Source organism: Aythya marila, assembly GCF_965140915.1.
Source record: "Aythya marila genome assembly, chromosome: 1".
In the NCBI taxonomy this organism is placed as follows: Eukaryota; Metazoa; Chordata; class Aves; order Anseriformes; family Anatidae; genus Aythya; species Aythya marila.
The window spans coordinates 117,365,685-117,609,477 of record NC_139042.1 but is presented as its reverse complement, the minus strand read 5'-3'; the positions used below and the strand labels follow the sequence as shown (position 1 = coordinate 117,609,477).

Below are 243,793 nucleotides of genomic sequence, written 5' to 3'. Positions count from 1 at the left end.
AATGCAAATTGCAGTTGTCCTCGCAGGCACGCAGAATCAGGGTTTCCTGAAAATGCAGGGTTTCCAGTATACTAATTGGAGATTTTGACATTGGAGACACTAATCATTACTTAGAATCACTTTTATGTCATTTTAAGTACAGATAGAAGTGAGGAATCCCAGGAAGTGATTTTTGCTCCACTGCCAAGGCAAACACATCAAACCACTGATAAAGAGATTAAGTAATTACAATTCTTCATTTCATTCGCTGATTTAGCTTAGTCTAACTGAAAACTCTTTTGTAACAGAAGGATATCCATTAGATAGAAATTAATGCCATTATCTGAGATGCATTCTGGTGTCTAAAAAAAATTAAGTTGTTCAGACCAAGAAAGTGGAGCAGCTGCCACAGAAGCCAGATTTTGGAGCACTGTTTGGGTAGAGAGGTGGTCCTTCTGGAAAATATTATTTTTTTTTCCCTATACCCATGACATCACCCAACCTGCAAAGGCATCTGCTTGCCAGATGCTGAAGGGTATTTGGTGTAGTACTATTTATCTGAGAGTAAAAGTGCAAATTAATTCTAAAGAGATGGACATAGGCAGAGTTGGTTGAGAATATAGCCCAAGATGAAAAGCATCAAACAGGAATGCACTTTTAATCTAAGTTTTAATCTTTACACAGAGTTAATTTCATCCACTAATTTCTTCAAGCAAAATGCATGCAGGTCCTGCAAGGCAGAGATCTTAGGGGACTTGGGGGTTTGTCGGGATTTATTCCCAGCGGTGGCTAGCTGGTGGGGATAGGGGCACCTCGGCTTGGCTCTTCCAGGTGCTGCAACCTGAGAGCTCCGTGCCAGCATGGGTGGAAAGAGTCAGGGAAGCTGGCAGTGTAGTTTAAACAGAGCCACAAGACCTGCTCATTACAACTTGTAGGCAAACACCTTGAAGGAGGGTTTGTAAGATTTGAGGAGTGAGTTTGTGTGCTCTGCTGGGTAATGCAACAGAGGCGGTGCAGTGTAAGATGCTTTTCATCGTGCTGCGACTCAGCCAGCAATGTTAATGACACCGTTTATTCCGGCAAGACGTTTGCACATAAAATCCTGGCTTTACCCTTTCCATCTTATTTTTGGACCTTCTTCTTTTGGATTTCGGGCTCTGCCATGCATTCCTGGGTAATTACAGGAACTGCAGCGCCGGGTGCTTATTTTCCTGGAGAAAAACCGTGATCTTCGGGGAATATATATATATTTTTTTTTATATAAAAAAAAAAAAATTAAAGGCAGGGGGTAGCCTCTCTTGCACGCAGCGGTGAGAGGAGGGCCCCGGCCCGGCCCGGCCCTACCGGGAGGAGCTCGCCCGGCCCCCGCGGGGCCACCGGGGGTCTCTCGGCGAGGGTCCCGGGGCCTCGGGGCCGGCCCGGGCCGGGGGCTGCAGCGGGGCAGCGCAGGTAAGGGGCGGTGGGGCTCCGGGCAGGGGGCTGGGGCTTGGAGGGAGGGGGCTTCTGGGGCCCGGGGAGGATTTGGGAACGGAGCCAGGACTCTCCGGGTCGCCCTGCAGCCCCAGCACGGGGAGGGGGCAGCAGTGGTCGCGGATCGCTGGGCAATGTGGGGTTATGTGCTAGGGGTGCGAGGCATGCGCTGGAGTGTCTCGCACGGCTCTTTTCCCTTCTCCTCTTCGGATGTTTCAGACAGAGGTAGGTGTGCATCCAAACTTGCATTTCCAGGGAAAATCAACAGAAGTTAAATGCGGTCGTGCCTACCTGGGGAATGAGAGAAGCTCTAAAATCAGGCTATCACCGTCTCTCTATTCTGTTTCAAACCAGAGTAATGCTTGGAAAAACTTTTACAGCCTCTGCATATGTTCCGTTTTGCTTCGGTTTTCCAGCTATAAATCATCTTCTGCTCTCCTAATAGCACTTAATGCTTGACATGGTATCAAGCATTTCATTGTCTTTCAGAGACTTTAGCTTTCTGAACTTTGAGAGCTTAGGAACTAAAACGTAGAGGTACTTAAAAACAAAGTATTTATGCTTTTTTCCTTTTTAAAATGAATGATTTGAGGATTACCGTGCACTTACATGCTTAGGATTTGTGATTTCTCCTGTGTGTATGACTTTGTTTGCTTTACCTTATAGCACTTTTTGTAGACCTCTGTAAATTATGGCATGCGATGTTCCATGAGTCACTGTAAATACTTTGTCATTTGCAGAAGGAATGTACTCGGTATCTACTTGACATGAAAATGCATCATTAGCTCTGCTGTTACCTTTCCAAAGTTCACTCAGATGCTTTTTTACCACTTACTTAGACTTTCCTTGTGTTTTTCTCTTTGCAAATGGAGCTGGGTAACACAAACAGATTTCTCTCAGTTGTGGAGAGTGTGGGTAGAAATAACTGCTCGGGCAGAAAAGTCAAATGAATCTTGAGGAGTGGCTTGAATAATTATGCCTGTGTTTAGGCAAACTGCTCTCTGTTTACTCTTGCACACTGAATCTCCCTGTAAATATCAACTAACCCAGTGCTGCAAATGGCCAGACCGGCAGCACAAAAACGGGTCTTTTGTTTTTCAGTCTTAAGACAGAAATGAATCAAGTCTTCTCAGTGTCACAGCTCCTGTCAGTTGTCTCATGCTCTGCTTCTTGGATGTGATCAAACACACTCATGCTCGCTTGGGGTGGGCAGCAGTGGTCATTTTGATTTCTCTTCCTCGGTGTGAGACGGACAAGTTCCTAAAACCAGGGATTATATGTAATTAAGCCTGTTTGAAAAATTTGGGTTTTTAAAGTGAGTGCCATGATATAGTGGCGCTCCTGTGTCATTTACTCTGTGGTGTTAGCCAGACCTTGAGTGCTGGCACCACCTTTTGCTCCAGATGCTAAAAGGGAGCCCCAAGTCCCTTCTCATCAAATTACGCCTAGGCCAGTGTCTGCTGTAACATTTTAATACTATCTGAGTGAATTCCTAAAACCCTTTCTCCGCATGACCTTGCACTGGAGCCATTTCTAAGATACAGAGCGTAGCATCTGTAATGCCAGTGGTTTTAGAAGAGCTGCTGGTCTAATTGAATCACAAAGCTCCTGCTCCACAACACTGTCCCCACTGGTGCCATTACTGCTGTCGGATGAGAGGCAGCAAGGGCTGCAGCTGCTGCACCCCTACATTATGGAGGACACTCCGTTTTCTGCTGCTGTTGCGTTGGCCCTGACGGATTCCCATCCAGCGAGTGCAAGGTGATCCCATAACGAGGAACTGTACCTGTTTCTCTGAGACATTTTGATTTTTCTAGCTGGGCTAACTTGGACAGCCATTTCTCACAGCTATTATCAATGTTACTGACTGCCTCACCAACACTCGTTTATTCATTAGTGTTTCTCTTTCCCTCACATCTTCGTGCTGTTGAAAGCCTATTTCAACTAGTAGAGGCAGTGCATTTAGTTGCCGTTGTGATGAGCAGTACATCGAGCACCCTGGTCTTGACAGACATGGCTTGCAGAGAAAATTTCCAGGTGCAAAGGCAAGTCTGTCAAGGCAGAGCTCTAGGTCCAAATCCCACCTTCAGCTCTGGTGTATGGCTTTATGGAAATTACCTACGAGAAAGCCTTTTATCTTCTTTTTTCCCCTTTCTTATCAGAACACAACACTGCAAGCCCCAGCACTCAAATATCACTGGTTACAGCACCCGAATCCATGAGATTTAAACATGTATTTGGATTCACTTTATTTGTCTTTTCCATCTAAAACCTTGGGGGCTCACGCTCACTGACTGTACTCCACAGACAGGCAGGATGGCAGAAGGTTAGGATTCCCTTAATCAAATACCTTCAGAAACACGAATTCAAGAAAAAAAGAGGCTGGATCTCACAGGAGGAAGCAAAAGGCAGCAGTTTCCATGAACAGCCAACATGCTGGGCACACTCATTGCTGGTCTCTGGCATCCTCCCTCGCAGAGGACAGGAGAAGCTCAGCTCTTACAGGTGTCACCTGCTTGTTGCCTTGTTCAGAGCTGTGCTGAGCTGGGCTATAATTTTTTGATATGAAAACTGAGTCCTTCCTATGAATGCTGTCATGGACTTAGCAACGCTCTTGAGTGTGTTGACATCAGTCCTTCCCATGTTTGCCAGCTTGATACTAACCTTAAGATGAAAGCTTATGGGCATTTAAAGCACAGCATGATACTTTTGCTTATCATATTTCATTAGTATTAGGTGATTCTTTAAAATGGGGTCTTCTGTGTAATATTCTGTTTTCTCATTCAGAGGTCTCTGTCACCCCAACACCTAGTGCTACAGAATGAACTGTTACCTTAATGCCTTGTCTGTACGGTAACCGGTTGTTACCATAAGGCAACAACCCTTACAACCAAAGAATTACAAATCATATTGAGGTCAGCAAGTCCTGTCTTTCATACCTGAAGATCTGTCCTTCTCCAAAGAATTCCTCACTTTCTTTCTTTCACACCTAGCTTCCTTGCAGGTAGAACATACCATTTTGGACCACTCAAACACTGTTTTCCCAATATCCTCCCCTCCCCCCCCCCCTTTTTCTTTTTGTTATCTTCTTATCTTCAAGAAGTATTTGGGAACATAAATAATTGCAGCAACTTCTAGCAATCTGCAAACTGCGATGTAAGTCTCAAAAGTAGGATTTTTCACAGGCCAGGTGATCACTAGTATATATTACAAATATTTATCTGGTGGTCTCGCCAGCTTCTCGTTCTTCTTAGACCGTTCCACTGAAGCCCCAACTGTATTGTTAAGATGCTGTAAGAGCAATTCCATCAAAGGGATGCTAACTAAAACCAAATCATGTTTTATTTAATTTCTTCTACAGGACTGGGCTTTGAGCTCTAGATCATCAGCTGATCCAATAGACTTTTTGTCTCCTGATATTTTTCTAGCATGTCAAGCAGGAAGCAGAGATCATGTAGATAAACACAACTGGAACTGCAAGGAGAAACCGTACCCTACAAAACTGTTTTATGCAGGGTACCCAGGGAGTAATTCTCCTTGTGGTGGCTTGAGTCTGCTGTGCCGGGAGGAACCGTGCATTGACAGCATCCCCTCTGAGGACAGCAGTCTGCCTGACCCTCTGTGGGATGGAGGCTGCAGCTCTGCCCATGGGGCAGCTAGAAGGTCACCCCAAAGGAAGCAGGACCCATGCTGGGCTCCTGCAGGTGGGGAAGTGGCTGCAGCCAAGCATACAACGCAGGGGCTAGCAGCTCATACCCTCAAGAGATGAGCGATGCACCCATGCTCCTCTACCCTTTGTTGCAAGTAGTGCTAGGAAATGGCAGGTTATACGGCCAGTACAGGAACAGACCCTCTTTCATTAGAAAATATATATATATTATCGTGTCCCTTGCAATTTAAAAAAAAAAATAATTTTGTCTGTGTGTGACTTGAACTTGTGGTGATCTGAATAAAAGGCCTCAAATGGGCAGTCCTGGATTCTGAAAATTTCATATTCACATAGTAGCAGCTGCTCTGATATCAAGAGCCAATGGTGAGATTGTTACGGAGTGTTTATTGTCCCTGGATAACCCCTGGAGACAGCCTGCTTGAATATGGGAGTAGAAACAGAGTCAGCAGACGTGCAAAGGAAGGGAAAATCAAGCCAAAAAATGGAGGGTCATGAGAGGTGAAAAAACACTGTGAGGAGCTCTCAAGAGGCTGAGAAGGACAAGTGTTTTGGAAGGAAGAGCTGTTGACAGCTGACGAAAGAAATGGAGTAGTTCAGGTTGTGGGCCCAAACCCAGCACTCTGAGGGTTTGTCTTGGAGCTCCTCCCTTCTAAGATCAGTATATAGACTTCTGGTCATTGAAGCTTTGGGATTTGTATTTTTCATCTCTGTCTTCTTTAGGCTTGGAGATTTGATCAAGGTGTGAATTATTCTCTTGCGGGCTTCAGAGATGTCTGTTCATGACATATTTTGACCTAAAATTCTTTATCTTCCACACCCTTAAGCCAAAAATATTAGGGGTGTAATATTTTTTAGCATTTCAAGAAGTCCTGAGTCCTGCTTTCATTAGTGTACTCAATACTTAGTATAAGTTTAATTCTGAAGTAGCTATACGTGCCATGTAAGTGCTTCCTGATGCCAACGCAGTGACCTCATTTGGGAACATGGGGCTGTAGCTGCTGAAACGCTTTTAGTCTTGACATGAAACCAGTATTGCATTCAGCAAACGAAGCAATTACAGATGACATTGTGTTTCAGATCAGTGTGGCTCTCTGTGATGTTTGCAATTTAATGGCTGCAGGGTAAAAGGCACTTGGATTGTGAATACATCTTTATGTGCAAATAGGAAACTTTGGTATTTAAGTAAACTTGTCTGAGATTTTCTTCACCTCAGATGCATTGGACTGTTCTGCATTTCAGTTTTCAGTAGAAACTGTGTGATTGGGATTTGTATACTGAACAGAAATCATCTAGAAAGTGTTATTTCTTCTTCTTATCAGTGTGCATTATTTTTACTGACATAAAGATTGATTACTCCGGGCATTATGGATAAAAAATAATTTTGTTTCAAATATTATTCTCAAACATTATAAATGCCGCGTTGTTGTTTCCTAATCTAAGTATATGGGAGAAAAATAACACTTTGCTTTACCATTGGAGTAACTTTGCAAATGTTTAATCTTTGGTTTTAACTTCTGTTACCACACAGTTCTACAGCAGAAACTAATGCACTGCAGAAGAGCGAGTTTGTGGCCTCATAACTTGTGTCGTTTGGGGGGAAAAAATGTTTCTGGTTGACTGTCCTCTTCAACATCCTTCAGGGCTTGATAAACACAGGAAATTACAGGGCATGCTGATGTGACAGAAGAATGTGCAGAGAGAAGCGCCGTGCTGCGTTGCTGGTTCTGACTGACCGGGTGTTCGCATCCTGGTCCAGTATGGGCTATCCTGCCTCAGGCCCTGGTTGTTTTAAAGGGAGAAGGGGATAAAAGAACACCAGTCTAGTTCTCCATAAAGTGATTGAACAGCTGCCTCGATAGCCAGCTTCTCCAAACAACCTGCAAGCCATGCCTCAATCCCCACATCAGCAGCCTCAAGAGGTCGTGAATGAAAACAGTGAACGTTATAAAAGTTCCCTCTCCAAAAAGTCAGAGGATGCTTGAATCAATTTCTTAAGTCTGTTTCTCACCTTCCTTTCATTTTTCTGTCAGTGTTAGGTGAGGTAATTTACAGGCTAAAAAGGCAGCTTTTAATACCCAGGAAAATACATACCTTTTCTTGACAGCTCAGCTGGAGACTACATTTGCTCATCCCCTCCTTTCCCTCCTGATCCCACATTCCCTTCTGACCCCAAGGAGTAAGGTGCAGCCTGAGCCAGGGGATGGACATCCAGGGCACACAAAGCGTTACTGTTACATACGGAATTTGTGGACTACCATCAACAACCTATATTTGGTTGGCAAAGCCTGTGTGTAAAAATACTTTTGCAATACCACCCAGCTTGTAATTTCTGGAAAAGCTTAAGCCATGCAAAGCTTTCTGTGATTACTGCAAGAAAAATGATACTTTGAGCTCACGTATGGAAGAAAAAAAGCATCTCATGGTCACAAGTAGCTGTAAATTGTTCTCATTCCTTACTCCAGTCAGCTGCAGAAGCGTTGCCTAGTACTTAATATTTGTAAACTATCTGGACAGCTGATTTTATGGCCATCGTTATGCCTCGTTATCTTTTCCTCCTCTTTCCCCAAGACCATGGGGCCCCTGAGTCCTGGGTGAGGACAGGGACAGCCTCAGGATCTTCTTTTCTACCTGCATCCCTGGCAGATGCTGCGCTCTAGGGAAGCTGGTGGGTAGCGAGGAAGGTTTGCTGCTGAGAATGTGGCTGTGGCTCTTAGAAAGAAGTGGCTCTGCTGGCACCCCTGGCCCTGAAACCACTGAGGGTGGAAGAGGGTGTGGGACCTGCATGCCTTCCAACATCAGTCCTCCAGTGATTTATTTCTTCACTTATGGGATAAGGCTGTGTAAAAACAAAACCTCAGACTGATTAATGAGCTGGGCTGCACAGGGGGTTACCAAATTCCCTCCAGTCCCGCCAGGAGCAGCCATCTTGCCCCGGTCTCCCTGCACCTCCCCTTGCTTCTCCCGGCCCTGCCGTCTGGCCCCAAGGCAGTCTTTGCTGGTCCTTGCAGTGTCCTCTGTGTCACACGAAGCCCCATGAGGTGAAGCTGGCAGAACTGACGGGTGTCTTTCTAGAGAAACTGTATAAATAAACCCCAGCATTTTCAGACGCTCTCAAACTGAAGGATATGCTCCCCCAAACTAATAATACTCAATTGTAATGCTTACAGCAAAAATTGATTTCTGGTTCTCTCTTGTTTGTATTGGATATGCAGCAGTAGCTTGTTCCTTCCTTCCTTTTTTCTTGTTCCTTTCTTCCTTTGCCTTATTTTTAATAGTTTTGAACAGAATGTCTTGATGGGTAATCCAGATTTAGGGCAAAAAATCTTCCAGTATCAGAGCTGTAAATAACCCAGGGGTGAGTCTACAGATTGGGATTTACTTTTGAAGTTTCATACACTGTGCAGTACAAATTACATTAACAGATGGTTATTTGAATCTTACTGCAGCTGTAGTGTCCTAGAGGTAGGCTTTCCATAGATTTAATTTACCTTTGTAAACCAGTATCTCCCTTTGATGTGTGGTACAGGGTAAATTTTTCCATTTGGAGTGCTATGCACCTGTTGTGAATAACAAAATACCAAATGAATAAACTCTTTTTAATGAACTATGTTCAGTGAGATCAGACACAGAGGGGAGAAAGGTCACTTCACCCCCCACTCCTCTTCCTTTAATTCAAAGAAGGAAAGGAATAACGTGTCTGAAACGACAGCAGTGTCACTCAGGCCAGCAGGCTTTTGGAGAACCAGAAATTAAGGCTTTCAAAACAAATGAAACATTTCAAAGTTTAATGCCAAGTTGAGGCAACTGTCTAACACTTCAGCTCCTGCTAGTATCACCAATCTTTAGGGGAAACAGTGGTGTGGTGAGCATTGGCAGCAATAGACCAGTTGACCACAGCCTTTGAAATGTCCCAAGGTAAGGTTACTCCTCTGGGACACATCAGGGCCAGCTCCAGTGTGTGGGGCTGAGACCCCAACCCTGCTGCCGGGGAGCAGGCAGGGCTGTCCCCACTTGCAGGCACCCCAATAAGACACACAGGTATAAACCCAGCAGGCTGACTTGCCATCGCTAGTGTGCTCAGCACCGGGAAGCTTAGACCTCAATTTGGCATTCTATGAGTGAGAACAGAGATGGCCATCGCCTTTACTTTTCTTCTTGATGAGAGAGAAGTGGCTTGCAGGAGCCTTTCCCCACAGGGGAGTCCAGATCCCAAGTGGAGTCCTTTCCCTTTCGTAAAATTAGCAGACACGTCCCTCATCAGCCCTTCGGCACAGTGATTATTTTGGGACCTGATGCTTGGCCACGATGAGGTACTGATGCTGGTTCAGCAGTTTTGGACAAGGCATCCCAAAGCATGTCTGCAGATAAATCTTATCCCTCCTCATACTATGCAGGAACATCCATGGATTTTTTCCCTTCTCCTTTGTGTCTATATAGGTCACCTCTCTCTCTCATGCAATTGGGTAATAGTCTTATGGCAACTGTAAGACCTGTGTATGTGGAAAAGTTTCCCTTCCTAAAAATAATAAATAGAAAAATAATGCCTTAAGCGGAGTTTAGCCTCCAGAAATAAGAGAGGCCTCACATTACGTGACTAGACAGTGTTACATGAACCATCTGCAAGTACTCCATGGCCCACAAGCCACAGTTTAAAACTTCTTATGCAGAGCTGACTGTAGGAAATACTTACTGAGAAGAAAAATATACCAGAGCCTCCATCTCCATGTTCTGCTAATAACTAGATGGCTGTGGTGTAGTGTGGTGATGAGATTTGTTAGTTAGTGACAATAATAATAGGAAATGAAGTTTGCTAATGCTCATTACGTGGTTATTCTTGGTTACACATTGCCTATGCAAAGATTTTGTGTGCTTTTGTGTCGTGATGCCTGACAACTCAGTTTATACAAGCATAAAGAAAAATTGCAATCTAATCTTAGAGATGGAATTTTAATGAAGAAGCTGATGGAGCTAAGTTACTTCTCCTAGAAGTTGGGATGAGGACATGAGTTACTAGGACCTGTTAACAGCACTGCTGTTAAACATGTATGCACCACTGATCAAGTGATAGCCTTATCACTCGGTGTGCTTGATGGGGATAATATGTAGCTAGTTGTAGGTACATAATTCACCTATCATATACTGAGAATCACTTCTTGTTTGCAAACCATCATGAGACATCCATGCTGAAATGCAAAATAGTTTTTTTATTAGTTACCCGTCAGATCTGTACACAATCCATTTTTCCCTTAATCAGATATTATATTGATTTCTGTTTGTGGAGCAGAGAAACATGTAATGCTCTTCTGTGTGAAGTGACCAAAGGGGAAGGAACCAAAGTTTGAATATTCATGTTCTCTGCTTTGCTAGTGAAAGCTCAACGGCATGTCATTGTTCACTATAACATCTTTTTCTCTTTGCTTGTCAGATGCCAGCTTTGCATTTCAGGTCAGCAGCTTTGCAGCTGGGTCACTTTTGTTCTGCAAAATTGTGAAACTTGGGAGATAGTCTGGGTGTCTTGAACAGACATGGGCAGATAGTGGTAGGACAAAGGGGAACCATTTAAAACTAAAAGGGGGGAGATTTACGTTAGAAGTTAGGAGGAAATTCTTTCCTATGAGTGTGTCAAGGCATTGGAACAACTGTGGATGCCCCATCCCTGGAAGTGTTCGAGGCCAGGCTGGATGGAGCTTTGGGCAACCTGGTCTGGTGGGAGGTGTCCCTGCCCATGGTAGGAGGGTTGGAACTGGATGGACCTTGAGGTCCCTTCCAACCCAAACTATTCTGTGATTCTATGAATCTGTGAACAGCCAGGGACACTTTTTCAATCTAAGCAGGAAGATAATTTAAAATGATAACCCATAGATTTCTCCTACCACTCCAATAATCAGTCTCTCTCTCTCTCGTTTTTTTTTTTTTTTTTTTTTTTCTTACCTTCAGTTATTGCACAATAGAAAATCATGGGAAATTTTAAAGGCCATGCCCTCCCTGGAAGCTTTTTCCTTCTTTTTGGCTTGTGGTGGTCAGTGAAGTACCCTCTAAAGTATGTCTGCCGAAAGAACAAGAGTGCTTGCTACCTGGGTTCCAGGGCAGGATTTCAGCGCCTGGAATTTGTTGAGGGAATCATCAAAGCTGTCTTTGCCCTGATTGGTAAGTTAGATGGACTCAAGGAAGAAAAGAAAAATGCAAAGAGCTGTGCCTTTTAACATTTTTTTTTCCAAAGCTTGCTTTCTGATAAAACAAATCTTGTTCTGCCTTTTTGTTTGTTTGTTTGTTTGTTTGTTTCGTTTTTAGGTAGTGGTGCAAGAAGGATAGCATCACGAACCAGTGCAACAAGCTACTAAGTTTCGTGATTTATTTTTTTTTTGTTGTTTTCAGTTCAAGAGAGGATGCCATTCTGAAACAGGTCTTTAGGTCGATTCACATAGTTCTGCTCAACAAAACAAGCAAACAAAAAGAAAACAACTGTGAGGGGCTATTTGGTATCTTTAAGTAGACATTTAGGTCAGGCTAGGTGCTTTACTTAACTCCTCCTGGCCTTTAAACACTATGAATCTAAGAAGTAGCGCAGCATTTGCTATTAATTACATCCTTATGTAACTTGGTTTCCATCCATAGCACTCTTCCGGAGCTTCTGTAAATCTCCTGGCTCCTTCACAGGTGGTCCATTTGAATGTTCATGTGCTGCTCACTCCTTCAGGGAGGGAGAAAAGTTATTTGGGCAAGAGGCCCTCATGTGCAGGCTGTTAGCACCAGACTGTGGGGGCATTGCTCGTCTATTTTTGAATCCAGCCATCCCAACCCACTGCTGTGAATGGTTTCAGGTGGCCTGCCAGCTCTCAGATGTTGGTAGGCTCCACCAAGCTATGGATAAAATATGTTTTTCATTAGCACCGTTCAAAAGGACAAATATTCACAGAAAAGACAAAACTCCAGGTCTTACTGTTGCAGAATTGGTGCAAGGGGGGTCCTGTTTCTCATGCAGTGGTGAACCCACCTGCATACTAAGAGGACTGTTTAGAGATCTGTGCAGCTGGATGGAAATGCCTACTCATTATCTGAATCCCAGCATGCTGCATGACATCCATCTTTACTTTTTTGAGTAAGCAAACTAAATAACAGGAGGTAGGGGAGCTCAACACATGTGGGCCTCAAGATTCAAAAGAAAATAATTTTCAGTATTAAGATCCTTTTTTATCTATCTACTCTTTAAATGCTCACAATTCCCTGGTGTATAATCCAGGGGTAGGCTTTACCCCCATACATTGTTCCAAAGCCACCTACCTGGTTTTCCTTCCCCTCTGGGAGTTGTGTCACTTAGGATACATAAACACCAACATGATGCTGTGGGTGCAATATAACATGCCTCAAAAATTATCAAAACCAGAATAATAATGAGTGTTTTGAGGTGTGGGTAAGAACATCTTTCCTACAAATCAGTGTATAGAGAGAGACAGACAACTAAAACATGAATCCAGTATTTTTATTTTCACCCTGGAAAGAAAAGCTATTAGTTTGATGTAAAGCAATTTAAATTCCAGTCAAAAATGTGGACAAGAAAGCTTGGCAAGGACAAACACTACAAGCAGCAGAAGGAATAAAAACTGCTGTTTCTGTATTAGGAAAAAAAAAAAAAAAAAAAAGGAAAAACGCTGCATTTGTTCTGCAGTATATCTACTTATACAGAGGGATGCTGGCACACACTATACTAAACAACATAAACAACTCCAATGTCTTAAAAGCATAATGTGTATTAAGCCCTTCACAAACTTAATTGATCCTATAAAGTATCTAAAAGTAACTTTCCCTGTTCTGGAGTACTGCAGTTAGTTAGCAAGACAACAAGGGGCCAAGGTAAGGGAGGCAGTGGAGCAGCAATGCAAATACTAACTCTGTATACATCCTCGTGGGACCTTTAACAGCTCTGCACGGCAGAGAGATTTCCTTTTACGGTTTTATAGGAAAGATCTCCTTTGAATTAAGAGTTTGAACTCTGCCATCCTTCATACTGCAAAGAACTGAAATGGGAAATCTTTCTTTTGGGGACTTCAGCATGTGCTGAATGCATGTTTGAACAACTGGGAGAGAGAGCTGAAAAATGTAGTCAGTGGACTACCACAATGGCAATTGTTTAAAAGAAAAAAAGGAAGAAAAAAAAGCACAAAATAGCCATCTCTGTTTTCATTTCTGGAAACTGCAAGATGCAAATAGTCCCACCAGGAGCTGAAGCCTGGTTTCCTATGGTTTTCTCCTTTCTGGCTTATGTGATTCTTAATACATGCTTGAGCTTACTCTGTGGTCTTTCCCTTGGCAAAGAAACTTTATTTCTCCTCTCCTCTCCTCTACCCACTGCCTTATTTTCTTAGAAATGTATAGAATATAAATATCTTTGAGGCCTCTGTGCTTTTTCATTTGCATTTGGACAACATGTTAAAAACTTTATTGGCTGAATTGGGAAGTCTTTATCTTAAGCACCAGGACAAATAATAATATTTCTCATTTCATGTGCAGGAATGGTGGCTGAGCAATTTGTTCCCGATGGACCTCACCTGAAATTGTATAATTATGAGGAAAAGCACTGGGATCACTTGATGAACTGGCAGCATGCCACTATGTATCTCTTCTATGGCATTTCAGGCTTGGTCGACATTGTAGCTCACGGTACTAATGCGTTGCCAGTGGCCATGGACAGGATGATGCTTTCATTAGCAGTTTTTATTGAAGGTGAGTTCACCTCTCCCTGTAGAAATGCCTATGAAACTGGCACACATGTATTGGTCCTTTGGCTGGGATTCTCAAATTAACTTTAGAGAATGAGCTCTATGGGAAATGAGCATTTAACATTCTGAAACCTTCAAAAAATAATAAAAAAATACAACACATTCTTGGCCCTCCTTGAATTGCTAAGGATTTTTCTGCTCTGTAGCTGAGGAGCATGGTAACACGTTGCACAGGTGCATCTGTGCTTTCCTGAATCGCTAGATAGTAACAGGAGTGTTATGAGAATATTTTGGGTAAGCACTCAGTAGCTCAGGCATGTGCTTCAATATATGTACTGAGATGATATGCTACTGTTAGCTGAAAGCCAGCATGCGTGCATCTACCCTCACAGATGTCACATGTTGGAATTGCACTGTGGACACACTCCCTTTGCGTTTTCTGTAGGCACAGTATATCTCATGGCAACCCTCTTGTTATACTGCAGAGACAGATGAATACGACTTCATTTAAGTGTGTTTTAAAAGGTGGTAGAACTGTAGCTTCCCATATTGCTTCCTGTCCTGAGCTCACAAGTGAAAGCATACAGTACATAGGCATAAGTCTTAAAAAATGACTCTCAGCTTACCTGAGAAGGTAATAGTGACATAAAGGGAAAGGTTTGATATTTTCTAAAAGCGTATGAAGGGAGATTTCAAGGAAAGAAAAAATCTTAAACTGTTCACTTAATTTATTCCAGGTTTTCTCTTTTGCTACCACCTTCATGGGAGAGCTATGCTGGATATTCATGTTCATCAGTTACTGCTGTTTGCTATATTTGGAGCTGCTATTTGCATATTTCTGGAAGTTTTCTTCCGTGGCAGTATTGTACTCGAGATGCTCCGAACAAGCCTCTGCATATTACAGGGCAGCTGGTTCTGGCAGGTGGGTCACTGTTCTACCTTAGGAATGTCTTCCTTCACCAGTATTAGTTGCCTATTCCTTTGCAGATGTTTCACAGTTGATATAATAGGCCTTTTAAATACAGATCTCAAAGGACCAAAGAAAGCAACACACTCTCAATGTCCCCTTAAAAAGATAAAAGTACATATTATTTCCATTTTACAGATGGTAGGCAATTTTACTTTTCCTGTATTTCATTTAAATCGTAGAATCACAGAATGGCTTGGATTGGAAATTTTACTTTAAGGCCATCTATTTCCAACGTCCCTGCCATCGGCAGGGACACCACCCCCTAGAAATCAATACAGAAACTAAGGTGGTTTTGTTGAGCTCTCCCTTGCTATAATCATTAAATGTTCCCTCTGATCTCTGTAACATCCTGTTCAAAATTTGCAAGCCAAACAGCAGTGATTTTACAACCCCACAATGTTTGCTGCTGTGGGAGCAGGGAGTCAATGTCCTGGGGAATACAGGAAAGGAGAGACAAGCAACTCGTGACATTGCCATGAAGAGGAATGACAGTGCAAATTATTTTTCATGTGCTGAGCAGGTTGCCTCTTTTTAGTTTCTAAAAACATTTCAACAGTAGCAGCCTAGATTCAAAAGGCTCCCAGTTCTCATTAGGGCACTGGGTAACATCCAGTTTATTATTTTAACAATGTTCTGGCATGTGAGCAGGAGAAGTAACAGTCTAAAGTTGTACATTTTGGACATGTAGCTCCAGGAAGGTAGCTGCCAGGCCTTGGTTTCTGTGTGATTCTGCTGGATTAATAGATATTTGCATCCCTTTGCTGTTAGAGAGAATCTCATTAATTGCTGCAACCTTGCAACAGAGCAATAGGAGTGCTGGTGACTCTGTGTTTGATCTTATAGTAGAGAACTGAGGTCACTCCAGTGATTTTTCTTTCCGGCAAGTCTAGACTGCCTTCCCTTTTTTATATGCTGGCCAGACATGATGAATAAAAACGTTTGCTGTTCCTTAGGAGAACTGGACACTCCGCACCAAATCAAACATTTAAATACTTGCTCTGGCAGGAAGACAGACCTCCTAAACTGTAGTATTTTTCTATAAGTGAACTCAAGAGCCTGGTGCTGCAACACTCAGTGTTTTATTTTCTTGTTTGTAAGCTTTTTTGTTGTTGTTGTTGTTGATTTAAGAAGCCTTACAAAAGAGGAATTAGATGCAATCACTTATTCTTTGTTGTCTGTCTAGTCTAATTTTAAAACAAGTTATTTCTTTAGCTCCAGAGACAATGTGCTTTTTGTTTCAAAGTAAAAACTGAAGAGCTAAAAATACAGGAGATTTAAGTGTGGCTTTTTTAACACCCACATTAGACTTCAACCATATGTGTGACTGAAAACCACATACTGGCTGCAGCATGACAAATTTGTAAAAGGTAAAGGAGCTTTCTTTCTGCATCATCAACACCTTCATTCAATGAATTCTCTGCATGTAAATGCAAAATGCTCTCCTCCCCTCCTTCTTCCTCTCCCCCTCTTTGCAGCTTTAAAATCCTCAGCTAAATCACTGAGCAGTGACTTTGAAGAGTATCAGACAGTACAGAGGAGTGGTGCTTGTCAGGTCAGATGCTTGACCAGCCATGGGATTACTAGTTCTCTAGTTTATGCAGCAATATGAATTAGGTCTCCCCAGCTCTGGATAAGCGAATCAGCTACGTACTTAACGTGAGTTTATAGTCCTACGTGAGAAAGTTACATTTTTACCTAATTTCAAAACCTGATGTTTTTCCTGGACAGAAACAGACCTAGGGCTTGCCTTTATTTATTGATTTATTATTCATCTTCTGAACTGTTTAGCACATTCCCAGATGCTTTTGGGAAGAAGCGAGTCAGTGTGAGTGGTTGGGCAGGTTTTCTATGTGGTGATGAGTTTGCAGTTGGGATCACACGTAGCTGAGGATCAGCCCCTTTCCTTATTGCATGTAGTTCAGGTTGCTGTAGGGCTTGTTGGGCCAATCGATCACTCTCTGATCAAGAGCAGAGGGGCTCTGGAACTGGCTCTGCGTCTTCAAAGGCATTTCTGCACAAAGCTGTGTAAAATGATCCATCCCATCTGAGTGTGACTGTAAAACTGCTAATAATCAGTCAGCACTGTAAGTAAATAAATGTCTGCCTTGTGATGGGTAGCATAATACATGATACAGCACAGGATACACGTCAAATGACATTTGCTAAACATCTCTTATTTGGTTGCAGATTGGCTTTGTTCTTTATCCTCCAAATGGGAGCCCAGAGTGGAATCAAACGGATCATACCAATATGATGTTCCTGACCATGTGCTATTGTTGGCATTATGCTTTTGCTTTTCTTATACTTGCAGTAAATTACACAATTGTCAGCTGGTAAGTTACTTGAAACGCTAAAACTGTGGAGACCTGTCTGTTTGCTCTAGCAGGAACTTTTATTTTTTGAAGGCTTCACTGACAAATCAAAAGGTTCACACAAAGTAATTCATTGTCTTGCAAGGTAAAATGAAAATAGCCATATCTAATCAATGAAGACAACATGGCCCATTGCTTCAGTAGAGAAGGGAAAACATTCATCAAGTACACTTCTAACAGCATAATGCTTCTTATGTAAAATGAGCTCTTTTTGATAGTCCTCCACATTTGTAACTGCTTAATGAGATAGAAGTTGGGAAGCCCTTTTTCTCAATTCTCTCCCAGTGCTTAACTGTCTTAATTCCAAGTGGATTCATCAGCAGGCTTCATGACTTAATTATTGGATAGATTTCATTGTTAGTACTTTCCTTTGATCAGACCTGTTTTGTTTTGTTTTGTTTTGTTTTGTTTTTCACTAGCCAGTTTCATCCCCTAATTTCTAGGTAGAGCCCTTTTCCTTGCCACACAGTGGTAATTCTGACAAAATTCCAACTGCAGTGTGAACTTTGTTTGAAAAATGAGCCTGATGCTACCGTGCGTGATCACTTTCTGCCTGCAGGATCTTACCATGCCTTTGCTGGTATTGTCCTAAATATGATTCTCACACCTTATTTTACCACTACCATTTTAACAGCCCTGTTTAATCATGCTCTGGCCACATGTAGTTCTTGCAATCTTGTCATGCACCAAGAAGGTGCTGGTTCTTTGGGGATCTTAGTAAGAAAGGCACTGATAACCCAGAGTTGTTAACTGGTTTGTTGTGTAAAGGGTGGAAACTACAGAAAAGATGACAGCAATCTTACGCCCCTTCTGATGTTGGGAACTGTGGCTGCTGCAGCATTGGTTGACCCCCTCCAAGTTGACCATGGGGTTCTGAGCAGAGTTCCCATCCATGGGGAAATTGGACAGCCTCTCACTGCTTCACATCTGTATGGTGCTCTTCCAAGTGAACAAACCCATCAGTCTTGTACCTGTACGACATTAAACTTTCTATACGTTAAAACGATGTTAGCTGAAAGTATGTGATCTCACGCAATTCTACAGCAAGAAGCTCTTACCAAAGGTACATAGAGGTGGAATTATTAAAGGCAGCACATACTAATGCCGCAGTATGTGCTTGGGCTGTATAGTGGTCAGTCATGCTAACATGCAGATCTCTACAGTCAAGGCCTGTGGCTGAACTCTGCTCAGATTCTGTTTGAAATCACTTGTCTCTTCTTCACAACATCTTCAGCAGTGGCCCACTACAGGCTTTCATAAGTCAATCATCCAAACTCCCTGATGAGATGCAAGAGTTAAACACTTTTTAACCCTTAAATGATAGCCAGATTAGCCTTTGACTCATGGTTTGATTTGTAATATGCATGACAACTCTTTCTTTTTTCTCTCCAGGGCAGTTCGGTCAAAGATTAAGCAGTCCCAGTCCATGGAAATGGGATTACTGAAAACATCTGAAAGAGATCAGGAGTCAGAAGATGAAATCTAGTATGAATATGGCTTGATTAGTTTACCCACCCTACCATTAGGCTAACTGATACCTCATTTTTCAATTTGTTTACCATCTTATTCACTCTTTACTGCTACTTGCTATGCAAATATCATCCCCTGAGTAGAGTATACATCTACAGAATTAGATCTTTATTTGCAGAAGGTAAACTCGGTATTGATTTGTGTTGGTTCCTCTAGTACCTTACTTATCACATGCTTCAATGAAAAATAGACATTCAACAAACTTGAACTGGGTGAGGTGGCATTACCAAGTCTGTGTTAGACTCATTAAAACCTTAGCAAAATAGTTTCCATCTGCTGCTGAACAAATGGTTGTTTCCATAATTAGGGTGTCCAAATAAGTGCGTTTGTTGAACTCCAAATAACACAGTGCATAAACAACTCTGCAGACCTGGAAAAGAGTAGAACAACACAGAAAATCATAGTCTTGCAGCTGTCTTGTAAAGCACATTTGTGTCTTTGCTTGTGGCTTTATGTTAAGTGGAAAGAACTACTCACAGCAAAGACCTTCAACATTTCCTTGAAGAGCGTGCTGTGTGTTCACTCCCAAGCTTCTGAAGGAGGATCAGAGGGGTGTACGGTAATTAAAAGCCACTGCAGTTATTCCCTCCCTTACCTAGATGGTCCTGTACACTGCTGCATGATGAGCACTGGGAGGGCAGAGGTTTCCCTCATAGTTGCTCCATGTCTGGCTGGCCACAGCACTCTCTCAATAATGACAAAAAAAAATAGTGTTTTTTTATTATTATTATTGTATTTATTTTTTTCCACTGAACAAGCTGAAGCCAGGCCCAGGATGTACTCCCCAGCACTCAGTCTCACTTAGGACATGCTCCAACCTCCACAAATGCAGAAGCGAAATAACTGATACGTGGCAGAAGACGGCAGAAAAATGATGCTGTGTGTAAGCACACTGCCCTCATGGGGCGGTCTCCTGCAGCCTGGCTCTTGCTCTCCTGAAGTCTTGCAAAGCCTGGCCTCAGCAGCTGGGCAGCATATGCTCCATTTTTTAGGGTCTGCTGATGGCCATGAGCCATGTTGCGTGGCCAGATGGGGTGAGATGGTTATTCTGGAAAATAGCTTCTTCCCTTTAGAATGCATCTACTAAAATACTATTTTCTTAGTTGATGGTGCAGGATGACTTCTGTTCAAATAACACTGGGCTTGGTGCTGCAGAAGTGTTCCTTCTATTATTCTGCCATTTTCATATTCTCTTAAGGGAATGCAGGACTGGGCTCTGGTAGATGAATCAGAATCATTGGGTCTAGCACCTCCAGTTTCCAGTTCACCTATGTTTTTTTCAGTGTGAACCAGAAGAATGAGTAGTATAAAACTACTAATTACAGTAAGCTGTTTGCTTGAAAAAATGAGAAAAAAAATAGTTTGTAGCTCAAAGGGATGTCAGGACTCAGAAAAAAAAAATGCTAAAGGCTTTTTCTAAAGCTATTTCACCTTCAAGGCAATGTACATTTTCACTTCATTTGTAGGATTCCCCCTTTTATCTTTTCTTTTCCAAAGACAGCTTTCCTTAGCTGTATGTGCTGTTAATGCTGAATTTTAGCCATACCAATGCCTCTTTAAAGTAAGTAGGGTCATTTATTCTGAAGGAGATCTTCAGAAAGTACTTTGCTTCTCATAGGCAGAAACAACACAATTTTTCTCAGCACTTTTCTTGACAAATCCATGTAATGCTGTACAAATATTAAGGTGCTGTATATCTAAACTAAAGGGAAAATCTAAACAGGAAGAAAGCATGATAAACTGGTAGAGCTTTAATGTGTCTTCTTAGAAGACTTCAGTTGGTCATTTTTTAAATTATTTTAGATCTTTGCCAAGTATCATGAAGTGACACTTGTAAGTAGGTGTCAGATTATCTTACTGATATAATTAGATTATATCTACTTTGGAAAGCAAGAATAGGTGGCTCTGTGTTTAAAAATGTAAACTGGAAAACTGTATATATATATAGCCAAATAGCACCATTTTGTCTTAATATTTGTTTGCTCTTCTTTAAAGCCTTTCTCTGAAGGGTCTTGAAGATTTTGGCAAACTTTAATGAAGTCTGTCTCAGGACATCCTTGTAAGCTAGGTATCAGTATGGCATTTTTGTGGGTCTGTGTCTCAGTTTTGCATTGGTCTTATGGCAAATGCTGAATTAATGGATATTTACTTCCCTCTGCAAATCTAAGTCTTGAGTTTCATTACTGCAGTTCCATTAAAATAAAATTTTCCATTGGCACAATATAGAAGGAAGATCCATCAGTTTGCTGAGGAGATTGCCTGGTAATAGCAGCATTGGCCAAATGCAGCATGTCATTACACCTGGCTGTAATCTGGTATTCATTGCACTACACCACTGTTGTCACTACGTTGTTAAGGTTTTTTTTTTGAGGGCAGATTTAGTTCCTGTTAGAATGGTAGGGGTGTAAATCTTGTTGAGAGTTATCCCCTGCATCTCCCTATGTCGCCCCATGGTGAATCTCCCATAAATGATCAGAGGACTGGACAAATAAGCCCACTAGACACAGCTGCTGATTGTGGTGCAACCATGCCTAGCAAAGACGCCCCTGAAGAAGCCCAGTCAGGAGGTGAATGCAGTCTGTGACCAAGAACTGTAGGACATGTTGTTTCCAAAACCTCATTGTGTAAGAGAAGGTGGCATTCTACTATTAGACTTGAAGAAATGCAAATAAAAGCAGGTCCTGAAGTCTTAAAGAAATAACAGTCTCTTAGATTTGATTTTTAATATGTAGAGGACATGCAGAGTGAGCGTTACACTGTTCTGTGCCTCATGTTTTCAGTACCACCAAGGACAGAAACAACCCCTTCCATGCTGGAGTTGAATGAGTGGAGGGAAGTCTGACAAGTTTACAAACGCCACTCAGATCAAGGTAGCTGCTCTCAAGAGAACTTAAATTATTGTTAAATGTTCGTGCCTTTAAAAACTAAATGGTAGTGTGTAATAGAAAATATATGCCTGTATTTTTATTTAAATAAAATCAATTTATTCATCTAAGATGTCTGTCATGTTTTTAAGGGAAAAACATAATCATTTATGGAGGAGGATGGGGCAGGTAGATATGTTACTTTTATAGCCCACCTAGACATTTGAACTAGCTGGACCAGACTTTGGGAAATGCCAGTTCTGTGTTCTGCACATCATAGCATTGGTTCTGGATAAAGCTCGGCTCAGAATGGGGAGGTGTTTCAACCTGGATGCTGGGTGGCTGGATGGCTGGGGACCTCGCAGTCCCTTCAGTGCTGAACTAAGAGTAAATTTGGCAGTGGAAGGGATTTCAATCCTACATATTCGTTCATCCTTTAAACTGAGGCACTAGAAAGCCTTGCTATGCCTGCTCCCTTAATGTGCTCCCCACATGGTTCAGCTCAGCTGAGCTATGCCAGCTGGGTTGGGAGTTACTAGTACAGAAGTCACTGGAAGAAAACAGAACTGTTTTTTATCCAGAAAGTCCTTTGGCATATGAAATAGTAGAAGAAAGCCTACTTTTCAAGGACTCCCAAGGACTGCACAATAACTGCACATCTGTTAAGAGGGAGAAAGTCAACTGGAAAACTGCTGGGCACTGGCCTTTAAAATCTGTTCTAGGTCAAATATGTGCTTGCCCAAAATATGTGGGAGGAAAAAGCCTAGTATTGTCAAAAAACTAGTCCTCAGATGACTTTTTCAGAATAGCAATTTCTATCATCTTGCTATTGAATTGTTGCAATTTAGGGATTTCTGTAAGATACTGGGTACACTTCTTAGAATGAAACTACATTTAAAAAAATAGCTGGAAAAAAATAATTATAAATACTACAGAATATTTAGGAATTTGATTGAGGTAAAAAAGCTCTTGTGTAAGGACTAATGCCATTTAATGACAAGATATTCTGCAGGGGATGGTGGCTGAGAGGTCAACATATGGGCAGGAAATTGGACCAGAAATGGTTATGTCTACACATTGTGGTTATCAGCCATTGCCTCTCTGAAAAGGAGAAAGAAGAAATGGAAAGCAGACTGCATTTATAAAGAAGATCCATGCAACTGCAGAGCAATTAAGCAATTAGAAATCACTCCTAGCATTCAAGGACTGAAGGGTGGGGGAGCTGCTCTCATGGCACACTGCTGCCATATCACAGGCAGCCTCCAGCACCCTTTAGGAGGAACAAAGTTCTCAGACACACTCTGGGGCTTTTATGGCTCCTGTGTGGCAGACTCAGAAACAACCATGCTGAGTTCCTGCTCCACAAATGAATGACAGCACGAGAGAAAGCTTGCACTGCTTTGCTGGAGTTTTACTTGTTTGTAACCGTGACTCAGCCAGATGCAGTTGACACATGAAAAAAATGTCAAAGATGGTGTTTACTGCTGGCACTGCACTTTATTTGGGCTTGAAAACAAAAAAAAAGAAGAAAGGAAATAAGAAACATCTGGCTCCAATTAAGGCTCACAAGAAATGGAGAAAAGCAGGAGAATCATATCTAGTCACTCAAGAACAGTTTTGTCTCTGTACAGCTGCATCACATACAGATTTGCAAGTAATAAGGTTTTCTTTCAGTTTGATTTATCATATAAAAATTGTTTATTATTTTCATAAATAAAAATGTACTATCCTTTAGGATGTATTTATTGATTTGCTTAGGTTTTGTCATCTGTTTCCTTATGCCATTATTATTATTTTTTGTTAAGGCTTATGTAAATTATTCTGGTAAAGTTAGAAGTTCACAGTCTTTTTGTTCACAGTCCTATTTCCCATTTTCCATTTCCCAGCTGAGAAACCATCTTCCATGTGCAAACCTGGGACTGCAGCTGAAGATTTCAGAATCAGAGTGTGTCATATACAGAGATACAACATCCCGCCCAGAGATGTACACAGTGATGTCAGCTCTGTAAAGGAATGAAGCAGGGAAGATATTTCCACAGGAAAGAAAGGGCAGTGTTAGTAAATATGGGATTTAATTTTTATTTCTTTCCTACTTTGTCTTTTAAAATCTCTGCAAGCATGCAAAGCCCCTGCTATCATCCAGCAGCACTTCTATGAGCAAAGGACACCAGATTCAGGAGCTGGGCATGCTTTTAATACATTGTCATCCCTCAGACTCAGTGCTATACTTGGATATGGCTTAACTTTGCATTGCTGGACTGTTCCATGACTCAGTTTCCCCCCAGAAGATGCTGCCTGTCTGGCTGTGCTTTGCTCTGCTCTGCACAAGTCCCTTTTTGAACCCTGTTTCTAAAGTTGAGATGAAGCAGCTAAAGAAGCCTAACAAAACTCCTTTCCTCACTGAGAGTCGCTGATGGAGAACACCATGTAAAAGCAGGGCTTTGTTCCTGCTCATGCACCAGAGACTCATCTGCTGATCACTGACAACACAAAAAGACAGTGTTTATTCCAATTTGGGTTTTTAATAGCTCTTGTTGCCTCTTTTGACTATGATATCAATCTCTTAGTTTTTAGTTTGTCAGAAAGAGACATGCTAGCATGCAGAAGATACTGTTTTTGGTGGTTCTGGTGTTATAATTTTTCCTTCTGCTTCACATTTTACCTCAGCCTTTTTCCCATTATCCCCCCCATCCCCCCATTCTGCCCCTGTTCCTCTCTGGACACATATGTCTAGCAAGTCCGAAGGCAGAGATTTTATTCCCTGCTGAGTGACCACATTTCACAGTGGAGATGCACAGAGGGGATTCAGCAAGGCTGTCCCATGGGGGACACTGGGATTTACATCCTCTGGGGTTACGCGAGGGTAGACAGCATCCCCGTGTCAGATGGGGAGGGGTTGGATGTTGCTGTCTGTATGAGTGACGACTGACAGGGCCTTGTACCCTGCAAGATGCAGACATGAGTCCTGTGTGGCAATGCAGCTCCTATGCCTGGGCTGCATGCAGGTCTGGTTCAGGGATCAGAGGCCTAGGGTGCCATGCTTGGAGGGAGGAATGGTCTGCTGGCATGGCTGCGAGTCCTGCCACACACACTGAATGGGCTCTGGCCCATGTGAGTATAAGCATAGCTGGGTGTCTGCTCTGGGACGTTCACCTGTGACAGGCAGAAGATGTGATATTTGATGTCTTGTTAAGTGAAATATTTTGTAGGGTAGAAAATGTTGGAAATAAATGCATGCTATTTATCTACTTTTTCTTTTTTTCTTTCCTAAATGGAACTGAAACGGTTAATTTTCTAGGAGTAGGCTAGTAGTTAATGGTTTATCCATCACAAGGTTATAGATGTATAATATCATTTTATAGCTGGGCAGACAGTCCACACCACAACATGCCTTCATGCCAGTGGGACAGAATATTGATTGCAGTTGCCTGCTGTGTGGTGACTCTGACACTCTGGTCCCTTTGTGCTTGGCAGCTTATCATCAAGTTTCACACAGGTAAGAAATACAATTCTGCACTATTTGAGCTCTGTCTGAACTTTTTGTGTTCTTCTGCCTTTCCTAAAGAGTTTAAACATGATTACTGATAGACTCATCTGTGCCCCAGACTTTTAGGTGGAAATGTCTTTGTTTGTTTGATGTTTAAACAAGTACTTACAACTTTGCCTTCTCTTGTAAACAGAATAACATGGCAAACAATCTTGAATATTTCCCTTGTAATGTACTTACACTGTGAATGAATTCGCTAGCATTGTTTTGAAGAAATGTCTTGAAAGCTTCTCACTCTTTGGGTAGAAATCTGATTTACTTTTTGAAAGTCAAAAATAAAACTCTAGCTAGGCTTGTAAATAATGTTTTAAAGAGTAACTACTTAGCTGTACAAGGAAAAGAACAACATATAATCACAAAGGTGCTGTATAGCACCTGTCCATGATTTTACTGCAATTTGCATTATAGAAAGCTTTGTGGAGGGAATGTAGGAAACACTGGTTTGCATATTCCGTATCTGAAAATCAGGTCAGTGCAACCTCTTAAGACACTTTCTTGTACAAACTTTGAGCAGAAATCTTGGTTCCTCTCAGCAGAATACTCAGTATATGGACATGATGCAAAATCATGCATGGGCCTATATGTATGTAAAGTTCATTGCAAGAATCAGCCATTCCTCACTGCTCACCCAGCAGGACAGATGTTATTGGAGACTAGGAGGCCCAGGGAAAAGTTTACGTTAGGACACACTGGGCTATATTTGCTTCAAGAAATCTATCAGATGTTTACAGGGAGGGAACATACCTGAACACACGAAATGGCACATAAGTAAATATTAATTGCTTAACTTAAATGAGTAATTATTTACCTTTGTGAATATAGGAATATGTTTAGGGCTTTGTTTGACTTGATGATCCTAAGCCCAGATGATTTGGAGTTAACTCTCAGCAGCTTGGGAATTCTTCTTGTGCCTCAAATTTACACAGCTACAGGGCAACTAGCTGCTAGGAATAGGACTGAAACTGCAGCAACTTCAAGGATGGGAAATACCTTAATGCCCATCTGATGCAGTGTTTTTTGTGCATAGCTGTAGTGTTTCTGTTTTTTCCAAACCTTAACTGCATTACCATTAGCAGTCCCCAGGATGTCTGGTTTAGAAAAGAAAAAAAGAGAAAAGAAACAAACAAAAAACCCACAGTTCTTGATGACATTATATTATGCAAGAATCTCAGTCTCAATTTAAGAATATATACAAAATCAATGTGATTCTTGAAATAATTAATTTCTGCAAAACTTAAAAGACAAGGACAAATAAAAAGAAGATGTTTTCCGAAACTTAAAAACAGAAGAGCCCTATGATGTTAAGCCAATGCCACAATTATTTGAGGCTGATGAGTTTTACTGTGCGTGGGGTAGGCATGACTGCATTATTAAGTCTGGGAATTCATATTTGTGAAAGACACAGATTCCTACTCACCCCACAAAACAAACAAACAAACAAACAAAAAATCTGCAATGAAAAAGCAGTAACTTTAGCAGATCTCAAGAGTGTCATGCTGTTGTTACAGAGGTGAGGTGGATGCTGCTTGCTGGCAACTGCTCAAGAAAGATGCACTTGTACCTCCAGGGGCCAATGCTGGACTTTTTGCCTCATATGTTTTTGTTTTTCTGTTTTACCACTTGCAAAAGCAATGATTCAGGAGTTAGATCCCAACAGATTCAGGGTTCCTGGTTGTAGAAGTGCCAGCATTGATGCTTCCAGTTCAAGGCTGCCCCGGTCACGCTTCCTCCTCTCCATGCTCCTCTGCAGGCATCCCAGGATCATGTGCAGCATTTGCAAGGCAGCACCGCTGCAACTTCTGTTTTGGGGATCCTGTGTGATACGACTGCTTTGGCCATGGAGGCCTGGAGCTGTGCTGCAGGTCCCTGAGTATTTTGTGGGCTCCCAGGTCCAAAGGGCTCCCAAGGCAAAGCAGGAAACTGATTCCTGATGTCATTCCTCTGCCACATTGCCCCATGTGCTACATGCATGTGCCTGCCACATGAGCCAGCACTGCTGGGCAACAGGGCAGCAACAGTTCAAGCACTCACCCAGCTTCCCCACATCAAGCCCTTGTCTGCAGCTGCCTAAGTCGTGTCCCCCACCCCACCTCACCCCACCCCCATCCCGTCCCACTCTCAATTGCTGCATGAGTTTTCCTTTCCTTGTCGTAAGAATTCCAGCGGAGAAACAATGTGATTTGAACAGCTGATGGATAGCAAAGACATTACCTAGCTGCACATAGATGTTATTCCACTAGCATCACAGACATTTGGCTGAAACGTAGCTGAGACAGACTGCTACATAGCAGCCACATGAGCAAGAGTCAAGCAACACTTGCCAAGAACAGAATTACCCCAGCCACGTGGCGCATCCCCTATAGTCTGCAATAACCTTTCAGTTACATGAATCCCATTAAAGAGCAAGAAGTTAAGCAATCTTTTTGCTTCAATGAGAACATTAGGAATATACAATAGCACATGTGCTCCTGACAGCACTGTTTACTTTTACATTTTCTGGCTTTACTTTATTTGCCAGCACCTCGAAACACAGACTCTAAAATGTCAGATCAAATAGCAGGCCTCAACCTCAGTTTTCTGTATAATTTCAAAGTATAAACTGCACCCAGCGCAGCTGAGTGGGGAAGGGATTCCAAATTCCACCCTCCATGTTGGGTTGGATGAGATAAACTGAGAGGAAGCCTTGGCCCAGGGGGGTCCCCCAGGTCTTGGAGCCATATCCCAAAGCTTGAAGTCCACCAGCACCTTCTGTACTTCAATTTCTGCTGCAGAATACCCCTGATCCAGCCTCTTTTTAAAGAAACCTTAAAATTTTCAGAGCTTGCCAAACACTTCCAATACCATGGTGTAGTCAGAAATTCCTAAGAAATGTAATTTCTCTGCTCTTGCTTATATCGTGCTTTTTTGTTTCCTGAAGCTGCAGCAGCCTGTGCAATGACTACTTCAGACAAAGCCTGCTATTCCTGCCAGGAGACAATAAAAATTGGCACCTGTCCTGGAATGTGAATACAGGCTATGGCTGAGACCAGGACATGGATTTTTATCTGTATTACCCCATAAATTCTGGCTTAAATCAGAATATTTCTGTGTGATTTTTTGAGGTCTGAATATCCACCTGCTCACTGCCAGTTTGGGTCTTGGAAATCTGTGGCCCTGTTTTGCCCTCTTGTTCCCTGTAAAACCCTGCAGGAGCCATTTGGGCTTTTCACAGGTTCAACAGCTTGAGTTTCTTGCATTCTGGAGGCCCATACCATCATTGCTCCTGACTTTCTGGCAGCTACACAGAGCAGTTTCTGCCTACTTTTCTGTGTAGATGCGGATTAATTTTTGAAAGCTTTGACCCACATTAACAGCATTGTTTTGGGGGGTTACGAGGAAACAGTGATTGAGTCCATGAGCAAGACTGTGGGGCACAGAATAAAATATATTTCAATTGAAGCTCCAAATAAATCAGCATCATATTTGTATATATCCTTCATCAAATTATTTATAAGTATATATATTTTGCATACATATTTATGAATATGTACATCTTGATTGTTTATTTACACAGAAATTACAGAAAACGTGGTACCTCCTTGCTTCTGCCACAATGGCGGAATCTGCCAGGATGGAGCCTGCGTGTGCCCTGACGAGTGGATAGGACTCCTTTGTGATATAGGTTAGTACAAGCAAGGCAGCACAAGCCGTTGGTGTTATTTCTGTGAACCCCTCTGTTCTGGGAGGCTCCTGACCCACCTGCTCAGCAGGGTCGTGTGTGCAAGAAGAGACGTGGCTCTTCTTCCTAGAAGAGGCCATAACTTTCACCCACTTCTGTCACTCTTTCAAATGAGTAACATATCTGGGGAAGACATTATGGTTTTCAACAGTCTGTTGTCTGTTTCTAGCCAATTTGGCCTTTGTTTGAATTCCTCTGTTTGAACATCACAATGACTCGAAAATCAGATTCAGACCTCAGTGGCCAGCATTGCTCTCTCTGGATTTTCCAGTGCCAAGGGGACTCAGTACCCAGCAGGATAATGCCTATCCTCATTTCCTGCTGCCAGTTGCAACATCACCACAAAAGTATTCACATGCATGGATCTAGACAGGATTCATGTAGGAGTGGCGAAAGAGCTGACTGATGTAAATGTGGGACTGCTCTCTGTCACCTATGTAAAAATATCATGATCAGGGGAGGACGCAGAGAACTAAAACACCAACATCATGCCCACCATTAAGAAAGGCAAGAAGGAGGAGTGGGGAAACCACAAGCCTGTCAGGTTTTCCTCAGATCCTACAAGTACTGTGGACCACATTCTCTTGGAGCCTATTTCCATGCCTGTGAAATACAAGAAAATAATCAGGAGCAGTCTGGATTTACAAATGGCAAATCAAGGTTGAGCAACCTGACTGCCTTCTGTATGAAGTAACTGGCCAACAGGAGTGAAAGATGTAATATACCCTGATTTTAGTCAGGCTTTTGACACTGTCTCCCTCAGCATTCTCATTTGATAGGTAAAGAGGTACAGGAAGGGTGTACAGCCATTACCTGGGCTGAAAATTAACTCAACTGCCAAACTCAAAGTGTGGTATCAATGGCTTGATTAGAGTACCGTAAAAGTAGGGCAACCCACGGGTTGATACTAGGGCCAGTATCGTTCAATGTCTTTGTTGACAATCTGAATGATAACAGAATGCACTCTCAGCAAATCTGAGGACAACACTAAACTCGTGGTGGAGTGGAGGTATTGTTGACACTTTAACAGTAGAGTGTCAACGCAGAAGAGCCTTGGAAACCTGAGAATCAGACCAGTGGAAACCCCACAGCGGCCTGCAAGGACAAATGCCAATCTCTGCACTGGGGACACTGGAACAGACTAGAAACTTGCTGTTTCAGAAGCAGCCCCGCTGAAAAGGATCTGGGAGTGACAGTGGCTGCCAAGTTCAATATGAGCCAACAGTCCGCCTTCATTGTAAGCAAAGCAGAGCAGCTGTGCTAGGCAGAGAGAAACAGATTGATGGACGGCATTACCCTCCCTATCTTGGGCACTGGTGAGGCTCCACTGGGAACTCCATGCTCAGTTTTGCCCCCTGCTTTAACAGATATTTATTTCCTTTAAGACAAAAGAGTCAATGAGTTTATATTTTCTTAATACTGTTTTATTTTCAAAAATTTCTCCATGTATTAAAAATTTTTGATCCTAATGTTTTTGTGTTTGTTTGTTGTTTTTTTTTTTCCCTTCTGTACAGTGAATTTCTGTGAGGCCAGTACTTACACATACAACAATTCTGAAGGTGATATAAAGAACCTTACTTTTGAAAGGATTATAGTGGGTAAATATGGCAGCTCCAACGAAAAATGTGAACCTCACACTGCGAATGGTATGTTTCTTTCCTTTTACTTACGCTTCACAAAGGCAAATATAAGGTTTGTGAAAGATGTTGGATCATTAGAGCAGAAGATGAGAGCTCTCTGTTTAAAGCCAGAACAGCAGTGTTCAAGCAGCAGGAGCACTAATCTCTCCACACAGCTTCCTACCTCAAGTGCATACGATTTAATGTATACATCCCAGATAGGGTACGTGTCTGTCTGGAACTCATCTGAGAGTTGGTTAAGATCACTAATGAACTGGTGTTTGACAGAAAAATTATCACTTTTTATCATGGACAATTATCACGGACACTTTCCATGAACTGTGGCTGACTGTTGACATCACTGAAATTAGAAAAACAAAACACAACGTTTGGGTTTCTCACAGAAGAGACCTGAAAAGCAAGGAGTACTCCAGCAGCATATACCAGCTCTCAGAGACCTTTTAGAGTAACTGTTGCATGGCAGTTCCACCTGCCCTTCTTAGTTCTTTCATGATAAATTAAGTACTTTTTACAAGACATGCTAAAAAGCCTTTCTGATGGTTTAGTGCTGATGTCTGCACCTCCAATTTGAGAGACATTTCTGCAGTTCTAGCATGTTTAAACTATCTAAATTTGGCATGCATAATCTCAGCCACTGAGACAAAATTGTGTCTATAAGTATAAAACACATGTTCAAAAATGACCAGTAATAAACCAGTTAAATAATTGATGGTCACTTCTAATCTTGAGAGACAATTATTCTTTGTATGCAAACAGAAAATAACACTGACTAGGGTGTCACACCCACTGAGCTGTTTTACTTCCTAATGAGGTCATGTGCATATGACTGAGGGCTTGTGTACTAAATGCATATCTTTCTGCTTTTACAATATTACCAGGTAACTCTTCAATTGCGATTCGGTTGTGCTCCAGAAACGGAATAATTCCTACTTTAGAGGAACCCAGTGTGCAGAATTGTAATGAAAATCTGGACTCCCTAGCATCACAGGTAATCTTGACATGCTGTTTACAGAATGGCTGGGATTCTGCAGCATCACAATAAAAAAAAATGCAATAGGTATTGGAGGCAGGAAATATGTATTTGTGTTTCCTTTCTTAAAATTTTGCAAAACGATAAATGAACCACCAAAGCCTTTTTTTCAGGGGAATTCTTGGCATGTGCCCGCTTTGCAAATGGATTTTTTATAATGCTGATTATTTTATTTTGCTTGATTTTGCCTGAACACTATATCCCACCTAATATTACCTAGCTGGCCTGGAAGTTCCTCACTCAGGTTCCCACTTCTCAGCAAACACCTGAGAGTGGAGGCAATGCTGACCCAGGATACTGAACTGCTGAGAAAATTGATGGGATTTCAAAGAGAGTGGCAAGAGTGGCACTCTTTTTGAGAGTAGCCACTTGTGGGTTATCAAACACACAGTTAGCACAGTGGTGATGACACTGAGATGTTAGAAAGGATTAAGAGCAAAGCTTAAACATTTTTGTCTCTCAATAATTCAAAGTCAAAATTTCTTGTATGAATGACAAACTCTTCCTGATTTAAAACAAAACCAAAACCAAACAAAAAACATATACCCTTGCCCCCTAGCCTCGCCTTAAGGCTTAGGTCTGTCATTCTCAAAAGCATGGAGCACTGAACATGATTACATACATTAAAGACAGCCACAACTGTTTTCTGCTTCTGATCTTCGATTCTTTATCACTAGTCTCGAAAAAAAAAAAAAAAAAAAAAAAAAAAAAAAAAAAGGAAAGAAACAGATACAGTCCCTCTAAGTGAGTCAATCTTTCATATTGTTGCTTGCATCCTTAATCCTTGAGATCAAGATTATATTTTCCCAGTATATAAATTTTATCAAATGGTTCAAATGTCAATTGTTCTCTGTAATAATATATAATACTACTAGCAGTTATTTATAATGCTAATAAGAGGCAGGTCTGCATTTGGTTGCAACATAAGGTTAGCCTGCTGCTAATAGTAATTTGGGGTTTTCTTACAATTTTTGGTGTTGTACTGCCACCTAGTGAACGTCAGGCAGCTCGGGGTCTGAAGGTGCATTCCAGGAGTCCAAAGACATGCTTAGTGATCTATAGACCAGGTTTAAAAGGATTTTCATTCCTATAAACACAAATATTTACTTTGAACACAAGATGATGCTACAAGTCAGAAGTAAGAATAGTGAAAATAAGCTTTCACCATGTGCATGATGCAGATGCTTTCAAATCAAATAATAAATCTCCAGTAATTAATTATAAATGTAAAATTCCTTCCTTCCTCCCTATGCAACACATTCCCTCTATTCCTACCACTCTGAGCTTTAAAAACACTTGAAAGATTCATGATTTAATTAAACTTGATTTGGATGCCTTAATGGATTAGAAGAAGGATGACTCAATACACTGTTTAGACAGTGTCCATAACATATGAAGCAAGTTCTTCTGATGATAAACAGGCTTTCCATGCCTCCTAGGCATATTTTCAGCGAGCTATACCTTCATATAACATACAGGTAACATTTGTGTGTGTGTGTAGTTTTATACCTAAGATATTATAGACATTTATGCCCTACACATTAAGTGCTAACTGATCAAACTGGGCCCATCCAGAGCTTGTAACAATTCTTGGTGCTTCCAGCACTGATTCTTTTATTTTTTTTTTTTGTTTATTCTGATTTGACACTACAATATACTGAAGTGAGGATAACGTTTTCAGTGCAGTTTTTGAATACTGTTCTGAGAAGCACTATTATTCTAGATGACATTTCTAAAGTTCCAGTGATGGTTTTCCAAAAAATCAGTTTCTGGTTATTTGAGGACTATTTAGAGGTTTACAGAATTTTGTAACATCAGAAGATCCAGGAGGGCTTACTGCTAGTGTCGACACCCACCTGCCATGAAGGAGTGGCAAAAGATGCCGTCAGGTTCTTCTTCGACTATCTGTATGATTTTCTGTAAGAACGTTATAAAAGTGGTGTCTTTTTTTCCTTTTCTTATTTCTGTTGAATGGCATTTTCCTACTAGGTGGAAACTGCGGAATCCAGCGCTGTTTTAGAAATTGCAAAGACCACTCAAATCCTTACTGCCATGCCTGACCAACTGACCACACAGAACATCTCTGCTGCCATGGATATCTCAGTGCAGATTCTGAAAAAGCCAAACATTTCAGATGACCCTCAAGTGAGTTTTAAGACTGTAATAAGATACTTATGGCTTAATATTTGGGATATGGATTCTGTCCCTTCTCCACTAGCAGATTTAGCAGTATGCTGAGTTATTTAAGTGGCCCTGAGTGAATACCTGTGGAATCACTGCTGAGTGAGAGTAAATTCCCAGAGTGTAAATTTGTTTCTTATCAGCTCTTTAAACTTGGCCTGATCTGGAATTCTAATACTAGTAGCATCATTTGACTTATTCTTTACTGTCTAAATTAATAGAAATGTAGTGTTTATAAACCCTTGTCTCAAGCTTATATTCTGTCAAATGACATCCGGTATTTTGTTTACTCCATTGTATGCACTTTCAAGTAATGCCTATTGTATTCATACTTTGTCAATGCACTGTAGAACAAAGGATGATTTATTTCATTTATCTTTGAACATTGCCTTTTTTCCTTTTTTTTTTTTTCTTTTATTTCTTTTTTTCTGATTGTCTCAGGCATCTAACACAGTAGTGGCTACAGTGAGTCAGCTCTTGGATGCCAAGGAAACAGAATTCAGAAGTGATCTTGTCAATGTTACATCAAGGTAACCTCAACTTTTGCCCTTCTTATTAAATCTAATCAACAGCATTTTCCTTTGTGTTTCAGAATGAAAGTTGTTTATGAACGCATCAAAATTTTAGTGTTCAACTCTAAAGTGCAATTTTATTCAGTAAATTTATACCTACATAAATAATTTTGGCTGACTTTTTATGCTTTGTATAAAGGATAAGGTCAGGGAATTATGCTTCTGGAGTTAAATTCTGATTTGATCAATTGGCTTAAACAGTATGGGTAAATTGTTTAAGTAGCACAGTACTGTTTGTAAACAGGGAGGGGTTTACAGGAGGAGGGACTTACCTGCAGGTTGGAATGCTGGCACTTTAAAAACACTTCCAGGTTTTTTATTGTATTTCACAGAAGTCTGAATTATTATTGCAATTCCCAGCATGTAGAAAGGGGAAGCTATCAGCATGAGGGAGCTGCACCCTGCATATGTTAGAAGAAATTTCTGACTTACCTAACGAGCTGTTGCAATTTGACAGCATGCTAGATTTCACATTGCCCCACTCCCAGCTGCATGTATGGCTAAATCCTGCTTCTCTTGATGTTAGAAAGTAAAATTTTCTTTTGACTTCAGAAGTAGCAGAATTTCCCCTGCTGCTAGAGATAACATGTAGCTTCTTCACTCATGTGCCAGAGAATCAAATCAGAGGGGAAGCTCAGAAACTGCACCTATAGCTGTGTGTAACAGCTAGTAGTAAGTTTTTTTTCCCCACTCATTATTTCAATGCAGACTCACAAAAACGATTGAAGAATTTTCTTTGATGAGCAACATCACTCAGACCAACATTGCAGTCCAGTCTGTCCCACTGATGTTGAACTCCTCTGCAATTCTGTTTTTGGCACAGAGAGGTAAGCCTGGGTGTGTTGTTGGATTTACCAGCAAAAGCAGGTGTGTGCCATAAATTCTAATGCAGCCACTGTTAATTTTTGCAGATGAAACACCGGGTAATTATCAGACAACAAAACTAGAAATACAGAAAGATGCCACTGGGCTTAATGATGAACTCAGTACTGAAGTTCAGATACTGCTCAATATTACAAGTAACAGTAAGTTCTTTCTCTTACTGAAAACTGTGGCAGGAGAAATTCTGAATGAATATTCCCTAAAAATCTGTTTTGGGAAAACAAACAAACAAAAACTGAATCAATATTAAAAAAATATGATTTTATAACTACTATAGCAACAAGTTTTTTGATATGCATGTTGGTACCATATTGTGGCACAAAAATGCACATGTCAAAGGAGCTGGATGATCTTATTTATAGATTAATACATGTGTACATGTGATGGTCAGAAAGCTTTGCATGTTTTGGTACTTTCCATTTTTTTTTTGCTTTTTAAAAATTCAGAATGTAATGAATCTTTGACCATACCTCTCTATATATCAAGATCAAAGGCTAGTACTTATGTATCCTGCCCCAAATCCAAAGACATCTGCCATTTCAACTAAAATTACTCCTACTGTCAAGTGTCAGCCAGGACAGATGTGTTCTTACATCTATGTGTTGCAATCATTTTTAATGGCACACGGGATTTTTTGAGCTGTCCCTTATCACAGAATCACAGAATCACAGAATTTTCTAGGTTGGAAGAGACCTCAAGATCATCGAGTCCAACCTCTGACCTAACGCTAACAGTCCCCACTAAACCATATCCCTAAGCTCTACATCTAAACGTCTTTTGAAGACTTCCAGGGATGGTGACTCCACCACTTCCCTGGGCAGCCTGTTCCAATGCCTCTTCAAAAGCATATAGTTCCTTTGCTTCTTTTGCTGCAGAAGCTGATGGCTGGGTAGTTTACCCTGAGTGGTGGTGAGGGTTAATGCCAATTTAACCTAGCAGCTGGAGTCCCAAGCAGGATATAATCCTGGCCTTCTAACCAGGCACACGATACCTGGCTGCTGATTATATGTCATTTGTCTTCTGCATGTCCAATTTTGTCCCTTGTGCATGATTTGCAGGAAGTTTGATTATTCACAGCTGCAAATACAGCCCCAGGGAGCTGAACTTTCATCATGTGCTTTTCTATGACATGCTAAAACTGCAGAAGTTTCAGTCTTGGTACCTGAAACCAGCAGACTCATCCTAAGTCTCTCTGTACAGTAACAGTAACACTAGACATCATAGCACAAGAGTATAATGAAGATTAAGTTTGCAAAGCATTTAAACTTATTATTGCTGAACATTGTTCATATACCAGTCCACAGGGAAATGAACAATCCTGTCCTCTCATAAGGGTTAGAAAAGCACTAAAACTGTTGCAGACAACAGGCCTGTGGAAAACCAGTGTGATCATGTAAAGTCTTTATCATAATGCCTGTGTATCGCAACACTTCCTTCAAGTGGGCTGGATTGAATGCACAGTTTATTAAAAAAAAAAAAAAAAGATTTATTCAGTATTAAATACACACATGACATTTTGTAGGTATAAAACTACATTAGTCTCTCATGAAGAAAACAAAATTATAAGATCAAAAATAAAATCAATTGCATAAACTAGGATTTTTTTCCCCTCGCTTTAGCAACAATTAAGACTAGTGATTTAAATCACTTAGAAGTCTCTCTAATTTGGTGTAAGAGTGTAACCAAAGAAATAGAGTCCAAAAGTTGGGTCTGAAGGGAGAAGTCCAGCCAATCTCTTTTGATCCCCCAACTTCTATTAACTGTAAATGTCTCTGTTGTTACTATTTCTTCTTTAGTGTTATTAAAAGCCTGGCCATTTGGCATATGTGTATGTATCTGGATTTAGAATATTATTTCCCTCATTGCTAACATTTTTCTTCAGAAAAGGCATTAGGAGAAGGGAAATAATTATTTTATTATTAAAATTTCACACTCCACCCCAGCAAAAATTGAAAAGATGAATCTTTTGAAATTCATGGGGAAAAAGAAATTCTTCTCTACATTTTAAAGGGATTCTAAATAAATATCTAAATAAAAATATGCTGTAAATACTGGATGTGTAAAGCAGCATAGGATAGGCTTCTTCCAAGGCACCAGTTTCTCTGATATCTGTACCTACTTTTCTGTTTGCCTAGCGAAGGTTCATCAATCAATAGAAGAGCTGGCTTTGTCCTTTATCAAAATGACAAACTCTTCCAGTCAAAGACTTATTTAAGTCACAGTAATTTTTCTAAACAAATTGTCTCTGGCAACATTGATGGTGGAACAGCCAGTGGTGTTGAAATAGCCTTCAATCCCAAGGTAAGTTTCTGTAAGAAATCATAGAATTATAGAATCATAGAAACACAAGTTTGGAAAGGACCTACAAGATCATCTAGTCCAACTGTCCTCCTATCGCCAATACTACCCACTAAGCTACTAAATCTTATCTCGTAGCACATTGTCCAGGCACTTCTTGAACGGGGGTGGTGACTCCCCCACCTCCCTGGGCAGGCTGTTCCAGCTCCTGACCACTCTTTGAGAGAAATAGTTTTTCCTGATATCTAATCTAAATTTCCCCAGGCACAACTTGTGGCCATTTTCTCGAGTCCTATCATTAGTTATCTGAGAGAAGAGGCCGACCCTCTCTTCATCACAACCTCCCTTCAGGAAGTTGCAGAGAGCAATGAGGTCTCCCCTGAGCCTCCTCTTCTCCAAACTAAACAACCCCAGTTCCCTCACCAGAGCAGAGTACAGGGGGACGATCACCTCCCTGCTCCTGCTGGCTGCACTGTTTCTAATACAGGCCAGGATGCCATTGGCCTGTTGGCCATGTGGGCACACTGCCAGCTCATGTTCAGCTGAGCATCCATCAACACTCCCAGGTCCATTTCTTCTTCACAGTCTTCTAGTCACTTGGCCCCAAGCCTATAGTGGAACATTAGGTTATTGTGGCCAAAGCACAGGACCCAGCACTTGGCCTTATTAAACCTCATCATATCAAACCTCATATTATTAAGCCTCGTTAAGCCTCAGACCAGCAGCCAAGCCTATCCAGATCCCTCTGAAGGGCCACTCCACCCTCAGGCAGATCGACACTACCTCCCAGCTTGGTGTCATCTGCAAATTTACTGAGGGTACACTCAATCTCTTCATCCAGGTCATCAGTAAAGATATTAAACAAGATAGGCCCCAGTACTGACCCCTGGGGGCCACCACTTGTAAAGGGACACCAGCTAGACTTAACTCCATTAACCACTACCCACTGGGCACAGTCCTCCTGCCAGTTCATTACCCAGAGAAGAAATGCCACGTTCAGTTTGACCAGAGGCTGTCCTTGTCCTACTACCTCTTAAATACTCAGGGAAAGACATATAAGTTGAGAGTGGTGTGTTTTTATTTTTATTTATTTTTATTTATTTTTATTTTTAGCACACCACTTTCATTTCTGGCAATAAGCAGTTGAGAGCGTTTGTGGGTTTTAGATTTCCAACCCCCCCCCCCCCCCCCCCGCCCCAGAAATGATTCCAGATATTACTGCATTTTTTGCAGGAAATGCCTTTTGTGAGAGCCAATTTGCTTAATTAGCAATGTTTACATAATATTTATTCATTTTTTAGCAGGCTTTCTCCAAAACAAAGACAAAAATACTTCAATTCTTCTTACAATATTTAACTCATGGCAAAGATTTTTAGGCTTGAGCACATGAGTATTTGAGTATGATAGATCAGTAATCACCACCATAGTGCTTTGGGAAACAAGCACTTAAAAATACAGTAATAATGGAAAACTGTTTTTTTCTTACTCCTACCCTTATTCCTCATCTGTAATGAACTACCAAGACTGTGAACAAGATTGCTTTTAATATTTATTTGCACTTCAAGGTTCTCATTTCATATTCTAACTGCAGTAACCTGCAGAAGTATATTGTCTGAGAAATACTGCATGCAGTTTGACATATTTCTGTGTGAGCAAAGCCATAGTGCAGGAGGGGAGGGGATGGTACACAGAATTTATCATTGTTTGCTTCCTTTTATTGTGTGGATTCATCATTAATCAGCTGGCAGCAATTTAATGTTACTAATATCTGAAATCTTTTGTTTGGCCTATGCAGAATTCCTTTGGTATTTATTTAATGTCTCGTGGATGTGTATTTGAACTGTAATTACCTGAATAATTCATAGAAATGGGTCATTTCTTTGTCACTCTTGACTGAGAAAGAACATACAAAATAAGTTCAAAAAGCTGAATAAAGCTGTTACTGATTGCTTTCATAAATTTACTGGAAATCCCTTAGTAGCTGTCGGCTCCCCTCTCAGAGGATACTTGTCAGTATGCTTTTTGCTGGTGCATATGTCTTTGTGTTTCTTTATCCCATTTTTCTCCTTGTAATCCCTATTTGTAGTACAACACATCCAAATTTCTGCTGCATGATTATGCATGTGTCTTTTGGGACTATGCTGTGAACGACTGGAACACTGCAGGCTGTACAAAAGAAAGAGGCCAATTCTTGAGATGCAAGTGCAACCACACTACTCATTTTGCTGTCCTCATGGTAGGTCTTTGTTCTTCCATGAATGGGAAGAATCTGGTGTGGTGCTTTTTGTTATGGGTGGTGGTTTTTAGTTTGTTTGTTTGTTTTCTTTTGTTTTCACTTGTTCTCTGGCTTACAAGACCAGAATGACAATAAAAGGGCTTGGGCGCAGTGCCCTGGCTAGAAGGGTACTGAGCTAGAAGGCACAGCAGTTAAAGATGCCCCCACTTATTTGTCTCTGATCCATGACAGAACTGGTTAATGGGGACATGTGATGCTCCCCAAAGCTGCTGGAAGGCCATAGGTATGGGCAAATCCTGGTTTCCACTGGCACAAAGCCTGAGGGCTAAGCCCATCTGACTTTGCTCTGGCGCTGGCGTTCTTCTTGCTGTGGCAGCTCTGCACCTGAATTGTTGCAGCTGTTTTAAATGAATGTATGGCTGAACCCTAAAGTGCCCTGACACAAAAAGCATCTTGGGATCTGTGTTAGCTGCAGCACCAACTTGTGTTGAGCAAGTAACTTAAAGCACTCAGCATTAGCTACTTCCTTTGCTTACATGCTTACAAAAAGCAATTTCTCTGTAAATATTAAGCCTACTGCCATTTAGTTTTATATATTGCTCTCTTATACTTACAAGACTATTTAGGAATGACTGTCTCTGCCATTCATTATTCTGCCAGATTTTCTAAATAAAACTCTCCATGGCTAACATCATGGTCATTGAGTGCTGGAGTGCTAAGATTTCAGAGTTCCTTTTTACTCCATTTTCACAGAATAGCATTTCTATATTTGTAGTACTTACTTGTTTCTGTATTTCCCTTTGTGTTATGCATGTCCTTATTGTATAAAATGACTGTATTCTAAGAGAAAATTCCCATCTATTTGTGCAAAGTTAATGGTATTTTCTGTTTCTCTGACTACATTTACATTTTGTGTGCTGCTTTATGGACACTGTTCAAACAAAGACTGGTTTTGATTTGGAATTCCTTACGTCTTACCTTAGACCTTATCACCAGAAGTCAAAATTCAGAAATGCACATCAGTATGAAAAGTTAAAGCTACTTTTTTCAGACTTTTCAGCCTTGTATTTCTCTAGGAATAATTTAATCTGCTACCTTGCTGAATATTTGATTGGCATTGTTAAGTCTCCTTTTGCAGTTCTGCACAAGCTTCTCTTGTTTTGTTGTCTGGAAAAATTGTGTGTGATCTGAAAATTTTGTCAGTAGCTAGCAACAGTCATAGCTTTACTAAAACATTTTCATTTTTATGTGCAAATAGAAATACAAATTTTAGGAAGGAAATCATCTCATCTTATAATCAATCTGATTTTTTCCTAGGCCTTTCGGATCAATTATAAATATGCAAAGCCTTTGGAGTGTATCTCATATGTTGGTGTTGGATTGTCCATTGCTGGCCTGGTCATTACCATTTTATTTCAGATATTCACGAGGTAAGAGAGAAGGTGTGAAACTGTGTTTTGTACTAAGTTCCAATATTTTGCTCTGTATATAGTTTGAGGGGAAACAGAGGCAGCAGCCAGTCTGGAGCATATTTCAATATAATTGATCAGCAGATAGTATTAAAAACAATCTAATTGTGTGTTGTGTAGCTTGGGAAACGTGTTTTACTGATTAGTGAAGTTATGCAATGTCTATGTGTATGAAGTTATGACGTCACCTTTTGCAAGTTGAATGTACCTATGGTGAATGCTTTGTTTTATGACTTTCCAACAAAAATGTTCAGTCTAGGTATCCTACGGGTGATAATACAGGCTATGACAATAAAGCAAGCATAGTGTGCTACTGAGGACCAAGTCAAGGATTGAACCTTTTACCATGGGCTCCCATGATTATGTCTAAAAATCTATCTCTGGTTTATGTCCCAGGAACACATTTGCCCAGTCTCCATGTGTTAATGGTGCTCTGCTGTTACTGTTTTGTTCTACGTCTGCCTGGCCTCACTGATGTCTGTGTGACCGCCTTGGTCAGGCATTTGACAATACAGGCCCTGAGCTGTATTGTTGCTACATTGACCCATGCTACACGTTGAGGTGTTTAGTTCACTGTGCTCACTTAATACTTACTAAATGTGTAATAGTCTTCCATCACCAGTTCGACCTACTTTATACTTTCTTGTGTGCCCTGTGCCCTGGTATTACAATGTCTAATGAACTGTCTTTCTTCTAGCCAGTTAGCAATATGCCTGTTACACTGCTGTCTTCATTCAAGGCTAATCATTTCAGTTCACTCTCTTTTCTCTCAGACTTTTAGTGTTCATGTAAAAGCATGTATATCACTCCTCAGGTTCTCTTTTTGCTATCCAATTTAAATATTTCTTTGATTTCTTTTGCCTATTTAAGAGTTTCTATATTACAGACTTCTGTTTATAAAACAGCTGTAGTAAACGGTTGATTTCAAAGCATCATGAATATATAGTAACAGAGGTTATGTACACTGTTTGTGTCACTGTTTTATTGTGAATGACTTCACTGAAATACAGTCACAGCACACTTCCTAGATGGACATGCTTGGGATTAATGGTGTCATGTGATTCTGCCTTGAACAAGGAGCAAAGTCATGCCAACAGAGCTGTGGCATTAAGAGCTGTAAATTAAGAACTATCTCATCTCTCTTGCACTAATGTAGATTTGGAGTAATTCCATCAAGGTCAATGTTTTTAGGATTTTTGAAGCTTTCAGACTTTACCTTTTAAGTGCATTTACAAGACAGCATTTGGAAGTGGAGTTATTATTATTTATTATATTGTAGTTATTATTATACTTATTATTATACTTATTATTATTCTTTAGTACCTTGAAGAGTGCTTAGAAATACTTGTCTTATGCTCTTAACACCGAAGAAAATGGCCCTAAAAGAGCAGAGTGACAAAAATTAAATGCATCCCAAATTCTTTTGGAAAGAGTCCAGTCCTAGAAGGTGCTGGGTCTTCTCTGTTCTAGTTGAAATCAGATGAAATTGAAGAATTTGGTAAGGTGTCTGAGAGTTACTACAGTGTAAAATTCTGCAAACAAGTTATTGCTTTTTCTATAAATATATATTAAAGACTGCACACTCTAGCTTGCTTTTGACGTCAACAGAAACGAAGAAATATTTTATATTTTTTCTTATTTTGCTTTACCTTCTTCTCCTAAATGTATTCCTACCAATAGGAAAACTCGGAAGTCATCTGTAACGTGGATGTTAGTGAGTCTCTGTTCCTCAATGCTAACTTTTAACATTATCTTCATCTCTGGAATTGAAAACCAAAATGCCAGGAATCACAGCAGCAATACCAGTGGATATGAACAACAGTACAGTACTTACTATACCACCAATAACACCTTGCTCAAATCTGACATGGTAGATCCTCCTGAAGACTCCTGGTGTATGGCTGTGGCTGTCCTGCTGCACTATTTTTTGTTGGCAACGTTTATGTGGACAGCACTCAATTGTGCACAACTGTATTTATTGCTGATTAGAGCCATGAAGCCCCTTCCTGGAAACTTCATTGTAACCATGTCAGCAATCGGATGGGGTAAGATTTAAAGTCCTATACGTGGCAACTCTTACCACACTACCAGTACATAGTGCATTCAAGGAGAAGTATGAAGATAGCAGATCAGTAGTGAGCAACTAAGAATCAATGTCTCTCTGGCTTAGGCAACATGGTTTAATGAATAATCTCCTGTTGCACCTTGCACTACTGGTATAAATTGAGCTTGTTTTCACTGTCCTGATATGGCACTGAAACAGAGCTTGTTCACCAGCACCACAGCATATATCTAGTGCATGCAGGAGAAATTTTCACAGTAATCAAGACACTCAACAGTCTTTTTCTGTCAACTACAGGATTATTTTTTTTTTTCAGATACAGTGGTTGTGTATATGGAGTCAGGTTCTTCATTTAGATATCTCTGAGATTCCTCGGGACCTCAACCAGAGCCTTGCATGCATCCAAAAGCAAGGATTGACTTATATAAATTGTTATAGATTATTTATTAATAAGCAGAGAGTGCATTCTTAAAATACTATTGCAATTAGCAACAACACTGCAGCTTGAAAGGAGACTTTTTTGGAGGACTGAAGAATACAGCCAGATGCCCACTAGGTATAGTAAAAATCTCAGCCTCCTGCCTTTTCCACATTGTGTATTCAGCTAGCATGATATGTGTTTTTGATGGCATCTACCAAGCAGCTTTAGATTCAGATTGTTTTATAGTTATGTTTTGCATATGGGTGGAGGCAGAGGCCATTCTTTTAAAACTTCTAGAATATGGACTGCACGTGCAGGCCAGAAAATGTTCAGTGAAAGCTGCCTGGCTATATGTCATTGCTCTCCACAGATATTAGCATGATAACACAGCATTAGATTCCTCACTGTCCTGTGACTGCATGTCTAAAAGAGCATGATTCTGACTCACTGCTTGTCAGATTTTGAGAGCACAGCAATCTGGAAGATTTATAGTAGAGCTGAAGGAGGGAGAGAGCAGCACGTTTATTTCCCAGACAAGAACCAGTGTGGGAGGCTTCTTCCCATGAAATGTGCTACTTAAACTCTTCTAACAGGTAGTTAGGACACAGGGAAAACAGGAAATGAAACAAAGGGGTCAAGGACGTAACTACACAAGAGCAAGAAGCTGTTTATGTGGAATGGAGTTAGGGTGCACCTATACAACTGAACAATAAATTGCTAATGTCTCTCCTATCAATTAGGAATCCCTGCTGTAGTAGTTGCAGTAACACTTGGAGCTACTTATAGAGAAGGAAAAGCTTTAAACTACCGACAGGAAGAATTGTAAGTTTGTGTATTATTACAATACTTGCTATTGCATGCCTTGTATGATGGCTTAATATTAATACTATTCTCAATTTATATGGTATATTATTTTGTAAATGTAATTACCTGTACTAAAAAGAAAACAAAACTCTTCACTCAAGGTCAACTTTCACTATAAGGAATTGCAGTTTTTCCTCACTAAGGACTTAGGGTACCGTACCCATATCTGCCCTGAATGCTACTGCAAGATCTCCTGTGGCTTTAAATGGGAACTGTAGACGCTCTTATACTGACTAAAATTCAGGACCTTCACTTAAGTTCATAACTGCATTTCAATATCTAAGCTTACTCCTCACAGTTATTTGAAATCTTTCTGGCCAACATAACTATATCCCTAATTACTCTATGTGTTTGGTACCTGTACTTAAATTTTTGTGCCAGCACACCAAAGCTGGATAGAGGCTTACAGTGGGTGATGCAGAATTTTTGGATGCAAACAAAAATGCTCTTCCACATGGCGGTGATCTTGTGATACTCATGTAGGGAGTGTTGACTTCTAGCTTGAGATTATTTGTCAGTGAAAAAAAAAAAAAAAGTTAAATATTTTACAGGGTAATCCCATCTTCCTGAAGTTGCCACTGTTTTTGTTTCAACTTTTGTCCATAATGTCTTCCTTTTAACTCTTTAGCTTTATTATAATATATACCCTAGAGATCAAATTGTATATGGTGGCCAGATACGTATTTGGTTAGCTATAGGATTAGCTATATTCCACCTTATAATATTTTCTGATGCAGTTTGTTTGGTAAACCACTTTGAACTCCTCAGAGAAAAGAAAAGCATGATTGAAAGTCCTCAGTTGTCCAGGACTGGTTGCCTTTCAGAGAGAGGTCTTTTGGGATTAAAAAGAGGTGTACTGTTTTGTTTTGTTTTGGTATTCTGAATAATTTGTCTAACATATCTTTTCAAATGGCCTCTCTTTTTATGAAAAGTTGCTGGCTTGCAGCCCTGGATCAAGATCAGAATTTCAGTATAGAAAAGCCCATGTTGTGGTCATTTCTTTTGCCGGTAGCACTGATACTCCTGTTTAACATTATCATCTTCATCAAGATCATTGTCTCTGTGATATGGAAGGAGAACAAGGATTTGACAAGGTGAGATGGCACAGAACTCCTCAGATCTTTCAGATGTATTCCTTGATCTCTTGTTAAGAGCTCGGGTTTTCTTGTCACAAATTTGGATTTCTGAGAAAATCTTTTGTTTTAAAGAAATGTGCATTTAAAGCTGTCAGAGAATTAATTCCATAATGGGTCACAATATGTTCTTTTGCATAGCAGTGAACACATTACAGGCTTTCCCCCAGCCACCACCACTTTTTTTCTTTTTTTTTTTTTCCAGTGTTACTTGAGTTCAATGAAGGTTATGTGTGATTTAATCAGCGTTGAAACAGATTTCCCTGCCCGGTTTTAACTCAACACTCTGTGTATTGTCACAGGCTAGGCATCACAGACTTTGCAGTGTTCATTGTATTACTTAAAATTACTTAAAAGAGAATTGCTTTAATTTTCATTATCCCAAAGGACTGACCTGTTCAACAAAACTTTGCACTTTATTCCCTTTATGTAAAATTTTCATGGTTGGAGCAAACCAAAATGCCTTCTCTCTGATTCCTCTATGGCTTGAGAGAAACTGGATATCCAAACTTCAATGGCAGCTTATTCTTATACTGAAAATTGAGACTATTTGGATCAAAACTGTAAACATCCTAAAAGGTTTATAGTAACTAGCATATTAATTTTTAATGTATCCTGTTGCTTTGGTAAATCTCATATTTTTGTTAAAGAAAGATATATCCATACAGAGATTATTCAGATAAGCCTTTCTTTCTTTCTTTCTTTCTTTCTTTCTTTCTTTCTTTCTTTCTTTCTTTCTTTCTTTCTTTCTTTCTTTCTTTCTTTCTTTCTTTCTTTTTCTTTCTTTCTTTCTTTCTTTCTTTCTTTCTTTCTTTCTTTCTTTCTTTTTCTTTCTTTCCTTCTTTCTCTCTCTCTCTCTCTCTCTCCCTCCCTCTTTTTTTTTTTTTTTTTTCATTTCTAGGAATAAGAAGGATTCATTCATGGGAAAGATCACCAGCACTATCTCTGTAGTTGTAGTGCTTGGAATCACCTGGACAACAGGCTACTTCATGCTAATAAATCAAGAGGAAACTAGTCTTGTTTTCAGCTATGTGTTTTGCATTTTGAATGCTACACAGGTGAAGTATCTGACAATTCTGAAATTCCGAGACTAATAACTGAGATAATGGAAAAAAGATGTCTGATTCATTTGTCAAATGAATGGTGGTATAGTGGCTAAGTTTTTGGAAAGCAGTTGTGTAGGTTCAGAATTTTTGCTCAGAAAAGGGTGTTACCCTTCTGGTCTGTCACTCATAAAACATTTCCCATCAATGTTTCCCATAAAATATTTCCCATACAAATCAGTGCAGGACTTTATTTCAAGGTCACTACTGAAAAGACCACCCTGACTGGCTTCTCTTGCACCGAACTGTATATGATATTAAGAGTGAACATCAGGAAAACTTTCTTTATCTCCTGGGAGAGAATCCCTGGGAAGTAAGTAGAGCTTTATGGCTTGAGAACTTTCACAGTGATTCTGGATGGAAGCCTACAGGAAAGGACCTGCTTTGCTTTCCCCCATAAGTAACGTGGCCCTGGTGGATTCTTGGCTTTATATTCATATAAGGCATAGGACCTATGAAGTACATGGAGTAGCGAATACTTCCTTGTCGCATCACTGAATATTTTCTGTGAAATGGCTGATTCGACATATGTGACAATTCCCTCTTCCCCAAATCCTAAACTGTTTACTGTCAGCTTGATGTAATGAAAACTGCGGCCCTGTACTCCAGTGGGGATTAGATCTGCAAACTCTCCCTGCAAAAAGTTCTGAAGTGATTATCACTCTACTAATGGATTTAGTGATTTAAAACTGAAATCACGAAAAGAGCTAGACCATGGTTCTCTCTGTTTAAAAGCATCATCCTGTTTTCCTTCTCCCTCAGCATTCTCCTGAAATGCTTTAAGTGAGAATTTAGAACTGATATAGAAATTCTCAAGTCTGGTTTTCCCTCCGTATGTGTCTGCTGAAAGTGCTGATAGGGCACACCAGCCACGTTCATTGCATAAGGCATACCCAGGCAGGTCCTAGTTCATTCTGTCCAGCAGAAGGCAATAACACATTTCTGAGATAACCCATTACAATGTGCAAATGAGGCAACTATTGCTGCAATTTCATAGTTATATAGAATAATTTTCTCCAAGAAAGTAGTTCTTGTATTCCAAGGCATTAATGTCATTGTTAGTGGTTACAGAAAACTATTGTATAGTTACTTTTTCAGGTCAAATAATATTGACTAATCTCTTCTGGTTTTATCAGTAAAACATTAACACCATGCTTTTGTTTACTCTACAGGGAATTCAGATTTGTATTCTGTACACTTTCAGATCACCAATCTTCAGGAAAAAGGTTTCTAAAATGATTTCTGCTTGGAAGGTGCCAGAGATATCAGTCTACCTGCATTCACAAATTTACCGTGTTTCAAAATTACGGCCTGTAAAACATTTCCAGGAAACTTTCAGATCATTTGAGACAGAAAATATTTCCTTTTCCACCTTCTCTGATAGCTATTAGAAACCTGTAAATACATGAAATATAAACCCATATTTTTTATAGTTTGCTTTATGTATGTCTCACATGTATGTATGTATGTATGCTGAATGACGGACAGACTATTCCAACTGCAGTTGGCTTGGTATAGATCTTCAGACCAGAACAGCAGGAGTCAAAAGCAGGACCACATGCGTGTGATTGTTACGAGTCAATGCAGCATTAGATCCTCTTGATGCCACTTACACAGTACAGAAGTTGCTCTGTTTCACAGAATCACAGAATTTCTAGGTTGGAAGAGACCTCAAGATCATCGAGTCCAACCTCTGACCTAACGCTAACAGTCCCCACTAAACCATATCCCTAAGCTCTACGTCTAAATGTCTTTTAAAGACTTCCAGGGATGGTGACTCCACCACTTCCCTGGGCAGCCTGTTCCAATGCCTAACAACCCTTTCAGTGAAGAAGTTCTTCCTAACATCTAACCTAAACCTCCCCTGGCGCAACTTTATGCCCTTCTCATTTCTTAGGCCTGTTGAACAAGATTTCTTAGCTTATGCTATGTAGCTCTCCTATCCCTTTTGTAAGAACAATTTTATTTCAATTGGAAACCAAAAGGTAAATCAGCTGCACAGTTCGTACCGGTTCTGGGCACAAACTGTATGTACTACCTCCATAAAATGTTGGCTTTATGACTGTCTTCACTGAAGATAATGTGTCTTAGAGTTTTTTTATTTTTTTTCCCAAATAAAACTTCTTCAGATGAAATGACAGACAAAATATTCGGTTTTCATATGACAACATGAAGAAAGAGAAGTTAGATACTTGAAGAGCCAGGCTGGGAAAGAAATCCTTTATGACTATATAACATAGGTCCTATTCACATCACCCCCGGCTTTAGCCTGTCAGGATGACTGTTCCCTTTGGGAGGCCAAAGTGCTTCAGTTACCATCCTGCTCTGTGCTGGCTTTTGGCTGTGCCTGTCTCTCTGGCTCTCTGTCACTTGGCTTTATGGAGAGTTTGGGAGAGGAGCAAGCTCTTCTCACTTTGGGACTCCAGCAAAGCTCTATGGGCTCTTCTCTAACAAATGGGAATAACGGTACTGATTCACCTCATTCTCTCCTGTCTGAGAAGAAAGACCAAGAAATTTAGACAGGCAACTTTAAAAAACATTATTTCTTTATTCCATTCTATGAATAAATACACTCACGTGCTTTTCCATCAATGGTTTTAACAAAATAAGAACACCATGTTGAATTTTACATAGCCCATTTTTAAGGAGCATGCTGAAACCAGCCAGACACGCACTTTTTTTTTTTTTTTTTTTTTTTTTTTTTTTTTTTAAATAAATAAATGTGTGGTGGTTTTGGAAACTTCCAAGCTGCTCTAAATAAGACCTGTGGGCATGATCAAATGCGATGACTGAATGTTTAGGGACTGTGTCCCTGAGTATGCTGGACATGGTAAATAAGATTTTGTGAATGTCTTGATAGAAGTGTTTCAGATGTCCTGAAAAAACTTCTCCATATCTTAGAAATGTGTGCTCTCTCTATGAGGAAGAAAAGAAATATTTTCTGGCACTAATAAGCCTCCAAAGAGAGTGGTCCTATCAGATAAAAAGCTGAAGTTCGCCACCACTGCTTCAGGAAGGCAAAGGAGGTCAGTAAAATTTATCTAACAAAGGTAATTCATAATTTTTTTTTGGATAGGTTGCATATGTTCCTAAGCAGTATCCATCATTTATTTGTAAATCAAATGTACAACACCTGCCTTTGTCAATCCCTTTAGTTTTGTTGAAGAAAGAGTATTTTAGAAATTACAGTGTGGTTTAGGAAGGATGATATTTGATCACGTTTTAAAAAGCAGCTATACACTGAGAGGGTGGCTCCCTAAAAGAGTGATAGGATTTTCTAGTTCACAGTGTTTTTCTTCCCACAAACAAAAACCAAATTTTTAACACTGAATTGGCAAAGTCTTGACTTTTAACTAATCAAATTAAAGTATCCTGGATTTAACTTCAGATGTTCAGTGTTATAGCCAGCACTACGCATGTCTGACCTAAAAGCAAACATTTTCATCATCAAAGAATATGGAAAATTATATATATATTATTATTATTATTTTTTAATCCAGGGTTATATGCTTAACCGTTACGGGACCAACAGTTCAACTGTTATCTATACACGTGGAATATATTGATATTAATAACACAGTGAACTTTGGCATTCGCTGTGATACATGTGTTTTACATTCATGAGGTTTCTTATAAGGCATTGTAAAGGTTAATTTGATAAAGAAATGACTTGGAGAAGGACTGAATCATCTGTGCAAAGATGTAAAAAAGAACAGGCAGAATTCGTGTCTGTAAGGGATGGAATAATGCTGTTTTCCAGGTCTTCCCTATGTTTTTAAAAGCAAAGATATGGTATGTTGTTTTGGCTTTATTTTGTAACAGTTATCAAAAAACCCTCCCTCCAAAAATCTAGAATTCGCAATTAAAACCACGATCACATTCCGCTTTTTTTTTCCACCTCCCTTTGGATTTCAGTGCGGGCACAGAAATCCAACCAGACTTGTCCTACACTCCCCTAAACACCCAGAAAGACCACACAACCAAACCCCACAACCCTTTTCATATCCCCGAGAAACCCGAGACTCGTAACCCTTGCTTTTATAACCCCAACCCCCAAACTGAGCCTATTTTTCCACCGGGACCCCCCACAGGGCCCAGCACCCGGCCCCCCTCAGCCCTTCCCCTCAGCGGCCCTGCCCGCAGCGCGCATGCGGGCGCCATGCGCAGGCCCGGCACCGCTTCCCCCCCCCCCCCGGTCCCTCCCTGCCGCCGGCCCCGCCGCTCCCTCTGCCACGTACGGCGGCGGCGTGGCCCCGGCCGGGCCCTGGCAGCCTCGGGGGGCTCCTGCGGAGGGGTGAGAGAGCGGGGGGCGGCCGAGGGGACGGGGAGGCGGCTGTGGGAGCCCTGTGAGAGGTGGGGAGCGGGGGTGAGGGCTGGGAGCTGCGGTAGCCGGGGAGGGCAGGGGGGTGGCTGCTGGGGAGAGCGGGTTTCCTGAGGCAGGGCAGCGCCGAAGGCGTGGTTTGGGCTCTAATTTTCCTTTTTCTCCGTCTCTGAGACAGCAAATGCCGCGGTGGGATCCGTTAAAAGCCAAATTAGCGTGGTCTCGGGGTGTCGGCTGTGGAAAATGGCCTCGCGTGGGGGATCCGCCTGGCCGCCTCAGCCCGCTGGGGAAGGGGCAGGGCGCTGCGCTCACGCGGCCTGGAGCAAAAAAAAAAAAAAAAAAAGGGGGCTTTAAATGCATTCCCGGTGCCTTTTCTCGGCCTTTATTAGGCGTACAGTGGGTTTCTGGGTGTGAGGTTGGTGATTAGGACGGTATAATTCTGTAAAACTGGTAGAGGAGCCAGCTTCCCTGCACAAAGGAACAGACGGTGCTCTCTAAGGCCGGGGCAGCTCAAGGGTGTCCGCCAAAATGGGTGTCTGAAGGAGCAGGGAGGTCCTGCTCTTACCGCCGTCAGTTTCCACGTAAATTACGCTGTAATGCTATAACCAGTGCCCGTATAACCTGTTCAAACAAGGCGGGAGGCAAGCTGAGTGAGCTCCAAGTTCAGCCCCTTTTAGCTGGGTTTTCTCTATGTCTGATGTGGCCATTGATTTGCCCCTCGTTTGTAAGCTGTACCTGGAGCTGCGGCATGATCAGGTGAAGAGCAGCACCCTCTCTGTGGGTTACTCAATTCCTGAAGTGTGAGTCAGGAGACAGAAAGGTAGTCTCGTTCTTCTCCGTGTGTCACAGCGCCGTACCCTCTCCTCTTGGGAGCAAGTGAGACCTGGAGAGGCTTTGTCCCTTCTCTGGGGCTTGCTTGCATGATGCTTGGGTCCTGTGTTCCTCATGCTTGTCCATTCTGTTTTTTCATGTTGAGTTGAAAGAGGAGAGCTGGGAAGCCCAGAATGGCGTGTGTGAGAGGAACTTCCTTTTCCCTCCTATTTAGCAGCAAATTGTCTAAAAGTCAAATCACAAACGTTTGAGATTAACCATGTGTGTATGAGAGAGAAGGAGAGTAGAGTGCACTCACTATCTGGGAGGGAGTTGTGTTGTACATCGGGTTGTTTTATGTGATAAATCAGGGTCTTGTAGCTCTGGACAACAAGCACCTGTGTGATAAACACATGGCCCGCATAAATTTCAGGCAGCTTGTTGCAGGCTTTCCAGCAGAAAAACACAGACTCTGAAGCTAAATTGAGGGCAGATCATATTTTTAAGTGCTGTATTTTTCTGACTGCATTTCCTTCTTGCCCAGTTCGGTGGTTCTCGCTGTGGCAAAGAAGCATTCCTACTCATTACTGCTGGCAGTCAGTCCTAATGCTCTCTGGAAGACACACTACTTAATGTCCCAGAGGCATCAGCCTTAAACTAGGAGATGGAGTTGTAGGTTTTTATAGTGCTAAATTGATCCAAGTCTAGTTTCTTTAACCTAACCTGGGGTTTCAAGATGGAGGCTGTATGAATGAGTACTTTCAGACAGCTGGGGAAGGTCGCTGTCCTGGGAAGGAGCATGTTACTGTTAGGAACTCCTACATGAAATTGGAATGTTTGTTTAGTTCTGTTTTTTTTTTTTTTGTTTTGTTTTGTTTTTATATATATATATATACTATGAAATTAAAGATTTTGTTCAAGATCTATTTTAGCTGAACCTCAAACTCCACAATACTCAGAAGTGTCTGATTGTTACATTAGGGATAACAGAGTAACTTTTTTTAATTGGGTTTGTTTGTTAAAGTGTTCTATGGTGTAAAAGATTCATTTGAAGTGGATAGCTGTAAGGAAGTCTGACAGTAAATAAATGTATTTCTTTTTCTTTCTGATGCAGCTTCCTGTTTTCTGGCACTGATAGTGCATGGCGGCTTATCCTAACACTGTCCTGAAGTGAGGTGGGAAGTTTAACCAATAATCCAGCATCAGTAAGACAGACAAGGTAATGATAAATTTATGGTTTTGGGAAAGAGGTGAAAGAAGATCTGTATATGGATGCTATTTTTTTAAGTACTTAACATTTTTAAAACCTTCTGCAAAAAAAATGTTTTTACAACCAACTTCTACTGAAACAAAATAGAACTGAAACGACTAGACTGAGTTGATGCACCTGCAGCCTGCAGTCAGGGGACATGATTAGCAAATGTTAACAATATTATGAACTTCACCATTTCATCAGAGAGTTTCATCTGCTGCCTTTCTGTGTGGATTGCAGGTCTCTTTTCTCTGCAGTTAGACTGAATTTCTCTGTATCCACCTACCTCCTGTTATGTCCCTTTAGGAGAATGAGTTTTGTTTGGTAGTTGCTTGTTCCTACTTTAGGATGTCAGCTGGGCTAAATGAAGGGATTTGAATGAAGTGTTTGCTTTACATGAACTTAATTACCAAGGACTAGAAACTGAGCTGCAATCCAGAGATAGCATCATACTACATCTTTTTTAAAGCAGACCGTTGTCCTTGAAATAGTAGGCCTACATACATATATAGATACATGAGGGTATGGCTTTAGCTGTGTATCTTATATCTGGTAGGAGAGAAGTAATTTTCAATGTAGTACTTGAAAAATTGACTGACCAAAGCTAAGGGAGAAATATTTGCATATCACTATTGATACTTCTTTTTGCAGGGCTTTGTGCTCCTAACCTCTCCCATATTTGTACCCTAGATATAAAGATAACTGCTGCTTTAATTTCTCCTAATTCTAGAGCTATTGTTTTGATTTTGACCAAAACAGTGAAGAGAGGTGGGGATATCTGGCTAGCAATCTAGTTTATATTTCACTCCTCTGCTTGGTAACTTCTCTAGTTTCTATTTTTTCTTTAAATGTAAGCCCTTTGTTTTTTAACAAGAGAGGTCTCATTCAAGTGGTAATTTTTACACTGTCATATATGAAGAACGGAAGATGGGACTTTTCAGTGTATGCTATGTGCCTCTAGGACACAAGATGGCTTTGTTGCACTTCCTTTTAAGTTGAAGTAGTTGTCCACTTCACTTAAAGCATCAAAAAGTAGTTAGCTGTTCTGGCAATATATGCTGTGTAACGAATTTGTGGCTGTGAGCCTAATGAGTAGCTAATGTGTGGTTTAATGATCAGTTTTTTTAAAAAGAGCAATTCTTCATTAAAATATCTTGGATAAAATTTTAAAAATGGATAGGTTTTCTGCCTTGTTTTCTAGAGAGGAAACCTCAACATGTTCTGATCATGTGTATAATAAAACTGATGTGCAGATCTTCATTTTTTTCATTTGTATATGGAATGATGTACAGTTCGTACAATCATTAAGGTTGGAAAAGACCTCTGAGATCACCTGGTCCAACCACCCCCCTACCACCAATATTACCTACTAAACCACATCCCTGAAGACAAGGGACAGCCTCTCCTTGAACACCCCCGGGGATGGTGATGCCACCACCTCCCTGGCAACCCATCCCAGTGCCTGGCTGCTCTTTCTGAGAATAAATGTCTCGTTTCCAACCTGAACCTCCCCTGGCACAACTTGAGGCCGTTCCCTCTAGTCCTATCACTAGTTACCTGTGAAAGAAGCCGACCCTCAGCTCCTCACACCTTCCTTTCGGTAGTTGCAGAGAGCAATGAGGTCTCCCCTGAGCCTCCTCTTCTCCAAACTAAACACCCGCAGTTCCCTCAGCCGTTCCTCACAGGACTTGTGCTCCAGGCCCCTCACCAGCTTTGTTGTCCTTCTCTGGACATGGTCCAGGGCCTCGATGTCCTTCTGGTAGTGAGGGGCCCAGAACTGAACACAGCACTTGAGGTGTGGCCTCACCAGATCAGAATACAAGGGGACGATCACCTCCCTGGTCCTGCTGGCTACACCATTCCTGACACAAGCCAGGATGCTGTTGGCCTTCTTGGCCACCTGGGCACACTGCTGGCCCACATTCAGGCAAGCGTCAACCAGCACCCCCAGATCCTTTTCCTCTGCATAGCTTTCCAGCCACTCTGCCCCAGGCCTGTAGCATTGCATGGAGTTGTGGGCGAAGTGCAGTGCTTGGCACTCAGCCATGCTGAACCTCATCCTATTGGCCTCTGCCCATCGACCCATCCTATCCAGGTCCCTCTGCAGGGCCTTCCTGCCCTCTGGCAGTCTGATACTTCTCCCTAGCTTGGTGTCGTGCAAATGTACAGAGGGTGCACTCAATCCCCTCGTCCAAATCCTTAGTAAAGATATTAAAGAGGATGGGCCCCAACACCGCCCCCCGGGGAACACCACAGGTGACCGGTGGCCAGCTGTACATCACTCCGTTCACCACTGCTCTCTGGGTCTGGTCGTCCAGCCAGTTTTTAACCCAGCAAAGCGTGTACCTGTCCAAGCCGTGGGCTGCCAGCTTCTCCAGGAGGATACGGTGGGAAACTGTGTCAAAGGCCTTGCTGATCTCTAGGCAGACTATGTCAATGGCCTTTCCCTCATCTGCCAGGCGGGTCACCCTGTCATAGAAGATGAGGTTGGTCAGGCAGGACTTGCCCTTCATGAAGTCATGCTGGCTGGGCCTGATCCCCCAGTGGCCCCACATATGCTGTGTGACCGTGTTCAAGATGACCTGTTCCATCACATTTCCTGGCACCGAGGTCAGGCTGATAGGCCTGTAGTTCCCCAGGTCCTCCTTACCGCCCTTCTTACAGATGGGCATCACAACCTGATTCTCTTAAACTCAACTTTATTCTCTTAATAAAACCACCCTACCACCTATAGTCTTTGAAATATGATATTTTGTTCTAGCAGTCCTTTCTTAAAAAGCCCTTTGTGGGCTTTTTTTTAATGATTTTTTTTAAAGATTCCATCATTATGGAATGCAAAAATGTAGTAAAGCTATAATGTAACCAATATGATATTGTAAGGCTGAGAACTTTGGCTACAGCTCCACTTTCCTTGAGAGCAATGTATGCACATATCCTGAGGATTTGCTTTTGGGACAGTGGTTCCTTTTCAGCTTTTTTCCATTACAGCTAACAACTGATTATCTTACCAAACAAAACAAAACAAAACAAAAAAAAAACGAGGTTGGAATTCCTCTTTGTCACGCTTACAAGCTATCTGATTTATAAAAAGTCTTTAAAGAACAAGTGCTGGGAACTGTGGTAACTGTTAATGTGGAATCTGATCTTCCAGAGTTCTGCTTTGTGCATGAGCTCAGTTAAAGTACAGTTTACTTTATTGTTTGTGAAACAAGCATATTGTAGAACGTGTCTGAGAGGTGCTCCAGAGAGCTTCCTAACAGTGTTACTTTCAAAAGATTGAAAGCTCCAGAACTTTCGTTAGACACACAAAATAATTAACAATTTAGTTTTCTAAAACATGTTTTTAATGTTTTGTTGCTAATAGGTCTGTAGGTGATAAGGGAGCCACCATGAATGGGCAGCTGGACTTAAGCGGGAAGCTGATCATCAAAGCTCAGCTGGGCGAAGACATTAGGAGAATTCCTATCCACAATGAGGATATCACGTATGATGAGTTAGTGCTAATGATGCAAAGAGTTTTTAGAGGAAAACTTCTCAGCAATGATGAAGTCACAATAAAGTATAAAGATGAAGGTAAGGTTTAATTACTACTGTTGAGGTTTAATTACTACTTTTGCTCTGATATGATTTATCTAAGGACAGAAATTGCGAAACCTACCTCTTCAGAATTGTCCAAAATGCTGTTGGCAAATGCAGATGATTTCTTTCGAAATGATTTGATTCAATCAGTACAAGCTCTATCTTCTGTGATTATGCGTGCTGTCTTAGCGTATTATTTCCTCCAGAGCTTCTGAAATAGCAGCTATCTGAAAGTTCACTTTTTCCTGTTCCAGGAAGCTGATGGCATTGCAGATTGTTCTGCTGTCTACTCATTCACTCAATTTTTTTGTGTGCTATCAGTGGTAGAGTGGGCTGGAAGGCAAGAAGTGAATTAATATGTATGATTTAACAGAAACTCTTTTAAGACTTAAAATTATTTTATATGGTAGTAATTCTTGATTGTTCTGCTCTGTCAGTAAAGATGGGGAAAAAAAAATTAACCTTATCTGAAATATTTATTAAAAGTAATTTTTCCTCATTTCCACGGTATGAAAAATGCATTGTTTGAGATATCTGGAATGATTGTTGTGGTTCTCAGGGGTTTTTCTCTTCAAATGTCAGTGTGTAAGTTAATCAGTTTGGGAGAGAGGGATGGTATTCATTATATAACCATCAAACTCTGGATAGAATAATAGAATCCAAAGCCTCTTAATCAGATCAAAGACTGCAATAATTATGCTGGTGTACAGTACAAATGCTACATTACTGAAGCATTCAGCTTCATTTTTCTCAGTGGCACTAGCAGCACTGTCTGTGGTACCTCAAATGTCAAGTAACCTTTGCTCATATGTCTAGGCAAGAAGATTTCACTTTGAATGACTCTGAGGTAGTTTTTTAGGTTTATAGAGATTTGAGAGAGACTGCTTCTCATCAAAATTGATATGCAATGAAGAGCTATTTTTTTGAGATCTTGACCTCCAGTAGGGGAGAGCTCAGTGGATTTGCAGTGGTTTTGTTTTTCCTCTTATCAGATGAAAGATTTATTTTCCTTTCTGGAAGAGGTGAAACCGATGAATACTTTTTCATTAGGTTAAAGCTTCCAGTCCCTTTTTTTTACATCCTTATCTGTTCTTTAAGTATAAGTTTCCGTTTTTGTGTTTGCTTGTTGTTTTTTTTTTTAAGATAAATGTGTATGATGAAGACTGTAATTGAAGTTTCATTCTTTGGTTGTCTTCCACAGCCTACAGGGTTCATGCTTTTAATTTTAGTTTTCTCTGTCTCAGAATGTACTAATTCTCTGCTGTGACGTGGAATTTATTATCCTAGATGATGATCACTATTAAGAACGTATAAACAATATTAATATCAGAGGAAGTTGCAATGATTAGGGAAAATGTTAACAGAACTGGGGATTGACTTTGATTGTCATATGAGGATCATGGTATTCTTGACTTGACTTTGTTTCACCTAGGTTAAGATTCTTCTTTAAATATGCTTCAGTCATTAGAAGGATTGGAATATAGACTGTATAGCTATTACAGTTTTATTTATTCCTCCAAAACTGGAGGAAGTCTTCATCTTTTTTGAGCAGATTTTTTAAAGTGGCTATAATGATTTCCTACTTTTATGTCCTTGATCTGAGTACTCTCAGAATACATGTGCACATTCTTTAAGTATTTGTAAGAATGCTTCATCTACCCCCTCCTGTCTTTGTTTCTTGTTTCTGTAACGTGAAGCTGGTGGCCTAACTCGGGCCTGGATATGGGATTTTCCACTTAACAACTCTGTAAAAATTGTGGCTTTGTCATATCTTCATCAAACTTCCATAATCCTTAAATCTAATAGGTTATGTTTTTTCAAACTTGCATACTTGATTGGAGAGGCCAGGAAACTTTAAATCCCACTCCTTCAGTCTCTGGCTTTTTTTAGGAAGCATATTCTTAAATTATCTTAGGCAATGTGATGCTTTTATTAATGACCAGGGCAAAGAACTGACAATGTGGTTACTGCCTTACAAAGCTGTGTTTTATTTTCAAATTGGGCATCTTTCAAGCTTCTGAACTAAGGGGATTGTTCTACTATGCGTTGTTTGTCCTGCTGAAGATTCTTGAATATGTAGTAAAACTCAGTGCCTGAGGAAAAAAACGAGTGCCAGAAGCAAATTCATATAAACCAGAGTAAACGCTCTTGTTATTTTTTAGGAACTGTTCATGAACTGTGGAGTTCTGGAGCCACTTGAAACAAGTGTGTAATTTTAACTGGCAGCATCATTCTTTCTCATGCTGGCCTTTGTGAATTCTTAGCTATCGTGTTTCATCCTGTATGCAGATACCAAAGAATGATGAGCTGTATGGAACTTCCCTTTCAGAGGGTTAATGTCAGAAGGCTATCTTTTGAAGCCAGTCATAATTCTGTCTTATCTTCTGTGCATAATTTCCCTGTGTGCTCATCCTTGCATTAAAATAATAAATATTTTTGTGTTGTGTTATGCACAAGTCTGATTTGTTGCAATAGTATTTTACAGAAATGTTTTTTGTGGTCTTCATTTTTCTCGAGAAGTGTTCTGTATTCTGTAAATAATTCTACCCAAGTTACTGCAGATGCTTTTTAATCAACAGTGACTGATTCTAATTGATTGTAGTACAGGGAAACAGAGAGCTAAGCCTCACTAATGAGAGAGCAAAACCTCCGTTTTCTACTGCTGTGCCTTCAGTTTTCTCCTCATACATATAATGAGTGCCATTTTGGTGCCATTTTTGTGATAGTGTTAATTGGTGACTTTTTTTTAGTAGCTTCAGATTCAAGTACAGAGTGTTATGCTTTAGTGATGAAATAACGCTTTCTGCCCTAGTGTGAAGACTGGTAGTTAATGGGTTTGCTTTAATGGAACTTTTTTGTGTTCTTTTCAGATGGAGATCTTATAACAATTTTTGATAGCTCAGACCTTTCCTTTGCAATTCAGTGCAGTAGGATACTTAAGCTGACCTTGTTTGGTAAGTATAGAAGATTTTTCATTTTATTTTATTTTTTAAATAACCTTACAATTCAGGTGGTGAGGTTGGCTGGAAGGTACTAATAACTGTCACCTTAGAAGAATGAAATCAGTAAGTTAAAAATCAATAAGTTAAAAATACTACATTAATATGAAGTCTGTTTTCTCTCCTGCTGTTTCATTTGGTATCTGAACTTAGAGGAAATGGAAACTGTCTTTCTTTTTATAAGATTGCTTACATTATTTGGCATACAAGAATATATGGTCAATTGCTCTTCTGTAGAGTTATCTTCCACTCTAGCATTTGTGGGGTTTTCTTCACAGGTGTGTGAGAAATTTTAAATGGTGATAAACTTGCAGTGTTGCTAGTACGCTATTAAGAAGTAATATTAATTGCTTCTAGCTTAATAGATTTTAACATTTATCCTTTTCCCTTTGAGTAAAATTGTTCTTCATTTTCAAGCTGTTATTGGCAATTTAGTACGTAGTTGCAAGGACCAGCAAGCAGCTTTTAACCCAGAGACTGAACCTATTGATGAATCGTGGGAGCGGTGTGTGTGCTGCCTTAGTTGTACAGGCACTGTCTAATGGAACAGATTTCCACAGCCAAATGTTCCACAATACAAATACAAATCTGTATTGTTCAGGGTATATTCATGGAAATTGAGCAAACAAAAATTGAGAAACTTTCTGCAAAAATTACTTTGCAGTTCTGGTACTCAGTAATGTTAGTTATGCTGAAATGAGATATTAAAGTAACAGTAAGCCCCAGAATGAATTTGGTCTCTCTTGACTCACTGTGTGTCACTCCAGACTTCACAAAGGACGGTGATATTACAAGCAAATAAAAGTTGGGAATAAAACTAAAAGCATTAAACTAGATAGCAAAATGTTACTACAGCCTTAAATGTATGTAATTGTTGTTTTGCAGTTAATGGACAACCAAGACCCCTAGAATCTAATCAGGTGAAATACCTGCGTCGAGAGCTGATAGAACTTCGCAATAAAGTCAATCGCTTGCTGGACTGTCTAGAACCACCAGCTGAACCTGGGGTTTCCACTAATCTGCCTGAAAGTGGTAGGCAGCCTGGCAAAGAACTGTCTGGCTTGATTTGCAAAGTCGTGTGCTGTCTAACCAAGTGAAAGATGGAGTCTTGAGTATTAGTTGTGCTTATTTCTTGATTGTTGCTCAGTTTTTAATGCTTCAGTTATTTCAGAGGCAGAACCCATGTTCAGATTATTTGGAGTAAAGCAGGAAGTTAAGTTAGAAATAACAGAAGTATGATTTTTGTCGCAATATATGAAAACCCTGTAACTAATGCTTGTGAGCCTGGACAATGTTTTGGTCAGGCTTTGAGCTGAATTAATAGTCTGTTGCTGGTGAGGGAAGATCTTGCTCCCAGCTGAGCGCTCCCACTGCTTACTTTGGGCTAGCTCTGGTGCTTATCTTGTCATGTTGCTAAGCAAGTTTGATTCACTAGAACAGTAAAAAGCTAATTCAGCGAAAATTATATTTACTTCTTTTGCCAGGTTAGGAAATTGAATCCACACATTTTGAGCTCAGACCAGCATCAGAGCTGTCTCAGGGTAAGCAGCACAAGGGTGCAGAATAGGGGTGGGAAAGGAGTATAGGGGAGGGCGAAATGGGGAAGGAACTCATTTTTTCCCAATTTTAAGACATTGGTCTCCTAACTTAGGGCCGTTGTACTGTAAAAAGTATAACTCTGTGCTTAACTACAGATTTTTGGGTAAGATTGGACACAGAAAATAATGACAGAAGGTCATGAAGTGCAGTGTTTTGAGTGAAGAGGAAAGAAAGCAGCTCCAGCCTTTTCCTTTTTTTTTTCTTTCTTTTTTTTTTTAACAAACAGTGCTTGCGTTATTATTACAACAAAACCAAAAAATCCAACCCCTGGTCCTACAATACAAGCAGTTACTAATTGCAGTGGAATACTGAGGATTTGGGCTATAAATCATTTGTAAGGCGGCTAGAGTGATGATCATAGAGTGCAACACAAGCATTTCAACAATTAAAACAGTTTTTTTTTTAAACTATGCATTTTCAAAGTTGATGTAGTACAATATGTATGTATGATTTTTTTTTTCTTTTTTGAATTCTCAAGAATTAATAACGGGGCATTTTGCTTTGTAGATGCTGTAGATGGGAGGGAAGAAAAACCTGCTGCTGCTGATGCTAATGTTAAGCCATCTACTCAAGTTATAGCAGCAAGCATGTCTGCGTTTGATCCGCTAAAAAACCAGGATGAAATCAGCAAGAATGTCATGTCAGCATTTGGCTTGACAGATGATCAGGTGTCAGGTAAGAACACATCTCACAAAAATGAAAGCAAAACCTGTTGACAAATCAAGATTTGAGTAATCAGTGGCAATAAATCACTTGTATTTTAGGAGTATTAAGCTGTGTTCTGTGTCGGCTATTTTCAGAACTCTAAAATGGGATATATTAAGGGGTTGTAACTGTGTTTGCTAAGTTTTGTATACAAAATCTTTAAATGTTGCTGTTGGTTGTAGCTTGGTGTTCTAGCTTGGAGTAGAAAATAGCTTAATATATTTTTTTTATTTGAACTACTTAGAGCTACTACTAAAATAACTCTTGTAGAGTAACTTAAATGGTATCTACCAGTGATGAAAAACAGGACCCATTCCTCTACCTTAAGGTTTGATCTTGCAGTTCAGCTTAGGTTCTTGGCTTGTGTTTCTGCTCTTTGGGTCAGTCATAATGTTTTTTGTAACCCTGCCTTTTCTCTTGTGCATTTCAAAAGTAAATAGTGTCAACTTTTTTTTTTTTTTTTTTACTCTTAATAGAAAGGAATAACCTACTTGTCAGAATTATGTTTATCCTGAAGGACTAACTGCATGACTGTTAGTACTAGTATGACTCGTAGCAGAATGCTAAGCATTTTAGTATGAACTGTGTTTAAATGAATACAGTCAATTTAGGATGACTGAAATTACAAAAGAAATATAGGATGTAATGGGGAGTGTGATGAAGAATATAGAGAATGTATTTTTTCACGAAATCTGCTTGATTCTGGCAAATTTTAATAGAGCCTTGTTACCTAAAACGAAACTGCTGTTAACAGGGTTTGCTGAGTACGCTTGATTGTAGATCAAGTTTTATGTGGTGTTTATATGATTTGATATGGTTTTCAGTCATCTTGTCCTGCATGGAATGTTTTGGGTATGTCACAGCATGGTTATTTCACAAGCTAGGTAAAGGTTTGATGGTATGTGGAAACTTAAAACGAACTGTTTATGAACAATTAAGTGTTAGAGTAGGCTGTGAAGTACAACTAGCTGGAAATTGGAGTTAATTTTTGAAGGAGCGTTTTTGTCTTTTACTACAAAGCTTCACTGTCAGTTACTGCTTTCATCATATTCATCATAGCATCAGTGATATTGTAAGGTCTCCATGTCTCTGTAATTCTTTTGATAGACTGAACTGACTTGCACATGCTTTGAATGCACAATGAACGTCACAAAAGACCATTTTAAGCAAGATAGAAGAAATCACATTTCTATGTGCATAACTGAAAGGTTGTAGCTTTAAAGCCAAAACCAGAAGTGGGCAGCTTTCATTCATTTTTCCCTAGTAAGGGTAACGTGAAAATGCAATTAAGTGTTTGGTGGATGCATGTTTATATTGCATAAATAATAATAATTAAAACAATCAATCAATCAAAAAAAAAAAAACAAAAAAAAAGCAAACAAACAACAAATGGAAAGTGAATTTGCAGAAATTCTAATACTTTTCCTTAACTTTGAAAGTAGTGTCTCATGCATTGTACTGATAAAGCTAAGAGCTGGAAAGATAGAGGTTTAAGCTCCTTGTTTCTAGAAAAATATTTTGTATTTAATTATAGTATACCTGTTCACGTGCCTATCTTAGAGCTACTCATTAACTTAAAATAAAAGCTGAAATCTCTGTCTCCATGCTTTCTTTGGGTGCTACTCAGTATCTGGAATAGTTACAGAATTATCAAGGGAAGGCTATTGCTATCAGGCTGAAAGCTGCCATACCCTGTCTGGGTGTGCAAATTTAAGCCATTCCTTAGAGGTTTTCTGTTCACATGCTGGGCGACTGTTGGTAAAGCCCTTCATTGCCCCGGCCCATATGAGCTATAGTAAAACACTGTTGCATTTGAATAATTTCCTGAATCTTTGCATCTTTGTTCCAGGTGAAGAATAGGTACATTAGGTGTGTATTTTATCCAAATGTAGCAAGTCTTCAGTGCATGTGTGCAAGGTTAGGCTTGCAGCTGCAGAAAAACATCGTTATGGAGGGCTTTATCCCCAAAATGGGTCACCTTCCTCTGAAGTGTGAAATTTGAGTGATTGACCTAGACAGGTGGGAACCCCCCCAAAAAAAAATATTTTAAAGGGAGATATGACATGTGCAAATATATTAGTTTTAGGCAAGGCCTGACACTCTCAGATGTAAATCTATGGAAAACTGGAAAAAATATTGAACACTTTGCAAGTGAAGGGACTTGTATAGACTTCTTATTTCAAACTCCCTGTTCATTTAATTTAATGTGTTTTGCCCTTGCTCCTCTAGGACCACCCAGTGCCCCTGCAGAAGAGCGATCGGGAACACCAGACAGCATCGCTTCCTCCTCTTCTGCTGCCCACCCCCCTGGTGTTCAGCCACAGCAGCCAGCGTACCCCGGAACACAGCCACAGACGGGTCAGGTGGAAGGTGAGCAGCAACTTTTTCTGCTATTTTAGACATGGATCATGATGTATGAATCTACATAGTTATTAGCTACCACTTCGAATTAGCAGACCCAAAATCGATACCAAAGTACGCGTTGATCTGTCCCACCAGGCAGAAATTCTTTTCTCCCAGATGCCATTCAATATATAAACAGCAGGTGGAGCAGTACCTTTATTTAAAAGGGTAGGTGATGTAAATGAATAGGAGTTTCATGGCGCTATTTTCTACTTGCATCCATGCTCATTTTCCTGGAAAGCAAACTTATAATATGCTGCACTATAAAGCTATCAGAAGATCTTAGATCATATTCCATGTGTTGTGTCAAGGAATGATTGTAGTTGCTTTCACTTAACCAACAGTTTTCTGGCTTGTTTTGTATGAGTTCAAGGTGTTGTTTACTGATCATTTCTATCTAACAAAACAGAGCCATTATGGTATTATTATTGTACGTATGGCTCTGTTAGCCAGGTGAAATCTTAAATACTCATGTATGCATTGCAGTTTTCCTGCAGAACTTCTGAGTGTGAATTGGCTCTCCTGTGAAGCTTAGGGGCTTGATTTACAGTCTTTGGACTATGCCCTCTTACATGTTGTTTGACTTCTAAAAATAAACCTAAGTTTTCTAAGAGCACAGACCTGCATAGATCAGGACAAAACTGTATGTAGTCTGACTTGCTTTGGTACCTGTACATCCGTACGAGGTACATTATACAGTTGTTCCCCTTTGCTACTTTCTTTACAAATATAACGCAAAGGCAAATATAAGAGACATTGGTGATGGTGATCAGAGTCACAGTCACTTGAAATACCTTGGCTGAATGTTATTGAGTAGAGGATTTGAGCAACGTGTAGTTAGGTCTGTTTTTAAGCAAACATGAAAGCTGTTGGTTGAAGTGGAGTGTATAAAAACACTTGGTTTGCTGCTTGCAGCTTTTAATGCTTAGTTCCCTTAGAATTTCAGAGTGATACAAATGAGACAAGGAGAGTCAACATCACAGCTTAAAGCTGCAATAACTGTTTGGTGTCTGATATGCCTAAAAGTTGTTTTGGAAAACGATTCTTCAGGTTCTTCTGTCAGCAGCCAGAAAACTTAATATTCAAAATATTTTTTTCTCAGTTACTGAACTTCTGTTTTTATGAGTTTCACCTTCTGATCTTTAATGAAATAAGTTAGGAGATTTTTTTAAGTGTTGATGTTAAACTAGAACTGAAACAATGAAGAGAAACTCGTAAAGGCACTAGCAGCAGTAGGTTGGAATCCTGAATCGCTGTTAACACAAAGGAAGGAAAAACTACTTCCTAGTGAAGAAAGAAGCAGTGAAACTGCGCCATAGTGGCTGAGTCACATTAAAAAAAAGTACTTATTTCAGCAAAATTCATCTTAGGAAATAAATTGTCAAAGTTCATGTATCGGAGTGGGTTTAATAATGTTTCTAATTTGTGTCAAAGTAAGTATAATAATTCTAAAAACAACAAAAATCACAAAACTGCGCTATACCTTTGCCCAAGGCCTTTTTTTCTGCATGTAAAAATATAACTGTGCAAATAATGAAGGTTTTTAGTCTGTAGTTTATGCAATTTTTTATTATTGTACTGTAATAAAGGGTAGTTAGGCATTGGAATGGGCTGCCCGGAGAAGTGGTTGAGTCACCATCCCTGGAGGTCTTTAAAAGACGTTTAGATGTTGAACTTCTTAGTGATGTGGTTTAGTGGAGGACTTGCTAGTGTTGGGTCAGAGGTTGGACTCGATGATCTTGGAGGTCTCTTCCAACCTAGGTGATTCTGTGAGAGAAAATTCTGTGAGAGAAATACTTTATTACTAAATTTGCTTTACTCTGGATAACATTAGGTTGGTTCAGTTCTCGGGAAGAGATTGGAGGTCAGTATTACACTTTGATCATAGAGATAGTACTGGGGAGCAGTTAACACCATCCATTGTATACATATGGCAAATAGCAGTCACGCACCAAAATTTGGTAATGTAGCAAATTATCAGCTTCCAAATTTTTTCATAAGCTATGTTGTATAAAGTGCTCAAGGACTTTCCTTTGAAACACAGTGTTACCTGGTGTCTCCACCAGGTGCCAGTGTGGTCTCTGTGTTAGCCTATAGGCAATTACCTGAGACAGGCAGCCTCCTGCTGGGCCTCCCAGAGCTTCTAACATCTGGCTTTAAAAATTGGAAGCTGTTTTTTTATTGTTATTGTTTTTGTGGATTTTTTTTTGTTTAGCTATCAAGGCAACAGGCTTAAATTCTCTCCAGCCCTTGTGCTCAGTACTCTTTTCATCTCATGATAATTGTGTACCAAATACAAATGTGAATGGTTAGTGGGAATATAAAATGTCATTGCTTCAGCTGCAAATAAGGCAGAATTAAAAGGAAATACGGAGTTCTGCTAAAGCAGCACTCCCAGGGATGTGGGAGGACTTGGAGCAGAGCTGTTGTTAAATGTGTTGGTGCAATTCAGAAGATACAGTTTACAGTTATACAGTCTGTTGGTCTTTACAGGATGAATAATGGTACAGTAACACATCATAGTAGTAAAGTTTCCAAGTTTGCTTCAGTTTAGCTAAGCTTTAGCTTGACAGATAATTAGTTTTGTTCTTTGACTGTGAATGTTATTAAAATGAAAAACAGCAGAAGCATAAAGCCTAACCAGGGCCCATAGGTTGTCTAAACAAATATTCTGCCTCTACTTGCCAAGAAAATGGAAAAAGTAAACTTAGGGAAAATTAGCATTGAATTGGAATATCCGATCTTAAGAATGTATGGTTTTATTTTTGTTTTAGGGAGTATACCCCCGGGTCTCTTAAGAAAATGTGGCTTGCAGCAAGTCAGATATTAAGAGATGGATGACCTGTCTAGAAAATGTGGTCAGAATAATGTATCGCTCTGCTTATACTACTTTGGTACAGAAATAGTCTTAATAACCTAATATAAACAGACGATCTGAGGACATGTTTAACTTTTGAAGTACTTTAGTTTACACAGTAAGTTCTGGAGCAGTTATCAAGCCATATAAAGATTCCTGCTCTGTTACACACCAGTGTAGTGCTAATGACGGTGTATGGCTGCTGATATCCCTTGAAGATGTGAAATAGTAAGCCTCACATCAAACTAGAAGTATTAATTTTGTCTTCAGAATGGTGTGAGACTAAAATCTGTAATTTAGTTTCAGTTGGTAATTAGGTGACACACATGCTCAAACTTCACTGCCTTCAGATTTTAAGAAAAATTTTCACATGCTGTGAGTTTATTTCTGCACTTCGAACCATTGGGATGTTTTCCATCTTGTGTTTGTAATACAGCTCGGGTGCTAGGCCTCAACTAAACAAGTTCTCACCCCACAGGCCAGATGTACCAACAGTACCAACAGCCCGGTTATCCTGCCCAGCAGCCGCAGGCTCAGCCTCAGCAGCAGTACGGTATGCAGTACCCAGGTAAGCAGCGCCCCCAAACAGTGCCATGGCTGTATGAGCTCTCCTTCGGCACCTGACCCTGTGAGCTTTGGTTCCTAAATACGTGGGGCAGCTCAGGGTGCCGAGTGGCTGTGGTTCTGGTAAGGACTGGCATGAATCAAAACTCACTAGTTAGAGAGCACTGTGGCTATGTGTATTTTTATTAGAGTAGGAGCTTGGGTGTCTCAATCCTACTTGACTGTGACCCAACAGACTTATTTATTTATTAGCAGAATGCATTGGTTGAAAAAAGTAGTGAAATAAATCACCTGAAGCGTAAGCAGTCTTCAGGATTAATTAATGGCTGCAATCCTGGGATTCTAGTAAATAACTAAAACAGTCCAATGTAGCTTACTTAAATATTGGAGGTATATGAAGATGGATCCTATTTCTTGCATTTAGGACAATCTTGATGTATACAATTTAATGGTGTGATCACTAATTATAGCTGTTGTTATGGTGTTTATAAGAGCTAAGGGTTTACTAAATTTTGGAGGAACTTCAAGTGATAGGCTTTTTTGGTTTTAAGTTGTAGATGTTACTGATACTTCAACTAGAAGTGCTGCTGCTTTTGACAGGAGACCATTTTATTGCATTAGCAGTTTAGCTGCAAATAAGAAAAGCTAGGTTTTGCATATATCCAAAATATACTCAACTGCAGCATTTCCAATTATTTACTTTAGCAGAAGGAGACATCTAATAATGGATAGTATATTCATGGAAACATAATCCAGCTAAAGTAGAGGGATGAATATATAATAGCAGGATTCCTTAACAAATCTCCAATTTAATACTTCTAGAAAATGGTAACAAGCACTTCTCATTCCTTATTTTAATGTAGATTGTTTAAAACAAACGAAAGACTCCCATACTGTTGAGTGACTCAGAACACAGCCTGTAAGGCTTTTTTTTGCACAATGTATACAGTGGAAGCGCATCAGTTTTGATGTAGATGAGAACATTTGCAGAGCTTATGAAAAAACTCCTATGTTTATCTTGGATGAGAACCCTAGAAAACTTGGAACTGAAGGTTTGTGCCTCATCCCTTGTTCCTGGGCTCTGTGCAAGAGCTGACTGATTTGAGTCTCTAAGTGGTACTTTGTTCCCTGCAGACACCTCACTTTTGTAATTAGAAGACCGTGACAGACTTCCAACAGTTTTGTTACTTATGCTGAAATTAGACTTGAGAAAGTGAAAGGGTCTATCTTTGTTTAGACTTAAAAACTTGAGTAGAGAAAAAAAAAATTACTTACCAGTAATATCTTACCGTGATCTAATCCCCAGTTGTACTGGAGAAGTTCCTGTGGAATTTGTAGTGTGATGTGAGTTCAGCATTCCTAGTTCTTCACAACATGCTCCAGTATGTTTCCCCTGACTTATTCCATGATTAGCCAAATCAGAAACAGGTTTTGTTTGTTGATGTTGTACCTGTGAGTATTATCTCCTTTCAAACCCATGTCCCCCAAGAGCAGGATCCATTCCCACTCTGTCCAGTAGATCCACTAGGCAACAATGTGCTTATTTACTCACAGTAGTGAAAACGGACCCTTCCAAGGTTCGTCTCATGAGTAAATTTTGACCCCAAGTTTCAAGGTGAGTTCAAAATTTACTCCAATGCATTCTTCAATCCTTGCTCTTTCTGTTTAGGGCTGTGCACTTTTAATAATTTGTGTATCTGGTGTTTAATGCTGACAGGATTCCAGTCAAAGGAGAGTTTTCATTGCAAGTAGCTGCAGGTGTGTTTCATGATGGATAAAAGTAGCTATTTCTTCCTTAAAGGACTTTTTGTTATTTTAAAGTCTTCAAAAAGAAAAAAAATCCTTTTGGAAGCTGGTTTTGTACAGAGAAATCAAGTTTGGTACATGTTTAAATGGAAGTTTTCTACTGAAGTGTTTTTTTCTGCACAACTACTTTCATATTTAACTCTACGTTTAAAGATCTGAGTACATCTATGATTTAACCAAAGATATGATTTAAGAGTACGAAGCCTTAACAATGTTTCCTTAAGAGTTTGGTTTTAGTTTTTTGGTTGGGAAAAAAGGGTAAATTTTGGCCTTACCTGCCAAGGAAGACTTTTTATTTTTAATGTGACGCGATGATACAATCCTGTTCGTCCTTTTGTTAAGTTCTTGTCAGCTGTGGGAGAACTACTTTATACTGCTCCTTCTGCTGTTGCTGTTCTGCTGTTTGTAGTGCACCCAACCCAGGCCGTGTGCTTTCATGCGAAAGGCAGGAACCCTCGGGGTTCATTATTGTTTGCCTTTTCTGTGCTTACTGCGTGATTTTGTGCCGTCACCGTGGTCATTTAAAGATGTACGTATGGCTATACGCGCCCGCGGTTCCTTGCTGTGCCTCACCACCGTGCTCCTTACCTTTCCAGCCGGCTACAGTCAGCAGCAAACCCCTTCGCAGCCAGCGCAGCAGTTCCCGGGGGCCTACAGCCAGCAGGCGACCCCGGCCCCAGCCGCCACCTTTGCCGGGCAGCCGCAGCAGCTGCCGGGGCAGCAGCCGCAGCAGTACCCGGGGGGCAGCTTCCCCCCGCAGCCCTACACCACGCAGGCCTCCCAGCCGGCCCCATACAGCGGCCCCCCGGGCTCCCAGGCGGCGCCCGGCACCTACCAGCGCCCCGGCTTCACCCCGCCGCCCGGCAGCACCATGACCCCGCCGCCCAGCGGGCCCACCAACCCCTACGCCCGCACCCGGCCCCCCTTCGGCCCCCAGGGCTATGCCCAGCCCGGGCCCGGCTACCGGTAAGGAGCTGCCGTGGGGCGCGGGCGACTCGCACCCACACCTGCCATCCCCACAGACTCCGGTGGTCTCAGCAGAGGTTCCCAAACTGTAACGGGGCGAAACGCTCTTCCTAAGTGTCGGTTATAGAGGCTGCTGGGGTGGGGGAATGACCACACGAATCGTTCCTGCTTTAAATTGTATCTGCTTCCTAGTTTAAGTTGGGGCCGGGTTGGTTTTGGGAAACAATGCCTAACTGTCTGTAAAGTGATTGACATCCTAGCTTGCCTTGTTTGAAGGATATTAAATTGCTAGTTGGAAGTTTAGCCCACTTATCAGGCTTGTTCTTACTAATGACATGATGTACTAAATTAGATTCATTCCAGAGGTAAAACTAGATATGATGTATTATAAATTGTAATGCTCACATGGAAAGCTAATAAAACCCCCCTGAATCTATTACTTGCCTGGTCTTGATTTAAAATTTAGATAATACGGAACAAGAAAACTACATTAAGACATCTGCACACCTAGCCTGCCCACTTACGTAGGAAAATATCAGTGGTGCTCAGGTCTGTAAGTCAAGAGACATTTTTAGGTGAGTAAATGGAGAAATGTTGTGACTAGATTGCTTTTGCAGAGGTTGTGTGCTACTATTATTAATTAATTGCCAAGTAACTCTTTTACTAAATGAGTAAGAACTAACATATAAAATCTTAGAACTAACCTCTTACCATTTTCACTTTAACAAGGGCAGGGAGAAGAACCGGTTTATTACTTGAAAAATTAAGCCAAATCCATATTTTAAATGAAGAACTCTCCAAAAGGAACAACTTAGCAGAAGTTCTTTGCCACCCAGAAAAACCTGGGAGCACAGTGCTAGTGACTCAATGTTATGCCAAGAAAAGGCAGATCAAGAGCTGTAAAAAATTCAACAAACAGCAATGGGCAAAACATTCTCTTAGAACTATTTTCCATCTTATGGATTCTAGGAATACATAAAACTAAAGAGTAGGGAACAAAAAAATGAACTGGAACACACTGCTTGAACTCCTATAAAGACAAGTTAGGAAATAAAGTGAGCAAAACACATTCCTACCTTCAGCATTCTTAAATACTGTTGCTTTCAGATCAGGCATGGATTTATCCAGTAAACTGCAACACGTAACTACTGCTGGTGCTTGTCAGACCTACCACTTCAGGTGCTCATCAAACTAACAAGGTCCTGTTCCAGAATGAACTGCTTCCTGTAATAATAACAATTGCCACAGAAACTAATACTTGTTTTCATGTAAAACAATGAGAAACACTTGATTAAAAAATATTTTATTCGGCGTACAGTGTACCTGCAATGTACTTTATAAGGCATTTTCTATAAATGACTATTTCTACTTTATATATATCTGGGTGTTCCTGTTCATATTTTTTTTTCAATACATTAATAATGTAATGAATAACACTTTTTAAAAAAAACTACATCTCTTTATTTAGTTCATAAATGTTCAAGCAGTACAATAGCTTTGGGAGAGGTTTTAACTGCTGTAAAGCACTTTTAACAGTTTAGTTAACACTATTTCCCATTTGTCCCCAACAAACAATGTTTTAAAGCTTTTTTTTTTTTTTTTAAATAAAACAAACCTGATTATGCTGTTATGACTAGCTTATTTTTTTTCCATTTCACTTATCTTTCCAAACCCTCCTTGCACTGTACATACACTTGGTTTTTGAACCATGAAGTTTCTCTGAAAACTTACATTTTCATGAAAAGCCACGGCAATGGAGCCCAGTTTAATTATTATTATTATTTTTATTATTATTCAGTGTATGTATGTACCTGTCTGCTTTAATTAGAGTAAAGCAAACCACTGCCAAGTTATTGGGTAACAGTTCTAACTCCTTAGTCATAGGCTGATCATACTGTTTTGCTGGAGGTGAAGCTTGCATATGAAAACAAATATGGAAAAAAAATACGGAAAAAAAATACTAACCTGACTGTTTAAAGCTGCACATACTATAAACCTGCTTCAGTGTCTAGGCACGAATATAAACTGTTTGTACATGTAAAGAGAAAGCGCTTCAAGTTTACTGGTTGCAGGATATTAAAAGTTGTAGGGTCTTTTCTATAATTTACGAAGGGGGAGACATTACAGATTTATCTGGACAGATAGCTTATGGCACTTACTTAATTATAATAAGACCAGTGAATATTTAAAAACTAACACACACTGCATTCCATGACCAACTTTACCGTTACTGTGCCTTAAACATTTATTACAACATTGTGATAAATAATATACACACTGTATCTTTTAAAATACCATATAAACCATACCTCAAGAATAGGGAGCCAGCTTCCCTACACATTATCCTACACCATGTCCCTAGCCTGTTTTGTTTTTGTTTTTTTTTAAATCTAAAATTTGTAAAACTGGATAACTACAGTAAGCAGCCTACACTATTACACAATTAATGCAGTATTGGCATTAGACTTGTATAAACCTTACATGTCAGCAAACTTGTTTAAGTGACAGGCATACCATACATTTCCATCTTTGAGCTGGGTTGGGCAGTTGGAGGGAGGGCTAGTGCTGGGTCTTTTCACCAGGTTCACATCACGTTTACCATTTCCCGGGTATTGATGTTCCGCACTCGTACCAGCGAACATAGTTAATGTGAGTCTCCCCACCTATTTTTCCAAATTTGACAGGTTCCTGACGAACTGCCCTGAAAAATCCTAAAACAGAGAACAGAGTTTTGTTTGCACGCAACCATAAAAGAGTACGTTCATATTGAAATAGTCAAGGCTACTTCACACGATCTCCCCTATACCCCAGGTGAAAGATCAAACCTCTGCTTTAAACCTATTTTGTATGACAACATACAGACTTCCCATTCTAACAATAAACGTGAAGTTAAAAAAAAAAAAAAAGCAAGCAATTAGCGCTGTATCCAGCCTGACCATCAGAAGAGTGTAAGTGGCTAACACATGCAAATGTGCACACAGATGGAGGCACATGCTAACATACACCCAAAATAATCGTTTCTGCAAAAAATACACCACAACAACCATGATTCCCCCCTGCTTTTCAGGTGGAGCATACAGGTAGTTAATCCTGGTTTGAATCAGCTTGCCACAACCAGGGAAGACGTGAGCAGCAACGGACAGTGTCTGTTCTTTCCTCTGTTTGGTTCATTTACTAGAAATACAAGCTACAGGTTTGTTTTGGGTGTGTGCTTTTTTTTTGTTTTTGTTTTTTTTTGTTTTGTTTGTTTTAGTTTTGCTTTTTAAATTAAAAATGAATGTATCTCATGCATCCAGTCAATTAAATCCAGTAGCTGAAAACAAATTGCCTTTATGTGTTTTGTAAACTTATGGCATAGAGAGCTTTCTTCTATTTATAAAATCATTTTTAAATTCATAAAAAAATACTTTTCAGATCATTTACCTGTTTTCTGAAAAACTTGTAAAAGATTTAGTTACTTCAGTTTACCACACCTAACACAAATCATTTATATACTTCTGTAAGGTGTTTCACAAATGAAGCACTACATCCATGAAGTTTGGGTCATCACACTGACACTGTATTGGAAACTATTCTGATGTTTTTCTCATCAAAATATCCCATTACACATTCAGCATGCACACCTCCACCAGTATGGCCCATGTTCTTGTAAGGGAGTGGTATAAACACACCAGGGATGCTGCAAACAAGCAAGGCGGAGGTTCAGCTGACAGAAGTACAAGTTGCTTACACTCGAGGAGCTTAAGCAACATGTGAAAAAAGAACCAGGCAGGTCACGGCTGCATTTAGGACATCCCCTCCCCTGTCCGCTTAGACCAGACTGGAACTCTGTGCACCCAGTCTGAGTTAGAGTATTCAGAATTGCTGCAGCATGAATTATATTTTCCAGTAATAACTTTTTTGTTTCTCATTAGCACTAAACAGAGCTGTTTAGTGCTCAGCTGATGATTTATGGCATTTTAAATCAACCTTGCTAGTATGAACATAACAGTTCATGCCTCTCTGCAAACTCGAATTTGTGCTTGGGTTTAAATATGTAATAGCAAATGTGAATATGAATAATCTGTTGGAATGTTTAAACAGGAGAGAGGCTGTTTACTACCAAACAGAACCTGAGCCACAACATTCTTTTAATAAGACATTTGCTCATCTTCAAAATCTTTTTGACTCCCTTCTGCCTGCAGAGCTGGTAGTCCCTTTCCATTGCCCACCCCAGCGGTGGGCCCTCAATTCACTGGCAGGAAAAAGAAACTGACAAACGAAGGAATTGCCAAGGTTTGCTGCAGAGACATTCGTAAGGAATTACCGTCTTTGACTGGTAGATCTTCTTGCTGTCCTGTCCTTCCATCTAAGAACGAGTCCACGAATTGGCAGTGATCTTCTCCATGGCCCCTCTGGTCTCCTATGTTATAAAATTTTCCTGAAAGAAAAGCAGCAGCAAAGTTAAAAATCCAAATCCAGTTTAGTGAGGGATAAAACCACCAGAGCACACTTAGCTCTGTGGGGAAGCCAAGGCAAACGCTACAATTCTTTACCTCTCAGGATCTGTAGCTGTAATTTGAGCACTAAGTGCAAGTACAGCACTCATGGCTGTTGACAAAAGCACCCCACTCTGCCAAAACCTATGCCTGGATGCATTTTTCCCCTCCTTAATTTTCATATGTAAGTCCTGTTATTACCCAGAACCTCACCCTGATTGTATCAAAAATGAGGTAAGTTTTGCTAGCAATTTTAATGGGAGGCAGGTTTGGTTCCCTGTCAGAAAGCCCCCAGTATTTTCAAAGATGTCTTTACAGACCACCTCGTAATACATACCAACATGTGCACGTGATATCTTTTAACTAACAAATGTATGACCGAAGTACAACAACTGCTTATCCAGAACACGAAGCGTGCCCGTATGTTTCCTTGCAGGATTGCTTAACAAGACCCTTGACTGCAACTGAGGAGAAAATGCAGTGTGTGCTGACACTATGGCTTGTCCTTTGCCTTTTGATAAGAGGACTCAACGTGGAGCAGTTTTGACAGAGAGTGATTTTTCCTGACTGATATGATTTGCAAAGAGTACATTAGCAAAATTCAGCTCAAAAGATGGAGAAAAGCATGCCATCTTCTCTTCCCAGGCTCTGGCAGGAAACGTTTTCAGATAAACTCCCTGTTTTTTTCTAGCCTCCTTTCACAACACTGCTTAGTACATCCAACCTTGGGTTGTGAGGTTCCAAGGAGAGGTGGGAATTATTTAGAAAATGGCTCAGTATTTAGGCATAAGCTAAGCAGAACGTCTAGTTACTCATTAGATGTTGGGTCTCCTGTAGCCCTGAATCTGTGCCAATCTGGCTGTGTGACAGATGGTGAGGTAGCTTATACTACTCCCTAAAGTTCAATTAATAGAACAGCAGCCTATCAATAAACACACTCTCTCATGTGTTTGTGGTCTGATCAATATTTTGCCAAAAATTCTCACCTCGCTGACGGTCTCTGTCCATGCAGCTCTGGTCTAGCTTTAGAAAATTATTTATTACTGTCTAGCTTTGGCTGCAGGCACATTTTTTTCCATACAAGAACTGGTCAGAGGGAGTTCCTCTTGGTAAATTTGTGAACTGAAATTAAGAACATCATTGAGACTGTCCAAAACTGCATGGTTGTTTTTCTTGTTTTCTTTTTTTTTTTTTTTTTTTCCATGGCTATTGAAGGTCACACATAGAATTTATTTTTTTCCTCTGCTCAATAAATGCCTTTTTTTTTTTTTTTTTTTTTTTTATTTAGGTGGGCTGATTTTCTGGCATGCTTACTGTGACTGCTCTGGAGGACTGTTAAATGAGGTCAGCAGTAGATGCTGGTTTATAGAACGATCCTGGCGTGTGTACTATACATCAGTTTTTCTTCACCAGAGACAGAAGAAAACAGATATTTTATGGCTAACACAGGAACAGTAACTTTCAGATATACACACAGCCTCCTGGCCCATAGCATAAGCTACATATAATTCAAACAATAGCTGTACAGAATTTAGCAGCAATCTCAGTGACTAGTAAATCCTTATTGTCCAATTCTTTCCACAATAAAGGAACACACTCAACATGTTAACTAGCAAATTACTAGATCAAACTTCTTCTGGGAATAGCAATTCTGGCAAAAAGTAAAATGTTTGTTTCCAGCGTTCCTTTATGGATGGTCTTAAGAAAATTAGATACCATTCTTATTTTATACATTGTGACTTCTGCAGCAATAGAAGTATAAACTCACGCTAAAAGCAAGGATGCAGAGACACCTTGTTGTTGGCTACCTTATACAACAGCACATCTACACTGCACCCAAATTTCAAGCTTAAATAGTAAAACCTTAGGAGCTATTTTCAGCGTAACGTAGAACTAAGACCTCAGCATAGCCCTTTGCTACTGGCACGTTGCCGAGCTGGCTAGCAGTAGCAGATAGGCTTCTGCAGGCCTGCACCAGACAAGGTATGACAGTGAAACACTTGAGAACAGGGTTTGGCTTCAGATTGGATTTTTTCCCACTCTAGTCTAGAGGCCTGTGCCATGACAACCTCACTTAGGAAGAAGGGGGGGAAAAACCACGCTCCTCCTACATAAACATTTCAATTCCTTCCAATGTTGCGACAACTGATCAGCGCTGGTTGTAAGAATTCAAGTGCAAGAACCAGGCTTAGCAAGCATAATGAATGCAATGTGGCTACCATGATCTTCCCCAGCCAAGTTAAATCACCACCCTTCCAGCAAGAACAAAAACAATCTAACAAAAACAGGAAAATGGGCTCCTGCTATATTAAGCTTTCACTCTAAGATTGAAGTAGCTTTCATTGTGGTGTTAATTCACTTGATTTAGAGCTGAAGTCTAGTCCTGCTAGATTAGCACTGCTATTTCCTCTACTGGCTAGTTTTGTGATATGCTATGCCTCATTGCCAGCTTTTGTCATTTGATCACAGCTGCTTAAGTACAGCACCAGCTGGATGAATGATACCTCTGTTCAAAACTGTCTTTCTTATTCACATAATTGCCAAGACGTTATTTATATATGAGGTACTGTACTTGCTATTAAGGATAGGGCTTTCCTGCCTTGCTCATGTGGGATTGGTGGTGGGTGCAAGGCCAAGCAGCTCACGGTTCTGTTGGCACGGGCTGTCCTGCAGTCCCCCTGTTCTCTTTTCACTCTGTGTTACCACACACAGAGACCACTGAACCCTGCTCCTGTGAGGTGCTGCGCTCCGAGCTGGGGCAGCTTTGGGTAATGGAAGCTGATTCTTTCAGTCACAGTCTCTCCTAGTTAATTCGATCCAATGGGATGAATGTACTACCTTACTTTCACTCAAAGACATGTCCCATACACAGCTGTATTACACCCTCTGTGCTCTGGATGCTGCACTAGCGCCATGGTAACGGAATTGTCAGTGCAGCTCTGATAAAGGAACTCATACTGAAGGAAGCCAGGAACTTTGGAGGGATTATAAGAAGTTAAAATATTTCTAAATATAGCAATTACAATCCATGTGAGATACAAAGTTCTGCTTAACTATCAATTAACTGAAAAACAATACTTTTACAGGCTTCTTCCCCAGCTTAGACACAGCGCATGTCACTTGATTCCAGACTTACATACATCATTCTCTAACAACCTTAAGACACAGAACAGTAATAAAACATATGAGGAGGGCAAAATGAGATCATGAACAGAAATGGGGAATGTGAAAAGGAAACAAGAATGTCAAAGCAGGTGAGTAAAACCTGTTCACTAGGGTTGTAGTTAGGTATCTATAAACCCCACAGTAATAAAGTAACCAGATATTTACCAAATGGGATGGGAATGACTGAGCATTAATCCTAGTCTAAATTTAGGTCCTAATCCTCTATTAAGAACTATCCCAGGCTGTGTTTTAAATACAGATTTGGCACCTTTACAATATAAGCTATTGACTGGCAGCCATCTGATCTTTATCAGTTTTTTGTATGATCCCCCAGGATACCAACAGATCAGATGATGACCACACAGAAGTAAGTCTTGAGTCTGAAAATTCAGTAGCAAACATGTCAATGACTACTGAGCACAAACAGACTAATATTTATGACTAATCTGTCTGGTGACTAGATTAAACATACTTGATCACACTTCAGCAGAGCCCATCTTGTTAATAAACAGTTCTTAGTTCTGGCAGCCATGGTATTTCTGAGGAGTATAAAATGTGGACAACACTGACATGAATCTCTCTTACCTGTAAGTGAATCGCTGAGGTATATCTTGTATCTCAAAGAATTACACAGCTGCACACCCACAAACTTCTTATACCAAGTCCTCTTTACATACTGTTTCCCTTTGCATTCTGAATAGGTGTCAGAATTGAATGGGATTTCAGTCCAGATAGCATCCTTTCCCACTGCAAGAAAGGAAGAGGCTGAAGTATGATGATGCATAGAAAATTATTTACAACAAATACATTCAAATAAATAGAATTAGAAAGCTCCATGGAGCGGAATGCACATTGAAGTATAGCAATACTTCAGAATCAGTCAGCTGCATTTTCAACATTAAAGGTATTTCAAGGAAGCACTGGAGTGTGCAGAGGTGATTGATGCAGCGAACTGCTTCTGCTCTGTGTGTCAGTGGAGCCAGTTTGAAATAAGCTCTCTAACTTTTTTAGGGGGACAATGTGCGTGGGCAAAATGTTCATTTACAAAGTTATGTGACACAGTCACTGTTTCTCAGTGGATTCAAGACAGGACAGTCAACTTGCAGCAAACCATATGTGATTAAAAACTTACATAAACATTAAGTGTTATGAATTATGTGGAAATAAATGCTGTCTCATTTTTTTTTTGTCAAGTGATGTCCACTACAAATGCGAAAAGCAGACTGCTTTGCTTGAATGGATCTCAGCTGTTCTTCAAAAGCTCAGTCTACCTCCTACCAAAGACAGCAAGAGCCTTATAAGTGGCCTAGAACAGAGCTGGATCAAGCCTTCCGAAGCAGTTTTTTGTTTGTTTGTTTGTTTGTTTGTTTTTTTGTTTTTTTCTAAAACACAATGGCAGATAAATAGTATCCTTTGAGTTGTGTTCTGTTAACTCACTTAAAACGTGTGAAATAGCTTATTCATTTTGCAGAGCTTTTTTTTTGACTTAACAACAAGACAGAAAATATGAGGCTGTCCTTGGCTCATTTGTATATGTTGGTTTGAAGCCATCCCAGCTGCCATGGGAGAACCACATCACATTGATTGCATTCTGCTCAGGTAAACAAGTAGCCTGGCATGAATTCCTTACAAGAAATATGGGTGGAAAGAACGGACTCATGTGTAAAGGCTGCTTGATTCCGCAGTTCATTTAACTGGTGCAGTAGAGAACCCCACCACTAAAATTATGCTACTTCATTTCTGAAAAAAATATCTGATCAGAGGACATTATAATATACATAATAGTCTTACTTGAAATCGGCTCACTCACTCTTGGGTCCGCTGTGGAAAGAAACAAACATTCAATCAGACACCAAAAAATTAACTTTCCCAAAACTCCAATGGAAAAGCATTGGTAAGTAATTTCCTATAGCTGACAAATTGGTGAAACACAGTGTTTTGGAAGCAAAGTTCACTTTTGTATCAAATTAACCAAAGTAATTTCTTATGTTATGGTGTGACATTACAGCATCAACAAGCTCTTAAAAATGTTACTTATGGGACCCTGGATTCAAACTGGGTTCTAGTAAGACAAGTGTAAACCAGTTGCCAGTAAAACCCAATTCTATTGCCTTTCCCCCCACCTTTTTTAATTACACTGTCAAAAACTTGGGGGAAAAAAAGGACACTTCTGTAATGCTTGCTACACAAAATTTGGTTATGAAAGCCCAGAAGTGAGAAATTGATGTGTGCAATTAAGAAAAAATAAAACTGACTGCTTAATTTGGCCAAGCTAAATAGGAGACAGAACGTAAGCCTTGTCATTAATGAAAATTGCACTTGGCATAAACATTGTTTCAGTTCTAACAATCCAGGTTACAAAGAGTGTATTCACAGTTTTTCAATATGTGTGGCTTCATCTGAACTCCTCCCTGTCTAATCCCTTGCTCAGCCAAAACTCTCATCCATCCATCAGTGACTGAGCAGTGATCAGGACTATTATATTATTACACCTGGCTCAAAATGCGGATCAACAAAGTCCTTTTAAACAGACTACACCCATTTGGAGTTGAATATGGTCCTGAAGTGCCATCAAACAATAAACACTTCTACACAAAAGAAGATACCTGGTTTGTACAGCGTCATTACGTTGAATGTAGTTAGCCAGTTAGCCTCACTATGAACTCAAACACAGAAAGCAAAGGCATTCTCTGATTCTCACCTTTGAGTCAGCTAGGACGTAAGATTGGGAACCAATCAATGGTCAAAATAGACTCGTAAATATGTCTTTAACAGTTTCACAGGAAAGTAAGAAGGATGGATGAAGACATACCAAGACCATCAACTTTTCCAGCTACTATTTCTCAATCCTCTTTTCAGTCTAAAGACAGCACTATTACAAACAGCTTTTTTTGAACAGGTAGAAAAAGTGCTCATAAACACACCAGCCCCCAGAAAAACTTTGTTCCCTATCCAGAACATATTAATGAGTTTGGTAGACATAAAAGGTCAGAAATATGAATCCTAAATGAATGAGCTTTCTTTAAGGATAAAGCTAATTTCTTCACAGGGAATGCCAGACTCTCCATGCTCCTGCCTTTTTTTTTTTTTTTTTTCCTGCAGTCTGGCCATCTTATACCCTCACACAATAGAGCTGTGATCTCAGGCTGACCTTCCAGCCATTAATATAACAGGCTGAGTAGTAAAAAAGAAAACTTTCTGGAGATTGAAAAGATCTCCAAGAGCATGACCAAACCTATAAAATGAAGCAGGAGAGCCTTTCACATATCCCTGACAAATGGATTAAAGTTGCTCCACAAACTCTCATACAAGAGCCACTGTAAATCAGTCAGCAGACTTTTGGAAGTTCTTACCTGATTCCGTACTGAAAGACACGACATTGCTACTTGGACCTTCACCAAGTGGGTTTTTAGGTTTCACATGGAATTCATAACTGGAGAATAAAAAAATAAAAGAAGAAAATTTTGCAAACCAAGCATTCTTTTGGAGTCCAGAGCAAGCAAACTGCTAACACACACCTTGGTGCTACTCCTCTTGGAGAAGAGCCAAAAAGCCTTGTTTCTTGCTCTGAAAACACCAAGACATTCTTCATCCTATCTGTACAAGGCCTCTCCGAACATGTAATTTACCAACCCTTTTGAAAATTCTTTGCTCACATACTATTAATGTCTGAATTAATGCACCACCAGTTTAAGTCCATCACCTCTTACACGTGCAGTTTCAGTTCTGGCAAAGGGAGCAGTTCAGGTGAGATTCAAAACAATCTTGTAAGGAGAGATTGAGTAAAGCACACTGCTATTTATTTGCACATTTTTCAGCCACGAGAACACAAACTTCCAATGCAGCACCTCCTAGGCCCACCAACAGTGACAGAGTGAGCCAGTGGTGAAATGCAAGGCATGTCTTCTGGGACAGAAGCTCAGCCAAGGCAAGGATCCAATTTCTTGAACGTATGTTAACACTGAATATATGAAGCAATTAAAAGACACTGTGCAGTGTCACCTTATCTTTTCACCTTATTATCTCACAACATCAGTCTATGCTGCAGTTATCTCATCATCTCTCTTCCTCACAACTCTGTTCGGAATCATTTAAGTGCTAAGAAAACTGAGTAAGGTTGAAGAAAAAAAATCCAAGCCAAATTCCTCTGCTCAAGGCTCTCCCACCCCTCACACTTGCTTAATGTTGACAGGCAAGACAAGATTGTTTCTAACTTGGCAGCTCAGCTGAAACTTGGATGTTCAGTTAGATGCTGTAGGTAAACAGGTATTGAAAAACAGCTGCAAACTTACAAATGTTGCACAGAAGACAACAGCCCCATGGGGCAGGAAAGAGAGTTACAAGGGGGCAGGCTGAGTATGGCTACAATCTCACATCAACAGCAGAGCTAGGAACACACACTTATTTCCTGCCTCCCAGCACATGCCATCTCAGCAAAGCTGCTTTTCTGCTCTCCTGACTCCAGGTTGGCAGCACCTGGGAATTGCTCACTGCTCAGCAACAGCTCAGTTTCTCACCTGTACCTGTGCCTACCTGTAGGAACTGCAACGCCCTCCCTGCCAAAGCACCCTCACCAGTAGCATGTCAACACCCAGTCAACAGCACCCGCTTTATGCTTTCCCAACCAGTCAGAAGCAATAATCTGCCCTACACGTACCAGCCACAAATATTTGTCATATGCTCTGGGTGCACGCATGGTAAAGCTCTACAATATTTTTTCATCAGCTAGAGATACAGAGGACACGAATCAAAAGGACTGTAGTGCTGGAAAATGGACCCTAACTTAGAGACTGAAAACTGAACAAAATGAGAATCCCTGAAGTTGGCAATTAAACCCTCAGCTCTCGACTCACGAAGGATCACTTATTAGTGATAACATGGTAGGTCATGGCTGTAACACAGCATTTTAATGTACTGCTGAGATTGTTTCCAAACAGCATTTTTTTTTTTTAAGAAAAAAAAAAATACCTCTCTGCACGGTTGGAAATTTGTAAACTCCATTTACAAATCTGTACAAGAGACACAATATTCAATCCAAACTCTAGATTACTTCTCATTACTTCTTGGCTCCTGCAAAACCTGACAGCTCACTAATTAACCTCAGTGGACTAACTGTGCAGTACCAAGTAACTGTTTTCCATCCGCAACATGTCTAAGACAAACTTAGAAATTGCTTACAGAAGCAATTGCCTTTATTTCTAGGGTTTTCTTTTATTATTTTTTTTTTAAGGGGAAAAACCCAACATTTTTGGTCAAATATTGTCACCTAGTAGGAAAGGTGGCTGCTCAAAGAACTGCAGCACAGCAGTTGGAGATCCCTTCTGAATAATCAATGATGAAGACTCACTAATATATTGGGTGTTCTAAAGTAATAGCTAGAAGATGCATTTTGGACAATGTACAATTTAATGCATACCTTCAAATGTAAGTCTCCAGACAAGTTCTCTCGCTTCCATCACAGCAGGGTCACAGCTAAGTCACTGACTGAACTCTGATCACTGATAGCTCAGTATGGTATGTTCTACTGCTGTTATGGGCATTTATGGTCTAATTTTATAGATGATAGTCATATCTTTATGCCACTTCATATGAAATCAAGAGAGAGATTTTTGCCTAGGATTCCTGATGTAGAGTTGGATTTTTCTATTTTTTAATTCCACAGCAATGGCTACAAGGAAAGGACAAAAACTGAGCAGGTGCCATGCTTTTATGGAACTGGATTGGGCAGTAGGAGGGATTTGGAAAGTAATGATGCAACAAGTGTTGAATTAAAGATCTGTAGATGCCAAATCTGGATCTCACCTGAATATTTAAGGGTTTTGCAAGTTATTTTCCTCTATCATCCGGAAAATCAGGAGTTGGACAAGATGGTGGAGAATTTAGAAAAAAAAAATAAGGTATTTTGCTGATTTTTGTACCAATATATTGTCCTCAGGAGCTGATATGTCCTACTTGGAGTTAGTAACATTAAGCAACATACTTCATTGGAAACAGTCCTGTTCCAAAAAATTTGAATCCATGAACTTGGACCCATCAATTCTCTAACTCCATAAAAAGACCAAAACAAAACTGAAGTCTAAATATTTTCCAAACAGTGCTTTTCAAACTGTGGTCTAGGGACCACTAAGATCTCCGCAAAAGGTCAAACCACAATGGGAAAGCTATGGCAAAATTTAAGTAAAGAACTAAAATCTTCAGATTTCAGCCCATATAAACAGAAAGAGAAAACTGCAAAAGGGGAAAGTAATAAAGTTATGTTCAACATTCAGTTTAATGGATGGACTTTAAAAAAAAAATCACTTAGGAGAGCTTTCTAATCATAATATTAAAGAGCAAGTTTTGAAACTAAAATATATACAAATCACCAGTTTTGTGATAAGTGTTTTCACAGGTACCCAAACATTACAGCCTCCTTTTCCTCTGCCACACCCGCTCCTGGAACTGTAGCAGTGGCTGGAACAGTACAAAAACTAGAAACGACCACTTTTGAAGATGAGACAAACTTAACTAGTTGACTGAAAATTGAAAGGTAGAGAAAGGTGAAGTTAGACTGTGTTCATGGTGTGACAGACTTTATAAATCTGACTAATTTTAAAACCATGGTGTGGCTCTCTTCAATGTTCATGGTGTGACAGACTTTATAAATCTGACTAATTTTAAAACCATGGTGTGGCTCTCTTCAAAGAAAACTATATGAAATCTTCCATTTTGTGTGTCAGGTGGAAGATCTGAAAAGCTGAAGAAGAAAAGCTTCAAGAAGTGTAGTGTCAGAATAAGGGATAATGGCTTTAAACTAAAGAGGGGAGATATAGAATAGATGTTAGGAAGAATTTCTTTACTCTGATGGTGGTGAGGCTCTTGAACAGGTTGCCCAGAGAAGCTGTGGATGGATGCACAATCCCTGGAATTAGGATTTGGGCAACCAGGTCTGGTGGAACGTGTCCCTGCCCATGGCAGGGGGGTTGGAACTGGATGATTTTTAAGGTCCCTTCCAACAAAAACAGTTCTACGATTCAATGAAAATAGAAGTAAAATGGTGTAAAAATAAGGGTACTTACTGCAATTTTACATACTTCCAACAGAAGCTACAAGGGAGGGGAAAATTGCCTGGAGGTTCAAGAAAGTATGTAGGGCAAAGTTAATAAGGGGAAATAGGAAAGCTACATAATGATTATCCCATGTCTACATCATAGGTAGACTTGATATTCATGAGAAACTGCAGCCTATATTTCATCTTTATATCTGTGCACTCACGATGCCAAAAGATCTGCTGCCCAATATAAGTAAGCAATTTAACATTTCTCACACCTCTACACTCCTTAAGAATGCCATCCTATACACCTGGGAGAGGACTAGGCCTCCCAAATCCTCCCATACTGCAAAGACAATAGAAGTCATTGTGCAGATTAAATGGACTTGACTTAACAGTAATTACTATGCAGAGCATATTTTTCCGCCATAGGAAATCACTATTCCACATGGAACTTTGGCAGAGGTAACTGTTCCTGCATTTCTCAAGTCATGCAAAAGGAGAAGATGGAAGACTTCAGCACTGAAAATAGCTGAAGAAAGTCTTTCATCACAATATTGAGGACTAAAGGAGCTGAGCACAGTCCTAGGACATCAGGTCAATAGGTGGGGAGATGCCGGTGGCTAAATAACAATCATGCAGGACTGCCCAATGTATTGAGCTTCTCTCTGCAGAGCATGCTTGACAGTGTGATCACACAGAGCAAACCAAACTAGGCATAAGAGAAGGAAATATTTTCTTAATAAATAAATAAATAGCGCTGAGCTTGTTTGAGGAGTCCTTCTCCTAATTAGGTTGGAAGAAGAGCCAAAAGAAATGGGCAGTGCTTACATGTGAACCCTGGCATCAACAACAATTTATTACAAAAGCCTGTAAGCCTTGTAATAGAGTACCAAAAAATCCAGTATTTTTCTGTAATCTTCATATTCCTATCCTAACACTGTTGAAGCTATCACTGTAATTCTCATCTCATGACACTTGCTGTTACCAAAATCTAAGCTATCTGCATTGGGAGATTTTTCTCTTCTATGTGGTTAGCACAATTTGGATACTAACTGCAATACCACACAATACTTGACAATAATACTTGGCAATAATGACATGAGCAGGTACATATGAATTAATGCCTATAAATTTATAAAAAGCTTACAGCTGTGGTGATTTAGCCTACAGGAGAGAAGGCTCTGGGGAAACCTTAGAGGGGCCTTCCAATATCTAAAGGGGGCCTACAGGAAAGGTGGGAAGGGACTCTCTTATCAGGGAGTGTAGTGATCAGACAAGAGGTAACGGCTTTAAACTAAAAGAGGGGAGATTTAGATTACATGTTAGGAGGAAATTCTCTACTATGGTGAGGCACTGAAACAGGCTGCCCAGAGAAGGTGTGGATGCCCAAGCCACCCTATGATTGTATTATTCAGTAGAGATTTGAAGACCTGGTATGATCTCTGAGTGTATTATAACAACATTCTCTTTTTTGTTTCATACCTTAAAGAAATATGAAATAAACTTTTGAAGGAAACCACCTACCACATCATAAAAACAGTTTGGTATGTGCATATATCCTACACTTCTCACCTTTACTTTACAGTTTTGTTTGTTTTAATTGATTGATGTTTTTGTGTGTGTTTAAAAGTATAATGATTATTTGTTTTATTCTGGTTTTGCATTTCCTGCTATTTTAATCCTCAAGACTCCTCATGACTGAAAACATACTCTACCTTGGGTCACAATCTAAAGCACAAATCCAAAGAGACTACTTCAAATGTGCTTTTAAGCACCTTTTTAAAGGTGAAAAGCATATTTGAAATCACCAAATTACTTAACTAGTCAAAGGATCAGAACCTAAAAGGAAGCTTTACATATATGTGAAATGCAAGCATCACAGACTCTTTGATTGTTCTTAATACTTTTTTAGATTAAAAATTTTTCACCAATAGACTGGTGCGACAGACACATCCCCTATTTTAATGACTACCTGAATTTCCTGAGGCCATTTGGCACATCTCTGACTAATACAGCAGAACTGCAGCCTTCATATTTTCCTTTATTACCTTCCAATTACTGCCAAAACAAACATGCATGAGAACTGTTTTCAACAACACTCAGACTCTTTTTTGAAGGCTTATATAGAAAATGGTGTTGCAAAGTTTCCTGGACACTAGTGGTATGTTCTATGAACTTAATTGCCCTTTAACAAACCACCACAAAGAAAGAGGAAATACACAACTAATTTAAAAAATATTTCAAGATAGAGCAGGGATACAGAGACTACATATTTTGGCAGAAGAACCAGCAGAAATACCAAATGATACTATATCAGATGATTGGGAGACTTAGAAAAATAAATCAATTTTAAGAAGTCAGAAACTCTAAGACTTTGAAAAAAAAAACTAACTAAAATTCTTTCAGAAATGGGAAAAAAGAATTGGATGTAAAACAAAAACAAATACAAAACAAAACACACACAACAACAACAACAAAAAGCTCCAAAACAAACAACTGTATTTAACATTCTAGGCTAGAAAAGGTCCATGAAAAAAAGCTACAGAACAGTGAAACTAATCTTAATGAAGGAGAAGATGCAGATGAACACCATTACTACAAAGGAGACAGAATGAAGGAAACAAAAATCACAGTAAGCCCCTTTCTATATCAGGCTTCTCCAGCTCTATTACAAGAAAGCATCTCAGGGAGAGAAATGTGGAAAACTGAATAACGACCTTACTTTGACAGATTCACATATGGCAGATTTTTCACGACTATTATCATAGGAGAAATCACACACTTTCTTTCTTTAAGGGCAGTTTTTAGTTTAAAGCTAAGAATAGATAAAGAGCACAAAGAATGAAGTCTAGGGTATGCCAATGAAAACAGGTGTTCCTGTGGGGACAGCCCCATTAAAAAAAAATCAAAACCAAGAGACCTGTATGACAGGTTAGATAGAATATTACAAATCTCACTCCTCAAACAACTGCTTGGAAGCTAGACTGTAATTGCTTTGACCAAAAAAATCAGTTTTGTGTTTTAGTTTTGACCATTTTCCAAATGGAGTAGATGATACATTTCTCAAAACACCATGAGAGTTGCTCTCAGCATGAAAAACATGAATTTTCCATATGAAAGACAAAAATTAAGCTGCCAGTTCATACTTTTCTCTGATTTTTCTTTGCTAAGAAATGAATAATATTTGCTTTAATATAGAAAAATACTTCAGCCTGCATTGAAGAAAGTGGGCAAAATTAACAAGATTGGAAACTACCCACATAAGATAAAACCATACAGTAATTTAGATTGAAAGGGACCTCTGGAAGTCATCTGGAAGTCACCCCTTTTCACAACAGGACCAAATTAAAAGCTACATTAGGTTGCCCAGGGTTCATTAATAAGCACACAGACACTCACTGCTTGAATGACAGAGTAAAAATTGAGTAGCTCAGTAATTAATTCAGCTTAACTAGAAGAAAGGAGGATGAATGGAATTTGGCTATCTCACTCATTTAACAAGAAGGACAAAGTAGGGAATAACTATAGTAAAAGCTGTAGAAAAATTGGAGCAAGAGTGATACTGAATTGAGGTTTGACTCAAATATGACCTGAATCTACTCTGAAATCCCTGAAGAATATGAAGGATAATAAAAGCTAACTGCAGTACAAACTTATAAATCAACAACAGTGTATATGTGATTAATAGCTCACAGAAACACGTATATAACAGAAACATTTCAGCAGAGGACATTGGTAAAACAAGAGAAAGGTTTCCTCTTCAAGCACCAGCTAATTGGATATAACTATCTGTAAGAAGTATATATAGTTATCTAGCTTGTATAAGGTAACCACACAACATGGTTTGAGAAATTTCAGGTAAAAGTTAATATAAGAAGCAAAATATTTGATGAAACTAAACAGCAATCTAGATCCAGAGTATCTGGAGCCAGGTAACTGATTAGTGCCAGGAACAGCAGCAGTTTCAAAACTCTGACCAACCAAATAATGGATATCATTAGTACTTTCCATGTTCCTAAAATTAACAGAAGTTTTCTATGTATTACACATGTACTACAAGACAAACAAATGACAGACTGCCCTAACGTATAAAACTTTTGTTTAAAAGTAACCTTCACAACTTGTTGTATGTACTGCAAATCAGAACTCATCTTCTCTTTTAGCCAACACATTTTTTCTGGACAGCTGCAGTCACACATGCAATTTTTCAAGGGAGACTCTCAGTCTCCCATTGAGACTGTCTTCCTAACAAAGTCCAAATTTCTTAAATTTCCAAGTCTGGCCATTAGCTCCTCATCTTTAAAATGCGCCTTCTCTAAAGGAGGAGGGGTATCTGGCTTACTGCAGAACTTTCCAGAGGTATAGCAGTATGATCCGTTAGATGTGGGCATTAAGTTCTTTAGCTTCTGGCCAGGCACTGAATATCCTTCCTATCTATTTTACCTCAAGAGGACAACAGATCTTGGGCAATGGGGCTGCAAACCGTCTTTGTGATGTACTGCTCCTAAAGAGTAAACACTTGGAGAATTACTTCAACTGTAATTCTGCTGCTGTAGAACTTTCACATTCGAATTTACCCATAGTGACTGAGATATGATATCCACAATCATGTTTATTGTTTTTGAAAATCTTCATTTAGATCTGCATAGATTAGATACATGCTGAACTTTCTTCAACTCTGGAAGCACTGAACCTTTAGAGTGGTGTACGGGATTCACACAGCATCCCTGATGGCTTCAAAAGAGTTGGAAAATTAGCATCTCAAATTCAGCTTGTCAGCTTCTCCAAACTGTTTCATGGCCAAGAGGTTCTTTCCCAGCTAATCCACCTTCTGCTACTGATCATCTCTTTCCATATACTTTCTGGTGGTGTTGTAAATGTTGGTCCTTTGCAAGAGGGATTTCTTTTTCTCTTCCAAGTTTCATTTCCAGCTCTACCTCTTCTGCAGCTCTTTCCTTTAAGGCTAGTTATGGAAAAATCTGCTTCCCAGATTTAATGTATTACTTTATGAATTTTCAGACATTTGGGGGGCTCAATTGATTTATTCAGATGTATATTCTCTTCCTCATATTTTCAAGTCAGTTTTATCCACTGGTCCATTTACTTCATCTAGTGAGCAATGAGCTCATGACAGCTAGGAAATCTTTATTATAGACATTTGTCTTTCCTTGCAACACTAAAACTGTCTACATGATGTCAGTTGTCTTCAATCCCTTTCTTACTTTCCCTGAAATTAATGGCCAACAAGCCTGGATTCAAATGGCAACAGTAACAATTTCTTGTGCTTCTACCAAAGCTTTCAAGACATTCTCAGAATTAGGAAACATTCTGAAATAAGAGCTTAATCAAACAAAGCCTCTCTGAGGACTTTGCCTACTTGAAATCCTTTCAGACCGAAGGGACACCATTGCAATTCATATCAAACCTTTTCAATTTCAGATGATACCCTCCTGAATCCAGAAAGACTTTCAGGGTCCTTCCTTTCTGGTGCTAGGGGAGTAGAGATTACAGCCATCATCCCACCAAGGAAAATTTATCCTTTTATGTCCTAAGTCATCATCTACCAGTTAGTGCTGATTTCGTATCTAGCTTGTTTTAACAAAATTCACACTCCAAAAGACATCTTTTGTCCGTGGTCTCTGGTCTGCTGTTGATCACCAAAACCCAAAAGTCCTCTCATAAGACTGACAGAAGTGTTACAAATTAAAACTAAAAACTATTTTATCTGCTTCCCAGAACTCCTCTTTCTTATGACCTTTCCAACGGTTTCAGGGCCTGCCTGCCTCCACCTTGCTCCATTTCTTAAAAAGCAGCAGTCTAAAAATGCTTTCCTCTTTTAGCCACCTGGACATTATTCTCAGCATCCAGGGCTTCACATTGCTTCTATGACTTTTTTACTCTTAATCAGTCCATCTAATTTCTGTCACCAAATTCAACCAATTTGAATGTGTAATGGAAGACAGTCTCAATAACAACTCACAGTTGTTTTCAGGGATGCAAGTGCATCATTTCAAAGCAGATCCTAAAACAAAAATAGAAACAGAAAAGAAAACAGTGCCCACTGCCTTTCTTCAGCTGCTACTCCAAAAACCTGTTGTTTTGCTGTCTCTTCTAAGCCTCCTCAATTGACAAGATTGACTTGACTGATGCTTGGTCACCAGCATCAGTTGTATTGCTAGTGTATCATAACTGACATGTCATGACACAACTGTAGTTCAACCTTTCACAAGCAATGTGCTTTTAGAAGATAACAGAGATGATCATTATGCAATACACAGCAGTCCTAGCCCATCTTTTGTGTTTTGGAGTCTCTTAGAGAAGTTCTTTTTGGGTATCTCAATTTGCTTAGCCTTTCTTTTCCATTTCCCTTCCCCTCCACTTTCTGCAACAGTTCCTTGTTCCTCCCTCGAGAAGCTGCTGCTCACAGCTAGGTAAAAGTTAAGAACTAATGCCTCAGAATCCACATACTGCCTAGAAGTTAAGATTCATGATGGGTTCTACACAGAATTTTGTGTTGTGTTACCAAATTTAAAGATAGTAGTAGAAAAGGGCAGTCAATCTGAAATGGAAAGTCCAGTTACCAAAGCCAAATGGTCTTACAGGGCAAAAGAAACTTGACATTCACTAACTTTCTGATGCAACCAATAAGTAATTCAAAACACAGGACAGTGCCTCCTCCCTCCCCCCCCCACTGCTCTGAATCTTACCATGAAGAAAGAAGAATATATAAATAAATAAATAAATAAATAAATAAATAAATAAATGTATATATATATTTTTTATGAGATTTTTTGAACTGAATTATAACACTGGCATAGTTGCCAAAGATGCATGCCATCAACTGGGACTCACTGACTCATTTTTAACTTGCCAGCTGTTTTTATATACTGAAAGAAAGCCTCTGTATTGCACCTCTTTATGGTGCAATGCAGTGGTCAGGCTTCGTATAGTGGCCTAACTTGCATTCCAGTAGTTGAATGCATACATCTACGTAGCCACGGAGCCTGTATCTGCTGTGCTGAGTATCCTTAAACCTCACAGAGAGACAACTACATATAAATCTTTATCTGACACATCAGGATAACATTTCACATGTTTGTCTTGTTTCTTCGTCTGCTAAATTTATCAAGAGATTAAAAAAAAAAAAAAAAAAAAAAAAAAAGTATTTTTTTCCTTTTTTTTTTGTAGTCTGTCCAGACCACATATGTGTTCTTTGAAATTTCATAAAGTTTCCTCAGATCCATCTGATCTGTTCACTTAAAAGAAAGTAAAAGCAAAGCATGCCTTTCTCCTATCAGAGCACAAGTAAAAGCAATTTGGTCTTACATATGTATATGTGAATGTATAAATATTATATATATATATATATATGTATTTGAAGTAACTACTTTTAAATATATGTGTGTGTATACATATATATTTGAAAATATTAGCATTTGAAGTGGCAGACAGCTGACAGAGTAAATTAGTTGAAGAAACTTAGAAAATCATTTTACTTAATTACCTTGTGTCAGGTTTTAGGTTTTCCACCGTAGAATGGGTTTGATTTGTAGTGATAATTGACTTCTCCTTTTCACCATCACTTGCTCCATTTTCAGTTGACACAACTTCATACTCTAGAAAAATACAGTAAAGAGAAACGTGTTTAAACAGCAGCTCTCACTTGAACTTCATTGTTCTCCCTTTTTTCCATCTGACTTCCACTCCTACTGTCTAACAGACTGTACAGACATTTCATGTGAACAAGTCTGGATGTTAGTATTCTAAAATGGTTAAAAAAACTCCTTAGAGTTCCAATTACAGATTGCTGAGTGCCTAGCCTCTCATCCTTTCTCATGATTCAGTTACGGGACAGAGGATACTCAACATCTCACCTTCACCCAAGGGTACTCTACTGACAGAATACTGAACACAAGTAAGTTTACATATCCTTCAGTTTGAATAAAGAAGCATCAAAGATGAAAGTACAGTTTCTAAATGCTTAAACCCTGATTAACTTAAATTAAGACCTAATAAAACTTAGGTTTCCACAGGAAACTGCTCACTAATTTTGCTTATGCTCTTGGGAATCTGTCCGTTTAGAATTAAGTACTTTTGTTTATTTTTGTATTTGTATTATTTATAGAGACTTACTACTTTATTTTCACCTCACTGGTATGTACTACCGAGTGTGAGCCATGCTCTAAACAGGGAAGTAGAACCAGATGTTTGGGAAGAAGATGCCCCTTCGAAAAATCATAACCATATCCAAGATACAGTCTATCTCTAGCATGCATCCTCTGACATGAGTCACAACTCCAACACAATTCACAGACTCTTCTAATAAAAACACTGAGTATATTGTTAATTTTCCTCTCAACACAAAGAAATTCACAGCCTCCCAAACCCCTTCTTTTCCCTGCCCTAAAAGCTGTCTATAATTCCAAATGCAGCTTTGCTAAATGTGGGTTAACAAAGAACCACATTTTTAAAGACCATTTGCAATTTTTATCTACAATACAGTAGAATAAAGCATGTGTTATACTATAAGGATAAAGGCAGAGACTACCTATGAACAGCTACAAAACCTCTAGAAAACAATTTTCTTTCCATTTTTTTTTTTTTCCCTCACAACACTATTATTTTTCATGTTTTTAACTAAATACTAGCAAGCTGTACGGCTTTTTAGCAAGTTATTTATTTATTTATTAAATATTTCTCAATACAAGTAGATCACTTTGTTGCCATCACAGGAAGATAATACATCTCCTGCAATCAAATTCAGTGTTGAAAAGGTATAAAATTCTCACAAGTGTTGCTGGACTCTCAAGTTCTCTCTCTCCTAGTATCTGTTAAGTGTTGTATATGAATACAAACATGCGCCAACTCACACACAAATTGACCTAATTTTGACTGTGATTGTGCAACTTTGGCTTTCTTTGCACTCTTGTATGCAAAATGCAGGCATCAAAACCACTGGTGTACATTATATAACAAAATACAATTAAGTGACAGTGCAAAGCAGCCCTAAAAAATTATGTTCTAAAATGCCAAGGTTCTAGGCCAGTCTTTCAGACCAAGCAATTACACACATATATGTACATGTGGATTTTAGATTATTTGCTATAATGGTTTCAGAAGCAACCACTACACAGGGTCTTTTTATATCATATCTTATATTTGGAGCATATATGAAGCGACATGTAACTTTAAAATGGGTTTAAGAGTATGTCAAAAAGCCAGTGTTTTCTCTACGCTTTTCCTTCTTGGAAACAAAGACCCTTTCCCCCCCACACACACACACACAGACACAGACACACAGACACAGAGAGACACAAAAAAGGAAAAGCCCTTATTCACCACAATTAAGCTTCATTAGAGCAATGATGCTTATTAAGGATAGGACAGAGGCTGGATTTCCACTGCCTTAGGAGTATCTGGATAGAGAATCAGTAGACAACTTCACAGGAATTCAATCCGTCTGCCCTTCTGCTAGCCCCAAGTCACATGATTTAAACTTTTTAACTCATTCAAGTTGGAGAATAAAGGATAATACAACAAATGCATGGGCATGTGCTTCCATGCACACATACAATGAACTACTGAAGTGCATCCAGTATCTGCTTGTTAATGTATATTAACAGTGATCCTCAGTGGACTAGACAATACACTGCCCTTCATCTCTGAGACAACCCAACAGGAGGAGCAGGGCACCAGAAAAAAGTTCTTGGTCCCTGACATTTTGCAGCTTTTATGAAAACAAGGAGGAAAGCTTGACCACTACTTTAGCTATTATTTGTCAGATCTTTCCATTACCAAAGTATAATTATGGTTTTAGTAATACCTAATATTATGAAAACCCTCATGCAACATATTAACTAACAGTCGACAGCAGTATTTTTTAAATAAGGCTCAACAAATTATCCACAGTTCTATCTGAAACTGCACATTAAAAATAAAGATGTGATGTCCAAATCAAACATTGAAAAAACATTTTTTTAAAAATACAAAAATAAAAGGAGATGACAGAAAACTTGATTTAAGTTCTTCTAAACAAGTAATACCATTCTTGTGCCAATATGAAGTAATCACCTTTTGGAGAAAATGGGATTCATTGACTTTTGTTGACTACAGAAAACATTCTTAGATGAGTCATTAACGGACTTATTTTTTAGACATTAAGATGAAGAACAAAAACTCAGTGGGAGTATTTCTAAGCCACAGAATTCAAACATTTTGTATTATGTATATTCATGTCCAGAGAAAGGCAATGAAGCTGGTGAACGGTCTAGAGAACAAGTCTTATGAGGAGCAGCAAAAAATAATGGAAATAAGACTGTATCAGAAGGAAATCAGACCTTGCTTTCCTCATTACATGATGCATGCTGACAGTTTTTCCAGTTATAATGCAAATGTTTTTTCTATTTCTGCAGTTGAAATGGTTGTGCTGCAGTGGGTTCATTAATGTACTCAAGAAAATCAGGTCTACTTCCAAGAAAAAAAAATGTAAACTAAGCAAGTTATCTGATCTTATCAAGCTAAGGACAGGTCTGTGGAGGAAGCCTCCAAATGACAACAGCAACAAAAAGGGTTTTCCCTGGATAAAAAGAGGCATATCTGAACTGCCTAGAAAGGAGAATGTTCACAAAGAGCCTCTCCCCAGCCTAATGTTAAAGCTAGGAATACGCTACAAATAGGTTCACACTTCTTCCAGCACATTACGGAAGACAAGTCAGGTAATCATTCTTCTTTCTTATTGTTACTTTTTATTTGCCTATAGTCTTTTTTTTTTTCTTCTCTTTTAATTCAGCAGAAGGGGCAACTTTCTTCCTCTTTTTCAGAAGAAGGTGGTAGAGGCTTTTTTTTTGTTCTGAGTGTGCCTTTGGATCTGCGTTTCTTATTTTTCAAAATTGTGGGAAGAACAGGAAAGAATCCAGGCTGAGCATAGTAATTATTTGTAGAGAATCAAGGGAAGACTATTTCGGGGAAGAGAGCATGTGACAGTCACCATTACAGCTCTGCAGTAAAATCTGTCATGACATGCATGTAAAGCAACTTCTGAAAATATCCCACTTACACGCTAAAGTGAATGGCTAGCGATCAAATCTTCCTCTTCACAGTTCCTAGACTTCCTTATTCCACTCACTTGTAAAGCAACACAGCCAAATCTGTTTGGCCACAGCAGTGATTGAGTTAGTGATTTTGCAGATCAAAGTTCTCTTTTATAACAGTGGTAAAAATGGAAGCTATTATCCTGACAGTACAGAAGAACCATAATTTTCATATTCAATTCTGGTAAGTTTGTGTTGATACACAGCAGACAGAAAAATTATGAGTGGTCTTCTTGCATGCCTACCTAGGTACTCATAGGCATAGGCATAGACTCAAATGAACAGAATCTTTACACAAAGAGAACTTTGTGGTGTTACAATGGGTACAGCAAGTAATATTCTGGCAGAGTTCTACTGACCTACCAGACAGATACTTTCATCGTATCTGGCTCACTGATCAAAAACATAATGGCAAGAAAGATGTCTGCATTATGCGCAAGTAGCCATGCAATAAAGAATCCTGTCACAGCGGCATGGAATAAAAGCACTGAAGTGTAAGACACTTTTGGGATGAAAGTATTATTTTAAATGGCACAAAATCACTGTCAAAGTAAAAATAAGCTTGAAATACTGTATTCTGACACAAAATAGAAAGAAATCAAACCAACCAGTAACAGTGTCATTGTCTGGTTTTTCCCAGTCCAATATGACGAAAGTTGGACAACCCTCAACAGTCACCACTGTGAGGTTGGTTGGAGGATTTTGTGGAGGACGAGTAGGTTCTTCCTTGATGCTAGCCTCTTCTTGAGGAAAATGTTCAAGTGAGCTTGTGATAGAGCAAGGCACATCATCATCTTTCTTCATGTACTTGACATGAGGGGCTTAGAGCAATAAGAAAGAGCTGTTATTCAGTACAATATTTTTAACAAAACATCGATGCCATTCCACCCATCCTACAACTTCCAGTTGAGGGACTGATGTAAAAATCTGTACAAGTCAAAATGAAACACAAATGTTTAATAATAAAAACTATATATTCAGTACTCTTTCCTAAGCTGCCTTTTTTGGGGGTGGGGTATTGTTAGACCTGGAATCTGCACTGCCTTCACCCTTCTGTTGTCACCTTTCATCTGACTGGAATAGACAGAATCAAATGAAGCTTTGGCCTTCAAATAACCAAACAAGATAATTTTGATATAAAACAAGTCAGTGTCCATGCATTCCCCCCAAAAGAAACACCACAGCTATTAAAATCCTACCTTGGTACCTTGGTTTGCCTGAAGAATCTGTTTCTGATGTAGGACTTGAACTGAAGACAGTTGCATCGACTGCAAGAGACACGGTTGTAATTTAATTTGCAATAAACAAAGTTTCAGAACTGCTGTATCTCACAGTTCATTTGGCATTTGAAATCATCCCTGCTAAAGTTCCTCCATGGTAGACCTTTGATGTCAGATCTGTTTTTTCCTTTTAAGGACTCAATTTTGGCTGTGGTGCTAGGTAAACCTCATACTTACCTAACAGCATAAAGAATGTTATAATCAGAATGACAGAATTCACAACTCCTGCTGGATTCAGTTCATGCAATTTATGTGAAGTGTACTTTGGACCTTTTTAAAAGCAACTTTTTGCACTGTACTGGCCATTTAAATTAGAGTTCACTTCATATTCAAAGAATGTATAGTACTATTAAGTTGGGACACAACTTTTCAAAAAATAGTGACAAGGACACCACAAATTTTGTCTTCAGAGTGTAAAACTTCCACAAAATGTGAAAGGCATTGTACACAAACATTGTTGTGAGCAGAAATGTGCTAGAGCATTCAGGATTCTTAACATCAATATTGTGGTAAATAGCCAGTATATTGAACAGAATCTTCCCTTAGATACAAATACTAAAATAGACATCAATGAACAGAACATATGATATATTCAGAGCAAGCATTTTTTTCACCTAGTTTCATGAGATTATATTTTGTCTCAAAAATTAATTCTAAGCACACCCTCCCCACAACTCTAGGTCTAATTCCCCACAATAAAGGTCTAATTATCTACTATCTATAATGTTTATCCTATTGCATTTTTTTCTATCTAGATAGTTGCATATCGATCAGATACATAGTAGTATATCACAACCATCTTGACCACTGTCAGACACTGTTCAAGTAATAATTTAAATTTATGTCCTATGCAAAATGAAACATTCAGGAAAATAAGTGTCTTATCTACACCTTTCACAGATTTAAAGTAGACCCTGAATAGTATTGAAAGGCCTCTAAGCATGTATCGATTTCTCAAAAGATGGAAGAGCCATCACGTTCTCATTTTTCAAAGATGTGTATCAGATGACAGCCAGGTGAATTCAGCCAAGTTGCAAAAGTCAAAGTGGCATGAACAGAAATCAGAATCACTCCAGACAGAGTATTTCTTATATTATAGTGCATCAATATATTTTAGGAAAGGGAAGCCAGAGGAAAAAATGGAAACTTTTATGTTAATGAAGAAAAAGAAAAAAAGAAAAATGAGAAAAAAAGAAAAAAGAAACCAGAGCTGTCTGCATTATGCTCACCATAATACTCTGGAGTTGCAAAAGCTGTTGGTATCTTAGATGGAATTCCTGTCCTCACGGGTGTTGTTGGTCCAGCAGATTTAGCTATAGTGACAGAAGAAGGAACGTATGGCAACAAGGCATTCACTATTTAGAAAATCAACAAGCTATTTCACTCTTCTAACAAAACTCAGATTTCTGACGAGTGATTCATAAAATAAGTGGGCACATGATTTCATTTAAACTATGACATTCCCCTCAAAACTTACTCAACAGCTGCCAGTTGGATTTAGGAAAATTCTGTGTTTTCTTTATTGCCAATAGAACCTATTCCTGAAGTCTAGTAAGAAAATTCTTTGCTATTTGGAGATTGTCTTTGACAGATTCAGTCAGCTAGAACTTGGTTATTAAGCACTGGCTGGTAAATGGACGCAAAATAACCAACTGTTTCACAAATAAAAGAGCACATTTCTTCACACCACAGAACAGCTGAAGTCACCAACAGAAACCTGGAAACCTCCCAGATAACCACTGTAAGACTGCGAAATCTCAACTCCAAAAAGCCAAGAACTACATAATGTAGTCACCTTCCCTGCATGTATGACACAGAACACGGTGACTAAAGGCAGAATGTTGACGAACCAAGTTCAAAAAAATGGAAGGTAGGGATAAAAGTGGAAATTTATGAAGATTCTCACTAGAGTGCAGACTGACAAAGGTTTGGAACACTCCAATTTCCTTTTTTTTCCATTCAGGAGACTTTTAATGTCTGCATAGAAACCTTCCCATAACACTCAACTAGTGGATGAGTAAGAAAGATACAAGCAAGGAATTAATCACAGTGTTAATAAGAAAGAGAAACAGAACAACATTATAAAAGGGAAAATCCAAGAAGAACACTGAAGCAAAATTTTCCTGTTAATACTGTGGAACAGTTTCTCCAGGGAACTAGAAGAAACTCATATGATGTTCAAAACTAAGCAGGACAAACATTATGAAACAAACTAAAAGGAAAATCTACTACCAGTCCCACAAGGAAGGACCAGATCATCTAACTGATTTATTCCATCTTGAATGTCTAGGAAGGCATGATAACTGCTGACTACTCCATAAGCTGGCCTGTAGCATATGGAAAAAAGGTGGAATTCCAAAATGCTGGTAGATGAATTACAGATTTAAGAAAGAAAATAAGCGCAGATCTCATTACAAGCAAAAGAAAATGCAAGAAGTGAAGGTTTTTTGTGCTACAGCTCAAGACTGACAACGTCTTATGCTCTGTTTTAGCTATTAGTACGGAAACGCCACCAGTCAACAGGAAGTACAGACACAACTTTTCTATCTTGGCTCTGCTGTTGAGAATATATACAGCTTGTTTCATCCATGTTTGAGGTTGTAGTTCTAATCTGATGCACAGAATACTGAAGATTTATTTAGGTCCTTCCACCATTGCCAACAGGAAGACCTGCCACAGGGGTAAACTTTCTCACAAGGATGTTGGCTGATGCAGAGATGGAACAGTTTTTTTGTAGATGAGCAAAAGAGGGAGAGGACAAAAGGGGCTTCCCTAGCAGGCCCAAACAGAAAGGCAGTCTCTCCTTTTGAGAAAATTCAGAAAAAAAATCACAACCCCCTTAACACACGAAGCCCCAAATGAAACAATCCAGAAAAAGCAAGCAAGTAATACATCAGAGCCAAGATCTTTGTATTTCCAATGAACTAAAAAGAGTAATGTGAAGAGGGGAGCATTACTCATGATGTTAAGCATAGTGAGATGCAATATCATTAACTTTTGGATTCCAATTTCAAATCCACAAACAAAATATACAGAAGACACTGAATATTAGCTTCAGGGTAAAATTAAAATAAAATAGTAAACGTAAAAGATTCTGAGTGCTCTTACACTGATACTGAGAAGCAGGAATATTGTTACACATAGATTAAGTTAAACTCATTGTACATGTAATAACTCATATCCCTCTACCTGCCAGTGAGTTTTCTGGCTGCCTATTAGGTTAAGTTATTAGCAGGGGTTAATGGATGTGCCATATCTATCGTATAGGGACACATACACGGGACAGAATTCCTTTATGAATTACCAATTGTGGGTGCATACTGAAGCACAGTATTTGATATCTCCCATCTGACACATACATTAAGTAACTGCAAATGCTATTAGTAGACATTGAAATGTTTTAAAGGATGACTTCCATGACGCTACTTGGCTTTCAGCTCCCTTGCTACGGATGATTTTTACACAACTAGGTTAGGAAAACACAATGTATAAAGACAAAAGAGACAAGGCATGCATGTTCCAGAAAACTGGTTTCTATAGATAACACATTTGATTCAAGACAGAGAATCTATACTATAAAATTTTCCTGTACACAACCAGTCAGTTCAGTATCTAACACACTATAAAATATTTATGGCGAAAGGCTGAGATACCTGGACTCCCTGGTTTACCAGTCACAGTATTTGGAGGCAGAGGTTTTCTTCGCATAGGTGTAGGCTTGACAGGAGGTATAGGAGGACGCTGAGGTCTTGGTGATGTAGTTACTGAATGACATTACAGGACAGTGTCGTTAATTAGTTACCCTCAAATTCCATAAAATCAGAAAACCTACTACAAGTTAAATTCTGACTTCTGAAATAATATTTCATGTTTCATTTATAATCAAAAGCAAAGAGGTGAAGCAAGGAGCCAAAACCAGTTGTATTTTCAGACTTAAATTCTTTGGGAAGTGGTGGTGTGGAACTTTAAACCAAGCTTACAACGAGAAAATGTAGCTCCTTTGGGATTTTGTACAAATACTTCAGAAATTTATTTTCTGTGTAGTTACTCACTTCTGTCAACAGTTATTTTTTGGCAGCTGATGGGATACTTCTTCCCACAATAAACACCACCTGAGTTTAGATGGAAATGTCTTCAGTACCCTACTCACAAAATTCCAGTTCGTTTGTGCTTTCTAACTGATAAAACTTGTCACTTTCAGCTTAAAGCATAAGATGTAGCAAAAGCGAAATGATTATTAGGGATATGTTATCTTATGTCACTTTAACATAAAAAATGAAAGTCACAGTCAGCTCATGGATTGATATGAAAAAAAAAGACTGTTATCTGTTAGAAACTCCTGAAGCAACCAACTAGGCTGCTTCAATGCACATTTCCAGCCAATATGCATTAAATTTATCTGGTAGGGTCCTTTGACAGCCAGCTCTGAAAGGAGAACCTAAGTCTGATAACTGATACAGAACATTTTTCTGTGTCTTCCAGGCGATTACAAAGGATTTTATCAAGTAAAAGAAAGGCAAAAGGAAAAGATTTTTCGTCCACTATTCACCTCTGCACTTTTTCCCTTAGGAAAAAACTAGATGTGTGCAACATGTATATGTAACAAAAGACTTCTTGTACCTAAGAGGAGAAAATCCTTAACAGAATATAATTCTTAATATGCTGCCAATATCAACAAAACTGCAAGCTGCCTGATACTGAGTTACTGGCTATGTAGAGTTCCCCAGGACCTATTTATCAGACCCTAGTTTACCCTATAAATAGAGTGATTGTGGGTGAGATGGGAACAGATCCAAAGACTCATTTGGGAAAGCTTTTTTAGAAATACTTACAATATACAAACATGAACATCTCCATCTTTCTTGGTTCACTTTTACTTTCGGACTTCTGCAATCATTTACAACCCCCTCCCTCCCCTTTTTTTCTCCTTTTCTTATCCCTCAGACTAAGACAGTTAACAATGCTAAATCTAATTCAGAAAGATTTAGTGGTTTCAAAAACAGTATATGTAAGTTTCATATTCATTCTTCATCAGGCAGAGATGAAAAAAATATACCTAAAGACTTGACAAATTATATAGTATTTGCTTATATGTCATCGTACCCTAGATATTACTACACAGTAGTACCCATAATTAATATCCAACTGCCCGTATGTAGGAAACGGGATTGTCTGAGGTATTTATGGGGTAAAAATATGTAAGCACTGACTTGTTAGTGGTTTCTACTGTATCTTCCAAAGAACACAACCACAGTAGTTAAATGCAAGCTGAAACAGTGTGTCACAGTTGAATCTACTATACTGCACTCTGAAAAAAAATGAGAATCCTTACCATTCCCTTCTACTTCCACAGTAATTTAGAAGACAGTCTATGATGTTACCAAATGTAATTAACTGAGTTTGTAAACTAGGACACACACAAGAATTTAGGGATTTTCTGATGGCCTGGCTTATTGCTAAAACAGTGGCATTGTGAACTATTAGGACCTATTTAATCTCAGGTGTTCTTTGGACAGGGAATGTATTTCCTTTACTTTATCACCCCTATCACTCTTCATGAAAAAGGAGGCTGAATAGCCTCTTAGGACATACTAATAACAACACATCAGTGCTGCGTGCTGTAATGCATCTTTTTCATACCTCATGTATGGTGTAAATGTCAGTCTGTCAGTTAACACACATTAAGATTTCAGGAAAAAAAATACATGTACTTAAAAGCTAGGTCAAATATTGGCTAACTTATAGCTATACCAAATAAATTGAGTTTTCATATACATATTAAGGCACCATAAAAAGAGCTGAGATCACAAAAGTATACAAGAAAATTATGGAACAGTAGTAGCTAACTTCACAAACATACCCAACTGTCTATTATGATTAGAATTCAAGGTATTGGCTTACTTGAAAGCTCTAAAAGCTTAACTTTAAACATCTAATGTCAAAAGATGAGTAAAAGCATATGTAAAAGCATCCTTAAAATCTCTGTGCATTAAAAAAATAATATTGCAGTGTTTGCAAATCACAGACTGGATTTACTTAAGTGGACATCACTGCTCGACATGCCATGACAGAAAAACAAAAAACAAAGAAAGCAAAACAGAGAGCCATGCTTCTTTTCAGTTTGCAGTTTGAATCCAGCTACTCCTAAGAGTATACCACACTACATAATCTGTGCTAAATACAACCTTCTGATTGAATTAAATTTAAAAAGATAAAACATCAGAACTCAGCTGTCAAGCAAGGCTGCTGTCTTTGTGCAGGTAAATTAGGTGCAAAGGAAATCCAGTAGGGATTAGGAGCAAACAGCAGTTTATTAATTATTAAGAAGTGTATATCTGTATCTCTTTTTTTAAAGCCGAATAACATATTTTCAAAGGAAAATCTAAACCAAAAAGAACAGATGCAGCTGAAAAATAAATCCAAGGGCAAAGTCAGAAATATTTTGAGTTTAGTCAGTTTTTATGCCAGTAAAAAAGCACAGTTAAAAGCAAGGTCTATTCATAGTTATGCTAATAAAACCAAAAAATTCTCTGCGAGTGTGTTTGCATGCTTGTCTGTACTGTTATGTGTAGATGTGGAACAAAAAAATACTATAGTATAACTCTTCAGCTGCAACAGAAAATTTCCAAGAAGCTGATTAGAAAAAAAGTGAAACAGGAGAAGTCTATTTTTAAAGGCTTATTCAGGGAAGTTTTTTTTCTTTAAAAATATTTTGAATATTTTGAAAATGGAATTGTAAGACTTGCAAGAGAAGTAAAACTGACAAGTCTTTTATAGCACATGTAAAGTTAAAAATCACATATAAAGTCTACTTAAGTTAAAAAACTTTAAGCTTATTCACTCCCACGTTGGTGTTTTGCAACAATCCTAGCATTCTAATTTTCCTAACAATCCTAAGGTCCAAAAAAGCATTCTCATAAGTGGGTAGGTAATTTGGTTAAGCATTCTCCACTGCTAGTTGGAACCCACAGATATGAAAAAAATCAGTGTTTACAGTAGAGTGGCTGTTTAATCACAAGGATACAATGAGCACTGGCAATGGTAATATTTAGTCACAAACATATGCCACATACTAAGTACTGACCATGAAATATTATTGTTTTTCTCTCTCTTAATACCATCCTGAAGCCAAGAGACAATGCACTAATGAGGATGACCAAAAATTATTTTCTCTTCTTCAGTGGAGGTGTTTTTTTTTGTTTTGTGTGTGTGTGTGTGTGTGTACAGGAAAGGTGATGTTCCAATTTTTTATGACTATTAAAAATCGGTACATTGTCCTTTTTATTCATCTTACCAGAAAATGGCTTTTCCCGGGTATCACTATATTCAAAAGGTTTTTCTACATCCACGCCAATTTGTCTAGTAATATCCTCAGGTGTATAAACATCCTCTGTGAAACAAAAGGATATGAATTAATTATCTACAGAGCAGTACCAAGTTATATAATACTTCTATATTGTATGTGTCCAAACTCTAGCTAACATGACGTGTAAAACTGGTATTTCTAGTGATAACTATTACCTTCCTATTTGAATAAGTAGAAAGTGGTCTTGGTATAGAGAGTCTACACTTTAATTTTAAATATTTGCTGTAAAAGGCATGTTTAGAAAGAGGGTAAGATTAAGAGATAACTACTAAGAAACCAAAATTATATGTGGAAGGATGAATACAGGGCACGTTTTAGTATTTCTGTACACAGAATAAAATGTCTGTTGATTTTTGTTACGGGCAAAGTTCTCCTCTTCCTGAAAAATAAGATCTTCGATTATCCTCCATATTGAATAACTAGAGGAATTCTAAACCAAACACATACCATATTTGGAGTAGTGGAGGCATAAAAAAAGTGTGCGTAAAATTCAGCTTGTATATAGAAGAATGTCCCACTTAAAAGTAATATAAACACACACACACAAACACAAAAAAAGAAGTAAATGGCATTAAAAAGATCAACACAACTACTCCTGGTACAGAACAATTGTTTCACATGCTGACATTTATAGGACAGCCAAATTGTTAAATTAATATGCCTTCCCTACACAGAATAAGCATATTTACTTTATAAAAACTCTATATGTGGTAGACTGAGAAGACGCTTTCATCATTTTTGTGAAAAGTTCACCCTTCTCGTGACATTAGAACCATTCCTCCTCCAGCAATTTAATGTATCAATTAAAAGAATACACACACATACCCACGCACACACACACACACACACATATAAATTACCACATTAGATAGCCTATTTCAACATGATCAAAACATTTCAACTGAAGACTTCATATGTTTCTAATCTGGTACTCAGCTTATTACTAGACTACACCAGTATTCCACCAGTATGAAACAAGTAATTTTTCATAATTTTTTCATGGTAAATAGGATGAAGGTCTCCTGGTTCCTGTGACTGAAATTCTTAAATGTAATGTGATTTTGTTATAACTGAAATTTGTCTTCAGGTAACTAAATTGGTTAATTAGGTCTTCAGATATACAAAGCACCAGAGTACTAATCAATGTTTCACATGACTAGCGTTCAAGGATGACACATGACAAAATTAGCATTAGCTTTAAAAAGAAAAATAAATCTTATACACCGTGGGTTGCAGTCAAAGTATATTAGCTTCTAAGCTTCATCCCACAATAAATATGCATCATCCCACTGCCTCAATCTCACAAAATCATCCAGATATCTATTACATGTCTAACTTAGTTTTGCACCTGTGTCTACAGAAAAGCCTGCCTTTATTTTGCTCTTCACTATATAGTTTAGAATTACAATCTCTTCTGAATTGTATTGGCTATCAACAAGCAACATGCTGTATATATTCTATATGGTATTACTGCCATTAGTAAAATAGTAGCGCAAATTAAGTGAAAGGAAAAACAAAAATCTCCTCTTTAATGTTTCAATGCACTTCAAAGTCACGTAAAAGTTCACCTGTATCTCCACACAAAGTATCTGCAATGTCATACAACTTGCTGCATTTATCATAGCATTTGCCTTAAGCAAGTAACATTACCTAGCATCGTATAAGCATTTCAACTCAGCACATTCATCCAGACTTTTAACAGAACTGAGAATAGATGTGTTAGACAAATGTGTGTTGATGTTTTCTTTACTTTCATAATTTTTTTCCTCGAAATATTAATGGGATCTGGAACACCTTAACGCTAACCACTGCACCTTGAATAGCAGGAATACTATCAGAAGTGTGGATTATTTTAAGAAGTGGGAAAAGGTGCCATTGATTAAAAAAACAAAACAACAAAAAAAAAAACTGGAATACTTGAATATTTGAGTTCATCTAGAACCTAGCTATATGCTCACATTTTCAAAAATACAAACAAAGCACAGCATGAAGTTGATGTCTGTTATAGTGAAAACAAACTCTCTCACAAGGGAGATGAAACATTGCTGAAACTTGGGTGAAGGTTGTCCAGAAGTTTAATAGACCATAAACAACTTTTACATTGTTAAGATTAAACCAAATAATGCTTAAGATATATCACATGAACTAAAATAAGTATGAAAAGCCATGTCATTAAAAATAAATTATACAGAATGTGGCCGGAAACATGGTAGGAGACTAAAAGGAATGTTAGTTAAGTGGCTGAAACCTCTGCCCGTTTCCCAAAGTCAAGTTTACCACCTGGCATTACAGCTAACAATACAGCTAGCCAGGAGACTGAAAAGCCTGCCAGGAAACCAACCGCAATCCCATGTGCTGCTGCTGGGAAAAACAAATTCCACAGCTTATCATCAGGGCCCCACAGCTGCCAAACACACTCTGCATGGAGTGGAACATCTTTGCATTGATGCTAATGTGTACACTCAGGAAGAAGAATTGGTGTGCATCCAATAAGCATTGCCCGCACAACAAGGAAGTAAGATCCAAAGTGGTCTTAAAACAATAGACTATCAAATGTACTCTTCTTCAAAGAAAGAAAAAAAAAAAAAAAAAAAGATGTAACGTTTAAATGTAAGCTTGAAAACTTGTTGTCCCTTACAGCTTGGTTAAGGATTCTGATCAGTTAACCACAGAAAATAACATCATTTTCCTAATGGAAGAAATAAACTTCTCTATCCTCAAAAATCATCCAAATATCTTAAAAGATAATTTCTCTAAGATATCATCTACTGAAGGACAAAAAAAGAAAAAAAAAAAAAAAAAAAAAGGCTTTTTTGCCTTTGCTCAGCTGGTAAGATTTAGGTTTCCAGGTTAGTGGAATTCTCTTTTTTAAGCCTCTTCTGCATACTTCAAGACTGTTTGCTAAACATAATGGCACATTGCTTAGGAGGAATATAGAAGATTTTCTTTTAATCAATTACCTGAACCCTCTGTTGTACAAAATGTTTTTTTTCGTGAGCACAGACATCCTTGTATGCTCAGACACTACATTTGCCACAATATTGTGACGCACTTACTCTACAAGAAGACTTGGGATTTCACTTTTTGATCTTAACGGGAGGAATAAAGCGCAGAATGAAAAGAATTCACTGAAAGTTGTAGTCCTCTTCATCATGCCATAAATGTAAAAAAAAAAATCACTGATGATTTCTCTAGAATTCTGAGAAGAAAGATGTACTCTCACAGGAAGTTATCAATAAGTTACTATGCCAGCAGTGCTTGTAGTACAAATAAACAGGTAACAGACAATAAATACCAACTCTTCCTAAGCAGTTTGAACACCATGTTTAACTGAAAGTGCTCACTCAGTAGGATGCAAAATCTAGGTAACAGACATCTTCAGGACACTTATCTCACTTAGGAGAAAAAGACTTGCTTAACTGAGCAATGGAAAATATTGCAAAAGCATAATTTTCAAGAGCTCTAAATGAAGATACCTATTTGCTTGTGAATATACCTAGCATACACAGCAAGGTAATAAATAGCCTTGTGACGATTTCTGACATCATCTACCATAAAGGAACACTACTTCTTGCTGACAATTAGCCCTACTGTAAAGACATGGAAATAATGACTAGCAGGTACTGCAACTGGAGCATTTAAAATAAAGATTGCTTAAAATAATACTTATCAATCACCTAAAATAGCAGTAAGCACAATAAACTATACTTAAAACAATTTAAACACCTATTATCATGTTTATACTGCTAGTTTACCTAGAATGTTTTGTGTTTTTTTTTTCTTTTTTAAAAAAACCCTTCTTAATCTAAAAATGCCACTGCCAAAGACATTGCTATATGGTAGAACGGAAAAACTTCACATACTGTCTAACATAATTGTGTATTCATGCATTTGGTGATCGGACATTAGAAAGTTCACTTTCTGTGAAGTAGATTGCCCAGCACTAGTGAATGGCAAAACCTCTTGAGCCAGGATTACTGCCATCCTAAATCATTTATATAACTGTTATATAACTATAACTGTTATAACTATAACTGTTATATAAGTTTATATAACTATAACTGTTCCTGATGTCCTGCAGTCAGATGGGCTCATTTCATTTCCCAGAAGGAATATGAAAGGTCAAAGAACACATGTCTCCAATGATGACATCCCCTCTATATGTAATACAAAAGAGCATATCATGTTCAGGCTATTTTTAATTCAATTTAGATATACAACCATCTCTGGTTATTTATTCTGGATTATCACCTGGACCTATCGCCTGGTTATTTATTCTGGACCTATCATATGGAAAACATCAACAAACAGTAGACATATTATATACTCTACCTCTAAGACTATACTTATCACATGTAGAACCATTTCACAGTAGCAGTCAGGAACAATATAGCATTACTAGTAACAGCAATTACATACAGTACTCTAAAGAATTAGCTTCTATAATCATATGTAATTAAATATTTTGCAAGTCTTAAGATCATTTCAGGAAGTAACATTCGTGTGTTTTTGCTAATGTCTTAAAAACAAACAAACAAACAAACAAAGCACACAAAAAAACAACTCTACCTGTTGTTGGCACAATCCACTTTGGCAAGCCAGGTGATTTTGTTCTAGCTGGTGCTAGTGTAGTTTTACTAAGAGCTGTGAGGAAGTTTAAAAGAAAAAGCATAATGAGAAGAAAATGAGACTTCGAAGTGATGCCAACAATTCCATATTACAGAAGAAAAAGCAAGAGTTGCTGTGGTGGCATACAATTTTTTTTCCTAAATTGAAAAGGCTTTACCTGAAGACTGATTAATTGAAAGAAGCACACCCTTTTTCTCTAGAAATACTTAAAATTCCTCTAAGAACGGGTGAAAATCATTAAAGAAATAAATAGTGTATCTCCTTCCCATACCAAAGTGAATAAACAATTATTACCAGGTCTGGTCTGTGTTTTATCAGATGGCTTTGGTCTTGCAGAAGTGAGACGTGTTTTATATGCCGCTAAAAGAAATAAGGTTCAGTTTAAATGCTATGTGTATAAGCAGTGTAATTTGCCACAAAAAAAGGTCCATGCACCAATGCAATATAGCAAAATGGACATATGAGAATTCTATGAGTTCCGATCCAAAATGCACGCTGAAAATGCTAGTTTCTTTAGTGGTCAGATGACTCCATCATGCAGTCTGACCAGTTACATTCATGTTTAGGTTTAGGAAAAGATATAAAATATTTACAGCCAGTTACCCAACTGTATATGGATACAGAGTTAGCTCTGCAAGGTATCCATGGCCTTAAGACATTTAATTAGGTTCTGTAAAAAACAAAAAAACAAAAAACCTCAAAATAAAACACCAAACTGAACCCCCCAAAATCAAATATTCAGATAAAAACATGAAACATTAAAATATTGCTGAGAAGACTACTGGAAGCATACAATGCAGGCACTATGCATGGCTGCTGAAGCATAGTGTCATTATCAAAGTTAAAATTAAAATTACTAGCCTTCAACCTTTTCCTACTGTCATCTTTCACTTGCAAAACAATTTTGAAATTTTATTTGTTACAGTATGTGTGTGAATCACGCTGAAAGCTGAAAATTTAAGTAGTCATCACTGTCATATTATGCCAAATAACTGACCTCAGTAACTCAAGCGCTTTTACATAAGTACAGCTAGCTATTTGATATTTGAATCTATCAACCATTCTATCAACATCAGTTACTCTAGCCTCTCTGCAGTTTCTGAGAAAACATTTATTCAGGAAAGAACATATTACTAATTTTTGACATTCAAATTTGGTAAAAATTTCACAAATACAAGGAAAAAGGTGGGAGTCAGTTATGTTTGTGTTTACAATGCTTTTGATCTGTGGATCAGACACAAAACACTAATAATGCTTAAAAGCTATCAAGGCTAGTAAGAACAGACCATTAAACCTCAATTAGAGGTTTATATATACTCAATTAGAGGTTTAAATAGACTCTCAATGCAACAAACTAAGAAAATTCTAAGAATTACCTGTATGGAACCGTGGAATTTCAGTTACAAGAGCCGTTTTAGGTTTGGGTGAAATCTGGTATGTTTCATTGGGAACTGAAAGAGGAGATTTGATTGCTTATCAAATGCAAATGATTTTCTTTTAAACATCAGACACCACAGGTGGAAGGGAAATTCAAACATAGCGCAGACCATAAACAAAAACGGTGAGTGATAGAAACCTGACTGAAAATCATGGATTTATACCAGAACTTCAAGACTGGGAAGATATACATAATTAAAAAGCTAGACAACAGAAGAAAAGATGAGCAAGACATCTTTTTATATGACTCCTCAATCATGCACATGAAGCATTTATTTCTATAAATAATTACAAACAAATTGGCTGGAACATGACGGGAAAATTAGAAACAGCAACATTTTGTACATGCCCTGGAACGTGCCTAACAAATGAAGAAGATGAAGATATATTTAAGGTATTTCTGTTGGTTAAAGGATAAGTTTAGCCGTATAGCAAAAGCAGAGAAAGTAAAGTTATAAAAATAAAATGACATAATATTCTCATTACCCAAAGTCATTTTGGACCCATCAACAACATGAACTGTTATGAGGTTAATTGATCCCAGGTGTGTTGTCCTTGGAGCTATGAGAAATAAAACATTGTTCTGTGAGATGTGAAATCAATGATGTTGGATTTCATTAAGTATCTGTGTCCTTTGTTTCATAAACATCTACCTACGCATCTTTTAAGACGTTTTTTACAGATCTAAGGCAGGCATGTGTTCTGATTAGTCTGGAGGTATTTTCATGCTGACAGACAGACATTGCAAATATTCTGTTGGGCCTCCACCTACTTCAGAACAGACACCCTAATAGTGGATGCTAACTTGCATTTCCCTCAAAATTCTCTAAAAGATTGTAGTACTATAATTACCTTTAAGGCATTCTTCCCTCATTCAAATTTGACCACATTTTGTCAAAGATAGAAAGTTACTGGATGAAAAGGAAAGACTAGCAGGCAGAAGTGCATGCTACATGTGTCTCTTTCAGAAACAAGGTTAAAATATGGGAGCTGGAAAGTAACCTACTTATTAGGATGAAGGGTAATGACTAATTAGTGCCATTTATTTTTAACAACTTTCCAGATAACAGTAGAATTTCTTTTGCATATAGGTCATTACAATGATTTAAATTTTAAACGTTAAAAACATAACCCCTTAAGTTCTGTTTTCTAAAATTCTTCTACTGAACTGAACTGTGTAGTGGTGCCAAAATGTGGTACTTGTTAACTATGACAAGATTGGAAATAGCTCTAATTCAATTGAGACTTAGAATCTAGCTTGGTTACTTACAGAGAGTCTTCCAAAATAATCCTTTAGAAAACAATTTTTTTTTTGCTAGACTGTTCCATTTGATTTTCATAATAAAATATGTGTACCGTTCTTTAATGAATAGGGTCTCTGTTTAAATTGTTTCTGGCTACGTGAGAAGTCTAAGGAAAAAGGGGGAATGATAAAACTATTCATGAACCTAATTGCCTAAAAAATAAAGTATCACCAGTTTGGGACTGGTAATTAGGAATGAAGAAAAGTTAAGTGTTGTTCTTTCTTATGATCATGTTGTCACACCTTCCCTAGATTTTTTTTTTCCATTGTAAGCTTCCAATGTAGTAATTTTTATGGAAATAGTTCATACCCCAGGTGAAGCTGATATAATATACATCCTTCATTATAACTATGCATCCATAAATTTACTATTATTACTGCACTGATTAGAAGATGATACTTGTACTCTTACCACCTAACTATTTTGGACTACGATCCTGTAGCCTGAGTTTCAAAAGTACTTGCACATTTATCTGGTGTAATAAATTCCCCCCAAATAAAAGAACTTAGTGAAACCAGTTACAGTAGTGTATCTTCACTCAAATTAATCAAGTTCCTCATATTTTAATGGCTTCTATCCACCAATTAAAAAATAAATTTAAAAAAAATAGCCACCCTAACTTGTGTACCCATAGACATGACCCAATTCTGGGGCATTCTTTTCGATGTAATTCACTGAGGTATTCCAAGTTGAACAATTATACTAATTTCTCTCTAAATACCGATCATGTCACATCCCTGTAGTACCAAATGACAGCAAGAAGTGTAACTAAGGTAGTGCTCCAATAACACTTTTAAAGTTAAAAACTTTAAATTACCAGGTTTAGTCTGTGGTATTTCTGGCTCAACAGATGTTTTGGGTTTGGAAGGAACAAGCAGTGTTTCTTTTGGAGCTGAAAGAAAGGAAAAAGATTATTGTTGTATTTTTCAGGAGTCACAATCCAATGCCATACTTAGCCCACAGAAAGTGCATGCCTCAAATGCCTGAAAAAAAAGACAATAACAATTCCATGGGTTTCTGGAACCTGAAACAAAATGGCTATCCAAAACACAGAAATATTCTAATACTGTGCTGTATGATAATGTGAGTTAGTGGCTAGAACTCTTGCTCTAAAAGAAAAATTAGACCACTGAAGTTGGTTGGAGAACTGAAAAATACAGCGTTCTTGCTAGACATGAACGGTAGGCAATTTCTGCCTTAGTTCGAGGATAGAACTGAGACTCTTCTGTATTAAGAAACATGCACGCGTGTAAGCAGAATGATGGACAGTGGACTGATACTGCATAAAAGAACACACCAGAGCATATTCTCTAGAAACTTCCCCATCGAACAATTAAAAATACCTGCATCTTAAGTTTAAGGAAATGTATTTACCCATTGTTGCCCTTGACTGCTCAGTGGTAGTAGAAGATTTTGTAATAAGTGGTTGTGGGGTTGTTTGATGTATTGCTGTTAAGGGAGAAAATGTTGAGAATCTTAAAATTTAACTGTAAAAGAAACAAAGCAGTATTTGCATTATTTCTAAAGCTTTCAAAATGCCCCAAACTAAAGAGTAGCAGAATATCTTAAAAATCAACTGTTGACAGTTATCAGTATCCTTCTATTAACATCTATATATTACTTCTATAACAAAAATGGGAAGAGACACAGATCTTAACTATCTTAAAAGTACTTTTGTTTCAGTATAACACATGTCACTTGCTAAGTGTAACGACATATTTTAAAGGAGTTAGATTGCATTTTGTGGGTGAAAAAACATGCTCATAGAGAAGCCCCTCTGATTACAAGACAGCAATAAGAGAGAACTCAGTGTATCTAAGCCACTGAAATCTGTCAACACACAAATTATTACTCATCATTTGCTGAATGTAATAAGAAGGAGGAAAAACATATACTACAGATGCTACTATTATTTTCAGTGTAGTTTTGACATTTTGGATTGACTGATCTAAAGGTTGATTTACCATTGATTCACCATAAAACCAGATATTAATAATTCTGTTTAAAGCACAAAAACTCAGGCTAGGGGAAAAGAATGATTAAATAGAAACACACAAAATTACAAGATTGACTCAATTACCAGGTTTGGTGTGTGGCACTCTTGGTTTTTCAGGTTTTTTTGGTTTGGTATGAATGAATTGTTTTTCACTTGGAGCTGAAATTAAAAAAAAAAAAAAAAAAAAAAAAAGAGAGAGAGAGAGAGAAAGAAAAAGAAAAAAAACAGCACCCATAACAATAATTGAAATATTCTTTAAAAACAAAACAAACAAAAACACTGTTTCCATAGTACACAAGGAATATCGTAGTACACAAGGAAGTATGATCTAATCTGTAATAAGACAAGCTGAAAATCAGTCAGTTGGAATTCCTGTAAAGAAAGGAAAAGAAATTAAATGGCCACTGACACGGACAGACTTCCCAAAAGTTATACACAGATTTGTAGCTTTGGATGAAGCAGTGAAGAATACAGTCACAAACAGCACACAATAAAGTAATGGGACAAAAAGTAGTAGCCTTTCTGTGCTGTACATGAGAATCTGAAGACAGTACCTGTCTTTCAGTGGGCCCTTCATATCAGACTTGATATATAAATTAAATTCCTTGTTTTTACATGGGAACTATTTATCCCTGTCATTTCCATACTATTCAGTACTTCATTAATCTCTACAACTTCCTGAAGAGGGGAAGTGGAGAGGGAGGTACATTTTTCCCCTGGTATTCAGTGACAGAACATGTAAGAATGGCTCAAAGTTGCATCAAGGGAGGTTCAGACCAGACATTAAGAAAAGCTTCTTTACTGAGAGGGTAGTCAGGTGCTGTAACAACTTCCTAGAGAAGTGATTGATGCCTCATGCCTGTCCATCTTTAGGAGGCATTTGCATAATATCCTTAATAAGTTTTAACTTTTGGTTAGCCCTGAAGCTATCAGGCAGTTGGAATCAATCAATCAACCAACCAATAGGTCTCTTCCAACAAGAACTATTTTATTCTATTCTAGTAATTCTTGTCATGACTTTTGTACTGGAGAAGATGTTTTAGCACTTTCAGCAAACACTTGCAAGTCTGTGATCCACACCAATGTGAAAGGTCCTCAAAAATCTACCTTAGCCTGTACATTATGCACCCGCTTGTTCTGAAGAAACATTTTGTGCACGTAAAGATTCCATCAGGTAGGCCCAGATGTGTATGATGAGGCACATAAACTTCATAAAGTTATGTAAAGATACCAAATACCTAACTATCAATGCATACAGAGAATAGATATTAAAATATGAACAAGATGAAAAGCATTTCTAGTTTCCTATTTGCCACAGGGAAAAAACATACATAAAAGATTATTAAACAGCGGTTATTACTTCATTAATGATACCACTTAATTCTCAGAAAATCTTGGACGTCTCCCCTGAAACCAGGGACAGAGAACAATTATTAGCAAAGATTGCTAATCCTACTGCCCTATTCTGCATGGATTCATTCACCCTTATTTAGTCCCCATCTGGCAAGTTAAGAAGAAAGAATTCTGAGACTGATGTTTCACACATTTAAAAAAGTTTTCCCAGTAGGTATTACTAAAAATTAACAGAGAAAATGGTTTTAAGAACTGGTGTTTGACTTGTGAAGTCACATAACTTGTATGCTTTGGTGTATGTTATGCTGTAGTTCATACATTCTTCCATAAAATTATATAATGAATAGTAAAGCAGAACAGCATTTTACGATAACAGTATCCATACCTCAGATGCAGAAACGACAGGAATCACTATCTGCTCTTTAAATAAAGCTCACTTTTACTGGAAAATATATAACATTTGAAGGAATTATGTCTCCTGATTGGAATGGCTAGAAGATGAGGAAAGGAACCTTCAAAAGTAAATGAGCTTGTGCATTACTTCCCTTATCAAGATCAAAGAGCAAGCTGGTATCTAGAATCAGAGCAAAACTGCATTATTAGTTTTTAATATGATGTAATGAGCACCTTCTCTAACAAGAATGAAAAATAGAGTAATTATTTATGAAGCAAATGATTACCCGGTGTTGCCTTTGTTCTTTCAGGAACATGAGGAATCACAGCAGTAACTGGTTCATGGAAGGATGGAAAGATTCCTATTGGAAAAAGTTTGGATAAATGCTCAGAAGAATTAAGAGATCCTCCTCCCTTCCTCTCTCCCCACTGTTGCTCGGGTACATGTTGTTAATAACTTCATATCATTCATCTAAATATATGGGTCCCTACTATTCTTCCAGTAAAACAAACACAATATTAAAAAAATCTTGAATTACTGTAGTTTTCATCAGTGGTATGACTTATTGCAGAGGTTTCTTAAGCTATAGTAGTACAGAGGTAATAGCAAATGTACTGCTGACAACTCTACATCCCCCCTATCTCCCCCCTTCTCCCCCCACACCTCCACCACAAATGGATGCCCAATTATCAACCACAGCATTACAAAAGGCAAGGTAATTTACCAGGCTTGCCGTGTGGAACATCTGGAATGGGAGCTGGTTTAGGTTTAAAAGGTACATGTTGTGGTTCTTTAGGAGCTGAAAGAAAAGACTTGTTTTAAGGGTATATACTCTTCAGAAATTAGTCAGGTATTGCACAGGCACTGCACGCCTTGTGCCTTCAAGAAAAAACAAACTGCAATCTCTGCATGAGTGACTGAAAAACTGAGAGACAGACATATGCAAGTGTTTAAAAGGAAAAGAAAAACATAAATTAAAATGAGTGGAAAAACGATCAAGTAAGCGAAATCTCATTTGGAGTCAAGGAACAAAATCTGAAAGAACGCAGACAATCACAGCTGAGATGTTCCCATCCGTATTTCAAAGCTGACAACTGCAGTAGCCATGGCATGCTTGTCTCCTACTAGAGTCAAAACAATTGTGATTCATGTAAGAGTGAAAGAGAAATTTTCTGTGAAGACAACAACAGCTAGGACTCTTTCAGTACCTGGAACAGAGTAGAATTAAGATCAATATGTAAACAAGAAAACAAATCAAACCCATGAACAGATCATGTGGAAAACAGAATAATGATCCACAGTATTTGGTCCACAGAGTAGCTGGGGAAAAAAAAATAATCTCAAGGTAATATCATTACCTAACATTGTCTTTGTTTGCTCAACTGTAAATATAATAGGTACCAATACTTCATAAAACAAGAATGTACAAAGAATTAGTGGTAAGTATCATCAAAATGTACAATACTCCCTTTTACTGATTTCTTTTTAAATTGCAATAAATATTAGTGAATATGCACTAACTAAAGGAAGTTTCAACTGATGCCTTTAGAACCACTACAAGTTAGGGAGGTTTGGCAATTTGCTAGCATGCAAGGAATACTTTTAAGGGTCTAATTCCATTACCAGGGCACACTTGAACAGAAGAGATACAATTTCTTCCAAGAACATTGTTACAATGTTTCTATGTTGTTTACTCTGCTATGCAAATTAGTCATCAGTGACAACCGTCATGTGACAGAAAAGCATATGCAACCCACCAAAAAGCAGCAATCAAATATATAAACCAGCTCCATCTTCCTTTACACATGTATTTCATGTTCATTACAAAATCTATTCATTTGTAATATGAAGAGATGTTAATCAACACTTTATTAATTAAGAAAAGACAACCCAAAAGAAAACCCAAATATTCAAGCACAACAAAACAACAAGGTATTTACCAGGTTTTGTGTATGGTACATCTGGACTTGGTGATGTTCTGGGCTTGAAAGTGACTCGTCGACTTTCTTTTGGACCTGTGAAAATGAGCTAAGCTTTGAATGCTGTAATGAGGGTGATGACTAATCAGAGGTCTTTTGATTTTCCTGACAGGATATTCATTTTCTGTAAAGAAAGGTTTTTTTTAGGAAATATTATTTCCATTTGAAGGTAATCACAAAGAGACCTAATGCCAATGCAATAAGTGTTAGTGCTGAGATTACAGACATAGTGACTGTTACAGTGCAGTGTTGGATTAACTCTCCACTTCTCCCAGTTCTCTGCAACAAATCTTTCTACAGAGTAGACTGCTATAGTTCTAACAGTTCCCTTAGCTGCACTTCTCCAGTGTTTCACATTCCAAAAATCTGCTGCTTGCTTAAATTAACAGAGCATTAAAAAAAACCAACACAACATTTCCAGCAAAGCAGTCAGAGCAGAAGAAACATGGAAATTTACAACTAATTTTCAAATGGACAGAGCTATTCCCAAACTGAAGTTTTGGGAACAGGAAAGTATCATAATTTTGCACTTGTGAATGAGTAACTAGAAAATACAAGTACCTCTTTCACATGCTGTGGAAATTGAGACACAAGTTTTCCAACTTCCAAAATTAGAGTGTTTAACCCCCATACCCCAACCATTATACAAGTTATTGACAAACACAAATATCTGTCTTGTTTCATGACAGCTATGTAGCAAAATTTCATTATGACAGTAAAACACAGCCTGTTCAATAAAATATTTGTGTACTTTCAAAGAACTTAGGATTTTTAGCAATTTTCAAACTGAAAAAAAATCATACACTAAAGTGCAAAAATATTGAGAAGCTTACTTGCTCTGGTTGGAGGAACACGGGGACTGGGTGATGTTTTAGGTTTTGAAGGCCCATGACGCGTCTCTCTAGGAGCTGAAAGAAAGAAACTGGGTTACACTGTGTTAACATTTTCAGAGGTGTCAGTGTCCACTACCATCTACAGTCACCAGAAACAGAGCAAAGATTTGAGCCAAAGATGCTTGTATGGAAGTGATGCAAGGGGCGTGAGTTTTCTTGGAACAAAACCAAGCTGTAGAGAAAATACTCTTCTGTGACATATCATCAACAGAGCATGTGACAGAATTATTGTTTCTGTTTAGAAGAAAGGCTTAACCAATTAAGTAATAAGAAAACAAGGAAATTAGTTTCAAATACAAAGACACCACTGCTTGTACTGGAAGAATTCTCAGTACCACATACAAGCAATAAAAGTGCCTTAGTCAAGTGGATCTGCTTCAAGGATCCATACGTCCCAAAGATCACTGAAGTGATTCTGTTCTGACAGTGGAATCGATATTTAAGAGAAATAGAAATATTTTTCAGAATTCTATAAAGGACTGAATTTAGTAAAACTGAAAGGGATGGGAAGTAGAGAAAGATAACTTAGAGCATGCAGCTTTGCTCACCGAAGCCATGTGACTAACTGGAACACAGTCACCTACACAGTATGTCTTAGAATGTTTAAGTTAGGATTTTTTTCTGAACTGCCCTCTGTCTCTTTAAATACCAAAGAAAATTACCCCATCTTATGTGCATAAACACTTGAAAGGCATAAGGGTCCTCCTCAAATGTTTTGAAGAAAATATGAGAAGAGGTGGAGAATCTTGACTGTTAAATTATTAAATGCATTATTACATGTAAATGATGAAATATTTGCAGGTCAGCATTTAATGATTTGTGTTGAAGAGGAAAGACAGTCTGACTATACAAATATGAAAGTATAATTACCTGCTGTTGACTTTGGTTTCTCAGTTCTAAATGTAATTGGTTCCAGAACTGCATCAGTGTAATAAAGAACAAAAACAACTTTTACCAAGAACAATTAAAACATTACAATCACTACCTCCACAATGATCATACCATCCCCTCCTACAGCCAGTGAGACATGGCCACTCCTTGAAACTCAATATGTCACAGAGTATTATTCAACTCAGAATTACTGCCACTTCAACAAGTGATGCAAAGATAATCACTCACAAACCTCCCACTAGTAGAATTTGTAAGACACTCATATGAAGATGATACGGAACAATGAAAACAATGTACTTACCAGGCTTGGTTTGTGGTACTTCTGAGCTTGGTGATGTTCTAGGTTTAGAGGGAATACGGTGTGTTTCTTTTGGAACTGGAATAAAAGAAATGCAGCTACTAAAGTATTTCAAGAACTGAGACAGTCAGGAAACAAAACATTCAAAAAACTACAAAAATAAAACAACAACAGAAACAACACATGCCTTTGGGACCCTCTGGAAACATAAACTGTTTATATGAGTAGTGAAGAAGTATGAATGGCTGGTACATAAAGAAATACTGCTGATGGAGAACCTGTGTAACAAAATCAAACGAAGCAAGGCCAGGATGGATGCCTGATTTGGAGACTAGCAGAAAAGATGAAGCACATGACAGAAACTGAATACAACGAAACACAGTCAAAGGAAGATCGTGGTGCATCCGTCCACTTTACAGAATACATTTGCGTGAGGAAAACCAAATGAGATGAATATGAATTGTTAGTGTAAAATCACACACATAAAAAACACTTCAGAAGGACAAAATATAACAGTAAAAAATTATGACAGTGGCGTACAATGAAGATGTACTTGTGATGCTAGATGTCTACTGAATACTTGTTCTAACCATGCAAAGCAGTGTTGGTGAGAATTGTACCACTTAAGTAGCCACAACATGTATTTCAAATGTGATGGTCCTTGTAGGTATAACTGTTACCTATTGTTGGTTTTGGTCGAGCAGTTCTAAGTGTTATAGACTCCAGGACTGTATCAAAAACAAAACATAAAAGCTGTTTTGAGAATCGAGGAGAATAACTTCACTTACAGTTAGAATTATTTGTCTAGTAGCTATGCTTTGAATTATACACTGCTTCATACAAAAACTGCTGTATTAAATTAAATTACTGAGAAAATAAGGGGCAAAGCAGTGTAAGATGAAACAATCCTTAACTGTGAGCTTAATTCTCCCATGGGCTGCAATGAGATATCCAAATACGTATAGTTATCTTATTAAGAAAACAGCTTTTTAAAGATACAAAACTCTTCACTGTATTTCAAATGCTGTTTATATATACAACTGGAATTGGAGACCACTTGCTTGTTTTCTGCATGCTGTATTATTAAACAGCATTGCTGTGTATTGGGTTAGTTGGCCACATGCTTTAACTCTATGGTATACCTTTTAAATAAAACAGAATGTTTAAATTGCATAAGGATGTGAAATTGATGCTATAAAAAATAATGTCATGAGCTGAAATAATTGTGATTTAAAAGGGAGACATATTGTTATTCTATCAATGCAAAGCAGTGTGGGTGGGAATTGTACAACCTAAGTAGCCATAACACATATTTTAATTGCTAGATACTTGTTTTAGCCACCACTGCAATTTGAGCTTAGCAATATTCTCATCCAGCTGCCATGAGGTAGCAGAGATTTATTCTTCTATATGATCATAAAACCTAGTAAATCTCTTACTACTCCTGAAAATTGAATTGAAATCACAGAATATACGGCAGAACAGAACCCCATTATATTGTAACTGGCTCAGATAAGTAAGCAGCTGCTCAGAGCTATATTTCAGTCCAATATCTACTGTATTAGAAATAATCACACAAAGCAGTTTACCATCTTTAGCGTGTGGGATAGGAAGTTTGGGTGAAGTTTTAGGTTTAGAAGGAATATGTGGAATCTCCTTTGGAGCTGGAAGAGAAAAGGTGGGTAATAAGTTGGTTAATTTACACAGCAATTAGCATCTGATATACAGTTGAACACACAAACACATAAGCCTCACACCTGCAACAGAGAAAAGAATTCTCTTTATAGGAAGTAGCAAAGGAAGTCAAGTAGCACCACCAATGTGTTTTCAACAGATTAAGCAAGAGAGATGAAATTTGCTAATTTCAGAAGCCCAGATTTTATTTTATTTTTTAAATAAAAAACTGGGATGAGCACAGACAAGCTTAATTACAACAAAGATGATTCAGAGCTTCCAGGCTCATTTTCTCAAAAAGCAGACATTCCAACTGTGAAGAGAGCAATATGCCCAACTGACATGGATGCCAAGCAAGAGAACTACCTAGAAGAAAAATGAAGTTTAATGAAAGAATCCTAAAGCATAAGGTGAGTAACTTCAGTGGTGCTGTCTGCAGTGAAGAAAGCAAACAACAGCTTGACAAAGAAATATTATTACCTACTGTTGACCTTGGTGGTTCAACTCTAAGTGTAATAGGTTCCCAGACTGCAACAGAAACAGTGTGACAAAGTAAGTATGGAACCTACTTCAAAATAAATATATAAATAAATAAAATATAAAATTACTCCACTGGTAAGTGCAAAAGCAGCTGCTGGTACTACCCCACAATAATGCCTACCTTGAAATTAACTTTTATTTTTTAAAATCGTGGACAATTTAGCTTTCTAATAATACAGGTTCAATAGGAAAAAAGAATAATTGCAGAAACTTGCTGATAATGGAAGGAAAAATATAACAGAAATCAGTAAACCCTACAACAAAGAAAGGACTAGATGAGTTGATCTCAGAGACAGCAAGAGTCTTGATATACAGGAATATCCAGGTATCCCTCATACTGAAGTTTGCTGCTATTTGAAAGTGGCATACTGACCAAGAATATACCATGCCATTTTCCTCTTCACGAACTATGTCAAATTGAAAAAAAAATAAAAAGAACACAATCCTAAAATACAAACTGACAGTCTATAAAAAATTCCTGACACTAAAGGAAATTAAAAATAATGGATAAATTCTCCCCTCTCATTAGGCAGTAAGAACTAGAGTAACATACAGACATATACACTTAAAGTTAGAACCTTATCCATCAGCTATACTCACTTATATCCCAAGCTCTCTTGTAATTCCACCTACTTTAAAAACGGAACTTATAATAAATAAAACTATAAAAAAATGCTTGCAATTGATTCTTTTGAATAACAGAGTATTTCTTATCCTTCTATTAACATACACAGTATAATAATTACTAATGCTGCTGCAAACAACAACAAAAACAGCATTAACTTCTTTCTGTTGACAATAGCCAGACACCGTATAGAAAGGTTAAACCAGTCACTAATCTTTCTAATGTGCTCAGTATATTCTTGCCTTGCAATGAATTCTCTGTTACTCAGGTTTGTCAACTACCTTTGGAATTCAAATTCAGAAATCTCTCTCTCTAGAACACTCATTTCTATTCGCAGGTTGCCTTCAAAACATCAGTGAGTTCTTAAAAAAGAATAAAAAATGTTCAGAAATTCAGAAGAAAATTAAATTATTCTTTAGCTCTACAAAACGTTTTCTGAAGTAATATACATTGGTATAATTATCAGAAAGTAATGAATGTCTTCCTTCTCCCCTCTTTCAGGAAAAAAGTTTTAATTCTTTCACTTTTTGATTTTTCTGCAGTAACAGCACACCTGAATGTACACAGTTTCAAAAGAAATGTCACTACCAGCTTTAGTCTGAGATGCTTCGATCTAACAACAGATTTGTACTTCACATGTACAGAATGTGAATTTGGATAGTGGAAAAAAAAACTTGGTTTGCAAAAAAAAAAAATCATCATTTTAACTGAAAGTAAATGATGTCCCATGAAAGATACTCATCTACATTTGCCAATGAAGAAATGAAGACTAGGAAACAACCTTCAGTTAGTATCAATGAATAAGCACAGAGAAAACCGATGCTATGGGTTTAATACATGAAATGTATTACGTATGGGCAAAACAAGCAGACAGAGCCTTTGATGACAGGGATAATTGAAGAGTTAGATGCTCTTCTGGAGCAAAATTAGCTTCTAAACGTTTAGCCTAAAGCAAAATAAACAAGTGCTAAGAAATGATGCTAAGAAAATACTGTTATCCAATGCCAACCTTGGCCAATCAATGTCATTAGAAGAATTTTGAGTGTACTTTGAGCACTAGTTCCAATCGATTAATATAGATAAATCAAAAAGAGTCAATATTTTCCATAAATTTGAAAAATAATCACACAATGTTGTGTGCCATACAGAACTCACCTTTCTGCAGGAATTGCTCAACAGTTTGTAGATTTTACTCTGATTTTTAAATTGTGTATTAGTTTTGTATTTCATGAAATCTATTACTGCAATAATTCTTACTCTTTCTTCTTCTCATGTAATTAAGGTTTTTAATCAGGTATCTTTGAAGTGATAACCTGTCTTTTAAAATACCGTATCTTCATGCTATAAATGTGAAGAAATAATAAAGCACCAAGAGTGTATTTTTATTTCTGCTGTTCAGACCTCATATGAATAGCAAGTAGCATACAGAAAAGAGTATTTCCAATCGCACATGTTATTAGACCATAGAAAAGAAGAATGACTAAAGATTGCTACTAATCATTACCCTCTGCAGTCTTTGGATGTTCATATGTGTAGGGTTTCCTAGTAGTGACTGACACCGGAATGGCTGCTGCTGGAATAAAGAACATTTTCTTGAGATAAATACAGGTGCATCTATACATATTTTTCATCTTTTGGTACAGCTCAGCTGCTTTTGCTTCCCAGTTAAAATCTACCTTCTCCTCTCTATTCAAATGGAAACACTGAGCAAGTAATAATATTGATCAAGAAAATTCAAGAAATAACTATTCTGTGTAGCTTCTGCTGCTCTTTGAAAAGAAAAGGTGTATTTATGCTATAGGAACACCGGTGGAAGAGAAACTCTTGAGTCTTCATCCTGTTTTCCTGAGAAGTTTTTCTTTTCCCTGCAAGGCTGTAGACACCTTTAAATAAACAGTTCCATAGAAATCTTTTTTCTTTTGGTAAATCTTTCTGTTAATATTACTGAGTTTCTCTGAAAGTAATGCAAAAGTTAGATCTGAAAGATTCCAGGTATAAATAATTGCAAAGTCACATATAATAAGGCTGAAGATCTCAGTAGGTTACAACACTTTATGATGAAGGGATTATATTTAAGGAGGTTGTGTTTAAGACCAAGTAAAAGAACTGACATATTTCATTCAGAACTTTAATTTTTCCCTCATTTATTTACTGGCTTTAACTTTTTATAGCTAATGATTGATGTATTTAATACTATTGCAACTACCCTAAGCGAACTATCCTAAGATGCCTTATCTGTTGCAAAATACAGATTGCCTAGAGAAGTTGTGGAGTCTCCCTCCCTGGAAAACTTCATGTCCACCTGAACATGGTTGAGGGAAACCTGCTTTAAGTGGCTCTGCATGAGAAGGGTTGTACCAGAAGGCATCCAGAGGTCCCTTCCAGCCTAAGCCATTCTGTGACTCTGTGAAAGAGCATTATAATTAACCATCACTGTAACAGGCTGTTCTAGACACAGAAGGACTTTAGGTTTGGAAGGAGAAGCTTTAGTGTGAACAGGAAAGTTAAAAAAAATAATAAATTAAATTAAAAGAATCTGACAGAGCAGTTACAAAGTTTTATTATGTTCTCTGGGAATCTGATCTCTAATCTAATAGTACTCGAGTGGGTAAATCTCTCATCAAAATAATCTCCTTTAAAAGCCACATCATTCAAACTGATAATGCATGAAGTAGTCCATATCAGGTGACAGCATGGTTCTGTCAACTTACATGAGGAAGTGAGAAAAGTTTTTTTAAAAAATATATTTTTATATATATATATATATATATACATATATATATATATATATATAAACTCAGCCAGGGCAATCAGTTCTTGCTCTCAACCCCAGAACTCTGGCATTTAGGTGTGGTCAAAAGATGAAGAATGAGAATAAACAGAAACAGCTATTGAAAAGAAATTCACTAGTAGGAACTCTTTGCCATGTTCTTTTCTGAGCTGCCACACGTGGAAGTACTACTCTGTCATGACAGAGATCAACAAGGTATCCTTACCTAGTTAACAACGTGAGACCATTTTTCTACACCTGGCAGTGCATGGTCCTGCATAATGTATCTGTGCTACAGCACTATTCTTTGCTCTAAATCCAAGGGAAATCCAATATGAAGCATACTAACCTAAAAGTTAGCTGCATGCAGATTTTTCCAGAACTAACCAAGTGCTGGACATTCATTGCACCATATTTCTCTGATGAATACTAAATCACATACCTGTTTTTCTTTCTCATTTGTTTGCTTTTTCAATGTAAAAGTCAACAATGCCATCCTTCTCCCCATCCTAAAGAGATTCTGAAAGTTTCTTTTCAGCCCAGTTTTTAAAAGTTCATTAACAGATATACAATGCACATCTGATGTAGGCTTTTCTAGGTAAAATGAAAAAGTAGAGTTGGGAGATGGTGTTTCTCAGATTGACAATGAGAGCGGAATGAGATTGCAGGAAATGAAATACCTTTCATTTCCTCTGACCTTTCTGAAATTACTCCCAAATATTATTAAATGAACTACCAGCTTATTGGGTTTTAAGCACTGTTCAACCACGTAACCTGAGACTTTGAAGGACTGAAAATAATAAGACAGACATAAACCAAGTTTTCAGACATATTTTTCAGAGGCAAAGAAGGCATGGTTCTCTGGTGTTACTATACTTCATAGGATGCATGTTTTCAAGTTTTTCCAGGACCCTCATAGTCCTGCTAGGGGATGCACAATCCTAAAAGGAACAACTACATGTATGCATCAGTCTATCTAACAATACTGTATCCTAACTTCACTACTGTATTGAGACTAAGGAAATTTGCAAACCAATAGCAGGCAGTTGATGAAATATGAATTTGGCATGTGTTTTTAATTATTTTTGATTAATGGTTAAGTAAAGGTGACAACCACTATCATGACACAAATTTCTAATCTATGCTGAACACCCAAAGTGACACTGGAATACATCTGAGATCACTATAAGCTTATTATTATCATAGAATCATTTTGGTTGGAAAAGACCTTCAAGATCACCATGTCCAACCCTCAACCTGACCGATCAAGTCACATCACTGAACCAAGTCTCTTACTGTCAGTTCTACACATTTCTTAAATACTGCCAGGGATGGGTACACCACCACCACCTCTCTGAGAAGCCTGTTCCAATGCCTAATCACACCCTCCATGAAGTTCTTCCTGATGTCAAATTTAAACCTGCCCTGACACAACCTGAGGCTGTTTCCTCGTGTTATATCACTTGTCACCTAAGAAAAGAGACCAACATCCTCCTTGCTGCCATCTCATTTCAGGTAGTTGTAGAGAACGATGAAGTCTCCCCTCAGCTTCCTTTTCTCTAGACTAAACAATCCCAGTGATTTAAAAAGTGCTCCTTAGAATTCCATGTGAATTGAGCAAGGAAACCACTAACAGAGAAAAGACAGACAAGAGGCATGTACACAAATGAAAAATCATGCTGCCTTCTCTGTAGTTATGTAGAAGCTGAAAGTAGCCATTCATTGATGTGGAAACATCAACACACAGGGCTGATCTTGATGACCCAAAAGTATTATACAAATTTATGCACAGGTTTCCAAATGGAGTTGTTTTCTCTGTCATTTCAAGGAAGTCTCTATATTCAGAGAGATGCAGGCATTGACAGCAGAGACTAAAGCAATTATTCTTGTATTAAAGTATTGAAATTCTACACTAAAAAAGTTGTAGTTGTAGCCACAATGAAAAACTAATTATGCATACTAATTTGAGACAGTTATAAAACACAAATACCATTTAGTAAACAAGCTTTACAAGGAATTACTTGATCTGAAGAGAGTAATTCCTTTTATGAGAAAAATAACAGGGATTAATTCACAGGGAATCAGGAAAGATTTAAATAACACTGACAAATCTCTTCCATGAGTAAGTAATATATTCTCACAACATACAATTATACATTTTAAAGCTTTTTAAACTTAATTACAACCCATGCAAAACTATTGACATGTTTTTCAGCTTCAGGCAAGGCCAGGTGTCTTTTATTCTCTGACATATACCACAGACCAAATTCAGCTCTGGTATAAAGGTATGATTTCACTTGTCATCATAAAATATGCCTTTACTAAATTCCAGAACTCATTCTTATTTCAACAGTTTCTGATAAGTCTGTGTATTAATGATCACAGAATCGATACAAATCCTACAGTTCTAGGTAAGATGCTATACCCATCACCAAAGCAAGAGAATGTGCATCTTTGGATTCTGTGCTGAATCAAGGTGGGAAACAACCTGTTTCCACACCAGGCCATGCAGCTTGTTGATTTAGGTACAAATCTAAAGTTAAAAGGTTACTTTCTTTGCTTCATTTTTTTTTTTTTGTTCAATACAAAACTAATATTCCTCAAAGAACATAGCTTTCCTCACTACCTATCTTTCTGATGATAAAGTGCTGAGCTTCACACAGAATGAATTTAAATTTATTAAACTATTTAAGTGATATGGTGCAGTAAATGTTTGGTATGGAAGTTAGTTACCAGGTTTAGTTCGTGGCTTTTTGGGTCTGGCAGATGGTCTAGGTTTAGATGTAGAAGGTTTGAGTTTTGCTTCTTTGGGAGCTGAAAGAAATATACTGGATTATAAGATTATCCTTTCCACTGTATCATATAAGAATCGCACTCTTCAAGCCTGAAATAAAGCAATAAATGGCTGCTGGAAGAAAAGCAAACGGTAATCAAATTTGCTAACAAGACTTCTCAAAATCCCTATCCCCCAAAACTGTTTGTTCTTCATTGTAAAAGTCAGTTAGTAAGTGTAATATATGTAATTATATCTTATAATCACATCAAAATGTTCCCCTCATTAAATGTTACTCATTAATAGGAAATATATTTTTGCAAGATACCTATGTGGTAAATAATGACGCTGTTTATCCTATTGAACTGCAGGTCAATTTCAAGCCATCAAACCACACCCACATATACAAAATCTGCAAAAATGTCAGTTTTCAACACTAAGGAAATTACTGGTTAGGGAGCTGGAAAAGCTTGGAATCAATAATATAAAAGGGAGTTGCTTCATTATTGTATTCATTGCATTCTGTTGAAAAATAGAAGTAGTGTCATCTAAGTGGTAAAAAAAAACAAACAAACAAACAAACAAACAAAAAACCACAAGAGCAATCAGTTCTAGAAATGATTTTTCCCTGAACTTGCTGAAAAGTGTAATTAGCTTAAAAGATTGTTAATTGGACATCAGAAAAAGCTTAAGCTGAGTTTCAGGTAGTATAATAAGTGATTTTCTTCATTTTTATAAAGCAGTGCAATGAAACTGCTTTCAAAGAAGTTTCCAAAAGTTACATATCAGTAAGCACAGTGGAAAAGCATACACTACAGAGAGAACAGACTAGAGTAAGACATGAAGTGACTGAGAAACGTTTTTGAAGCCAAGCTGACATTCACGAAGGACTCATGAAAGAACAATGAAATTAACGTATCCACATAGTGCCAGAAGAGTCTTTCATTGAGAGTTCTACGATTAACATCTACAATGCTGACCTTGTGCTTAGTCTTTCAGTAGTATTTCTGATGGGTTTCTGATGATTCTTTGGGGGTAAACTGTGTTGCTGGTCTAGCAAAACTCCCAACAAAAAGGATGATAATTCTGCTTCATGTAGAAAAAAAATGGACTTTTTCTCTTACATTGAGAAAAACATTATTTCAGAATGCTTATTTCTTAATTTTTTTCTTCTCTAAGAGAAATGGATTACAAAAAAAAGAAACTATGAGATGAAGTAAGAGAGTTCAGACTGTGGCTTGGACTGCAAAGAGTGACCAACAGCTACAGAAACACATATTACCTCTTGTAGCTTTTGGTTGTTCAACAGTCTTAGAAGTTTTAGGCTCCAAAAGTGGTGGTTTAGGGGCTAAAAAACAAAAATTGAGGTGTAATTGAACAAATCAGTAGACGTATCAGCAGTAAACCAAAAATGTTATGATTCCAATAGTTCACTTTTATTTATTTTTTTAAATAGACTGAATAAGCACGCAAGAGTCCTACTCATACGCATAACATCCTTTTAGTTCTGTTTCCTATGAAACTTCACACTATATGTTCAAGTGTTCAAGGTTTTGTGTGACAATCTGCTTCTGAGGCTTCTTTCCCATATTTATGTTTTCAGGACATTTTTAATCCATTGGTTGGCTCAATCAACAAACAGATATCTTTAAAGTTACGGGAGAATAAAAAGAAAGAACAGATGAGGCCTATGACTAAAGAAAAGACCACATTCCATAACAAATACCACAAAATAGGCCGGAGGCAACTTTTGAATGCCAAAATCTTGCTGAATATCTTAAGTCAGAATTGCAGTCAATTGTAAGACATGTATGAGACATAAAAGGCAACTCCTGCTTTTTACTGACGTGCCTGTTTATAAGAAATGAGAATAGAAACATTATTTAAAGCTCTAGTAATGCACACCATAATATTTACTTGTCCAATACCTGGGTCACTAAAAGTGGCAAACTCATATCCCTTAATCCCAAATCAGAAAAAAAAAAATAACAACAGAGATCTATTTTTTGATCAAAAAGCAAAAATGGAAAAAAGATACCACATGGTAATAATGCTCCAATGGTCAAAGAATGAACTTTTCACTCGTGTGAAAGATTACTCTTCTACTTTGAAGGCAGCTCTCCTATTTCCACTGAAACGAACACTGAGTTCCTTAAGGGAGGGCTTATCAATCACACGAGTAGTACCTTACTCTGAATTATCAGTGTTGTGACTAGCAAAAATGCCTTCTTTGCCAAGCTATGTCTGTATGACAGTAGAAGATTGGGACTGACAAATGAAGCAATAAAATAATGTGTTTGGTTTTTTTTTGTTTTGTTTTGTTTGTTTTTGTTTTTTTCCTAGCAGTCTTTTAAATTAAATTACAAAACCAGAGAACTTGTTTATATTTTTATCACTGGACCCAACTGTGTAAAACTGATGAGCTTAACTCTCATTTCTTTTGTCAAGTAACATCACATGACTGATTACAAAGTTATGAGTTAGTCGAGATGCTCACATGTATTGCACAATTCCTATCCGTTTTACCAAGTATTGCTAAAATATTTTTAGTGAACATATGTCTCTGCATACCAACTTAAAATAATGGTGTGCACAATTACCAGGTTTCACACGATGTACTTCTGGGGTATCAGACGGTTTCGGTTTAGGAGGAGTAAGTGGTATTTCTTTTGGAGCTGAAAGAAAGAGCTCAGTTTGCAATCAAAATTTGTTTAACAAGGGTTGCTCAGAAGACACAACGCATGCCACAAGTTTATAGTGAAGAAAAGATAACTAAGTGTGGAACATCAAAGCCATCTGATGAAATCAGAGTTTGAAGAGTGTAATGGAGATGATATTGAAATGCTGTGCATTGATCAGAAATAGATTTGATGTCTTCAAAAGAACTATAATTTTCCATATGAAAGCTCTACATATCAGAGAGGAAGAGAGCACATGCATGTGCACCAGAGAAAAAGACAGACAGAACACAATGATGAAAGGATCATGGAGTTTTTCATGCAAGTTACTAAGAGGCAACTTTTATTGCATCAAGGACAGCAAAACTGCTTTGAACTATGTTCCCATACAGAAGTGCATCAAGAATAATCGAAGTCTAATGACAATGGCAGAACAAGACTATAACCAGTAAAAAGAACAATGATTATGTGTGTGAAATGATATGCTGGAAGAAATACATTCATATGGGATGAAGTGCTCAAAACAAACAGTTTTTCACTACGTGAAAACAACAACATTACCTAATGTTACCCTTGGCCATTGGAAAGGATGATAAGTTTTAGGTGTAAAAGATTCCAGAATGGATTCAATCGTTGCTGTTGGGAGAAATGGTGACAGTCGTAAGACAATAAAGAGCTAATGGAAGAAACTCTTGCTTCGCAAGCAAAAACAAATCTGTTTTTACAAGAACAATATAAATATCTCACTAATTCTTGGACACTTTTCAGTTTATCTACCTAGTATGCATTAGAGAGAAATTCAGTCTTTTGAAATGCATAGAGCTTCAGCGTCTTTAAATCATTGCATTTGTGATGTGCAGGAATTTTGGATGTTAATTTCCTCCTGTCTTTACTGTAACTGGTCTGGATCTGAATCACTGCCAAGTAAGATTTTGAAGTTTAGCATTTCCACATTTTGAGTTCTGGTCCATTACTTAAGGAAAATGGTGTGTAAAATGCATGAATGTAATGAAGAGGATGTGTTGAACGATCAATCAGCCAAGACACTTAAACTATAAAATTTGGACTAGAAAGCTGACAATCCAACTACTGTTTCAGTCTGAAAGTATCAAGTGTCTGTAACTGTGACTTTTGTCTGTGACCAATTTCATGCAATTAAAGGAAACATTCTCCTTAATATTCTTAGCAAGACTACAGCAGTAGAATGCAGCTTACAGCATACATCACACTATTTAAGTCAGTAGCATTGGACAATAAATACTGTCTTCTCGATTATCTATGTGGCATATTTTTCAAGATACTTAAGGCGAATCAGGTAACTATGAATTGCCATATACATCATAAGTGTGAGAAAGCAATAATGTCAACCACTAACACCAACCTAAACTCAAAATCCAGATGTTCTAGACGGTCTAATCCAAACGTACACTGAAAGTGAAGACAACCTGTGTAGTCATTTCAGTGAGTTTTAGAGCCTGATCTGAGCTACTGATTAAAAAGAACTAGGCAGTGTATTGTACCTGATTCGGTATCTGCTATTTCAGGCTTACTAGGTGTCACAGGGCTTGAAAGAACAGGTTGAATATCATTGAAAGCTATAAAACAAACAAACAAAAAAAAACAGTTGACAGTATCTACTATTATTGTTTCCATACGTAGCTTTCTGTTCTTATACCTAATTTGCAATGCAGATGTCCATCCATAATAAGCATACCTTACCTTGAAAATGGAGCAGTGCTGGTTTAGAGTAGGAACTGAAGCTAGTGGATAAAGTGATAACTGAAACTAAGTGGCAGCCAACCAAAGCTAATATGATATTAGACAGCATAGTCCACATAACTGAAAGCAACCCAGAAAATATAAAAGATAAAAGAATTTCCGACACAATGGCTAGAAGCACAAAGGAAAAAGGGTAGAAAAAAATAATTCATGAACACAAGAACATAAGAACAATACTAATATACTTCTGCACAAGACTAAATTGTTTTCAGTGCTTTGTTTTCTTCGAAGATGCTGTGAGTTTGAATTTTTTTAGAATACGTGCTTATAAGTGATATTCACACACAAACACGGAGACGTAACAAACAAAGGTTAAAACAAATAAATAAAAAATTAGCACCAAATACTAAAGCAAACAAAAAGCAGTAAGAAAAAGATTTAAGACTCTGGCATAAAGAACAGCAGAGAATATATGTGTGCATCTATCTGAGCATATAATAATTAAACATGAAGGTACCTAATTGGCTTAAAGAAAAAAAATAAATTAAGCTTTAGCCATTTTGAATTTATTTATCAAGGTTACTTCATCTAGGTGTATTTCAAAATACCCTTAATAGCTTTTTGATAAGCAAATGAAAGACTAGAAACACCATCAGATGAGTTTCTCAGTAGCAAGCACACACACTATATATATATATGGATATATCTATATATATACATATAGATATAGATATATGTTTCTCCATTGCCAAAACAGCACACTTCACAATTAGCTTCTAACACAGAGCAATGCTCCAAGAACCACAGCCAGAGCTTTCAGGAACTTACTATTTACCTGCATCTTAGAGGGAAGGATACATTAATAAGGTTCATACACTTTTAATTTGCACTTGACCTCAAGTCTGTAGGCTTGACAGTCTGCTCACGCAATGCTTAATGACCTCATGGGTCAAAAATACTGCCAGTACTGCCAGGCCACATGCCTGGCCTTGCACACCTGCCAATACAAAAGAAGCTGCCACCATGAGCTTCTCCCACGTTGTCTCTGAGTGCCACAGCCAAGTGCGGCAGCTTCATCTCCAAACGGTGCTTCACCCCAACACAGGCCCAGAGAAATCTAAAATCACAACACCACTGGGGAAAAAACTCTCGTCCTGCACCAATTCCAGACAAGCAAGAACCATCGTTACCAGATTAGGCCAGCAGCACCATCAGGTGCTGGCTGATGGTAGCTCTGAACCCCAAAGACGACCCTGTGCTTCACCACCAGGTGAGAAGAGGTAGCGTGCTTCAAGTCCTAGCATGACCTCAAAAGCAGCATGACAGCAGAGCACCCACTTCCAGGTGGTGACAACGTAAATGAATGCACAGACGACAGATTGGCTGCCTGGAAAGCCAGCAGCAGGGGGCATGAAGAGAGGGAAAGGAGAAAATGGAAGAAGGGGTTTTGCTAGTTACCCGTCACTGTTTGCTGGGTTGCCAGGGGGGAAGAAGAGGTAGATTTCAGCCTTGGTCGCCGGGTAGCTAAGATTAAACACAAAAACCACCTTCAGGTCCTCACGTTGGATGCCGTCAAATAGGTGATACCAAGATGCAGCAACAAACAGGGAGATGGAGCTCTGCTTAAGGCAGGCCTCCATGTCACAGCATCCCATCCCATGGAATGATCCTCCTGGCCTTCAAATCACAGAGCTAGCCCCAGGTAACAGAGGAAGCCTTGAAGTGGAGGAGGCCCGTAATGCAGACACTTAACAGTGTAGCTCTTATTCCAGAACCATTAGGGACCAACTATGCCATGCACCTACTGCTCAGGACTGACAACACTAAAACAGGCTCAACTCTGCAGGGAAAAGCACTGCCCGAGTACCCAAAGGAGGAAGGGAATCGCTGGCTATTTACCCATCACAGTCCTCGTGGTTTCCGGTGAAGCAGACGAGGTGGATTCCGGAGCCCGTCTCTGGGTCGCTACGGTCAGACATGGAAATGATCTTGAGATACCTGCACAGCCCTGCCAGAACAGGCTACCTAAGGCCACACCACTCCCCGTGACATCTGGAAACCCCAAGTCTTCCCTTATGTTAGTCCCTAAGCTAACTGACTCCCCATAAGGAAGCTCTGGGACACCTACACCGCATCAACAGCAACACCAGTAGTAGCAGAGTTGGCTTTCTGCCATACTGGAACGTTTCGTTCTAGAAAGAAGTTTCTGAAGAAAAAACACATGTAGAGACAGACACACAGACAAGCGAGACATGGTCTGATAGACTCTCTGCCAAATGGCCCTGCAAACAAATGATTCGCAGGTGACAGCAAAAGCAGTGGTTCAGCCATCAGAACCATGGAACTAGCGTGGCAAGTGTTTTCTCAAGCCAACGTACATTAACAAACCCAGGTATTGCTCAAAGCAGGTGAAAATGACATCAGGTGATGGAAGGGGAACAGAAAGACAAACAAAAGTATTTACCCTCCACTGTTCCTTGGATTGCAATGGAAGGAGGAGAAGGTTTCACCTTTGGTCTCTGAGTAGCTAAGATCAAACCAGAAAACTGCCTTCAGATTCTACAGAGGAACAGTGTTTTTCAAAGCAGTACCAGCATGGAGTTGGAAATACATGAAGTGCACGTTACATTCAGCTATTTTACATAAATACCTGCTCTTGTCACAGTATTATTCCATTCTTAAAGCAAGGTAGGCTGGCTGCATTAACGTGTATAACACAAACAGTTAACATTTTACTGAACAGGGCCTCTTGAGCAGAAAATTTACATGGAGGAGTCAAGAAGCTCAACAATGAAGTATCTCCTTGGTATCATTTATAAAAGGGACTGGTCACATTACTGATATTATGGGTAAAACATCACTGGTATTGCCACTAGCAAGGAGAAAAAAAAAAAAAAAAGGAAAAAGGTGGGGTTGCTAAATCTTAAAATTTATCTTAAGTATTTTAAGATATTTTAAGATATCTTTTAAGTATTGCCAAAATACAGAAATTGTAATGCAACTATTTACCCATCATTGTTCTTGTGGTTTCCAGAGGAGGAAAAGAGGTTGACTCCAGGACCGATGTTGTGAAAGCTAAAGTCAGAGACAGAAGCTATTTTGAGATGTTAAGGCCTTCTTGCTACATGTATGAATGCATCATTTTAACCACATCCAAATAATCCAGTATTTCATTTGTGGTTATCAAGGTCTACTTTTCGTACCTAATAAATCACTTATCTTTTTTTTTATTATTATTATTATTTTTTATCATTCCATACTACCAAAAGAAAAAAAAACAAAAAACAAAAAACAAAACCACCCCAATGAGCTGCTAAACACTGCTACTATGAAGAAAAGTAAACAATAATGAAGCATTCTTTATACACAAGATGATTAGAGCTGGATCAGAAATTTAAGCAACATGAATTAACAACAGAAAACCTGAATTCTGGTAGACCATAATGACTGTCTTGATGTTCTACGGTTACTTCTTAACTGTAATAAATGACAGATTCTAAAATCAATTTTCTAGCACTGAAGTAATAATTTCAAGCTATAAATTGAAACCTAGTAGATTAATGTGTGGCCAGAACTTCAGCCTACATCCAAGATACCGTCATATTTTGGTAATGGCCACCTTTTATTTTATCTGGATAACACTAAACTAGCTCTCACTTCTACATTCCTTGTCATCCTTACAAATCTCAACTTTGGGAAAAAAAAGAACGTATGCCTGGGCAGAAAAGAAAACCATAGCATCTCTGCAGAAAAATGCACACAGGTAACTTCAACACGGAGTTCCATCAAGATCTGGAACAATAAGAAAAACTACTTGTGCTTTCTTAATCAAAATCTGTAAGAATCTCTAACAGAATAGCACCTCCTTAATTTACAGCAGCAGGTTTCCATTCTGGAAGAAACATGAAATACTTCAAACAGACAGAATGTTATATCCATACCGTTAAACAAGCATGGGCTAAAAGAAGAGTCACACCTACTGTCCAGAAGTTAATGAACTAATATCCAAATGACTATAGTGAAATGCAAAGATAATGGTAAAAAAAATATATATATGTATATATATATGTGTGTTATTGATAATAAGAAAAAGAAAAAGAAGAGAAAGTTGATAAAAGTGCAAAGCTAATTCTTAACACAAGCAGAAGACAGGTCAAACAGTAGATACTTTGGAAAATGGAATAAAAGTTTTGGAACTGCCAAACACACTGGTAAGAATATGTTATAGGAAAACTGGAAGAGCAATGATTTGATGGACTAACAAAGGGAAAATTTCAAACATGGAATTCTTGTTCTGAAAGAACTCCATGAGATTCCTCCATCCTAAAACAAAACACCTAGAAAATGTAATAAAACTCCAAATAGGCTTGAAGAACCTTGGCAAACAAACATTTGCTGGAAAAAACAAACAAACAAAAACACTAATAAGTAATCAATCAACTAACTAAACAGTTGTGGGTTTTTTTTGAGAGGCATCATGAAGATCACTAATCACTGCTAAAAGACCCGCTCCAGGGGAAATAACATATAAGCAAGTATTTTAGGGTAGTCCTCATTGTGTGTCTAGAAATCCTCATCTTCCTTTAATTGAAAGACTCTTCCATTCACTCTTTTCTCTCTCCAACACACACACATACGCAAAACCAAATCAAACCAGAATTCCTCAGGCAGGTTACTTCAAGGCAGTCCTTCAAATAAGAAAAACTGTATATGCTAACTGTTCTCATCTCAAACCAAACATATGCCTGAAATCTGTTAATCAGTCATTACTATAATGCTTAATCACATTTTCAACTCTCCTTGAAATCTGGGACTCATCTTTGCATGGGAATGTTCATGTGTCATTAAAATGATTAACGTCAGACTAGATCAGACATGATTCTATCCATTCTCCCAGACATTGTAAGTATTGGGCCCCTATCCACCATCTGGTTTGGAAAGAGCACAGTATAACTTTCTTTACAGGCAAAGCATACAGAATGAAAGAGATGAACTTGAATGCGCTATTAAGCCAATACGTAGAAAACACTGCTGAATGATTCTGTTAAGGCATTTGATCAGATGTTATTGCTCAGTATGGAAGATGTGTTAGTGATAAATACTGATCACTATCTCTGACAAATAAATGCATAAAACTTAAGTCATCTCCATGTCTTGATTTTAAGAATGTTTTGTTGGAGTGTGCAAGCTTTACCATTAGTTTGCAATTACAAGCAACTGGACAGCTGCTAAAAGTTTCCTATCAAATGCACATTTACTCCACTCCTTACTGCAAGGGAGTTCTGGCAACAACACGAAAAGGTCTTTGGATGGAATTGTCATTATTGAAAGGAAACAAAATATGTCTTCATACAGACACAGTAAAACAAGTAGAACCTTGAGTATTGATATAACTGCATTTGTTCACAGTTGTTCTGCAACACATTGACAAGTTTTAATGTAATCTCTGCACACAAAATGTTAAAGAACCCTACAGAATAAACGTTGGCAAGGAAGAACAGGAAAACTATATATGCTTTAGATTAATTATTGAATATCGTGCAAATAATCTAACAAGTTAAATTTTATTGGAGTCTAGCAATAACAGGTTTCCAGAGTGTTTGATAACACCATATAGAAGTGGAGCAATTTTTTTACAAATATTTTGTTTAATTACAGTGCTATGTAGCTGTTTAAGAAGTTGTACTCAAGCAATGCATTGCAATGCATGTGATAATCATGTTTTAATTCCTATTAGCTTTGGACCTATCCTGTCTTGTTTACTGGCAGCAAAGCAAAATGTCTAACTTAGATAACTGCTTTGAAGATATTTGAATGAAGGGATTGAAGGATCTATTCCCTGCTATATTAAACCTTCCATATTCATTCATCTCCATGCAAACTGGATAATCCCACAAAATGATTTAGGTTACCTTTACTTATTTTACATTTATATTTGCAGCTGAATATCATCATCTGTAAAGCATCAGGCTGTTGCTTAATTTCATGTTGCACTGCCAATATGTTGCAGATTTAATACTATTTTTACTGAACCAAAAATGCTGGAATAAAGGAACTAGTCACATTGGCCAAAACTTACTAAACGTGCATGCTCCATTTTAAGGCTTAAAAATCTGTATTAGGTCAATACAGGTATTTGTATATTGACTCATATTTCTAATGTTAACATTAAGCTTTTAAACTGTCTAAGCAGATTCATCTGATTGATCAAACTGTTTTAATTTATTAAAGTGAAAGGAATAAAGATGAACAGGTAGGAAGACCAACTGCATAAGCATTATTTCCACAGAATGTCAGGATAGCAAAGGATCATGAACAATTTCCTACAAGCTAAATACAGCAGGACTCAGTCAACAGAGGGAAGAACTGCCATGGAAAAAAAAAAAAAATAAAAAAATGTGGCCTTCCAATTATATAAGTACCTTGCTAAAGTCTAAGGATTCACAAGTTACTGTCTGTGGAACGCTAACAAAACTGATGTAGCTCCTGCACACAGTTCATGCTAATTCATGCTAACAGTGTACAGACATGCTAAAGCTTATTAACATCAAGCACTGCAATACAGACTTCTTAATATATTAGGAATGTAGACCAAGGACAGAAAAGAGTGCTTATTATTTTGTTGTATCATAAAAAAATTTCCTAAGTTAGCCTGGTATTTGAGAGAACAAATTAATTACTACAGTTCTGTAGTTATTCTAATTCATGTTAACTAATAACATGCCAAAAGTATGATAAAATCTGTGTCATAATTTTTATTTAAAACCACATTTTCAACTATTACCAGGTACAGCTGACAGCATTTCTTGGATGCCAGATGTTTCAGATCTTGAAGAAACAGGCTGCTTTTCATCAAAAGCTGAAATAAAATCTGGAGTTAAAATGAAAACGGACCTCAGAGCCACAGTATTTGAACAGCAGCTGTTGAGCAGTTCAAGACAACACGGATGTGATCAAGCAAGATAGCAGCAGCTTTAGAGATGACTGTGAAATGAGGTGCTACATGAACACTGAAGCTGGCATGAGGTGAAGTAAGGTCAATTCTGATATCTCATGCTAGGTAGAATTATTCTTACTGATTTTTAAGTACCTATTCTTTGAAATAAAGTTGATTACAAAGAAATGGTTGAGATGGGAAGAAATAAAAAATTTTTAAAAAGCGCCTTTTATCAAGTAGTCTTCAAAGCAATGTGTTTGAATGAATTTTAGCATTGTCCACGTGATGGCAAGGAATTGCAAAATGGTAATGGAATTACATGCTATTTACCCATCACGCTCTCTGTGGCTTCCATGGAGGGAAGAGATGTGAATTCCAGGCCTGGCTCCTGGGTAGCTAAGATCAAATATGAAAACAATCTTGAAATAATGAGTCAGGTTAGTTTTTAAATAAGGTGATCTTTTTCCCTTTATTAGCAGAGCCAAAAAGGCTACATTTATTTTAAATTTCTTGTATGTACATTTTTAAAGTGATATTTATGATAGCTTACTCTGTTCTGTGTGTGTGTGTATATATATACACTTTTTTTTTTTTTGACACATAAAATCTAATTTTGAAGCATTTAATACAAGACCAACTTTCTGCATCTGATTTTCAAATTCTATCCAATAGCAACACCTGACAGGAAACCCCTTTCCCCCCACCTTTAGTTAGGATAAGCCTTTTAAATAAGGAGTTGCGAATGCCTTCTCATCTGAGATTAGGTGTAACGTGCTGAATCAGGGCTTAATTACACTTAGAAACATCACTGCATGCACACAGATTGGAAATCCTATACAACTGGCTTGGTGAAAAGCCTGTAGATGTTCTTTAGACAAAGAGACAGAGTAAACTAATGGTTTGTTACAAGAAGCTTTATTTTGTCTGCACACCAAAGCAGACACAATGTGGGATGCACATTAAATCCAGCTAGTCTGCATTTTAAAAAATCCTGTGGGAATGGTTGTCTGCCTAACAAAACCATGTGGTATCAACCTAAAGCAGGATCACAATTCAAAATCTCATCCTACAGACCAATTCTTTTTTTCTTATCTCTAAAATCTTTGGAATCAGAACAGTAGCTTAAAACTAAACAAATTATTGGGAAATATATATGTATTTGTAGCAACTGGATGACAAGTTACATACATGTAGAAGTAGCTGATATAAAAGTTTTAAGAAAAAGCCTGCTGCAGACACTTGGCAGCCAATATGCTTAAGTAAGTCTCTGCCTGTTGAAAAGCAATGCCAAAATGATGTAAATAATTACTGAATCTATTCTATTTAGCCAGTACTGCCCTTGTGGTTGCTATGAAGGAAAAAAGAATGAACTCTAGTGCCGGTTTCTAGATAGCTAACGCCAAATGAGAGAAGTTTAAGACATTGAGGCAGGCTGTTTCGAGAAGATGAGTTATCAAAGGTTGTATCATACTTCCTGTTGATGCTAGATGCATATTCAGCCCAGGGACCTTAATTTCCCCCAGCTGCCACAAAGTTCATTTAATATAAATACCAAAAACGATCATCCTTTGGTGTAAAATGGCTTAAAAACATCTAAGTTTTTGTGATTATATTTTAATGAAAACACAGATGCAAAAAATCAGTTTCTACCCAATCAGTAAGGTCACTGTTTCTGTTGGAAAAAATATGCAGCCAGTGATAGAAACGTGCTCTGACTACTTCTGTGGGCAGCGTTGTATGAAAAACTGAGAAGTAGGTGCTTTTGATACTAGGAACATTCATGACCTATTAAAGTCAAAGCACAAGCAATAAGAAATCCAGATTGTCTGATTCTCTACGTCTATGGAAAATGCTGTGATAGTTCTGACAGCACACACCACAGAGAGCAATAATGCCACACCTGACTAGCTGCTGAAAGTTTTCCATCTGATGAAGATATGATGTGACTGAAATGACCTTGGAAAGCATACAGTTCTCAACTTGGAAAGGAAACAAAAACACTGCACTAATGCGGAGGCAGGATAACTGTCAGTGCCACCCATGGAGCAACAACACAGCTGCATCATGTTTGTGTTCAGTATGAGTTTTATAACAGAGGAAAGCTCAGACATTTCCAAACGTATTGGTGATGAGAAACTGAAGGAACATTGACTGAAATTTAACAAAATACTAGGGAAAACATGAGTACTGTACGTATGATGTAATAGGCTAAACCCCAGATGACAAAAAATGTTAATGATTCACTCAATTCCACTTTACTGTTGTCAGATATAACAAGTTTGAAGGGTGCTTGAACAGTTACTGTAAGAGAGAAATACACCATTTCCTCATGATGTTAGATCACACTGCCTTTCACAAATACATTGCTAATAAATTCACTTTTTCTGTAGCTATGTTACTAAGTTGCATTTAACTAATATAGCAACAAATGCAAAAAGCTGCTGATGTATTAGGTTTTAGAACTATGAAAATAAAAAATCATCAGCACTTGACCTTACTAATTTCTCAGGGTATTTTACAGCTTATACTACCAGCCTTTTTGAATCTGGGCACTTAAAATTAAAGACCAAATCCTTCCTGAGACTCCTACTATTGTGTTTATTTATTTAATAAACGTTGAGCACCAATGGTTTCCAGGTAATTTCTGTGTGTTCAACAAATCTGTAAATAAGGGTATTTCAGTCAGGTCATACAATGTGTATCTTTGACACACAAGCATTATACAACACTTAAGTCCATTTAGTAAGGTTAATGCTCATTGCCCTTAAAATATTGACACATACTCTTATAAACACATCAAGAAGAGATGACATCATACTACAGTATTATGCTAAATGCAGTCCTGAAACCTTCATGAATGATGCTCTTAGGAAGTAATTTTTTTTTCTCTGCAATTCTTGAAGTATTCCATACTAAATCTAGTACACTAATCAACCCACAGCTTCTAAGACAATTGAATGTATTTCAGAATAACCAATTACTAGATATGCCACATGATATTTATGGAACGCTAAGCATTTTAGATATGTTGAATCTTGTTGAATATGTCAAGAAATAGCCTGGGTTTCATCGAAAGTTGAAATGAAAATCTGGGCCTAAAATGTTCTAACAACCCCAAAGACAACAGAATATTAGGAGGAATCTGGTAAAGGAAAATAAGCCATCCAGGCAGTATCAGTCCAAATGGAAGCAAAATGAGAGATGGCTTGCAAGTCAGCTGAGAAATTACTATTTTATGACAACAGTGAAATTCTTTTAATTATTCTCTATTAGACAGGACTCCTATAATCTAGGAATTTGCTTTCTCCATTTTGAAGCTCCTGGAAATTGAGCTGAATTGCAGCTCCAGGAAAACAAACAAAAACCTAACTAAATAAAAAAGGAACAGCAAGAGACACTAATATGCTCTGATAGTCATTAGTCAGTAGGTCAGTACCAGAAAAAGACTTTGTATGATGCAGAGAACTACAGAAGCGTTAAAAAACAAAATCCAACAACAAAAATATGACTCCAAATGGATCAAATGAATGTGATTGCTACCCATAACTGTTGCTGATGACTTAGTTTCTTGGGAAATCATAAACAAAGATATTTCCAATTCAATTTTAATTGCAGCTGAATGGAAAGCACATAAATAAACCCAAGATAGAGTCTCGTATGGTATGGTAATGAGAAACACAAGAGAAAAGGAAATACAGAGAGAGTCCTTTGTAAGCCACAATAGCTCCAACTAATTTTTCATTCAGAAGCCAGTTTTGCATATGCTTGCTTTGTTTTCTGAGCACACTATATTGCAGAATTGAGATAATTAATTTTAAAGTTGGCCCCCCAAAAGAGAATGGTTGATATAACAATGCAACAAAACACCCCTTGTTTAAATTGTCCTAGCACAAACTGAAACACAGCTGAGAATATCATGGAAGCTCTCTACCTTTTTTATGACCAGATTCTGGGTAAAATCCCATGCTCAAATATAAATGCACATATTCTGCCTAAAAAAAACTATGTTTTCTATAAAGACGGAGAAAAAATTAATGGTTAGAAAAAACAACCATAAAAATATCTTTAATGCCAAAAATCCGTACTACAGCAGTCTTTGGAATATTACCTTTTCCAGAGACTAGTTTAAAAAGTTGTAATAGGAAACAAACATTCAGCTACAAGATCTCTTGAAGAAATGCCTACTAGCTAAAGACAAAACACTTCCTCCCAAAGGATAATCATCATCGTGAAAATCTGAAATTCATCAAGCTGGACATTTTTGTCTCACCTGCTAAATTCTGTCCCACCCTCCTCTCCAACCCCTCAGTTATTATCCTGAAAAGGCTAGACCATACTTTACTTACTTGAACATAGTGATGTAGGCATACATCACTTAACTTGAAGCCAGATCTGTTGGATACTGGCAAGTATTAAATGTAACATGAAGCATTAATGAACAAATAGAACACCACTGCATGCAATATTAAAAAGCTAGGAGAAATAAACATCGGAATAGTACTATTTCAATATCAAGAAAGATCAAGGATTGGAAATAAAACAAACATAATTTACCAGTCTCTGTCTCTGACATTTTTGTAGATGAAGATATTTGGGAAGTGGAAGTAACATGAAGAAGGTTATTCGAAGCTGGAAAAAAAATGTGCCACATTATTTAAATGATACAAGAACGATCACTGCCCAGCTGGTGTGCACACTGTCTCATTTGAATGGGCCTGAGAAAGAAAGACACCTCCTCTGATGGAAGCAGTAGAGAAATGGGAGCTGAAAGCAAGAAGCACTAACATGTTGTCCTCTAGACAAGCTGTCACTTCCTCCCCAGAGACAATGCTCGCAAACAATGGAAAAAGCAGGGCATCAAGCAACACAACTGTGTAACAAATGCAGCAGGCGCTTCTGCAAAACAAGCTGCACCCACAAATATCTGTACTCTCTGTGGCAGATGACAATGATGCTGGATGGTCTGAAACAGAGGATGTGAATGGGAGAGAGGGAAAGGAGAAAATGAAGAAGAAGGGGTTTTACTAGTTACCCGTCACCGTTTGCTGGGTTGCCAGGGGGGAAGGAGAGGTAGATTTCAGCCTTGGTCGCCGGGTAGCTAAGATCAAAAACAAAAACCACCTTCAGGTCCTCATGTTGACTGCTGTCACACAGGCGATATCAAGATGCAGCAACAAACAGGGAGATGGAGCTCTGCTTAAGGCAGGCCTCCATGTCACAGCATCCCATCCCCTGGAACAATCCTCCTGTCCTTCAAACAGCAGAGCTAGCCCCAGGTAACAGAGGAAACCTTGAAGTGGAGGAGGCCCATACTGCAGATGAGCCCTCAAAAGGAATCCAAAAGCTTAAATGTGTAGCTCTTATCCAAGAGCCGTAAGGGACCAGCTGCAACGTGCACCTACGGCTCAGGACTGACAACACTAAAACAGGCTCAACTCTGCAGGGAAAAGCACTGCCCGAGTACCCAAAGGAGGAAGGGAATCGCTGGCTATTTACCCATCACAGTCCTCGTGGTTTCCGGTGAAGCAGACGAGGTGGATTCCGGAGCCCGTCTCTGGGTCGCTACGGTCAGACATGGAAATGATCTTGAGATACCTGCACAGCCCTGCCAGAACAGGCTACCTAAGGCCACACCACTCCCCGTGACATCTGGAAACCCCAAGTCTTCCCTTATGTTAGTCCCTAAGCTAACTGACTCCCCATAAGGAAGCTCTGGGACACCTACACCGCATCAACAGCAACACCAGTAGTAGCAGAGTTGGCTTTCTGCCATACTGGAACGTTTCGTTCCAGAAAGAAGTTTCTGAAGAAAAAACACATGTAGAGACAGACACACAGACAAGCGAGACATGGTCTGATAGACTCTCTGCCAAATGGCCCTGCAAACAAATGATTCGCAGGTGACAGCAAAAGCAGCGGTTCAGCCATCAGAACCATGGAACTAGCGTGGCAAGTGTTTTCTCAAGCCAACGTACATTAACAAACCCAGGTATCGCTCAAAGCAGGTGAAAATGACATCAGGTGATGGAAGGGGAACAGAAAGACAAACAAAAGTATTTACCCTCCACTGTTCCTTGGATTGCAATGGAAGGAGGAGAAGGTTTCACCTTTGGTCTCTGAGTAGCTAAGATCAAACCAGAAAATTGCCTTCAGATTCTATAGAGGAACAGTGTTTTTCAAAGCAGTACCAGCATGGAGTTGGAAATACATGAAGTGCATGTTACATTCAGCTATTTTACATAAATACCTGCTCTTGTCACAGTATTATTCCATTCTTAAAGCAAGGTAGGCTGGCTGCGTTAATATAGGACACAAGCAGTTAACATTTTAGTGAACTATACCTCTCAAGCAGAAAATTTACGTGGAGGAGTTGAGAAGCTTAACAATGAAATACCTCCGTTATTATTGATTCTAAATGGGACTGATCACATCACTGAGACAATTGGTATTTCCACTAACAGAAAAAGGGCCAAAACAAAAACAAAGAAACCAAAGGTCTCCTACAGACATTGAAATGACCCTGAGATACCTACAGTCTTCTACGGCAGTCCAAACAACACCCCAGAATTCTAAATTCAGAGCAAGATGTGACATTTTATGGCATTATCTTATGATAATATATGTAGAATCATAGAAACTGAGCTATTCCAAGGAACAGGCCTGGATATACAATCCTTTACAGAACAATGTAAGTCAAAACAGCACAGGACAATCTTGCTACTTGTTTACGAACATAAGAAAATTTACTTTCGTATCACTTTACCATTCCACTCCAAACTTCCCTAAAATTGCAGCAGATACAACAGGTTTTTCTCTCTCTCCCTCTGCCTCCTTGTCTCCCCACCAGTTACAGAGCAGAGTGTGTACTCCCCAACTACAACAATGTAAGTCAGAATAAACTTTCCATTTAACAAAGTGCCACTGTGCCTTTTGGAAGACTGCCTAAATGCCAGGAGAACTAAAATGAAGAGAGAGATCATTACCAGCTGAGACTGGTGGCATTTCTGGCATGCCAGATGTTATGGATCTTGAAGAAAGAGGCTTCGTTTCACCTAAATCTGAAAAGATAATCTTCTGTTAAAAGACTTACTTACTTCAGGGCTACTACAGATAGCACATGACTCAGCAGACAGAAGTTGCGTTGTTAATATGGAAGTAGAGGGAAATTTGCCTGCAAGCCAGCTAGGAATGACTATGTCTCATGAACTGGCGGTTGGTGTGCGTGTCAAAATGGAAGCAGTGAGAATTCTTATTGCTGGTTAAAAATCTTAAAACACATATTAAGATTTGGAGGTAGTAAGAAAACACCTTTTGATTTAGAAAGCAGACAGTGGGCCAGCTAACATAAAGCCAGTCAAAACAATCTTTTCACAGAAATATTGCACAAGTATATGTTAAGCCCCTCTTTACCTTCCACTCTTAAGTGCTCTTAGCACAGGAATAAAACTTGGAAAGGCAGCTCCACAGCTGGGAACCTCAATAATGAGAAAACCAAAACCAACCAAAGACAGCCCATTCCAAGGCCCCTCAATCCCCCATCTATCACAATGAATGACAAGTGCAAATGAGAGTCGAGTTAATTGCAGCAATAAATGGTATGAATTACTGGGATGGTGACAACTAAAGCAAGGAAAAGTTCCAAAAACAGCTGTAAGGATAGAAATGGAAAGTAAATCATTAAAACTAAAGAAAGGCAACTTATCAATTTTACCCAATGTTGTTTCTAACAAATGAGGTTCTGTGGTAACTACAGGCATGGTTATCTCCAAATCAGTAGTATATCCAGCTGCAGAAGAAAATGTAAATACACCTGAGAAACAGCTTCATGTAAATAAATTAAGGAGGAAGATTTGGGGAAGGGAGAGAAAATTTACCTTCCACTGCTCTGTAGAAGTCAAGATAGATTTATTTTTATAACAAAGCATTCTTTGTTTTTTTCTGAGTATTTTAAATACCATCTCTACCTACTTGGCTGAAGACATTATCTTACTTTCTCATCTGTAAAAATGTTTACAAAGGGACTGAAAACTAACGTGTATATATAGTTACATGTAGATTTGACTTAAAGAGCAACTGAAACAAACAAACAAACAAAAAAAAACAGATGAAAAATTTTCCATCATCAGCTTTTCCACATCTTTCCATTAAGGTAAGAATTCTTCATAAAATCTAAGAAAACAAGTGTATTTTCAGCAGATGAAAGTCTGTCTGTACCACTTCATTAAATAACTTAGGTCAAGGAAATTTCTCAATTTTGGCCAATTTTTGTTCAGTCCAACTTGGGCCCAGGTATCCCATATAACACAATGAACTAATTTGAATAAAAAACATTATCTGAGAGTAGGATGCTTTATAGAATGGTGCAACTAAATTGAACTCCTGAAAACTGTTTTCAGGTGCCACGAGCCAGTAGGTTATAGAGCAGATAACTTGATAAACTACAGCTTTACTGCTCTAAGTTTTCAACAATGAACTGCTTCCTTTCCCTTACATCTGCTCCTACCCTTTTCCTCACTGCCCTCTACTCTCATGAACCTATTAGGTCATATTCAAGCAACACCTACAAATATTAAGCATCCTCACATTACCAAAAGCTCTAGGAGAAATAACAAGCTATCCCCACAGCTGTAGCTCACAGTAAAGCTTTGTTAGAAAGGTCTTGACTGAGATGTGTTTATTTTCTCATTTTAAGCAAATATGCATGAAAAATCACAGCAAAATGCATACCGAACATGTATATTGAAAGACAGACTAAAAGAAAGTGAGAAAGAAAATCTTATCACTGGAAAAGTGTATCTTACTTGACTATATCAGTCTTACTCGACTTTTGCAGCCTTGTAAAAGTTAGATCTTTTCTTGATAAACCTGTCAGATCAATACTGCCTTACACAGGCTGCATTATGTATCTGTAAGCTAGTTGCAGTCTTGCTTTTCATCTGTGGTGTGCCTGATCCCAGGAGCTATGGCACTGTTATAGGATTTGAAAAATTACCATATAGGTCAACAGCCAATGCAGGCAGTACGGAATAATTGTCTGAAATGACAAATATGGGAATAGCAAACTTTTCAGCACCCCTCCCCTCAAAAAAAAAAAAAAAAAAAAAAAGAAAAAAGAAAAAAAAAGTTATGCTTCTGAAATAACATTACTGTAATTTACCAGTGTCTGGCATTTCTGAAGCTGTAAAAGTTTGAGGAGTAGAAGTAGCATGAAGAAAACTGTACGAAGCTGGAAAACAAAAACAAAAATCATGCCATATTGTTTTAAAATTAAAAGAACCATCTACAACAGCATTATCATTTTTTTTTTGAGCTGAAGAAATCTCTAGCTAGTATTTAACACGACATCCTCCAGAAAGGTAAGACTCTCAAATGTAGCATAACCAATTAAATATGAGTTCAAAACAATTGTATTTATTTAGAATACTATGCACAGATGCATAATGCAACTGATGACCAAACTGTAAGCAGAACCACACAAGAAGTTTTGCATTAAAAAGGAGAAAGGCAGCTCAAAGAAGAAAGGGAACAAATTATGAATAGAAATCAGCAGACTGGAACAGTATGGAATTTTTCCCTAGGATTCCAGGGATCAAACAGGAGGATATCCTGGTGCTGAAACTAGAGAAATAAAGTATGACAAAGCAGGAATGGTACCAAATGAAACAAATGAACTGTCTTTTGTCAGATTTGAGTGGCTGACACTTCCAATTGATCTTCCCTTTAGTAATGGATTTCCTTCAAAAATGGATTTCCTCCAAAAACATATGCATCTTGCATTTCACTATTGGCATGCTAGTGAAGTGAAATCTATCCAACTGGCTCTGTATACTTTTTTTTTTTCCTCTTTTGGGTAACTGTCAGTGGCCCCACATAAATAACCAGTTCTTAACACCCAAGTCTCCTTATCTGTAAAATAAGAGTAAAGTCATCAGAGACATTTTCTAAAGATCGAGTAGCCAGTGTTTAAATCTTCAATAGCATTGTCTTCATAGTACCAGTTTTGAGATCTGGCTGTTTAAAAGTAACCACGTCTATATTCACATAGGAAGGCTAAAAGAAGTCCAATATTTTCAAACTGTGTTGGACTATGCAGTTTCCATTCATCTCTTAGGACTCTGAGCACTTCAGCAAGTCACGATACTCTACCTACAAAACTCTGGTGTGGACAGATCTATTTAAATTTGGCATTTACCATAAGTCTGATACCGTTTCAAAGCTTAAAGTTACATGTTGTAGCCAAACATGAAAATAGATAATAAAAACACCTAGCAAACCAGTAGTTCAGTATTTCATAAAAAACAAAAACAAAAACAAAAAAACCCACATCATTTAGAATCCTGTAATTTCGTATAGCAATTCCATATCTGCAGTTATTCTTCATGATGTCAAACTGAACAGTTTAATGAGAAGCACTATGTCTCTTCTGAAAATTCCTAACAGTCAAGAGAATTAATCTTAGGAGAAATCATTACCAGACTTGGTTGGTTGCACTTCTGTGGTACCAGATGTTTTGAATCTTGAAGAAACAGGCTGTGTTTCATCAAAAGCTGAAAAAAGAATCTGAGCTTAAAATGCTGAGACCTGTGACTTAATGGGTTAGCATAAGATAGCTTTGTGAAGGCTGTGAAATTCCAGATGATGGTAATGCAAAGCTAAGCAAGATGGCACATTGCCTGGAAGTAAGGTGCAAGACAACTGTGTCATAACAACAAGGGATGATGAGTCCTCTGGCCTTGTAATTTGAGTTCCACGTGCCCAAAAGAATGTTTATCAGCAAGAAAATTTTATCTCATTAAATTTTCTAGGATAAGAGCTTTACAGTAAGTGAGAACACAGTAAGATATGACATTATCTTTAAGCAGTCAGTTTTTTAAGCCAGTAATAAATATGTTTTTCAAATGATTACACAGACAAAAATGTTGAATAAGCAGCTCTGAGAGTTGGTAGCCAACATTCTAAGGCAGATCTTGGAATTACCATTTGCAGATCTAAGTGATGCTAAGATAATTGAAAAAATATGGAAATAATCCACTGATTACCTATCTCCATCTTTCTGGTTTCTGCTGAAGGTAGAAATACAGATTTCAAGGTTGGACTCTGAGTAGCTAAGAGCAAACGTGAAAAAAAAAAAAAAAAAAAAAAGTGAGATAACCAGGTAGACACTCTCCCTGCAGAGTGGTATGAAATTTAATCTTAACTGTAACTATCAAGTTTTTGTTTGGTTTGAATCTTTCTTCTTTCTATACATTTTTACCCTATTCAAACTTTGTCATACATCAAATCAGGCTGAATCTAACTTGAGAGGTTTTTCTTCACTGTCCAGCATCCACAACCCAAACGCATTTGATATAACACTTTCAAGCGTGTACCAACTGGTTACTATTTCATTATATATAGCTATTTTAAAGGAAGGTGTAATAGAAAAAGCAAAAAGGAGTAGGTAAGATGAAGTCAGTGAAATAATCACGGAAGTGAGTGAACAGCATCTTTCATTTGTTATGTTATAATGAATACTACTACGAAGCCCTTAAAGTTATTTCACTTAGAAGCATGGGTAAACTGAAGTGTGCTTGTTCTTGTAAAAGCACACAAGCCATCAAGATGGAATTAGGTTTTCTTACCTAAAGTCCAAGATGAGTACATTTCCACTATGTGTGGGCTTTACAATAGTGTTCTGCTTCTAACAAACAGATCCTACTAAAAGTCAACCATGTGTACAGGCCAGTGAGTGCCATTCCTTCCAGTAAACAAATTGGTACTCATTAATGCCTGTTTGAATTATAATATATTTGAAAGAGAAAATTTTCATCTCTATGTTTAATTGCTCTTTATCAAAACAAGGTTTATTTTTTTGAAAAGCAGTTAGACTAGAATTTTAAAACTCATCTTCTTTGAGATCGCGAAAAAATATTCAAACAAGGTGTGGGGCTCATTTTTAGTGCAGACAATGTGAATATAATCCAAAAAGTGAACATGTGTGTTTCATATATTGGATCTGCTTTCCCATTTGCCTTCAATCCAGTACGTCATACTAATAAATATGATCCCAGGTTACCATAATGATTTCTATAGAGATGAAAATAATACAAACAAAAGCCATATGATTCACAGCTTTTGTCAACAAAAGCTTCCTTTGATCCATTATGTATGAACTATGAGAGCTCTCCCAAAGGCAACAGAACAGTAAGGCCATGTTAACAAAGCTATCTTTTCAGAAAGTTTTGAATTCTTTCTGTGTGGTCAGTATATTTAGTTTACAAAATAAGGGAGATGTCTCCCTCTGGTACAGTCTAGATAGAAAAATAAAGAAAAAAGCCTTCTGGGGAACTAGGGCAGAATACAGGTCACATATACTTAAACATCAGGAAATAAATTTTGCTTTCTTCACTGATTTTATAACCCTAGGTGTTCACAACATGCAGGGTGATTTTACAGTGCAGTGAAATCTCCCATATGTGACCCACTCAGTCACTTTCACACAGTATCTGAGTTCAGCACGGACTTCACTGGAAGCACAGACGCTCCAGTTGACCCAATGGCAGGATCCAGCCTCACATAATTAAATCCTAGTTTTTGCTATATGGAATTATTTGGCAGAAATGGAATACATTAGAACAAGACCAAAATAAATATCTAAAACACTTATGTTGCCTCAATTGTTATTACTTTACCTTTACCACTTATACCAGCATAAAATTAGATCATTATTCCCCAGCAGAAAGCAAAAATACTTCTTATCCCTTATAATTTCCAGGTCTTAAGCTACATTTCCATCAAATATGTTCTTAAAACACCGAATGACTTTCTATCCAATGCTACCTCTACCAGCATTTAATCGAAATTATTTCACTACAGTGAAAACAAGTATGTATCCCCATTCCCACAAACACATCTGGAAAAGAGTTCTCAAAAATTGTAACAAATTGTGAAGATCGTTCACATATTCTGCTTGGTTCAAATATGCACTTCAAGAAGCAAGAGCTAGTCCTGGAAATTATTTTAAAATTTGGCAGAGTGCATTAGGTAAAAGTATGTTGTCTAAATAAATCAGCACTACATGATAACTTCTTGTCTAAGGCTTAACGAAATACTAATCCATACTGACATAAGATCACTCCAGTTATCTAGTGAAAAGAAAGCCACAATCTGTAATGGCACGGGTGCAACTGTATAGCCCTGTAATATGGTATTGCCACTGCTGGTAGCATGCCATAAACTTTGTACATAGTTCAGGACCCAGGCCTGGCAGGTCTGCCCTGCCCAAACTCTCCTTGACATGCCTATAGCTTTGGTTTGCTTTGGTCTAGCTGTAACAACTCCTCCAACTGACTAAGTGACTGTATCAGTTAATTTTTATTGTTTATCTTCTTGTAGTACTATATAGTACTACAGCCTGTCACTACAATAAAACAAAACTAGACTGAGAATGAAAAAAGAAACTTGCAAATTTTGTGAAGAAAAATCTCATTGCTGCCATAATTTACATTTACTGAATGATATTATTGCAGTTCAAGTGTTAAAACCTATCAGCTAAACAACAACAACAAATATCGGGTATTACAGGTAATTTTCCATGGAAGTTTACTCGAATTTACAAACAAAGTTATTACCAAGTTGTGTCAACGGACTTTTTGGAGCATCAAAGATTCTGGATCCAGAAGGAAGTGGGTGTATTTCATTAGAAGCTATGATAAAAGAAATAATCAAGGCTTTATTTAATAAAGAATGCTGCAAGGAACAGTATGGAAGTATAATTTGTCTTATAAAGCACTCCTGAAACCAATGATGGTAAACAACAAAAAAAGTGGTTCCAACCTAGAAAAAAAACAAACACAAGCACATGCATCTTAGTCACTTTAAAAAGTGTGTGGAATCTGCATGAAATCACACTTTCTCCCCCAAACACAATACTAAGAATCATCAATCAGAGGAAGTTAGTAATGAAAATCCATCAGTAACTATGGTCACCTAGTTTGAAATTAAGTAGTAACGCATCCGGATTATGTTTCATATCTTCATCTTAAAAAGCACAACAACAACAAACAAGCAAGATTAATTATGCTTAAAAACTGATTAAATGTTAGCATGAAAAATAGATTGATGTTTTAACTTCAGTAAATTCTGGAAACCTGCTGGCAACTGTAAGAGACAAAAGAGAGTATGACATTAGCATGAATCAATAGGAATATGTAAAAAGATGTTTACTGAGAAGCATTAGCAGTCCTCTTCACAAGGAACATTTGTATTTCTGTGGTGGAAAAAGCTCATACTCTTCTCCTTTATGAATCATCATCCTGTATTTATACCATTTGTGCTTTAGAAAATCAAAATCAAAATATATATATAAATAACCAACAGTTTGGTTTCATAATTTTGCATAGTTTGGGGATTAAAATAAAGACAACAAAATCAACGTTGGAGAGCGTAGAACTATGAATGCAAGAAGAAAATAAATGCTGTTCCAAATCACAAAACTAATTACAATACTTATAAGAAGTTAAGATCTTTCATTACAAGAAAACTCTGAAAATAATAAGAATAATATTAAAAAAATCTGTAAAGCTATTTTATTATTTTTTATTTATTTTTTTTCGGTCTCCAGGACAAACACAAATACATCTTGTCACATGCAAAGTAAAATTTTCCTTTTGTATTACTGTTGATGCTACCTAAATGAACCTGTCATCAGAGGAAAATCATTGAGGTCGTTATTTCAATTGTATCACTGAGGTTATTTTACTGATGGAAATTTTCTTTGTTGGTTTTATAGATCACATAAACAGAAATCATTACTTTGAAAAATAACATTGAATCAACCAGTCAAATCTGCTAGCAATAATCATGTACATACTAGCCACAGCTCAGCCAGAGCTAGATGCATTTTGGTTTACGTTTCATCTTTGAGTTACTAGAAACACAAAGGGAATCAAACATTTTTAATTAGGACTTCATTTAGAGTAGCTCAATAGAAAGAGGATGTAGTAGAAAAATTCTGCTAGAGGGAAAAAAAAAAAAAGAACCATTTACTGGACAAAGAAGGTAAAAAGCAGCAAAATTAGTTACCCAGTATGTTTTGAGTTTGCAGTTCGGGTTTAGGCGTTGATTTAAATTCCTTAGGTCCATGCTTTCTCTCAGCCTGAGCTAGAAAAGAAGAAGCTTTATTTAATTTTGAATCCATCTGAGCTTTTCTTTATCTACTGCTCAAAGCCCACTGTCTTCCTTACCACTATTTTATGCTATCTGATTAGAATAATTTCTGCAGTAGCTCAACTTCATCACGTGAAGTCCATATGTATTGGATTTATTCTGGTGCAATTTTACATAAGCAAAAGGAAAATGTTAGTGAAAAAGAACAAAGCTAAGATTGTAAGTTCAAACAGCACTACTGCTATGGTCTCTCAAGTTTTGTTCATACCTTTTAAGTGTAATAGACTTATTACATCACATAGTGTATTTATAAATATATTCCCAGCTATTTTTTAATCCTGCTCATGCAAAAATTATCAGGAAAAGAACACAGATTCACCTGTAATACCCTAGCTCTTCCATTTAGCCAGTAATAACAGTAAAATAAGCTTTTGATTTTTATTCTTTTTTCTACATCTTCTGAGTAAACCATGGGCAGCTAATTAAACAGCAATTTGTTGTACCTAAATTGAAGTGCTAGCCATATTTTAATACACTAGTGCATAATTATATGCCTCCTGTTTCACATAACATTTAATTACTATGGTATGTATCACTTTTTTCATCTTGTCAGAGGTCCCATAGCATTTAATCACTCATGAAGGACACAAAACCAGAAATCCGTGATTATAAAATGAAAAAGAGTACTAATATGGAACACAGGATGGTAAGTTCTCAGCCTTGAATGGGTAAGACCACTAATTCCTTCCACAGAGTGAATTACACTGCATTTAGCACAAACTGGTATTTATAGAAGATCTTTAATATTGGTGGGCATCATAATTATAGCCTTTAAAAAATTTTAGTCTTCATTTAGCTTAATAAAAGAACACTTTCATTTTGAAATGGAGTAAAAGAAGAGATATTTTCCTTTTTCACCTCCATACTTCTTCCCTGATCAACTAAGTATGCTTCAAGCAAGAACTACTCAAGTGCATTTCTAAGTTTATTATTTCACTTCCTGAAGAAAACACGCTGTTTTCTAGCTTGCAAATAGCTGGATAGTTACTACTAAAGTTACAAACATTCTACTACTTTTTTTTTTTTTTTTTTTTGGGGGGGGGGGGGGGTAGTGCCACAAAAGCTGCAATCTCCACACATGCTGCCTTATCAGGACCCAATTCAGCTTCTACTAAGTCAACAGTGCTGTTACTGTCATCACTGGAAAGGGGATTTAGCAGTACAGAGAAGTTCAAGCAATTTATCTTTATGAAGGTTGTGGGAGAAAATTCACCCGTGAGAAACCTAGAATGATAATGGAAACAACAAACAAACCCGAATTTCCCAGAAGTACTTCAAAAGCTAACATTTTTTTTTTCTGTTGAAATGTAACCATGAGAAAAAAAAAAAAAGTCAAATGCAGACATTTAGGCCTCATTATGCATTGTCTATTTTTTTTGTTTGTTTTAAGAGGCTAGCTGGTTTATACTCATATGAGGCACGACTCTTGGCCACTAAGTTAGCTGAGCAAGATGAACAAGAGAAACCATGTCTAAAATTGGGATAAAAGAAACCAGGCTCTCCTCTATTTCGCACAGAATGGTGTAGGGTTGATATGAAGCAAGCGCCAACTTTTTTTTTTTTAATATATATAAAGTGGTACATGAAGCAGAAACTTTAGACCTTAAAAGTTAAATTACAGAAAAAGAGTAATTCACCCAGAAATGCCTCTGGCTTTTACAGGGTATGAGGTAAAGTAGGTTTAATATTCGTCTGGGCTGGTTCAGAGGTAGCTGCAAAGTAAATCATTAATATAACAAGCATGATAAGCTAGTTTACTCTTACACCATGAAACATAGCAAGCATTCATTTAGGCAGCATTTCTTATTTTTCTTTAAGTTCTCTCAGCTCTCATTCATTTTCCTCTCTTCCTCCCCAGACAGCATTTGCATATTCTGATGGAAGCAGTAATCCTACTTCTTCAAGTATCCCATGTGAGCACAAGTGGTAGCCTTCAGGATCCAGAAGGAGGACAGGAAGAACAGAACTTGGAAAATATGGCAACAAAGGAGTTACCATGCATTATCCCTACCTATCCCTACTATGCATTAACCCTACCTTGGATTCACAAGTGGTTGTTTTTACTTCAAGTCTGTTCTCTATTTGACAAGTCTGCTTTGATATATTTCTGGTATAATTCTTTACATAAATAAATAACCTGCTGTTTTGGTTTTTGTTTGTTATGTTTTTTCCAAAGTAGTTCTTCCATGTCCTAGACAAATGTGCTGTTTATAACTGTTGGTCAGTTCCAATTTCCCTGTGAAGTTAATAAAATGCTCACATTGGATTCAACCGAATTTTCATGACTGAAAAAAAAATAAAAGTAAGAAAGCATGAATTCACGCTGTTCTGTTAAGAATATATTATTCTTAACTGGAAAATATTGTAACAAGCCTGGCAAAAACGAAGCATGAAAAAGCTTACTAACTAGTCTTTCCATGGAAGTGTATGCCAAGGGAGGGGAGGCCTGAAATTAAGAAAATGGTGGGATGCTTGGCTGACAAATACACCAAAAAAAAGTTGCTGACCAACACCACACCACAAAACACACCCTTTGGCAAAGACCCAGCGGAACATAAGAGTGGCCCAGCTCATGGAGCTTTTCAGATAATTCTGCTTGCTGAAATACTCTAAGTTTTCTTCCCTTCTTGCATGACAGACAGCACATAGCTCTTTTTAAACGAGTGTTCTGTTGCCACTTCTGGTGCCAGTTCCTAAACCTTTCACAGTAACTGATGACTGTCTTACTGCAGGTCAATCTAGTATGGTTTTCAAACTGGTAAGTCTGAATGAAATATAATGTAACAGATCTTATTGATAAGCTCAATTAATTGTGCCTACATGGTACCCTGTTTCTCAAATATAACCCGTGTGAAAGGCCAGTGCTCAGAACTCTCACTTCAGTTGCTTGTGCAAGTCTGTCTCAAACGCATAACTATTCAGGTTATTTTTGCCTATTTTCAATAGCTAAACATAAATTAAACTCAGATAACTTCTGTTTTCTTTTAAGGGATTCACTCTCATTTCTATTTCCCGTACTGCCATTTCCCCCCTTAAACTGAAATACTGTAATCACAATGAATACATTCTCTAATGTAAATAGTGTGACACACCTGAAAAATCTTCTTTAACATGAGACATTGGTACTGTGATCAGCAAATTATGAATAAAAGGAATGGTCACCAATGGAAAAGAGATATGGAAGCAAAACCACAGAGGAAGCATGAAGTAAAAGATGAAAAGGATTTCAAGTATTTCAGTAAATAACTGATGGTATGATAGCAATATGAACATGCTTAGATGTAACAAACAGCTATATATCATTTGCTACTACAAAAAGAGTAGTTGCCAATTACTACCATGTATAATGAAACACACTATCCAATTTCAAAAAAATATTATTCTGTAATATGTCTAGAGATGATGAAGTTTATGATTAGAGTTATTGTATAGCAGGTACTTAAGTAAAGAACACAAAGGAATGCAAATGGAATGAACTGATTCTCTCCGCCCAGGCTGATGCATCAATCCCTGTGTCAGATTTCACACTGTTAACTTGACTAACCAGAAAATTCCAGCACAAGAAATGGTGTATTTTGATTGGAATGCAAGCCTGAGGACTAGGATTTCTTGCAGGACAAGTGATTACATAAATTTATGCAGTCAATTCTCACTTTCACAAAATTGTGAAGTTCTGTAAAATATATTTGTAAATTGCTTGTTCTGTAGTTATATAAACAAGGTAAATTATTCTGTAAAGTAAGTTTGTAATTTAAGCCTACAAGAGACCTCAAATTGTAAAACAAACAAAAATATTCTTCACAACTTTTTTTTTTTTTTTTAATTATCCACACATTTCCAATTAATGTTGAGCTGCTTATTAAAACATATGCTAAGCTTCTAGAATTTAGAGGCTACTTTGATAAAATATTCCTGTGAAGGAACATTTTTGTTTTACTGTTAATACTTAGGATGAACAGAAAAGAGCAATTCATATAAAGGAAGCATATGCCCAAAGGAAGGCATAGTGAAAAGCAGAATTTGGCAAATAGATTTATCTACAGGGTGCAAAATAAAAATCAGCATTTTCTGGATACTAAAAACAACGGCTTGCTTCATCTAAAACACGGTTAGTGATCATTACATATTTTTGCTGCATAACTTCATCTTGTATCTCTTATTTCCTATATATATTTTTTGTAGTGTCTGTGAACTGTGACTGTTCAATCTTAATCTCACACATGCATTCCTCTTTTTCTTTCTATCTTGAAAGTCAGAAGATCAACGTGCATCACAAGATGACTTCTGTTTTGCCATTTTTCACAATTTCAGGATATCCATCAGCCCACGAAGATATGCTTCTATACTTCTATTTTTGTTCTATTCTAATTAATTTCATTATTATTATAGTGTTTTGTTTTTTGTTGTTGTTGTTTGTTTTTTTTTGTCTGTTTGTTTTTGTTTTTTACAAACTTAACAACCGGAGTTTTATTCCAAAATTACATTTAGATTTTTATCTACATTCTAATTCTAGGTACCATTCAGAGCTACTAATTACGCTTCATTATGCTCCTTTCTTCCACCTACTACATTTAGTAACACAGCAACTGCATTAAGCAACACAAAGATTAATTTAATATAAGTTCGTATCTGTGGCAAAGATATTCAACAGAGTTTCTAAAAATAGAATTCTCATTACCTGGAAGGGACTCTGGGGAGATTTCTTGAACTTCTGGTGTTTTGGATTCAGCAGGCCATACATGGGTTTCATTCTTAGCTAAAGGGACAAAGATAGTAGGGAGTTATAAAAAAGTTGCATCTGTTCTGTTCCACTACAGATTTGTTTCTGGCCCACTTCAGTCTGCCAAATAAAACCAATGTGTTGAATGGCTGAAGAGCTTTAGGAATCAATGAACATCCACTACACAATGAGTACAATCATCCGTCTAGTGATGTTGAACATGCATGCAATTTTTGGTATTGTTTTATTCATAAAAAAGGATGCTTTGAAAATAACATTTACAGCAAGTTTTATGAGCCATTACTTTCACAGTGCAAAATAGCTTTCAGTGTTTTTCATTTGTCTAGCATTTCAGCATTCACAGTAAAATCCCTTTCAAAATTCAAAAATGTAATACCGATTTTCAATCTTCTAATACCTAAAGGAGTCCTACAAGAAAGCTGAATCAGGATTCTTTATCAGGGAGTATAGTGAAAGGACAAGAAGTAATGTCTTAAAGTAAAAGACAAGAGATTTATATTAGATGTTAGGAAGAAATTCTTTACTTTTTTTTTTTTTTTCCCCTCTGGACTACTATTCTTTTTTAAAAAATAGTAAATTTTGGATTAAGTAAATAAAAAATATTTTGAGAATTAAAAAATATGTTATTCTGAAATGTGTTATTTTGACTTTTCTAAATAATATAAAATTAGAATAGTTGCCATATGTCAGAAAATCATACTTAGTCGTAACTTCATACACAAAATAAGCCTTACTGCATTTTGCCGTAGAAATTGTTCTCAGGTATGAGTGAAGGAAATTTATACTTGATCAATATGTCTTTTTGTCAATTATTTTACAAATTTAAATTATTTCTGGGAGTATTTTTGCTTTTCAAGCAATAATTCTTTCCTGTTTTACAATCCTTTGAAATCCGGTATTCCCCTGTGTGTACACCCATGCACTTGATGTTCTCTGGTAAAAAACAAATAGTAAATGGAACAAAACAAAACATCATTTGTTTACCCCAGTTATTTTCACAAAGATGATTGTGTAATCTGCCAAAAAGAGTGGCTCCAAACTGGCATCACACCAGCTATTTTAGACACATTAGAGCATCTAAATTTAGAAGTCCGAGTTCTACGCTCAGCCAACCGACAAAGTTGAACAACTGAAGTTACCTTTCTCTTTTACCTTATCTTTTGCCCATAGTCACTTTCTCCTATTTTTACTGCGCACCCTACTGAACCTTACAACCTATTTGAAAGCAAAATGTTTTCCCACAGGAAGACATAATTTTACCAGTAGAGAACCAAACCAATAAAACCTCCTAGTCCAAAACCAATATTGGATGTTTTATAATACAGTTTACTAGAAGTGAGGGTTGTCACAAATGGATTTGTCAAAATATGGTCTACCGACTTCACATGGTACATTTGTTTGTTACCTGCACATCTCATACCTTTAACTTTTTAAACCTTAAGATCTTTAAACCATAACTAAATTAAAACCAAGCTAGCAAAGACAAACACCTTTTTTCTATACTTAATCTCCAAAGAAAATATTAGTTATCAAGTTAACAACATGGTAAATGACATTACCATGACTGAAATATAATAATGTTCTGTAATATATATACTGCAATTAAGTTTTTCTGCTTCGTTTCGATTTTCAGTAGTCACAGAAGATGCTAGGAGTGTTTGTCAAATGTTCGTAAATACTTAGTCAATTCAGATACTAATTTTTCATAGAATCAGAAAATATCCCAAGTTGGATAGGAGCGACAAGGATCACTGATTCCAACTCCTGTGTCCACCCAGGAACACCCAAAAATTAGACCATGTGTCTGTGTGCGTTGGCCAAATGCTTCTTCAACTCCAACAGGCTCAGTGTTGTGATCACTTCCCTGGAAGCCTGTTCCAACCATCCCCTCAGTGAAGAACCTTTTCCTAACATACCGGTTGGTGTCCTGTTCCTGTCCCCAGAGAGCAGAGCTCAGCGCCTGCCCCTCCGCTCTCCTCATGAGGGAGCTGCAGGCCTCCATGAGGCCTTCCCTCAGCCTGCTTTGCTCTGTGCTCAACAAACCAAGGGGTCTCAGCTGCTCCTCTGGCATCTTCCCCTCTAGGCCCTTCACTATCTCTGTAGACCTCCTTTGGATGCTTTGTAATAGTTTGATGTTCTTCTCATATTGTGGCAAACAAAATTGTACACAGTGCTCAAGGTGAGGCCACGGCAGCGCAGAGCAGAGCGAGACAGTTCCTTCCCTCAACCGGCAGTGCCTGAGGCACCCCAGGGTAGGGTTTGCCCTCCTGGCTGCCAGGGCACGCTGTTGGCTCACGTTCGGCTTGCTCTTAACTAGAAATCCCAGATCCCTTTCTGTGGAGCTGTCTCCAGATTCTTGTCTCCCAGTCTGTACGTATACTCAAACGACTCTGTTCTAGGTGCAGAATCCAGCACCTGCTCATATTAAACTTCATGCAGTCAGTGCCCAGCCCTCTACTTTGTCAAAATCTCTCTGCAAGGCCTTTCTACCCTTGACAGAGTCAATGGCTTCTCCCAATTTATTACTGTACACAAACTTACTTATCATTCCTTCAAGCTCTGCATCAAGTCATTTATGAAAACACTGAAGAGCTCAGGCCCCAAAATGGAGCCCTGTGGAACCTCACTAATGACTGGCCGCCAGCTTGATGTAACCCCATTTGCTAAAGCCCTTTAAGCCCAGCCTGTTGGCCAATTCTTCACCCATCCTATTACGTACTTGCATACTGGACATTTTGTCCAGAGAGATACTACAAGAAACAGTACTGAAAGCTTTGCTGAAGTCCAAGTAAGTCAGCCTTACTTCAAACATATCCTTACTCAAATACGTTCCAACGTTACTCTGCTGTGTAGCTCTACCCTTGCATGCACAAAATACCTGAATAGGAAGAAGCAGTGCTCTCTTCTCACTGCAAAGCAAACCACTCTGAGAATGTGCCAAGGCCAGCAATGGACCAAGAGAGTTAAAAAAAAAAAAAAAAAAAAAAAAAAAAAAAAGGAAGAAAATCTCACATAGTAAAGAGTTCAGATGAAGTACTAGGCCTAGGCAAGCCAAAAATCATCAGTTCCAGAATTCTGCTCAAGCCATCTGGGAACGAGGGACCAGGGACATTTTTAAGGTTATAAAGACAGCTTATTTCCCATGATTGTGCCATTCACAGGTGATTTGCTAATTTACTGAAATTAAACAAAAGCCTCAATAAATCTCTTTCACATGGAGTTGGAATCGGCAAGTTCCAGGAATACTCATGAGATATGCATGAAATTTGTATTGAAATTTGTGGCTACTCTTTTCTGATGGATTTAATTACAGATCACAGAATCACAGAATTGAAGGGGTTGGAAGGGATCTTGAAAGATCATCGGGTCCAACCCCCCTGCTAAAGCAGGTTCCTTAGATAATCAGTAAGAATCTCTCCATGAAACAATTACTCACATCTACTAAAATCAGAACTCATAAAATAAAATTCACAGAAAATCTGGTCTTACAAGTGGATACAAACTCCCGTTTTTACAAACACTGAAATATAACCCCTATAAAAAAAAGTTACAATGTAAAACAGAACAAAAACCCTAAATACCACAAACACGGTTGTGTTTTTCCTTCCTTTCTCTATGGATCAAAGCTAGTACATATTCTTTTGCATGACCATGAAATACTTTAAAAAAAAAAAACTGATCATTTGCTTTAAAATAAGTGTATTCCTACAAACTCTTGGAATTCCAAAGAAACCATTAATTAAACAAATAGAAAATGAAAGGTACAACAGGAAGAAAGGACTTTTCTCTTGCATACACAATCTCACACCCCTCAGTACTACTGATGCTTCTCACAAACAAATATGAGCTTAGTTCATTTCTGCTTACCCAGTTTTTTCCTGGATGCTTGATGTATGTCATGTATTGTCAGGGGAGGAAAGAGTTTCTGCTGAGTTTCATTGAGACCCGGAACAATAAGGTGCACTACACAAAAAGGTGAGTGAGCTGTTAATTCCAGTTGACCTGAACAATAAATATATTGTCTGCCCTCTAAAATATGTGACCAACTACTACAGAACCACTGGGAGTTTAGCCTGAATATCTGGGAACTGAATTAATCCTATTCAGTAATTATTACTCTTTTTTTTTTTTTTTTTTTTTTTTAAATCACTCACCGTATTAACACTATTTCACTATTCATCAGAATGGCAAACAATTCAATACCAAAACATACAGCCCTGGAGTACTGTAATACCACAAATACTGGGACATTTTGTCTAGTGGGCCAAGGAGGCCAACACCAAACATGTGGTTATCAGAGGTCACTACTCGAAGCAGTATATGACAGACATTCCCTATATGTTCCACATTTACATGCAAAAGACACATTTAATGAAATAACTATCAAGATCAGGAAAACAGAAAGCATTTACACAGTTCAAATTTTCAGCCATAGAGAAAGAAATATTGAAACAAAAAATCTCCTCACCTAATATTGCTCCAGGCAGAGAAGAACTATCTGAAGTTTTGGGCTGCGTCCGATTTTGAATGACTGTGGAGACAAAACAAGATCAGAAAATCATTTGAAAAGGCCTGCAACAGTAAACAAAGCCACCACTGAGACAAGCCTCAGCATTCTGAAAGCCTTTCCTCAATTTAATACTAAAAGATGAAGACATCATCGTAATCTTTTCTAAGTTTGCATTCAGTTTAAGAGACTGCAAATTGTGTTACTTCTATATTGTCTCTTAATTGTGCATCTCTCCTTTCCCCTAGCATATCTGAGATCCTTGGTGAAAAATATCATTCTATGCTTGTGTTAATAAATGGCCAGCTCTGGCACATCTCATTTCCCTACCATTCCTATGTCTTTAGAAAAGATGCATACTGGAAAAAACAGATGTGAAGTAAATGTCAGTGCAGTCATAATTTAGCAGTAATTACTCTAATTTGCTTTTGCACCACCCTCCATTGTTTCTTGAACTGTGAAATACCTCAGAAGACAATTTGCTTGATTTTGTTACTTAAAATTATGTACAATGTAATTTCCGTTAGCAAGTTTTAACCTACACCTTATTTTCTACCACTGTCTTCAAGTAGTTCATTTTCAAAGATTACACTACTATACTACCTCTCACTACTAGAGTCACTGGTAAGAAACAGGTACTTCTCAAGGTCAATATATCTAAGTCTGTTGTAGCTGTCTCTCTCTACTGACTGGGGAACGGAACAGAAGGTTAAGACAGTGGTGTAGCTAAAGACATCCACAGTGCAGACATCAAAAGTTTGGCAATGTTATTCTCATCTGCATTCATTGAAATACTACTGCATTTCAAGCTGAAATATTGAGCCATGCACAGCTGGAAGACCAAGACACCTGGACAATTCAGTAGAAACATGAAAAAATGGATAGTAGCCAAAGTCAAAATTGATTGGTATCCATTCAGGAAATCAACTAAGGCATTGTTTAATGCAAATTAATAACTCATTTTATTAACAAGTGGGTAACGGCTTGGCATTAGTTGTAATTAAAGAACATGATAGTTTCTAAGGTTCTACCGATTCTAAAAGGAAAGTTTCATGCATTCACATCACATCAGAAGTTTTTTTTCCCTCCTATTAATTTTAAATCAGTCTTGCAGAACAAAAGAAATAGTTTAAAAATATATAGAAGATTACCTTGTTTGATTATTGTGACAGGGACCAACTTCTTATTATCTCGTAGCGTAAGCTGAAAGAAAGGAAAAAAAAGTCTTGGGATAACTGCCATCATAGTAACTGAACTTTCTTAGTAACAAAAATAGAGGGCTCTAATCCAAAACCGCGCCTGCCCCAAGCTAATGCTGGATATGGCTCTGGCCCCAGTTACTGAGGGTTACGCTATTGCTTCAGTTCCCATGGGTTAACATAGTAATATTGCATTTTAATCTCCTTTTTTTTCAGTTTGAGATGTTTTGCTTCATAAAAACACAGTATTTGACAGCTTAGGAAACCCCAATCTTTTTTTCTTTTAAGAATCTCTTGAGCACTCACTAGGGTGTAGGCCAGAAAGCTAAGAAAAACTGTCATTTAACTAAAACAAAACATCCGAAATACAGGCAATTACAAATGTGGTTACAGGATAAAATTATATTCTTAGGAAGAGTATTTTTTGAACACCAACTACTCCAGAACCAAGTGTATATTTGTAACTATCAGCATGCTTGGGTCCGTAGTCTGCATAAAGTACGAGTAACTGAAGAGTTGTTTAATTCAGTGAAAGTGGTTCCAAAGACTAATTGGCCAGCCACCCTTGTTCTTCTCAGAATTGTTACGCTAAACACTAGCACTCTTCTGCTGCTTGTTTGTCCTTTACCCGGATTAGCTTTTGCCTAAGCGTGCATCTTTTTCAGAATTCTGGTAACCATGAAAAGAAGGAGTACATGAACAAACCTCACATTTTTTAAATAAAGATAATGGCTTGTCTGTATGATTATAAATCAGTATTCCCTACCACACATGTAGGAGGACCAACTTCTGAAAGCCTTTAATATAGTAAGGAGAGGGGAAAAAGAAAACTCTCATGTCAGCAGTAGGAGAATGCTAAATACATTAAAAGTGGAGGTTTGCTTTTATTTATTTATTTATTTTTCAGTTATACCTGAGTTACAAGAAAGAAAAGAACTCAAACAACTACCTCTCTGTGTTAAATGTACACCACTTAAAGTCAGCATTAGTTAAAGTTAATTTTGCAATTCATGATATCTGGTCTACTTCATGTGAAAACGCTTGCATGAAAATTCAGCATTTGATGAATGTACTTACTTAAGACTATCTATTTCTGCTCTCTTCTAAATATTTCCATCTTTAAAAAGTACTGGTTGGAACAAACCAAAAGCCTAGGAAGCTGGAAGAAGACAGATCTTAACAAATTAGATAGCTTTTTCTCCAGAAAAATGGATGGAAAAGCTTATTCTACAAAAGCCATTACTTTCTGTTACCTAGTAACAAGTTTGTATTGGTATGAATATGGTCAATCACTGCCATTGACAAAGGATATGAAATTATGTTCCTTTTCTATCATTATTCTGCCTTTATTATTAATAAGCCTACCTTTTTATTTTGCCTTTTAGTAAAAAATAAAAATAAAAAATGTTTCAGCTGATCAGCTTTTGAAGTAACCCTGCTATTCATGTAACTAACAAGTGGGATAAAATGCATATATCCAAAGCAGCTGTCCATTTAATTGTATTTCTCACCAGGAGCCCTTATAATCAAATAAACAACTCTTAAGAGTCCACTCACACAACTCTAGTGTGGAACTTGTAATCATAATTATTATTAGTCCTCACACTAATAAAACACTCTTACATTCATTGACGAGAGCATACTTTGTTGACTAATAATGGATGACTGTAATGCCACCAAAACAAAAATGTTAAATACACTAAGCATGCATTAAAATACATTCAGAATTTAGCTTATCACTTCAGAACAAATCACTGACATGAAATCTGTGTTCTGTGGCTGCTGTCTATGTGCACCAATACACAAGTGCTACACTTGAAATGTAACCCCATGTTGTCAGTCCTCTTAGTCTCTAAAAAGTACCTAATACAGATATTTCTGTATCTAGTAAAATTTATGACTACATTTCAGAAACATTAATGTATCATCTGTAGTAATAGCACTGTTAACTGTATTTTCCAGGCACAGAATACAAAGCACATAGGTATTAGGAACATTAGTTATTAAAGTGATTGTGGAAACTCCATGAAGGAAGATTACAAAAAGTATTGCTTAATTTCAGAGGAAAATTAGTTTTGTAAGCTATACCATCAATCAGGTATCTTAACTTCTGACTGCATACCTATTGCATATTGCATAAAGGACTACAGTTCATTGACCAAATGGTATATGGCCACATTACTTCTAGAATACCCATTCTTTCTGTATTTTTTATATTTAAGTAGCCAACAAATAATTAGCATATACTGAAAAGAGACTCCCCAAGGAAGCATTACAGTCAACATGGCTTGGGCAAGCTTGGGAAGAACACGTTTTCAAATGATAGAAGCTGAGAGCCCTGCTTTTTGATTGAAAATCTTAAGGAGGACTCCACCTTCCAAGCCTGAGATTATGAAACTACAGGAATCTACTCAGACAAAAGACGAAAGAAATTTCCTCTGCATTCCCTCCACCCTACCACCACTCATTGTTTATAAAGGGAAAAACAATGACTGTCCCTAGAGGTCTTCTTTTTTTCCCCTCTTGTTAGTTGTAGCTTACATAGCCCCAGGAGATTAGTCAAACTTAGTAGATGAACCTGCCAAAAGAAACACAAGCTGAAATGTGACTGATATTGAAAGGGCAGAATGACTAGATGGATCGGTAATGTTGCTTTAATAAACAGCCCTTAAAAATGTCTCCTTACAGAGAAGAATTAGAACCATGCTCATACAATTTAGTTGTGTCTTTGGAGAAAAAACAAGGCACAAACAAAGCTTGGCCTAAACAACTTTTTTTGGCTTTGCACTGATGAAACAAACTCCACCTAATACTGTGGAAACTAAAGTAATAACATAAATTTAAGAGCTGGACACCATCAGCTTCCCAGCCTTAGTTTTATGACTTTTTGCACCACTGAAGTGAGAGCGGCAAGAGGTTCTTTTTTTTTTTTTTTTTTTTAAACAATCTGTGGAATGTTTTCATGATATTTCTATGGAGGGTGATGAAGCAGTAACACTCTTGAGCTAAGCCCTGTGAAGCTGACTAAAAAGACTTGATGTTGGCTCAAGTCCTCTTTTCATGCTTAAGCCGTACAAATATTTGGAAAATTGTTTTAGCTCACTTTCTCAGGACTTCTCTTGCATAAATAGAATCCCTGCTTTCACAGCAGTGCCCTTACAGGGTTAGGGTCCTGACACACAGGAATAAAGGAACATAGATTGCATACCAGTAGCCAGAATGTATTACCTGGTCTTAGGCTGTCACCTGCGGCTTTAAAAATGTTTATGAGACCCATGGAAAGATCGTCCTTTATAATAATCATTCATGAAGTAGCCTTTTAAAACGTTGGAAGTAACAACTTCTAAAACTTTCCTTGGGCAGTTATTCCCTAGTCCACCCCATAGATGCTATCTTAAAAAAAAATCATAAATAAGGAAAACAAAACTGAAGATTAGTTGCTGAACCCTGCCCTTTGAAGAAAAATTTAGGAAAGTAAATGTGAAGAAGCCAACTTAATCTCATACATACAAGAAGAGCTCTGAATAAAATTTTGTTTTTTTTTCACCATATTAAAAATAGTTTACTAATAGGTTCAGTCTCAAATTCCTTGATTACTGCTTCACCTCTCAAAGGGACAAGTATCGTATTTTCTTTCTCACATTAACAGAGAAGCAAAAATTTGACTGTATAAAATACAAATCTGGTTTAAAAAAAATAGGACTATTTTTGCATACCTGTGTTTGGGTATTAGGTACCAACTTGTACATATTCTGGAGATGTCCGTTTACTTTTTTACCTGATTTGACAGAAAGAAAAATAAATACACACAATTACTTTTTGTTTTCTCCAAGCAAAGCAAGTAAAGTTTATTCTACTTTTTCAACAGCTAAGAAATTAACAAGACTTAATTATGATGTATAAAAACATAGCATGTAACAATTTTGTTCAGTCCTGTTTTTCCAGATTTTTTTAAATTAATTCAAGTGCAAAGCCTGCACTTCACATTTTGACAGGAAGGCAATGTTTTTGCTCTACCACAGGGGCAAGAAGGCTGAAATAACTTCTAATAGATTAGAAGCTTCTTGTGATGGAGCTGTAGATACAGAGGAGAAACAGTCCCTTTCCCCATCTCTTAGGTTCTTCATATTCTTAAATATGAATACTTCAATACTGCAAAATTTGTCAATATATTCCATCTTTGCACTGTCCTGCTCCCTTTGAGTCAACAGGACAAAAAGCACAAATCAAGGTTAATATCATCATATTGCTTCACAATTCCAGCCAAAATTTCCAGAGCAAAAAAGCGCCAGAAAAAAAAAATAAAAAAAAATCAACTATAGAGAAATATCAATCAAAAAACATTTCAGTTGCCACACTATCATAGAAAATCTTTGAAAGTGGTTGACATTTCTCAGGAACAAGACCTACTATTGGCCTGAAGACAAGGGAAAGCTGACAAACATTTCACAATGATTTCATGAGAAAATCATGTTAAGATGGTCAGAAATAATCTACTTTCATCTCTTTTGGTAAATTTTGGTTAAATAAATATTGAACATTTGCCATGCTTTTTATGTTTTCCTCAAATCATGAATTAAAAACAGATTCTCCTCCCAAATCCTCCCAAAGTGGTTAATGTATAATAAAAATTTGGGCTGATTCAACAAATACAGGAACGTGAATCCATAATTGTGGCTTATAGTCATTTATATATTGTTTAGTGAGGAAAGAAAATTTATGGTGAAGGAGATGTACCTTAATACATGAAAAGACATTGGGTGGCTGCAAGACAGTCTAAATAATACAGAAAAAAAAAAAAAAGTGGCTATTTTGTCTGATTGATAAACTGTTACATAGACAAATGATAATAAAAAAAATGTTCACTCTATTTGCTGCTCAAAATTTTTCCATCTACCTACTATGCACTAATATGAAAGACTTGAATCTGAAATGTGCTGCCAACTTTCTGATGAGAAATTAGTATTTGTTGAAATCAAGTACCTCAAATATGTAACAGACTACTTAGTACCTGTATCAGCAGACCAGAGTGTAGACATACAGATTAATTGCAAGCCCTCCATTTTTAGTTGCTGCAGAACTACCCACCGAATGCACAGGTCTACTTTCTAAAAAAAACAAATTCTATCTAAAAACTTTAGGAACTCTTAGACGAACACGTCTTTCAACCCAACTCAATCTGTCTCCATAACTCAAGAATGTTAAAAACATGTAGTATCTGTAAGAATATAATTTAGAAATATATTATACATAAAAAGCAAATTTTGTGATGCCAGTGGACATATTTTAATCATAGTCTTGAACACAGTATTAAACTCTAACCACTATTCTCTCAAATGCTCAAATCTATTTTGGGACTAGCTCAATAAATTGCTTTAAAATGCTGGAAAAGCAGTTATTTAGCAAGCCTTCTTTAGTGCAGTCAAGTAGAGTTTATTTTCTTGACGCAGATATGGGAAAAGACTACTACCATTCTCTACTTTAAGCTCATGGTAAAATGATGGCATTATTCTGTACTGATGAAATGACTATAGGCACTGGGCAGGTACTTCAAAGTTATAGCTTTCTAATTTATTCTGAAGGTCAGCAAAGTTATCTACTGTAAAGTATGAGGACTTTTGCAGAGTTACAAACCAACCTATGGCTTCCCTCCCTTATCCTCAGTATACTGAGCTGCGTAACTTGCCTGCAACTTGAAACAGTACTAAATAAAATTTCAGCTGGAAATCTCAAATCAGTAAGTCTCTCTTATGAGAAATCCCACTCCTCATGTCTCAAGTCAAGCTAGAAATACTGAGTGTAAGAGTTTGCAACATCTGATAAACATTATATTCAGAACTATCTTAATGTAAATGTCTGAGGAAAATAAATCAGATTAGACAACCTCTGTTAAGTCTATCTCAAGGTCACAGACCTCCTCTCTTCCTTTCTTTAAAAGGCAGAAGACTTTGCTGCAGCATAATTCCTCTATTGACCGCAGCGATCCTTTGAACCATGTGGTTTTTCCATGGTTAACGTGATGTCAACTTGCCTGCACTGTCCTGGGACTTTGCATTAAAAACTTAAAATGTAATTGAGTGAACATCCAGAAATGCCATATCCTGTCTCCATGAAAACCCAAACAAAGGCATATGTCCGAGCCTGTGTTTCCTACAAACACAATTTATATAATTCCTTGACTGAAAATTAACTTCAATTTGAACTTTTCTGTATGGTCATAAGGGGCCTGTTGTGATGCATGCTGGATAGGAGAAGCCCTGTCCAGCTTTTAACAAGCTTGAACTTATAAGCAGATATAAAAGAAGATTCAAACAAGGATAATACTTTCCATCAACTTAGATCTTATTATTCAAGGCCCAAAGAAAAACCTTGATCCAGTCAGGAAATATAAATACATAGGCAACACTTCCTGTGTATCTGTCTAAACCAATCACTGCCTCAGTCTTACCAACTTGCAGCAGATCCTCTATTATTCACAGTTAGGTAAGAACACCTTTCAAAAACCATACGTAACAGTTTTTCAAATACATATTATTTCTACTTTCATCAGTTCCTAAAATAATTTGTTAGGGGTGCAGGGATGATATTTAAACAATGAAAAACTCATCAGTAGCTTACTTTAGGTAATAGCACAACAGAGGAAAAATGCTGTTAAGGTGCATTATTTATTGGATAATTATTACCAAATACTTACTAGACAGAACTGTCTTATGATTGAAAGTCTTGCTCCATATACTATCCTCTACATTGTCTTTAACTCCAAATTCATAAACTGTGTTTGGCTTTAGATTGTCCACTACCGTCTCTGTAACTGGGCAAAGCTGAAAAACCCATTTCTTGTCTTTATCCTTTTCTCTGTAGCGAACAGTATAGAACCTGCTCAAAAAAAAGAAAAAAAAAAAAAAAAAGGTCATTTTTTACTTCACAAAGAAACTCACTGCAATTGTTTCTATTAGGAATTGCTAAAACAACTTCTACTGACCATTGTTCTTGTTCTTTTTGGCCCCTTAGGGTTATCAAATACAAGAAAAGCCAGCATACCTTCCCAGCCCCTGTCATTTCCAAGATACATACTTATGAGATCCTCATAGAGATCCCAACATCGTAAGTATTATATACAGAGCAAAAGAAGAGCCTCATTAGACACAAACACCCATGTGTGGTTGCAAGCACAAACTGCAAGTTTATTTTACAAGCAGTTTCTGTGATCCTGACGTAAGTCAGACCTAGTCAATTGAATCATGACTCTATTAGTCAGGGAGCCTCAACCTATTTCTTAAAATCTTCTAGATCTGCTCAAGAAAAGGTGTTCCCCCCAAAACTAGTCCAAAAGTAGTCTCTAGAGGAAAAAACAGTAATAGTTGACATTTATATTTGACATTTGGTGATCCCATTATGTATTGCCCACACTTAAAACAAGGCGTTACTTTCTGCAGTTTACATCAATAGTGCAATGAATACTAACAGATTATGAAATTAAAAAATATTTCTACAGAAATTGCCCAATTAAATCGAGCAGCACCACCCTGAAAAGCTATGACTGCAATGCTAACCAGTATAAAACACCACAATGTAAACAGTGAGTTATGGCACAAGAACTCTACTGCCGGCTACAGTCTCCTTTTCAATATACATACTGTATCACTGCCAAAATGGGGTGGGGTTTTCTGTTTTCTTTTTTTTTTTTTTTGAAAAAAAATGTCAGAGATGTTTAGTATTTTTTTAAAATCCAAGTATTACTGAAAATCGTTACATGTACCACAAATAAAACACATCCATCTTACATTGCCATAAGCTGAAAAAGGATGAATTCCATCCAATCGTATTTTCCCACACTTCAGTAATTGATTAAGGAGAAAAAAATTAAGGTCAAACAAGAAATGCTACATAAAAACCCTGCTACAAGCCCAAGAATAATTCAGAAACATAAAGAAAAAGGAATTTGAGTTGTGAGATTTAATGCAGATATTATATAGAAAGCATAACGAGATATAAGAAGGGACCTTAAGAAAACAACCAAAAAGGTTTTTAATACGCTGCAAAGGTATCAAGTTTCAAGGTCTTGAATAAAATCACTTAACAGGCAAAATAAAAAACTGTCAATGCATAGACCACCTTTTACCAAAGTTACAGATGAGCACTTCCAGAGTAGAATATACTCAAAAATAAGTACATATGTATAGACATATATAATACATACATATATAATACACACACATACATATACACACACCCCTATATACCTATATGTATATACTTCCCTACTGAGGACAGGGAAATTCCTACTTCATTAATAAAACACAACCTATGACAAGGCAAAATATTTTCACACACCAAGGTTGATTATGCTTACACATTTTATCCCATAACTACGAATTTTGTTCCCTTGGCACCAAAACCACAGGTTCTCCTGTTTTGGTACTTACATGTACAGCTCAGAAATCTGTAGGCTGGGTTAACAACAGAGTGAGATTGTTACCTACCAAATTGAGCTACCAAAAGTTATTCTGCTAGGTTATACAATTAACATTTATGTTGGTTCACAAGACTGTCTTCATTAGCTGTACTACTTAGCACTCAAGACAAGCCATAATCTAACCCCCAAAAGTCTGCTTTTCAGTAACGATTAAAGTTGCTAACATTAGAGTACTTCACACAGTTCCTCAGAAACTTACGATTTTCAACCAGTCTGAGACCTCATCCACTTGTTGTTCTTGATCAGCCAGCATTCAACAAACACCACAACAATGCCACCCACACTGGTCTGCTCTTTAATCTTTGTCCATAAACTCTCAGCTGATTTATCACTCATCCCTATACATTCCAACTGCCCCCTCACATGAAGGACATCTTCACCTTCTCATCTTCCCAGCCTGTCCTTCCTAAAGAGGCTGTATCACTCCACTGCAACTGTTTGGTCATGCAAGGCATCCCACCATTTCTTGCCACCTCAGCAGTCCCCATTGTATGGCTTAGTAAGTTTTTCAGCAACGATCACCACTATTTTCCTCTGCTACATTTGCTGCTGGTAAAGTCAGCCCTGGAAATGAATTAAATATGATCACTAGTGTAGATCCTCTCCTGACTGATTCCTGGAGTATCAAATAATGGTATTAATACTCTTCATAATTATTTCTGTGGGCTGTAATCTTCTCAGATTTCACACATCAAGCAATATAAGATCTAGCTATCATTTGGACTGACAAAAAGTTTTTAATAAGAAATTATTAGCAATGTTAAAATAAGCAAAATTTCTCCTCCTTTATCTTCGTCCCATCATACATAATCGTATAGATATTAACACATGACAGAAGTATGGAAATCTGTCACACTCTTGCAAAGGAAGTAACAGAAATAAACAAATCCCATCTGAAACATGAATACATCTTGCTGGACCCCATACAATCTCTTGTAAGGGATTTAGAATAGGTGTAGACCTATAAACAAAATGTGATACACAAATAGAAGTAGCCATCTTCTCAGCTTGCCTGGAAGAGAAAATTTAATTTGCTTTCATCTTCATCCTTAACTCTTCCTCCCTGTTTTAACTGAATGGGATAGACATAAAATGATTTTATGTGATGGAAAGAAAACATATGGATTCACTGTAATTATTAACAGTCTAAATTAATAGTTGCATCAGAAATGAGGGAAAAAAAACACACTCCGAATTATTCACAATGAATAGGCTTTTAAGTGGTTGCTCTCACTTGCCTCTACTGTAGAAAATGTTCTGTTTGTGAATACTGTTTCCACACCTGCAAATTCCTTCTCCCCGACATGAATTAAAACACTCAGAACACTAGTATGTAAAAAAGAAATAAAATAAAAAATCTTTCAGTAAAGTTCAATACTATAAAAAATACAAGAAGATTTTTCATAGTTCTGCCAAACCGTGCCACTAGAAATAGAAATATGTAGTGCATAAGGCATGTTCTCTCAACTCCTAAGATTCCCCAGCCTGTAAAAACTTCACTAAGGGTGTAATTATTTCAGTGGAAACTTGCCACCATGAGTACTAAAAACACTGACTGTAGTGATAGAATTTCCTCAATTCATTTCAATAAAAAGCAATCAAAACAAAGTTCAATTTAACAATTTGCAAGTCACAACGGTTTGAGTATTAAAAATATAAAGATGGAAACCAAGATTTACTTTTTGGAAAATGCAATTATTTGTAGTGCAGGAATTCAGAAATGTCAATTTTTGTCATTAAAGAACAACAATTATTTGTTAAACCAGACCAACAAGCTGCCAAATACAGGGCAATTTCAGGTCCTGCATGAGAATATTCTACTGATTACAGGTAGAGGGAGAAAAAAAAAACAAAACAAAACAACACAACACTATAGTATCAAGTAATTAACACACATAATTGAAGACATGAGAAAGCAGTAAAATCCAGTCACTGCTCACGTATATATCAGTCCCCTTGTATCAGGGACATACACATAAAATTTGCCATTAGTCTGTGATGCACATCAGAAGCTGCAAGATTGCTTCTCCTTGACTGTAAATATTTAGAGAAACCTCTATACAGATTCTCCTGCCAAATAATACATGGCCGGCTGAAATGGAGTCAGGTAGAAGGGGGAAAGGTGTGCAATGCTGCTTCTCAGACACAGCATGGTCCTATTATCTCTGTGATATGAAAAAATCATAGTGTAATGCAGTCTAATAGCTAGTATAAAAGAAAAACACTATTCAAATAAAACATAACTGAAACAGCCCTGGGAATGCTATTCACACCTGTGAATGTTAGGTTGGCATTTTAGCAAAAGGTGGCATGCCTCATTTCCTGCACGCTAGAGCGGTTAACATTCAATGAGAATGTGTTTTCAGCTACATTTTCTTTGTGTGCAAAAACCCGTCAGCATTTAACTGCTTTTTGTTTTGATTCTTTATTTGTTTTGGCAGGGGATGTAAAAAGGGTACACTTTATCAGAACAACATTTACTGAACAGAACTTGTATTCCCTCTTACAACAAATACTAATCAAAAGATTTCAAGGTTCACTTCTTTTTCAGCTAAGACTGCATAAAACATTAGAGCTCTTTTATGAAGTTCCATAAAAAGGATTTTCTCTGCCTCTCTTTCTAATGGGCTATATTTCACTCATTAGAGGGAACATCCAACCCAATGACTGTGTGGACTTGGAGAAATTTTACCTCCTCCTTTTCCACTAGACAGCTGAAAACTCCATCAATTCAAACAGAAGTTATTATGAGCAGGTGAGGAGTACTGCTCTGTTCATTGTTAATTGCTGCAATAAATGAAGCAAGGGAAAGACATAAAGAGCCCACAGTCACCAAGACAGTCTCTCTCCGTATGCATTTGTGCAATACTATGTTTAATGTTGGCATTCTTGAAATCTCTACACAAAAGAGCCCTAAGTAGTATTTTACAATATTCTGACCTCACTTAACCCCACCTGTGACACACACAAAGTATGAAATAACGGCAGAAATAACAGCAGCAAAAATAATCTCATCATTTGAAGGAAGCCAGAAGAGTATGATTATAATCCATAATCCATAAAAATCTATGCAAGACTAAGCATGATACAGATGACTGTTTCTATCCTTTCTCTGTTCAACGTATATAGTTCTGCTTTTGCTTCTTTTCTTTCCCTTTTTTAAACACCCTACAGTACAAGACAGTGATACCTTTTCTTTCTCAGCTAGAGCTATCCCTTTTATTACACAAGATATCAAAATATTATGAACACTTCAAAGAAACAGCCCCAAGGTTTTTGCTTTTGGAATTTAGGAAACCTTGCTTCCTGCTACAAGAAGCAAAAGTTCTAGGAAGGACTGTTTTCATATAGCAGTATGAACAACACTGCCAAAAGTTTCAGTGATCTTTTTCCAATTGTTAACCAGATCTCTTTTTAGACAGGTTACCAGAAAATGCTAGCACTGTTAAATATTTGGGCCCAAAAAGTTAGATACTGGAAATCTTATAATGTGAATGGTTTTACAGGATTTTCAGGCTAGGTCAATTTGTATAAATATCATGGGTTTATTTGGACATGACACTAAACAAACAATTATGCCTTGGAGAAATAAGAGCATTTTGGATTGTTGTCATAGATAAAACATTATAAAACCTAATTCATTCTTGCATATAGGAATGTAATTCTGTGATTCTGTAATCAGTCTTTTAAAGAGACTATTAACACATTCATTTATTCGTTTATAGTAAGACATCATTAGAAGCACAGCACCCACTTAATGCTAGATAGGAATAAGGGAAACAGTTTGAATTATGGTTTCTCAGACACTGTTTCACAAATTGGCAAATGAAGTTAGTGTATTGTTTCCAAGTTTACTTCAAAGTAACAGACACTGACGTATGTGAAAAGATGTCAAGTATCACACCCCTGATGGCTACCAACTAAGTTTGTGAAGCACTTCCTAATGTAGTTTTCACTTGTACATGATCACTAACGATCACTTTCCTGGCTTTTAAAAAAAAAAAAAAAAAGTAAAATGATGGATATGAGTTGAAGAGTCAGAGGTTCTGAAAAATTAGAGGCTGACAACCAACAAATCTTTCCATGTTTAAATAAGCTTTCAACATATACTCCCACAGCAGTAACTCAAAAGCATCTGAAATTCAAGAGGTTAATTTGTTGCAGCATGTTTTCCTTAAGGAATTCTGCTAAGTTTAAAATATGTGGTCTATGACATCTGCAACACAAAGTATGATTACATTGCCAGCCCACAGTGACACAGATTTGTAGATATGCACAGAAGATACATGCAGATAACTTTCTGAATTTAAGGTTTTAAAAATACTACTCTGTGCTGTACTGTATTAAGAGTAAGTATGGATTTTTCTTTCTCCTCCCCCTCCCCCCCCTTTTTCTAAATCATCAGACAAATCATGTAAAGCACAGGATCTGCACTACTTGTAAATATGACATTAGAATATTCCTATTACAGGCAAACAAAATTTAAACAATATGAATATTAACTCGTCCAAAGCTCTTAACTTAGATATACTTAATGGCAAATAAATAAATAAATAAATAAATAAATAAATAAATAAATAAATACCTTCAGGTTCAAAATTTCTATTTCCCAAAAAAAAGCCTGCTTTTATTTATTTATTGATTTTATTAATAAAATAAATAATTCTAGCTGGAAACCCTATTTTTGTCTTGCATGGAACACTCTTCACACACACACACACACACAAAACCCACAACAGACTTCAGACGCTGCCTTTTACAACCCCTTGCTCTGTTTTGGAATCTGTGGAGTTGTTCTAACCAAAGGGAAGGCCAAGAAAAGTCTATACAGTGGTCTACACTCTTTTTTTTTTTAGATCTAAATGGCCACATACCCCCCTATGTTTATTATTACAGCTCTGTCCATTAATGGTTGCTTAAACACTGAAAGGCAGGAGAAGCAAGTCTCTCCCTTCTCCAAAATACAAAAAGAGGCACTCAGCATGACTGTGCAGCAGACTATCATGAGTTTGCCATCCTTCTCTACCAAGTGCCTCATACTGGTGTTAATCAACAGAGTATACCAAGAAACCTACCTTAACATTGTTTGTGTAACCTTTCTGGTGTTGTGCAGTTACTATAAGTTACATAAAACTAATTAAATGATTTTGGAGGTTGTTTTTGTTTGCTTTGTTGTTTTTTTTTTTTTGTTTGTTTTTTTTTGCATTCTAGTGCTTTTGATCAGAGATGATAACCATTTCGAGGAGGCTTTAAAATTTGACTTTGTGAAGAAATTCCAACCAAACACAGAGCAGTGATTATCTTCACTTCCCCATGGAATAAGGGTTTGGAGTTATCTCAAGGAAATATGTAGCACTCCATTGTCTCATGCCCTTAACTTCCAGAGAGTTACATGAAAGAAACCAAAAGATGATTTGATTACAAATGACATGGGAAAAACTTTTTCTTCATTGGAGTTTCTTAAAAAGCAGTAGGTACAGAAGAATGCTATGTGCTCTCAATAAACAAGCAATAGTTTCACTGAAGCAATATGATACCGATGCTCTTTGACAGCATGGCACCTCTTATTGAAAACTCATTTGCTCACAAAACCTGATCTTCTAAGGAATATTCCACTGAAGTCACTTGCACTAGAGAATACTTTGGCTGACAGACCCATGCTGTTCCATATGGTTTCCATCTCCTGAGTCAGTAACATGGCCAACTAGCTTATATTATGCAATATTTGTACAAAAGCCTAAAGGCCATCCAGAGATGGTAAAATCTGAGGCTGAGAACAGTTGACTCCACTTCAGATCATACAGACTTCCAGATCTAAAACTCGGTGGGATGTTAACCCACAGAACTGAGTGAAGAGGTCATAATTGCCACATACTGCCAATGTCAAAGTGCAGAGGTTAACCGCTGAACTATCTTGAGGATAATTAACAGAACATTTCAACACATCACTAAGTAGAACATGCCAGAAGAAGAAGGATCAAGTATGTGAAGTACACTGCCCTTGCAGTAGACACAAATGTCGATGAACCAATTGTCTGATTTTCAGTCTTGCACTTTTAACGCAATGCTAACTTGCCAAGGATGGGCTACTTCCTAAATATTTCTTATCATAAATATGTAATTATCGTTCAAATTCATATTTTTTCTTCTATATACTGACTGTAAGTATACAGGAATCCTATCTTGGCTTGGCATTCTAGATACATACACCATGGTGACATGGAGAACTGTTTTCTTCACTTAGGCAGATCATGAGCATTTTGATTCATTAAAGGTAAACAAAACACAAGCATCACATAGGTGATTTTTTTTCTCCATTATCTTTACTGCTATTCACGGGTGTTGTACATCTTTACAGAGTTGAAGTACACTGAGATATTTAAACAAAATGAACGCTATATCTCTTATGGTCTCTTATGGGGCAAAGGGGAAGTAAATAGGTGGTACTTCAGCCCAACAACACTCCATTAAAGAAGAAGGCACATTAAAAGCAAGTATCCAAGAGGAATCAGCTAACTGGACTAAACATTTAACTGAAGAGAATTTTGGGAGATGCACACCATGACTTGTTGCACAGCCACAGCAAAAGCAAGACTCACACAGTAGAATAGCAAACATATCTTCTAAACATAGCAAAACACTGGTAGCACTGCGCTAAAGGGAGAACACTACACATTGTGTTAAATAGTTTGTTCAAACTTCGAGTCAATGAATGTCCAAGAAGAACATTCAGTTACTGAGGAGGAAAATCAAACTTGATGAAAGCATTGTGGTTGGTACAGGATATATGTCTCTTCTAAAGGGTTCTCACTTCCCACTAAACAGCTGCTGTAACTTTGCTGATGACACAGAAGATAAGTGGCACGGTAAAAAACGGTGCTAAAATCATTGTGTGGGCAGAAGACTTCACAGTCTTCTCCACAATCAGCTCACTTCTTTCATTTCTAACAGTACAAAATGATTTGCTTCTTTCTTGATCAAAAGAGGAAAAATTAAATCTATGAACAACCTAAACCTTTTTATTTCTACTAGAAAGAAATGCAATTAAGTTACATGCTTAGACATTTCCTAATATTTCATAACAAATTCCTAATAAGCATTAGTATTGTGTATAGTCTTTGAAATACCAGTTGGTGATAAAAATCCAAAGGTGTTTGGGAGAATTTTTTGAAGCTTGAAAAGGGTTAGTTCAAAATTTTGGAGAGGTAAGAAAAGGGCATAGTAGCTACATGTTTTTTTTTCACATGATCAAAGTTTGATATCCAGTTTAATGGTGTCAAGGAGACTTTTATTATCAACACCAAAGCAAGCAGATTTAAGGTCTAAATTAGACAGCTATAGAGTTTGTCAAAATAGAAATTTTTAAAGGTAAAAACAGTTCACAATAATGCAAAGATTCGTTAACAAAGCAAGGTGATGCTTTCAAATGAGATACTGATGCATCTCAAAAATGGGTGCACAAAGTTCTTGTTTTACAAAACACTGTTGAGTTGAATGGTGTTTTACAGGAGGTAAACAAAGACCCCCCAAAATAGTATTTTGTGATAAAGGGAAGAATACAAAAAGGAACACCAAAATGACAGAGCATGGAATACATCAAGTTCAACAAAGCTTCTTCCAACTTATTCAAATACAAAGGAAGGTAGATCCAAATCCACTGGTTTACAAACAACAGATCAATGGTGAAACAGCAGGACTTCTACTTCAGCATGTAGGTATCTGACTAATTTCCAATCAAGGCACGTAAAGGCTCAATAATCATGAAATTAAGTAAAGGAGAAAATTTACTTCCTATTCAGAACAATTGCTTCCACTGTTTTCATTTCCACTGTCAGATTTTTTCAGCCACACCAGATAACAACCTGCACAGCTTCAAGCTTGAAATGCTACATTAAAAAATGATCATCACAAAAACTCTTTTCTGTTATTTTACCTGTCACTAGCACAGTTACTTGTTGCTGTCCAGTCATGTTGAGGGTTCACTAGGATGCCCCAAGAGAGGAACACAGAGGTTGGGGTGAGAGTGCCAACTACCAGCTGCAGAGGCTTTTGAGTCTTGGTCCGACCTAGATAAGAAACATGCAATTCCAATTACAAGTTAGTTTCTCTTGCAGTATGTAGGGGAAAGTTTTTGCAGTCAGATACTCAAGTAAATAGAGTAAAAAATCAAAGAGAAAGGTACAACAGCTTGCTCTCTTTATCACAGCCAGCACTTCTAATGTATGATTTAAAAACAATGGTTAGAGACAGTGTCCATGATCTGTTTGTTTACTTCTCACTGAAAGGAAAATACATGGAAGAGAAACTGCTCCTTCCCTGAAGCCAACTGAGCAAGAACAGAGGAAAAAAATATAGAATGAAGTTTGCAGAAAGGAAAGAAGGATACAACTAGAAGGCAGCAGGAGCACAGATTAGGTTACCACTTAAAAAAAGCAGATATCAGAAATACAGTCAAGCCCCAAAGGCAACAGAAAGACTAATTTTTCAGAAAGTTGTACAGAATGTATTTCAACCTTTGAAGAAACTGTAATATTTTACTTCCAGACTTATGGATACAAGGTAAATCGGAAGGAAAGAACCCATCTTGCTATTATTTGGTGGGCAGGAGGGAAACTGGTTTACAAAATTTGGTTACAATTTTATCTTTTAATAAGCTTTCTCTATTACTCATTTTTCAGATTACGAAAGCTTTTTTTGGTGTTTTTGGTATGAAGTTAATATGCATATACCTTAAAGTTCTGGCTGTCTCGGACTGCATCACTGAAGGTGTTATACATGGTTCAGGACATTACTATCATTCCGTGTAATAGAGAAAAGTGTCTTCTTGGCAGGATTCCTAATAACACTGCCGTTGTGTCCACAAATAATTCATACTGTCTGCAGCACTTTTCATCAAGTGTGTGAAAAGAACTCTATTTAAATGAGGTTTAAAAGCTAATAGATGGAAACAAAGAAGTGATCTAGAGCAACAACTTTGAACCTGAAGTTTGTGGACTGCTACAAGCCCAATGAGAACCTTCATTGTATGATGAGTTAAATAGAAATTCATAGATCCCTTACATCACTCTACATACTTGTAATATCTAAAGGATCTGTACCTCCTCATAATATACAGGTGACTACAAGCGTACCAAAAGTTTATAAGCCATGAATCTAAGGGTTATGTTTTGCACTGTTGTAAAACAAATCTATGTTTCTTTTCATGCCTTTTGATCCCTAATACCTGTTCACTTAGCAAGCCCAAAGCAGGTTTGACCTGTACTTTCAACCAATGTGTGTTTAGACACCTTAACTGCGTGGGTTTTTACTGTACATTGATGATGAACATGTTAGAGAAATAAAACACTCTCCACCTATAAGAGGAAGCATGATATGCTTTAAAATACATGTACTATGGAGCATCTGAAGGCAAATATCCAAATAGCTTTCCTGGTTTCCAGACCAGTTCCCAGGCTCCTTCTCCATTGTTAAAGAAACAACTAAAACAATCAGTCTGGTCATTTACCAAACCATTTGGCAAATCTTCTGTCTACCGTGAAATCCCTTTTTGACCACTTTCTGAGGAAATACAGAAAATATGCAACTTAAAAACAAACAAGAAGAAAACCCCACAAGCTCTCGTGTAACTGGAACTCATACTGTTGTTTTTTGTGACCTACATATGATTTTGATTTTGTCTTATTATGCCATTTGTGACCAATTAGAAACTAATGATTTATGTACTTTAAAACCAGGAAGTATGTGATCATCTATTTTGATCTATATGAATACAAAGCATACAACTCTGTATTAATCAGAGTTTGAACCAGAATTGTAATCAGTCTTCATGTGTAAATTTAAAATTGCAGCGACACGGATTCTACCACCATCCTCAGTAATTTGTCTAGTTTAACTACTCTCACTACTAAGATGACCTGCTGTAATATTTAGTTACCATTAAGCCAACGGCTGTTCTTACACCTTTATCTGCTCGACTGAAAACTCAAATATCAGTCTTGTTTGACAAACCAGTTTCTTTAGACTATAGATGCTAAAATTAATAATGTCCATATATATGTATAAAATTGGACATATTTTTGGTCCATGTTTAAATATATTCGTGTGTGTTTAAATATACAAACACACCCATATATAAACATGGTGGGTCTGAAAGGTGAATCACTTTTCAAAATGTTTCCCAGTATTCAGTTTTACGTTTGGCTGTGAGTGAGCAGAAAATAATTCCACCCAGGAACTTGAATGAATTTCTTATAAAGATTTCTAAGTCTAAACACATACATATATACTAACAACCTATTATTTGCAACAGCACAGTGATCCTGAGAGACATCCTTGTACCAACATAAGGAACTAAAACCTAACAATATTTTTGGCATGATCAATGTCATGTAGAAAGTCTTTGAAACAGACAAGAAGCAAATTCAGATTTCTGCTGTGTTACGTATATTTTAAGCTAGAAGCATTCCTTTTTCCTTATCTGCTTTGTATCAGCAAGCACTGTAGGAGTGCTGATTTACATACACATAGGTCACCATTTCTAATTAGAAAAAAAGAGCATTACCATAACCACGGATGAAGGAATCCTTAACTGGCAGTTTAGGAAGAATAACTTAAATCCACCAAACCATTGTATTTCAAAACTTTTTTTTTTTTTTTGTGATAGATCTCTTTAAACATCAGAAATTAATATTTTGAATTTCAATTCTCATTTATAAGAACTTTTTACAAGAAGTATTCTTAGATTTTGTGCAATCTTCATGTGAATGCCACATACACAACTAACTGCTGACTAGGAAATACTGTCCTACATTTCACCTTCATATGGAGTTCATGCATCCCAGTCAGACACCTACAGTTAAAAATCTCTTTTCAAAGAAAACCAGTAAAAGCAAGATATTGTCCTCCTTAAACTACTTGAAGAAAGGGATGCAGTAAAATACCTGAGCAAGATTTCTTGTTATTTGAAACACGTGCTGGTCTTACTGATACCAAATACCGGGGCTCTGCATCTGTAAATGAAGAAACAAGTAATGAGTATGGAGTTGCTGTTTATTTAAGAAAGGGATTAACCTATAATTCATAACAAAAATGTAATATTCAGTAAAGGATTGACACATTATCCAGTCTTTGTGGTCTTTAGGCATGTTTGTTCCAAGGTTTATTCACCAATCATGCAGAAGTATTCTAACCACTAGAAAGCATAACATATCCCTGCAGTAAAGATTTTACCATTCTTTTTGACTGAAACATAACAAATAGGTGAACTTGCCAGGACATACATGTAACACTTCAACCAAAACATTATTTAGAAAGCAAAGGAGAAGAAAAGCTCAGATGAAGAGGAAAAAAGAGAGAGTTGCTTAGACAGCTGCCATCATTAGGCTACTAACAGTCTTTCCTCTCTCATGAGGTCCAGGTGTAGTGGGTTTACGTTACAAGGTTTTGGTAGCAGGGGGCAGGGGTGGTGTCTGTGAGAAAGACCTAGAAGCTGCCCTATGTTTGGTAAGGGCCCCACTGCTGACCAGAGCCGAGCCAATAAGCGATGTTGTTTTGCGCCTCTGTGAGAGCATATTTAAGACAGGGGAAAAAACACCAGCCACACAGCAGCTGGGAGAGTGAGAGGAGTGAGGCACAGCCTTGCAGGCACCAAGGTCAGTGAAGAAGGAGGGGGAGAGGTGCTCCAGGTGCCGGAGCAGAAGTCCCCTGCGGCCTGTGGTGAGACCATGGTGAAGCAGGATGTCCCCCGTCAGCCCATGGAGTACCACGGTGGAGCAGGGTTCCACGCTGCAGCCCGTGGAGGAGACCACGGTAGAGCAGGTGGCCCTGCACTGATGGAGGCTGCCGCCTGTGGAAGACCCCTGCCGGAGCAGATTCCGGGCCGGACCTGCGGCCCGTGGAGAGGAGACCACGCAGGAGCAGATGACCCGGCAGGAGCTGCTGCCCGTGGGGGAACCAGGTTAGAGCAGTTTTCTCCTGAGGGATGGACCCCGTGGTATGGACCCATATCTGGAGCAGTTCTGGAAGAGCTGCTGCCTGTAGGAAACCCACGCTGGATCAGTTCATCAAGGACTGCATCCCATGGGTGGGACCCCACAGCACAGGGGATGAGAATGATCGAGCAGGAGCGGCAGAGAAGAAGTGCTGTAGACTGACCATAACCTCCATTCCCCTGTTCCCCTGTGCCGCTATGGGGGAGGAGGTGGAAGAGGGTGGATGGGGGGGGAAGGTGCTTTTGGTTTCTCTCCTTTGTTTCTCACTTCTCTAGCTTGTTAGTAATAAGCAATAAATCTTACTATCTCCCTATGCCGAGTCTGTTTGCCCATTACAGTAATTACTGAGTGATCTGCTTGTCCTTATCTCGGACTTTGAGCACTTTTCATCGTATTTTCTCCCCGTTCCTCTTTGAGGAGGGGAGTGAGAGAGCGGCTGTGGTAGAGCTCGGCTGCCCACTCGAGCGGAACCACGACACCAGCATGTGAACAGTAGAGATGAAGCACACCAGAGGAAATTCTGCTGGCCTACTGGATGGTATAATAATATCCATATAACACTTTTAAATTGTTCTACTGGAACTGAGAAATTTTATTAGGATACCAAATCTTACCTCTTTGATATACTTGCAGACTAAGTGAAAGCAATGACTGGAGGGGGAAAGGTTCTAGTCTACTGCTCCCATCTCTTCTATAAAGGCATAGCCAGAGCACAACCCAAGAGCTGATCCCTGTAGTGGCTGCTGATGCTGCCACATGAGGAGGACTCTCAACATGTGAGGCTGCTGGGTCAGGTATTGTCAAGCAGCTTTTCTACAAGTGCTTAGTTACAAAGCAATCCACAACAAAATACTCTCCATTGTTAACTAGTAGCATATTTGCTTATGATGTCAAAATAGTGCCTGTTCTCTTTGCATACATAATAATTTTTCACTGCTTCTACTGTCAGACACATTAGCCTGATATTGCACATGGAGTTGGTTGGTTTAGTGAACGCATTTTTATAAAAGGCAGTTTGAATAGACTTGCAAGATATCCCAAGTAGTTATAAGAGCCCTACCATAATACAGAATTGTCTTAACATCTACAACATATCCTATATACTTTTGAAATTAAAGAAAAAAAAAACCTGAATTCTACTTTTAATATAAGCAATGATTACATTAAAAAGATGCAAAACAAAATAAAAACAGATAATTACAACACAGTGACCTTCGTTGACACGTTCTGCATCAACTTTAGAACCATTTATTTATTGACATGTTTCTTCCTATAACTTTTTTTTTTTTATGTACTGTTTCAGACTGTACATTTACTGTAAACAGTGTCTCAGTAAAGAGTCGACATTTGTAAGAAGAAGAAATAAAGTGTGCTGGCCATTTATCACAGCATATACCCCTATAGATTAACACTACATTATTCAAGATCTGCACAACTGTTTGGTTGCAGGAAATAAAGTCTGACACGCTCAATACAGCATCCACATCAGTCACTTACTTGCTTTATAAATAGTTTTACAGACCTTTTCCAGAGACTCATCTTAAGATTTGACTGTTCAATGCTTTCACAGTTTTGAGTACTCTCAATGAATGTAAAGTTATCACTAATATCTAAGAGAAAGGGACTCATGTTTGTATAAAAAAAAAAAAAAAATACAGAGGGCTCTGAGTTTGACTGGATGTTCTGCATGCTAGTACAATAGAAATTATGTTGCATGCAACAGGAGAGCAATAGTTCAACCATTTTCTTGGTCATGAAGTTCATCTCAGAAACAAATTGTACCTTCCATACTTTCCAACATTTACTTTTAAGTTAACCTCTATGCATTTTCTCACAGGAAGAAAGAACTTTTGCAAAATATTTCTTAAATCTAAATGAAAAAACCTCTCTCAATTTTTACTCCAGTTTAATTTTTTTTTTTCCGCCACTTCCCATAAGAGGTTTGACTGCTTTTCAAAAAAAAAAAAGATATCATACTGCATAGCCAAAAAAACACAGAGCCATTCCAGAGACAAGAATTTCCATCTTTGGATTCAGACTCAGTCTTACCAGAATGGCCTATATTTCTTTTCAAGCACTGCAGCCATTCAAAGAGATGCAGAATCACTGCTAGCTGGGTGTCAATTGTGAAAGAGCTTGGAAATTGTTTGGAAATACCAGTCTTCATAGGAAATAAGGAAATTAGGCAAACCAAGGTTTACACAAACTCTGACACATTTGAGAGACATCTTATGCAGTTTGGATGACACAGGCACACATGGTAAGAGGCCACAAGTTCAGATATGTTCATGTCTCTGGCAGCGAAAGACAGATAACCTCACCCTGCAGCTTAAAATAATAAATGCTTTGATTAACACAATGCTAAGACAGCGGTTTTAGTTTGGAGAATTCAGAAAGGAGATTTTCCCTCACTGTTGATATCAGAGGTTGGAGCTTTCCACCCTTCTTACTTACTTAAAACCAAGCTCTATTATTACCCAACCACAACACTGGAAAAGAAGTCATAGGAGCTTGCAGAGAAATGAGTATGGGCAGAATTTGGCCCATACAGATCAAAGACACTTTAGCTACAGTTTTTAGAACAGAGGTTTCTCTGTGTAAAAGTTGTGTACTAGTTTAGATACATGTAGCCAAATCTGTATCTGCAGATGAGAGAGTTAATTTCCTTCACAGCCCAGTGTTCCAACACCTGGAGTCTGCCGATCAAACAGAACCACTGAGAATTCTCTTACATCCAAATTTCAGTAAGGGGGGAAAGAAAATCAGTACTGAATAAACAAACAACTTGCAGCACTACATAAAAGGCTGTACCAGACCGGTAAAAACTAACTTAATTTGACTTATTCTATGCATGTAAGTCACTTGACACCCACACTATGTAAGTACTTAATTGTCTATTATTTTAAATGGGTTTCAATTGTTCCCAAAATAAATGTAACTGAGATGAGCACTGAAAACAACTGCTCAAAGCTGTGTGGACAAAAAAGTGAGTTAAAAAAGAAAGAGTGCAACTAGAAGTGCAACTATCCCTTCACTTACAACAAAGTGAATTGATTAATATTTATAGAGGCATACAGTTCTTCTGGGATCCATACAAACATCTGGACATTTTTTGTACTCAGGCCTGAAACCAGAAATAAGTGACAAAAATATATATATTTATAAATGTATATTAAAGAATAATATTTAAAAAATAATATATTTATTTATTTATTTATTTATTTATTTTTCCCTTGTGCTTTAAACCAAGTTTTCTGCTGTGCAATCATGGCCATTTGGGAAACTGTTACAATTTTCACAAAGGGCTGAGCAAGCTCAACTACAACAGAATTAATTTTGAGTGTCATTTTGAACTCTCACAAAATCACTCTTTAAAATATACATGTATGTGTATATATACACACACAGTATATTGCAAGTACATGCATGATCTTGTAAGGATCGAGAATCTCCGAAATGAGGGATCTCTACAGAACCATGAAAACTTCAACAAGTTCAGTTTCAAACACGTTCACAAATTTGATGGAAAAATCTTAGGTTCATTGCAGCTTAAGGCCTTCTTGAAGGTCTGGTACTCTAAGATGAACACAACAAACCCATTTGTTTGAACCAGTTGCTGCCTAACCCCCAACTATTAAGGTTGGGCTGGCAAATGCCATGGCTAACCTCTCCTTTCAGGTGGCACACAAATGGTTCTGTTTAAACCTCTTGAAGCTGCAGATGTGAAGTCCAAACAGACAGGCTTGAGTCTTTAGCAGGAAAATGACCTTAAGCACCAGACAACTGCTAGTCAATAAATCCATGCCCAATTCTTAGTGTCATAATTCCCCAAGCAAGTGTTTTGTTGTTGTTGGCTTGCTTTGCTTTTTTTGACAGTTCAGTTGGGTGGCTTCAAAATGTCATCAGCACTGCCCTTTCAGGTGTCAATACTTGCAAGTGAATAACGCAATGCCAGTTTGGAGCAAAGCACTGCACTCAGGCAGGCACGTACACCTAACTAAATGGCTTCTGAAGCAGGAGGGAAGCCTAGTACTTGTAAAGAACTAGGACTGGTATCCATGTATATATCAAAAACCAGTACAATGCATATGTGTTCGGTACATATTCTTACATATTTTTCTCCCACCTCTCAAAACATAAATAAAAAAATAAAAAAGAGAGGCATTCACCCATCTTTTTTTAGCTTCTAAACACCACAGCTATTACAGCTCAGTGAACCATCACCAATTTGATGAAACACTTCTCTGAACTCCTTCAATGACTCAGTATTTTTTTCATCCAAACAGCCTGAAAGACACACACACACTACATGTAGGCACAGGTATGTCTACAATTCACCCCGGCAGAAACAATTCAAAGACTGCCAAATTGCACAAAAGTAAATCACTACTTTGGCAACATTATAAAAGAAAAAAAAAAAAAAGTTTATAAAAAGACCAAGATTCTGTGATACTAATGCTATATATAAACCTGTCAAAACAAAAAACCTTATTTTACCCACCTGAGCTGCCTCAGGAGAAGACCAGCCTTGAGGAATGTAACAAAAATGCAGCCACAAAAACATCAAACTAATACAGAATAACACTTAATTCCATATGCTGTGAGCTATGCTTTGAAAGCAGTGGCAGCAGGCAGCTAACATGCATTGCAAAGCACTAGCAAATTCTGCTTATGTTCAAGCATGGATGATTTCAAGTGTGAATTCACTCTGTGAATTCAGTTCAGGGTTCTGCCAACACAGAAATGCAGCTGAAAACAAAACAACGTAAGCATGACTTGACTTATGAACTTAGAATAAGTTTTAACATAAAATATTACAATGTATCATTACAATTAATATACTAACACATTTAAGAAATCAAGTCAGTATGTTTGTCCAGGTGTTCATCTCCTTCTGAATTAACGTGTACATTATTTGGCATCTCAAAAGGCATGCGGTTAATACACCTGCATTTGTGTAACCATTACTGGGTATAAGAAACCGCACAGCGAGATCTTTTAGCCAAGCACTGCTCTAGCACACATCTCTGAACTACACTTAAACGTGATGATACTGGATGATATTAGAATTCTTCCCTATTTGTATGCAAATTTCATCCACAACTTATTACAGTTATTATGAAGCAGAATTGCCAGCATATTCTCCTCTTCACTGCACAGCCTGGTTCAAGTAAAAGAAAGGCCAAACAAAGTATGGCAAAGCTCTCAGTCAGTTTTAGGAATTCATTTTATTCAGCATGTTAGCTAATTGCTGTCCATTCTTACAAAATTTTCCTCCCAGTTGGTCTCCACCCAATTTTGGGGGTTTCTGCAGCAGTGATAACACATTCAAGGAGGCTGACTTTGCAATCTTCCTAACCAAGTTAGATAAAACTAGCACAAATTTCTCAAGGAAATATTCTTTCTTTTTGAGTTGTGCAGACTGAAGAGATTTAGGTGAAAGTTTAAATCAAGCTCAGAACTTTGGGATGGTCTATTCACCTTATTTACTAGTCTAGATGAATTTACATTTCAATATCCTTTGACACTGTCTGAACAGTTTTCCTTGACCAAAAATAATGTTGCTTACTATTGTATAAACTCATAAAGTACATCAAGCACCAAATAAAAGACATCTTGTATCCTGATACTTTTTTGTACCAAATTTTAAAGCTGCCTCATCACTGCCATTTACCCTTCACTCTGGTTCAAATCCAGCTGTCCGGCAATGCATGAAGTTGCTCAAGAGTTGATTGCCAGCATGAGCTCATTATGTGTTCAGAAAATCCAGCACAACTCTTTTCTCTTTTACATGCCCTCTGCAGGCAGTTCCTGATTCAAGGATATTGTTACACAATTGCTGGCTCAGTTATTAATTTAGTTGCAAAAGAAAATGAAAAAAAAAAAAACTATTTTAAGAGAAGAATAGATGCAGGGCAGTGCTGAATATTTTGGTGGATGAAGCGTAGGTGAATGTCACACTTTTTACAAACATACACATCTTTACTGGTTATACACCCTAGGAAAGGTCATATTCTCAGTTATTTCTTCTAAAATACAGGCACATACACATGTGATTTAATAAATTATTCAAATCTGCCGACTTCAAGTTTAGTATTAACAGGGGCATAAGAGATGTATAAGCCAGCAGAAGATCTGACTATATTTCATTTGTATTCAACAGTGACAGGGTAGGAAACATTGAAGTCGTGGGCCTTATATAAAAATATATTGCTGTGTATACTGTGCCACCTATTAAAAATCAAGTTCATTGTTGCTTTATACCCCATACTCCAATTCCAAAGCAGGGACAACTATCCCAAACAGAATATTGGTCTTGCTGCTCCATAAACAAAGCCAGGCATTCAGAGCTAGCTCAAGGGAATGCCTGCAAGGCACTTCATTCTCCTGCATATACTTATCCTGGTTGCTAGCAAGGAAAAAGGACATTTTACGGGAATTATGCATTTTAGGGAATCAGGAATTGTATGAGAAGTCTGCATGTTTTCTTATATTAGCCTAATTAGTCAATTAATGAAATTATATATATATATATATTTGAGCAGATTATAGAGTTGCCTGCATGTCTGTACCATTTTCACGTGAATGACAATTTGTTTTCAAATGAATTGACAATTTTAATACTATCAGGTCAAGATCCACTTCTGTCTAACTTCTGTCTAGACAGAGCAATTCCATTCTCCTGGATCTAGTCACTCTCTCAGGAAACTGTATTCTAAAGCAATCATCCCTAAACCACTGGGAAAACATACCTTTTACTAACTACCAGATGCCTTTAAATACCCAGTTCTAATCTTTCCATTTCAGCAGCTAAGCCAATTTCAAGTTGTGACCAGTTTTAATGTCCTTAGATCAATTGGGAAAGGTCCTCTCTTTCCGTAACTACTAAAAATGACAGGAGAAAAGGAAGCCTTAAATTGTACTAGTCTCGGTCTAAACAGTCCACAATGTTTCTTCACATTTGGGATTCATTCCTTCCATCCTGTTCAGTAAAAGCTGCAACCTTTCTATGGGATAAGCTGAAGTGAGAGAGGACTGAGAGGGCATTTAGCAGGGTGAACATGAATACTTTCCTATATGCCTAGTTGGTTTTATTGTGGGGAAAAAAAGGTGGAAAACACCAAAGACCATTCGCAAAGAGCACGGTGCCACCAGAATCACCAGAATATCCAGAACGTGGAATAGACGGTATTTCTGGCGTGAAATTAAAAAGAAACAACAACAAAAAGTTTGCTTAGGATGAACATAGAATACTAGGCCAATTTCGTCACCTATTAGAAGCACAAAAGTAGCCTAAGACTCTTAACAATATGGTCAAGGGGTACTTGTACCTTCGGAAAATATCTTGAGAGTATTTATATTACCCCTCTACAATACCTTTTATTTTCCAACATCTACATAGATCAGAGTCTGAGCTGAGTTCAGCGGGTACCAGAATAAAACCAATCCACTGTTGCTAAAACTATGAACCATCCTGCAGTAGCTCCAGCTTAAGCCAGCACCTGGTCCCTAAAATTGTAGGGGGTATTAGCAGTCACCAATGTCTTTTCTTCTCTGAGGCATGTCACTCTAAAACAGAGCCAAAAGCACAACCAATGCTTCTTTCTTTAGCTGATGTACATACACAGAAAGTGTAATCAACACTGCTCTTTAAAGACAACAGTGGTGTTTAATATTAATGCAATGGGAAATGTTATGCTCTCTGCTTCCAAACTCCAATGAACAAATACACTAAGCAGATAATGTAACCCTAAATGTCTTAACTAAAAGCAATAGTTCCAGTATAGGTATAGTTAATTGCCTTAAATATATATTTGAGTTGAAGTACATACACATTGCTGTTAGCTTCTTTTAGGTCCTGTGCTTTCAATGATGACATTTTCTTCAAGTCGGAAATGCTAGTATTTAATTATAAATTATATCAACATTATGTTGCATATTGCATTTGTAGTATTGGACATCCAGAATATATTATCATTCATTGTCACTAGGAAACTCATTGACAACTTGTTTTAGCATGAGCAAGCTAAAATTTTGAAGTTACTCTCCTTTAAAGTAATTAAAAGGAGAGTATTCCCCAACACTTGCGTCTTTCTCTGTCTAGACACATTACAGAAAACATTTAGTTTCATTACAGGAGATATGTATAAAAGGGTTTCTCATCTTCAGCGTTTGTCACTTCAGGATTTTGATAGCTTAACTGTAAGCTTTAATGAATATGCATGCAGCTAGCCACTCTGATTGCAGAACTAAAGAAAGGTGTCTACAGTTCCAGTCATTACATATTAGCACGAGAGTTACAGAAAACCATGATCACCTATGCTTCCGGTGATGTTCAGCTTTGTTTTCACACGGTTTCACAAAGCATTAGGTATTAAAGCTGCTATTAAATGGTGAGAAGTACACACAATCTACACTTTACACTACGTTCAGGGCTTTTTCCTCTTTCCAAGGATCTCAGAGTACCTGAAAAATATGAATCCCCACTATTCCTGCAATATAGCTACGTAGATATTACTTATACTGGATTCTCTGTAGAATTGTGCATATCCTTGCCACTGAACTGATTCAAAATAAAGTTTAAGTGATGGCTGTGAACTCAAACACTGGATTGGTGATAGAAGTATGGAGAGATCCCAGGAGTACAAACTCACAGAAAGGAACAAGTCAACCTTTGCCAGAGAGATCTTACGTAGATCTCTAGTGTCTTAATTACTTTGTGTCTATCACCTTATTTATGCTTTTTTATTCTACAGTTTTCAGCCTGGAGCAGACACCCAGAACTGCCTTCACTTCTTCATCGCATTAAAAACAAGGCAACTGTTACTTCTGTGCTTGTGCAGATTTACACTAAGATCACTGACATTACAATGATGAGGGTAATACAAGAACCAGGATTCATTTCAGGCTAGAAAAGTGTAAAGAAAAACAACATGAAAATCCTCAGAAATTTAACAGATTTCTTAAGATATCATATCCTGATAAATCAATGTTTTAATAATTTACAAGACAATTCTAGCTGATCCAGTTCTCTTGTCTTGCTATTTTTTCCATACTGACATAACCCAGAGTTAAAGGGACAGCCTAATTTACTCCTCCTTCCCTATAATAGGCAACAGGATACAACATGAAGTTTAATCTTCTCCATACAAGTACTCGTGAAATCTTCTGTAGCTTCTGCCACAGAAGGTATAGGTTATTCTGTAACATGCAGAATTGGAATATGCCCCTATAAAATAATGCATCATTTCATAAAAAAACGCATCATATCATAAGCATTTCCAGCAAAGAGAATTAAGTACACAGTTCTCAGAACTGTTTCATTGCTTCTTGTTCTGAGTTAAAAACACACACATCTCCCTTGTATACTGCTTACACTGCAACTTCAGACAAATTATCCCATATGATCTGTAATATGATTAATACAGTACAATCTCTTAGGATGAAAAACTCCCACAAGTGAAAATCCTTAAAACAAATATCAATAGCAAGCTGTTCCAACAACAAGAGCTGTTTGTTCTCCTTGAAGGATCTCCTAATTCCACTGTTATCTGAAATTCTTCCCAAAACAAACTTAAACACAAAAAACCCTGAGCAGCACCCCAATAAAAACAAAAATTAAGAAACCCAAAGGTTCTTGATCTCATCTCTATGTTCCTAAACCATGACAACAGCAGCATGCAAAGCAAATTGCATACAAAGCCTTACCAAGTTCAGTTATGTAGGTGTTTCCTTCTGAAGGTAAAGGAATGTACTGATTAGAGAAGAAGCTGCTTCCGTAACCCAGGACAAAACCTTCAAGTTTGGTGTTTTGACTTGGTCGAAGATACCTCATGCAAACGGTGTCATCTGTTGCATTGATCTGAACTTTCAGGCTCTGTCTTTTCACTAGGAAAAGAGTAAAAACAAGAAAAGATCAAAATGTTTTATTGTGTAACTATGTATTCAGCAAAGGAATATGACAACATGTAGGACAGTTCAATTTGTTAATTGCAATTAAGAGTTGCAAGGTAGAGTCTCAAAGCAACTGAGTGTATATCAACTATCATGTAAAATTGTTTTCCAGTATGTCCATTTCTTCCCCTCATTAGTTTAGTATTATCATTAACTATCACATCTACGATTGCAGTAGTAGAAGAGTACATGAAGTAAATGAAAAAATGCAAGTATCTTTTCCTTTAAATACAGGAGTTATAGCAGTATTATAAGACTCACTGGTGACAAAATTGCAAATCAGGAGATTTTTTTCTTAGTTAAGAAGAAATTTAAAATGATGTTTTAACATGAAGTTAGCCATATTACAGGATTAGAGGATGAATAGTAACTATGTCCAAATAAAAATGTTACAGTTATGATTTATTTATTTTCTGCTGTGTTCAGCAGGAAATGTAATTTTCCAGTTGGAATTACACCAGGACACCTAGACTAACAGAAAAACTCAATGCAAAATTACAAAGAAGTTTTTTTCAATGTTGAATTTTATGCTTTCCAGAGGAGCAAGTAACAAAACTTTAACTTGTAACAACATAGAATGAATTCACAACAGAATAACCAACTTTATAGACTGCACAAAAGTGTTTCTTCCTCTTTTTCTTGAGTGAGGTAGGATTGGTTTTTTCTTCCCTCGTACTTAAAACTTTATTATTCCCTTGTCACTTTTAGGTTTATCAAATTTTGAGAACTGTTGATTGACAGTGCTCAAGAAAAAAAAAAGAACAAAACAACACACAACAAACTAAAACAAACAAGAAACTAATGATTCTTCTCCAGTAGAACATTTAGGGTTACTATTTTTCCTTGAAATACAATTTTTTACATCAGACAGGTTTTCAGGCATTGCCTGCAACCATGAAGGCTGAAAACACTTTTTCAGGAAAAAAAAAAAAAATTTCACCCTTTCCTTCTAAAACCTCAAGAAAACCAATGAGAGACGTGTCATCAAATAGGGTAGAGCAATAAACAAATTCCTTTTCTTTCTGTCTCTTTTCCTTCTCTCCCTCCTTCCCTCTTCTGTCTCCTCTCCCCACAGGTAATTGCAGACTGACGTTCAAAGTTTCTTCAGACCAGCACATATTGATTCTCTGCAATCACACCGCTTCCCTTTTTCTGGAGAAAATACGATGACAGCAGTTGCTGAGAGGCCACAGTCCCCATTCTCTGAAGATGATTTAGTAGTAGTGATGAGCACCTGCAGTTGTCTGCACACTGATTGAAAAAAAACGAAGCCAAACACTTCATGCCCCTTTCCTTTAGACAAAGGAGCACACAAGTAAAACTGATGGAAAACATGTGCCTCCGATTAGACCTTTTCTTTATCTGAAGACTGATCAAGTAAAAGAACTCCGCCAGGAAGCCATCCCAATTTTCCAAAGGCAACTCTGCCAGATTCTGGAAGACTGCAGGAGCTGAAGAAACCTCGGCGCCAACAGCATGACACCGGCCTGGGGGAAGGGCCACGGCTGCTTCCTCATCTGGGCGAGATCTGAACTTCTTCCGTTCTCACTCCGGGAGACTCCCAGCGTGTGCAACTTTCAGCATCAGCAACGCTGCACGCAGCAGAAACCAGGCAGAAATCCCAACAGGCTTCCAAGCCCTCTTAATACGCTCCATAAAGGTGTTTGGTAAAGTCTAGACCCAAGTCTAGGATTACTGTCTCCAACTGACAGCAAATTACGTTTGTTAAACTTTAAGTAGGCTGCTGAACTCTGAATTACAATACCTAACTTTGGAGAACAAAGCATAAATGAAAGATGGTCTCCTTTAAATATTCATGTCTAAGAAGAAAGTAAGGCTTACAGTATTTGATTCAAATATAACAATTAGATTTCTGTATTAAAACTTTTAATCAGACCCAAAAACAGACTAAAACAAAGATCTATTTTCATTTTAAATATACAATAATTTCACTTGTTTTGTTTTGTTTTGTTTTTTACAATCACTTATACATAAATACCTCACAGTTATATTTTACACTAATTGTAAGAGCTAATTCTAATTCAAGATTGAATTCAACTAGTTTTGACCCAGTTAGATACTGTGCCTTATTCGTAAGTTATCAGTTATAGTGACATAGGAATTTTATTTCAGCCTAAACATTTTGAGTGAAGTTTCTAACAACACAAAGTCTAATGGGATCCCATGAGCAACATCTCCAAGGCAGGAACCTTAAGACCTTTTCTTTATACCTAGCACATCAAAACAACCAACAGAACTTTTAAGCTCAAAGCCAGTTCTAGTGCAACATAAACAGAAATAATGAACTTTTAAAAATTGAGAAGAAGGCAGAATAGAAAAGGAAAATAGGAGTCTTATTTAAAATTAATAGATTTTATCTAAAATTCTTGTCCTGTGCACCCTGTCTCAACAGGGGAAGTCCTTTCTTTCTGGTTCACTATTAAGCACAAGATCCTTTCACTGATTTTCGATATTATAACAAACACCACAGAGTCTTCACTGTATTTTGGGAAACTTTCTTTCCCTCTCCTTGGAGAGCTAGTTATGGTCTAAGCTCTGTGCTCTCCTTAACATATGCCCCAGAGGAAAACCATCTCTTGCCACCTCTATAAGCTCCTGATAACCACTTCCTTCCCTCCACACAGCACAAGCTCCCCTCGCAGAGGGATCTCTGCAACGACCCATTTCTCCCCTTGCTGCCTGACCCAAAGAGCAGCACGGGGCAAGGCAAACCAACGGCTTTCCTCATTATTTAGCTGCACCTATTTAATGGAAGGTAACTGTGCTAGAGCAGCAACACAGTTCACTTCGTATGAGTGCACTGCACTCCCGCCATGAGCTCCACGTGTTGTGGCACCACCAGAACTCAGGGATGAGCCACGACAGCTCCAGCAGTGACCACCAGAGGTGAGGTGGGCCTGTTCCTGACGTGCACGGACAGAAGTGCTGCAACCAAGGCCAAAGCCAGCTATAAACAGGAGGTAATATAACAGTAATCTGTTGATCCCTGAGCTCACATTACGTGAGCTGATGGGCAGCAGTCATGTTCTCTCAGGTGAGGTGCAGTCAGCAGGGTTGCAACCAGCTCTCGGGTTGTCCTGACAGGAAAATCCGCCTCGCTGAATCCCATACTCTCTTCTACCACTAGGGCCACTGAAGCACTAAAGGTTCGTGACTGAAATCACTGACAGTTTGCTAGGAAACGTAGCACTTGGGTGCCAAGGAGCAGAAGGCTACAGAGAAGGAGTCCAAACCCAAACAATGACAGGGACAGAGGGCAGCAAGCAGGCACAGAAAGCACTGTCTGTCTTGGCAGAGCCACCGATGCACTACCATGCTTGGCACAGACTCCTGGTAAGGAACGGCCTCTCTCCCCAGAGATAGTCAGCAAGCTACTCAGTCATCGGGTTGGCCCTCTAGGAAGCCAGGCAGCCCTTGGGCCTGCCGACAGCTCAGCCCTCCAAAACGTTTCCAGAAGGTCTGAGGCAGACCCGTGTGGTCACCAGGAATCCACGTGGAGACAAGAGGTCTGCACACAGCTCAAGGCTACTTGCTGCATGGACACTGCTGGACTATTCCAGAGAGAGCCAGCCTCACACAGCACAGATGTAAGGGACTTCACAGCAATCAGCCTGGTGAACAGGGACGGCTCTTGGAAGCGCATTAGCAAAACAGGTTTCATTTGTGTTGATCCCACAGTACTTTAAACAAGTCCCAAAGAGAGCAGGCATTCCCATTCTGAGTAATATCATCTCCGTCTTGGCCACCACACAGATGAACATTCATTAAGCATGATGGAATAGTCAAGGGAAGTCACAGGAACTTGCAAATGTATTTGATTTTGAGAAAATACCCTTGCCATATCATTGTTTTAGGACACCACCACCACCACCATCCCATCTTCTCAGTGAAAGAGTAGAGTGATAAACTAGAGTCCCTCAAATTCCAGTGCAAAAAAAAACTTTAAAAGCATCTTACAAAAAGAAAAGAACACTTTCAGGCACAGAGCAAGGCAAGGTTGAATTTTCCTAACTCATACTCACTCGTGTCAGTTTTTGGCATGCATTATTGAAACTCTGCTCTTAAGTATTTGCATTTGTGGAGTGATTCTTTCACCTTCAGGCCATCACTAAATGGAAGATTCTGGGATCCATAGCTACCTCTGAAATACAATCTTTCCCTCCTAGCTTGCCAACAGAAATTCCACACTGTTCTGCAAGTATTTTCTTCAACAAAAGTCAATCGATGGCCAAAACCAGTATGACAAACAGCGCAGCACACGTCTGAACTAAACACACGTTAACTGCATCAGACCTCTTGCAGTTAGAGATCACTCCAGGGAAAGGATGCTTCGCCTGCAAGGGGAACGACTGTTAAAGGCAGCCCGATGAAATCAGCTACATTGTAATGGAACCAACCCCTGGTAACTCTTTTTAAAGAAGAAAATGGCTATAAAATGGCCTGAAGAATCCAGCTGGGAGCACCAATAGTTTGACTAGTTGGAAGGAAAGAAAAGAGGGGAAAAAAAAAAAAAAAAAAAAAAAAAAAAAAAAAAAGCAGTCACGAATAGGCAACAGGAGCCAAGGGCAAATGAACATTGAAACTTTAGAAAAAATTAGCTATAAATGACCTAACTGAAATTCACATCTTTAAAATGCAAAAGCAGCTACTGAACATAGCATATAACAAATATCCAGCTGAATATTTTGTATGAACTTTGGATCCACTGGTGATTATCTGGAGTATTTGCTTTTTCTCATCTCCTTAATTATTCATGGAGCAACAGAGGAGGAGAAGGGAGAATTCAGAGGCACTGCTACCAACCACCTCTTAAGCTTACCAGCTAGCTCTACCTGATGGCTCGTATTTTGCTACACGACAGAGTACACCAATTTTCTATTTCCACTTCCATAGCAAAAGTTCAGTCAAAGCCCTTTTGACTATTTGACTTCTCAGTTCTAACATCCTGCTAAGAGATCATAGTTGGAAAGCAGTCTGAAAAGGCAAAACACACAATTCCTAGAATTACTACAAATACGCTTATATAATTCCATTGCTATTTAGTAACTGTAAAGAAGTAATGAGATAAATACAGAACTGCTTCACTGGGCACGTTGCATTAGAACAACACTTGTTTAGTAATTCAGTGATGGTGACAGTGGTATTTGCAACCTATAAAAGCAAATAAAACCATCTGAGAGCTTGCTTCCCAAAAGCACAAACGAAACAATTTTGTTTCGGTTACACAGAAGGCTTTAGCCTTCGAAAATCCGTGTCCAGTGCCCCGCTACATCCTTGCAATACTGTTGGTAACAACAGGCAGGCAGTTAGCACAAAGCTGGCTCATTTGATTTTCATCTGTTTCAAGGAACGTGAGAGAAATGGGGTGATGAGGTGACTGGAATTTGAATTAACTGGCTCTTTTCTATTTCTGCCCAAAACCAAAATTATAGCTTGGCCCTGTAAAAGAAACCATCTTCAGCTGAAGTGCATTCTATTTCTCTTGCCTGCTTAAGCAGACAGATCAACAGCTGGCTGATAATTCATTAATTGGTAACTGACACTTTCAGACCTAAGCCTAAGTGCAGATATAGCAATGAACTTCAAGAATGAAACAAAAAATGAAATGTATTAACCTTTTGTTTTGTTTGTTTGTTTTGAAATACATTTATCTTGGCAACTTACATTTTGAGCTATCTGTTCACCTGCTGGACTAGCAAAAACAGTGCTGGGAGAAGATGCTCCGCTCCCACTTACTTTAGGATTCTCGTGGTGTGCTTCAAGTGTATGTGGCCACTTGCGAACATACACAATCCTGGTTTTCATTTTAATCCAATGAGCAAAAAGCCATGAACTCTGCCCTACAAAAGGGTGAATACAGCTGTACTTCATTACAGCTAATTTGGCTTCGTCATCAGAATTCCTTTTGCCTTACATTGAAACTGTTTAGTTTTCACCATTTCAAAGATTTTTGAGGGCATGAATGAAAGACCCAGCACTGCCTCCCAGAGCGCTAGACAAATGAAGCATACCTTAAGAAAATACATTAGCACCATCTATTTGTGACCACCACCTCACTTACAACTTCTAAATTGCTCACAGCAGCACTTTCGTTTTCCAAATCTGGTGCCATAAGTACCACCAGCCAAGATTTAATCTAATTTAATAATCTAACACTGCAAGTTTTGCTATTTTATATTTTTGTTTTCACTTTGGCTCCCAAACATGGAGAAATATTGGTTGTTTGGCTCAAACCCAAATATAGCTTCAAATGGGAAACATTTAAAAATAGTTCTGTTTCTATGCAGTAGAATAAACAAGAAACACTCCTAGGCCACAACCACAAACCAGGGAATAATTTCGGGTGGAAGGGATTTCTGCTCCCCTTGCTCAATGCAAACCCCATCAGATTGGGCTGCTCAGGGCCACATCCAGCTGAGGCTTGAATAGCTCTAAAGACAAGATTTCCATAATATCTCTAGGCAACCTGTTCCAGTATGTATCTTCCTTGGGGCTTAAAAAATATATTCCCAATATCTAACTGGAATTTCCCATGTTCTTGCTTGTGCCCATTGCCTCTTCTCATATTGCTGCGCACTTCTGTGGAAAGTCTCTCTTGGTCTTCTTTGTGTCCTCCAGTCAAGTAGCTGTGATCAACCATCTTAGATTGTCTTTCTCCTCACAGGTTACATAAAATACCAGTGCTCCTAGTGGCAGAACCCACATGAATAAATCCTCTGAGTGATGAAAATAGGTGCCATACAGACTGCACCCTTAAAAGGGGTAAGAAAGCACATCTTATCACAAGTGGGTAAGCTGAAAGCATTATACATGGTTTTGCTGTTTGCAACTGAAATTCCCCAATGAAATGAGCTTTTCAAAAAGGTTATTATGCGAACACTACATATACAAGCCAAGCATTACTTCAGAAAAAGAGGCTGTCAAAATACAGCACTTCTACTTTTCCAAGCGCATATCTCTGTAAAAGTAGCCTACCTTCTAAGCTTCCACCCTACGCTCACAGGGTCTTTCTGCTCAGACAGTTTACAAAACAGAACAAAAGCAATGCTGTCCTTAGCTACGGACCTACAGTTGTTACATGCAAATCTACTGGAACATCTGTAGGGATGAGTAATCAAAAAAGTTCCAGCAGTCCAATTCCCATCCAAGTCCTAACACTCCCAGCCTCAGTTTCTCCCTCCCCCAGCCTGCTGGTTCTGTTCATTTCAGTGCCATTCGGCTGGTTCGAGGCAGCAACTGAGGAGCAGAAACCATCATTCCATTTGGAAACGCCACTTTTTCACTTTCAGTGACACAGTTTGATACAGAAATGATAGGTATTTCTTCTTTTGACTATGACACTTGAAAGATCAGACAAAGAAAGCTTGTTATTTTAAGCCTTTCTATTAATAGTTATTTTATTGATAACTAGAAACTAGTCATCAATGGCACATTGTTAAGTTGTGAAGGTACAAACTCCCACTGACAATTAGGAAGTAGATGCGATAGCATCTGTCATATAAGCACAACTTGTCCTATAACTTGCAATAATTTAAAAGGGGGAAAAAAAAAAAAAAAAAAAAAGAGTTCACCCAAGAAGGATGCAGGCGATAAAACTTCCATTTAACTCATGATGTCTGGTAAACAGGGGTAGCTGCGTTTCTCCAAAGGAGATCTTAATGTGGAAGAGGAAGCCACCTTATGTCAGCCAACAGCAAATATAGAATTTTAATTTTCTCTGAGAAGTGAGCTAGAAGAGGCTGTAGCAAGATAACTTCAAAGTAAAAAGTGCTTATTCTAATGTAATACTCCATACTGCATTTTGTAGCTCCTCTTGATGCTGGGAGAAGTCTTTTCGGCCAGTACAATCACAATACAAAAGCTTGGTCCTTTTGCTTGTTTTCAGAAATTGCATTTAACAGCCTGGAGTTGTCAGGTGGATGTTCTGTCATCAGTTGTCTTGAGATATGAGAATAATCTGTTGAAATGTTCACTTCACTCCTTGCCTAACTCCTAATAAAGATGCTTTTAGGAAGTTTTAAATATGTTTCTTCCTGTCTATGCCTGTAAAAATACTTTTTATTTGAAAGATAGCAAATTTTTAGGCAGATCAATGTTCTGAACAGCCTGCGCACAGCAAATAATACAGCATAAAATGTAATTTCCCCCCTAAATTACTTCCTGTCACAGGGCAATTTTGGCATCATGGAAACATGCCACAAAAGGAGTATAAGTACATTAAATATCTAGTAGAGAAAAAAACTTGATTTTTTTCCCCTGTATAGGATGTTCCTCAAAAATGTAACACGGTAATTTATAATTACACTCTAGATGTGTCCAGACTTAAGTTATGAAAGTGATTAAAAGCAACAGAATTGTCACGCAATGTGGACTGACTTTCAGAGAGGGACGCTGAGATGTGGAGTAATACTTCCTATTCCAGAATACTTCTGGTCACCGAGGGCAGTAATTCAGTCAGTGCCAAAGACTTCCAAAGGACGAGATGCACTGTGAGGGCCCAGGGTCAGCCCTATCCCTTTCAGTGCCTTTTCTCACAACAGTCTTTCATCATTACTGCAACTTTTTCCTTCGGTTAGAACATATATTTCGTTATCCTAATGCTAATCTGAATCACGCTGTTTTTAACAGATACAAACATAAGAGACACTTCTCCGAGAAGCAGAAGGAAGTTTGGCAAATTTGTCCTCTTGAAGTGTACTCCTTCCACCCTGTCTTGTGACAGCACTTATATCACATAACTATACACTTCTTAAAAGCTTTGCCAGTTCCTCTCCAGTGATGACTAGAGTTCAAAGCTGAATTAATTCACTGTAGCTCACTAATACTATAAGATCAGTGAAGACAGAGCAGACATAAAGGTACAGTTGTCAGCAATTTCAAGGTCTATCAATCTAAATATACATTTTTACAAATGCCATTTTTCTCATCTCTTTTTGGACCACTCAAGCACTTTGTTGAAGTTCCTTTTCATTATATTGTTTACAAGGCTCCTTACACATCATAGTTTAAAATTATTTTTATTCAACTACATCTAGTAACTATCCTTATTTTTGAGGTACAAAGCTCAGAAGAGTCTGGATTTAAATGTGGGATGCTGCTCCAGTGATGCAAACCCCATTTCTAGCTTTCACTCTGCAGCCCATTCATTTCCCAAGATCTGTTAAAAACATATGGCAAACAAAATTGAAAACAAACAAGAAAACTGTTGTTTGAGAATAACCAAGCCTGCTACTCTGGTGGAAACAGGAATAGGAGTTAAACTTGTGAAAAATTCCTTGGACAGAGGCCTGACAACCTGTCTCTGACTTGTCATGATACTGCCTAATTTTTCTTTTCATTCTTAGGAAATTCCACTCATTTAATTTCTCAATCTGTAAACTTGTGTCTAAAGGTAAACAAACATGCATGTGCTAAACATTTAGCTTCAATAAAATTCAACATTGGATGATTCAACATTTCTAAAGGTTAAGTATGGAACAAAACCTATCTATCATTTTCAGCAGACAATGCCCCCTGAAAGTCCTTCAAGTTGAACTATTTTCAACAGGCATTACTTTTTGAAACAACTGCATACAAACCGCAAAACTTAAAAGGGCATTATTTGTCCACAAAAAAACACCACCAAGAACTCCTTCTTAATGAAACAATGTCAAACCCTTATTTCAATTTGGATTATGGATCACTTATTCGTGCTGAGAGAGCTTGATTTGGACCTGATAAAATTATCATCTCCAAAGCACTGTTCCCCTGGCTTTACTCTCAGAACTAGATGTTTGTTGTTGTTTTTTTCCAGACTGGCCTGGCATGTCTGTTTCTGGGCTGATGCAACTCCACCTAGACAGAGCTGACGAGACAGTGCCTGCATCTTGCCCAAAAGAGCTGGTCCCTCCAATCCTGGCTCCCTCCTGTCCATGGAAATACGTCCAAGGCACCTCCACCCAGGCTGGGCCACGAAGAAAACTCCATCTTGGCCAAAGAACCTGACAGAATCAGCATAAAGATATTCAACAGAGGAATGCAGAAGACTGCTGGGAGGAAGAAAAGCCTCCCAAGTGTTCTACGTCTAACTCCTTTTTAAGCCTTCAAGAGCACCAGCTAATGCAAATACCAAAAGATAGATGCAGTCTTCAGACATGGCTGCATATGAGGTAGTCATATTTTAGAGCCGGTTAGCTGAATAAAAACATGGACTTGGTCTAAGAGCTCCTCCAGAGAGATTGCTCAACAAGACATTAAGAGTTTACAGAGTGAGGAACTCGGATGCTGTTGGTCTCACTCTGCCCACAAATCAGAAGCAGACTGAAGTCCACAGTCATTTATGCTGTTAACCTTAATGCAACACGTTTCTTAAGAACCTGTTCATCAGCGGGCAGTGCTTGGCATTGCCGCTGGCATTACTTATTCAGTGGCAGGCAACGTTTACCATTACCAATCCCTTAACACTTGTCAATGCATTTTTGAAGAATCAAAATCAAAAGAGTTAGTGAAAACAGCATTTGGACTGTAACTGCACTTGCTACTGAGAGAAGAGTGAAGATAGATGATACTTTGCAGCCCATGCTGTTATCGTGCATTACTGAATGCGCTGATAACCTGCTTCATGGATTGATGTGTACTCAGATTGCAGGTTCCCACGTTGCGGCAGTCATTTTGAAGTCTGTTCCTTATGTGTGATCACTCTGTATTACATCAGAATACATATTTTTTTTTTATTTTTTTTCAGTACGTACCTTTTGGGTTGATTTGCTGTGTGTCTACTCATTTGGGGATCTCTTAAAACACTTGGGGAGCTCAGGAGTCAGATTTTAAAAAGGACTATGAAACAACTGATGGTTAGAAATTATCCTTTCCTCTGTGTTAGAATAAAGCAACTTGGATTTAACAAGGAAAAAAGAAGTCTTAAATGAATATTTGCATGTTTTCCGTATTTGTAGAAAAAAATAGGTAGTCCTATACCAAAATTCTCTTTCTATGTTAAATATTATCTTACTTGGCACACTCCAAACAGTTTAAACAGCAAGTCTTTGGCTCACTTTTCTGTCACACCGGCTTAAAAGATAGTTTCAAAGCTTTTTCTCATAGATTCATTTTACCTCCTCTCATTCATCAGATAGTTATTTTTCTAAAGGGAAAACTAGTGTTTAGGCAGCTAGCAGTGTTTGCAAAATACACGAAGAGGGAATTTGACATCAGTATGTATTGACAACTCTCAAGACATAAGCTCACCTACGAGTATCAGAATCATCAACAAATCTAGGTGTGTTTCAAGACTGTTGCCTTTTCCATCTGAAGACTTGATACCCAGTCCTTTTATGCACTCGTCCTCACTTCTAAACCAATCTCTTATCACTGATTAGCCAGTGCAAATGAACCATTTCTTTTGCACAGGGCACTCTAATCCGAATCAACATGACAAGATCTAGAGAAAAAAAGCAAATTCAATGACTAGAAGTCTAGAGTATGTGACCCAGGAAAAAAAAAAAAAAAGCCTGAGCAAATAGGAGTTGTCTCACTTAGAGGAAAAGAATGTAGATAGAATGATGATGCATACATACAAGCATGTAAAGAAACAAACAAAAAGCCAGGGGAAAGCAGTATGAAAAGTTTCTGGTCCGTACCTGTAAAAAACAGAAGTAATTGGCATAAACCATAGCAAGGAAGAAAGTTGAGAAACAAACACTGTGAAGCTCTACAACAATCTCAGGAATAAGCACGGGGGGACAAAGAGATTTCATGAAGGCCTTTTCAGACACGTTTCTTTGTATGAACTAGTAATTTTCCACTTAAAGGCTATGCTTTTTTCTCCTGTACCCCTAAGTATATATCATAAACCCTCAAGAAGTGCTGCCCTCCCCAGTGCTATGCTTGAATTTCAATATCTTACTTCCTCTCTCTCACATGTGGATATTGAAAATCCAATAAAACACAAATAAATTATGTGAATAAATAGACAAGCATAAGAGAAGAACTGCCAGGAAGAGAAAAATATTACACTGCAATTGCTTGAGGAATGGCAAAAAAGAGCATCCAAGAAGAAATGAACTGTTCAGCCTAACCTCAATTGCCAGGAGGATATGGAACAAATGGTCACACCTCAGCACACAAAGAACACGAGGAGATTCAAAACAGCCAGCTCAAATTTACCATGCCCAGACTGTCTGACCAATCCTGCTGCCTCCTTTTATGCTATTACTGGCTTTGTGTACCAGGGGAAAGTAGGGGATGTCATTTACTTTGACTTGGCAAAGCTTTTGACACAATCTCGACAAGAATCCTTCCAGCCAAAGGGGAGAAATGAAGACTAGACGGGCAGAGGATAAGGTAGATGGAAAACTGGGCTCAAAGAATAGCAGCCAGTGGTTAAAAGTCAAAAGTCCCCCCGTCAACAGCCTTTCTGGTTCTCAAGCGATATCCACAGCAGTTCCTAAATTCATTCCAGTGGAGGAGAATGTTTTGCGATTTGTGTACACTTGGCAAAGAACTTGGGTTGGCGAATAAAAGATGAGTTGCACATAACCATCTGTTTCCAAATTGACTTCCCTTAAGGGAGATAAATTAGTTTGAGACACCCATTCAGAAACTGGTGCCCATCAAGCTACATTCCTCAATCAGCTTTAGAGGACAGCAGTGCAACTGGTCAGACACTGCTGCATGCCTGATGCATCTGTGAGCTCCAACATTTTGTTCCCTGCCCAGGTTTGATATTTCAGTAAACGTACCTTTGCCCACCTCTCAAAAAACACAGTCCAGTCTCTAGTCTTTGTCATAGGTTCATAAGAGAATGAATAAAAATGATCCAAAACAAGATTTATTTGAACAGACGCAAATACCTCATTAGAAAGTAATGTAATAACCTATTTGTAGTAGAAACATCTAGAAACAGAGAAGTGCAATCTACCTGTCACATTGAAATTGCATATCTAGGGACTAGATCCATGGCAGCCGGAGACATTTAACAATTCTTGAATGTATGCAATCTTATCAAAATACGCATCGGACTTTACTACTGTCCAATGGGACTTCATTCCAAGTTATAAATCCCTCATTATGCTGTGTATAGATGAAATAAACCTCTCTAAAATAATATGTAGCAAATGATGAAAATGGAAAAGGTATCCTACGTTCTCTGAAGTCATGATGGCTTTTTACGTCCAATATTGCAGCCATCACATGATTGAAGTATCTGAATTCTCTGCTCAAAATCTTCTCCAACATCCAAGATACACAGGACTTCAAATAGTACAAGTATTAACAGCTTTGGATATGCACTTGGCAATGACATTTGCACTACTCTGTGTTTTAACTTTGGAGCAAGTTCCCTACTTTTCAGAGGCAGGCAGCTGATAAAGCAATTAAATATACGAAGCACACATCAAAATTTCCGGTGTTGCTGTACATCACATGCTAAACTCAGAAAGAAGACTCAAACTTTATCAGTTACCAAAACCAGTAACCAAATATGAAATGCTATTATACTGCTAGAGCTGTAATTTGTTCTTGTCCATGCTTTCCAGTCTATCAGCAAAGCTTTTACCTGTTTATTCCCTTTCAATTTAGAAAGTTATAGACACAAACAAACAACCAATAAAATAAAATAAATTTGCTCAGTATTTCCAGCAGAGCAGTCATAATGAAGTGGTTTCACGTCTGCTCTTGGTCTCCAAACTGAACATTCTCACACATGTCATAGACACTAGCTGGATACAGCTGAGTCCTATAAGGACCGATTCCAACTGCATACAGCTTTTTCCAGCTGGAAAATGTATCTCATCTTGCACCACTGGATGAGATGAATCTTAGGACCGATGACCTGGCTTCTTACTTAAAAATCAGGCAACATATTAAGAAAAATCACAGGTGACCTCTTTTGACATATATTGACACGCAGTCTGAGTTTGCAGATATCACAGGAAAGCTTTTAAAGAATTCAAGTAAATGCCAACAGAAAGAAGAAACAGATTTCCACTAAGTCCTTGTGTCTGGAGATAGAAATCGCTATTGAGAGAAATATTTAACTATCTTAGGAAGCGATATCAAATTCCAAAACTTGGCAGAAATACCTTATTTAGCACCGTGAACACCTTGTGAAGCAAAGGCATTGTTAACTAGGCTTAAGAAAACCAAAATATGAAGTAATGTTAAATGGTTCTACATCCATGGATTAGAGGCAAAAATGGAAACAAATACATTTATAATAAGTTTATGACCCAAAAAAATAAAACCAAACCCAACTATGTGCATGACTAAGGGTGAAATACAGTGACCAATCCAAAACACTATTTTTTTTCCTTATTTTTGCTACAAAGAAACTGTTTCACCTATTCTCTCACCAATTTTCCTTCCTACAGAGGATATGTTAAACAATATGGAATTGACCTTCTTTGACTGTATTTCCAAATCCTAAACCTCTTTCATCACCAGCTCCTTTGTCACCACACTACCTTTTATGTAAGAGAGCAATGAAAGCAGTGAGGAATACTCCCTACTACTAACCCATCTTTATATGTCCATATTTACTTATTTTTTCACTTTTTTTTTTTTAATTAATTCTCCATCTGATGTTTTATTGAAAGAATAAAAAATGGCATTGAAGAAAACACTAAGAGCTGCACAAAAAGAAGGTTTATGCTAATTTTGGGGCAGGATAAGGGCATGCATGCATATGCCCAGATCCATCAGCTAGGCAATTAGTGCATGACTGACTGTGCGTTTTTGCTTGTACTTCACTCAGGAATGTATCCAATTGTTTGTGGCAAATTTATGGTATGTAGGAATTTATGTTTCTTTCATCACTGGTCTTGTAACCCAGTGTGCAGTAGATTACATTAATTCCTGAGGAATGTTCTCTGATTTAAGAGTATATGAAGTACATACATATTGCTTCATGACTTCACAGCATGTGAGTTTAAAGTATGAGATGATCTTTCCCAGGCCACTTCTGTTTGACAGCTCACAATTTTTTTAAACACTACAAACGCAAATTCAAAAAATACAAAGAATAATTAAAAATGACAACAACAAACACAGAAAAGCCAGATCAAAGGGGAAAAAAAAAAAAAAAAAAACATTCACAGTGCCTGAGATTTCTACACTGAAGTAGGGTACAACTAACAGATCTATCTACTTCCTTTGAAGTAGGTTGCTTGAGAATCTATAATTCTTCCACAGCCGTAATACTATGAGTGACATTATATCCCCTTCAACTATAGTAGTAGCATTTGACATTCCTTGCAAATTTCTGGAAAGGGAGCACAATAAACATCCAATACATTATTTAGAAACTTTGCTTTCTAAGAACTCATGATTGTACATTAACAATATCCTAATGCTTTTACCAACTATTTGACCATGCAACTAGAACTAGGGAGTAAAGGAGGATTGGGAAAAGCCTAGAAGATGAAAACAAATAATTTTTAATGCCATATATTTACCAAAAGTGAACAATTGTGTGGGGATGTGTATGTACACGTGCATGTGCATGCACACTGCTGTGTGTGTGATAGTTTGCGTGAAATTACCCTCACAACTTCACATCTTGCTTACTTGTGTGCAGGTGTGGTGTAAGTAAGAATCTTCCACTGGAGACAAAAAATACACAAAACCTGTCCAAAATTTAAAACAAGTTATTTAGTGTGAAAAAGTTTGCATAACTGACGTTTCAATCCTAAAAAAATAATAATAATAATAATCTTATTTATGATGTTTAATGTAAAGAGTTGATACAGAGACATTAAAAGCTGTATTGTTACTACCACTACCAAATGAGTCACAGTAAATTCATCACCTACTACACCTACTAAGGAGAACTGAGTAACTGGTGTAAGCAGGAAGACATTTTTAATAGAGTTGCCAGATTTTACTTTCCCCAGAATTCAAAGAACAAGCAGGAAGAAATGCTGAAGAGAAGCAAAATTTGTGTTTGTAACTTTGTTGAAGCTAACAATACAGAATGCTACCAGTGAGGAGCTATTTCATGGCCAAGTTCACAACAGCAAGTGCCTGTTAATAAGCTTTATGACCAAGGAAGGAGACCTACTGATTCCAGCAGAACGTGCGATATCCTCCTATTTACCGAAGACAGCCTAAAGGAATTGCTGGTTCCCAAACCTGCATGAAGCCATTTCTCTAACCCCACAACATGCACAAGCATACACTGTGCTATAAATAAAGAACTGTGCAGTGCCACTTAATCCACCCACCTCAGTGTTCGTGTGAGCCAGCAGTAATGGAACCCGGCCAAAACATCCAGGTTAGACAATATGGTTTTCTTCCTATCAGTGGCATCCCACAGCTCAAATTCCTACTGTCTTTCAGACCATTGCACCCAATCCTTTATTTTCAGCATATGCTTGTGCATGTTGTGCAGACACAGTGAGATTGAAAAAGAGAACTGATAAGTGATAAGGCCTGAAGTCTTGCATTTTTTTGGCTGCATTTTTCTTGCTCATGTATAGGCTTGAACTGTGGTAATGAGGGAATCGTTTCAAAGTCAGAAAACAACCTCCTGGGACATTTCAGTTTTACGTATTTGTGTTTTTGAACCAAGCACAACTTTGTGTGTTCTAAAATGTTTCCAGACTTTTACATCATAGAAAGAAAAATTAACGTGAATAATAAATAAAAAGCAGAGGCAAGGAGCTGACAAAAGGAAAAAAGATTTTCCCTATGTAAGTTCAAAACTGATGTTATCCCACACACGCTGCCAGTCCTCTAAAATTGGCTGGGTTTCCAAAGTATTAATTATGTAAACTCATATCAAGCACTCTGCAGCCATTTATAGATTCATAAACCAATGTCACAACTGCTGCTGATAGGAAAAAAAACTATCACAAACTCTTACTGCTTTACTGAGTTATGCTTTTCCTAAGCAGATCTGAAGAATAATGCAAAACCTTTCTGCAAAACAAAAATGCAGAAATAACTCTACAATTTCCTTCCCACTTTGAGAATCCATTTTGCCATTGACTCCCCAGCTTGAATGATAGCACTGAATTACAATCCCTTATTAGGTAGGGTCAGGAAAATTATAGTGTTAGCACAACACAAATAAATAAATAAATCCCACCTGTACATGTAGATATTTCTTTATGTTGGGTTTCATTCAAGCAGATTTCGTCATGTGGCACCCTGCTGCCTTGACACATTTGTTCAAGGTCAAGAAAAAACAATTGATTCACTTGCCCCATTTATTTTTCTTCCAGAAAATGATCTGGATAACATTCAATCATTACAGTGAAGGATTTCAGCAGCAACTCTGAAGCAATTTACAAAACAGAGGTTAAATTTTCTCTGCCAAGCTCTGTGCAGCAGCCCCCTGCAGCCAATGCTCCCCTCTGGGTTGGCAGACTAGCTCGCTCCAATAAAAATGCATGCCTTACCTCCCTGCCTTTAGCATAGCTAGCATCTGCAATAGCTACTGCCCAAGTATTATCCATGTTTTATTCATTATTCTAAGCAAGTTTTGATTACATGCCTTTGGTTAGGCAATGAGTGCAAAAACCTTTACTTCTGGTGGCCAAAATGCAATTACTACTTCATCAATGGCTGAAATTCACTTGATGGTTCAAAACTTGGCCTGCTTTTTCTTCACCTTGACACATCTCATGCTGGCTTGCTTGAGTGGGGAGGCCAAGGGTTGATTTGGCCAAGCTGTGAAGACAAACAATCAGTACCTTTTGAGGGAGAGCAGTGCCAGGCAAGTTGGCCCCATACCTTCCTACACAAAGGTGTGATTCATGCCAGTAGTCATTTTTAAGAACATGATCCTCAAAGCAAAGTAAGACAAATAACAATTTCATAAAGCAATGCCACATAACGTACATGTGGGCCTATATTGCAGAAAACCTAGGTTCAAACCAAGAGCATTTGAACGAAGGCCTTTCACTACAGACTGTACTCTTTTCCTAATGGCAACCCACTTCAGGCTGCTGCCTTTCCACAACATCCGTACCTGTCCCTCTGCACATGCATCTTAACGTGACACAGCTGCTCAGCCCATTAAAGCGAGCAAGTCCCCGGCCACCTCCTGCAGAAAGCAGCTGCTGAGAGCATTCCGCACCCACAGACGTGTTCAGCTCACCACCAGTCAAGTCTGCACTTGAATTTCCCCAAGGATAAGAAATCCACTAGGAGCTGCATGAACAGTTCCGACTTCAGCAGGTTACTGCTAGCTGTTTTCTGCCCCTGGAGCAGCCAGCCTTCTGTTTGCACATGCAATGTGCAGCACACACCTGGGAAGCCCAGACCCTCCAGAGAAGCAGCAGACCCACTGACCATTCACAGCACCACCGGGCATGCAGCCTGACAAACACCCCTGCTGCCTCCACAGACAGGAGCTCTGGCCAAACAGCAGCAGTAAGATTTCACTTACAGCCCTCCCTCAAGTGAGTTAGGTAGCTTGACTTGCTGGAATGGCTAGATGATACCGATTAGTATGTAAAAAATACACTGAAAATTAATATTTAGAAAGAGATACTTGGGAATGCGAAAATTCAAGTGAAGAGGTGGAGGATTAGACAGATTACCCAGCCCTGAGATCATTTTAGAGACATTCACATGTTCTGGAATTTAATCCTGGCAGAATCCACCCGCATGCATCACTGTCACACCACTGCTTGCTCCAGTATAGAAATGGAAATCTGGAATTACAGATTATCTTTGAACTTGGACGCCTGCCACTCAGTACAAGGTTTTGATATATTGTCATGCGATCCTGGGACACAACTGGTCTGTCTGATAAGGTAACTGATTAAATGGTCTGCTAAAATGCCAGGATTCTTATGGGTTGTTTTCATTTTCAGCAAAGGAGGAGCCAAATTTGCCATGATATATTTACTGACTGAAATCCCTAACCACTCAGTTATACCACATAAAGAATCCCTTTGGGACTTCTCATAGGACTTCACTGTCACGATGAGCCATGCAATGTAGGAGAAGTATTTCACACAAACCTGCTCACATGAGCACGTTCATCACTAGAAAGCGAATTTGGCTAGATCATTCCCCCTCAGGGTATGAAATTGATTCCACTGGTCTCTATAGATAGAGCAGCAGGGACTCTGGAGCCTCAGCTCAGCAGTTTGTGACTCGAAGAAAGCAAAAGAGCTCAGTGCAATTTAAGCTTGCTTAGCAGGGCAGACTAGAGCTCTTAATAGAATACTACCACTCATTTTAAAAGCACCTAAAGATCACAATATTTTGGATTTATCTTTACAGACATTAAAAAAAAAAATGTTCAATAGTTCTGGTTCTCATTAATAAATATGTTTTTTAAAGGTTAAAGGACTGTGTATTTTGAAAAATAGTCCCCCAAAAGATGTTTTGTAAACTATGGACAAAGAAACACACAAACCACATGTCATTTCACTCCTTTTGAGATATGTTGATACAACAGCTTCATTATCTGCTCAAACAAGCAGATTTCAGGAGATGTTTTTCTGTGTTACAATCTCTGTTTTTCTAGCCTACAGCTACCAGAGGGGTGCTGTTAAGCTGGGGACCAGGGGACAAAAAAGCGTAATGATTAACTTGGCTGTTTCAGTATAGTGACTAGGATCCATTTTAATAACTCAACATTGTTTTAACTGCTTGACACCAGTAAGTGAAAACACATGCCTCATTTAACCTCTGGTTAGGAAGAAGTATTACATAACGTAGCACAGCCAACAAATTTAGCAATGAATAAAATTTCCCCATTCCTTTCACAAATGTCAATGGTAAGTTCAGAAGGACACTGTAAATACAGTGTTCACTCTCAAGCGGATGTCAGTTATAATTACCATAAAAGCAAACCTTAGAAAATATTGCAGATAACCACCAGCTAACATTCCTGTATACTTACCAAACAAAAAAGTTAGATAGAGTGAAACTATTATTTTTCCTCACTTATCCCCACAGCTGACAACTGCAGAAACAAGACAGTTTTGGATCTGGTTTTCCCTATATCAGTCTGTAAGTCAGGCTTTTTCACAGTCCCACAAGGAACATCAAGTCTGTATTATTTTTCTCCTGAGAAGGCAGCAACAAGGAGGAAGGTGAATTCAGGTTTCCTGAGTGTTTCCTGGAAAGCAGAACAGGACAGACCTGACTCCTGGAAAGTCCAACAAGGATGGCCTGAATTCCAGTCTACCTAGTGACTAATGCAAACAGTTGGCAAACCACAGAGACCAGAAACATGGCAATAAAATAAATACAAAACAAAACAAAACAAAACAAAATCACTCTTCTTTTTTGAAAATGTATAAAGTTTGAAGTTTATAATAAGGAAATGGCCTCAAATTCTTTTCAGCTTTAACAACGGAAAACAGCACATGAAGATATACAAAACCTATCTGAAAGAGAGATTATTGTGAAAAAGTGCATTTCTGTGCACATCTATGTTGTAACTGGAAAGTCAACTGGCAAAATCAAAATGATGAAATGTTGTTTTACCAAACACTGAGAACTTGGTCCACAACTGTTGCCTTCAACAGCATCTGTATCAGGTCCAGCTGGAAAGATGCCAGTGAACCAGTCTACAAAGCAGTACAGTCTTGTGAATTATGTACTGTAACTTGTTCCTTTGTGATTCTGTGACATTGATTTTTCATCTTCCTCTCAGATTCAGGATGCTCTGCTTACTAATTCATCCTCTAAAGACAAGACTTTTTCTCTGTACTCAATTCCTGTCTAGAAATACCATGCCTTCATCAAGGATGGAACATTTCTGTTCAATGGAATCATAAAGATTAGAGGAAGTATGACAAATTGTAACTCCTACACCTATGCACCACCACTGTTTCCTCCTATGAAGCATTTCCATCATTAAAATATTTCTTGTATGACAGTGTTGAACTGAAGCTTTATACGTTGGATGGCATGGCATACTGGCATAATGGAAGACAGAACATCAAGTCAAAATGCCTGAGTCCCTCTTCTTTCTGACGAAACACAAAATTCTAGAAGCTGGACATCGCTGAAGGGACAGTGGCTCCAATACTTGATAAAAGAAGACCCCTTCACAGCAAAATGAAATAACCACTAAACTTCCCTTTGCAATTAAATTGACTTCACTTACATCTGTAAAATGTAAAAAATGGTGTTCACCTGTACACAGGCACTGTAATAGGACCAGATGTAAGTACAGGCTTTTCTTCTATATTAGCAAAACTATTACAATGAAGGATACATAGAAACAGCATGAAGTTTCTGTAAGAAATTTAAACTGATACTTCCCTGGTTCTGACTAAGGTATGTAGTGTTCCCATACTATGTCTACAACACTGTCTTAACCTTTTTTTTGAAGTCAAAATAAGTGAAGAAAAAAATCATTGATAAGGAACATTTGAGAACAACTACACTTTCTCTGACACTCTAGTCACACACTTGTGGAGGGGAGAGCAAAAAATATATACACTGGTAAAGCGAGCCATGCATGTTCCAGCCCCCTGAAGAGTGTATTTGCACACAATCTGCCCAGTAGATCCGGAAGTCACTGGTATCTGAATGGTTTACTGGCCCTGTTCCTTTGCAGCTGCATGAAGCAAGATGTTCCTTCCACCTTGTATCACTGCAAGGAAATCTCAGTCCATGAGACCAGAGATCAGGGTGTTTCAGCTCCTGGAGAGAAGACCTGAGCACAAGGATTCCAAAGTAATAAGGAGAAAAGGCTTACATTGAGAACCTGTTCACATGAACACGTTCATCACTAGAAAGCAAATTTGGCTAGATCATTCTCCCTTAAGTTATGAAACTGATTCCACTGGTCTCTATAGATAGAGCAGCAGGGAATCTGGAGCCTTAGCTCAGCAGTTTGTGACTTGAAGAGAGTAGAAGAGCTCAGTGTAATTTAAGCTTGCTTAGCAGGGCAGACTAGTCCTCTTAACAGAATACTATCACTCATTTTAAAAGCACCTAAAGGTCAAAATATATTATTTGTTTAGAAAAACATTCTGTGCTCCCTGTCAAACAGGAGAATGCTGTACTAAAAGACTGTTCTTTGAATGTTTCCAGACAGACAACGGGTAGGTACTAATATAGCTTTTTTCTTTTAGTGCAGTCCAATGTAAATAACAACCTGAGAGGCAGCTGCAAAGAATTGAGTAAGACTGATGTTTCAACAATGCAATGGGAGAATCTTAAAAATATAATTTAATTGACAGGAAATCAAGTTTTCCCCTGCAGCTTTATGCTTTTGGCAACTTCACTTCTGCAATGAGATTTTAGGACAGGAGAAAAAGCATCCCAGAGTTCATCTCCCACTGACTACAGTAGATCAGTAGCTTTGAACTTCACACTCACAATAAAGGTACAGCCATCACTCTCTGGTAGTGAGCAGAAAGTTGAGATAAATCATTTAAAAAGAGCAGTACTAGAGAAGATTTTTCCTTTAAAAAAGGCTACACACACAAGGTTTTTCTCTGTTCAGTATAATCCTCTGTTATGGAAACTGCTAGAATAGTTTACTTATAGATGGCTTTTTTGATAAAACTGTCTTGTGGTCTATTCAACTTGAACAACAACTGTGCAGCAATTGCTCACAAACTACATTAGCAGCATGCAGAAAATTCCACATTGACTTCAGAAGATGAGCTTAAAATAAATAAATAGGAAGACACTTTCAAAAGAACATCAGGAAAAAAAATCTATTAAAGAAGCTTCAGGGTGGGGGTGGGGGAGCAAAGAGGTGGAGCATGAAAATCACCTCTCCTCCCCAAAATATTTTTTGGTTCCCCACCTATGAAACTCATAGGAAGCCCTCGAAGTCCTGATTTCTTTATCCACATTGTCACAAGAAACTACATCACAGCTTCCTTTCTAAGCGTTACTGGTTGCAGCAGATTGCAGATGTGAAATCCATTACAAAGCACACTGGACTCAGGCAAGCACTTCTACAAAGCAAGAGCAATACGTGCAGTACAGAAACAGTTGTGAAAGTGCTGTTTTAATGCCAAGGTACTGCAAAGTGGTTTACAATCTAGATACAGAAATATTATTTTCATTTCATGCTAGGAGTGTTCTTCCTGCAGCAATAAAATACTCCTAAAATGCCAATGGCACATTAACAAGGAAGATAAAAGATCCCTATCAATGCTAAAGAACTATTTCCAAACTCCAGGAGAAATGAATAGTTCAATATTCACACAGGTCTGGGGGGATTCTCTTCTTGTGGAAAGAACAGGTTAAAAAGTAATTGCTTTTAATAAACCATACTTTTCTCCCTCAAAATGCATGCAACCTGACCTATAAAAGACAATTCCTATTCAAATGCTAACGATGGATATAAATGGAAAGCATAGAAGTTATTTCAAGACAGAACTGAAATCATCTGCCAGCAACAGAGAGTGCTTTTTTAAGTCACATTTTCTTCAAGATCCTGCACCACAGACCTGCACAGCACTGTCCAAATCATGATAAAATCATTACATAGAGTTATGTTGTTTCACAGTACTTCTCACTGGAGTCACAAGACACAGTGGAAACATTTGTGATTCTTTAATTAAAGAGCTTTAAAGTTATTCTCTGGTACCTGGACCTTGCCCTGTTGGCTGATCTTCTTTTATCTTTTCGATCATCTTTATCTTGCCTATCATGTTGAAAGCAAATTTCCATGGCAAAAAACAAGCATGAAAAACAAACCAAGAAAAAACCCCACAACAGAAGAAAAACAAACAAAACCCCAGAAAGTTGTCATAGCTACTTGCCTCTTGGCAATTTCTGAGCATTTCCCAGGTTTACTGCAATATATCCACAGAAAAGGAGAAAGACCAATCTTGCCATCATGGTTAGAAACCCAAGCTCGCCCTGTGAATGGCTCTGACAGGTATCACACAAAAGTGCTGCAGCTGCATTTAAGGGAACTGTTCTCTCTGTGACAAGAGGCAGCAACACTTTGACACAAGCATAGTTTACACAGTGGGAGGAGACAGGATGACATCATTCACTCCCACTGGAAAAGGAGAATTAGCATTAAAAAAAATAAAAAGATTATCAGGCTCCCCCCACAATAAGCTTCTGGGTTTTGTTCCAACGTCCTTCCACCTCACAGGATAGCAGATTCATGTCTGATCACTTCAATTTCATGCAAGTAAAACCAGGCATATCAAAACCTCTATTAACTGCAAACTGATCCAAGAGGTATTTTCACTGTTTTATCCAAGAAATCTGGACTTCACATACAAAATTAAAATTCCCAGCACTCAGAAGACTGCTTGCTACGCTGAACTCAACAGTTCTGCAATCTCAAGATTTTAGATTTTGCTCAAGATTTATTTGGGCTAGATGTGGTTTCCTTTCACATAAAATAAGTCCTAGTTGCATTTAAAACAAGATTATAAATAGGCAAAATACGTATTTATGCAGTAAAAGATTTGTGTTTTCAAAACTAAATGCCATTTTTTCACATTTGTTTTTGTCAGGTTTAGAGTTTTAGATTTTCCTCTTTGTACATGTCTGGTGAACCAATGGGCACAATGCTCAATGAAAACAAAAAGGCAACATATCTCCTTCCAGGGGCTCCACCCTCTCACCAACTGCCTAATTGTAAATGAAAAAGAAATTCCATTAGTTAATTGCACTAAAATCTGCTTCACTCCACAATGAGCCAACTAAGCACAAAATGTGTCCTGCTCACAATTGAAAGGGTGGAAAGGAAAGGGTGGAGCAAAAGAAAAAGGTTACAATTGGATAAGGAAGAATTTAGTCTCTAAATATGGGAAAATATCCCTAAAGAGATGAAATCTATTAAACTAAATGGCAATCTCCTTCTCTGGTCCCCTGTCATTTGCCCTCCCCACCAACGCCAGAAGAAAACCTTTTCCTGATTTATTAATTCCAATGTGGGAATACTGAGATGTAAGCAAACAGGCAGACCCCTACCAAAATCTCCAGACTCAATTAACTCGAGGATCTTTGGGAAGATTCGGACCCTGAAAGCGGGTTGTTCTATAGGAACACTAAGAACAGATAAACACAACAGCTACAATTTGGATGATGGAAAGATGTTGAAAAGGCCATGGAGATGGATCGGAATGTCCCAAAACACTGACCACACCTGATAGTCAAGGAGTTGCGAATGACAGAAAGCTGGATACACAAAACAAATATGCCATTTTTTTCCCTTTTTTTTTTTTTTTTTTTGGACGAAATACTATTTTGAAAAATACTCCATGAAACACATGCTGTTTTTCCCTCTTCAAAATTAAAAATAAGAAATGAATCATTTGATGGAGTAGTCTCTTAAGAGAAGTAATGGGAAAATTAATTCTTGGTCACACACTGCTGTCTTTGTATCACTCTAATGTGGATTCTAGTGGACCGCCTTATGGGCAACTCATTCTCCTTTTCCAGTTCACAGAACACCTTTCAACAAAGTATACAAAGGTCATTTCCTATTCAGGAAAGTCTCAGTGAAATATACCAGTTATTTGGCTACCTAACAAGTAGATTGTATTCCCTCTCACTGAAATAAATATAGTCCTACTCCTGCTTTCATAACCTCTCGCTTCTCTGTTGCCAGTTCCACCTTTCCTCTTCCTTCTATGCGTTATCCAAACAGTTCTTCTTTGTTTTGTGTGCCATACAGACATTTAAACTTCCCCTTAAAAGCCTGGCAGACTCCAGGTCCCTTTCCCTCTGACCAGTCCTGTAGATAACAGCTCTGGCCAGCCCAAACTTCAAAGCATACATTTCATCAGATGCAATTATAGGTTGATAAGCTGATGCAATGGTAAAATTAATGTCATTTAATTTTATCCTGAGAGTCCAAAATGAGTAATACAATTTCTCTTACACTTTCCCATTGTGCTCCCTGCATATGCATCATCCATGGGATCAGGGGTTTTGTCTACTTCTTTCTTACAGGACTGACCTTTCCTAGGAAACCTCTGTTGCACAAAACAACTGGAAAAAAACATACCTACTCGTGCTTTCCTCTTAAATCTCTCTGCAGTTCACTGAACGCTGACTACCACAGTCAAAGAACAACCATAGGAAGTGAAGAAGTTCCTGGGACTTGAAGCACTACCCTGCACCACTGGATGCTTTCATAGTTCTGTTCAGGTATCCAATTTCTCCTCTTGTTGGAGGGCTGCTCCATAACCTCCATTTAAACAGAGGCAGCATCTGGTTTCAGTTCACAGAAATTAAAATTGTACTTCATGCTTCACATCAGAAATTATCTAACCCAGAAGTTCCTCAGGTTTGTCTCATCCATGTAAACCTGGAATTGTATTACCCATTGTTTGACTCCTACAGTCACATCAAAAGGAGGGGATTAAACAGAAGGTTCAGTCGGTGACAGCTTTGTGTTATTATACCTTAGCATAAAATGCAAGAAAAATGAAGTAAGGGCAGTTGTAAGAAGTCTCAAACAGATCAAATTTGTTCAGGAAAAGTAATGGAAAAGGCAAATGCATAGGTCCCCTAATGACTCCCCCTCTTCAGTGCCAAATTAATGCTTAAGTAGCAAGTCAAGTACTGAGAAGTTCACTTGCTTACCTCAACTTTCACTGAGTCTCTCTGGGGTAGATCTCAGAAACACAGATTCCAACAGGATGGTATCACAGCTAGTCTGGGAGCAGAACAGAGCTTTTCTAGTTCTATTTTAATAGCTCCCAGACCAGCAAGTACAGTAAAAACAAGAGTAGGGAAAGGAAAAGAAAGAGGAGGGGGACAGGGGGTTGGGATTTTACATTTTGTTTCCAAATACAAATATTCTTTTGTTGAGATTTGGGCTCAGTTCCGTTTCACCTATCGGTCCTGATTATTTTGACAAGCCAAAGCCATGGTGACTCAACTCTCCACTTTTCTAATCTAAAACAGGGAGAGTGTGTAAAACAACCTTAAAAAACAAAATTCTCTCTTCCCTCTGTAAGGCACAATAATACCATCCTGAGTTCTCTAGGAGCGAAGGCTGGCGGTACACTTGATCTGCCTTCTTCCACAGTAATGCTGTTTTGGACTGTAACTTTCACCAGTTCTGTCAATTATCTGAGAAATGCTTTGGTCATACAGTATGCTATATAGATGTTAATTAAAGTTATCATTCTCTTACATGTGACTCAATTATTGGACTCCTTTTCTTGTAAATGTCACGGGATCTGCTCTAAAGGCCTTCAGGAAAAGAAAGACGCCAGAGAACATTCTTTCAGATGTGTTGCTTAAAAAAGAAGATGAAGAAAATAAGAAAATCTTTCGTCTTCTGAGAGGCTGCGATTACTTCTTTCCCACCCTCCTGACTCTTACTTTGAAGAGCAAATATTTGAACTCTCCTGCCATAAAACACAGGCTAGCTTGTTAATCTATTGGTCAAAAGTTAGATGTATCCCATTTAACATCATACAAATGACAGTGTCAGTGCATTTTAGTATCCTGATCCCGAACTGAGCTCCAGATCTCAAAAAAAAAAAAAAAAAAAAAAATCAGAGACAAAATTGCAAGGAATAAAATCACTCAAAAGGGATGGACAGAACAGCTGGCTCTTGTGACACTTTGTTATACAGTTTATCAAATGTTCCAGCACTCACTCCTTTGACACTTGTAATCTCAGCCAGTGACTCATCTTTACTAGCAGGCTGTGCATTTCACCACAGCTCTGCATGACATGGCGTGAAGTGACAAAAGCATTTCTTTAGCTTCTCTATTAATTGATTAACTTATCTTATTGCACCCTTCATTACTCGAATAACACAGTACACTTGCTGCAGTTGCTACTACATTATCATTACTAACTGTATAAAGATGGAGAAACAACGTAATCCCAAATTTGCAACTTCACCCTGATCTCAGTATTCCTGCATTGTTTTTTCCTTGTGCTGTGTTTTGCCTTTTACAATTATTTCTTAACATTCCAAAGTTCTGTAGTGACCTGCAATTTTCTGCGTTGTCTTTCATGTTACAGACTGTGTTGCCACTTTTTAAAATACCACCCAGTAAGCCTTGCTGTTCAGCAATACCAGGTCTGTCTTCCCAGGGCAATTGCTCCAGCCCCCGACCACCTTGGTCACCCAGCCTGCCTAGCTTCCTCTGGCCTTCCCTTGAGACCATTAAATGGTTGCCCCAATTTTGTGTCCCTTAAACCTTGCCAAGAGTCCACTCTTTCACCTAACCAGGTCCCTGACAAAAAAATTAAAAGGACAGGTCCTAAGATACATGTAAGTCTCTGTGGTACTCCACTTGTTACCAGCATCCAGGTAGAGTAAAATCCATTACCTACTACCCTCTGAGGCCAAACATCCAACCTCTCACTTACCCAACTAGCTGATCACACTCCGTATGAACCACTTAAAATAAACAGATGTATACTCTGCAAAATACACTGTGTGTGCCATAATTTAATATATATTTTAAAAACACTACCAAGAAACTGGCTTCTTTGAACAAGTACTCAACACATTTAAATATTTATACGAAGGGTTCCTCCTCCAAAGGCTTCCCTGTCATTATTATATCTTAGCCGAAATAATCTGCCTAACCTTATACAACACTCATATCAAAAGCTTTAAGGACCTAACCTGCCCTTTGGAGCACTGTGTAGTTGAGTACTGCAGACACTGCTGTCTGAAGAAAGCTCCCTTCATTTCTTCTACCACCAACACAGCTGTGCCACTTGAGACAGTTAACACAAATGCAGCCTCTCCACTACTCCGCAGTGTCCCTTCCAAACACGTCCTGTCTGTCTCTCCTGCCATCAGGCCTTTACATACTCTAAATATTTCTCATTGTCTGAAAAAAAAAGCCTCTGTTTATGCTGAAATACAAGCAACAGCAAAGAGCAAAACACGGAAAGGAATGTGACAGTAATGAGCTCCTTCAACACAGTAATTGCATGAATCAAAAAATGTACATACATAAATTTTCCGGGATTACACTTAATTTAGGACAGCCTAAATTCCTGTGGATAACAGATGACTCTCAACATGCTTAAAATGTGTGCAAAGATTTTAAGCACCAGCTCTATCTTAGGTAGGTTGCTTTGGAAGACGTGCTTCATCATCCATGCTACAGGGAGTCTGCCTCTCAATATTCATTACTATCTTCCACTGCAGAGTTCAGCCTCTCCTGGTCTCCTTCAATCTCTCTCCACAGAGTATGTTCTGACTCGTGAAGATAACGTAAGATCACAGTCTCAATTAGTGAATTCAGATGTGAAGTCTGGAGTCTATTACTGCAGGGTAGGATAGGATTAAAAAAAAAAAAAGCCTGTTTTTACATTTAGAACATGAATGTTGATGCCAATGGCAATTTTGTTGTGATGAAGAGATATCTGTTTTTAGCACAGATCAGCAGGAGCACCCAACTCTGAAAATAGTAATGAAACACTAATGACTGATTGCTCTGATGTTTGCCAAGTTATACTATAGGGTGGTCATAAAGGAGTATGAATACCATGTGCCATATCACATCTCTCTGATGCAGATTGCAAATTGCAAATTATTGTCACACAACAAACTACGCTGCCATAAAGAATGGTATCCATTCCTCACCGCTCAGTCACATCCTCATCAAGAACTTCCAACTTCCTCCTCTAAACCACCTCAAAGAGATACAACACGCTTCCTTCTTGCTCCACCCATCCGCACATTTTCTGTGCCTTAGGCCTGTAACTGGATTGCTCTTTAGCTGCTCGTAAGAGAATTTTCCAATTCCCACCCTCACCCGAAGTGCTCCCATCTCCTCCACCAGCGATGCCACCTTTGGACGCTAGAGAGCAGCCTCGAGACAACTTTTAGCCAGCGGGGAGCCTTCCAAGGCTTGTTGAGCCCTTAATCAACGCGGAGCTCTTAAAATCTGTGGAGAAAGGCAAGCAGCAGGTGAGTGATGTAGCCGGTACTGGAACACAGCATTTTATTTCAAGGTCAACATGGCTGTGGTTCAAAACTTTGGGAGGACTAATACCTACCTGCCAGCTTTTTACACTAAGTTTTTAGCCAGCAAACTTTCACAGAGCCTGCTGCAGAGCTTCAGAGTTAGCACCAAAGGAAGCAAGGGTTTTGAGAGCTGGACAGCTTGATTTGTATGGTGCTGTCCTACACAAAATAATCCATGCCTTTCAGAAAGGCTAACTAGCTTGGGCATGGTGCTACTAACCCAATAGCTCCTCCTGCCTACCCACAGACTGTGCTGTTAGTGGGTTGGGTTCCTTTTTTCATTGTCCTTCAGTGTTTCATGATGTCTTCCAGCACAGGCTCTAAGGACAGAACGGGGATGGAGACTAAACTGCTCTTCCTTTAACAGATGTCATCCCTCGTATCTGAAACAAGGCAATACAAGGAAGTGTACAAGGCTGTTGCCTGTGTTTGTTGACTTAAAACAGAAAACCCAAGTCTCCCCATGGCTGTCACTTCACATCATGACAGCACACAAGAAAACATCAGACTACAACTCAAAGTGGACATACATTTTGCCTTGCTACAGTTTGGGAGCTAAAAGAAATGCAACTCAGAACGAAGCCTGGCCTGCTGCAGGGAGAGCAGGTGCAGCCTTACACAGCACACAGCCCTCTCCCTTCCTTTCCCTCCATCAATCATTCCAACACTCCGACAGAAAGCCAGGGAAAACCCTGGATATAACTAGAGCAAGTAGTAAAAGCAAAACATTGTTAACAGTTATGAAGAACAGCAAAGAAGTCTCACAGTGAGATGGAGAAAGACAACAAGAGGTTTAGTTTTATTGAAGGACACTTATTTTCTTGGCATAAGGAAATTATTTCTTTGGCTAGGATGCAGAGAGAGATGATGAATGTATGCAAAGACAGGAGGGAAATAATTCATGTTTGTTCCCCTCTCCTTATGAGTCACTCTGGCCTAAAAACATCTTCCAGAAACTTTTTGGCTGAATTTGGCTATATTAGGTTACAATGAACATCACCGGGTTTATCTATTTCAGAATATTGTGAATAACTTTCAAATGTGGTTGCTAGTCACTACTATGTGCAGAATTTAAACATGCAGAAAACTCTGAACTGTACGCTTCATTTTAAGCTGAAATGGCAGTTAATGACCAACCAAACTACATTATTCTGAAGTATACAGCAAAAGTACTAGCAACCACTTATAATGTATATATTATAATATTATAATGTACATATTATAATATTATAATGTATATATCGCTCTCTATAGGTACCTCAAGGGAGGCTGTAGCGAGGTGGGGGTTGGTCTGTTCTCCCACGTGCCTGGTGACAGGACGAGGGGGAATGGGCTTAAGTTGAGCCAGGGGAGTTTTAGGTTAGATGTTAGGAAGAACTTCTTCACTGAAAGGGTTGTGAGGCATTGGAACAGGCTGCCCAGGGAAGTGGTGGAGTCACCATCCCTGGAAGTCTTCAAAAGACGTTTAGATGTAGAGCTTAGGGAAATGGTTTAGTGGGGACTGTTAGCGTTAGGTCAGAGGTTGGACTCGATGATCTTGAGGTCTCTTCCAACCTAGAAATTCTGTGATTCTGTATTCATACCTTTAGTAGTCATCATTATCCTCTTTACCTAGGGACAAAAAAAGAAAAATATGCAACCTATAGCAGCAGAGCACGTACAATTTATTAGAAGCAAATTTAACCTGGGATTAAATAAGAAACTGCAAGTGATGGTGTTCTGTCTTAAAAAAAGATTTATATACCAATCTTAGAGTATTTTACAACTGTACGTCTCATCAACTCTAAATCATGATAGTCTGCATAATGACCAAGTACATTACCTGCAGAGGAAAGGGGTGGTGTTTCACTTCCAAAATGAACAGCAACAGCAAATTTCCAGCAGGTACCTCCCAAAGCTCTGTCGGAAGATTCCTTTAATACCACGTACTATCCTTAGCTTTAGAAAACAATGCGGCCCCAAAGAAATAGCTTGGCCAACAGTGCATGAAGCTCAACATCCTTGCAAAATGTAAAGAGAAGGGAAATTACCAGTCCTAACCTGGTCCTCTTGACTAACCAGGCTCTATTGGCTATGGTGAGTTACGTGCAGATGGGGAGTCTTCCGCCAGTTCAGTTGCATCTGAAATAGTCCAGTCTGTGTTACCCATGATATCACTATGACATCTACAAAGTGTCACTGAGGATGATCAAATGATGTATGAATGCATATACATATGGGAAAAAAAAAAAAAAAAAAAAAAAAAAAACAAGCCCTTTCTAGCATAAAAATAAATATTGCTCTGGAAAACTTTTCCATAAGTTCTGAATTTAAAGTACTAATGAACAGATAAGGAAATTCAGAATTCTCCCTTCCTCCACATGAAAAGGTACCATATATTCATCCAGCATCTAACACTACCTACCCCTTTGTTATTCGGTGACTTCATCAAAACAGCTGCCATTGTCAGATGGAATACAAAAAGCTATGTTAGGAAGAAGAATGGCACCAAATTCAAATCATAGAATCAGTGAAGTCACCAAGATAAAACATCACACTTTCTTCACCCACTTTGAATAACAACACACTGAATTTACCTCAATTTCCCTTAAAAGAAGCCTTAGTGTTTGGGAGACCAAGTGTTTGGGAACTATCTTTGCACAGAATCCGCATTCCAAACTGTTTGCTTGTTTAAAAGCCTGTAATACCTTTTCCATATAAATCTGAAGAGACAGTACAAGGGATGTCTTGAACCTGCTTGTGTCTCAACATCTTGAAAAACTATCAAGGAACATTGATAGGGTATCTGAAGTGAAAGTTTTCAAGAGCCCACAGTCTATAGAAGTTGGGAACTGCTATAGAGACATGGACGTCACCTGGATTACAACCAGGTGTAACAGCACATTTTGAAAAATCTCTTTTTGCATCCAGCTTCTTCTTTAAAGAATTGATACTACTATTTTTCAAAGAGAATCAGCATCTGTGTTTCTTTTATGCTAAACAGAAGTAAATATATAGAAACGTGCACCCAAACATGCTCACTTCAAAACTTCTTCTCTCAAAACCAGTGTTTTTCTATTTTTGGGTGAGAGAGGTTGACGGGATATAGATCAAGAGCATTCCTGAACTGAGCGCAAACTGCCAGATGACCCTCAACTATGAATTCCCCTGTTTAGCCACAAGACAAACACATTACTGGTTCAGTTATAGTATTCTGCCAGTTGGCGTTAGCCAGAAAGCAAAGGGATATTTTTCAAGAGAAAAAGAGACTGCTTCCAAACCATTCCCGGTGCCACCGCAGACCAGGTCAAGAACTCTGAGCACATGTATGGTTTGTTGTGTTGTCACCTGTCAACACAGACATGTTTGCAGAGGACCCTGAGCTGCTCTCAAATTAAAAAACATAAAAACACTGGAAAATCAAGTTTTCTGGATAGGACCCCTATAGCTTGAAAACCAAATCTTCCTTGCCAAGATGCAAAAAGCCACAGGGCAACTGCATATACTGTTATCCCCTAACAAGAAAATGAGAAATTTGGAAGACTTTGTAGATGCCCAATTACATTCCACTCCAAATGGGAAATGTAGTATGAATAAAGCTGAACTGGTTAACATAAAAAACATATGAGTTTTGTTTTTTATTATTGTTCTTAACAAGTCATTTCCTACTTTGAGGCTGACATAAGCTGAGCTGTCAAAACTTATGAAGAAACAACTATCACTGGGTAAGGCTGTAAAGGCAGAAAACAATTACAATACTCTTTTCTGAGCTTATTTTGATGAAAAAGAGAAAACGTACATGTGCAAAATAATTAGTATTCACAGCAATCATGGTTTGTCCAAACAGAATGGATCCCATTACTCTTACGTATTGAAATCACTTATAAGTAAAAAAGTGCTCGTGCTTTCCTGTGGATTTAGAGTTCCCTAGCCCATTCAGGAAAGTACTCATAGCTTCAAATTCCTAGTGGGAGGTGTCTGGCTTTTAGATGCATCATAAGAACAGCTAAACAGCTTATATTCACCTATATAATAACTCTGGTAATACCAGGAGATTTGGTTTGGAAAATATGGAACATAAAAGGGCATCAAAAGCTCTCAAAAGCCCCCAGAGAGAACTCCAAGAATGGAACATACAAGTTGCAGACTAACGTTATACAAACTAGTTTTGCTGTTGTCGCGATGACCACCTGGTCTTGACTACTGGGATCATTTACAAGATGGAAATAAACGTTGTGATCTCCTACACGTGTACACAAGCATAGCTCTCGTAACAAGCCTCCCCTCTCACAGTGAACTGTTTGGTCATCTGTCACCTGCCCTAAGTATTTGCCTTCAGGTTATCAAAAAGAGAGTCAACGACGTTAAGAAGAGAACCTAAAATGCCAGAGGCATCGCTAAACGATTGGGATCAGTACAAACACGGAGTTAACTTCCTGAGTCAATTCTTCACTCAGTCACTTCATTCAAGATGTTGGCTCAACCACAGTGAATCAGTGACAAGGGAACATGCGCTGCAAGTGTGGAGTGTTCACAAAAAAGTGAAAAAACAGCAGAATGGGAGGAAGGCAACCTCTCTGACACGGTCACTGTGTGCAGAAACCAAAACTAGCCAGGTTTTGGGTCCGATGTTTGTGTGGGTTTCCCCCCCTCCTCTTTCTTCTATAGAAGAGCTGAGAAAAGTCAAACATGACATGGACTTAAGTTCGCTGAAATTCCTCAGGCATTGGTTATGTACTTTCCACAGATGTTAGCTGTTTTCAAGTGGAAATTACAGTGTCAGACACTATTTTCTCAGAAAAACAGTTATAAACTCTTTTGATCAGAAGAGCTTTAGTTCATTTTCACATGAGTCAGGGTGAACAATTTCTAGATGGCCCTTTGGGAACAGCCTTTGGATGTGAAAAGCCACAAGTTCTTCAAGTAGCATGACAATAGAAAAACTGGAGGTATCTTCTGCATCATGAAGCTGGGGGAAGGGACTGGTGGGAAGAAATGAATGAGGACTATAGGGATTTTCCAAAAGAGCATGTGAGGAAGCAGCCAGTAACATGACATAGCACACTTATTTCCCAAACAGCATTCAGTCTCTAAGGTACAAAAAGGGTTTTTCTAGCTTTCAAAACAACTAACAAAGCTGCCAACTGTTACTCAATGCATCATCAAGTAAGGGAGGGGTGTGTGTGTGTGTGAAAGAGAAGAGACAGAGATGGAGACAGAGAGCACTGATCTTTTACAACTTTAACCAATACGGTGCAATTACAGTGAAGTTACAAGTGAAAACTCCAGACATGTATCCCAGGGTTTTCTTCTGCAGGGTACTGTATAGCTGGATTAAAAGCTGTACACACAAAATTGCAGGAAAAAAGTGCCATGAGATCTTGGTATCACAATCTTCCACAATAAAGATTATAAATGCAAGGGAGGTGGAGGAAGTGCTTTTATTTTAACCTTCTAGTAATTAGACAAGATAAATACAATACCTGGCTGAATTATAGCATCTATCATTCATATCAGCACTATCATGGTGGGCTTTAAAAACTAATAATGATGGAAGATGTTCCTCAACAAATGTATTTAATGGAGATTGATGACTCGTTTTTAACACTTCTGATGTTTATTTTTGGTCCCATTAGTTACAAACTTACTGTCAAATTTACTTCTGAATTCAGAGAAATCAGAAAGAATCTCAGAGAATCCCAAGGATGAAAACCAAGAGTAGAGAACAAGTTCCGAGAATTAAAACCCCATAAGAAGAACAGTGTTTCTTGCAGCTCCTGATTCTAACAACCTACATCAAAAATCTCATTTAAAAAGCCTAAAAAGTCGAGAGGAGATGAAAATAAATCTTCACATGTTCCTCAGCAAATCTCACGATTATGAGATGTGCTATCTATGGAAAACCATGAGGAGAGCGCACTATCATTTAGTGGCATTTAGTGCCAACATTATTTGCCACCACCTGACCCTGCTTTTGTGCACAAACTTAGTTGCCTCAGGTCAGAATTCAGAGTACATCTCAAACCCCGAAAGGCACAACTGTAATTGTTACCTTTAAAAATGATAATTGTAAACACACACAGGACTTAAGGTTTTTAATTACTTTGAGTCTCATTATACTGTAGACACAGAGTAATTGACGTACATTGACGTAATTGAGTAAACCCTCCTGTGAAGAGTTTACCTGGTTAAAAGCCTCAATCCGCAGTCTCCTCCAATTCTGCTGGAGGACCACAAAAAGGAAGCAAGACCTTTCACAGCTAAGGATGTATTTGTTGAGCAGCTTGTAGCTTTTGAGGGAGGAGCTTCTTCTGTTACATTTGCTATTAAAAATAGAAAACAAATGACACTCCGACCCCCTCCAAAAATCCAACCAGTATATCATCAACAATGAGCAGTTCATAAATAATAAACACAAAAGGAATTTTCTTATCCATCCAGTTAAGTGAGCAAAGTTTATCTTTCTTTCTCATTTGTCTTCTCTTTTCCTTCCTTATCTAGAAAAACAATAAGATAACCAGCATTCCCCCTACTTGCTCTATTTACATCACTTCATGCTTGCTGTCTTACTGACATCATGGCAAAAGCAGTGTTGGCCAATTACGACATTTTTGTTGCATTCCTCTTTTAACACTTTGATGAAGAAATTTAGTATAAGAGCTAGATTCCTGTAAAATAATACTTAAAATAATCATACTAAACATCTTGAAGCATCAACCTTGCACGTTGCCAAAGGTCAAAATGATCCAAACAAACTGCAATAAAGATTTCCCTGTTTCAGAACATAATGTTTCATTCCTTTTGCCTTCATCCAGCTATCAAGATACGCACAGTTCTTGCTCTGAAATGACTAAGGCTTTTGTAAAAATAACTCTTTTCTTCCTTCCCAACGCAGCTTCATACCTGACTCTCATAAAACATTGGGTATACACGTAATGCAAAAATATTTGTTAAGACATTCAAAACCAGTTAATAAAAATATATCAGCAGCAGCCTGCCTCAGGCATTGATTTGCAAGCCCAAAGCAAGTTTCATCTATGACTCAACAGTGTTTGAACATTGGCAATGCATATGGCTTTTAAGGCTCTTGCTTTATCACAAAATTCAATACATATTTTGAACTTTAAGGTCAATGGTGTTCACTGTTTTATATTCCATGTATCAGTTCTAAAAAATGTAGAGTCCCAAAAGATAGGCTCTTTTGTCTTTCCTGGGAGTTTCATTAAAATATCTGGACGTTGCTAAACAATCACTTCAAAATTGAAAGATGTTTATCACAACACCATATTGCAATTACATCTTACAAGCTAGCTATACAGTTTCATGCAAGGCAAAAACTAAACAGAATATTTGAGGCTTCCCATTTTCAGAACACAAGTTTTCTTTTTACAAACATGTGTCGTGGTATCATTGAGGCTGGAGGGGAGCTCTTGAGATCATCTTCTCCAACTCTTAAATTCAAAGAGCTAAAGCAGCTTGCCTAAGACTGTGTCCAGACAGCTTTTGAATACCTCCAAAGATGGAGACTCCACAACCTCCCTAGGAAACCAGTTACGGTGTTTGATCACCCTCACAGTACTAGAGTTTGTTCTAGTGTACAGATGGAACTTCACGTGTTTTAATGTGTGCCCATTGCCTCTTGTTGTGTCAATAGGCTCTAATGAAAAGAGTCTGGCTCCATTTTTTTCATTCCCTCCCATCAAGTAGTTATACACACTGGCAAGACTCCCCACTGAGCCTGCTCTGATCCAGGCTACAGTCACACTTGTGGATCAAATGCCTTCAACAAGCACACCACGTAAGAGACTGGAAGCACTGGAGTCCTCATCAGCTTCTAGATCAACCTGTAGGTATATTCTGCTCCTTAGTGTAAAGAGAAGTAAGACAGAAGACCATTTGGCATTCAAACAGTAACTGGACAGGACCCCTCCCTGTAAAGTGCTTTTGTTAAAGGCAATTAAAAAAAAATAATAAACATTCATCACAACATAGTGCAATGCTGGTGTCCAGACAAGAAGTCACATACGAGCTAAACAATTGCCTTTTTCTGCTTCTTTTTTTTTACTGAAAATTGGAAATTTTCAATTTTCATTGAAAATTGAGACGTGATGATTATGTAGACTCCTCACAGAAATCAAAATGAAAGGAGAATTAAAAATAAATAAATTAAAAAGTTGTAACCATCTTGACGAACTCTGACAGCAAAGCAGGCCAGAAGGGGATAATATTTGACAGAAAATGAGCAATTTATTTTCACACACCCACTGTATCAACTGTTATGCTGAAGGTCACTATTAAGAAAACCACTTGAAAACACCCGTTTTGTCATTGACTGAGATGATTCCAAGCTTTATAAGGTTTTCTCAATTTTAAAACTGGCATTCGGTAGCTCTCAAATCCACACCTAAAAGAATCACTATGAAATAGTAAGTCATTAGGGCTTGTAAAAGAAGTAGCTATCTTGGGTAGTTTATGGAGAGACTCAACAATCCATAAGTTTATAAGGCCAAATAACTCAACTATTCCAATATCAACACCTCCTTTTGTAGTCAGAAACTTGGAACTGCACAGAAAGACTAGCAGCTGTTCTAAGAAAGAAAAAGATATGAACAGCAAACACCTCAGCAAATTCAGATTGGGAGTTGAAGGTCTCTGAAGAATTCTGAAAGTTCTGAAACCAGAATAAAGCCTTCTGTTTCTGTGTTAAACTATTCCAGAAATAGTAAGACTATCACAACCTCATTATTCCTTATCTAGCAACATGCTACTAAAAGAAGCAACACTTATGACCAAAACTCAAAACTTCAGTTTCTCAAGATCTCAGATTATTTGTTTTATATTAGCAGCAAAAATAATTTGATAACCCGTAAAGGACATGCAGATTCCACCGCCTTTTTTGGTTAAAACAAGCTTCATAATTGTCAACAATGAATTATGCCAGATAATCTGTTTCAAAGACCTACTTAATACATATTGATTGATGTATGTACTCTAATTCCACTACACATGACATTTCAGAATTACTTTCATTCTCAGTGACAACAAACCACATCATAAGCATTAACACCTGAGATTTTAATTTATAATGAATGTATCAAGCCAAAAGCAAGTAGAAGAAAGTGTTCTTGTGGAAATTCTTCAAAATTTGAGGCTCTTAATTATGTTCTGCTACACAGTTGGTGTAAATTAAATATGTGAATATGACCAGTTATGGTTGGTCATTTATGTTGGTATAAGCAAATCCCTACCTACAACTAAATAGTACCAAAGGCTGATATTAAATTGCACTAGTCCTGCTCTGCTAATATTGCACAAAGAACTGTCCCAGCTTAGCAAGCTCCTCAGTGTCATGTCAACTAACTCCACCACCACAGTAAGAAAACACAGATGTACAGCAGTGTGATGTGAGAGATCTTGCAAGACTGGTAAAATGAAGATAAATGAAGAGTTTTAGCATCTGTCTGAGATAATAATACCAGGAACATAATCTGAGAACAGTTCTGGAATGAAACAATCTCGTGTAAGAGGCAGGTTTCACCTGAACCTTAAAAGAATCGGGCTGGTGGCATATTCAAATCAAAAAGGTCACAAACAAGATTTTACATCAAAGAATGAAAAAAATCCAGGAGGTGCAGAAGATGGCACAAAGCGTCAATGCTATTATAGATGAAGATGCAGAAGTTCTGTATCCTCAAAGCAATAGAGAACAGGAAATTGGAAGCCATTTCTATCATCTGCTTGACTTACAGAAAGCGCAGTATCAAGGGAAAACATTGGCACAAATACCAGTACCTAACTAGTCTTTGTCTAAGAACAAAATATAACAGTAATCAGACTTCAGCTATTTCTGTTTGGACAAATACCCTAAATGTATGTAACACAGTAGCTATGTTTTTAGACCATACCTATGACTGTTTCATGGAACAACTGTTAGGGAAGCCGCAAGAGAAGGCAATGAGACTCTTGGACGTGGGTTGCATGGAGGTTCAGATTTTAAAATTTACTTGTGAGCAGTTTCCTTGTAACAGCAACCCTAACATACTATATTAAACGCTCCCACAGCTTTGCTGAAGGCTGAAAAGTACTTACCTGCATGTAAAGTGAAAATTACTTAAACATACAATACTGAAAAGCACAGGGTTCATACATACTGCCTGGCAAAAGAAAGCTTCATCCGCAAACAACACAGTAAGTGAAATTATTGAAAATAAGGGAAAATGTTACATAACACTAACATTGTGCCCAAATGATCAATATCAGTATTAAAAAAAAAATACAAAAATCTAACAGATTTAACTGTAAAAAACAACAACAACAAAACCACGGTAGGACAGAGTTTGAAACGCAGCTGACACATGGAAGCAGAATTCATAATAAATCTTTCTTCAAATCCATCAGGAGAAGGAAGCCTGCCAGAGATTATGTAGGGCCAACTGATAACTGAGAAAAAGGAACACTTAAAGAAGATACATCCACCTGCAGCAAAGCTAAATGACTTCTTGGTACTGTTTTTCACTGAGGCCTCTCCAACAGGAGTCCTTCTCTTAAAGGCTCGTTAAAAAAAAAAGTGACAAAATGAACTGTAACACATCAGCAAAACCAAACTATTTTCACCAAAGAGTTCTGAAATTACTTAAGGATGAAAAGGCTAAACTATTAATCATTGTCTGTAGCTAAAATTGGCTTGGTATCTGATAACCTGAATAAAAAATGTGACATCTGTTAAATAAATAAAAATATAACCAACAAAAAAACACATGCATTCAGGAAAGCTGCAGGGAACTACAGGCCTGAAAGCTTGGATTCTGTAATAGAAAAATCAAGAGGAAGTGTAAGAAAGCAGACAAGGCATTACTATGATCTCTGGAAGGTTTTGAAGAAGCTGACTTGTAGATAATAACAATGTGGTTAATTTATGTTTATTTTGAGAAGTCTTTCACCAAATCCTCCATTAAATCTGTTAAGGAACCTCAAAAAACATGGTGAAAGACAACAGGTCCCTGAAGAGATAATTAAGAGAAAAGAATCAAAGAGATGCATTTGTAATCCTCTTTCTGAACAGTTGTATCTTTCCCAGATGACTCTAAAGCAAACAAGTTTGAAAGCACAGGCAAGGACAGAGAAACTGGGTAACAATCAAGTGTTCAGTGTCGGAGGCAATACTTGAATTCAAAAGACAGTGAAGCAACTTTTCCCTGTACGAATTAACATAGTGGACAACTGATACACATGGGACAAAAGAAATGCACGTTTTAAATACACCGAAACAATATATATAGCATGGAAAACAGAGAAGAAGCATGAGAATAAGAATCAGCAACTGGAAGAGATGCTGGCTTTTAAGAACAGATCATCACTTTGAAATATCTCTGCTTCTTCGTTCGTGAGATTGAATGATTAAAATCTTCTACTTGTAAGCATTCTTGACATTTCTTTCCAAACAGTTGGATTGAAAAGTGACAACAGGGACTGACTTTTACCATCTTTTTTCCAAAATCCTACCTTCTCTTCTTCAGAAAAGAATATTTTCAAGGGAGAAAAAAGATTACTGATGAGATCGCTTGACAAAACAACATCTACGTCTGGAAGTCCCTCTGAGAAAAAAAAAAATCACAAGTTTGAATTAAGTGTGCTTCTCATAATTACTACCAGGGACAAGAAACTGGTTGGGACCCCTGGTCCAACCTAGCACAGATTATGCTCTTTGCATTCTTTGTGCAAAAGTGGAAATTAATCTACTTAGCATACATACAAGTCTGATGAGTTTACAAAGCTTAAAAAAAAAAAAAAAAAAGAGTAATGAAAGACATACTACTAGTAAAATGAGGCAGTCATCTCTATCAAGCATACCACTGTAACAAATCAAACTTTACTCATTCATAGAATCATAAATTTGGCTGAGAATTAAAAGTATATCGAACTGATGTTTAACTGAAAAGTTCCAAATTCTCACTAAGTGTCATTAACATGACTTTCCTGCTACACCCCCTTCTGAGATTTCACAATAACTGATTTGTTAAAAAAACTTTCTGTGTCATTACATCGCCATTTCTATGTATAAATATATTTTTACATAGTTTTTAGCTTTAGTTTTGCAAAGACATTAATTTATAATCTTTTCTCACCTTGGTATCTGCTTATTTTCACACAATTTACCTATAGGCAGACCAAGAAACAACTTTATTAGTAAACTGCAAGTGGAAAATGGCATACATGACAAGTAAATAGCTGAATTCCCTTTTGAACAAACTTCAAGTAAACTAAATTCACCGTTCAATGCTAGTTTTTCCCTAAAGTACATGGCTCACTTTCAAACCAGGAATAAAACCACATTGGGAATAGGAGTACTTTATCGATCTTAAACACTTGGTAACAGAGGTTAAAAAAATCTCAAACAGTACAATAGCCATGGATTCAATTCGACAAAAAAAGAGAGCACTAGCAGACACAGTATCATGATTACATCTGACATGAGACATAAAAAATATAGGAAATGAACATATATTTAAGCAGAAAAATCCACAATTTTGAATTTTTTTTTTTTACATAAATACAAAAATTTGACACATGAAGCTCCAAGCAATCTATGCTTCCCCCTTCAATCTTTTCTAGTCTATTGTGAAATATCAGATCCTATGTTATGGTTACCTCTTCAGACAAAACATCCCGATGTTCATCATCTGTGAACTTTCTCTTTTGAAGATGTTATTCTTGTGACTAGCAATATCAAAAATGAGGGAGGCAAAACGTTTACACATCCCCAAGGGAGAGGCTCAACTCAGCTTTTCAAGCTTTCCTAACCTTAGTCAGCAGGCTTGTGTGATAAACCCACACACCCAGTACTTTCTTGAAATAATTCTCAGGGGAAAAATGGGAGGGAAGAGAAAAATCAAATCAAATAAATCAGCCAAGCACTGAGCACTTGACTCACGTCTAGGTTGACACCATATATTTTACCAGATTCCAATAATAGCTACATCATGTCTTTATACAACATTCAACATAGCCCAGCAAGCAGCGAAATCATGGAGATTCTAAGAGAATATACATTTCTCAGACAAACAGGTAACTAGGCAAGGATTTTATCCCACAAAAAGCTAAATGAACTAGTATTAGCTTGCAAAGTCAAGAAATCAGACGTTAGTAACAGCAAGGGTCGCACGCACCCTTAATCCATCGTGATCAAATACTACTAAGCCAAATTCCCCCAAGAAACCTGCCTCATTCACTGTACAGGATGGTTTGTGATCTCTGAATAGCGTAGTTCAATAACTTGTGGTGAGAAAACACAACACATGGCAAGGAATCCTGAAAATTCCAAGACACGGTAAGTTATATATGACAGGAGAATTAGGAAACTCTGGAAAAGAGCTTGGAAAAAAAATATTTTTGATATGATGGTATAAGCACTATCTACTTTTAATGTTAATTTTCAAGAAATATTTGAATAAAAGGGTGGATTTGAAAAATGATGTGAAGCTTTGTTTGATACATCCGTATGCTGTAGCCTGACAGTTTGGTCCCAGAAACAGTTGCCTTCTCTTGAAAATGGAGATAAGCCGCGGACAGACAGAAAGACATTTTTCAGCTACATATCCTTACATCCTTTTCTCATTTAGTGTGAGAAAATACTTGTGGCTAGGCTGTTAGAACAAGTTCAATCATCATCTTAAAAACATCAATTTATCAATGCAAAATGAAATTAATATGATTTTGATATTGATGCTTACCCTATCTTTGTCTAAAGAAGTAGAGATATGTCAAAATGAATGGCTAGGCTGTACCTAGTAAAAAAAAAAATATATATATATATATATATTACAAACAAGCTGAAAAGAAAAATAATGCATGCTAACAACTTTTGAGACATTATAGGACATGTAGCAGTTTCCTAAATATTTTTACCAAAATCTCTACAGAGCCATCAGAAGTTTTGCTGCTTGTCCAGTTGTCAGAGGGAGAACCTGTCCCGGAAAACGCTGTGCTAGACACACTAGTGTGATGCCATTTCTTTGAGGCATAGTATTAACAATTGTTTAAGAAGTCACTAATAGATGTTCTGGTATGTTTTACATTAGAAAATTTCACCAGGCCAACACGAGAATTATTTTGTCAGACTGCTAGTAAATGCCATTGCCTCAGTTTTGATCACAGATGATTAAGCTGCAAGTATTTTTTTATTGCCTTAGGCTAAAGTCACTTGGCACTGTAACAGCAAAAGCTAGGGAATTTTAGCTTACTAGAAGTTTTTCTGGTAATTCTATTTTTCATGAACATGTTTACAGCTAACCATCAGGCTTTAAGCTGCTTGCACAATCCTTTAACCTGTGCCTTACTCATGCACAATTCCACATAATACAAAAGATTTAGAATCACCACCTTCAGAAAGCAGCAAGAAGACAGTTGCCAAACCTAAGCAAGGGGCAGCAGAAATGAAATTCATTAAATTTCAAGGAAAAAAGGCGTTTGTGCATGTTGTTGTCTCAAATGAATGAATAGCAACTCTTCTGACAAAAAAAACAAAAAAAAAAAACAAAAAAAACTAAAAGTTGAGTTGAAAAAGCCTCTGCACTGTGACTGAGACAGATTCTGCCTGTCCCCCCAGCTGCCGCCACCACCAAGCAGATACCTCTGGTGCTTCTTCCCCTTCTGCAGGTGAACCAAACCAGATGAAAACCAGTGGAAAAACATGGGACAGCCTTCCTAAAGGAAGCAACAAAAAGAACATAGTTGGAAAGCCTGGCCACCCTGATTTGCTTGAAAAGTGCAGACCCTTCACTGATACACTTCCAAGCTCAAACATCACGATGATATTCATTAAAGAAACTGAAATTCTGCTGAAACTTGACAGGAGAGCAGAGGATGAAAAAAAAAATTCCCTTTGTCTGCTGACATTATTGCTTTATTATCTGACTGGCCTGCCACCAAAATCTTGTTTAGTCTAGCATCAAGTTTATCTTCTTCCCGTTGATTAAGAGCTGGTACTCAAGCAGTCGACCCAGATGTAATCTAAAAATAGTATCCACTCTCAGGCATAAAGCTTAGAGAAAAAATGTATGTTGCAGTGGAGAAGAAACAAACACCTCAAAAAATCTGAATAATGTTCAAATAGCTTCACACATATTAACAGAAATTTTATTCTTGGTCAAGCCTACAAAGAGCTGCACTCTTTATTGAAATTGATCAAGAAAATGCTGAAAATTAATTAATCTTTGACAAGGGCCCACATTTTCACTGGCATTTTGGAAGACTGTAATTTTGATGTGCTACAGGACTTTAGCCAGCGCAAAGATTTGCCCAGAGAACAGTAACACAGTGGCAAAATAACAAAGATGAAGATAATGACCTTAAATAACGGTGATCACTAAGCCAAATGTTTCTGTCTTGGGAACTTTTTCTCTTTTTGGGTAAGTGCAGATAGAAAAGCGGATTGGTTCTTCCAAATCTTAGAAATTCAGCAAAATTTAGGTTAGGGATCTGCTGATTTGTAATTTATGATGATTTTCAAGTTGCAAAAAGACAGCAATTCCACATCTTTCATAATTACTGAATCACAGAATCATCTAGGTTGGAAGAGACCTCCAAGATCACCAAGTCCAACCTCTGACCTAACACTAACCAGTCCTCCACTAAACCATATCCCTAAGCTCTACATCTAAGCATCTTTTAAAGACCTCCTGGGACGGTGACTCAAACACTTCCCTGGGCAGCCTATCCCAATGCCTAACAACCTTTTCAAGATATATGGCAGAAGTGAAAGAACTTACAATAAATGCACAATTATTCCCATCTTTTTACATCCTTGTATGGGGGAAATGGAAATTTTGCTTTGGGAAGTTTGCTAGTGTTGCTCATCTAAATAAAAATGGCATGATATTAGAAAAAATGCATTAGAAGTCCACAACTCTACACATCATTAATTCAGAACAAAACGTTATTTGTTCTGCCAGTCGCGGAGGTATGATCAGTTGCACAAATCAGTATTGTTTCCATGCTGTAATGACATTTGTATCCTAGAGAGAGCTGGACTCAGCAGTTTTATCTGCAATAACTGTGTGTAATAAACTACACATATATAACAACAATTTGATTATGAGGATTATTGCTTAAACTCTTCTGTTTATTTCATTTGAATTATGAGTGCTAATCATATCCAACCGCGTGTGGCTATTCTCTCTTTGCACACACTTCATGGCATCTGAGCTGTTTTTCCTCATTTACCTACAAATCACAGTGCCGTGTGCCCAAGAGGTTTTCATGCCAGTGCTGTTAGCAGAGAGCCAAATCTCCATTAATATTTCCTTTCAATGCCCACAGTGTGTTTCGGCCCTGAACTAAGAAGAGTCACTAGCTAGAGTAATCCCACAGTTCAGAGGCTGAAACACTGACAGCATAATTCCATTGCTATACAACTTCCACATGGGGAAGGAAAGAAACTTTTGGCACAGACAGCGTACTTTCCAGAGTAAAAATTTCATCATTTACTTCTCCCCTTTCAATTCTAGGCAGAGTTACCAAGCCTGCTATGCTTGGACAACTGCCTGGTGGTTTACTCAGCCTGAGGTAAGCAGGGGGTGCTTCAAAGCTCATCCAGATCCACTTGTGATACCATAGTGATAGTTTATTTTCTACATAAAGCACCACTGCCTATTTCTGCAGTTGATTCTTTGAGGATTTTATACTCACTGAATCTCTGTCTTCCTCCAGGAGGTCAATTAGAGGAGAAAATACAAAAATCTTTTTTTTTTTTTTCTACTGTGGCAGAGACTCAGACACACAATATTTGGCATAGTTGTACTTCAAAAAAATCCCAATGTGGACGTAGCTTTTACTGGCAAACGAATACTAGTTAATGTCACATTTTGCTGAATTAGGCTGAGCAGTTTTTCAATGATTTATACTTTTTCCATTGCTACAAGGTTTCAGCAGTCCAACAATTTTCCTAACCCAACTGTCCTTAAAATAAATAAGCCCTTCAGCAACAGAAAACAAGCATGAAGTCAGGCCCAGATCCAGGGTAAAATTTACACCATTTAAAGTCACTTCCTTCAAGAGATGGCAGGACAGAGGGTGTCCTCATTTAACATCCCTATATCTCCATTTCTGGTTTCAAGTTTTGTGTTGGAATTATTTTATTTGGGGGAATACAGTAATGATTTCCTCACATAATGTAAGTATTTCCACATCATAAGCCTTTTCACACAGAAACTTCCTGAATATTTGAAGTGGCTGAGAGTTCCCAAATTCCAAAAGAAACAAGATGACTCCCTCCCAATCTCGCCCAGTATATTTTTCAAGGAAAAACACAGGTGCAAAACTGTCAATAGACTTTCGCCTGCAGGCTAAATGGCAGTGAGTGCTGAAAGCAAGCAGAATGCATACAAATAGCTTGCATTTTTGTTTGACTTCATACTGTCTAGGACTTTAACCAATACATTAAAAAAAAAAAAAAAAAAAAAAGGACTTTCATTTAAGGGTATTTCTTTCTACAGAGAAGGAGCAAAGATGGTGAGGATGAGCAGCATTCGTGTTGTTGTTCTTCTCTCATGTGGACAGGACTCGAAGCAACTACAAACTCCCACTTAGAGTGTATTCTGTGCATGTGTACACTTTCATATGCACAAAAGCTAGTAACATGTTTAAACTGCTTACAACAAGGAAAAACAATTGACAGCTGTGCCAGCACTTAATTTTGGATAGACAAAGCCTCTTTAAGTCTTCTGTGAATTACAGTGAAACCTTCTAGCCACAAAGCAATAAAATAAAATTGTCGGTCTTGAGAGAATGAAAAATCATAAACAATATTACATGCCAATTCTGATTGTTCAGTTGCATTAATTAATCACAGAATCACAGAATGGCTTGAGTTGGAAGGAACCTTACAGATCCTCTAACTCCAACACCTCTGCCATAGGCAGAGATGCCACCCACTAGATCTAGTTATGGTACTAAAAGTATACATGCCAAATATGAAATTGCCAT

At 38.0% G+C, this 243,793-nt stretch overlaps 4 protein-coding genes across 18 annotated transcripts; 3 read left to right on the top strand and 1 right to left on the bottom strand.

The window, feature by feature from the left end:
• Nucleotides 1-11,067: 11,067 nt before the first annotated feature.
• On the top strand, nt 11,068-18,664 carry TMEM45A (transmembrane protein 45A; the record flags this gene model as incomplete). The annotated part of the gene is made up of 5 exons (XM_082784522.1): nt 11,068-11,266; nt 13,628-13,840; nt 14,574-14,758; nt 16,994-17,139; nt 18,571-18,664. The coding sequence occupies exons 1-5, from the start codon at nt 11,077-11,079 to the stop codon at nt 18,662-18,664; spliced, it is 828 nt and encodes a 275-aa protein (XP_082640648.1). The 5' UTR covers nt 11,068-11,076.
• A 6,295-nt stretch (nt 18,665-24,959) lies between these two features.
• On the top strand, nt 24,960-52,466 carry ADGRG7 (adhesion G protein-coupled receptor G7; the record flags this gene model as incomplete). Its single annotated transcript, XM_082751394.1, has 17 exons — nt 24,960-25,068; nt 28,673-28,780; nt 30,352-30,483; nt 31,356-31,465; nt 33,497-33,652; nt 34,130-34,218; nt 34,969-35,087; nt 35,172-35,285; nt 37,283-37,443; nt 39,527-39,676; nt 40,994-41,106; nt 42,826-43,190; nt 44,369-44,450; nt 45,425-45,586; nt 46,527-46,683; nt 47,901-48,041; nt 52,404-52,466. The coding sequence occupies 17 exons, from the start codon at nt 24,960-24,962 to the stop codon at nt 52,464-52,466; spliced, it is 2,331 nt and encodes a 776-aa protein (XP_082607520.1).
• TFG (trafficking from ER to golgi regulator) lies at nt 50,912-71,025 on the top strand. 2 transcript variants are annotated; one of them, XM_082781426.1, is made up of 9 exons: nt 50,912-51,022; nt 52,974-53,078; nt 56,476-56,684; nt 59,561-59,644; nt 60,575-60,721; nt 61,796-61,963; nt 64,223-64,363; nt 67,732-67,821; nt 70,220-71,025. In XM_082781426.1, exons 3-9 carry the CDS (start codon nt 56,501-56,503, stop codon nt 70,591-70,593), a joined length of 1,188 nt encoding a protein of 395 aa, XP_082637552.1. In that variant the 5' UTR covers nt 50,912-51,022; nt 52,974-53,078; nt 56,476-56,500; the 3' UTR covers nt 70,594-71,025. The 2 variants fall into 2 exon arrangements, with proteins under 2 accessions (XP_082637552.1, XP_082637553.1); XM_082781427.1 differs by lacking the exon at nt 52,974-53,078 and having other exon boundaries at nt 50,923-51,022.
• Nucleotides 71,026-71,181: 156 nt separating this feature from the next.
• ABI3BP (ABI family member 3 binding protein) lies at nt 71,182-219,813 on the bottom strand. Of its 14 annotated transcripts, none has more exons than XM_082781299.1 (60): nt 219,668-219,813; nt 195,720-195,899; nt 184,962-185,030; nt 181,955-182,087; nt 172,240-172,421; nt 169,262-169,323; nt 165,498-165,549; nt 164,308-164,370; nt 163,707-163,802; nt 159,777-159,854; nt 154,955-155,032; nt 153,502-153,576; nt 150,931-150,996; nt 150,364-150,438; nt 149,049-149,117; nt 147,603-147,677; nt 146,875-146,949; nt 145,953-146,015; nt 145,388-145,453; nt 144,924-144,989; nt 144,446-144,520; nt 140,222-140,287; nt 139,739-139,825; nt 135,964-136,029; nt 135,419-135,481; nt 134,854-134,919; nt 134,413-134,478; nt 132,756-132,830; nt 131,797-131,871; nt 131,158-131,232; nt 129,840-129,905; nt 128,518-128,598; nt 124,519-124,587; nt 122,330-122,377; nt 121,765-121,839; nt 120,856-120,903; nt 120,179-120,253; nt 119,857-119,904; nt 118,927-119,001; nt 118,055-118,129; nt 116,839-116,913; nt 116,401-116,475; nt 114,452-114,526; nt 113,746-113,820; nt 113,189-113,263; nt 111,554-111,628; nt 111,007-111,081; nt 109,925-109,990; nt 109,571-109,645; nt 104,930-105,025; nt 101,289-101,399; nt 98,865-98,948; nt 97,555-97,623; nt 96,964-97,176; nt 92,770-92,881; nt 81,586-81,665; nt 80,024-80,053; nt 78,818-78,979; nt 74,896-75,009; nt 71,182-73,300 (listed from the first exon to the last, which is right to left on the bottom strand). In XM_082781299.1, the coding sequence occupies exons 1-60, from the start codon at nt 219,744-219,746 to the stop codon at nt 73,185-73,187; spliced, it is 4,929 nt and encodes a 1,642-aa protein (XP_082637425.1). In that variant the 5' UTR covers nt 219,747-219,813; the 3' UTR covers nt 71,182-73,184. The 14 variants fall into 14 exon arrangements, with proteins under 14 accessions (XP_082637425.1, XP_082637431.1, XP_082637432.1 ...); XM_082781305.1 differs by having other exon boundaries at nt 124,519-124,584; XM_082781306.1 differs by having other exon boundaries at nt 139,739-139,813.
• Between the last annotated feature and the right edge of the window lie 23,980 nt (nt 219,814-243,793).

Coding starts and splice junctions, on each gene's coding strand:
- TFG (XM_082781426.1), top strand. CDS start 56,501: ATGAATGGGCAGCTGGACTTAAGCGGGAAGCTGATCATCAAAGCTCAG. Junction 56,685..59,560: donor AATAAAGTATAAAGATGAAG/GTAAGGTTTAAT, acceptor TGTTCTTTTCAG/ATGGAGATCTTATAACAATT. Junction 67,822..70,219: donor GTACGGTATGCAGTACCCAG/GTAAGCAGCGCC, acceptor TTACCTTTCCAG/CCGGCTACAGTCAGCAGCAA.
- ABI3BP (XM_082781299.1), bottom strand. CDS start 219,746: ATGATGGCAAGATTGGTCTTTCTCCTTTTCTGTGGATATATTGCAGTA. Junction 109,991..111,006: donor AATTCCACGGTTCCATACAG/GTAATTCTTAGA, acceptor TATTTCTTTTAG/CGGCATATAAAACACGTCTC. Junction 101,400..104,929: donor CCGGGAAAAGCCATTTTCTG/GTAAGATGAATA, acceptor AATGTCATTCAG/TAACTACATCACCAAGACCT.